Here is a 271918-nt window from a genome sequence, read left to right as displayed (position 1 = left end):
TTTTAATTAATGTATTATGAAGTCATCAAATCAAAGTTTTTAGGATTATCATTCTCAATAAAATCAAAAAGTCTTACCTTTTTGGTGTGTTTTGAGATTGAAACACTATGGAGGCTCCTAGAGGTTTGGGTGGCCTAAGCAGTGGCTTAGTTTGCCTGTACATTAGGCTGCTCCTCTGAATAATGCAAACATTTTTATTTGGAAAAAGAAAAAGTCGTAAAAATGCATTTTTTCCCCTCCCACTTTACTTCATTGTGCTACTTTTTGTTAGTCACATCACAACCAAACAATATGTGGAGATTTCACGAAAAACTTTGAGGGTTATGAATTTTTGTTCTAAGACACTGTGAGAAATATTTTCTGTCAGTTTGTGCTTTTAAAATCTGTTCAAGCCACTTTGCATAATTACTTAGCAGGACCATGACTAGAGCATTCAGTTGAAAAAAAAAAAAACAAGAAAGAAAGAGAGAGACAATGTTGCTGATATTTCAGAGTATGTTCACAGCTAGCGCTTTAAGCAGAAAAATATTCACAGCAAAGAAAACTATATACAAGTAAAAAAAAGCAAATGTACAGGAATGATCTATATACTGTGGCTACAGTAGATGTGTAAAGAAACAATATCATTGCAAGGCTGAAGTGAAATGTTTATTGTAAAACTCTTAAAGTGCCCTGCTGCAATTACACTTGTAACAACTCACTGTGCAGAAGCTACTTTGCTAAGATGTGCATTAAAACTGTTAAGTATATCTTCCTTTAGTAGAAGAATTACTGACGCAGCCGTGTAAATAGCTTTCGGAAACCATGTTATTTTTTTGGTCACTGCCCTTGTTTTTATCCTGATAGGCTATAATATAACTGAATGTATTTACAAAGTCATACGCAATAAATAATATAAAAATGAACATCAAACTTTTTCCAAGTTTGCTGATTGATTGTCTTTCTCCTTTTCTTTCTTAAAGAAAAATCTTTAAAATAAATGAATATTTTATAATAGATTTAAAAACTTGAGGGAAATTTAAACATCCATCCATCCATTTTCTAACACCCTTGTCCCTAGTGGGGTTGGGAGGTGTTGGTGGTGTTTACCTCCAGCTAACGTTCCGGGCGAGAGGCGGGGTCACCCTGGACAGGTCGCCAGTCTTTAACCTCGAGTTTAAAGTTTTGTCACCTAAAAAAAAAAATCATTTGATATTCTTCAGTATCAGAACATTGTTGCATTTATTGAGCTGATTGTTGTTTTGGTGACTACTGTTGTTTTGCGTTTATACTATGCATAAAGACTCATGTCTTAAAAGAGGGTCCCTTCCCCCTTGATGAATTCATGGATTCATGACATTTATCTTGGACAGATTATGCTACTTCAACAGGAGATACGTTTATTAGAAAGGGCCAGTTCATGTGGAAGGCAAAGCGCAAGCTCCGTCTTTGGACTCAGCTTCAGGAACTGTAACTGCAAAGATATTCCACTAGAGGGAGACACAGTTCATATTCTTTAAAAAAAAAAAAAAACACGTTCATTTGTTACCTGTTAAGTCTGTCAGTGACATAAAAATCCAATTACATGGAAAACCATAAGATAAATTCATATATTACGTTTTAAACATTTAAATTTAATCAAAATTTGGAAAATTATTACCCACCTGTTAGCAAAAACTGTAAAACCTCCAAGTTAAACACTCAGCGAGAAAGGTTCTGATCATTTTTACTCCTCAGACCAGCTGTGGGAATGCAGATGACTTGATTTAAAAGAAAGACTCATATCTAGAATGTTACAGGTGGCAGAAATAGAGACATCACCAGTGGAGTGGTAGGATCATCAGGTCTGACAGTTAAAAGCTTTTCCAGAACCTGATAGAGTTGGTATGGATTGTTCTGCTGGGTGTTTACCAGTTCTGAGTGGTTTCATTTGGCATTAAACTCGAATCTGCCTGGATAATGACATTTTTCTCATTTTACATCATAATAATCTAGGATTTTAACAGGTGTGTTTAAGTTTTTGAGACAATCTGTAACGACTTATGAAAGTCTCATGTTACAGAGTTATAAAAACTACTTCCCTCATGAAATAAATATATGACAGTAAATCTATCTCAGCATAGTGACATTGCTATGTGTAAAGAATTTGTTAAATATGTTTAAATAAATTGCTCATGTTTACATAAATTTTATATTTATAATTTTAAACAGATATTTACTTATTTATTACATTTTTATCAAATAAAAATGTAATAAATGAAAAATAATTCCTAACATTTGATTGGTCAACTCCTCCCATGACAGGGTCAGTTATATTGTAGGTGGGTGCCACGGTTGTCGGATTAAAAGTACCATTTAAAAATAGCATTAAAAATACTTTAATGTACCTTTATTAAACCCACGTTTCTGTTTTAAATATGTTTAATGGTTTGATGCACTATTCTAATTTTGTGTGTTTTTTAGTTAACTGTAAATGGAAAATCATCATAGTTAACGGAAATGTAGGCTGTCAACAATCCATCTGTGTGTAATTAATCTGTACGATGTGTTTCATATAGTGGTGACGTTTCAGAAATAACATTATTTATTGAATGGACCTAAATTACTTCAATATATATATATATAAAATTTAGAAAATATGGTATCATAAGTATAAAATTTGAATAAAGAATATAAAATTTAAATAACGTATGTATTTTTAATCTTACGGAAAATAGTTGTGTTAAACAAACAAACAAACAAACAACAAAAAAGCAGATTTATTTATTAACTTACATGTTTCAAATTTTATTTAAACGATTATACGTACAATCCAGTCAGTTATTTTATTTTTTTTATAAGTGAATTGTTGCCGTCACTAAGCAACTAACGCGCGCGGGAAAAACGTGCAAAACATGTCCCCAATGGATTTAAACCTGACTTTAAAATCGCCACCTTTCCGTATTCAGTGAAGGCAGCACCAGTCACGCTCCACTGCGCAGACTCGAAACACTTTCGTACGAGCGGTAACTTCACAGAGAACGTTCTTTGCTCCTCCGCCTGTCGCCCACATCATCATCATCATCATCATCATCATCATCAGCCGCAGCAGCAGCAGCTGAAGCATCACCGGCAGCAGGATCAGTGTGATGAGGCAGCGGAGGAGGGAGACCCTTCTGCTCTGAGACTCTGGATCAGCCCGCAGACAGGTAGGAGCGTTTCTTCTTCCCATTAAGACAAAAAAGAAAAAGAAAATAAAAAATAAAAAAATCGTATTACTCTTCAAGCTCATTGTAATAGTTTATTATAAAAAAAATTAAAACAAGGAAAAAATTATTGACAAATTTTTTTTTAACGGGGATTTTAGTGTTTCCGCATGTAGTGGAGCTCTTTCTAACACCATCTACCTGTTGTATAGGGAGTTAGTTTAAACTGGCGCTAAAACAGCTAGTCTAGACATTTATGTAACATCTTTTTCTTTCTTTCTTTCTTTCTTTTTTTTTTCCAAGTTACGTGCATGCTTTGCAGAAATATAAGCTTCTGTGCCTCTGAAATATCAGGGGACTGGTGAACTGGGGCAACAAGCAGGAGGAATCAAACTGAACTTCAGCTGGAGGACAGCAGTGAGGCAGCGAGGCGTTTCACAGCCAGAGGAAACGGCGCTCCGGTTTTCGGGCGCAGCGAAGAAATTTATTTATTTTTTGGCCCCAAATCTCACAGGATTTAGGGGGAAAGTGAAATTTTGAGACAGAGTTTCTGTTTTAAAGGGACAGTTCTGCTTTCTTGAAATTAGATTGCATTGAAAGGCAGCATGCAGTTAAAGTGCTACTTCCGGTTGGCAGATTCTCTGTAGCTCTGTGGATAGTTTTGATTTGTATGCGTGTCTGTTGGATTTTTAATTTTGATGCATTTATTTTTTTCAGTACTCCTGCTTCCTCTGTCAGACTGGAAACACGACTGTTAGGTTGATAGGTCTCCTTAAATCATTGCTAGTGGTGAGTCTGTGTAGGGTTGTGTGTCTCTGTCCTTCCTACCTGGTGCACTTTTGGACATGAATAAAGTGTCTCATTTATTTATTCAATCTTACGCTATTCAAACTTTGTTGGTGTCTTCGTTTAGTACAAATCCAACTTATTTGGTACAGTCCAAGACAGGCCATGATTGTAGTCGATTTCTATTTTGTCAGACAGTTCCACTCCCAGAAACGTTCAGGTGATTCACGCTAACTTCATTTTGTGAACCTTTAAAATGACGGATGCACCGATTGGCAGTTTTCTGGCCGATCAACGTCTGACCCCGTCGATTCCGATTTTTGGCCAATTTAGCCAATTTTTTTTTTGACTGAAAAGTTGCTAAGTAAAGCGACAAAGTTACTATATTTAGCAAACGTGTTAACAGATGTGACCTGGTGAGCGAGGTTGTCAGCCAGGCCCCTCACGGCAGAGCAAAAGGAGACCGTGGCCGATTTTTAGACCTCTGCAGAGGAAGATAAGATTGGTGGATACGATCGGTTTCTCATGTAAGTATCGACTGTTTACTGAACTCGCAAAATGAAAAAATACAAAATACATTTGTCGTTGCAGCCATAAGTTTGCAGTGAGCTGTTATTTATGCAGAAGCATATTATTATTTATAAAAAGGAAATGGAAACTGGAGGTAGTAACTGGTAACAGAACCAAACTTTTACGGTACAGAATGAATCTTATGAAGATTTCCATAAGAACTAAATTATAATCTTTAAGTGAGAACAATAGTGCTTTGAATAAAAAAAAAAAACCTTTCTACAGGATATTTCTCTTATTCTGTTTTTGCTATTTAGTCCCTCTTAAATGTTTCAAATGATCAAATTCAGTTCAACTCAGTTTATTCATAAGAGCCAATTCACAATAAATGTCTTGAGACGCCTTATGGACGTACACTCCAACTGATCCCAGTTATCAAACATTTATGCTCAGTTATATATTAAAATTAGTTTAGTTCACAAAATAACCTGAGTAAATGTAAAATGCAGTTTTCAAATAAGGATTTTGGTTATTAAGGGAAGAAAAGCCTGTAAAATAACAGTTGTTCCTCGTGTTCAATCCTGAGCTGGTTGTGATTAGTAACATTTCATTTTCTGGAAAGCTGAGAACTACAGGAAAGACAAATCGTGTAAGCTGATCTGGTGTAACAACACGAAGTGGAGGGAAGTGACAGTGAGTTCCATTATCTGTTTTGAACCTCGTATAATATCATTCTTTATTGATATCTAAATGCCTCACTGGGGACAGACATAGTAAATCATCTCAGGCTAAAATATTCAGTGTCTGTTCCTACTGAAAGCTTGTCTCTACTCAAATGAACTAATAAAGTCAAATTCAGCAATGAAAATAGAAAAGAAAAAGGGCTCAAATTGGGATTAATGCGAGAATTCTAAGGCAAAAACCAATGCTGAGAAGATTAAAGAACATTTTTCCATTTTCAAAAAAAAAAAAAAAAAATAGTTCAGTGATCCCAAAGAGTTTTGACAAAAAAAGTTGACCTTTTTGAAACATGTTACACCTGACAACAAAACCAACACAGGATTCCAGACAAAGAACAGAAAAGCACAGCGGTGGTGGGGTTATGGTCTGGGACTGCTTTTCTCTTCTGTTTAGGACCTGCACAGTTTGTGTTAATTGTTTGGAACCATGAATTCTTGCTCTCTAGTAATGATGTCCAGTTAAACGTTGATGCTGAAGCACAGTTGGCTTCTCATAAACCCTCCAGTGTGACTGAATTAAAACAATGGAGCAGAAGATCGGGCCAAGATTCCTCCTCAGCGATGTGAAAGACTCGTTGCCAAACATTTGAAACGCCTGATGGCGTTCAGTTGTTGTCAAATCTGGTACAATCAGACACCAGGCTGAGAGAGCAGTTATGGTTTCACATAAGACCAGGTTGGTTTGGAAGACATTCCCCTTAATAAAAGAAATCAGAATATGAAATCTGGATTTTGGGTTTATTCAGGACGATCACAAACGGAACCATTTAAAAATAATCATTGTGTTTTGTGTAAATATACGACTGTAGGCATGTGAATGTCTTAAACCTTTCATCAAGTCCTATCGTTGTACCGCTTTAAGAAAAATGTGAGCGTTATCTGTTGCAAAGTAAGATAATGCCTGCTTTAACAGAGCCTCACTTTAAAAATGAAGAACTTTCCCTTTAGTTGCTAAGTTGAATGTGTTCGAATTGCGGCCTTAGTGATGTAAGAGAGAGTGGAGGAGTCGTTTTCATGGTATTCCCTCAACACTCTGGAGCTGCCAAAGAAAAGTTGTGAAATCAACTGGCTGCTGAAAAGCCCCAAAGGCTCTCCGCTTAAAAAGTCTCGACTGTGTTAAATCTGCTGATGGGCTCAGGGAAGAGGACAAACTGTGCGTTTGTTTCTAATAGCTTGTGGGGACCATTTTCCTGAAACATGCTACTGCTCTTTGTGGGGGCCGAAGCCTGCTCCCCACAAAGAGAAACACTGTTTTTGGGTCAGGGGTCAGATTTAGGACTAAGGTTTGAATTGAGTTTTGGTTAGGGTTAGGATAAGGGTAAGGGTTAGGCTGGAGAAATGAATGGAAGTCAATGGAAAGTCCCCGCAAAGATAGCTGTGCAAACATGTGTGTGTGTATGTGTGTGTGTGCGCGTGTGCGTGTGTGTGTGTGTGTGTGTGTGTGTGTGTGTTTTGGGTGTTTTGAAAAGCAAAATGTGAGGATTAAGAGTAAGACTATGGCTGATTTTCTGAAAAGCGCTATGCCATGCTCTTCAGTTGAAAACTGCATGAAATGGTTCATAATTCACTCATAGATCAGAAGCTTCTGGCTCCAACCGTAGATCTGTGACTGGCGGCTCTCTGCTATACAGAAGAGTTTTAGAGATTTTTCTTGGTTCATTCATCTTCGTCTTATCGCTTGCTCATCAAAAACACCAACAAATCTGGCGTCACAATAACATTTTTCAATAAATACAAAGCATGCCATCTTCACCATCTCTCTTTAGCAGCTGACCATGGGCTATGTCAGAAAATATCCTGTTGAATTAACAATCTGATGCTATTTTTTTATATATATATTCATGTTAATACATAAAAAGCAGAACAGCAGAAAGTGTTAGCATATTCAGTTTAAAATGTGTTTGAAAAATACTAGAAGAGCAGCAACATGTCAGAGACCTTGCAAGGATATTCAGGTAGGATGGGTAGGAAATGTAGTAAGTGTTCTTTTGCTGTCTGTTAAATTTGGGTGATATGAACAAATAAATATAATTATCATGATGTGGTTTCAGATTAAAAGAGGTAGTTTCCGACAGAATCTGTTACCATGTAAACTCAAAGAACAATTATTAAAAGAGTCAAGTTTTTCATGCTGTGGCAATCTCATAATGATCTGGGGCAAAATATATCCTCTCACACGTTTGCTAATTCATGTTTGAATCCTTTTTTTATTATTAGGAGTTTAACGGAGTATTTGTCCTGAAAGGTCATTGTTCAGACGTCACAATCATGTGCATGCAGTCGGACAAAGAATATATTAGCTGCAAAGGATCGCAGCTCTCCTCTAGAAGACGATGTGCCTTTGTGTTGAATTACTCTAGTCCAGTCTAAGTGCAGCGGCAGAAACTGAATAGATGAACTACCAAACCAAAGCAATTCTCACGGTTCTCGGTAACCCAGCTCTTTTGTCACTTTGCATTTTTGGAGATTTGGCCTCTTTGCCTCAGAAAAAAACTTTTTTTTAGGCACGAAACCTTTCGCCCCGATCTCAAATATCAGACTGAAGTCATGTCCCGACCAAGGGTTTTTCATTTCCTGGTATCTCACTTGGTGACTACACTTTTTGTCTTGAGATCATTCTTGTGCTTTCATCATTGAAAGCACAGAGTTAGGCAGACATGACTGTATTTGCTTGATTTGGTGAGAGGTTCGGCTGAAGGCTTCTGTAAGGCCGTGATGTAACTGGAGACTAACAGCTGGCTCAGGCCTAGCCACTACTAAAACCATCCATTTCATTTGTCACCTGGCTGAGTACAACATGTTTATTTTGGCCATTATTTTCTTTCAAGTTTGTGCTATAAGACATGCAAATCCAGGATTGGTACTTGTTACGGTGAAGACATAGTGTCCAAATACTGTCTGAATCATACATAAATCTGGATTATATTTTGCTACAGAAAACTTGAGAGTGTGTTTCTTGAAAAGTTGACACAAATACCCTTTATGTAGACCTTATAATGTTTTTCTTTTAGAAGTGTTTATTAGTTTTACAGTACAGGGACATGTGATGACCCATATTTACAGAATATTCACAAATCACTGTACTTACATGTAGCTCCTCATCTATCTGTATTGTACTGTGTAAACAAACAAACAAACTGTTATCACAGCTGTGATGTGTTGTTTAGCTTTAAAGCTAACCCCATAGCATTCATTGTTGTGCTCTATTGTTTGGTTATATTTGGTTAAATATAATAAGTATTTTCACAGTATAATAATATCCTTAAAACACCACTTTTAAAATGATACCATTACTACAATATTTATTCTCACCATATCCAAATACTATATAATTACTGTTATTTTTTTTGTTTTACAGATATAACAATAAAAAAAAAACAACAGAATAAACACTTTGCAAATGTATTAGTAATTTCTTAGTCCTTTTTGGACTTTACTACGTTTTTGACAATCTGCTTCTTATAAAGTAGTGGAAGGGTAACAAGCTAATATTAGCTAGCTAATTAGCTGGACCATCGGCTCCGGTAGAAAACCTGGAGTCAGTTTCCGTTTAGACACGCTGCTGTTATGAATTGTCAACTGTAGTTTGAAAAGCATACCTTGTTTAGACACCATGACTGTCTACTTGTTTTGCTTTTGGAAATATTTCCAAACAGACATTTTTTCTTTCTTTTTAAGCAAGAACAAAAAGTGTTAGCTTGTTTTTAGCCAGCCGGCAGCAGTGGGCTTGGTGGAGTTCTGCATCACTATGTGTACTTAATGTGTATAATGAATAGAAGAAGAGCCTACTGACACACTGAACTGTGTGAACATATCAGCAGACTAGCTGTCCATTTTGCAGCATGTGATTTATTTGACCTCACAAAGCTGTCACGTTTTGGAGCAGAACTAACGTAAGAGCTGGAGTTTCTTTGGGTAAGCAACCTTTAGCTAGGTTCACTTCAAGCTTTTAAGGCTTGTGTTAGATCCTCTCTCTGCCCTGATAGTTTTATACATTAGTCATCAATTTGCTGTCTCAAACCAAAAAATACACTAACTTGGTTCGAGCTCAAACATTCCAACAGTACCCACGAAGCGCATCCATTTACCTAAATTTAAATTCAGCAAGCACTTCAACTGGAATGCAACTCTATCCAAAAGGTGAGCAGAAAAATGTTTTCACATTTCCCGTCTCTGCTGAGGCGCAACAGAAGTGGCTTCCTGTGAGCACAACCCTCCCCACCTCCACAAAAAAAAAAAAAAGAAAGGAAGGAAGAGAGAAAGAAAAAGTCGTCTGCCGTGTCATGCTTGGCCTGAACATTTAAATTCTTGAGTCTGTTTCGCTCCGTGCCACCGCAGAGCCGCGGCACTTTGCAGAAACATGATCGGACTGAAGCTCTGCCCCAGCCTGCGTGTTTGCTGGCTCCTGAGCGGCGGAGCGGAGAGCCGGCCGAGCGGCCGCGCTGACTCCCTCCCCGGCCGAACAATACCAGCCTCTGATGAGGAATAAAAGCTGTATTGTTTCCCTCCCTGACAGATGATGATGGGGATGAAGGGCAGAAGCAATTGCAGGTTTCACAAAGACAGTCTCAGAACAACACGGCGCCCGTCCTGGCGGTGGTAATTGCAGCGCCGGGGCACACATGAATACCCCCCAAATCAGCCCACGGCCTCGCGCGTCCGAGCAAAGTGCACCACTCAGACAATCAGAGGCATTAAATCTCAATCGCTCGTCCCCATGGCAACAGCAACTGCTTGTCTGATTGTTGCAAAGTGGGGTCTCTGATAACTTTGTCACACGAAAGGTCACGCTGTTATTGTCTGCTGTTTTCTGGAAGGATGGTTAAGTGTTTTATTAATATCCGTTTAGCCACAGCGTTCATTAAGCAGCGTGCTGGGAAAGCAGATATGTCTTTTTTTTTCTTCTATATGAACTAACCAGAACAAGGTCACGGGGTCAGGATGATGCTGCAGCTGTCGGTGGGGATGAGTGGAATCCACCATGATTCTGATGTGGACAATATTGTTGGAAGAAATTCTTCAGGTTTAAAAGCTCCAGCATGAAAAATCATCTGTGACGCTGCGCTCAGTACCAAGGAATGCACTTAAACTAAAACAAATAGCTATTTTTGCAACAACCCAGAACAGGAATCAAACATGGAGAACCAACATTTAGCGTTATATTTTTAATATTGGAGAAAGACCTAGAGGAACTCCTGTTAGTTTACCGACCCAAAACAACTCCAACCAAACATTTAGTTTAATGCCCCTCCAACCTTTTGTCTTTCTTTTGGTTTAGTTTGTTTCATGTGAATCACTTTGAATGGCCTTGTTGCTGAAAATGTGCTATATCATTAAAATGACCTTACCTTATCTATGTTTGGTTTAGTTTGGTTCTGGTTCATCTAAAATCCTGTGTTGTTTTTCGTTAAACATTTACTGCCTTTTTTTTTTTTTTTTAACTCATCCTTGGTCTCAGTGAAGGCATGTGGATGTTTTCCACTTTGTTCAAAACCGACTTCAACGCTTTTGAAAGCGACACGTTTTTCTTTGCCTGTTTAATGTTAACTGATCAGCGGGTCAGAAGCCGTGGCTTTTTGTCTGAGATATTTTTTAGCGTGTGCCGGCTCTGCACTGCAACCAGGCCAGTTATTGTTTTGTTCTCACATGGCAGAAATCCACAGGAGATTCATATTCTGCTCTTTATTTGCTAAAGTTCCCCGCCGGCAGCTGAGGTGCCATAAAGGCAACGAAACACACAGATTTAGATCCAAGTTTTTTTGTCTTTCTGTTTGCTTGAGATCCTGTTTTTTTGTTTGTTTGTTCACTGTTTCAACATATAAGCAACGTGAAAAGCCTGGAGCTGAGGCTGCTACATGCTAATGCCCTCGCTCTTCAAGCTGGCAGCCGGCTGTTGCTGCTCCACAGTTCAGCGCCGCTGATTGACCACCTCCCGTGGCTTCTGTAGTGTGTGTGTGGGGTCGTCGGCAATAATTGGCCATTGTTGTCGGCCAATCAACGCCAGCTATTACTCCAGGCCTTCCTGAGTAGGCTTGTGAACAACAATGTCAAAATGACTCCTGAACCAATTCAAAAGCCGCACAAGCCTCAGACATAGATCCTGTCACTCGAGACAGGCTGAGTACGAAAACATTGAATATGTGATTAAGAACTGATGATATGTAATATGTTTTTATTTTTTATTTTTTTAGGATGGCTGATGTTATGAACTCTTTGGAGCCTGGGACGGAGGACTTCAGCACAGGAGGAGCTGCAGGAGATCAGGACTCAGTATCCTTCTTTATGTGTCTGTTGATTTGTGTTTTTCATTTCATTAGCTATAATAATAATAATAATAATAATAATAATAATAATAATAATAATAATAAGTTACATTTGATGTGTTACAGTGAAATAAATACAGTGGACCTGATAGGTTTTCTATTGTAGATTCGATATTGGTGTCTTTTCTGTGGGATGTAACTCCAGAGTGTTTGTGGAAAATTTGACTTTTCCCTAATTAGTTTTTTGAGCACGTCTAAAATAATCGAAAGAAAATGAGGCTTGGGAAGCTGCATCGGAAAACTTGATCAAGTTGAGAGCGTCTTTTAGCAGATCTGTGTTAAAGTGTATTCTGTCCAGAAGAGCCGCCGTTACACCGTCATTCAGTTTAGTCATTGTATGAAAATGAACTGGGCCACGTACAAAAGCCCCAGGAAATCAATTAGAGCCTTAAAAAAAGACTTGAGACGAAGATGGAGATTAAACTTCCACCACCCTAAACATACAGCTACAACAGCAGCTGCATGTTTAGTTCAGATTGAAACATGTTCACACCGTCATGGTTTCTCCAGTCCTTTTGGTTGGGGAAGGAAGCGCTTGCTTTTGACTGCATTTGAATCTGTTTCCACTGGTCACATGGTGGAGCTGGGCCTATCGCGGTTTCTCGTTCAGCCACTGCCTGCACCTTGTCACACTTGATTACACCCACCAGCGCTCCTGCACCTCACAGGACTGGCTAGAAAAGCTTCAAAACATCGCTGGGTGACGGAGTAAATGAGGACAGGCTGTTTTTTGGTACAGGAAGTAGGTCAGCGCTTCTCTGTCTCCTATGACAGTTGCTGTGTCTTTATTTGCCTGGGAGCAAAAAAGGCAGTTTAAACAAGTTCTGCCAGAGCGACTGAAAAGTATAGCTTCAGACAGAACTTATGAGAAGCATAAAAATATAGAGGTGAAAGTAATGTCGGGTATTGGAAAGAGAAACAAAAAAGAAATTTGAGTTTCTTGAAGCAAAGTAGAGCTATCAGTAATTACTCCCTTACTTTGTTGTAGAAACATGTCGTGTCGTAGGCTGCGCTTCCATTACTGATGTGTGCAAAACTTTGTCAGTATACTCTGTAAAAAAAAAACACAATTATGCAATTGCAGCGTTTCCATTAAATAAGAAAAGCAATTAAAATCACATGTGAATAAATTTGTAAGTCAATAAAAACATCCTCCATCTACTTCCCGTCGTTTTTCTTCTCCGTGGTTTGTGCTGTTGACAACATCCAGTTGTTGATCATGTGGCTGGTGTGATGCAAAAAAAGTGTTTCCAATACAGCTTTGTGGAATAAACCAAAAATCCCACCTTTTATTGAAAATTTAGTCTGTTTGAGTTTTTTAAATTGGCCCATTCCATTACACAAATTTATGTTCAAAATGTTAATTTGCGCCATTATATGAATTTCAATGAAAACACAGCTCTAGTGAGTTTGTACAAACTTAAAGTAAAAGTCAGCGCTATAGAATGTTAGTGACTAAACTAGCCCTAGCCTTTCCAAATCATTGTAGAACAATGATTTAAAATGCTATGAGATAATCAGCGGCGTACATAGATTTACCTTTCTATGTCTGGTTTGCCATCAATGTGGCAAACCAGATTTTTGCCACGTTGTTGGCCTCAAATTTGACGTTGGAATGAGTTCGTTTTAAATCCCCAAACGATGACAAACCTGGTGGTAACCTTACATAAGTTTCGAACAGATCTTCCCAGAAACACACGAGAGGTTTCCGAAGCTGTCCAAGAGGCTTCCCTCCATTGTGGTGGAGCCAATGGATGCGGCTGAGGTGGAGAGCGGCGAGCTCCGCTGGCCACCAGACGATCCCGGATCCCCAGACGCCCAAAGTGAGAGACGGAGAGCTGGCGATCAAACCGCAGGTGAGCAGGACACAGAGGCTGGACTGGTGGCCATCTTGTATTTGACACAGAGTAACTGTGGAAATCAAAGAATGCAACAAATGGCTCAGTAAATTTGTCTTCAATTGATCTCTGGTCTCAGGGGTATTTGAACCCTCCTGTACTAATATGTAGAAATCGGCTTTCTTGTATATATGATGGAGCTTGATTATTCCTTAAGAATAAAAAGATGTGAGAAGAAGAATTGTGAATAATTTTGAGGAAGCCAATGAAAGGGAGCCTAAAACTGTCTGAGTTTTAGAAGGAGGATGTTCCTGCCTCATCTGAAACAAAATCCTCTCTGTGTTTGTTACAGGTGAGGAGAAGTCAAATGCCGGAGAGAATGAAGAGGCTTCAGGCGTAGAGATGCAGGAGTCAAACTGAACCAAACCGCATGAAATACACTGTTACTCTACAGAGCTGACTAGCAGAGAGCCTCATGAGGACAGAACCTAACAGGAAGGTGAAATACGGCAGGTCGGCTGACAAGCAGATTTTTAAACGACAGCCTGTGGGGTCTGGAGCCAGAGTTGAGTCACTTTTTGTTCTTATTTAGGTTTTACGGATTAAAAGATTTTATTTCTGGGGAACCAATATATTGTTTATCTAGTTTCCATTACTCTGCTTAAAAGTAGGTAGACTGTAAAGTTGTTTGCTTCACAATGATAATATATATATATAAAAAAAGGCAATAACTCCAGGCAGCAATAAATACAAAGATGTTTCTTCTAATTAGACTTTTGCTATTTGTACATATTTGTAGTTTAAATTTGAATCCTCTTTCCTCTGGCTCCAAGCCCTCTTCGTCCAGATGCACATCATCATCATCATCCTCAGCACATCTGGCGAGGGCGGATGTCTCTAAATGCTTTATGAAGTATTTAGCTCTTGTGTGCCATATTATTACTTATGGTAGCTGCTGTATTTTGTGCAGTTTTACACTCTTTAGATAAAAACAAAAGTCGTTGTCGCGTGCTGACTGCTGTGGTAAAAAACATGGTGATTTTGGTCTCACTATCCACTTTGAATGATAGCTTTGAAGATAAATATGTATCTTTTATTTGATGTTATGCCATTCTGTAATAAATTATATATGTAAATTCTGTGGTTGTTGAATGAATGCGAGCGTTGATCTGGTGAGATTAGATGAGACGTTTTTCTGACCTGGTAGGTTCACAAGAGTTTCAGTTTTATCTGACGGAGTCAGAGAAACTGGTGAAGGCTGACCGAGAGTTAAACCAAACTCACATAAATCAGAGATTAGTTGAGGCTGACCCCCAAAACAGCAGTTTATTAACTCAGTGTTAATGAAAAATAACAGTTGTTATTCTGCTTTTAAACCTCATAGTGCATACATTTTGGAGGAAAAGCACATTATCAAAAAAAAAGAGTAAAAAAAATCTAGCTATAATATAAATCTTGCAATGACATACATAAATATATATTCCTATTTTTATAGATATATACACATAAAAAAATATGTATATTTGTACCAATCTATACAAAGATGTATAGATTGGTATAGTTTTTTCTGCTTTTTTATTTTTCAAATTTTTTTTCCCTGTAACAGATATGTTTGCTTTTCAATGTCCAACTTAAAGGACAAGTTTATTTTATTAAAATTGGCAGATATTTTAAAAAAACAAAACAATTTTTTGTTAATTTAGTGTTCTGTCAAATTGTGTCAATTTTTTTAAAAATGAGTCAATCAAGCTATTTATCATAAACTGAATTCTTTATTTTCCAAGGGAATCAACATTTCTGTCATAGATTTCAAAAGTCTAGCACTTATTTGTCGACGCTATGCTCATATTTTTTTATCGGAGACTGAGACTAGTCATCTAAACACTATTTCTGAATATGGGTCTTTGGGCCGTTGCCCTTAAAACTGGGTTACTCTGAAGATGGAGGCGGCAGGCTCCTGTCTGACAGACTTGATGCTTAAAAGTGTCTGGGTTCCTCTATTAAAGAGCTCCTTCATGTCCTTAAACAAAACAGACATTTATTGTACAGAGTGATGTAATCACAAATAGCTAAAGCCTCATAAAAGATCCTGAAATATTTAAAACTCCTAAAAAACAAATGGCTTGAGAGCGTAACACAAAGAAACCCTGGCTGCGTGCGCAACAAAACATCTAAGATCTGCAGGCTGACCCGCAGTGAATGGTGAATTTGTGACTTTCTGCATGGCCTCAAATGAATATAAAAGAAGTAATGGCACATTGTGAGAGTCATATATGTTACACAAGCGATGGCGAAAGAGAGAGTCAGTAAATCCAGTGGAGTATTAATAAGAGCTGTCCACGTTAGCTGTCCACGTTAGCTGTCCGCTCTGCTGCGGCTACTGGCTCCAGTCACGGCTACAAAACGAGACACGCTGCTCTTCCTGACAGCTACGAGGTTGAGCAACAATGAAACACTGTAGCGGCAGTTCGGCGCTGGTGAAAGCTGGAGCTGTGTGTTAAAGACAGCAGAGTGTCAGTTTGCAGCGCAGCTGTTCAAAGTTATGTAATAACTGGACTTGACAAGGATGGGACTGTTAGGATAATATCTGACAGCTGATTGGTTGGACAACCCTCCAGGTGAGGGCGTCCAAAACAACAGCCACCAAACGCTGCGTGTTTCTAAAGGATCATTTAAGCGTGACTCAGCATTTCGTTCAAACTGTTAGAGTATCCGTATTTTCTTCAAATGCTAAGAACATTTGAAGAAAATACAGAAATACACGGATGATGAGAAAATCCTAGTATTTTACAGTCCAGGCAGCCAAGCATTGTTTGATGCGGGTGACCTTTGAGCCCTCAGGCGGTACTGCTTAAGAAAATGTCACACGACTCTAATCAATAGCTACCTGGGCTCGGGGGTGTTGGAAAATCATTGTCACTCAGAGGAGCAAAGCTGGGGGCTGAAGCGGTTCTCAGAGAGGAGGGGGAGTAACAGCAGGTCTGACTGAAACTCTGCCACACTCATCTGAGACGGACGGAGAGACGGCCGACAGATGGCCTGTGTGCAGACCAGACTCTATTGGGAAAATGGCTATTGTGATTATTTGTCCCGAAGATGGGAACATGATGCATAGCGTGGCGTCAGACGCTAATTTGTAAAGTTTTGGAGACATTAGGAGAAGAATTTACTGGAAATGAAAAGAAACAATGACTAATCTGGGCTCTGTCTCTGTGGGTTGGATGATTTAGTTAGACAGTGCCTGACCTTCTGACCTCTTACTTGTGTGTGACAGTCCAAAGCATCAACTTTGTTACACCTAAGCCACTTTGTAATGAATTTGGCATGCTTCATGTTGTTCAGTTGTAAGACCTAATTGTAACTAAGTCTTAAAGGGACAGTATTATGTATTTTCCAGGCACTAAAGTACCTTCAGTTACCTTAATTAGTAAATATATAAATACATCAAATATGATTTTACTTCCTAATTTAAAACCTTTAAATTGGGTTTCTGTCTCTTTAAGAAGTTCCTGTTCTTTCTGAAACTCCTCCTTTAGGACGGCGTCACAACATGGCTCCTCCTCAACCCTTTATCTACGTTTTGACCAGTGTTTCACTGAGAAGTAGCTCCTACAGTGAGCTCTGCAGATGTGTAGTTCTACCAGGTGTTTGCTAATTGATGCTGGCTAGTCTGAAGGAGCTGAGTGAGGGGGAAAAGGGGTCTGTAGGGGTGGGAGTTGGCCATATCCTAAGAAGGCCATCAAAACACTTTTCTTTTGCTGCTCAGGAAGACATAGAGCAATAAATTTTTCTTTTTTAGTAAACTGATTTTATGTATTGTCCTTTAAAAAGTTGCAGAATTGTACACTTCCCATGCAACATTCACAAAGAACTTTGTTAAAAACTAGCTGTAGTTGCACATAATGATATTAATGATCACATAACTTCATAGAACATGTTATGCAAGTTGTTCTGTTTCAGTGTAATAATCTCAGGTGTGTTTCTGGCTCCCCAGAGGAGAAAGCTGCCGCCTGAATCTTTGCTCTCATTTCAGCCTGTGATTAATGTTCTTTACTCTGTTTTTTTTTTTTTTTGCAAGTTAGACTTAACATCTGCGAGTGGCGCTGCGGCTTTGTGCGTCACAGATGAAGGAAAAACAACAACAACAACAACAAAAACAACAGGTTTTTCCACACGTTTATCCACTCAAATGAAATATTTCCAGTAATCGCATCCTGGAAATGACGGATTTTCGCTGTGGTGCATTTCTTACATCACCATTGTCATTTCCACAACAGCAAATTCATTTATCAAAAATAATTAGCAGCCAGTTGATATGCGCAAAAGTGTTCAAAATGGAGAATTCATTCCTCAAAGGAGAGGAATGAAAATCTTGTCTATGAACAAGACAGTCCAATGGCTTTGTCAGTTTTTAAAAGATCTACTCGTTAAGCTCACCAAATATAATAAGTTACATGATATTTCTGTATTTAGTGAGGTGAATGAGTTCTGTACTTATTTGGTATCATATCGATTCCAAAATGGCAGCTGCAGCTCAGGAAGGAGGGGGAGGAGATGATCTAACTCATAACAACAAACTGTCAAGGCATGGTGACAGCTTAACAAATATGTAAAAAGAAAACAATTTATTTATATATATTTTTTATATATATATATAAAAGTTACACACTGCAGCTTTAAACTTTTAATTCCCCATTCTAACACAACCGAGAATCCTGCAGCAAACATGCCAGCCTGAACAAGTTTCTCTTCCAATAACCGGAGCATCTACAGTTAAACCCATTTCAATTCAAAACTATTCTCATCGGAGATTTTACAAGCGCTTACTTTCAAAATCAGTAAACCTCTGTTTGGAGCGAACAGTTCCTGCAGAGGGACAGAAGCCTCAACGATCAGGGCAGGTGTGAGAAATCTGTGAAAAGACAGAGGTGGACAATCCTTTCACAACATTTGGCCAATAAAGGACATCAATTCTGTAACAACCAAACAAACAAACAAACAAAAAAACCCTTTTTATTGGGACTGGATTCATGTTTGTTTACCTGACATTTGTTGCTACACAGACGTCAAAGGGAATAAAGGTGCTTCGCTAACATTTCAAAGTGAGTTTAGCAATTCTCCGTCTCTCCTCCTCTCCGTGTCGCGCACACATGCAGATGAACAGTCGACACAAACATGCTCCCTGATGGCTTGTTGAGGCTGATCCACTGCTAAAGGTCAGCCCGGTGTCTTGATCCAGACGGCGAGATGGACGGCCAGAACGCCCGTCTCACTTCGTGCCCGCGCCCCGTTCGCTCTGGGAGTCTGACCTTTTCCAATGACAACCCTGTGAAGTGCACTCCATCGAAGCGAGCGGGGTCACCGGCGGGAGAACGAAGAGCTGCGGGGAAGGAGGCAACGAGGGAATGGAATGGAGAACTCAGCGTCAATTATCTCTCAAATGTCACAAGCTGTTTTTCTGAGAAAAGGAGACTTGCTCTTTCCTCTCCTCTTCAGACGGACAGGTCGAGTCGTATTTTACATATTCAAAGCTTTTACGTTTGCTGGTGTGGCTACAGTTGGGAAAACGTTGCTAATCAGAAGGGGCGAGATCAAATTATACATTTGAGCTCAGTTTGATGTTTTGTCAAGGTTCTGGGAGGTTTTTGCTGTTTCTTTTGACATTATTCCTCTTTTAGTCAGTTTATCACAACTTCCTAAGAACATTTTGCAGTTGTTCTGTTCATAGAATGTCAGTCTTATTGGAGCAGACGGAGCTCATGCAGTCATATACCATTCACACAAAACGTACCACTTCTGATGAGCTGTTTGGGTTTTTGACCCGGCAACATTCACCGTTTACAAGAAGCCAGAGAAATCACATTTATCCCAAGGAAAAATTAAATGTAGTTTTTAAATGATTTCCTTTATCAAGGGGGTAAAAAAACTATCCAAACAATCTGACTCACTTAGGAAGCACTTATTTTCACCTGGCTCTAAGTGGAAAAAAGGAAGAAAAACATAATAACTTTATGTTACCATGACTTACAAACTAAGAATGGATTGATTTTCTAATCAATGTTCAATTCTGTAGGAAAAGTTCAGCTTCAAAATAGATATTTAGGCGTTCTTGAAATTAAACCAATTTTTCCTCCATCAGGCATAAAATAAAAATAAATTCACAAGGATTAATGTGTGCTAGCAAAACTTGGAAGTGAAACTTCTGACATCACTTAGGGCCTACTATTGGGCCCTGTGGAGTGAATTTGAAAGCTGATTGGTTAAAAGAAAACATTGCCACTGGCAACACACAGAGTGAAATCTGATTGGACGAAACACAGAAAATACACATCAACATGTGCGGGAAGCAAAGCAGCCCAAGAAACGCTACAAGAAATAGAAGAAACCATTGAACGTAAATTACTAACATTTACTTGAATAAATGTTATAATTTACGTAGTTAATATGTTAGGGATTGTGATAGTGTTTGGGACAGATGAGAACTGTTGAAACCAGTCCGTTGACTTAACAAAATATGGGCTAATGAACCTGTAAATAAATAAAGCTGATTTAATTGAGGGAATGTTTTATTATCTGCCCTCACACAGTGAAGACATCCAGGTCAGGAAGTGTGCAAAGAACAAAAAATGATGATGTTGTAATTTACCCCATACTTTCCAGAAAATCCATACTAACGGATCTTTGTCCATTTAACTCCGTTCTCATACATTCTAATAGTGTGTAAATTCCTACACTTGTGAAAGCTCAACTCTCCTACATTTCGCAGTGTTATTTTTTTCTACCCACTTGTGTTTAATTAACTGAAGGTAGTTTTGACTAAAGCTAAAACAAAAAACAAACGCATTAGCTTCCCCGGACGTTATCCGCCCGGCCCACCTGAATCGACCATCATCATCATCATCATCATCATCATCCTGCTCCGTCGCGTGTCCTTTGGCTGCTCTTCTGTTTCATTACGTGAAAATCATTCATGCAGGTTTCCGCCACTAAGAACACTCAGACAATGCTCCTGGCCGCTTGTAAATGCGTGTATTTAAAAGTAGCTTTTAACACAACTATTAGAGCTACCGAGCGTCGCGAGCGGAGTTGTGTTTTTGATGATGTCAAAGTGTGCCGTGCCAGCACTTTCATCTCCCACTCCCGCTGGCTTCAAACGCCTCTTTCAAGTCGGTCCCCGGCAGACCGACGTGAAGCCCGACCTGCGAAAGGGTCCGACGCTGATACCGTGGCGTTCCACGAGTCCAACAATGGTTCGTTCAATGATCTCGGGTCAGTTTATGTTCGGAACAAATTCAAAGGAGCAAATCCTGGTACAAATTAGATTTATTTTTAAAAAACCCAAAAACACTGCGACAGACTGGCGACCTGTCCAGGGTGTACCCCGCCTCTCGCCCGGGACGCAGCTGGAGAGGGGAACCAGCAACCCTCCCGACCCCATTTAGGGAAGAAGGGTGTAAAGAAAATGGATGGATGGATGGAAAAAACAAAAACAAAAAAACCAGAGAGAGAGAAAAGAAATCATAAATGAGAAACTAAACACGACGGAAAGATCAAAAGTAGATTACTAATGGAGAAATAAATATCTAAAAAATTTCAGACACCATTTGCTAAATAAAAAAAGCTAATGAGAATTGCAAAAAAAGGAAAGAAAGTTTAAAAAAAATCTAACATTCCATTTATCTGAAGCTATGTACAAGGGGAAGTTCAAGATATTTATGTTTGTGACAGTCACTGAGCAAACTATTTAGATTCATTTAGTGACAAAAACAGGACTACTATTGGTTGTGTAATTTGCACCTCTAACCTAAAAGTTGCAGAATGTAACTTTTATGGAAAAAAAAAAAATGTTTTCTACATATTTGTTAAAACTATCACCAGGTGATCAATCAGCTCCACCTTCTCCCTGACCTAGTATTAACATCTAAAGAAACACACCACTCCTGGTCAAAATCAGGTCAAAATCAGCCAATCAGAGCCAGGAGGAGTGTCTTAGTGCTGTCAATCATCCTCACGAACACTCCGCTAAGTGTGCTAATGGCAGAGAACAAACCCTTTATTCACTAATACAGGTTGCCATGCTAACTTACCATTAAAAAAGCAAAAAGGATCCTTGGTTTGTTGTGCTCTTACTAAGGTATTTACAATAACTCATAAATTATTCATTGTTGTTGGCCACATTTTGCACAGAGTGAAACAATAGACTCCTTATCTGTAAACAGTTGCTTAAAGAAGAGGAAACTTGTTTTAGTCCTATAATGGACCATCAAGCTCATTTTTCATCAGGGTTCATTTCATATTGTGACAAACACGAATGGCGTATTTATATTCTTGCTGTTTCTTTCGACTTTATCTTTTTGACAAATGACATATTTCACTGTCATGTTAAAGCATCATGTTTAGGGTGTTTCAATGCCTGATAGTTCAGTAGACTTGGTTTGAATGGGGGATCAAAGTTGATACATTTGCTACCTTTTCAACAAACTGAACTCTTTGAAAAACCTGTTTCCCTCCTCACCTGTGGTGGCGCTGCAGCAAGAACCCCTGAAGGGAATGACATGAAAAGCTTTGAAGAAGGCACTGAGCGTAACTTCCGTCTTTGCAAATTGCACAAAAAAAGGAAGTGGTGTCAAATGATAGCAGCTATAAGATTTCTCTTTTTTTTTGGTAAAAGACATTTCACCCTCTGGCATTAGTCTCTTGCAGTTGTTTTGGTTGTATTTACCCAGAATGCTCTGGGCTACAGTTCACTTCCTCCTCTCGGAGTGGTGTCCGGTCCGCTTGGTGTTCACATACGCACCAGAGTTCGTTTCTAGGTTTGTAGCCGGACCAGAGTTCGCTTTCTTGGTCCATTCAGAGTTCAGTCACGAATTCCCACCTCCCCAGACACCGTTATGGTTTTTAACGGTGCGAATGCATCGTTAAAAACCATAGCTCAGTTGTAAAATTGGAAATTTTGCCTCAAATGATTCTGTCGTCGCGTGGAACAAACGCTGTTGCTTAAATATATTTTCCCCCAACGTCGACAATGCACGAGGCCACTCACAAAGACGAAAGATTTCCTGAAAGTTTGGGCTGACGAACAACAACGTATATGTGGTGAAACACTCGAACGCACGTCGGCTGAGTTAAAGAGCAGCGAGTTGTGTTTGATTTTTATGAAGGGCTCTCACGTCATGGACGGCCGCCAGGAAGGAGCTTTGTCTCCTGTGAGGCCTCTCAGCCTTCCAGTTGGACGCCCACATGGCTAAAACACCACTGTATTAGAATCAGAGCTGCCAAGCACGACGCTGTGGAGAGAGAAAAAAAAAAACAACACATCAAGTGAAGAGACATCTGCCAAGCTGTAATTGCTGCTGTTTCAGTGGCTCAAGCAGGACATGTAATTATTTCAACTCAAACTGAGCTTGAAATTTTATGCTTAATTTTGACAAAAGATCTGCTTTCAAAATAAACATTTTATAAATGTGCAACACATATGTTGCATAGAGGAGAAATTGTACTCGTATACATGCCGCTATTTTAGTTTTGCATGAACACAGAACATAAACTGAAATCCACTAATACTTGACATTCTAACCCCAAACCCTCTAAAAATGCTTGCTTTAATAGTTGAACACCAAATATACTTTAATATGCATTAATATGAACAGTGGAAACTGCCTTAGTGCTAACACAGAAGCTAATAACTGGTTCTCCTCATCGCTCTGGCTTGGGGGCAGCAGCCAATCAGCAGCAAGGAAATTAAATGGCACTCTTGGATTGGCTGCTTTGAAAACGCCAGCCAGTAGCGTGTCAAGCAGCACTGTGTCTTGCATAAGATGCATTTTCTTATTATTTCTTAAATATTTCAGCTATGTTCTATGAAGAAAATCTGTCGGTGGACGAATTTCCCGCCAATAATTTGAAGTCGTGTTCAGAGAAAAATCAGCAAATAGCTGAATCTGCAAATATTGAACTGTGGTGTTGTTTTATAACATTCTTTGTTTTCTGTTGAATAAAGTAAAAGAAAATGATACATTCTGATTGTTTCTTTTACTGACATGTGCAAAACCCTGACTTCAAAACTTGACTTTTGGAACTTTGTTTATATTTACCAGGTTTTTATGTTTCTTTCTTTGAGAGACATTTAGTTTATTTTAAACTAAATTAACTAACCTGGACTAGTCGGAAATGCTGTAAAACATTTAGCCTGGTCAAAATTAGATGAAGCCATTCTTGCATAAAACAGATCAGTTAATAATTTACATTCTGTATTTTATCTCTAGAACTGATCAAACCTATTTCGGATTTTTTATTTATTTATTCATGTTATGATCCAGATGTTTAACTTCAACATGAGAAATGATGCTGAGGAAAAAAACTCTAAAGAGCATCATTTGGACAATAATTTCATTGTGAGTTTTTGACTTCTCTTCTTCCAGAGCAAAAAAGAACTAGAATGGTTAAAAGTAGAAAATGTAACAATCACAAGCAACATGAAGAAGAAGCGCTAGTTGTCAGCAGGTTACTGTGAGCTGGATCCTCCTCTCTCTCCCCACAAACCAGGGAGTGGCTACATGTTGATAATCAGAGGAGGAACAGCTTGTGATTCTTAAAGAGTAAAATTATCATATCAGCAGCTTTAATTTAATCCTCCCTGTGACAGATGAGACCTTACAACCTGCTAACATTCCCCAGGTAAGCGAAATGAAATGTGTGAGCATGTAAAAAGTTAGGACACCCATGAGACACTCTGTTTGCTCCTCAGAGACATTCACGTATCAATGTCTGATATTATTATTTAACTTTTCCATGTAGAAAGTCATGGAAATGTAACACACACAGAAATGTATATATATATATACATATATATATATATATATATATATATATATACATACAAACAAATACAAACGACAAAGAAGACGACAGGAAGTAATAGGATGATGATGGTTACTTTTTGTTTTCGTTTTTCTCATTATGCTGCTGGCTCCAGCAAAACTTTCACACGGTTCATGAAAAATCTGTGTGTCATTCCAACCTGTTGAATAATTCTTCTGTAAAATCGCCAACTACAATTTTCCTAAAGTGTTCACACATAGCCGCTCATAAGTGGGCGGGGCTTGTCGCTCCAACGCCTGAATGAGACGCCAACGTCTCTTCTGATTGGCTGATGGATGATGGACGCTTGCACAGTGACTGAATTATTATATTTTACATAATTGTTGACGTCCATTGCCGCCATGACGTTTAATGACTCATCACGTGAACTAGCTCATTCATGCATGATTGTAATTTCAGTTCTTATTGAATGTACACCTGATGATGTGATATGCCTATGTGTGGGTCCAAATTCCTCACAAAAAAAAAGCATGGCGTATATTAAATTTGATCGAAAAAACAGTCAAAAAAAAAAAAGTTTTTGTTTGATTTCAGTATTTGCTACTTATTTGTATTACTTGAATTTTCAGTGCCGATAAAGTTGATATTAAGCATACACATGTTCAAATACGTTAAGAAAGCACTTTTTTTCTGAATGACAGTAGCTGAAGGCTTATTAGTTTTTCTAAGAGATGTTAAGCCCTTCAAAAGGAAAAGCTCAAATGAATCTAATCTGAATGCAAGCTGTTCAATTAGGGCTTTAATTCACAAGTTTCTGCTTGTTTGTTTTGTCTGTGAAAAGTTATAATAGCAACACTCAAAACACTCATTAACATTCCAGGTAAATTGCAGAGAATGAGACATGATAATGATCCCAGACAGATTCAAGACGTGTGCATTATTCCTAATTACACAACCAACTTGTCATTCAGCTGCCGGAACACGGTTGTTCAGCGAACAATCTGGCAATTTGTTTGGGAATAATTCTCCACTCAAACATGCAGCACAGCAAAGGGTTACCATGGTAACCTTTCCTATGAATAGTAAATGTCACCATAATCAATTTTAGATGGGGCGGCTCTGCAGGTGGAGCCTGGAAAGGGAGGGGAGGAGGGTGGTGTTAGCGGCCTCCGCCTACTGAACCAGATGTCTTTATAAAGGCTTTGTGAGAACAACAATCCAATGAGCTTAAATATAAAGAGTGTGATAAAACTGGCTGCAAAATGGAATATTTAGGGGAAAAAAAAAACAACTTTTTGGTGGAGGCATGTGAAAAATAATTTTAAAAAATCCACTTAAAGTTTATGTTAAAACTCTGTAATTTGTCTGTCTAATAAAACTTTCAATGTCCAGAGTATTATTTTTTGAGGATTACTTTATTTAACATTTATGTATTTTCCAGTAATATAGAACCATTTTATAGCACAATCAAGCAACTATGTTACCTTGTTATAAAAATACTATTTATATATATCAAATATTATTTAAAAGAAACTTAACCTATTTTGACGCCTTATAATTGGGCCTCTATCACTTTCAGAAGCTCCTGCTCTTTCCAACACTGAGTATTAGAATGTGGGGGGCAAACTAAAGAGTGGACATTCTGGCCATTAACAGATCAAAATGTCATAGTCAGGGAACCTAACCCCCCCAAAAAGCCCCGTACAGGTCAGACAGGAAGAGAAGGAAAACCAAAGAGAAAACTTGAAACCAAACCCACTAGAAAATAAAACCATCCATCCACTGTCTATACCCACGGGGTCACAGGGTCACAGGGTCACAGTGCCTGACTGGTCACTGGGTGGAAGGTGGGATACAGAAAAGCTACACAGAGATGTAAAGGACAAACATCCATTTGGACAGACGAGTTAGGTAACAGTCATGATTTTGGACTGTTGTAAGGAAGAACCCATGCAAGTCAGAACAGGCTGGGATTTGAACCTATAACCTTTGTGCAATGTAATGCAGTGGCAAGACAAGCAAATCAAAGGCAAAGCAATACAATTCCTCCAACCAGCTCAGCATTGTCCCAATGGTGATAATCTACCGTCCAAGAAAATCTCTGCTAACTCACATACAGTTGTACATTTGGATGCTGTTACCACAATAATTACACATTCTGGACTCGGTAAAGTTAGCAGATACCAACTATCACCTTCTGGTAAACGCTGCAGAGCCGTTTGATGCAAAACCAACCATTTCAAATGATCCATTTTCCCAACTTCCACATCTCTTTTTAGTTCTTCCTGATTACTTATTTGGTTGTTTTTAGGGTAAATGGATATTTTCTCTAAAATATAGGGTTATTTTCCCTGTTTATCAATTTGCTCATTTTACATAACTGATTAATTTTACACGCCAACATCTATAAAGTTGTGTTGTGTTGGGATGTGCAACACGTCCCACTCATTTACTTTTGGTGTAAGTTTGTTGTCTTTTTTGTCAGATGCCATGAATTACTACGACTGTGAAATGTGTCTACATTTTAATATCTTATTTTAACTTGGTTATCATTATTATGGAACAGTATGTTGCTGTTGTTGTTGTTTTTTCACTTCCTTCATTGAGCTGTTTTTGGTTTCACTCAAAAAACTGGTTTCCTTCTGGTTTCCATCATGGTCTGAACTTGACCATAACATGCCATCACTTTCTAAAAGGGATCATTTTGGAGGTTGCCATAGCGACCAGTTAAATACTGATTCATCTCTTCAGCTGCCAGACCCAAGCTCATTCTGGGACCACAAGGACTTAAGTATTCATGTCATGGAATCATTTTAGCATGTAAGACTTTTCCTCAACAGTCTGGCACAGACTTCCTGTTCATACATCGGAGCGATTGCCGCGTTGCACTGAACGCTCGTCTCACCGAGTTTCTCATTTATGATTTATCAGCAAAGAAGGAGATATATGGGACCTAACGATAAAATATGAACTGGTGGTAGTTGAGTAGAAAGAGACGTTCACACAGAATTGCTCAGGTGTCAGATTTTACTTTAATGTTGAAATGTTCCCTCATCAGAGTCTTTGGTGACGCAGAGCTGATCACGTCTCATGTATTATTTAAAATCTATCCAGCACCCACTGCTTTGCACTTTAATTGGTTGCCTTTTAAAAACCCCTTTGCAGAGTTTAGTTTACATCTGTGCGTTGATGCGGATAGGCAGGGTGAGAAAAGTACAATGATATTCATTTCACAAGTGTTTTTTGGTTTAACTTCTCACTGGTCTGAAGTTAAATCAGAACAAACCTCTTTTGTTTTTGGGTCTGTTAGAATTACCCAAATTATTTCTATTTGCTAAATGCCCAGAAATACATGGCGAGAAAATTCATTTATTTATTTTTTAAAGAATTTTTTTTTGTAACTTTAATCAAATCCAAAAGTTAACATACATATGGTTGGTATCAGGGAACTGGCTTTTGAGCTGTATGAAATACTCTTGGGACATTCCACGTCCCAAGAGCCGAGGATCGGACCACCAAGGCCCCTTCCCTCGGCCACCACCCATCTCACACTGCACCCGACCCCTCTGGCCCCTCTCTTAGATGGTGAGCCCATGGGAGGCCCACCATCATTTCCTCTTGGGGCCAGGTCCGTCTAGGCTCCATGGGAAAAAGCCCGGCCACCAGACGCTCACCATCATTCCCCCACACCGGGCCTGGCTCCAGAGTAGGGCCCTGGTGACCCGCGTCCAGTCTAGGGAACACCAAATCCAATGTTTTTGATCATCATCAGGTCTTCGGGCTGCACTTTGTCTGGTCCCTCACCTAAAATGGCACTACTTCCCTTTTAAGGCCACACATGAAACACACTGTTTTATTGATGGGAAAATCAAAGGAAATCAGTCGAGTTATCAGGAGGAGAATGTGCAGCTGCTCCAGTCTGCTTCATCCGTGGGAAAAATTTCCAAATTCCTTTGTTCCAACTTTTTCATGTAACTATGGACATGATGTAAATGTCCAACCACCACAACGATCTCAGGAAGGAGACGGGTTCTGTCCCAGTGCTGAGCGTGTTTCAGTCCAGAAGGACCAGGCAGTCTATAGTTTCCTCAGACTCTCTCACTGCCGTGGCTCAGTGACAGAAAACGTTCACACACATCATGGCCCATGTTCCTGTGTCATGTCCATAATCATCAGTGTGATGCAGCTGAACCAGACTGGGCTGCAGGATAAAAATGACCCAACATTCATATTGTTACATCAGAAAAATGAAAAGTCAAATGAAATAAGAGTCAGTGAGTGTGTGTGTGGGTGTTTATGGTTATGACTCCACATAGCAGAGAGGATGTGTGTGTGACTCTGACAGTTCATCTCACAGCTGGGATACCCTGTCCTCTGGAGTGCACCAGTAAAGCCTCGGGGGTGGCTGGTTATTTTTGGACACCCCCCCCCCCCACACACACACACACAAACACAACACACACACATGCCCACCCCCGCACACACACATTTCATTTCACACCTCCCACCCAATCCCACCCTCCCGTCTGTCCCCCTCCGCCCCCCCTGTCCTCTGCTGTCTGACAGCTCCCTCGTTTAATTTGCACAACCTTAATTAGCCATCAGCGGGGAGAATAAAGGAAGTGGTCAGGCTATGTTCTTAAAACGGGCCCATTCTTCACAGATGAGGAGAGTGTGTGGGCTGGAAGGGGACGAGAGGGCTGCAGAGGGGGATAAAAATACATCTGAGGCAGAATGTGTTTGATGTTTAGAGCACACAGCGAAGAGGCGGTGCCTGCTCTTTAAAGGAAGGCCTGTAATGTGAAAAAAGAAAACCACTTTCATTGAAGAAAAAAAAAACACTTGACAGAATATTAATCTTCAAATCAACTTGTATGTGATCACATCTATTCCTCGCAGACGGGAGAGGTGTTGTTTAGCCGGTCGACAGACCAGTTTGGTTTCACTTATTAAGGAGGTGCGAGATGTCAGGCTAAAGTATTTATTTATTATTTATATCTCTGCCACATACAGCGCATTTAAAAGTATTTAAACCCTTTGAACTTATTTTTTCATCTTGTCACTTCGCAACAATGTACTGCATGGTATTTCACTGCAAGTTTTTATAGGCAGCCAACAGAATGTAAGGTTGACTTGTGAAATGACAGAGAAATCACATCTATGTTTTAAGTTTCTTTTTTTTATTTTTTACAAGTTAAAATCTACGTGTGGTGGGTGAAGATGAAATCTGCTCCTCTTTACTCTAAGTTGTGTTTCCATAACAAATGTGCGCATTGCAAATCTTTGTCAAAATGTCAAAAAAGCAAAAAACTAATAATGATTACGCAATTACTGTCTTTTCATTAAATGGACTGAAAAAAAGAAAACGGGTGAGCTGATAAAAAAAAATCAAGTTAATGTCTTACAAGTAATCAAATTAAGTTCATCCACGTAAAAATATTACATTTATTAAACTGCCATGTTAAACAAACATAAGACAAGTTTGATTACTTCAGTTACATGTAACAAATTAAATCAGACGGCAATCCATTCTCTCTTTCTCTGTGTAAGAAATGAAATTAAAATCACGTGAATACGTTTGTTCACGCGATAAGTCACGAACAATCATGGCAGCAACAGATGTAAACAGTGGGAAGAGACACGTTCATAATTCATTCATGGCTCTGGCATTCATCATCTTTCAGCCAATCAGAGGCGACGACTCATTCAGGCAGTGGAGCAACAAGCCCCGCCCACTTGGCAGTGTCTACGCATGCACTTTTTGGGAAAATTGTAGTGGGTGATTTTACAGAAGAGTTATGGATCCAACATGTTGAGATAACGCACAATGTTTAAACTAATCATCATCCTCCTACCACTTCCTGTCATTTTCTTTGTCGTTTCTGCCAGTCGTAACCTCCGACTGTTGATTTTTTTTGTATTTCGCAATTTTGAGAAACGCATCTATTTCCATACGGCGGAAAAACCACCTCAACCTTTTGGTCGTGAAACATGAGTTGTTGTTCGTTTTTTTTGTTTTTTTAAATGTCACGTCTCCATTAAAGCAAATTAATTTTCATAATGTCAATTGCCGTAGTTCTAATGACACAGTCAAATACAAACCAAAGGTTTGATTATAAAAGTATCCCATGGTTTAAAGGTCTTCTGGAATAGCATTCTAAAAGGAGATCATGAAGCATAACGTATAAAATGTTTCGTAGAGACGTTTCTCAAAAGACTTACATCTGTGACTGAAAGTGGATTTACTTTTAAATGCAGTGAAAAGGTTTACATCCTGTGTCAAAGCAGTGTAAATGTTCAGTAAAAGAATTCCCTGTTGTCGTTATAATCCAGATCCATTAACCTGACACTACTCATTATATTCTGTTTCTCCTATTCAACTTTCATCTCTCACCGTATTTATCCTTCCCCTCCCCTGCCATATTCCTGTCAGACTCTCTCGCTCTGATCCTCATCAGTTGTCGTCGTCTTCTTATCGTCTGTCTTCCTTTTTTTATGTTTCCCCCTAAAACCATTTTCACAAAGCTTCTGAGAGCAGAGGCATAAAAGGCATCTCACCTCCTTCTCCCCGGTGTCATGAGAAGTGGAAACAGAATGAGTCATAAAGCACAAATCCTAACAGAACAAAATTTAGAAAAACAAACAAAAGAAAAAAGTTTATTTGAGTTTCTGTTGAGTTTGGTTGCTTTTGACTCACTAATGACCCACTTTATTTAGTTTTTCAACAAATCGGTTGACACGATTTTAGTAGAACATCTCTCTTTCACCTGAGTATAGGTGAGGTTATTTTTTAAATTTAATTTTAAAAAGTAAAAGCAGAACCCTGGGAGATTGGAGAGAAGATGGCGCTCTACACATCTGGATGACTTCATCTGGAAATCCCAAGCTAGATAAAAGCATATTTCAACAAGAATATTCCAAGATTTTTTTTTACTACTTATCAGACAGCATGGTGTAAATTTCTACTGATGATACGCAGAAATATTTACCCATAAATCCAGATGCAACCAATCAGTTAGATGCACTATGAGAATGCGTTGAAAACCGGTCCACTGAAGACCAGGCTCCAGTCCATCTGACCTGGAGTTCTGCTAAACAGAAATTATTATGTGATATTGACTTCTTTTTTTTTTCTTTTTTAGCTTTGCATCATGTTATAATGTTATCACCTGATGAAAAATAACACCTGGAGTGTTGAACTGATTCTTTTATGCATATTTGAGGAGTCCTTTTATTTCCATGGCAACCATTCAGCTGTACAAAATGCCTTGGTGGAACTAGCGCCGCCCCACAGAGTAATTAGCAGACACCTGGTGGAACCGAGCATCAGCTGAGCTCATTATAGCTACTTGTTACAGGGTTTATAGAGGAACCATGTTGTGATGACTCAATGGAGGTGGGTTCAGATAGAGCAAGAGTTTCTTAAACAGAGGTCCAGTTTCAAGGTGTTAAATTACCATGACAAATGTCTTTCATGTCATATTATATATACATGCGAGGGGCCAAAGGGGTCGGGTGCAATGTGTGATGGGTGGCGGCCAAGGGAGGGGGCCTAGGTGGTCTGATCCTCGGTTGCAGAAGCTGGCTCTTGGGCTCTGGCTCCTTCCCCACCAGAACTAGTGTGTGAGGCTGAGAGGTTCCGGCTAGAAATAGTCGGTCTCATCTCGACGCATGGCTCTGGTTCTGGAACCAGTCTCCTTGAGAGGGGCTGGACATACTTCCACTCTGGAGTTGCCCAGGGTGAGAGGCATTGGGCAGGAGTGGGCATACTTGTTGCTCCCCATCTCGGCGCCTGTAGATTGGGGTTTACCCCGGTGAACAAGAGGGTAGCCTCCCTCCGCCTACGGGTGGGGGGACGGGTCCTGACTGTCGTTTGTGCTTACGGGCCGAACGACAGTTCAGATTACCCACCCTTCTTGGCATCCATAGAGAGTGTTCTGTTGTTGGACTTCTGTGCTCGTCATGGATTGTCCATAACGAACACCATGTTCAGGCATAAGGGTGTCCACACATGCACTTGGCACCAGGACACCCTAGGCCGAAGTTCAATGATCGACTTTGTCATCGTTTCATCGGATCTGCGGCCGTATGTCTTGGCTGTCCACTGACCACTACCTGGTGGTGAGTCGACTCCGGTGGTGGGGTAGCCTGGTTGCCAATAATAAAGTCATAATAAAGTTTTTCTTTCCTTGAAAAGCAATTGGCTGAACTTTTACAACCATACATACTCTCTTCCATCCTGTACATTTTACAACTGGCTCAGATCGCATGTGTGTGTTTTTTCTGTCTGGTGTTTTTGTTTCCTAGAAAAAGAAGCAATTATAATTTTTTATTAACATAGAAAGTACTCCTAGTTAAGTGTTTCAGTGATTTTTTTTGTTTTTCATGAGCCCCTATTAACCCCTCAGCCTGTATATATACACATACATACACACCCACACCCCCACGCACACACAGACAAAACACAGCAGGTTGTGGTGGGGGCAAGTTTAAATCAAACCATCCTATTTCTCTGGCAGGCTGTTGACAGACGGATGTCATTAATACATTTCTTAACTTAGAGGTTTCATTCAACATTCAATATATCTTTTAAGCAATTTTTAATAAAGAAAATTTATGTTAGTATAGAAAAAAAGAACATGTGTGTAATTTTAGGGTTTGCACTGTGACAGTATGAGCTAAATGAATGTTGAAGTTTTGGTGAGGCGTACCAGTTGCAGCATCACAATTCCTGCTCTCTCCCAGGCTGCCTGTGGGTACAAGGTAACACCATGGTGCACTCATGTGGGTGGTGTGTGGTTCTGTGTGGGAGGGTGTGTGAAACTTTCACTACAACACACCGACTAACAGCTAGAGAACTCTAAAACGGTGGACATCTAAGCAAAACTGACTCATTTACAGGAACAAAAGCTCTTAATATTCAAGGATTCAATGTTTTTATTGGAAAAAGTAACCTCACAAACTGAAATAGAAAAAAACGAATGCATCCAATTTTACAATGCAAACAGTGTTTAGCATAGACTTTGTATTTAATTTAGTAAAAGCATTCTAAGTTCATTATTATCCATTCCTTTTGGCAGATATTGTGTCATATTAAAATGAACTGAGTAACAGTTGCAGCTTTTTTCCAATTCATTTAGCACAATTTAGTAAACATGGTTTTCAATTAGCACAACACCATCTGCAAAATGGAACAACAGAGTCAAAACTCTACATCCATCATATGGTATGATTCAGTTAAACACTCCAGAGCATTTAGAATAAATATATATTTATTATATATATCACTAACATTACATGACACTGTTTGCGCAGATCAGAGGATTTATTTATATCTCTTCATGTCTCCAGTTTTTTGTAATTGCCTAAATTCTGAAAAGGAAAATTATCACTCTATAGTACACGTGTCAAACTTGAGGCCCGAGGACCAAATCCGGCCACAATCTATACTGGTGAGGAATAAAATGGTGAATTTACCGTCATTCATTTGTGCAATTATCACAAATGTTTCTAAATTAGTATCACAAATATTTGATTTTATTGCAAATAATCACCAAAGCAATCGCAAAACCCTGGAGGGACTGATCAATGTGAAAAGATGGTCAATATAATGTAATTTTAAGAATTTATTAATATTTTAAAAGTTTGTTCACATGTATCATCAAAATATTCTGGCACAGCCGGCACTTTAAGAGCGTCCATGATTTTGATTTGACCCAAATTTAAAATGAGTTTGATCCCCCTGCTCTAACGGTGTTCTTGATTGCTTTCATGTCAACTCAAACTCCACATTATCAAAACAGGTAACACACATGAGCAGTGACACACTTTGCTTGCAAAAGGCTCTAATTGTGCCAAAACATTCAAAATAGAAAACTAAGGTCAATATTGGCTTTAAACAACTCAACCTGCAACTAAGTGTATGAGCTCTTCCAGTCAATAATTACATAATGGCAATAAAATATAAAACTTACTTGTCTTTGTAGCATTACATCACTCTCATGCCAGTGCCATTTGTCATCTTTAAGACTGTGTCAGATGTTCCTTCTTGCAAAGGATCTAGAATCAGAAATGCTTTGATGCAAATTTTATAAATTTTTTTCGTCTTATTAGGTTAAAAAAATAACAATAACATCTATTACAGCATAAGAAATACCCACCATTGATACGCAGTCTCTTCTCTCTTAGAGACAGGGCCACATCTGCCTTGGATCCATACTGGTAAAGAGAAACTAAGTTTTTTCCAAGTAGAAATTTGTCCATTTTACTTGATTTAATACAATCAAATAGCTATGGTTTTATAGAAATGTTGTATATACCATATATGCCTTAAAATAAATTTGACTTTGTAATTTAATGCCTTGAAATTGGTTGAGCAGATGAGCAGTTCCATGAGGTGTTTACTAATTGCTGTGGAAACTGCATCTCTAAGGAGGAGTTCCATCTCGAAGGCGGAGCTAGGTCCACCCAGGTGTTTGTACCAGCGTTGCACTGAGAGTGGCTCCACTAATAAGCTCAGCAGAAGAGCAGTGTTTGCTAATTGCTGCTGGCTAGTCTGAGGGAGTTGAGTTGGTCCACCCAGACACTTTACAAAACTGCATGGTTGCCGTGGGAGATTAAAGGATTTCTCAAATCATGCATGAAAGAATCAAAGCAACACTCCAGGTGTATTTCTGATGAGAGAATAACATCATAACATGATGAAAACCTCAAATAAATGTATTTGATATAATGCTGCCCCGTTATGGCCTGCAGACTGATTTCTAGTTGAAGATTTGTGTAGAGAAAACTGTGATTTCGGCTTGATTACGATAGTTAAAACTGTTGAATTTGGACTGCCTCGGTGACGTCTGTGTTAACTATTTTGCAAATGGTTGGGAAAAATCTGTCAAACCAATGAGAAATGGTTAATGCGTTTGGAAGAGGACACATCTTCTGCTCTGCTGAACTGAGGGTAAAAACTGAGTGGATCCCAGTTTCTTTAAGCAGGTCAAAGCAATCAATACAGATTTTCTACATGTTGAGAATTATTGATAATGGAGGGTGTTCACATGCTGTATGGAAAATCTGGACATGAACTCCTATAACCAGATGATTACCACTCTTCCTGCTGAGCCACGGCCACCTTAAATGATTGGATAACTTTGCACATCAAAATAAAACATGGCTGCAAATAGTATCAGCCCATGTGACCTAAACTACCTCCAGTTTGACAGGCTTTTGTGAAGATGGTCTTTGCTCAGAAACATTTGGGTTCACAGACACACTCCACTTTCGCCACAGCTCTCCGCTCGTTATGCTAATGCTGGCTCTCAATAGCAGCCATTGTGAGGCAGAGCAGCAGCTGAGTTAAGCAGCAGCTTAACGATTATCGAAGTAGAAAACAGAAAACCCTGAACTGCCTGCCATTCTACATTTTAAAATCCACAATAGTAGCAGGAAATGAAGAAATAATCTCATGAATGAATTATCCCAGACTATGTTAGACATCTACAGGAACGATTCAACTCTGCCGTTTTGAGCTGGTTATGTTTGAAATGACACGTTTGGAAATAGAAAAGATCAACTCATGAAATTAAAAATATTTAAAAAAAAATGTTTTCCATATCAAACTTTTTTTGTAAAAAATATGTGGTATTTTGGGAGCATTATGGTGTGGCATATTAACTACAAAATGAAGAATAATGGCTGAAATTTGACCATTTAATGTGGGCAAACATAGAAATATCAGCGCAAAGAGGAGGATGGATATACGAAATATATGTTTGTTTTATGAGAATATAACTCAAGATTTTGGAAGTAAGGGCCTGCTGAAATATTTTAAAGACTTAATACTTGTAGTTATTTTACGCTTCCATTTACTTGTTGGTTCTGGAGGTTCTGGAGGCTGAAGCTAACTGCTAAGCTAATGTAGACTGACGCTAATTTAATATTTTTTTACTTCCTCTATCCGGTTCTAGCGGCCTATTTAACAGTCATTCGACAGCAATGTGGATTGTGAGAGCGGGGGAAGACATGCGCCAAAGATTAACAGACCAGGATTCAAACCTGTGACAACATAGAGGACAGAAGCCTCTGCTAGAGGTAAAACCTCACCAGCTTCACTACTGCGCCACCGCCGCGCCATCTTAAAACAAGTCCAACCTCATACGCCTCATAGCGGTTTAAAAATGCACAGGCTATGTTATCAGGCTTAAAATTGTTATTATGTTTACATTTAGAGGTTTATTTAGAAAGAAAGTGGTGATTATTTTTACACAGTTTAGTTCAGTTTTATTAATATCCCGAAAGGAAACTGACGTGCAGCAAACATCATAAACACAAAAACACACACACAAAAAAAACAGGAAGTGAATGTAGGAGCTGGTGCATCGCCATAGATAAATCTTTCTATGAATCTAATTCCTCTAACCTCCTTTGATTCTGTTGTGCTGTACGAGTGAAAATGGATAAAATTTCAAGTTATAAAATTTACAAATAACATTTAAAAATTAATATGCTTTCTTGAAATGTAAGTCAAGACTCTATTCTCATCAATACAACAGATGGGAATAAATTAAATACAAACGGATGTGGTCTACATTGCCATCCAGTGGTGTGGGAAGATATTACATGCAAACATTAACTATAGCTATAGTTTATCGATGTGAGGGATCTGAATGTAAGAGTAGGATGCTTAAATTACAAACGTAAGGAACACATATAACTCATTGTGTTGGTCATAAATGATTACATCTTTTGATTTATGAGCCAAAATACAAGTTCTACATTCAGGAGAAATAAATTTCCCTACCAAGTGACCTTTTTTTTTTTTTTCTTAAACAGGAAACCACCCGTCTTTCATTCTGTTTTTTTTTCTGCCATTCAAGCAGTAATCATCACTTCCTCGTTGTGTAAATGGTTAACTCAAAAATCTAAGCACTCCGAGCTCAGATTACGTCTACTTTCAGAGGTGACTGTGTCCTTAACAAGCTGACTGCGCTCCTTGTTTAGCTTTCTTCAGCTTCATGTGACTTATTCTGTCCTGGTACTCTGACTACATTTTTTTAATACCATCCTGAAGTCTTTCAAAACGTGAAATTAGTGAGTCATCTTTGTTGGAAATAAAAAATGAAAGCAAAACTGGATCTTACCTGAGCTGCCGTCCAAAGGTGAGGCAACACCTTTTTTTTTTTCTTTTTTTTTTTTCTTAAATCTTTGTCCTTCGGTTTGGATTTGTGCCTGAAGGTAACCTCAGATGCAAAATAAAACGACTTGCATGCTTTTCATTTGTCTTAACTAGTAGCAGCACTTTAAGGTGGAAGTGACCTCACAGTCCTTACAAAATAAATACTGATTATTAGTATTTTCATACGTTTGAAAGGAAAAGCTTCAAAATACTTCAGTTTATCTGCTAAATTGATACCCTTGTGAATATAATTACTATAATTCTAGGACACATTGTTACTGTGGTCTTAAATTAATAACTCACTCACTCACTCACGTAGGATTTATTTCAAAAACATTTCTTGTGAAATTATGTGGAATGCAAACTGTTGCTCTTGCAAAATAAAACTACTTGAATAATTACTATTATTATTATTAGCCAAGTAGAATAAAATCCCATCTAAAATGTAGAACTGAGGAAGTGTACTGCTGTTATAATTTACGAAGCACTTTCAGAGAGATATAAAAAATTACTGACTTTTGGATTTATAAAGAACTATAAAAAATAATTATGCTTTCTGAAGCCTGGCATAAATAAATACAGATAAAGCACGAATTTACATTTAATTCACAATGACCAAAACACAGATGTGTCAAAACCATGGAGTAGAAAAAAACATGAAGGTTTTCCACTTATTTTAAAGCATTCATATGTTTTAGGTTTAAGTGGATTGAGCTTAAAATCATTCCGCTCATTAACAAGTTTCCCATTGCAACTCCAAAAATCTGTCTGAATACTGAAAATATTTAAAGATTTTATAACTTTTAAAACTTTTGTCTGACTTGATTTGACTGACTAATCGTTTGCTGCTAAACGGACACATTAATAATTTACTCTCTGTGTGTGATTGCAGAAACATAAACACTAAAGAAAGTTTTACTTTCTGCCTTGTTTTGGTGGCTGTAAAACTGATTGCTGGTTGTGTGTTTGCTCTCTGCTTTCAGGGCTCGGAGCGAACCGGAGCAAATTTCAGCGAGAAGCCCATAACTATCTGTGAAAGGTCTGTCTGCAGCTTTTAATTTGTGCTGTGACATTCCCCTCACAGTGAACTCTTCTTATCAGAACCTCTTGCTCAGGGCTCGGAGCGAACCGGAGCAAATTTCAGCGAGAAGCCCATAACTATCTGTGAAAGGTCTGTCTGCAGCTTTTAATTTGTGCTGTGACATTCCCCTCACAGTGAACTCTTCTTATCAGAACTGGGCAGACTGGGTCCCGTGTTATCTGTAAACAGAGCGCGCCTCTGCCAAGGACCAAGAAACACCACCAAATATCCACAGTTCGTGACCCTTTCAATAGAAGCGGACTCACTCCAATTACCTGGGATTCATGAACTTTCCAGCCGAGGACAGATGTCCATTGTAACGGAAAGATGCAAGCGAACGGAGTTGTGAAAGAGGCTCTGGGCGTGCTCCAGACGTTCAGGCTGAGCATCAGGCGAGCCAACAGAATACCAGTTCTTATTCTCAAAGTGTTCATTCACATCATTAACAAAACAATTTTAATGCCAGCCTCACCCAGTGAGTAACATTCAGGCTGCTCACCCTTGACATCACACCTGGAACAGCAGGTGTGATGTAAACTGATGTTTGTATTGTAAGTAATCCGGTATACGGGTTCTGGAGGACCGGAGCGAAATCTGGCAGCAGCAAAGCTAAATAAGCCAACAAAATAGAATACCAGTTCTTGTTTATTCTCATAAGTGTCATTATTAGTCATTAACAAAACAATTTTAATGTTGCATTGTGTAACTTTTTGTGTAACTGGAAATGCTGTGAAAGCACTGAGGATGGAGGCTAAATACTAGAGCATGCAACCTTTTGTAACTTAAGCTGAAGAAATGTTGAAATAATGGAAGGTTTTCCTTGTGAAAAAGTGCACAAACATTTATGCAACAGCTGGCAAAATCATACAGAAATATTTTAGATATTGCGAAGGAACTTTGCTCCTACCGTCAAATGTTGACGTTTTATTGGCCAACATCTTCAACTCTATGTTGCCACTGATCCACCTGCTGGACTGTGGATAGTAGGAAAGTACATTCAGTATATGAACTGTACATGCATAGAAACTGTGAATGTATTTGTAAACTGGTGAACACGTGTTGGAAGAGGTTTCAATAGTCACTTTTCTCTGCATGGTGGATATTAAACTTGGACGAGTTGGTCCTGAGTAGCTTCAGCTGCAAAATAGAGAAGAGAGACCTCAAAGAAAAGGTCGAGCTCTGTTGTTGTGTTTGGCTGTAAATAGAAACTCTTTGTCATATCAACAGATAAGCTCAGACACTACACCTTTGCTGACACTTTGGTGAATTCTGGTTTCTTTGTTCAAACCTATCAAGGAATTGAAAGTAAAACCAACGAGGACACACAGTTGGAGTGATGTGACGATATTTGCTTAGCTCCAATTGGTTGAGAATTGAAACCTTTTGTCGTTCCCACTTTGTTTTTCTGGTTGGTTGGTCCTGTTCAGAAAACCCCTCTAATGCAAACTCTGAGGGTGAGCAGAGTTTACGCTCAGAGTGACATATTATTAGTACTAAAACTCAAACGTCAGCAAATTTTAAATATAAAACCCTAAACCTATCCAAATATTTTAATATAGAGTACTTTATTAAGAATTTTTGACTCTTTTTCGGTCAGTCAATAACCAGACCAATAACAGACATTGCATTATGTCAAGTGGCATCATAAAAATCACCAACACGCATCAAATATGTCGGCCTATGTTCTGTTTGTTATGGTTCAAAAGCAGCTCCTATAGGTGGGCTTTTAGTCTTTGATTTAGACAGACTCTGTTTCAGCTGTTTTGTCGTTTTGCTGGTAGTTATTTTATAAAAAGTTGTTCCAGACAGAAGAGAAACATGTGAGAACTTTATCTTCACGTCGCTCTTTCTTTCACCAGTTATGTTATGAGGGTGAGTTTATCTTAATGCTTCGGTTTCGTTTACTGTAAGTCGCATAACTTTGTGTTAATAGTATTTACCAGAAAACTTTCCAGAAAAACCTGTTTATGGTTCCCCATCAGAGCTCTTAATAAGCAGCAGTCTATTGGTTTTCAGCTCAGATTCATTTGCATTACCCAGCTGGTGATGCACAAATATATAAGGTACACCTGCTGATGCACGACTTGACACAGGGATATTTACTCAGTGTTGCGCTGACATCGTCTCTTCCCCGGTTTTCCACCAGGTCTTAGCTCGGGCTCTCCAGCTGCGTCACCCTTGAAGACCAGTGGGGGCTTCTTTCAAAAAACGGACGAAGATCTGACAGACATGACACAACACAAACGCAAACCTCTAGCTCGCTCAAAGACAGGTACGTCTGACAGCCAGCATAGAACCAGTTTGCTTCCATAGTCTGAAAACCAAACTTCTGTCTCTCTTTTTTCCTGTTCTTTATGTTTGGGGTCAGTGGAGGTCATTGGTTGCACTGTGATATAGAAGTTGGGGGTGTGCAACTCTGTGATGGCCTACAGAATTTGGGAACCGGTTGAGTCCTGCATGGGTCATTTTTCAACAGCATGTTTTGAAGTGAAAGTAGTTTTGCAGTGGTTGACATGCAAACGAGCCACATATTCGCAGCTCAGGATTGGGTGGCTTGAATAGAAACTCTTTGTCATATCAACAGATAAGCTCAGACACTACACCTTTGCTTTTTTTTTTCCTTTGTTTTTCTCAGGTTGTCTGACAGTTGAATTAATTTATGTGTTTCTAACCTTCATTTTATAATTCGTCAATCATTAATTTGAAAGCAGTGCAGAAGTCAAGCCGCTGTGTGAGAGAACAGCGAGTGTATGATGAGCTTCTGGTATTTCAACTCATTGATAAAATTGTTACAGCTCTGACATGTTTAAACATGTTTTAGCATCTTAAGTTAGCAGTTAGCATGGGCAGAGCGGCTAACTAGATAATCAGAAACCTAACTGTGACACTGAAATTTATAAATGTATGTCAACATTTTAAAAATATAACCTGTAAAGGCACGAAAGCTGCAAATTCTACCGTAGTCATTTCACTGTAACATGTTCAGCCTTCCTGTTATTTGCTGAAAGGTTCACTCTGACTTGCTCACAGCAGAGTTTCCTTATAAATCGCTTCTTACAGATTTGATGTTTCCTCTGACCTCACTGACACTAAAGCAGCTAACTGGCTCTTCTTCACCCAGTGTCCCCCAATAAGATGTACCTTACTCACAGAAACTGCGTGCTTTCTGTGCTCAGATCCCAACATGTCCAAGGTGACCGACTCCCTTCTGAAGAAAGGATCCTCAATTCGCAGAAGTCTGAGGTTTTCCTCCAAGAAGGAGAACGACAAAGCGGCCAAACAGGAGCATCCAGCCGCTGAGGCCCTGCCAGAAATGAGAGAGGAGAAAGAAATGAAGATGGAGGAGCTGGAGGAGCTGGAGGAGATGTACACACTGCCTGAAATTCCCCACACACCACTGTCAGGTACTCACCATCACAGGTCATTTTACGCTTCTCAATCAGTTTATTTGCGTACAGCCGAAGCAGATATAAATGGAGAGTTTCTGCTTTCGTCCTCCCTCCACATTGCTACATCTAGACCATAAATATGGACTTTTCCACCCATCTAGAAGCTAAAAGATGCTTTCCCCACAGAGCCTTTGAAATGTCAGAGCACTCTGCTTGGTGGAAGGTTCTGTAAGAGGTGGAGCTGGGGCTCTAAAAGGAACCCAAAGCCATCATTACTGTCATCCTTTCTAACTTTGTTTTTCATCTTTTGACCATTTAAATTATGTACTGCAAATAACAGGTATTGCATTTTGTTCTGTGTGCATGCCAACAGAATATCACTAACTTACCTATAAATACATTCTCAGTTTAAATGGCTAAAATGTAAAATACATAGTGATGATTTGCACAACAAACTGTACAAGCTGACATTTCACTCATTAGAGAAATGCTCAGCTGTGGGTTTCATGTATATTCACACCCCATGAACTTTCTCACATTTTGCACATTATAACCACCAAACTTTATTGTAATTTAACAGGACTTCACCAGGTGGACTGGTCAGCTCAGGAAAGTGAAAATTAAATAAATAAAACATGCTGTTTTCATCCACCAATGACATTGTATTATATTCAAGAAGCAAAGTTTGTACTGCCCCACTTGTTCACCGTTCTTGTTTCTCACCGCTTGTGGGGAAACAAGAATTAAGAATAGAAAAATTGTCTCATGCAGCTCCAGTCATCCTACTCTGTCTGTACATGCAGGTCTCTTCTTCGCCTCTGTTTTTCCAACACAAGCAGCTAAAGATTATCTTGTTTCAGCTACAAACAAACGTCAGAGAAAACGTCTGTAGTGTAAACGTTCACCAGGGAAGATAATCCACTTCAATTAAAACTGTTATGGAAGAGTTAGTCTTATTTGAAGAATTTGATGTTGGATAGGATGAGTTGAACCCATTTTGTAATTTCCATGAATGTTCTTACATTAATGGGCAAACAGTGTACATAATCAATCAGTAATGACTAATAATGAATTCACATTAAAGATGCGGTGACCTCAGCTTTGTGCTTAATTTCCAATCACAAGTTTTCATAAATATTACACTGATTTTAGCAAGTTTTAACTATACATATAATTTTAATGGCAGCGTTGACTATATTAAATTTTTTAAAGTTTCTTGCACTGGTTGAATATTAGAGAGCAGTTATTTTAAAAGAATGATAAAATGACTGGGGGAAAACATTTTAAATTGCCTTTAAATTGCTTTCACTACCTAGTTGCTGGATTTCCAAACACACTAGCGATTAGCTTGAAAAGCATGCTAGCATTACCATCTCTGTCATGCTAGTATGTCAAAATCTCCATCTTAGCTTGGAGATTTGGTCAAATTTTGGTCAGAGATTTGGCCAATTCCTGTGTTTTCCATAACAGACTGAAAATGAAGGAGCAAATTGACCCAGAACTGACTTCAGTAGATCTCAAGAAGGCTGATTGAATGTTTGCTGATGTTTTTTCTTTGCTTTGCAACCAGTGGTTCAAATTGACTTGCTTTTTAAACACTTTCCTGACACTGAAAGTGACTAACTTTAAGTGACTTTGGGGTACCTGAAAAGTGTTAGGCTTAATGCAGTCTGAAATTTCTTCTTTTGGTTTCAGTTTCTGCATTACAGTTTCTGCATTACAGTTGTAACCCTGAGAAGACTTACAACTGTAGTCTTCTCAGGGTTCTCTAAAAGATTTCTTTGGATTTTTAAATTTATTTAACGTTATTTCCAACAACGTGAAGTAGAAGCAAGTTGAAATAGGGCTTGCAATACCTCTTTTGTGACTTGCTGCTGGTTTTAAAGACGCATTTTGTAATGTTGCTCCCTCATGTTTCCTGTTGGGTTTGGATTGTTTATATGAAAGCAGCAGATTAAAAAATGGATTATGACGTAGAAACGTCAAGGAATTCATTTGAAAATGAATCATTCAGCTTCCAGTAATTTAGAGTAAAACTGACGTCTAAGTCAGTGTTTCCCAGCGTTGGTCCTCAAGGCTCACTGTCCTACATGTTTTAGCAGTTTCCCTGCTTTAATGTGCCTCATTCAACTGATTGCAGTTCAACAAATGTTAATCAGTCATCAATTGAAATCAGCTGGACTGAAGCAAGGGAATACCTAAAACATGCAGGGCAGTGAGCCTTGAGGACCAGGGTTGGGAAACGCTGGTCTAAGTGACTCTAAAGGCATGAAAAAAATGAAGACATATCTGTAATTTAATTATTTTTTTAACCTTCAGTTATGCAGATCAACAAGCTGATAGAGATGGAGGTTCTGGAGGAAGCTCATCTGAACCTGCTTGCCATGCGACTGGAGTTTCAGAAGGAGCAAGAGCAAACTGGTGACGACTTCCCCATGGAGATGGCGAAGAAGGAGAAAGACCTGACCCTCCTCTATACGGACCTCAGAAAAAAGATTTGCACCATAGTCTGTGATTCCAACTCCTTTCCTGCCAGGAACAAGGCACTACTGGTCCACGTGACTCGCATCATCCAGGAGGAGGAGAAGAGGGCCGAGGAGCCAGGCGGCCTACCAGACAGCTGGAGGGAGGCCTGGAAGGAGGCGGTGTCCCAGGGCGTGCAGGTCAAGGTCGACGGCGTTCACCTGGAGAGGAAGGAACAGAATCTATCCTGGTTGGCGGTCCATCTCGGGCTCCTGGGAAAAACTATTGTAGAGGATTTGGAGAATGTGAAGCGGGAGCTGCGATGGTCCTACCCACCCAGCTTCAAAGTCTTCAGCACCTATTTGAAGAGCTACCACAGAATCGTCGGGCAGCACTTGAGGAAGCTGGAGCCACAGGTGACCGAGCTAAAGGATCTGTACGCTCTGCTGGACTGGATCCTCAACAAATACAAGAGGTGAGGGAATAAAGGAATGTTTTGTTACTGTATTTCTCTTGGAAGGTTGTCAGTTTGATGCTCTCAATGTTTGAAAGACAATGGACTTAGAATAGGCAGCGGTAAAGGTGTTCCCTTGTACCCCCTGGGAGTGACATAACTTTTTAAACATAGTCATTGGTTGATGGTGTCTGCAAAGGTATTCATACAAACAAACATTTAAACATATTTTAATCAGCTTTTATGTGACTGGAGAATGCAAAGTATTGCATTGTGAAGTGAGGTATGTGTGCATTGGAATTACACATAACAACCACCACAAACTTTAGCTGGGAAACTGGTCACACTTAATGGAAATAATGGGCAATACAGGAAGATAACCTGTAGGAGACTGCAACCAACTTAAAACTCGCCTGGAAAACCCTGAGCTGGATGGCAAATGTAGAAAAAATGGCCAGAGCTACAATTAAATATTTAGATCCAGACACCATTTCATGACGTATGTTGCCAAAAGTATTTGATCGTACCAGAGGTGAAGGTGAGTCAGGAGTCAGGAGCTTGTCCTGTAGCCTCTGAGGTTTGAATCTCCACTCCATCTGTATCAGTTGTTGTGTCCTTGGGCAAGAAACTTCATCCGACTTGTCTGCTGGTGGTGGTCAGAGGGGCTGGTGATGCTGATTGCAGCAGCCTCACTACTGTTAGTCTGTCCTGGGGCAGCTGTGGCTACAATGTAGCTTACCACATTGTGTGAATGTGTGTGTGGGTGTGCGTGGGGGGGTGAATGACTGAATGGAGTGTAAAGCCCTTTTGAGTTCTCTGGACCAAATAAAGTTCTATGCAAGCGCAGGTCATTTACCACTTACATTGTCTGCATTTACACACATACACTACTCTCAAAAAGTTAGGTGTAATTGGATTTCAGGTGAAAGTTGTGGAAAATGTAAGAAGTTCACTCTACCATTATAGTAAAACTAGGGTGACCATATTTTCATTTGGAAAAACCAGGACACCTTGGAGCGGGGATGGGGGGGGGATATCGCTTTGGCATGTTGTTGGCGTACTGACAGCCACGCTATCTATCTTCTGATTAAGAACAGGGCTGCCCGCACTGACGCGGCTCAGGGATTACGTCACACGCAGCGCCGTGCGCAGTGCCCTAGTGCCTGTAAATTTAATGGTCCAATGAAGGTAATTTAAAAAACAGGACATTTCCTCACTTTCTAAAAATAACCCGGGACGTCCGGGACAGGACGTGAAATACGAACGTTTGGTCACCCTAATATATATATAAGCCTCCAAGGAGGCTGGAAAGTGAGCTGGCTTTGCTGTTGCCTAGCAACATTGCATACATTAGATTTTTTTTCCACTGATGGAATCTGATGATGTCAAAAGTGAGCTGGCTTTGCTGTTGCCTAGCAACATTGCATACATTAGATTTTTTTCCACTGATGGAATCTGATGATGTCATAGTGTTATGATGTCATAAGAGACAGAAGCCTTGAATATCCTGCATCTGAATCAAACTGGCAGATCGCGAGGAGCAGCAACACGGACGGTAGTTTTGCATATTGGATTCATCGTTACATTTTTTCGTAGTTTTTGTGATACGTTAGTTGGATGATCAAAATGTCGTCATTTGGTACAGATTCATTGACACTGTCTCAAATTAGACTGATGTCAAGAGATGAACTGGTTTCATTGGTTGTGGATTTTCTACAACGTTTAAAAGAAAAATCTGCAATCTTGATCAAAGAAGACATACTGGAGCAGGACCTGGAAAAAGCCCAAGAACAAATTGACCTTTTAAATGAGAAAGTTGATTCGTTGACGAAAGATTTACAGATTTCTCACAGGCACAACAGATATTTGAATAATGAAAAAATACCTAAATTAAAACTAGAGATAGAGACCTGGAGTTCCCACAGAAATCAATTGTTAGCTGAGGTGAAGTCCTATCAAAGTAAAGTAAAAGATTTGCAGAACTCTTTGAAAAACCAGGAGAGGGAATTAAACCTTCAGATTGAAAAGATCCTAGAAGAAAAAAGGCAAGTGACGTCACAATTCGCGGCATATAGACATAAGACCGAAAAGAATGAACATGAAATTAAAAAGCTTGAGATCGAATTGTCCAAGAAGGTCAACGACATTGGCTTGAAGAACAATGAAATTCAGAAAGAGAAAGAAAAGACCAAACTTCTTGAGACCACTATCAGAGAACTAGAAAAGAAATTAATAGAGGAAGAAACTGAAAACAAAAATCTGATGAAGAAACTGGCAAAAACTCCAAGGGATGAAGCCATCGAGAAGACAAGGATCGCGTTTGAAGCCAGACTGGATTTTGACGCCTTCGCTAAGGAAAAGCAGCGAAGCAGGATGTTACAGGAATCGCTCACAAAAAAAGATCGGCAGCTCAATGAGCTCTTGGAGGAGCAGGCAAAGAGACGACCCTCGCCCTCCAAGGTAAAGACAGAGCCTGAGACAGAAAAAAAAAGGTTTGAACCAACTGCGGCGGATTGGAGACAGGTTAAAAGAGACAACGTGGCTTTAAATGCAGAGATAAAAGTCCATATGGAGAACAGACAGAAAGATCAACACCAAATAAAACAACTAACCGAGCAATTGTCAGAGGTCAAAAGAGAGATGCTGTTCAAGAGAATTGAACAAGCGGATTTGAAGAAATCCATAAATAAGAAAAAAGAAGACATTGCTGTGGTGAGACCAGATGTTGAAAACAACATAAAGGCACCAATTGAAAATAGCAAAATTAGATATTTACCACCAGTTGTTTCCAACCTCGAGCCACCCAAACCAAAGTTATCTTCCAATCAAAGAACTTTGCGTTTGGGGGAAGGCAAATTATTGCCAGATTTTAAAGACAATTTAACTACACAGCATAAGCCACAACCCCCTAGCCAAGGAAAGCCTGGAAGACCTCCATTTATAGCGGGAGGCAGGACGGGGTGGAAAATCTAACGTGAGAAAAAATAGCGGTCAACCTGGTGGGAGAGGAGAACGTTAAAGTTCCCTCATTAGAGGTTGAATGCAACAAAATATCGTGATGCTGCTTAGAACGCGCGTGCATACAAGAGGCGTATACACCTTGGGGCTGGGCTTTAACCCATGGAGCCCAGCAGGGCACAGCCGAAGAGGAGACAGGATTCCCCAGCAGAAGGTGGGGACCTTGGTGATCTGATCCTGGGCTACAGATGCTCCCTGTACTTCCAGAGTCTGGTCCTCATTGCTGGCAGCAACTCGGGCTCGTTTCCAGTGAGAGCTGGACTCCGCCAAGGCTTTTGTCACTAATTCTATTCAATACTTTTATTGACAGAATTTGTAGGCACAGCCAAGGCGTTGAGGGGATCCGATTTGGTGGCTTTAGGATCGCATCTCTGCTTTTTGCAGAAGATGTGGTCCTACTGCCTTCATCAGGTCGTGATCTACAGCTTTCACTGGAGCGATTCGCAGCCGAGTGTGAAGCGGCTGGGATGAGGATCAGTGCCTCCAAATCCGAGGTCATGGTTTCGGATTTGGAGACCATCTGGTCAGGGTGCCTCCTGGACGCCTCCCTGGTGAGGTGTTTCAGGCACATCCCACCGGGAGAAGGCCAAGGGGAAGACCCAGGACAGCTGATCTGGGAACTCCTGGACCAAGTGGCTGTGGAGAGGGAATCTGGACCTCCTTACTTAGGCTGCTACCCCTGTGATCTGAAGTGGATGGATGGATGGATGGGTGGATGGATGGATGGATGGATGAATGGACAGTTCGTATACGCCTCTTGTATTAACTAATAACGTTTAGACTTTTATTTATTCTCGCTGTTTGGCCATAGCCATAATTTTCTGTGTTAATCTAATCAACTTTAGATTAACTCATTAATTAATAACTTGCGTTCCTCCCTCTCCTGGACGTTGTGTTTTTTCTACAAAACACTTATTAAACTCAATACATAGGTTTTCTCCGGGTGCTCCGGTTTTTCCTACCGTCGGGAAAAAAGTGATTCGGCTAATTGGTTTCTTTTAAATTTATCTTAGTTTCTCGCTCATTAACTGTTAGAGATACAAAGAATATGAACTTATCAACTTATGCGATCTGAAGCAAAAGAAGATGGATGGATGGATGGATGGATGGATGGATGGACGGACAGTTCATACGCCTCTTGTATTTACTAATAACGTCCGCTTTTACACTGTAAAAAACAAAATTAGGGGGTTATCAGATTAACAAAAGAATGTACTTTTAACTAAAGCATTTCATGTTTCAAACAAAATCGTGACACAATCATGTTGGATAAACAAGAAATTCAACAACTTCACGTTTATGAAATTTAATCATGTTGAGATAATATGATTCATTATAGTCAGACTGATATAGTGCTGAAGACGAGTGAGTTCATGCGAGACAATCGTTTTTGTCTCAACTTGAATAACATGATTCAAGTTGAGACAAAAACGATTGTCTCGCGTGAACTCACTCATCTGATTGAATGTGATTCAATTTAGTCAGATTCATTTCCCTCCGAAGAGGGTCTAGCGAGATCAGGGGATCACGAGAGATTATACGACATAAGTGTTTTGTGCCTGGGAAAACTTCAAAGTGGTTTTAGTTACACATTAAACTATAGATATTTGTTTTCATCTGCAGGGCAGAGAAAACAAATATCTGCACTGTTCTGTATCAGTCCATTTAAGAACTGTAAAAAAAAGTTCTCAAAGACATTTTTTTTAAAAAGTCAAAAAAGTCTTTGACTTAAAAAAAATGTCTTTGAATTAGCGTAATTAAATCATGAAAAGGATTTCCACACGATTAAATAGCTTTCTTTCAGCATGAAGCATCCCTTACAAAAAATCCCATGAAAATCACATGTGAATCACATGTGATACACACAAATTTTACATGTGAATGATGTGAATCACATGTGAAAGCACATGAATACGTGTGATTTTGGAACGTTTCGTGGTAAAATCACATGTGATTCACACATTTCCACATGTGACATGTGGAAATGTGTGAATCACATGTGATTTTCATGGAATTTTTTAGTAAGGGATGTTTGTTGAGCCAACTTAGTTTTCATGAGTTGGATCAACTTAATAAGTAGTGTGAAGGTATCACTGTAACATATGTTGGAGGACATGGCGACCTTTGCCATGTCCTCACCCTGTCTGCCTACTGTCTCAAAAAAATACGAGCCACTAGCGCCGCAAAAAGTCTTTGGAGAAAAAAAAAAGTTGGTCTCAACTAAATTGTCGTTAATCTTGGTCAAGTAAATTATTTGGTCCAAAGCATTGGAACTTATTTGGGTTGGCTCTTTTAAATTACATTGGGTTCAACTATAGTAAATGAGTTGAATCAACCTTAATAAATTAAATTGAACCAACACATTTGCTTTAAATTGGAATAACCATAATAAAATAAGTTGAGCCAACTCATTTTATTTAAATTAGATTAACCTTAATAAATTAAATTGACCTAACACATTTGCTTTAAATAGGAGTAACAGAATCACATGGTGCTGAAATAAAGCAAAGTAATCAGGTGGAAAACCTTTCCATGATTTTTTTTACTCTCGTCCATAGAGGTATTTTTTTCAGTGTATTTATTCTTGCACTTTGACCACAGCCATAATTTTCTGTTTTAATCTAATCAACTTTAGATTAACTCATTAATTAATAATTTGCATCCTTACCTGTACTGAACATTGTGTTTCTTTCTACGATACACTCTTTAAATGGGATGCATAATTTTGTTGCAACCTTCCAAAAACCAACATTTCCAACAAAGGTCTCTAGGGGACGCAGAGTAAGAGACAGTAACAGCGAGCTAGCCATCCAGTAAAGTTAAGTGTAGCCATATATTTATAGTTTTCTTCTGTTACCACAGCCAGGGGCGCAACTACATATTTTTTAGGTGGATGCGAACATCTTACCGGGGCCCCCCACCCTCCCAGGACATAAACTTGTAGAAGTGACCCAAAGAGCCGCTTCTGTTAGCCTGTCTAGAACCTCCTATGAGCTGCAGGTCTGAGGCTTTTTGTTAGCATGTTTTCTATCATTCTTATAGCTTGATAGGAAGCCTGATCCAAACTGGCAACACACATTAATAAAATGGTAAAATAATATTGACCACAAAACACTATATATAAATTTAATGGTCCAATTAAAGTAATTTAAAAAACAGGACATTTCCTCACTTTCTAAAAAAAAAACCCGGGACGCCCGGGACAGGACGTGAAACACGGACATGTCCCGGGAAATACGGACGTTTGGTCACCCTAGTAAAACAATAGGGCATCGATGTAGAATCCTGTAATGGGGAGTTCCTCATGTCAAGCAATGCACTGAAACAAACTCTAACAACCAGTGCTGGTTGACAACAAAAATGTCAATGTCTCAGTAACGTGTCATGTGGCCTTGACTGTCAACAAAAACATCTTATGCTGTTCACAAGTCATTCATTGTTCATGGAGGCATGGTGTCCCAGTCTTCCTGAAGGATGGTCCTTGGGTCATCCAGATTCTACAGAGTTAAGAGTCTCTACATGACTAATCAGATGGTACCAGAGGTATTTTAAAAAATAAAATTCAGGTCTGGAGAAATTTCTGGCCACTCCATTCAAGGTACCTTAGTTTTCAGTAGCTCTTCCCTACCGATTTAATGTTGATGAGTTCTAGCACCGCTGTCCATAAAGATGAAATCAGACCTGTGTTGTTCAAGCAGAAACACAATGACTAGAGTGATAGTGTGATTCAGGTAGTGTGGTCTTGTCACTGTACTATTCACAAGGACACTAAAACTTCATCACCACCAAAGGCTCATCTGGTGACAACAGTGGCTGATGCCTGGCGCTCTCCTTGATGCCGCCAACATCATTGGTTGCTATCATTTCTGCTCAACATGAATCGACTTTCATCAGAGAACAACGCTGAGACCTACTGGTCCCTTGTCCAGCGTAAATGTTCCCTGGAGCAGAAGCCATGCAAGATGACGGTGCCTGTGACAGGTTGTGTGGTCAGATACTCTTGAAGGTCATCTAGCACACAGACACACAGTGGTAAATGAACTTGAGTGACATCCCATTGTTAAATCATCTACTAAAGGTTTTCCACAAGATTTAGGAGTGTGTTTATTGAGATTTGTGGACATTCTTCTGGATTCTCTGCATCTTAGTCAGGTTCTTTCTCAACAACACTGTGAAACAGTCTAGTTTTACTACAGTTCTCCAGTTGTGTTGGCCTCACGGCAACTGGCAAACCCACACTTGTACATTGGGTTGCTAATGTAGTGTGCTAACCAGAAAGACAGATGACGCTTGCTGGTCTGTTGCAATGGTCTCTGCAGAAAGCTGGCAGCCTTTGCGTCCTCTTTGGCTCAGCATCTATTGATCGAGCTTTTATGTGGCCTAAGAATTTGAAACTGAGTTGCTCCCACTTTGTCATAATACGAGGAGCAGATTACTATCAAATTTTGTAAGGAGGAAATTTCACAACTGGACAAATTGCACAACTTGCAACCTACCATGGTACCATGAAGGAATTCACAAAGTTCCTGAAAGCCATTCTTTATGGATGTTCACAGGAGCCGTCGACACACCTGAGTTGAATGATCTGTAGGGGTGTTTGCATCAACACTCACAACAGAAAACAAACATGTCTGGGCAGCACATAAACACATATTAGGGAACTGGAGTACCGGCAAAAGGGAGGCGCTGAGGAGGAAGTTTTAAAAAACAGCACAGATCATTTTGCTGATCTTTTAACTTTGTTTTGCTGTTGAATCAGACCACACCAAACCAACATGTTGTGCTTGAAACACAAATTTGGAGTCTAAAAAAACCCCCCAGCTGCTCTGATATAAAAAAAAAAAATCTTAGTATGGGCAGAATGGAAACATTCAGTTCAGGTCATAAACACTGTTCTCACAAATTAGTTAGAGTCATGAATTCCACAGTCAAGTACATGAAACTTTCTTTGTATTTACTTTGAAACAAAGTCTGTATATTACAATACTCTAAACTGCAATGTAGAGATTGACCACTGAAACTTTACTAAGTCTGATAATATTAATTAATTCCCTGACATACTGCAATTGGCTGCAATGCTTAGAAAATTCTGGATTTTTTTGATATTCTACTTTTTTTTCTCACGTCATGAGGAAGTCGTGTGATCAGATCTGACTCCAAGTCAACAGGTCTGCTCCCACAAGGCCTTCCCTCAGTGGGACATGTTTTTTTTTCGTTTGCTTCAGTGCCAGTCAAATGTTACAACAACAACATGTGACTGGTTTTCTTTTCACTCCGACAGTGAGAAGATCTTGGGAAGTTTCTCCTTGCAGCCGGACATGGCGGAAGAAAGCGCTGAAATGCAACTACAGGAAGGATTCCTGAAGCAGCTTTTGGAGAAGTACTGCTGCAAAGTAAAGGTAACAAAAAAAAAGAAAGAAAAGCAAATCCTATACCACCTTTCAAGATAAAAATCACACAGGTCTTTACAACAAGAACAAGCCTACTGAAAAAAAAGCAAGATGAGAAACTCAAGGCCTCAGCCAGCAGCAACACAATGCCCCCAGTGTTGATTTGTTTCTTTCATGAACGTTTGACAAATCCTTTAATCTCCATGGCAACCATTTAGTTGTGAAAAACGCCTGGGTGGATCTTGTTCCGCCTTCAAGACACAGCTCCTCCACAGAGCTGCAGTTTCCAAGCTTCTGAGCTTCTGCTCACAGTCCAGCCCTCCCCCACTCAGCTCCTTCAGACTAGCCAGCAGCAATTAGCAAACACCTGGAGGAACTGCACACATGCTGAGCTCATTATAGGAGCTACTTCTCAGTGTAAAAACGTTGTTAAAGATTTGGCAGAAGAGCCATTTTTTTCATGACTTCAAATCACGTTCCCAGAGTCTGCAGGAAGAGAGGAAGAAGAACGCATTGTCCTGTGTGAAGTTCCCACAGTCGGTGGTGATTGTCATCTGCTGCTGAAATGGTTTTATTTACTAAAAGTCAGTGCAGCTGACAGAGTTTATGGATAATTTGCCTCAGTCAAACCATGGTGGTGGTAGGATCAGGATAAACTGCTGTTAGCTTAGAAAAAAATTATATAAGGACCTCTGCACTTTTTTTATTTTATTTTGTTCACCAGCCTTTGCTTTGGTTCCATTATTGATATTTCTTTTTTTCAGGTGAGTGATTAAGAACAAATTCTTACTTACAGTAACAACCTGGTGGGGAGGGAAGAACGCAGAGGGAGGTCAAGCTGGACCCTTTACTATAAACAACAAACATTAGCAGCACTGTTGAAATCATAAAAGAGTAAAAAAAAAAACAATACAGAGACAAGGGCAAAGGACAGAATTGACATTACTTTTTTAGTGGAAATATATGCAGGTTTCTTTAAAATACATTTACAAGTTCCTAATGATACAAACATGCTCAACTTGATCACTTTTTGAAGTTTGTTCCAGTCTTTTGCTGCAGCATAATGGAAAGATAGTTCTTCATATTCAGATTTAATTTGGGGAACAGTGAGCATAATGTGAAGCGTGTGCCGTTACACTCTGTCCTTGAAGCAGCTAAAATGAAATAGTTATTGAAACATATTATTATTATTATTATTATTATTATACATCTTGTATTCTTTAAGCTTGCTAGTCGCTGGATTGCCAGAGTATATAAATATTTGTGATGACATTTTAACTTTAATGTGAAAGTTCAGTAAATTTGTAAAAAAATAAAATAAAATTACCTTGTTGCACTTTTACTTTTGAAGCAAATAGGAACCCTTCTTCATGTTGACTGCAGTGTTATTTTTGGACGCGTCTTTTAAAACAGACAAATGAACACACCCTGAGATTGAACTGGCATTTACGAACAAGAAAATGAGATTTCAGCTCAAATCAAATTTCCAAGTAATCAGCCTGAAATGATCCTGTTCCTTCCAGCTGAGACTCGTGATTTCAGCTCAAATCAAATTTCCAAGTAATCAGCCTGAAATGATCCTGTTCCTTCCAGCTGAGACTCGTGTTTTGACAGTGCTGGCCTGCTGCTTCTCTCTGTGTGTGTGTGTGTGTGTGTGTGTGTGTGTGTGTGTGTGTGCTGCAGGAGGACATGAGCGCTGTGCTGGACAGAGTGATTGAGCTCGAACACGAGACTGTGTGGAAAGACAAGACGGAGCCCCAAAGAGAAGACAACCTGCTTCTCTCTCCGTTTCCCATGGACATTTGGACTGTAAGACGCCCGTAGTGATAAATCATTCTGCTTCAATTTAACTAATAAAAAGCAGAGTAATTAAAAAATAAATCTATGTTTGTGATAAGATATTATGAAGATTTAACAACTTAAATAAAACAAAGTCAAATTTTCATTCCGCTTTTAAATTCTACCTATCAGTAGAAAAGATCATTTTCAATCAGTGTATTAATTAATAATCTAACCTATGTGAACATATCAGCTGTATCCTTGTGCTGCTAACTCTACATGAAAAACACATAAGCTGACTGAGTATCTTCAGTTATATTCTAATCAAAATGTTTAGCTGGAACTTCTTATTAAAGTGAAGTAGTTAATTTTAATAAAGTTCAGCCATTTTTAAGCAAACTATTGTGCTTGTTTCAACTTTAACTTTTAAACTCGAATGGTTATTTTTTAATACTCTCCAAAATTCACTTTTATAGTGTATTATTTCAGTGCTTTTATTAGAAATGGTCTCACATTTTGGTTTAATATGGACAGAACAGCCAACCACTTCTGTTTCCCAGCTCTGTGGGAAATGTTTTGGTTTTGGATATGATATGATTAATATTGTGATATTTGGCTTTTGTACATTTTTGTCTCTTTTTCAGCCTCTATATTTTCCATTGGATTATATATAGACCTGTTCATTAAATTTGCACATAAAAGTATATAATCTGACATGTAATGCAGGGTTGTGTCCACCAGATGGAAGCAGAGAGCTTCATGTTCCTGTTTCTGCCTGCAGGCGGTTCAAGGAAGAGTGGACCACTCGAGAAAACTGGACCCGGATCTGGAGAAGAAAGTCATCGCTTCCTGCCTGGAGGAGTTGAAAAGATTTCCCAGGAAGTATGATTACAAATAATACTAATTTTAATAACATGCACAAAAAGTTAGAATTAATCTTAAGTCTTGATTATGTAAATTATTGTGATCAAAAGGATTTGGTGTAAAATAAAGGAAAGATCTCCATAAGAAACTTTCACTCAGTGGCTCTGGAAACCATCACAATCATCTCACACAAAACCTCTTCAAATTAAGTAAAAACATGCAGATACAACCAAAAGTAAACCTATCAGATTAATACCAGTGAAAAACTCAAACTTTGTTCAGTAAAAAAAATAAGTGAAGCCAAAAAAAAAAAAAAAAAAAAAAAAGATTTAAAAGAGAAAAATTGTTTTGGATCTGAAGAAAAGTTTGAAACTGACAAAATAGATTGAAAATAGATTTGAAACTGGAAACAAAAGTCCAAGTCTACTTTTCAGTTTTAAGTTTTTTTTTCCAGTTTCAAATTGTGTTTTTCTTTTGAGCAAATTCATGACCGTGATTTAGCTCCACACTGTTAGATGCAGTGAGGTCAGCTCCCCACTGGATGGCGCTACAACATCTATGAACTACAGGTTGGGATTTTATTTTCAAGTCTCAAAATACCATTGAATTTATGTAACTAACGGGTCAAAAGCTCAAATAGTTTAGGGAGACATTTCCAAAATATTCATATCATCTAAGCTTTTTCACATATTCAGTTTTTGTATCTATACTTGACTTTATGGCACACATACATATATATATATATATATATATATATATATATATATATATATATATATATAAAAACTGAATCTTGTGAAAAAGACCTACATGTTGCCACTAATTGTGAAGCAGAGGGTAGTTTACTCATAAATCTACAGATAAAAATCTGAGAAGTATGATGTACATTTGCATCCAGTCTCCTTTACTTTGATCCCCTTGAATAAAATCCAGTTTAAGTGTCTTTAGCTGTTCTAGATGCAGTAAATCTGTTTCTGGCCTCAAAGGTTTGAACAAACAGAATCATAAATTGTGAGGAGCCCAGCAGACGGTCGGGGAGGAAAACGTTTGGAAGGATCCAGAGCATTTCACTGAGCTCTGTAAAGCCTGTCATTAGACATAGTAAACAGTTCGGCTGTTTACTATAAAAACAGCCGAACTGTTTTTATAGTAAACGCAAAATGTGGCCAAATAAAAACACAAGACATTATTCAGATAAAGTCAGATCTCAATTTCTCCATTTCTATTGGAGGGGATTCTGAAGCCGTGTGTCACTGACCTTCCACTCTACAATCATGTGTTACTTTGTGTTTGTCATGAAATGTGAAGAGGTGGTGAGGATGAAACCAAGGACCCAGGTTAGGGTGAAAGAATGATGTTTTTAAGGATGATATAAATACAAATACAAAGTCCAGGCAGCACAGAATGAGTGGAAGGCTAAGAGCTCATATCTGGTAGCAACTGGTAGAACGACTGACGACTGACAAGCCTGATTAGACACAACAGATTTGACAGCAAGAAAGAACAGAGGTGGGATTAAATACACAGAGGGTAATCAGGGAAATGAGACACAGCTGGGAACAATCAAGGGGTAGACAGGAAACATGGAGACTAAATTACACAGAAACCTAAATTAACACAGAGAAAAACACAAATCCTCCTCACAGTGTCGGTCTGTCAGTTATAACAATGTATATATATATTTCTACTTTAGCAATATGTCATGTGGGTCAGGAATGGACGTGTGTAGGTGTTTCCCTCCTCGGTTTTTCTTCAAATGTGGCAACTTCCTCTTCTGGAGACGTTATGGGAATGTCAAGGAGGTCCCCACACAGCACTCACACCGAGGCATTCATTGAGTCAAATCAATGACAAAATATGAGATTCGTTTCAAAAACATCATGGAAGTGGAAACAAGACTCGTTTGCACGTAGTTAATTTGAACGCTTAAAGGAAGCTAAACAAGGGTTTTAGATTTAGGTCATTGTCAGACTGTACACTTCTTAAACTGAAAAAAGATTTTTGCAGTCAATTGATATCAACATGATTCTGATTACTGCTGAATGATCTAAAAACAGGGGATCTGTCAGCTCTAAAGTTCACAAACTGCGACTGTCAATGCCAAAACTTTGGCTACGTGTTCTTCCTCAGATTAGCTTTCGCTGGACGTGCCTCTTCATCAAGTTACAACCTGAAAAACTTGAAATGGAGTTTTGCATGTTCGTCTCATTCAAAGAAAAGGCCTCCAGTTTGCAGATTATTTGGGGCTCATGGGGGAAAAAAAATATGTACATATACAAAAAATTCCTGATTTGCAGTTGGGGACCATAGAAAATCAGTCCAATGGCCATAAGTGGCCCTCAGGCAACACTTTGGACACCCCCTTCTATTCTATGACATAAAATCATAGAAATCTGTGGTTCTAATTTCACATAAAAGGAAGTAGTTCAAGAAAAAGAAAAACCCCTTCAGTCTTGCAGCTCTGCCTCTCTTCTCCTCTGACTAAGTCGTCTTCTCTGCTCTCCAGATTTGAAACCCAGTTCAAGAGCCACTGCAGCTCCCTCCAGCCGCAGCCGCTGTGGACCGACTATCACATAACCTACATCAACAGCTTTCAGGCTTTACAGTAAGTCACGTGGTTTCACATAGACATACCCACAATGCACTGCAGGAGAACAAGATGCCAAACACGCTGCCCCCACTTCTGCCCACATGAACAAAAAAAACAACTGAATGAGGACAAGCTGGGGCTCGACTGCAGATGGCAAGCTTTAGAAGAGAAAGTAAAACGCCTGAGTCTTTCTGTCATATAAAGGAGTTCAGTGTTGTCTTTATTCTAAGGGATTCGTGGAAGCAGCTCTGTCCGCTCGCAGCTGCATGTCGTTTCAGTCACTAAACGCTTTGTTTATGACTTGTATATATTAGATAAAGGAGTGCACTATGTTGTACATTCTGATGCACATTTAACACTGAGCTTCAGATTATAAATTAGCACTTTCAGAACTCTGAAAGTGCAGCAACTACAATATGAAGACTGTAGAAAAGCAGATTCACAAGCTGCCTCTTGTGGAATGAGAAATCCAGGAGGTGTGTGACGTTTTCACTCTGGTGTTTGATGCAGCTCCTCTGCTCAGGCTCTGTTTTCTGGCAGAAAAACAACATACACCATTTAAATATAAAGAGTTTTTTTTTTTTTTTACAAAATCATCAACTTTAGACAAGGGTCTGATTCAGCCACAGTGTTTCCCTGAGTGTGTTATATAAGCCTGGCAGGCCTCCAGGCTTCACTTGTGTCCCTAGCAGGCTAAGCATTGCTTGTTTGTTTCTTATAGGTTTTGTTTTTCACCAGAACCACTGAGAGCAAAGACGAGTTAAAGAGTTTCTTTAATGTGTATATTAAAGAAACCTTCTATCCATCCATCCATTTTCTAACAGCCTTGTCCCTCAGAGGGGTCAGGGGAGGTGCTGGTGTCTATCTCCATGTAAGGTTCCGGGTTATTTATAGCTATTTAGTCATTTTGTTGGTATTAATGTCTTCACAGTCAGGTGAATAAATCCCTCCACAGAAAATTTGGTAATAAGAGGTTGAACCAAAAGAATAAAAAAGTTGAATTTGTTTTGCTCAAAAAACTAGAGTTATTCACAAAGTTGATTTTGCAGCTGAGGTGAAAAGTCGGGTTCCTCTAATGAAATGATTCCTGTGACCGTTTAGATCAGATCCTCCTATTCAGCTGTCAGACGTTTGAGGACTCTCCTTTATTTACATCCAGATATTCCTCTGCAGATCATTCTGCTGTAACCTGTGAAGTAATGTTGGACAATCTTTCCAAAGTTTCGCAACTGCTTGCTGACACACATTTAAAGGGATAGTTACAGATTTTTTTTGTTTGTTCGTTTAGTTTATAATAAGAACATGTACTGAAGCTGATGATACCTGCAGTACATTCATGTTTTGGCATCTTTATTTGGTGATTAGTTTGGTCTCGGTCTGAGAGAACCCGAGAGGATTTCTACTTTGTTAAAAAGAAAACAAATCTTAAAAAGGTTATATTGGGTTCACATGTACATTTATGAACTTTCAAACCATTATCAGGTTTGCATCGCCCAGATCTACACATTATGTAACCCAGTCCATCTCTCTGTCCGTCTGCGTTGCGTATGAAACGTGTTCAGGATTCAGGTGGAATGTGTTACATGTGGACTCAGAGATGGTTCTGATCTCTGACTAGACTTTATTTGGTCCGGCAGCAAAACAAAAGGTGTTATTATTATATGTTATAATTTATAGTCCCATCCAGTTCCTTCCTTTTATGATTGGTCCATCTTGTCTTTTATCTGGCTTTTATTTTGAAAGTAGTCTGAAACAACAGAAGTAAATTTTTTCAAATGGTTTTAGCAAAAAAAAAACACTTTCCTGTTCAGAACAGAATCTCACTCCACAGTTAATCTGGGAGCTATATTATGAATTGTTTCTGTGTGTTGACTTTGAAATGCAGAGAACAAACTTCAGCTCTTCCATCAGAAGAGTCTGCTGCGTTCCAACCTCTTCTGATGGAAGAGTTCGGATGCGTCATCCCAGAGGCATCCGTCTGCTGGGAGTTTCCTGGCTGCAGCAGAGTGAGGATCAGGCTGGAGTGAGAGAAGAACCTTTGAGAGCTCGATTGTGAAAGTGAAATTGTGAAAACGTTGCTTCCTCAGAGGTTGGGCTCCAACAAAGGGGTGAAAGAAATAATCACGAGAGACTGCAGGGCTAATCTGAGCCTTGGAAAGCGTGAGAGTTTCACGTGATTTCACGGAAATGGAGCAGTGAGTGTGAAAGTGCTGTTATAAAGGGGACAAAACAGGAAGTAGTTGGAGCATGCAGGCTTTCTAACCAACCCCTCCTGGCCCCGAACCACGACGAATACCCCAGGCGGCCTCATCCTGAGCCTCGGTGGTTTACTGTTTCACTCAGCAGGGATTATTTATCTGCTCGCCTTATATCTGCTCTCAGTGTGCCGTCTGCACGCTGCTCTGATGTTTAAAGAAACAAGTTTTCTTCAGCCGGTCTGATTACACAGACATGACACAGTTCAGGATCATCCAGAGAAACTCCTTCCAGTTTATAAATGATGGAGTTCAGGAATTCAGGAGTTAGAATCCTCTAGATAAACTCCTATTAGCTTATCTAGAGAAAATACTCATTACCTCAGATCAACATTATCAGAACAAGAATCCAGAGAAACCCCTACTAGTGTATAAATTACTGACTCCTTATTCTTAACATGGGGTTGTGCATTTTTGTTTTCTTTTTTTTCTTCTTTTGCTCTTTCCTTTGGTTTTGTTGTTTTGTTGTGTTTCCTACTAATTCATGTAAAGCACTTGGATTTGCCTTGTGGCTGAAAATGTGCTTTATAACTAAAGTTACCTTAACTTCAGTTCAGTTCAAACAGACTTTATTAACCCCAGAGAGAAATGAAATGTTGCAGCTGATGAAGGCTGTGATCTCCTGTAGCAGTTTGGATTACAGCTGATGAAGACAGAGGAACACATCAGACCTTTTCTTAACCTTTACTTCACCAGAAAAATCTTTTGCAAAAACTTCTTTTTGCAAGAGAAATTCCTGGCCAAGACTGGCAGCGGCACACAAGAGATTACAGAAAAAATGATCACCGTCATTCATCAGTCAAATAAAATATTCCTCAGCGAAAAACACTCAGACACACGATTCCTTCTAAAAATCAGTATGAAGAACCATAAAAGCGTTTAGAGGCAAACTTTAGATTCATGTATTTCTGCAGACGGTTCCAAGAAGATGGCGCCGAAAACCGAAAAGGTTTCTTTCCAAGTTCAGTTCGGACTTTGGGCACCGAAAGTACAAATACGTCCAAACTATGAGGACTCAATTCGCTTTGGAGACACTTTAACCAAGTTTAGGATCCAAAACAACAATCCAAGCTTTAACGGCCCACATCTATTGTTAGAAAGTGGAAAGAACAGCAGATAGACACATACTTCTGGAACCCTGCAGCTGTACTTACAATAAAATGTAATCTACCAAAGATTGAATCCTAATGTGTTTGACAACCCTGTTCTGTTCTCTTCTGCTTTTTGTTTCTCTATCACATCCATCCTGTAACGTGACAAAAACACGAAAGCTTTCACGGAGTAGGAACACGGCTTCAAAGTCACACCAAATCTTATTGTCGTCTGTGGACAGGGAACACATGGCAGGGTACCAGGACAGCTGTCCACACCAGCTGGAAGGCTTCAAACGGGAGGTCAAAGGGCTCGTCGTCAGGCTGATGGAGGTTTTGGAGGAGCAGTTTAAGGAGGACGTCAAGGTAACGTAATCTGGTGTTTTCAAATACTACAGAAGCTTTATGAGGCAAACTCCCAGTTCCTGTTTTCATCCGTTTGCTTCCTCTTAAAGCCCAGCTGCTTCTGTTGTGGTTTGTTTTTAACACGAAGAACTGAAAACGAGATCTTTACCTCCTTGTCAGAGTCGCTGCTTAGATTTCTAGAAATGAGGCACTTAGCAGAAACACACAAGTTGAGTCATGAGGAAACGTGTCCAGAAGGGGAATATGTAAAACGTGCTTTATATTTCTTACATTTTTTTATTTTTTTACATCTGTATTGTTGCTGAATTTTCAGTCATTATGACGACATTACAATAATCTTTACTGAGGGCAAATCTTTTTGAATGCTAAGCAAAGACACTTGTCTAGTCTTGTCTTGTCTTGTCTTGTCGTATCAACCTTTTTGTTCTGGAAACATTCAAAAAATAAATAAATTAACCCAGAATCCAATAGCAACATTTTCTCCCTCTTCTTGTGGTTTCTTTCCAGCCCTTCCTCAGGAGGATGATGACGAGGAAGTGGCTCACCAACGACGACGACTTCAAACAACTCGACGGCCGGATACAGCGGCTCTCCCGTCACTGCGACTCCATGAGGCCTCCGCATGTAAAGGTGACGAGGATTTGACTAGGCCCCAAAAATGTCTGATTTTATGGGTCTGATTCCATCCTGTGTACAGAGCACTGAAAGCTGCACCAAAAGAAGTTGTTATTGTACTTTTATACCACTGGTCAGAAAGATAACTAAATAATACTTTTCAGCACTTTTGTTTACAATAGCTTAATTGACTTTATGGGTTTAAAATAGAAGTCTGACTTTTACCAATACTGACATGAATGTTTCTGACATTAAATTGCAAAGAGCCAAACTAATAAGAGAGAGGATGTTTTCACTACTTTGGATCCAGTAATTTTGGCCCATTCCTCCAGGCAGAACTGGTTTAATACTGCAAAAAAACACAGAATGGTGCCATTTATTTTTGGCCCAGTTCAGTGCAGAGTACGCTTGAAATAAGAGACAACTAACTCACAAATAACTTCTCAGCAAGAAATAAAGATGAGCTTAAGTCAATAATTTCTCCATATTGTTGAAGATGCCCTAGTTCCACTGACAGATTATTTCACTCATAACATTGGAAAAACGTTTTATGTCACATGTGAAATAATCTGCCAGTGGGACTAGCACTTTTTTTAAAATTAGTACCAAGCAATTACTGACTTAAAACAAGCTCCTAAAAGTTACTTGTAAGTTAGTTTTGTCTTATTTCAGATGTAGGAAGATGTTTGCACTACAAACTAGAACAAAAGTTTGTGTTTTTGCAGTGAACAGTCGGGTTTGTTGGCCGTTTTGTGATCACAGAACCTTTTGAGTTTTGCCTGGAAACGTTTCTGTGAGGCGGAGTTTAAAACTGTGTGATGGACACTCCAACACTGTGACTGTGGTTGTCCTTGGTGCTCATTGGTCATTCTTCTTTTGGGAGACTTTGAGTTACGACGGGACACAACTGGCGCCCACGCTTTGGCTTCATCTTCCTTGTAGCTTTGTTGATGTCAAACGTGGCCTCGTACTTTAGAGTTGGGTTGGTGTTCACAGGGTTGTGTCCCACATTCTTCTCTTAAATCTAATGACGGATGTTATGTTGTCCCTCCGAAGTTTTTTTTCCCTGAGCGCAAATTTTGCTTTTTATTTTTAGTTTTCTTGTAAAAAAGTGTCCTTTCAACCCACATCCTGTCTGTCTTGGACACGTTTCGATGTGGATCTGGTTGGAAAAATATCAGCTTTTACTTCTATTTGGGGATTCCTGTCTTGGAAAGTTTGTATAATATATGTGATCGTAATCCTCCAGGATAGATAAAGTCTGGTAATTTCCCTGAAAGACGGAAAAGGAAACTGAGTATCTTTTTCATCGACCATCTTAGACATGCCAGTGGATTGTTGTTTTGGTCTGGTGCGGCGGCCAGCAGACCAGCAGCAGACTAATGAATTGGCGGAAGCGTAGGTGTAAGGTCACATAATCTAATGGCTTCGGATCATGCAATGCAAACACACTTGGAGTCCTGCGTTGTCTTTTCTGGTTGCATCCTGTTATGATAATCCATCACTCTCTCTGTTGGACAGGAGTTTGCGAGCCGACTGCATTACCATGTGGTGAAGGAATACGTCGGGCAGCTGATGAAGAATAACTACTCATGCAAGAACCGGAAGCACGAGAAAGCTGCAGCCAAGATCAACGAACAGTGGAACAAGCTCAGCAATCTGTTTGATGACATGGTAAATCGGATTTCTTAAATAATCTTGATAAGCATTAAACTCAGACCATTTAGTTAAACAGTAGCACAAGCTAATCTGGATTGTGCACTTAGCTGCAGGCCTTTTAAGACAGCATTTGAGCTCCATAGAGACAACAAAACATGTTTTTACGCCCCAGTGTCAAAAAACCTGCTGGTTCTTGTTGGAACCAAACCACGAGAAAGAGGTTTGAAATGTGCTGAACAATATTGGTAGAAAGTTTTCAATACCAATAGATACATCTGGTAGAATATTACATATTCAATATATACAATATGCATAGTTCTCATGTGATGTCACACTTCTGCGAACTTTGTAGCTGACAGCCGTCTTGCTGGCAGTTGCTATGGAGTTGCTATGAAAACAGCAAACAAGTCACAAGCTTAGAACTAGCTCTCACCTCGTTCCTAACTTAGAAACACTGTAAGTTCATCACATCCATCACTTGATTACAATGTTTGAGTACTCTACCCACCTCTGAGTAATACTGAGATAAATATCAGTGATATTTACTGCCGAATTGGCAAAATTAGCTCAGCTAATGTAGCTTTTATCTGCAAGCTAAGGCCTACTTGTATGTTACTACATCTACTCACTCTGCCAGTCTCCAAAACCTTGTTATTCACATGAAGAGTTTGTATTTCCTTTACAAAGCAACTTTGTTGATCTATATTTCTGTTGCACGCTGGTCAAGAGTGTCAGTATATGTACTTTTCGTTGTCTTGAAGTCATGGTTCATCTATGCTTTGCGCTGCACTTGCCTATGAAAATGGCGCGGATCACTTTGGTTCAGGCTTTTGGGAAGGTGCAGTTCTAGCGTTCTGGGAAATGTAGGCAGAGGGAAGGCTTTAGCTGCCCAATCTCTCACGATTAGCTAAACACACTGGGAGGCATCAACTAACTCACTCGCTCTTTGGTTACCTAGCAACAACCGGTTGAGTGACTTGTGCAGCAGCAGTTTCAGCTTTCACCACTGTGTCTCATAACTACATAACAACAACGTGGAGTGAAACAGGAAAGGTCACGCTGCCAGTTTGGCAGTATTCCAGATGTCTAAAGCAAAAACTAATCAATATTTGTCGATGCTTACTGATACAAAACGCTTATATTATGATATCATTTTCAGCCGTATGGTCCTGCCCTACATTTGGACCTGACTATAGCAGTAAAACAAAAAAGCCACATAGCAGAACCTGTTCTTCTTGTTTGTGTTTCTCCTGTAGAAGTCGAACCATGAGTGGCTCCACCATGTAGGACACGACCTGAGCACCATCATCGGACAAAGCAACAAGGCAGACATCAAGAGTCATCTGCAGCCTCTAGTGGAACATTACCCAGACTTCAGGTGTGACGACGTGATGATGTCATCACGGTGTTTTGTTATTCACAAGCTCAGATTGTTGGAGGTTTGTCATCGTTTGCAAACAGGCATGATGATGAAGATAACACGGAGTAGAGAAGTAGTTGTGCTGATGTGGTTCACTGGTGTACATAGTTGCTACTTGCTCCATTTATTTAATAAATCTGTATTAAAAAAAAAAGCATTTAAAAAAAATACTAATTACAGATTGTTTTTAGAGGATGCAATGCCTCTTAACAGTTGGTTCTTGTTCTTTTGTTTTTGTTTTTTCCGTTTCTTTTTCCCCCACATTTACATCCAGGTGGTTTTTCAGGGAAATTCTCTCTTGGAAATATAAAGAACTGACATCATCTAAACGTTGTTGAATGTTGACTTTCAAAGTCTCAGAACCCTTCTTGGACAGACGGTTAGCATCGTGTTAAAGGTCATTCCTGCTGTTTTCCCTGTCTGTCAACATGCTAACGCTGGAATGCTCCAGTGAGAGAACCCAGCCTGATGATGATTACATGGCTGCTACTTTCCCTTTTAAATCCCCTTGGAAGCATTTTTGCTTGAATTTGTTCAGTAAATAATAACAGTGTGGAACCTGTTCAGTGTGTCGGTAAACCTGATTTTAGATTTCAATATTTGTTGAACATTGGAAATACCAGATTCTATTATTTGATCCTGACACAAAACCTCCTGGCAGGAAGACTTGCTGTAAGTGGACAGAGTGAGTGATTTTAGAAATACCATTTTCTTCCTTTCCACAGGAAGAAAAACAGAACTGGTGTGAGATAAACTGTAATTAATCATAAGACAAACCAGAAAAAGCATAATAACGATGTGGAGTGATGGGATGTTTGCGTGCAGCCGCTTTGAGTCAGCTGAGGGAGGCGGTTTTCTATCCCTCCAGGTCAGTTTATGATGAACTGGATGACCTACTCAAAGTGAAACCTTTGAAAAGGTTATTGCATCACTGCGTCATGTCTGTTGGAAATCTGTGGTTTTGCTGTCAAAAGAAGTGAAAAAATAACAAAAAACACCGAAGACATTAGAGAAGAAACGGAGCTTCCTCTTTATGGCCGTGGAAGCACAGATTAATAATGTGATGCTTAGAGATAAGACAAACACACGGACTATATGCGCGGTTATTATACTGGGATAATTCAGAAAGATTATTATGTTATGATGGAATAACTTCCATCTGGGTTTATTCTGGTGAATGAAACACAGAGCAACACATAACGGCCCCTTCATTACAAGTTGTTGGGCACTGACAGTAACCACTACTCTGTTCCTTTACTTATAAGGAATAAAGAAACTTGTAATTTGGGAATTACCTAATAACTACTGTCATTAAAAATCAACTTTTTCGAGCTTTACGTCATGTTCTAATATTATTCCCTCATCAAAAACATAACTGGAGTGTTGCTTTGATTCTGTCATGCATGATTTGAGAAATCCTTTAATCTCCATGGCAACCATTCAGCTGTGTAACGTGTCTGGGTGGACCAACTCAACTCCTTCAGACTAGCCAGCAGCAATTAGCAAACACTGCTCATCTGCTGAGCTCTTTTTAGGAGCCACTGTCAGTGCATCGCTGGTAGAAACGTTGTTAAAGGGTTAATAGAGGAGCCATCTTATGATGACTTCATGAAAGCGGAGTTTCTTAAAGAGACAGAGACCCAATTTAAAGACTTTTTTTTTCTTTTCTTGTAAGTCATATTTGATATGTTTTTTTGTTTTTTTTACAAAAACACTTGACTGTTCTGTAAAATGATTTGATGTAGCTGGAAAACACACACTGCTGCCTCTTTAATGTCTAAAATGGTAGCAACAAAAGGCTCAACAAAATATTGACACAGTTTTGCCACAATTTGGACATTTTCACTCAGATTTGTTCAGACACTAGACAGTAAAATTGAAACTGTTGTACAAGCTATTTTACATTGTATCAAATGGAGATAATGTTAACACAATGTGAGGAGTCTGCTTACTTTATACATATACTGTCTGTGCTTACCTGTGGTTTAATGTACTTGCGTGTGTATTTTTGTCATCCACCTGCAGCAGGAAACATCTGGTCGCGGTTCTGTACTTCAGGGGCCTCCACAAGGGCCGCGAGCGTCACCTCATCCTGCAGAAACTCGCCGCGCTCAGAAAGGAAGTGGGCAGCACCAGCACTGACAGAGGCCGAGTTTTATTTGGGGACATGCAGGTCACAGCCAGCACCGACTGCCTGCCCGTCCTGCCTGTCTCTTGTCTCCGTTTCCTGCGAACACACAGCTAAGAGGGAGCTGCAGATGAAACGTCCTGTCCAAGCTCTGCATGCGGACCGGTCGCAGGAAACGCCACGTTGCACTTTTTCTCACTGATTCTGGATCAGTTCGGTTCGGTCTGTAAGTGACGGTGCACACGCAACAGAACTTATATGTTCCTCCCTCTGCATTACAGAGTTCAGACATTTAATGATGAGCATTCAGCAAAGCGACACTGCCCCAGGAATGAGCTAAAGCACACAAGACTGATGTTGTTTTCAGCTAAAACTATGAAATAGATGGGTCTGAACCGTAATATTTGATTTTTAAACATTATATGTTTCCTGCTCTGGAAAGCAACAACGAGGGTTTAGAGTCACATATTGGTTAAGTTCATGTACAGTAGGATCAATTTACAAAGCAAAAAAACACAAAAATATGCAATAAGTCAATTCAGTTAAAATAAAAATAAAAAAGCTTAAACATAAGAACAAACCAAAAAACAAGCAAATTATCAAATATATATTCAGTTGAAAAAAGTAACAGCTGACATTTCATGTCCTTCTAAAAGTGTCTGAGTAAAATTTAAAGGGACAGTATCATGTAAAATTGATTTTTTTTAGCTTTGCATCATGCCATGAGATTATTCTCTCATCTAAAACAAACCTGGAGTGTTGCCTTCATTCTTTCATGCATGTTTGAGACATAATTTAATCTCCATGGTAACCATTCAGTTGTGCAAAACGACTCGATGGACCCAGCTCCGCCTTCCCGACGAAGCTCCTCCTCAGAGCTGCAGCATTTCTGTCTCACAGAGTGACTCCCTGACTCAGCTCCTTCAGACTAGCCAGCAGCAATAAGCAAACACTGCTCATCTGCTGAGCTCGTTATAGGAGCCACTTCTCAGAGCAAAGCGGGTAAAAACATTGTTAAAGGGTTAATAGAGGAACCATGTTGTGACGACTTTTGGAGTTTCAGAAAGAGCAGGAGTTTTTAAAGAGACAAAGACCCAATTTCAGGTTTAAATTAGAAAGTCATATTTGACAAATATATGCAGCCTTTTTATAAGATCATAGTTACTTGATTGTGCTACAAAATGTCACTATGTACCGTAAAAAAAAACACTGAATATTGCCTCTTTGATATTAATTAAAAGTGATTTCATAGAGATATCAGGAGATTTCGTCCAGATTGTTGGATTGTTGTTCAGTAACTGATGACCAGATACCATATACATACTATTATACAGTGACGTGCGGTCAGGGGAGGCAGGTGAGGCAGTGCCTCACCAGCCATCATGGAAAGAAAGAAAATATATAATCATAAAGTAATTTAAATTGTTATATTCATCCGGTTGTTTGTACTAAAAAATATTTATTTTTCATGTAGCTTCACCAATTTCGATTTTTATTTGTTCAAAATCGCTGAATTTTCTTATTTTCCCATTCAAATGCTTGGAAGCGATGCCGGTGAGGCAGCAGCGAGCTCTGCCTCACCTTGGATTGCGCAACCCCTGGCTCTGCGCTGGCTGCTAAGCGGAGAGAGCATGTTGCTGTAGGGCGTCAATAAAATGGTTTAAACAAATTTAATATGTGAACTTATTTCCAATAATTTAGCTTATGTATATAATGTACAGTGCTTTTTGTCACCAACTGTGTTTGTGTAACGTGTTTCGTGTAATGAGCGATTATAAACGGCAGAGAACAGGTTCGAGGTGAGGCAGGCAGTTCTCTTGCCCCTTGTTCACTCCTCAACTGCCGAGTAAGTGACAGCCAGCTAGGCTAAACGATTCGGGAAGCAAGTCAAGTGCAGCGATAGATTACAATAGAGATAGTGATTTTTTTCCTCTCGCTTATCCCGACTTTCGACATGGATGACTACATTACAACACTAAAAAAGTTTTCTCAAGTGGACTTTCAATCAAGCAGGAGATAATATGTGTGTTTTGTGAGCTACAGTTTGTATGTGTAAGGATGCAGAAGTGAAACATAACCTGTAAACTGCTGTCAATCTATGCATCTATTTGCAAATCTGATTCTGATGACGTCAGTGCCTCACCAGCTATGAACCTCACCGCACGTCACTGCTATTATATGATGCTGTTGGGAAAAATATTAACCTTCTCCTGACTGATACCTTCATCCAATAGGATTGTTTTGATCTTTTCCCCCTCTGTGAAAACTATGGCCTTACCTAAACGATGACATCAGCACATCCACAAATTCTGCCAGAATTGATTAACTTTAAGTAATGTCAGGTGTGAATGTAATAACTCCATGCTGAAATAAAGTCAGAAAGTATTTCTAGAAAATATAAGCTCAACAGTTTGTGTTAAACGTACGGTATGTCAACGCAAACGTTTTATATTTGTTTGTCTATCAGTTGATAAGCACATAATGCGTCTCACATTAAAGTCGGAGATCCTTTGAAACAGATTTATCGTGATCTAAGATTATTAAATTATGTGCAGAATTGTAACTGGGGTGTTTGTTCTTTTGGGAGCCACTGTAGATGCCTTGAGTATAATAACAGTAGTTATTACAGTTATTAAATTTGCAGATAGTTTTCTAAAGTCATGGAGTGCAGCATGAGTGAATATTTTCTCTCATCACATTTTTTGTCGGTAAAAATGAACCCAGTGAAGGAATATGTTCAGAAGCAAAGATCATCTTCTTTTAAATGAAGCATTTTTCATATATTCTGTGTTTTTTAATTCGTTTTTTTCCAAACTAGCTAACTCAGATTGTTCAGGTTTGGTGTCGGCCCCTCTCCTACCCCCCCGGTGTGTCAGAATGTGTTCATTGGTGCGTCGAACATGATGCTGAAGTGCAGAGGCGTCACAGGAAGCATCACTTTAGAAAGCTAAATACACTATGAGATCATGTGAAAATGAAACGCTGAACATTTTAACTGTTGGAGCTTTAAAACTTTGATAGAGTATTGTCCTGTTTGTGTGTTGTTTGAATTCAATATGTTTGCTTTTTTTTATGTTTCAGTTTCAAGCATAAGATCTTGGGAAAGTTTCATTTCGGGTTATTTATCTGTTTCTAATGAGTTACATAACCTCTCTACTGTATGATGATAAACAGATGTAGAGGATGTTTTCTCTTCGTCATGACAACAATAAGCACTTTACTCTAGAGCCATATTCACCAGAATGTACTGACTCATACAATCATGTTCAATAAGTTAGAATCTAGACGTTGATGGGGTTGATGGCACTGAGCCCACATGACTGAGCTTCAGACATATGTTTTATTATTGGTCTGATGTAATACTGTAGCATGAACTGCTGTGTTTTCATGAGTTGTAAGTAGAAAAATTACGAACAAATATAAAGTCTTGAAAACAGAAGTCTGCGTGAAATTCATCTACGTGTTTCATTCCGTCAACTGAGACAATTATTTTGAAAAAATAAATGAATATAACTGAATATCCACAGATCCACTCAGCAGTATTAACATCGGGAAGAAGCTGGAATCAACGATGCATGTTTTCATTGCAAGACCCTTCGAGCTACAGCCGCCTCAAAAATAAGTTCCTACACATTCAGAAATAGAGAAGATAAATGTGAAAGTTGTGTGATATTCTTAGTCCTGTACAAAAAGACCAAGGAGGATAGGAATGATTTTCTAAACTTTATCTCATTTCTGGTTTAAACATGTTGAAAACCAGCAGGAGGAACTGAACTTCAACAGGTCATAAAATGATCTTTTTTACTGTGAATATCCACCAAAACAAATGAAGTCGTTGGCAATGAAAGAGAAAACAAATGACACACATGAGAATGTTTCCCATGTCAAAGTGCAACAGTAAAAACTGCCTTAATGATATTACATAACTAATATGGTCTTTGTTTTTTCAGTCAGCTATAATAGAAGCAAATTTTGTGATGCTAACGGTGCGGCTATCTGTCAGCTGGATGGAGGGAGCAGAGGTCAGAGGTCAGAGGTCAGAGGTCAGAGACCTCCATAATAATCAGAGGAAGTTATTCTGTTTGAATGTCATCTTATAGCTTAATTATCGTCAATCAAGTCAAGTTCATTTGTACAGAACATTTCACCACCAGGCTGTTCAAAGGGCTTTACATCATAAAAACATAATACAGTCAACAATTAGGAAACCAGCATTTTTTTAATCAAAATCATAAAAAACTGTCATGAAATACACATCAGATGTATTGATCCAATTATTGTAAATCAAAGACAACTGTGAACAGGTGGCTGATAGCCTTCATCTCTTCATTTCTAAACTTGAACTAGGATTCGTAAATTACTTTAAACAACTTTTTTTTTTTTTTTACTCCTGGTCGTTTAGCTGTTTTATAAGTAAGTGACACATCAGTTGAAGATTTAACTTTTTTTGTTTCTTTCAGAAAATGACCTGTTTCTCTGTAAACTCCACATCCTCTGCTGTGTCTTCATGCATTCTTCTGTTGAGACATTTTGGAAGAATTTCTGTTAAAAGCATATTTTTCCTACAAGTACTTCAGGTTACAAAACAAAAAAACAAAAAAAGAAAAGAAAACACACCTTTTTGCAAGAGTTGTGGTTGTAAGAGACTCTTGCAAACTTGTCTTGCAAAAAGCCAGACAAGTAAAGACTTTTTTTTTTTTTTTTTTTTGCTAGTTTCTTTATTTGGAAGATTCTTGTAAGTCCAAACTTTTAATTACAATCAGAAGTCAACTTTGAGAAAAGAAAAAAAAAGAAAAGAAAAGTCATATTGGAGTTTCATTGTATGACCCTCACATCAAAACTATCCAGGAAAACGTTTTTAAATGTAATCGCTTCATCGACAGGAAAATAAATTCTTTTTGTAAAGCAGAACTACAGCAGAAATCAGACATTTATATATACTGTATAAAAAGGTAACTTTGTTTTTCATAATAATATTAAATAAGACTAAACATTTCCTATTTTAGGTCATTTATGATCATCAAAAATAACTTTGATTTTAGTCAGAATCAGAAGTTTATACATGCAAAAAGATTGCTACACTTTGCAAAAGTTATTAAAGACGATGATGTCAGGCGTTAATAAGCTTCTGTTGACATTTGAGCCGAATGGAGGCTGAAGATTTAATTAAGGATGCATTTCAAGGCGACGCCCAAAACGGATTTCTTCCTTGTTCTCCATCATGAACAAAAACAATCCAGTCGAGTCAGTAAACATATCTGGACGAGAACCGTGGGTCTCCTGAGAGCAGCTTCACAAGATAACAGATAAATGATAACACGCAAACAGAACCAGCATGGAAACATGCAGTGGAAATTCTGGTTCTGTTTATTTTCAAAAGGCTCAGGATGGCTGCTGCTGTTCACACGCAGCAGGATGTTTGCTGATAAACCTCATTTTTTGATACGTGTGTTTTTTTCTGAGCCAATGATCTATTTGTGGTTCTGTTATGAAGCATAAACAATAGTTAGATTGAGAATAACTAACTATTGTTAGTTATTCAAATCTATGATTATTCTATGTTATTATTAATCAAAGACAAATCTAAACTGGTGAGCTTTTGAAGAGACTCAGAGTTCCGGCCCTTTCGCAGTTTTCTGGAAGTTTGTTCCAGATTAGTGGAGCATAAGAACTGAATCTGTGTTTGGTTCTGGTTCTGTGAATGCAGAGAAGAACCAGAACCAGAAGACCTGAGAGGTTCTGGAAGGTTGACACGACAACAGCAGATCTTTAATGTATGTTGCTGCAAGGCAGTTCAATGATTTATAAACTTACATCAGTATTTTAAAGTCTATCCTCTCAGTGAAGGACAGTAGTACTGGGTGATGTTTTCCATCTTCCCGGTTTTAGTCAGAACTCCAGCAGCAGCATTCTGGATCAGCTACAGCTGGAGGATTGCTCCTTTAGTCAGACCTGTGAGGACACTGCTAATCAGTGCTACTAAAGACGAGTTTCTCTTGTTGTAACATTCGTCCTTTAGCCCTGAAAATCTTTATCAATATAAATTAAACTGATTGTTTGAAATGTTTCAACAGACACTCTTCAAACAAAGCAGTTTGAGCCACATGTCCCATCAGGAGCACTGAGCTCATCTGGCCAGATGTTGTCAGTGTGGCCCTGGTCCTCATGCTCACGCTGCAGTTTGATTTCAGTTTTTGGTTGCATCACTTTTGTGTTGTTTGCTTGTTTAGCTGTTTTTATTTTTCATTTTGTTTCCTTTATTTCTTTAACTGTGTTTTATTCTATTTCATTTAATCTTACCTTTTCATTTCCAAAGCTTACTGATCTGCTTACTGCTGCACTCTGATCAGCTGTTTTTCAATGTGCTACATTAATAAAACACTATTATTGTTTTTTTAACTGACAACGACTTTCAAATGCCTGCGACAGACTGGCGACCTGTCCAGGGTGACCCCGCCTCTCGCCCGGAACGTTAGCTGGGGATAGGAACCAGCAACCCTCCCAACCCCATTAGGGACAAAGGGTGTATAAAAAATGGATGGATGGATGGACTTTCAAATGCATTGAAGTTTTTGTTTGTGTTGCAGGAAGATTGGAAACAGTTTAAGGCCAAGCAGTTTTAAAGTGACAGGACACAGATTCAGACTTTAAATACTCAGGGGTTCAAACTAATTTACAGAATCCTTCCTCACCAAGTAAATGAACCACATCTGGAATCCTGTTTTTCATTTCGCTCTGGAGCCACATGTTGTGAAACAGCACAGATTCCTTCCTGGTTGGCTTTCTGGGTCTTTCTTTTGCTGGTATTCACAGACATGTGGTGAGTGTGTTAGAGAAATGCTGTGTGTGTGTGTGTGTGTGTGTGTGTGTGTGTGTGTGTGTGTGTGTGTGTGTGTGTGTGTGTGTGTGTGTGTGTGTGTGAGCTGAAATATGATTGATTTCCTCCAGCTGATGCCAGATGTCTGTGAAGCTCGTTGTGTTTTCTCCCTGCTGGATTTCTGTCAGGCACCACAAAGCAAAGGTATGAAGCTCCTCCATGGTTACGGTTTAAGATGGAGCCCAGATTCCAGTGAGAAATCAGATTTATGTCAGAGGTCTGTGATTCTGCAGCTAGATCAGATCAGACTCAACATGTCTGCTCGCTGTTCTCGTGACTAAACTCTTCCTCATTTTCAACAATCAGTGATCTCTGCTTGGTAGCTTTATTTTTTATTTTTATTTATTTTTTATTTTTTCCGTGATCAAAAGGATAATTCCTCAAATCAGTAATCACAAAAAGTGTAATTTGATTGTAGCTCATCAATTTACTTAACTGTATTTATGTGTCAAATGTTCTACTAACAGTCTATATTTTTTTCTATCTGAATTCATCTGGAAGAATAAATTTTACTTGTTGGTGAGGATTTACTGCACATGTCATGAAAAGAAAAGACATAAATATATCATCAAAATATATTTGATATTGATATTTTAAAGGGGCAGTATTATGTAACATCAACTTTACTGAGCTGAGCTGAGCCTTTAATCTCCATGGCAACCATTCAGCTGTGCAAAACAGCTGAATGGCAAACAGCTGAATGGCAACCATTCAGCTGTTTGAATGGTTGCCATTTGCCGTTTGAATGGCAAACAGCTGAACAGTTTCCAAGCTGGGAAGCTTGGAAACTGCAGCTCTGAGGAGGAACTGGGCTTTGAAGGCGGAGCTACGTCTGAGTGGACGGAGCTCCGCCTTCAAGGCCCAGTTCCTCCTCAGAGCTGCAGTTTCCAAGCTTCCCAGCTTCAACCTTTCAGAGCAGCCCTCCCTGCTCAGCTCCTTCAGACTAGCCAGTGGCAATTAGCAAACACCTGGTGGAACTACACATCTGCTGAGCTCATTATAGGAGCTACTTCTCTGTGCAGCACTGGTAAAAATGTTGTTAAAGGGTTAATAGAGGAGCCATGTTGAAATTACTTAATGAAGGTGAAGCTTCAAAAAGAGCAGGATTTTTTTTAAAGAGACAATAATGCCCTTAGTCATTATTTCTTTTTGCCTAACATTATTTTTCTTTTTGTGCCTAATAATCTTTGGGGGTGGGGTGGCGTCTTTTTTGGGGGGGTCAGAATGACTTTTATCAAAAAAAAAAAAATGACATAGGCTATTACTTTAGGAAAGTAATGTTATTAAATGTCCTCAAAGATCAGAGCCAAAGTCCACTCTGTGTGTGTTTACACTAGAAAACCTCCCGACCTTTACTTGTGGTTTTGGGGGAAAACGTCTTAATGTTTTTGTTTGTTGGAAAAATATAAGTGTAAAAAAATTAACTTAATCTGCATACAGACTCCTGAGGAGGAACGTAAATGTTAATCTGAAAAAAAAAAAGTTAATCTTAAACTAGACCGAGTTTTAGATTAACATAAAAACAGCTCCTTTGAGCTGCTTTTATTTTTTTTCCCCTCATAGTTTTCAGTGACGTGGCCGACTCAGTTCTCTGACAGACAAAACCACTGCTGACACTCTGGTGTTTTCAAAAGTACTGATGGTCTCCATGCATGTTAGATCTGAGAACAACAAATAGTAACGGACTGCAACAGGTAAGACTCACATTTAAAGAAATGATTTCAAACAGTAAGGTTGAGTTGTAACTATGGAGATAAGTAATTTTTCAATCATTGTCTAGTAAATCGTTCCTAGAGTTTGAGTGAGGCAACCTTCTCAGATTGTGTTTTTATGATGTCGTGCAGCTCAGTGTTCAGGCTTAAAGGCACAAAACTTTTATTTTGGTACCTAAAGGAAAACCTAATGTTACTGAAGATTTGAAACCGTTTCATTCTTCATCATAATCAGAGAGAGAAGCATGTCCAGCTGCTGGATTCAGTTTTTCCCAACAGGATACTGTAGAACACATATGTCAGAGTCAAGGCCCGCGGGCCACATCCGGCCCGCGAGAAGATTTTCTACGGCCCCTGGGATGATCTTGATTTATTATTAGAACCGGCCCGCAGCACCCCGTCTGAAAAAAAAATGCGAGATGCACCCCCCCCCCCCCCCCGGTCCGCAGTAAATTTACGAAGGCTTGGGCCGGTCCGCTGCACTAGACCAAATGCGTCATTTAAAAAAATCTCAATGAACATTCGATCAGTCCGGCCCTCGGCTTGTAGCTAAATTTTTAATTTGGCCCTCCGTCCATTTGACTTTGACACCCCTGCTGTAGAAGCTCATTTGCCTCCAAATGACTGTTTTTCTCTCTCAAATGTTGTAATGCAACACAAGATATTTTATGATGATGAGAATTAGTGGGCCTACAGTCTGGAGCATCATGGGAACTGTAGGAAGACTGCACTGTAATCCCTGCAGCACTGCATGCATTGTTTTCCTTAAGGAGATTTTCCTATGTTCCCATTTCTACTTTTGTTTTCTTGTTGTTATTTAGTTTTTTTGTGCTCTACAGTTCTGTCTTTTCCGTCACGGTGACCTGGTGGGTCAACAAGCTACAGAACAAACAATCGAAGTGTAAATGTGAATACTTCTACTACATCATCTCCCACAAACACATTTTACCACACTTTTCATCAAAACTTCAGCCAGAGTTTACATCAAAACGTCCGTCCAGGGAACACAGTCATGTTGATGACATGAGAAATCATTTCACTGTTTTGAACGGTTTGGAGGAATGCACCAAAATAACTGAGGAAAACTGTAATTAGTTTAGCCCCCTCTGGTGTACACCAGTGTCTTTTTACAGTGCTCACACTGTGCCCACTACAAGTGGGGGCACTTGCTAGTTTTTTATTTATTTATTTATTTATTTGGGGGGTTTTTGTCCTGCCACCCCTGTGCTGCTCAGCCCTGATCTGAAAGCCATTCTGGTTAAAAACCACCTCATCCCAACTTCCCACAGAACCGTTCCTGCCTTGGCTTTCATTTAGTTTCGCCACTCGGTTTGGTTGGTCTGCAGTGGCTTCTATTTGGTACAGAAAAACCCAGTGTTATCTGGTTTTGTGGTGTTAAACAAAAAATAAAAGTCGGGGGTCACCAAAGTTGGCTCAACAGCTTCTGCTTTAGCAAAGAGTTTCATAAGAGCCTGAAGTTTCCCTCTCTGAAAGAGACCAGCGTTGCCTCACTGCTGGTGTTCATAAAAAGCCTGTCTGTGTGTGTTTGTGGGGCGTTCAGAGGGCTGGTTGGACTTTCCACAGCACATCATTTTATGGGTGGGAGGAGCCACTTAGAAAATAAAAAGAGAGCAGCTGAAGTGTTAGAGACAGAGCAGCGGCTGCAGGACCCTGGTGAGTAACATCTTCTGAAGGAGGATTCATGCACAATAACTTTGTCGCTCCGTTCAAGTTCCAACTAAGTCTGTTTCCTAAAGTGTTTAAGATTTGATTCAACATGTGCTCTTAACTGTCTGGTGCTCTCGTTTGTATTTCAGCAGCCATTTAATGTCATCTGAGAAGATGTTTACATTTTCAAGATAAATAATAATAATAATAACATAACAAGAGTATTAAAATGATTAGACATTAAAAAGTATCAAAAACTGATTGAACATAAGCTTATACCAAATTTGAAGTCTTCTTCTTAAGAGTTTATTTGCACTGACTGACTTTATTTATTTATTTTTTTAGCTTTTGTGTTCGTTTTGGTCTTTTTTTCTCTTCCCGGACGAGGATTTGGACCCAGCCAGACTTTACAATGCGAATTTGCTCGACCCCAGAAACCCTCCGGCTGAACAGGGTCCTGAATCAAGGAGGCAGATGGATTAGGGGAAAATTCAGGAACATAAGGAGACCGTCCAACCCTCAGGTGGGCGTCGACACTTCCCCAGTTGAAGAGGAGCCCCCGTCATCTGAGGAGGAAGACCCCCTAGATGGTAAGAGACAGCCCAAGATTTCACACTTCAGCCTTCAAAGTCTCTATTCGATTAAAAGAAACGTTTCTTCTCTCTTCATCGTCATTAGAAACTCTGACCTTCGACCAGCTTCTTGAGCAAAGCTTGTACGAGGCCAGCCTTGTGCTGATCAACAGAGAGAATCAACTGTTTGGGAAGGAAACAGACGATGAAGAGCAGAAACATCCCGCAGAAGAGATAGAGAGGCTTTCTGCAGAACGTAGAGCGCTGGAAAAAAAGATACAGCAGACTCTGCAGCAGAGTCTGTCTCTGAGGCTGGAAGAGGTCGCCAACGAAGCCGCGGTCCAGGCCCTGGCGGCCCTAAAATCTGCTGTGAAGGCCATCTACCAGGAAGAGGTGCAGGACCTGCGGAGGAAGCAGCTGAAGAGTCGGACCCCGAGCAGCTGGAAGGAGCTCCATGACTCAACTCTTCGTGGTTTGGTAGAGAGCCGAATGGACAACCCCTCGGTGGCCCCTGCAGGCCAACCAGGACAATCGTCCATCCAGCTGGACATCCAGGGCATGGGGAGGCAGCTGAAGGACGACCTGCTCTTGGTGGTCAACGTGCTGAAGAGCTGCTACCCACCGGAGGCAAACATCTGTCAGTTTTACGCGCGGCTGTATCACCAAAGCCTGAGCGCCAGACTCAGGAAGATTGTGGAGTTTGTTCTGGATGACAGGGACTGTACCTTCATCCTGCGCTGGGTCAACGAGTTTTATCCAGGGTAAGGCATCATCTCCATTTCCCTTTAAATCAGTTATTCTGCACATACAGTATACGCTGCTGCAACACTTTGGGAATAGTTTAGGAGTATTTGGGCTTGAAAGCAGAGCTACATTTCCAGTCAGTACTGTTGGAGGACATTTCACTCTGGATAATTGGATTGCTTTGGGGAGTTTGACTCTATGTGGCAGTTTTAAAACTTTCTGAACACAAACATTCAGTGGCCATCAGTGCTGGTACCATCGGTGTGTGAATGTGTGCATGAATGACTGAATGTAGTGGGAGGCGTTTCGGACAAGACAACTTCAGACCATTTCATGAAAAGTTCATAGATATCAGTGACTTTATTCATATGAAACACGTTACTGTTTACTGTTTAGGATCTGCACTTGCAACTCTGCCATCATTAAAAACACACATCATACAATAGAACTCATTCAGATATATGACAGATGTAGCATACATATCAGTGAAAATGAATAACAGTTCAAAACCTTGATACATGTGTAAAATATGCGATAATTAACTATTCTAGTTACGCGTACTTTGATCCTTAAAAGCTTCTTTTTAAAAACTGACTTCTGCTCAACCTTTATAAGAGTTAATGGTAGACAAATACACTCTTTCATTTTATAGTCTAACTGCACACACTAAAGTTTTCAAGACGTTATTTCAGTTAGTTATGGGGATTTTTTTATTTTTGCTTAAAGCAAATGAAAACATGACATTTAGAATTTAGAAATTAATTTAGACAGCCAAAAATATGCATATTTTAATATATGAATGCAGGCTTAACAAAAAGTATGTTTAATACCTGCTTAAAAGTTGTTATTTTCAAAAGGTATTTATAATCTGGCAAATGAGGCTTATTGAAATGCACGTTCCAAATGATTAAATGTAAATTATACCTGAGTAAGTCATGTGTCAAAATTATATACATTTTTTTAAGTGCTGTTTTTAACTCATAATATTGCACAAAGGACTCTTGTCAGGCAACTGCTGAAGTTTAACATTAGGATGATTTACTGTCGTCCAAAAAGAAAAAAACAATAATCTCAGACAAATACAAGAACACAAGAGACGTTAAACTAAGAAGACAAACATGAGGAACATAAAAACTCAAACCAGACAAAGAAATGAACAGCAAACACAAATAGCATTATTAAAAGTAATGAGGATGGATGATAATAATAAGAAACCAAAACACTGATACAAGAACATGACAGGAATAATCCAAAGGGAAAATACAAATAATCAGTCCAAAAGAATGAGCCTTCAAACTGGACTTGTACAAGAAGGAAAAAGAAACTGACAGAATGTGGAAAGATTTTGACTAAAATAAGACAAAAAAAAAAAAAAAAAAAAAAACAGGAATAAACTAACAAACCAACAGAAACAATCCAGAGAAACTATTCAGGAAGGAAACACCAGATTAAATTCTAAAAAAGTACCAATAATACCAGAAAAACTATGAAACATAATGCCCAGCCCTGTTGTGTAGAGATTTTCACATCTGTTCTTTGTTTACCAGGCAAGCTCAACACACACACACACACACACACCCTGCAGTTGTTTCAGAGAGTGTGCAATAGCAGTTAGCATAAATCATTCAGAATTGCAGCACTGTGTGGCTGAACCAGTTTATGTCAGCTGTAGCACGTGTTTGTTCTCGTTTCTGAAGGTGGAATTGACACGAAATAAAAAATTATAGTCAGTCTTAATTTGGTCAGAAAGTCTTGTATCCCTTTCAATAAATTTCCTGGTGTGTTTCGTCATTGTTTCAGAATCCTTAAGAAGCCAGAACTGGCCAGTGAAATTGATTCAGCAGCACTGGGGCAACTGCTGCCTAGAGATTTACTGGACAACCTGGAGGAGCAGTACCTGACCACACAGGAGGTAACGTAGTCATATGAGGAATAATAATAAAAATAATAACAAACTGTAATGGAGAGTGTACAGCTCAAACATAAATGTCACTGTTCAAGCCATTGTTTCAGTTAGTTGTGAAATAATGGTCAGACGTATTATAGCACAAGTTAATTGCAGTTTCTTGACAAGTTCTAAAAAATTAATAAGTCAAATAAATACATTTTCTAAAAAAATTGTTTTTTAAAAATTAACCAGAATTTGTTAAATTATCATTACATTATCATTGTTGAAGCCAATTAAAGCTGCAGTATGTACAACTATTTCAGTTAATTTTATTAGTTAAGCCACTTTTCTAAAACTAGAAAAGGGATCTCAGCGAGTGCTTTTTATTTTATTGCATCAAAAACCTCCTCCTCAGATTTTGATATTGCTTTTATTTATATATTTATTTTTTATTTATTTTTTTTGCTAATTATGATGCAACTGTAGTCGTGACATCATTGGTAGCTGTCACTGATTTATTAAACTATTTAATTAAAGGTTTAAAACGTCACTTTTTTGTATGTGTATGTCAGCTCCATGTGGAAAGCTACTCATGGTAACCATGTAACCTGTTTGTGTTTGTTCAGACTGAGCTGTCAGTTTACATGAACAACGCTCTGGAGGAAGAAAGGAAGAAATTGACAAAAGGAGAGCAACCGCCAACAGAGGACGGCTGCTTCACCTGTCCTCTGGCCCACGACGTCATTCCGGTAGCTATAGTAGCTAAACAAGCTAGCTTTACCAAGTTACTAACAAAAACATTAACCAACAAGGAAGTTTCCCCTTTTAACAGATCTAACACTAACAATTCCTTAATTTTGGATTATGATAACACCAATAAAACATTATTCAGAGTAAATTGTAGTCAAAAGGCAGCTATGTAGCTGTTATTTTGTGTAATGTCAGATTGTTGCATCTGCCTTCATTGAATCGGCTGCTTTATGCTCCTCACTCCTGGTTCCATCAGTGCCAGACAGCTGGGCTAAAAATGGGGAAAATACAAATCTTCCATGAAGGCAAACATCAGAGTGTTTGTTCAGCAAATAATCCAGAATAATACAGAGAAATTCTACATTCAACTAACACAGTGATGCTGGATTACTGCTGAAAACCGCTGCCACACTTCTCAGTTTTGTAGATCTGCTGCTTCAAAACTGAGTAAAGCACAAGTTATTTCTGTCATTATGGGTGGTAGATGGTATATGACCAAAATGTAGTTGGAGCTTTAATGAAAAAATGATTTTCAAAAATCTACAAAATACAGAGATACATGGAGTATCATGAGAAAAAAATAACAAGAGGAACCAGCAGGGAGTGAGTGAAGGACAGCTGGTTAAATATTGGGAGAGTGAATGCTGGAACAATAGAGCAGGGCTGATTGGCTAACATGCTGCAGGTGTGAGGGGAGAGAGAGAGAATGGCACAGGGGGCAAGGGAGAGTAAACAAACAGGGTAACTAGGAAAGCTAATGTAACAAAGAATAACTAAACACAATGAATAAATAATGAACATAATCCAACAAAGCAGACTGACCTAAGTAAAACAGAATAAGGTCAATCTAATCAAAGCAAGAAATTAAGGAACACAGAACAAATGAGCACAACTACAAACCCAGACAAACCCAAAACAACCAAAGATCCTGACAGTTTCTGAGTTTGGACAGCTTGATTGCCCTTTAAGATGGCTGCTTAGTCACTGTCACTCTCACTAACTGTGTTTCTATTAACCATACTGTGCAATTTGACTCATCACTCTAATTGTTAAGTTTTGTTGCTGAAATGTTTTCTACAAATAAACTTGACTTGACATGTGCTGATGAATGTGTTCCATCTGTTCCTGTTTTCAGATCATTAATGGCATGGTAACAGTGACAGAAACAGTCACAGGGAGCCAGCAGAAAGCCCAGAGGATAACACGCCAACTAACCGATATGCTGCAGAGGTAACACAACACCTTCTCTACTCCCCCCAGCTGAAACATTAACAATGCCAACAAAAACTCATCCGAACCGACTCCTGCAGGTTTAAAGCTTTCCAAGATGACATCATCAAACAGAAAAGCAAACCACACGTCAAAGCTACCCTGGGCTGTGTGGAACAGTTCAGGTGTGTTTCTGATCCACTAAAAGACGAGATGATTTATCATTCAGAGCTTCATGACTCAGCTGCGGGTTTGTTTCTGTCTCTACAGGGACGTCCTCCAGAGGAAGAGCCATTTGTTCCCAGATGATGTGCAGGAAACCTGTTTGACTATCCTGTCCGACATGAGGCAATCTGCCCGTACCTGCTTATTAAGCTCCGTGCACAAGTCCCTCAAGGTAAGGGTTGTTTTAATAAAGACTGAAACTGCGTTTTCATTTTGTTTGTGTCACTCTATTTAAAGTCGTCTGTTTAAACCCAACCAGCCACAGTACCAGAAGCTGGGAACTGGAGACTGGCTGAAGAAGAAGCTTGTGTTTGAGAAGCTGCTGAGCAGCTTGGAAAACAGCATCCAGGACCTGGAGGGCTTGGCTCCATCCTGTTACCAGGTAACACCCTCCTGATTCCAGCACATAGTTTATACTTGTCCATTTGTTTTTGCTTTTTGGTAATAGAAGGACTGAAATGTTCTTTTATTGTTTTTAGGCGGTTATTGGTGATCTCCACCAGGAAGTGACACAAGAATATGTGAAGAGGCTCCTGAGAGGAGAAGTCAAGCTGAAGGACAGAGAGCATCAGCAGAGGGCCTTCGACACCGTGATGGACAACGCTGAGAGCTTACACAAGCTTTTCACCAGCATGGTGAGATGTGGGCAACATCTCACACAAATACACACACACTGGCACACGCAGTCGTGTTTTTGTGACTTGTGGGGACTTTACATTGGCTTCCATTCATTTTCTACAGACTAACCCTTGCCCTACCCCTAACCATCACATACTAACCCCTAATCCAAAAACAGCATTTACCCTCATGGGGACCAAGAAAACGTCCCCACAGCCCCACATTGTAACAAAAAATAGGTTCCCACAAGGATATAAAAATCTGGTACACATGCACACCCACGCACACACACACACCCACGCACACACACACACACACCGAAACAGTTAAGGTTGTAGCCTAAGGCTTGTACATTTTCTCAATCCTTGGAGTTTTTTGAGTTGTTAGCTCTTGTCCCTGGATGCCATTTAGGCAAAATAAATGTATCTAGTTTAGGTGAAAAGCATGAAAAATGTGTAGTGGTTTTGGTATATTGAGCTCTAGTGACCTGTGTTTGGACTCAAAACTTAGTGAAAGCCACAAGGCTCCTCTTTAAGATGTTACAAAACTCTAAATTGTAAACCTTTGACAAACGTCCATAACATGAGTCTAGACTAAGCTAACACTATGGAAGGGCTATCATAATAATAATAATAATAATAATAATAATAATAATAATAATAATAATAATAATAATAATAATAATAATAATAATAATCTTTTCAAAATTATGGTTCAGCTTTCCTTTTCTAAGATGGACCAAATTGTGAAGTTTTGGCCTCTGACCCATAGGTAGAACATTAACATTGAAGAATGCTGATGAGTCAGAGCATCAAAGGAGAGAAAAGCCTGGAATGAAAAGAGTTTCTTTGTGCTGCATTTATATAATTTCAATTGAATATCACCTTAATATATTGATTTAAAAGAAAGAGTCACTACTAAAAACATGGATGTTCTCTATGACACACTTCTTCTGAGTTACACACAGAGAGAGCAGAGAGGCAGAGGAGCAGGAAGTATTCAATATTTTCCAGAGAAAAACAGAAGGGGAAAGAGTAAAGTCAGGAAAAGCAGCTGCTTACTCAGTCCTTGGAAAAACCGAGGCGAGAAGTTTAACTGGACTAATATCAGGAAAGTGAATGTAGCACGCTGGGACTAATAGCTAATAATCTCTGTTTTTAGCTGAAAAACACGGATTCATTATTGTCCTGAATTCATCAGCACAAAAGTTACCGCCAACCTTTTGACACTTCTAAACTTCTTCATCAATATTTTAGCCAAACTAAATTTAGCCATTATTAAGTTGAAATCTCAGGACTGTGAAAATGCCAATTTCACCTTCAAAACCATCTGATGAACTAAATGCATCAAACCTCAAAAGCCGTAATGCTGAATATTCTGACTTTGAGATCAAACAAGACAGACTGCAGAACTTACTGTTACTGTTCTATAAAATCTTGTAAAAAGGACAAAAACAACAAAAAAGTTATTTTTTATTCTTATAATTAGAGTAAATGCGGTGTAAATATAATCTCACAGAATTCCCTTACTGATATCACTTTAATTATCCTGGCAATTAGGCATTTTATCAACACAGAGGATTTAATGTGATTATCTTTATCTCATAGCAGAATGAAGATGGTTTATCGACATGGCTCTGAATCATCTCATCTTGTTTTTGTTTTTAGAAGACATTCTCTTTTCCTGGAAAACTCATGGTTGAGCATTAAAATTATTAAAAAATTATTCAAATCATATCATAAAAGTGATTGTTTGCAGACTGCTTCCTTAGGAGCATCGTGTGAATGGAAAATAATAAAACCAGTGTGAAACCTGCCACTTAACTTGGAAAAACAAGTAGTGTGATAAATATGTATTTTGTCACATTAATGCAGTGTAAAAATGAAAGATAACCTCCAGATAACTTCAGCTTGGTGTCTTTCCAGGGATCCCAGGAGGAATGGCTGAAGGAAATCCTGACCAACATGGCAGAAGTGCTGAAACTCCAAGACGTCCCCGCCCTGCAAATGCAAATAGTGTCACTGGGACACACTTACCCCGACCTGAGGTAAAATTCACACCAGTTCCTTTTTTTTCCCACTTATTCTGGCCTAAGAGAGAAAGAAAACTATGTTGTAAACAACAGTAGAACATTGCTTACGTCAAAACACTTTGATGGGGGGTAAATCTATTCTGAGAAGGACAGGAAGCGAGCTCTGGCACACATCTCCGTTATCTGAAGTGTTTCCTGAGAGCAGCAGCTACGTTTGGACCCCAGAGGACGCTCAGCGCTTTTAGGCAGAATATTAGAGTAGAAACGCTTGTCTCATGCTATTATGTAGCGTGACAGCAAGTATTCAGTTTGTCTGGAGGATTGTAGAGTCTCTGCAAGTTATCATTTTAAGTAGTCCGCCATTTTTAAAAATCTTTTCATTCCCTTCCTTCTTTCATCCGCAGTGAGAAACACGTCTCGGCTTTGCTCAAACTCAAGTCAAACCTGTCCAAGGAGGACAGGCACAAGGTCAAGGCAACCCTTTCAGACACCCGCAAAGAATCCAGCCAAGGCGCCGAGTTTCGTCCTTTTTTCTCCAAAGTAGTAGTCAAATAAGCTGCCCTCCTTCCTTCTGTTAGTTATTTAAGTGTTGGTGGAGGACTGTGATGTACAGCAACTTTGGTAGGTTTCATGAATGCTCTTTTCAGTAAGCTCGTGTGGGAGTACGTCACAAATCGGTCAGTTTGTACTCTGACACTCAACCACTGCCAGTGTATGACATGATTCTTCTCTGAGTGACGTCATGAGTTTCTGAGGACGACAAAATATGTGCGTGTGCGTGTGTGTGTGTGTGTGTGTGTGTGTGTGTGTGTGTGCGTGCTTATTTTTGTAAATAAATAAAGCAATAATTTATATCAAATTTATGTTAAACATGTTGCTTCTTTTCTTTTTCAACTCAAAAGCACTTTATTTGTCCAAAAGGGAAATACTAGAGGCTCAACTCTGGAATCCCATGATGTAATGACCTGCTTTCATACGGTGAAAGATATTCAACATTGTGTCGTGATCATAAATAAAACCGTACAAAACGAAAACCAAAAAAGAAAATTGTTTCTGCTTATTTACTCACCCTATAAAAAAACAGTACCAAAACCATCCAACCAGGAAACACTTCCAACCAGGGCACAATTTGACAAACTAAAACAATAAAGCACAATAGAAACTGGAAATGATTGATCAAGACACAGTCCTTGGGGATGTTCTGCTTGAACAGTTTCTTGTTTTCAAGTGAAAAGTTTTCTTGGAATCAGAGCAGAAAACATTCCAAGAACTTTCTTTGTGAGCAGCAACACAACATGGACAGAATATTTCAGTGTTAATATGACAAATCTGATGTTATTGACCATTACACAATGCATTAATATCCAAGTAGATGTTTGAGACACACCAGTCAGACATGCAGCTGTTACATCAACACCACAAAAAAACTAATTTCATCACAAAAAGGGAAATGCCCGCGCTTCATTTCCTCCCCTGACCAAAGGCCAACACAACACCGCCTTTAGGAGGAAAAGGAAAAAATGAGTCAATGACTAAGTAATAACAAGATCAAAAACTCTTAATCATAAATGCCACATGTAAGTAATGACTCACTCACAAACATTGTTGTCAAAAACTCTATAAACCAATTCTCCAGTTAACTGAGAACTCATGTATGCACATAATAACCCAGGCATTTACAACATTTTCTTCTTTCAAAGCCCTCTGCTTAAAGCTGCATTCTGTAACTTTTATTTTAAAACATTTTTGCAAACTGGAAAATTCCTCGTTTACTCAAAGGAGTAACAGCACATATGGAGTGGTACAGAGATTTGTTCCTCCCTTTCTCAAGTGAACCATAAGAACTGCAATCACAAACAGCTGAGTCTGGAAAGTTTTCACACAGCGTCACATGGGACAGTCACATTCTGATGACTTTCTAACCTCAAACAGATTGATCTGAAAACCTAAGAACTGGAAGAAAATGCCCGCCTGCAGCATTACCTTTTGGCTGTGGGTGTAGAGGTAAATATATATATATATATACATATATATATATATATTGTTTAAGGAGAAGCATATGGGGTAACAAATGGGGGTTATTCTGAGACTTAACTGTGTGACATAAGCCGTACCTTTGTATTAAAGGATCTAAAACAGTTTATTACAGAAATGATATTGTCTATAACGACAAAGAAAATAACATGGACACAATGATTATTTCGATATGGTGCTGTTAGAAAATGTTTCATTTACAGAACAGATTCCAGGAGGATTAGTGAAGCACAGATTTGTTTCTGCCTCATCAACCCTGCCTGCTCTTCATATCAGCCTTTGTCACACTGACACCAGTACTGGTGTGTACAATCACAATCTTTAATATGTTTTCTGCAGATGTTGGCATCAGGGCCGCCGGACCAAGCCTCCATGGGGACCAAGCAAACTTTTATTTGCTTGGTCCCCATGGACCAAATCTGCTATTAATGTGGATTGCTGCAAGTCAACAGACGAGTAGATCATTTGCACTGCTGCCGTAAACTCATTGCGTCTCTGTACAGTGCTGTCTATGTTATTAACCTTCACAATTTCACTTTAACAATTACCAGTAATAAAAAAAAAATGGAATTCTGCACTTTTAGCTGCTGAATGGAGATAGGATCACATTTTCCATTTGCTAGATGAGGATCTGCAACTTGAATCTGGAAATTACAAGTGGCTCTTTGGCTCAGAATATTAAATGGTGAAATATATTGCTCTGTTTTTTTTGTTTGTTTATTTGTTTCACTCTTTTTTAACTGCTCTCCATGAAAAAACAAAAATTGCTGACTACACTGGCCCTCATGTAAATTTGGTCCAGAAATATTTTGGTAATACTATTTAAAATACCAGAATGTTCATAACTTTTATATTTTGGGCTGTCTGAGGACACGTTTTGAATATTAAATCAGGTGTTATGATCAGTTACTTAGTAATTGAGTAGATTTTTACCAAATACTTTTTACACCTACTTCATTAAAGCTTAAGTAAATCTAAGTAAATCTACCGTGTTGAAGGTATGCTATACTCTGATTTTGGTGGGCGTCCCTTATTTTGATTTCTGAAAGGTGGCAACCTGATTTTTTCCAGCAGTGACATCCGGCTGTGGATCATGTGAATCGTATGATGTGAAAAAAGTGTTTCCATTGCCGTTTGGAGAAATAAATCTACCTTGATACGACTGAAATAAAACCACCTCATCCTAGTGCAAAAACCTTTTATCCAAAAAATATGAGTTGTTTTTTTTAAATTGCCTTGTTTTCATTGAGTGAATTCATTTTCACAATTTCAGTTTGTGCAACTATATGGCTTCTCAAATTTATAAATTAGGAGTGAGAAAATACATTTTTGAAAAATTCACATTTTTGCCAATAAAAGCACTAGGGTGAAATGTGTTTTTTCACTTGTACTGAAATAGATGTATTGTAGTTACATCCGTTGTTGCCATCATTTTCAATGACTTACACACTGATTTAAATTTAATTTCTTATTTTATAAAAATGCAGCAGTTGCAGTTGTGGGGTTTTTGTTTCTACATTTGCAGAATATAGACAAAGATTTGCACACATTTGTAACGAAAACACATCTTGCCTAGTCAACATTAAGGACTTCTCTGCTGATCAAAGCAGCAGAACAATCAAACAGCGAAATCAAGATTTAAATTGCAAGCTGCTAGCTCATCAAACAACAAGAACACGTCAGACTTCCAGGTTTCCAATGAAAGTGTTGGACAAAAGAAGGTGAAATCTGCTGAACAATTCAGGAAAATCATTGACTCTTTGAAATGGGGATTTCAGCGGCCACTCACATTCTTGGCTTCTTCCAGCCAAGAATAATCAATGCCTGCAGGCCGTTCCAGAGGATCTGGGAAGGATGTGAGTAGAGAGGGTGATGCAGCAGATTACTGTCGATATGTCGGGCTTTCTGTCACCTTCTTGATGTAGGAGGATGTGCTCAGGATGAGAGGGGGGAGGTACTTACACAAGATCAAGCTTTTTATGAAGGGAAAGCAAGGAGGGAAGGATAAGCTCATTAAGGAGCTAAAGGAAACTCCCTTTTGCCAGGAAGTTGATTCACTGGTTTAATTACACTGGAAACTCCACAGGCTTTACTGGACCCACATGGAAGTCCTTCTCATGTCTGAATAAAGGCAGACGCTTGAGTTCAAGCTTTGTCTTTCATAAGACTTACCACAGCATCCAGTTTGTGTCAGCACACACATCCCTTACCTACAGCCAGGTAGTGGAGGGATAATGATTTGTGGTTTTGCTGCTCATTTATCTCAGTACATTGTAAAGCTTGAGCTCACCAAGTATCCAAGAGTCAAAGCTGGGCCCAAATTGGTCCATACAACAAGACAACTCCATAACAGACCTGCTGCAAAAAGAAAAGTCCATCAGGTTGTTGCAAATGTCCAGTCCAAGTCCAGAACTCACCTTGACTGAAATGCCATGATGAGACATCAGAGCAAATTCTCCAGAGTTACATCAACACTATGCCGAGTATATTTGCTCCTTATCAGAATTGGTGTTAATTTAAATCTTTTCAGGGTTATTTCAACAAGAAATTGAGTCATTTTAATTTTTTAATTTTGAAAAAGTTATAACTACTCAAACTATTGTTGAAGTAACTCTGTAAAAGTTAAATTAACGCCAAATCTGAACGGGACCAAATAGCCTCAACACTAAAGCAAATGGTGTTGATTTAACTCTGTAGAATTTGTGGGTGTGCAGAAACAAACAATCACAAACCTTAAACTGAAGCATTAATGTAGAAAATTACTTCACATTCCCCAAGCTACCCAACATAGTTTCTTAAATGAAAGTTGCAAATTAATTTAAATTAAAATGTTCAATCCTACAATCTTGTTAAGGGCATTTTTATTAGATAATGCTAATGCTAAGATTAGCATGCACTTTTCACGGGCTGAATTTATTTAAATTCAGATCTATTTGACTGATCAATGCTTCCTCAATGTTATCCATGTGAGGCATTAAACTGGTGAAGCTAAAGGAAAGAAAACACACACATAACACTGAACAAATATGAAATCGTACAGAGAGGAGTTTCTTGTTATGGATGCATATTAGTCACATGAATCTTGTTATTAACATCTGTTGTTGATGTAGTTTTTACTTTTTTCTGAGAACATTTCCCAATGGAAAAGAGTTATGGAGCAGGACTCCTATAAGGGAAGTGCGCCCTCTGGTGGTCTTTCTGATAGCACAACAAATACGCCACAAAAAGATCATTTTTGAATTCATTTTATTGACATTTGGTCAGTACAAGAAAATTCCTCCCTGATACTCAGCAAACATGATGAGAGAAAGAATATCCTTTACAACAGTACCTTAATTTATTGAAGAAAAGAAAATGAGAAATGCAAAATAAAAACATTTACAATTCAATACAGTACTCCTCTGTTGATTTATTCCCTGTCTTGTTTAGCAGGAGCCTCATTACAGAAATTTAGAAGTAGATTCAGGAAATTCAAGTACAAGGAAGAATAATAGACTGTTAAAAATATTATCTTTCATAAATAAAATTATAAAAATATTAACATACAAATATAGCACGTAAAAGCTATCTAAAACTGTAAAAAATAGAAATAATTAAAAAAAGATTTGATCAGTAAGGGAAGGAGTTTCCCTTTTCTTTATTATTGTTAAACTCTTCTGAATATTCTAGAAACTCCTTGGTACCTCAGTTCATATGAATCATCACAAACAAAACGTAACCCGTAACGAAACCAGGGCAATTTAACAGTAAACTACTGACATTAAAAGTCTTGTTGCCGTTTCTGAAACACTTTCTGAAGCAGAAAATGAAAAGAAAAGCACAAAACAGAGCGAGCGGAAAAACTCACTGCAACAAAAAAGACAAAAGAACAAAGATTGCCGATACCTAAATGAAGAACCTGCAGTTAAGACAGACTCCTATTGAGTCACACACAAGTTGAAGAATATTGAGGCAGACAAAAACAAAAACCACCCCAAACACAAGCTGAGAAGGCATCGCTCAGTTATGATAAAGGTGCAGGAAGCAGCATTGAACGTTAGCATTATTACAATGAGAACTTTTTTTTCTTTTTTTCTTTTTTTTTTTTTTTTGCTTAAAAATTTCCACCTGAATGAAGGAGATTTACAGTAGACCTGGCTTGATCTTAACGGAAAGTGTTTAATCAATACATTTACAAACTTTACATATGTCAGGTTTGTGCAGTTGCTTGTAGTTCAGCGGCAGCAGCGGCAGCAGCTGAAACGCAAAACTAAGGGTTTAGACTTGGGTCTGGGTGGACGGCCAGGTAAAGCATCCAGAACTTCTCTGACTTGACCTTCAGGAAGACCCCTCCACCGCAGCAGTTTGGTTACAAGCTCCTGGTCCTCACTGTGAACAGTAAAAGTAAAACCAGGTCATCAGAGGCACGGAAGCTGCTTTTCCATTACAAATGTGCTCAAAACTTTGTCGATATTCCACCAATGTCGAAAAAAACAATTGAGGCGTTTCCACTAAACTAAAAAAGCGTTTAATATCACAGGTGAATAAGTTTGTTTGTGAGATAAATCATTAAAAATCAGGCAGCGCCGTGATTCTCCTGTCATCTTCTTCCTTTTGCTTTACGTCACTGGCAACATCCCGGTTGTTGATCATGTGACTTGTGTGATGCGAAAGCAGTGTTTCCAAAACTTTTGATCAGTTTTTCCAAATTGGTGTGTTTCCAGTAAACAAATTTATTTTCGAAATGCCAAGTTGCACAATTGTACGGTCAATGGGAACGCAGCTAGAGACACCGTCTTTAAAGCTCAAATGATCATCAGTCATGAGCTCCAAGTTTCTGTTTGTCGTTGATTGAGCATGAGAGAGGGATTCAGTTTTAATCCAGATATTATATTGTACAGTAGGAACGGCTGGAAAGACAAGCAGTTCAGCTGTAGAGATTTAGTTGGAGGTGAGATGGGCTTCCACTCATGTCGATATGTCCAAGAGCGAGTCTGAGGTTTAACTGTAGGTCGACTAGTAAAAAAATAATGAATTTTTGCCTTATAAAGAAGGTTTTTTTCTGTGTTTGGGCTGTTTATAGAGCCAGTAATGAAATCCAAAAACCAGTACAATATTTTGCAAAAAGTGAATCTACCACAGTATGTCCCTTTAAAGACGGATGAATGGAGGACTGGTACTGGAAAGGTTTCAGACAGAGATGAACTCTATTACCTAACAATCACCCAGTGTTTCTGAACTGGGAACCAGAGCTCCCCCAAACTCCAAGATTATTAGCATAACAATTCCTACTGTTTACATATATTGAAAATAAAGAAAAACAGAGAACATCTAATCGAATATTGAACGCCAGACGTTTACCTCTGCTTCTCAATCTCTTTCTGTTTCAATGCGATGGTGAGCTTGTATGAGTCGAGGTCTTTGCAGTTTGACACCTCTTGGATCACCAGCAGCAGGCGATTCCACTTCTGGACACCAGGAGCCTGGTACGAATTGTACATGTTAGGAATGTATGAATGTATGATCAGACGGAGACGTCGCTGTCTGCAGTGACTGGTCCTGAAACGGGGGACTCACCAGATCTGAGATGGTGTTGTGAAGCTCGTCGGCATCCTCCTTGACTGCTTTACCAACATCAGAGCGCCATTGCTTTTTCAGTATTGGGTGACTTTTTTGGAGGACATGTTTGAGGTAAGAGTGAGCAACGACCTTATAAACCTCATTCATCACAATCTGTGTGGGCAGAAGGGGAGAAGATCTTTTACCAAACATTCAGACACAAATCTATTGAAAACTGATTATTTTTTTAGACTAAATGACATCAATAATAAGCAATTAGCAATAATAAACTTTTTTCGTCAGGAGGAACTTGACAAAAAAGATGGCTTACGGTTTGTTCATCCAAAGCATAAGGCACCTTGGGAAAATGGTTCCGCAAAGAGTCAAACAGCTCACAGTCTCTTTCACCAGGCTGGCGGAGTAAAAAGCACCCAGATGACCTGCTGGCCGATTTGAAGTAATCCTTCAGGCAGCTCTACAGGGCACAAAATGTGTTTTAAACGTAAAATAGTTACAGAATGTTTTCCGTGCTCCCATTTTGTTTTAAAATAAATGTGGTCACCGCAAACAGGTACCTCAGCAAGTTCATTTGCAATTTTCTTTGTAAGATCCAGAGTTAGACCCTTCAACTTTTCAAGTGTTTTCTTGGTTTCGTCCACAGAGCCTGCTCTGGCGCATCCTTCAGCCTGGATGTGCTGCCTGGAACCAAGCAAAAATAAATCATGTCAAAATCAGGGCATCCCCCCTTTTCTTATACAGACCAGAGCACTTTGACCAATTCATACATTTATTCACTCTCTAACATTAAAATCACATCAAGCTCGTTATTCTATTAGCTCAGTTAGGATAACTAAACTCATTTGTAATTGCTGAATACTAGAGCAATTGGAAAAAATATTTCTTAAAAGATTTTTTTTCCACACTTTTTTTTTTTATCTACGTCTTTCCATGAATTCAGATCTGGACTTTCCCAATTGTCCTTTAGCCACTTTGTCACTAATGTGGCAGTACGCTGAAGGTCACCATATATGCATACCCCACCATGCATATATACTACCTACTGAATTTAATAAGCTTTATATTGAATAAAACATATTTGGAAAAAAGTCTTTATTTTTGCCTTAATTAGTTATTCGTATTCATTTGTCTTTGTTTTTCATTTTGCTTTTTTAAAACTTTTTCTGTGTGATGGCATCATTTCAGATGTTCTGATCAGCTTCTTTGTGCTTTAGTAACATTTTCCTCTTATTTGAGTCATTTTGTGGGTGGGTACCTGTTTTACTGGAGTACAATGTTTTGAGTACAAATGAGCCTTCATTCAACTTAAATATTGTGAATTAACCTTATGAAGCTTATGAGGCCATAACCTCATTCCAAATTGCTTAGAGGCAGAGTGTTATTTTTGGAGTTTTGTAAATAGAAATAAATTTCAGTAATTTTAGCTGTCAGACAACAGGGGAAAAAAATAAAAAGTTTAGTTTGATTTATAGACAAACAGTAAAAAAGAAAAAAAAAAACTGAAACACCCACCTTAGCTCTATACAGGTTTTCAGAGTCTTCAGGAAGACCCAGAGGGTTTCTGGGATTTCCCTCCATGCTTCAGCTTTTTTACGGAGTTTCTCAACTTGCTCTGAGTTGTACCTACAACAAAGACAATTATGCAGCATTGACAATTCACTCGCTTTTCAAATGATAATAGCGCCATTCTGATCTCAGTGTAAATTCATACGACATGGTCTCTGAGGCAAACTGTTTTATTTTTAGATGTCATTAAATTAACAATCTGCCTTATAATTCAAACCGTCTCACCTTTCCACAAAACTCTGCAGCTCTTGAAAGCAAACCTTCTTCACCTCAATACTCAGTAATCTCTTCTCCTGCACTAATTTGGGCATTGCATTAACACACTGAAAGAGAGAGAGAGAAAAAGAAAAAGAAAGCCCCATTATTTGAAAGATAAATGTCACATAAATTGCATTTACTTAGTAAATCGAAAAAGTATTCACTAGGGTTTATCACAATGACTTCTAGGACAATTCATTGCACAGCAAAATTTGCAATTTATCTATCTATCATACATCTATCCAGTATCTTCCTCTTAACTGAGATTGGGTTGCCAGGGTAACATCTTCAGGAGGGAAACCCAGACATCTCTCTCCCTAGTGACGGCCTCCAGTTTATTTTGGGGGATCGCAGACTGCTCCCAGTATGAAGGAAGCTCATTTTGACTACTTGCATCTGGGATATCATTCTATTATTAACTATTTGTCATGAGTCAGGATGGAAAGCTGTTGATTTGACCAACAAGTCAACATCTTTCCTTAACACCTAAAGACTTAGAAACTGATCTACTTGAGACAGAGGCTGTGTCCCTCCTCAGAGGGTCCTAAAACACACACAGCAACAGTTTCTAAATCCTCTCCGCAACCAGGCTTTGAGATCTGGTCCATGAACACCACAAACAGGATCGTGATGAGGATGGCGCTGGGAACAAACCCCCACTTTGTACTGAAAATCAAAGCTCTTTTGTTTGGCATACAAAAATGAGACAGTCCTTAAACGCTGCCCAGACACATCACACCGGCTCAGCAACAAACAGCATCATAAATCTTCACAGTACGAAACCGTCATAAACCTGCAGAGACGAGCCACCTTAATAATTCATGAGTCACAAAACTGGTCTGTAGAATAAAATTAAGGTTTGTGGTAATAATGTAAGATAAATTGGAAAAAGTTCATTGGAGCATGAATAGTTTTACAAGGTACAGTAATCATGCTACCGAAAGACAAGCATTGCAACAGTTATGTCACATGAATGCACAGGCTTGTCTCACCTGAATAACGTCCACATAAAGTTGAGCGTAGGTCTCCTCACTGTAATCTATTTGTGTTCGATCAGCATCCAGGATTTTTTCCAGGGAATCTCTGACTTCCACCTGCAGACGTACACAATCATGAAACTAAGTGACTAATAAAAGCTACCACTTCCACTCTGGTGATTATGAGGTTTTGATACAGTGTAAGGGCCATTTTGTGTGTGTGTGTGTGTGTGTGTGTGTGCGTGTGTGTGTGTGTGGGGGGGGGCGGGGGTGCGTGTGTGTGCGTGTGTGTGTGTGTGTGTGTGTGTGTGCGTGTGTGTGTGTGTGTGTGTGTGTGTGTGTGTGTGTGTGTGTGTGTGTGTGTGTGTGTGTGTGTGTGTGTGTGTGTGGGTGTGTGCACTTGTACATGTGTGTGTGCAAGTAACATTTCACTGATTGATTCCTACCTTTACTATCTCCAGCAGTTTGTCCTCTGCTGTTAATTCCCATTCATCCAGCAGACCAAGGTCAGAGTGATCGAGTTGATCCTTCCTATGAAAGAACCAAAACAACTGGGCTGCATCATGTGTATATCAAAAACAGCTTCAGAAATACATTTACATAAAGATATAAAAGTGATACACAAATCATTTCTAGAAAGTATCTATGTGAACATATAGATGTTCACATAGATACTTTGCTTTACTGAGTTATTTCACAACTATCAGGTCAGGATCTCATGCAGGCATGTAAACCCGAGCCGAGTCGACACACCTTTTTACATTCATATGCAGTCTTTGAAGGCCTGCGTGATAAAACCACGATTTGATCTGGGTGGAACCAGGGAAGACAATGGTAGAAAGGAAACCTTACAGTTACTTCAACAAATAGTTTTGTTAACACACAAACTATATATTAATATTAATATTATATCATATTAATATTAATCTCAATGAAGTCATTGTAACTGTGAAATATTGCCTTTTTCTGCACAAACGTTTTAGACACATTTTGTTTTAGTTCTGTTTTTGAGCAAGTAAAAGATGACGGGACAGTCAGCTATGTGATCCCAGCTAGGTCACTTAATTGTGTTCAAGAGTCCTGGGACAAAAAAAAAAAGAACACAAGAAGTGGGTCACTTTGCTGTCAAAACAAAAAGTGGAAAAAAATCATCGTAATATAAGAAGAAACAGGTAGATTTGTTAATTTTGAAAGTTGCTTCCTGGTATTTTTTTTTATTTTTTTATTTTTACTTGAAACCCTTGTCAACTCAAAAAATGAAGCAGAAGGTTTTGTATTCCAGATTGTTTTAAACAAGACTCTTTGTGCTGGGTAACATATATTCTGCCTGTGGAGAAAAGGGAGTGTCAGGATCCTGTGTTGTTTGAGTTTTCACTATTTGCATTTTGATCATTTGTGTGTTTGTGTTCTGCCTTCGCCATTCTTCTCTGTTTCTGCCTCCTTTGCTTTGCTGCTGCCGTTTATTTACTTATGTTATATCTCACCGGGTTAGTTTTTTTTTTTGTATTTAGGTTATTATTTATCACTGCTAGATTTGTTTACTCCCTTCCCCGCTCCTCTTGAGGCACAGATTGTTTGACATAGTTATTTTTTACAGTGTAACAGTGCATGAGCACACGGATACGTACCTCTGTGAGACCCAGTTTGTCAGGACTGTCCAGCTCTTGGTGGTGCTGACGTTCTGGAGCAGAGCGTCAAAGTGATCACGTATCTGACAGAGGAAGTCATCTCCAGATGTGGCGTGATTATTTTTGACTATTTCATCTACAGCTTCCAGATGCTGATCCAGATGTTTTCCCAGGTCTGCCGGAGGCTCTGGGAAGCTCAGGGGCTCGGATCTCTGCGTACGCTGATCACCGCTCCTCTCAGTGTGATGGGAGGAAATCTGCTCACTGTCTGGAGCGTCATCAGAGCACACTGAACGGAGCTCCCGTGAGAGCGGTCCTTTCTCAGATTCAGGACCTGACAGTTCAGAAAAAGATTCTTAAAAATTGACAATAATTGTCAACATAACATATTTCTCTCTCTCTTTCTCTTTCTCTCTCTTTCTGTGTCTTTTTGAATTTGTCTCAGTTAAAACATCTGAAAATAATCACATCGATTAACTTTCATGTTACAGCAACACAGCTCTGTGTTTTATAGCTGCTTTGTGCCGTTCTGTCTGAAAAACAGCATCTTTAGTCAGAGGCTTCGTCAAATGTGCCGTAACACAGAGAGCTGCAGGAAGGAGATCATTCTTGCCCACAGCCATCTATAATGGTTCCTTGAAGAATTTTGAATTGATATGAGTTACAGCAAAATGTAATTTTCCCTTTGGATCAGAAAAGTATTTTTGAATTTGAATTTGAAAAATCCAATGGAATACATCAACTTTTGTGTTTGTAATGTGATGGAAAGTAAAAAAAAAAAAATCCTAATCCTAATCCTACAGAATTCTTTGTACTCCAAAAACTTTAGATGATCAGATGCAGCAGGAGAAACCTGCCGAAAGTTTGACAACAATTTTAGGGAGAGTTTACATGAAGCCAGTGATCTTCTGTTTTGGGAGATCTCCGTGTCAATTCCTGTTAGAAACTAAAAACTAACTTCTTGGTTGAGTAAGAAGTATTTTAAAACTAAACTTACCAGGGGCATGAATACTTTTAGACTTAATTATAGTGTTATAAACAACATTCTCTGTGGAATGGTTCCAAGTATACCCCAGTCATTTAGGTCTAGCAGGTTTTAAGGCATTTGTCAATGTTTCCTTATCACTTCAGTCAGAGAAATCAGAATTATTGTTGATCATGCAATAAGAATTTCATCACCACTCTGCATGAATAATAAACCCTTATCTCCTCCAGTTTGCAAATGTACATTACACAGTGGATCTCAAGAGTTTACTCTATTTAATAGAATGTTCTCTCTTTTTTTCAAAATTCATTTCAAAACCTTTTCATCACAACATATCACATTTATCCTTCTTACATTCACCTTTTAGCATAGCACTTCTGTCCATTAATCAGGGCTTTAAGTGTGTGTGTGTGTGTGTGTGTGTGTGTGTGTGGTTTTTTTTTAAATATGTTAACAGTGGAACTGAGATTCAGCTAAAGAGGAAATAAATGGTTTCGAGGACAAAAAGGTGTACTTTAAGCACTGTGGGCTTGTTAAAACATGCCCACTCTTTCTGCTAAATTCTTCAGCTCTCTCAGATGATAACAGAGGGGAACATTTTAGTTATTGTTTGGGTGAACTAAAAAAACCCTTCTGGCCGATCGCCGACTGCTGATATTTTGATCTGTCGATTCCGATTTTGGCCGATACCAAGTTTTTTGTCTGAAATGTTGCTCAATACAGCAAGAAAGTTGAAGAGTTGGTAACAGTGAGGTCACTGTGCAGACATAACTCTGTCAGTTAACCCTTTCTCACCAGAGAGTAAAGGAGGACAGTGGAAGATTCTTGCACATTTACCAAGCTCGATCGGTGGACAAGATCAGCTTCATATATAAAAATCGGTCGATCGCAGATCTCCCAAAATTAAGGAAATTGGCACCGATAAATTGGTGCACCCCTAATTTATTATTATTCATTTATTTCGAACATTATAGAAGTCTAAAATCAACAAGGAATGCAAAAGACACGTATATTTGTACCACAATAATCTTCATATAATATCTACATTTGCGCAATAAGATCATTTTGATCCAAGTTATTACCAAAGGATTCAAGAAAGTCATAAAATATCAAAGGCTTTAGGGCTAATCAGATTCTCTGTAAATTAGCTGTTAATTTAAGATTATGTAGATTGTTGCAACTAAAGCACCTTTCTATCACGACGTCTCTTTACAGAATATAGATGAAATACATAGTTTTGAACTGATTTGGCAAAGTCTTCTTTTACCTCACAATATGCTAAATAGTATGGTGTGTGGATAAAGAATGCTACCTATCAGATATGATATATTTTGCCTTTTTAAGTCACTTCAATTCGGTTTATTTATATAGCGCCAAATCACAACAAATGCCTCAATTCAATCACGCATACATTACAATTGATTTTAAAACTCAAATATGTGAGATATATTGAATTTGAAAAATGAACGCTTAAAGTTTAAGCCTGTGTGTGTTTTTCTTGCTGTTTTTAAATACATTTTAGAGTAGGAAGTACACTTCTGAGCTGTACTTCCAATTAAACCCTAAACGAGTCTAACTTGACAATCAACAATACCTTTCACCGCGTGCAGCGTTGTTCTGAAAAGGTGGCCACGCATAAATAGAAACGATAATAGTTCTCACTCACCGTCATAGTCGTTGTTGTTCTGCATCAAAGGCTTGGTGCTGTCCATTCTTTGCACCCTTTTCGACATCTTGCCCCAAAGCTTTTTCATTTTTTCGGCTTAAATGGTTTCCCTTTCTCAGTCCCAGGATGATTTCCTGTGAGCTCGTGCGCCGGGTTGTTGTGAGGCGGCTCCTCTGTCAGCCTTTATAAGCTCTCAGAGTGGAGGGGATTTTTCCACTGCGGCTCCCAACAACACGTTTAACTTTCGCTTTCTACTTCTTTGAAGCTGTTGCAGAGTGGAATAAGATCCCAGGACAGGACTGCTATTGGTAAAGTACCCACGAAGATTATTTTCCGCCACTTTCCCTACTTTGTGTTTGGCTGATGAAACGTGAAAACGACCAAAAAAATAATACAAATAAATAAATAAAATAAAAACCGTGCACCATAACACGTTGTTTTGTCTACAACAACCTTGTAGATAAAATATGAATACTGTGCAACTTAAGCACTATGAAAGAATCTGGCCAGACAGTAAAGGTAATGTTGAAATGTGCCTCTGAGTTTCCTATTGGTGCTAAACGTAAAGGCTATTCCACAGTTTTAATGAGTCCAGGTTAAATTTGATCATCTTTAGTTAGATATGTATGTTTAAAAATCAGGTGGATCAATAGTAAACTAGATCATTCTAATTAGATTTGTGAAAATAGGAAGAAAAAAAAAGGAGCTGGTAATTGTTTTTACAACAGCACCACTTTATCTTTAGAAAAGCATTAAAATCACAATAAATTGACTAGTCAAACCTGGACTGATTCCTTAAATCTATAATCAGGATCATTCTGGAGATTAACCCTTTAACTGTCACCCCAAATACTGTCACATTTAAGTCAATGGGTCAATGGGGACACTAGCGTCCTCATGGCAGTTTTTTTGTTTGTTTTTTTCGCCAGGGGTCTTTTTGTGGGCTCTAGTGTCCCTTATATGACAGTAGGCTGACAGGAAGGGGGAAGGAGAGGGGGGGAGACATGCGGCAAATGTCGCCGGGTCCGGGAATCGAACCCGCGACAGCCGCGTCAAGGACTAAAGGCCTCCAAATGTGGGTCGCGCTATCCCCTACGCCCCCTCATGGCAGTTTTAACCGCAGTTTTTATTTGCTCAGTCTGTGCAGGTTAAATAAATCACTCTCCTTTATGTTTACTCAACCCAAGCCTCAACCCAAAATCTCTCCTCTATTTGAACATGACAGAGACCGACAACCTCAACGGCAAAAAAAAAAAGAAGTAAAAATACAAAGTCACAGCTTTTTTGTCTCCTCGCAGAGTGAAGAAAATTAATTTTTCCACAAACTCCAGCTTCCTGAGAATCATCTGCAGGCTAATGTTTTTATTAGCCAGGAGAGCAACTGTCTGATGCAATAGATGTAAAATGAAACGGGGCTGGGACAGATCCTGACTGCAAAGTGAAAGTACAAACGTCTCACATAAAAAAAATTACATTGATAATCTCTATGGTTACAGTAAAAATAGCCACACTAGAAAAGGTTTTAATGCGTTTACATGAAATGTTAAACTGTTTCTTCCGTTTGCATTTGCAAGGTGGTGCATACAGTTTACTCTGAGCCTGAACAGAACATGTGATCATCTGTAATTAAACATGTGTATTTAAAATCAGGTGGATCTGATTTTAAATACACATAGATTAAGAACAGTTCACTAACAGATTAAGAACTGTTCTTAAGTCTGATTTTTGTGTTCGCTCACATAAGCTTGTGTCAAACCCTAAACGAGTCTAACTTGATAATCAACAATAACTTTCACTGTGTGCAGTAGAAAGATGGCCACACATGGATATCTGTTTTTGATTTTTTTTGGGTGGCACTTAAAGCTGTGGTATGTAACTTTTATCTTAAAAAAAAACAAAAAACGTTTACATGTTTGCTGCAACTGTCACTATGTCATGACTGTACGGTATGAGACAGAGAGCACTGGGTTGCAAAAAAATATTTTTTGCAATTTGCCTATGTTTTTTTTTAATGAATCCACTGAATCCAAAAATGGCATTAATTTTTTTTTTCAATCAGGTCAGGTTCTTATTCTAATTTGATTTGGAGAAATCTGATCTTCTGACTAAATTGATAACATTTTTGTGACATTATCAGTTCATTTCCATTCATATTTCCCATCCGAAAAAAATTGAAGGAGAAAAAAAAATTGAATGATAAACACTAATAAAGGACCTTTTGTCTTCATTGTATAAAATTGTCCGTCATTTGTTTGTCCTACTGGACATCGTCAGTTGTTCAGTTGTTTGCCTTAAGACATGAAAATAATATTTCCACAAATTATACCCACACACACACACAAGCACCCACACACACAGCCCAGAAGTAAACACAGTCTGCTCTAATCTGGCTCAAAGTGTTCACACCCACCTAAAAGCCAATCAGGTTTTTTTTTTTTTTTTTTTTCCCCACCAGTGGGTCTTTTTGTGGGCTCTAGTGTCTCTTATATGACAGTAGGCTGACAGGAAAGGAGGAGAGAGAGAGGGAAAGACATGCAGCAAATGTCACCGGGTCCGGGAATCGAACCCGCGATGGCCACATTGAGGACTCAAGGCCTCCAAACGTGGGTCGCGCTATCCCCTATGCCACCACAGCACGCCCGCCAATCAGAATTTGTCACAGTCTCTCTGATTCAATCACTAATTTGCCAACAAAATTCAACACTGCAGTGTTTCTTCTTCTCCCCTCCTGTTTCATTTCACTAACTGTAGTGAACAGGTGTTTTCCCAAAAGATAAGCTCCAGCTTACTCCATGCACCTCCTCTTACGTCAGCTCATTAAAATGGAAAGATAAACATTATACCTGATTGCGTAATAAACTTTCCCCGCGGGATAAAAGAGCACGTTGTTCATCCCTTTTTTTTTTTTTCAAAACCTCTCCCAGGGGTCAGGGCAAGCTTGTGGGCATTTATGATCTCTTTGGATCAGAACCACCCTGCTGGGTGAGATTTTAAGTTAACTAGGGATATTCTGGTACTGCTTGTGGGCAGGAGGAATAGTCCCTTCAAATTCACCAGAATCAACAGAAATACTTTCTGTTGAGGCAGTAACCTGTTTTACAACTCGACTGCTTGAGGAAAACGTTGGTGAAGCATGAATGCTATGTGGCGGGTTTCATTTATATTCAACATTTTATATTTTTGCGGTTTAATCATAGACAGTTTCTTGTAAGTATAGCCTCCCAGCTACTGCTAGTAAAAAAAAATATATCAGGAAATAGACGTGAGAAATAAGAGCTCTAGAAACACTTCTTCAAGGTTTAGTCTTTCGACTGTTTCATTTTGAAGTTTCATTTCAGAGACAGAAGGAAACCATAACCCTGATGAAGTCACCTGATTTTCGACCAATCAAGCGTTTTCTGTTAAGTAGCAGTTTTGGTATCTTCGGCTTATGTTTAATAAATCATCAGAACAGATGAATGAGATTATCAATAAGTTAATGCTTTATTTTAATTTTGTTCCAATATACTCATTGAAGTTCAAATAAGGCATCAATATTGTGATTCTCTAAATGAAATGTTTTAAGACACACTAATTGTTATCCTCTTTTTATAGAATGCACTTATATATATATTCCAATTAGTATTTTTGAAGGCCAATTTATTTTTTTTAAAAGACTTCACAATCCATTGTATTTATAATTTTGGTTGTGTGTGGTTTCTGTTGCTTTTTTATTTATTGTTTGTTGGTTGCTGTGCTTTATTTTGGAGTGGTGTGTACTTAATGGTGTTACTTGAAAATGGCCTCAAAATGACAAATGTTTTCTGTGACAATTCATCGTCTTGTAAAAATTTTCATTGCGAGACCTTGTGTATGAACATGGAGCGAGAGGAAATTAGTTTTGTCTTCTTCCCACTACTTTTATAACTAAATGTGTTTGTTTTTGTATAGTGTTACATAAAAATGAACTGGATTACTTAAGAGGAGCTTTGTTCATTCTGTTAGCTTATTTATTGTGTTTATTTGTGTATGTATTTTTCTATGCTAGTTTTTTTTTCTCTTGCTAGGGGGAAAGACCTGCATTTCATACTTTGTATGTCTCCAACAAAATAAAGCAATACACCTATGCACCCTTATCTAAAATTTAAAAATCCTTATGTGTTAAACCATTCAATTCCAGAAAAGAAAGCTTCAAATAAATTCTCAGAAGTCCAGAAATAATGTTTTTCATCCCCATGATAAACACAAGATTTGACAACACATTATAAGTAAAAGCATTGCTTGGGAAACACATGGAGGGAAATCCCATCTTTATTGTGGGAGGGAATGAATAAGGCAGATTACAGAAAGCTAAAGGTGTGTTGGTTACATGGACAGGATTTAACAAGGGTGAAAATAAAAATCACAAAAAAAGTCACCAAATTCAATTTTCATAGCAAAACAAGTGAAATAATTGTATCCTCTAATGACAGCTCGCTTACAAGTTAATGCGGATGACTTATAAAAAATATAATACACAAGCATTTTAGAGTTAAGTTCATGAACAGTTTTGCTACAGCATTAACACTGCGGTGAACTGAGGGAGCTGCTGCCCCCTGGTGGACAGGAATGAAACATGACGCTGAGCCTCATTAACCTAACTCTTCTGCCATTCCTCCTTCTCCCAAACGTCCTTTAGGACTTCTTATACTCAATTCTCTCCACCTTAACGTCATCTCCAATCAGCTGATAAACATATGTCACCACTGTAGAAGCTTGGATGTCCATTAGTACAAAGGAGGGGATAATGTTTCTGGAACAAAGAGCACAAAATATGGAATGTTACAAGAGAATAAAGGATTGACTGAAGAACTGAAGAAAAAAAACAGGTAAATACAGGGTTTCCTATTGTTTTCCATTCAAAAGTTCTGGACTTTTCCAGAATCAAATTTTCCAATATCACAATTTTCTAGATCTAAATATTTAAAGGGGCAGTACTATGTGTTTTTCTGGCATAGAGTGCAATTTTAAAGCACAACCGAGTTAACTATGTTATCTTCGGTTGTAAAAAAAAAAAAGGCACATATATTTTATTATTTTGTGATTTAACGCTCAGCTCAGTTCCACCGGGTGTTTGTTAAATGCTGCTGAAGGAAGGAAACTGCAGCATCGAGGAGGAACTGCACCTTGAAGGCGGGGCTACGTCCACTCAGGCATTTTACACAGCTGAGTGGTTGCCACAGGAGATTAAAGGATGCCTCAAACATGCATGAAAGAACCAAGGCAACACTCCAGGCATGTTTTTGATGAGGGAATAACATTATAACATGAGGTAAAGCTCAAAAAAGTTGATTTTACATATTTTACATTTAAATAATGTCACCTTTAATGTCAAAGTAGTAATCTGAAATATTTTGACTTGGTTTCCTTTTTATAGTAATAAGGTTAAGAATAAGTATTTTCTAAACCAGAGGGGCTGAAGCTTCTACCCCCATGACAACACTTGTTTTATGAAGGAAGACAGTGACTCTTCCTGTAAATTCTATCCCTTCGTGCTTAACTGAAACAGCACAGAAACCATGTTACAAGCCAAGCTATCAAGTTATATCAAAGGAGAGAAAAAGCATGCTAAAGCTAGCCTAGCGCCTCTAAGATGTGCATTTACACAACTCTTTGTTGCTGTATGTGAACTCTTCTAGAATGGTACCCACACTAACGGAGTTGTTGCTCTGTGTTCAGTGGACATGTTCGTCCAGGAGGAGTGAATGCTGCAAGTTTCCTTTAATAGAAAACTTTTTTATTTTTTACCAATTTTAATAATAAACTGGGCTGGGCTGCATTGTTTAATAACTAGGATCAATATGGAATGTATGGAATTTGCCTGCAAACTTTCTGTATGATTGGACTCTTTGTAAAGTTTCTTGAGATGACATGTTGTGATGAAATATATTGCAAATCATTTTTACCATAGAATGCCTAATAACACCTCCCATGTACAATTGGGGGGGAAAAATACATTTCCTAAGTACTTCTAATTGAATTTAGTCTCTTAATGCTACACAGGAAGTTAAGTTCAAACACTCCTACTGTGTTCTGTGCTGTAGTAAATCAGACTTTCAGTCTTTACTTCGATATTTCCTGTTTTAAAATGGACACAGGTTCTCGTCACAGCTACCTTTCCAGTGCGTTGTAGGCCCCGGTAGCAGAGCCGGGGTTGATGTAAAACTTGTTTTCGTTCTCGAAAGCCTCGAACTTGTGTGTGTGTCCCGAGATGAGGATGTCGACGTCCAGCTGCCTCTGGAGCAGCGCCAGGCTGGCCATGTCGCCCCAGGGGATGACCTGGTGGCCGTGGATGAGGCCGATCTTGAACTGGCCCACTGTCACCACCTTCTGCTCAGGGTAGTTCAGGTTCTGAAAGGAGGGCAGAAAGAGTTTCAGTTTTAGTGAACACACTAGTTGGAGTGATCTGCTTTAACCAGAGAGAAAACCCTGACTGTAGAGTGAAGAGCTCCTGGTATTTAGTGGATTGGTACACTGCCTTGCAAAAGAATCCCTACCCTTTTTTAGCTTTTCCACTCTAACAACAAATCTCACTATGTTTTTTTTGTAACTTTGTAAGACAGACTAACACCAAGTGGCACATAATGTAGAGGGAAAATAAGGTTTTTTTTCTTCTATAAATTAATAAAAACATAACTCTGGTACACCTTATTAGCAAATAGTATTTGTTTGTGTGCAATTCAATGTCAGTATAAATTCTGTCTTGCTGTTTACGCATCAGAGGTTTGAGGGGGAATATTACATAATGAGAAGAGTTTAAATGACCCTGAACTCAACATCCTCAGTGAAACGTGGTGGAGGCAGCATAATGCTGTGGGGATTCTCTTGTAGTGCAGGGACAGAGAAGTTTGTCAGGTTCAAACTATGAAAGACGGATTTTGAACCAAGTGCAGTGATTGCTTAGAATTTCCCAGATCCAAATAAAATTGATAACTGAAAAACTAATGTTTATAGAACCTCTGAGTCCAGTTCCAATAGGATCGAATTTTATGAAAATAATAATAATGATAAAAAGCCAAGTATTTCCTTTTATGGTCTACCATAAAATCCCAATAAGTAAGAATATGTATATGATATCTTTGGAAGGGTGGACATTAGCGAGGCACCAGGAACCTCAATTTGACATATTCAGTGGTGAGGACACTTCTACTATTATGCATTAGCTCTGCTAATAGCAGAGCTAATGTTCCATTTATCACGTTAGCGGTTTCTGCTAACTTTGAAAACATTTAGCACACCTAGCTTTCCCTTTCACAAATTACTATTTTGGCATAGAATTTTTCTGTTAGCTTCCACTAATTGCAAAGTTGCTGTAGCACTTTAGTGATAGTAGAACTAATATTTATGAAAAGTGATTCAGGTTAGTGCAACTAAGGTTTTAGCTAGCGGTGACCACCACTGGAAATATTGTTCCTCTTTCTCTAAATGCTACTGAATGATTACGGTGGATCTTAACAAGGAGCACAGACCTCGTCAAAGTCTCCCCGCACAATGTGGACGTCCCCGGCGAGAGTTTTCAGGTAGTCGTAGCTCTCCTTGGTGCAAAGGTTGCCTGTGCAGAGAATGTGCTGGATCTTCCCCGGGACCAGCAGCTTCTTGAACTTGGCTGGCAACGTGTTGCACCGGTGGGGAATGTGCAGGTCACCTAACACCAAAACCAACTGATGTCGCACAAACACACACAAAAACCAGTTAGTCACCCATGGATGAAGGAAGGTGTCCGAGGACTGCAAAAGAACAAAGTCCAAGGACAGAGCCCTGCAGGGTGCCGTAGGTCAACCTGTAGCAGAAAACAATGGATATAAATACCATAATAACCCTTCTTTAAACCCTTATTAGTTATTGTTATTAAGATTTTTTTTTTTTTTTACAATAATGCAACCTTTTTTTTTTCTTGTACTGAAACACCCGGTAATCCATTACAGCTGATTAACACCTCCCTCAAGCCAATCCAATCAGCAACATTTTTAAGTACAATTCTGAACATACAATGTGTCTGAATTCAAACTGGCTTCTAAATGTCATTTCATGGAGAGTTTTTAAAAAGCCAAAAGTTAAAAAAAAAGACAACAATAAAAAAAGTGAACTGATTACGCACAGCTGGACTTCAGACACTAAGCGACAGACTGCAGAGATGTCTACTGTTACAAAACACAGGAAGTGACACACAAGCATACATGAGCAAACTGCATTACGAAGGGGATAGTTCAGGATTTTCTTCTACGTGAGGTTTGGTTAAAAAGCTTAAAAATGTAAATCTTACCTGCATTAGATAGCTCTTGAGATTTTCATTGAGCATAAAACCCTATTTGTTCATTTTAGAGATTTGACCAAAGAGGATATCTACCAATAATCGTTCAACGTCAAAAAAGTGCTAAGAACAGAGATGTGAAGTATTTATGATGCTTCTCTGTGCATAACTACCCAATATGAGCAATATGACAGTTTGGAGCTTCATGAAATATCATCTGCAGAAAAAAAATGACAAGTTGTTTTTTTCATGGTGAGAGTCCACTTTGACCCTGGCTCCTCTAGTCGCTGCTTTCCAGGACCAATTATCTGGCGAAGACCTCAAGAGAGTTACCAAGTACAGGTAAGATTTTAACAGGGCGACACGTAAACAACCCTAAAATACCCCTCAATACCAACAAAATCCCTACATCCCACTGTAACTGCAACAGCTGGATAACTGCTGCAGTGGGCGCAAATTTCTCTTCTTAGTTTAGAACTCGGATGAGTTTAAAAAAAGTGTACTTATCTACGTTAAAAATCTGTTTATTTGGTTAACAGAAAATAAAATCCAGAAATGTGTCACAGGGATGAGACATCCCATCTAACAGAAGGCCAAAAGGAACATTTTGGGATGCACCAACAAACTCAATTTTCTAGAATCACTATTTTCTAGAAAACAAAACACACACGCACACACACACAGTTGAGGATTTTTCTATGGAACTTAACTCCAAATTATTCTAATTTGTGTGAAGGTTAACCAAACGTGAGTAGAGTGCCTGGAAACGGATCTGAGTCATCTATATTTATATGGCCTTTCAAACCCCTTTACCAGGAGTGGCAACTAATTTGTGTGCATCCTTATATTCGGGAGAACAACACAGATCAAGTGTATGTCAGCATAAGTTCAATTCACAGCAGCTCTTGAAATAACAGCGGCTCGTTCTGCTAAAAAGGCAAACAAAAAAAAACAAAAAAACGACAGACTTGCGTAAATTTTGCGATCCCATTTTCTTGTTAGTGCCTGGCAGAAGGGTGAGCAGAAAAACAAGGATGCAGCATAAAGCGAGCACACTTACCCGGTGACCAGCCTGGTTGGTTGGAGACAGACAGGTATAGAGAGGTGGAGTGGAGTGGAGGAGGAGGAAGAGGTGCATGTGTACATGACACAGGATGTGTTCAGAGATTGGGGTAAAAAAAAGAAAAAGAAAGAAAGAAAGAATACAAACAGAAAGAAGTTGGGACAAATTAAAAAGTGAATGGATTAAGTTGATTAATTAATGAATCATTCAAAAACAAATAAAGAAAATTACAACAACAAAAAAACGGCAAAGTGGTCAAGACATTTGTTAATGGTTGATGGTTAGTGATCATGCTAAGCTAAAAACAACAACAACAACAACAGCTGAGTGTCAGCCAGTGCAAAATCAGGTGTCAAAGCAGCTCTGACCACTTTACTGTGATTTAGTACAAATAATAATAATACAGACTAATTTCAACTGATAACCTAAACCCAGAGCCGGCCCAAAGCATAAGTGATTAAAGCTGTTGATTAGAGAACCGAAGCCCAAAATGGACAGTGTAATGCTCCAATTCATAGTGACGTTTTACAACTTTTACAAATTGCTTTGAAGATGTATAAATAGTCAACTTAAAAAGACTTGTACTTCTTTTACATGTATAACTGTTATGTAACACATACACCCTGCTAGAGGTGGTAGTTTCGAATACATCAGCAAATTAAGGAATTACGTGATTATCTCTTAAGCTTCATCTGATTGTTGTTAAACACAAGAGACCAATAAAGTGCACGCTGCCGTTTGATGTACTTAGAAAAAGTTGAGATTTCTTCCTTTAAAATCCAAGTCATAAACAAAAACATTTATATTTTTATTGATTCCTACTTACTATGTCATCCACCACAATTGATTATTTATTAATAAATAAAGTAAACGTAATCTGAGCATGCTCTGTAAAATCCATAACACTGAACGCACAATAAGCAGAGCCACAAATCAAGTTTTACTTAGAGTTCCATACAATCTTGGGCCAGCTTTGTATAGACTGGCAACTATATCAACCTGAAAAATTATCAGGGAAAAATGAATGAATGAATGAATGAATGAATGAATGAATGAATGACAGCAGCTTCCCTAGGAAATGCATCTACTTTGCCAGTTTTAAAAAGAACTAATAAGCAAAGTGTAGCATGAGATGATATCTAGGAAGCATATTTCATCAGTGCAGTACAAGAAAATGTTTCACAAGATGAAGCTGCCTTTAGCTGGTTAGCCACTGTGGCGCTAATTTGATTGGTAAGTATAAATATATATATATATATATATATTTTTTTTTTTAAACAAAAAAAAAAACGTGCTGTCATAACAAAATACTCCAAGAACAAGAATGGCGAACTAAGAAAGAACCGTGCAAAAAAAACCAAACCCTGTTACAACAGAGGTGAGTGAAACTGTCAAGAGTGGTTTTCTGGGATACTAAAAACTCAAGGATGTCATGTGATCGTCGATCCATCTTTAGGTCGAGCTAAAGTAGAAGTAACCCAACAATTAAACCCTACGACGAGGCTGGGACGCAACGTCGCTTTCTTTATGTCGACAGCTACTTTGCTAATAAACCAAGCGTAGTTAAGGCTCACTACATGCACGAAATGGTTCTCCTTTCGACATTTCAGACTCACCATCTTGTCTGTTGCTGTTTGCTGCTAGTCCAGATGAGGAAGCGCCTACGAACGTAACGGAAGCTAATAGGGTAGACGAAACAAGAGCGTCCAGGAAGGCGATGTGTCGGCCATATTGTGGGTGGCATTAGGACCATTAAAAATATTTTTGAAAAATTTAAATTTCCGCCAAAATAAACTAACATTTTTAAATTAATCACTGAAATTTTCTATAAAAAAACGGGGAAATGTCTGAGCTGGAAATGTCTTAACTTTTCTGGGGGGGGGGGGGATCAGAAACTTTCTATTAAAAACTTGGAAATTTCAGTCTAAAAAAATCGAAGATTTTCTACTTCAACCTTTATTTCTAGAAGATTTCTTAGATTAATTTAAAAAATCCTTAGTTTTTTTCTAGCAAATTTTCAACTTGTTAAACTCAGAAAATTTCCGTTTTTGTCTATAAAATTTCTGCAATTAGTAATCAACATTTCGGAGATTTTTCTTGCAAGTGTTTGACTTCTGAAACTCTGAAACTTTCACCTTTCTTCCCAGAAAATTTCCGAGATAGATCTCAAACTCTCTCAGTTCTTGGCAGAAATGGCGGTGATAAACCGTCATATTTCTTTAAAATACAAAACAAGGTTTTCAGGACACTATTTGAAGTGTTTAGGTCTGTGATATGCGAAGTCCCACTGTTAATCCAATGATACTGAGCCACGTCTATCCACAAATTTTTAATATACATTTTTTAACGAGTTACGGAGACTCTAGAAGACACATTTAATTTGCAAATACAAATATTTGACTAAATTATCACCGTTATTGGTTGGAAATAGTATTTGTACGAACCTGCCACTCATAAAATGACAGTGATACTGACGTAGCGCCTGCGAAAGTTACAGATATAACCACGTAGAAGTCGCCTTGATCTGTGCCATTTATTGGAATAAAATGTGCCCACGCAGCCGCCATCTTTGTACGGGGGAGCCTCCATGTGGAACTTCAGACAATTGTAACAAAAGCTCTCAATAAGAACAATCACATGTTTTCAAACAATTTTAAGTAGCTTTTTTATTATTATTTTACTCAAAATGCTAAAAAAATAAATGCAGAATAGTAAAAAAACAAAAGAGTTAATCTAAAAAATAATAATGCAGCCAGTTTTTCCAATTTGAAATTAACTTGAGTATAGTATTTTCTTACGTAAATAAAAAAATGCTAACAAATGCTAAGTTTTACTAAGTAATGCATAATGCAGTCCACTATATTCTCAAATTTGTGTAAGTATGCATTATATTTAGTACATTTTGATTAACAATTGTTGTGGTAGATATATTTTAAACATGAATTTTAGAAAAACTATATATATATATATATATATATATATATATATATATATATATATATATATATATATATATATATATATATATATGTAGTGTGTATAGTTTTTTGGGGGGGGAGGGGGGGGGTTGTACTGTACTAGTAGTCTTTTGTTCCTCCCGTTAACCATGTATTCTTTGTTTTCTTCACATAGACACACTCAGTCTGTAGCAGTAGATGGTTGTCCATCTTAAACCTGGTTGTGGTTTTGTTGGCATATGGTCATACAGATGCATGAAGAGCAGATAAGCTAAACTGTACCTGCACTTCAAAATAGATGGAAATTTGTTGTTACTGACAGGCGCATCTCAATAATACAAGACAAAAATAGAGATGTGAAGTCTGACATTCCTTTAAAATGAGAAACATATATTACACTGATTCACAATCATAAAATTTCTGTTAATTTCTTAAGATTATGGCTAACAGCTGGTAAAAACACAAAATTTGTTTTCTTAGTGTATTTGAATATTACCTTGACCAATAATAATAATAATAATAATAATAATAATAATAATAATAATAATAATAATAATAATAATAATAATAATAATAATAATAATAATAATAATAATAATAATAATAATAATAATACAAAAATGCCATACTTTGACCATTGTATGGCTGGCATATGCAGTTATTGTAAAAACTTGACAAAAACATCATTGACATCCTTCAAAGGAAAGCAGGCCACAAACTGGAATTGAAAATGAAGCTGGCTGGTCACAAGGTCTTAAAAGCATGTTCTTGTCCCCTTGTAGCAACTAATTTAAGGAGGAAAAATCTTTGTAATATTGTAATATTTCTGGTTTGAATGTGTGGTGTTGTTTTAATAAAACTATTTATCATAAGCACTTTTGCACCCAGCTTTCATTTTATAACAGTTGGTAAACCAGATTGAATAACATTGATGCCCTTCTTTATGTCATTTCATGTGACTGTTTTCATCCATCCATTTTCTGTTCACCCTTGTCCCTAATGGGGTCAGGAGGGTTGCTGGTGCCTATCTTCAGCTACGTTCTGGGCGAGAGGTGGGATACACCCTGGACAGGTCGACAGTCTGTCGCAGGGCAACACAGAGACAAACAAGACAAACAACCATTCACACACACACTTAGGGAGAATTTAGAGAGACCAATTAACCTGATAGTCATGTTTCTGGACTGTGAGAGGAAGCCGGAGACATGCACAGGGAGAACATGCAAACTCCATGCAGAAAGACCCCGGGCTGGGAATCGAAGCCAGGACCTTCTTGTTGCAAGGCAACAGCTCTACCAACTGCCCCTCTGTGCAGCCCAGTGTCTGTGACTATTTAACAAATAAAAAAGGACAATCCTGTATTATACGTTTGAGATCACTTTCAAAAGCATCTACCATTTTCTAACCTGCCATGTCTCTTAACATTTAACAATTGTGTTTTAAGAATGACAGAAACAATCCATTTCACCAGTAAAATGTTCCGAGTTTATTTGCTTTTTATTTGATTTTGTGCTAATACCTTTAAGCAACACATTCAGCAACGAGTTTATGGAGCTGTCACTGTTTTAGCTCCAGACAAGTTCTGCATCTTTCCTATGCGTCGTCCTTTTCACACTGGTCAGGATCGCAGGGAGGAGTGTTCCCTCAACACAAGATGGCGACGGCACTGACGTATGCTTTGTGTTTCAGGCGACATCTATTTCTACATGTCCATATTCGAAGAAAAGAACGTCATCAAGCTAGACACTGTGTCGTTTTATCCTTTCAAAATAAAGCCCATGCAAATCTAATTTGTGCAGTTCAGATTGGTAAAAGCCTCGAGTAACAAATTTCTTTATTAAATTATTAACCTAGAACCTGACTCTCGTTGTTTAGTAATGTTCTAACTGTCAACTTCTTTGGTGCTATCAATAAAGCACTAAATTCACCCTAGTAAATATTTGAGCAGACTTTTAATGTTTGGCAACAGAGAAACCGGATGTTGCTAAATTTATTAAACTTTAACGCTTGTCAAAAAAAATCGACACGAAAAGCTGCATTTCGCAGAACATTCGAGAGGTAGGTGATAAATAACTGCATCACGGCCCTTTCTATTCGTCTTTTTAATTTTTCTACGGTGGACATAACACAGTAGAAAAACTGAAGTTAGCTACACGGTGTTGTGAACGTTACTTAATTATTATATCTGAATGGCGTCGACTGCGTTTGGCTAACCACGTTAGCTTTAGCTGCGTGGCGTCAGTTGGCCTTGCGTTTGGGCAAGGGGCTTTTTCTCTGTAAACGTCAGCACTCTCGGACATAATTAACGGTAAAACTGTAGTTTTGTTAGCTTGTTATTAGATGCATAATTTATATATTTGTGTGTTTAATTGACTATTTGTCATTAAAAACGTCGTTGCCAGAACGCATAGTCATTAGCCAATCAGGTTACCCGTCTACTTTTCTCCCCTCCTTTATTAGAGGTAATTAGTACAGCGTTTTAATGAATAATGACAATGACGTGACCACAGTGTTAAAAGGAACTGAACACTGTCGCACCTGCTGATGGTGGCATTTCAGTCCGCCGTTAATGGCTCCTTTTTTCCCCCCCACTAAAAGGTTCCCGGACATCGAGGACGTTCCAGAAAGCTCTCCTCTGTCTCTGAACCTGGCACCGACACCATTTGGACGCCTCAGGGTGTTAAGCTTTGAGAAAACGTTTTAGACACCCTGCTGCCGCAATCGATACACCACCAGCTATCGACCACCGTTCACTGCGGCATTTGGACGATCAGCGTTGTGTTTATGTCTTTGTTTTGCAGAAACGGTAAGTTGTGGGAGCCGAACTTCAATATACATTATGTTTTGTTTTTCTTGTTAGCTACGTGTTACTTAGTTGGCTTATTCTCATTTATGCTTTGCAGTATTTTTACTCTCCCCGTCTTCTCAGCCACTGTTCAAAATGGCTTCTCCCATCTCGTCACTCGTGTGCAGTGGCTGTATGACGCACTCTGCACCAAGCCGCTAGCTGGGCTAGTTTGTTAGCCTCCACCAGAGTAGCCCCCCCCCCGTCTGGTTTTCCAAAAACGATTTTCGTGGAAGACCAATCACTTGTCATTCATTTTGTGACATTTACCGTAATAGTGGCTTTGTCAGGTTATAAGCAGGTGTGATTTGTACGGATTCCATCAGTTGTCGGACCACAGATGACGGGCCTCATGTTTGTGACCTATTAAAAAGAGCAGGCCTTATATGTCAAAAAGCCAGAGGCCCCCCCCAGCATAAGACAAAAGGCTTATACAAATCCATTATTGTGGCCACAAAGAGAGGTTTAAGCTGAATGCTAAGAGGCTTGGTTTCCTTTTTCATTTAAAATCCATGCTGGCTATCTGGAATGCTAAATTACTTTTTTTTTATTTATATTCAATGCATAAACAATGCTGATTTGATAATTTCTAATTAAAAAAAGAAATTTCAGCTAAATTTCTGAATAGATTGGCTATAAGCTAAAAAAAATAAATAAAAAAAACCAAAACTATTCAGCATCCAATTTCTCTTCATTTATATATATATATATATATATATACATACACACATATAATTTTATTTTTTTTGCTTTTGTTACCCTTTAAAGAGATCATTTTGTATATTTGTAATGAGTTTCTGAATGGTATCCATACCTGCATTAGACAAATATCTTATTGCAGTGAATCTGTAGAACAAGTAAATTCTCAGAACAGGGGGATGCTATCGGCTAATCAGAAGGATTTATCAGTTTTAGCTGGGTTTGATCATTTTTTAGCACTTGTATCCATTGGATTGAATGATATATTAGCAGATATGAATATTCTGTAGTTTTATAATGGAATGTGAAGGTTACTTGTTTTCAAACTGTAATTATGTGTAGAAATGATATTACTTGATGCTGAATCAGTCTGCTTTGACAGCTGCGGCTCGTCAGCCTCTGAGGAAGAGCTGAGGTGGAATTATTCAGCCTTCAGCTTCTGCTAATGGGATGATAGCATAGTGACATGGACTTTCTTCTGATTCAGATAACTGACAAACTCAACTGTGTTCTCTAAAGATTGTAAAGGGCCAGTGATCTGTAGCTCAATTTAAAAATACTCGCAATAATCCCAAACTGAACTAACTGAAACCGTCAGATATAAAGCTGCTTGAGGCTCTTCAGGACCCTCCACGTAACAGTCGGCATTAATTAAAAATGCTAAACGACTGAACGATATTCAAATAAACATACAAATTCTCGTTTTATTCATTTTTTGGTTGCGTTCAATTCAATATCTGCTCATAATTTCCACAATAGTGACACACAAATGGTGCATTGGATTATTTTTTTAAAACCCATTTCTCATCATTAGGTTTCTAACTACATAAATATGAAAGTTGAGACTTAATTTTTTTTTTTTTAAATTAGACTGAAAAATGACTGATTCTCTTAATGAATCCATAAAATGTTGTCAGTATTTTCCTAAAACTTGATTACTTTTTTGTAATTTAAAAAAAAAAAGTCTAGTCAGTAGGTATAAGTTGCTCTTTGCGTTTTGACAGCTGCATCCTCTAATCTAGATGCTTAGATAGTTATTAATCTCTTGGATATGAACATCTTAAGTTTGAGATGTTTCCCATTACTTAATCAGTCTGGCTCTAAGCCGTCCTCTACTGTAAGAATTTCATCACTTTATTACAAACTCACTACGTTACGACGTCCATCTACAGGTAAGGCAGCCATTACTGACAAGAAAAAAAACATCCAATCTACCAATTAATGTCTGCCTGGTCTAAATGGTAGTAATACCATTCAGACACTCACAGACTTAGTAGAGCACAGCCGTTTGCCTTTTCCACAGCTGCTTCTTCCGCTATGCTGTTCATCCAGAGGGGTTAGCTAGAGCAGGGGAGCGCTCGTCTTTGTTTCTGAAATATTGATGGCTATCCCTGTCCTCCTCTTTCAGAGCTGTTGCGCAGCCGTTGGAACCTGTGTGGTGGAAACCTAGCCTTCAAGCAAGGAGCTTGCGGCCAGAGCGGCACGACGTTTTTCATGTCAGAGACCGAGCACGCTTGCAGTCGTTTATGTCATCCCCTCTTTTCCAGACAGAAGATCCCGAAAAATCCCCAACCAAGATCCTTTTATCTTACTGATAGTGCTAACATCCAGCCAAAATGTCTGTCAACGTCAACCGCAGCGTGTCAGACCAGTTCTATCGCTACAAAATGCCCCGTCTGATTGCCAAGGTAACCCCGGCAGGTTGAAGTTTATCCCAGCCGTTTAAAAAAAAAATAAAAATCTATTGTGTTGGGATTTATGGTCTTTTCTGTTTTCTGTTTAGGTTGAAGGCAAAGGGAATGGAATCAAGACGGTCATTGTCAACATGGTTGATGTTGCAAAGGCTTTGAACAGGCCTCCAACATGTGAGTAAACTTTACCCTTTTACCTCAGCTTATCTGGGGTGAATAATGTAAAATAAAAATAAAAAGTTATGAGACCTGCCATTTTTGTTGCCATGGAATTTTGATGCTGCATTCAGTAATAAGTGACAAAAAAATCTCAATCTCATGCTGGCAGAAAAAAGTGAAAAATAAAAGATTGGTTTTGTTTTAAATTAAATTTTAGTAGCAGCATTGAACAGTGTTGACTTACTATTTCTGAGGAACATTCAATCCCACAATCCAATAGTTTAATACAGCTAAAAAGAAATATGGAGAATTTAGAAGATTCAGCATTAAGCTCCCAATGTGGTAGAGTTAAGTTAATATTTTATTTAGTCACTTGAATATAAAAATAAGTGGTCTACTACTCTAGATCAAAAATATTATAGAGCACTTTTATAATTTAGGTTTAATAGCAGTCTTATAAAGTGTGGAAAACTGTTCAGTTCAATCCTTTTTCAAGTTTAGATAAGTATGAGAAATAAAACACACATGTCAACACTCAACATTTCCCATATCAAAATGGTTTAGATGTGAATCCAGAACTGGTCTGTTTATCCAGATGCCATTGTGGAGCTTTTACCACACCGTCAAACCAGGAGCTAACTCTAGCATCATATTTTATAATATATGGAACACACAGATAACCGAAGAAGGTTAAATGTTATCAAATGCCCAGAATAGCAGAAAAAATTTGAAATTTGAGGTGGAAATTCTGTGGATATCTTGGACAAAAAGTATTAAAAAAACTGATAAAAACCAAATTTTACAGCAACTTTCTAAAGCGCAAATGTACCTTCACATTAACACAGATTTAACATCAGACATTTCAGTCCAAATTGAATCATTTTTAGAGACAATGTGTTGAGTCTGAGTTTGTAAAGAACTGCCTAGTTCTATTATTTGGTTGGCTGGAATCTCAAATTCAGTGCATTCAGAATCTGTAGTGATGTTTTTCTCTACTTGGATGAACTATCATGTCTTGTTTATCTACTTTGATAAAGATGTCACATCTGACACCAGAATGATATAATCATGCAACTGTAATAATTATAAAAACACAATCGGATTATAAACGCAGTAAAACCAAGCTGAAAACTAAAATTAGAATTTTGTGAACATGCTTAGCATAAGACATAGATGTCTTAATTGTGCCATTTTTATAATTGGAGTAGTTCTAACTGTTGGCCTCGTCTCTTCACTCCAGACCCGACCAAGTTTTTTGGTTGTGAACTCGGTGCTCAGACCCAGTTTGATACCAAAAACGATCGTTACATCGTCAACGGATCCCATGAGGCGAACAAGTTGCAGGATATGCTTGATGGGTTCATCAGAAAATTTGTGCTGTGTCCCGAGTGTGACAACCCTGAAACTGACCTGGTAAATAGTCTCCTGCTTCCTTAAAGATATTTAGCCAAGCTGTCCAACGGGAAACAGAATAGAACTCTTTATGAATTGTTTTAGAATAGTAGTATTATGTTCATTTCTGTCTTCCTCTACAGCATATCAATCCTAAGAAACAAACAATCGGCAATTCCTGTAAGGCCTGTGGATACCGCGGCATGCTAGACACCAGACACAAACTCTGCACGTTCATTCTCAAAAACCCACCTGGTAAGAAGTGAGGGGTCACTGGCTCAACCATAAAATGAACTTCTTCTCTTAAATTCATTCATTCATAACAGTTTTTTATTTTTGCTTTGCTTGTTTCCTCCTGTCAACAGAGAGCAATGATACCGGCTCTGCATCTGTCAAGAAAGAGAAGGAAAAGAAGAACCGCAAGAAGGACAAGGAAAACGGCTCTAGCAGCGGCGAGACTGGAAACCAGGACAACATTGATGCCCCTGAGGCTGTGGTGCGTTTTCATTCACATGATGGTTCAGTGGAGGGATGATCCCCACACGTAGAAGGAGTCAGCTGTCATTGTCAGTCAAGTTATAGCACAGTGTTCATGTAAAATTGACTTTTTCAGCTTTACGTCATGTTATAATGTTATTCCATAATCAAAAACAACCCTGGAGAGCCATGCATGTTTGAAATCCTTTACTCTCCATGGCAACCATTGAGCTGTACAAAGCACCTTGGGGGATGTAGCTCTGCCTTCAAGGACAAAGCTCCTCAGTTGCAGTTTCTAAGTTTTCTGCTTTGCAGAGCTGCTCTCCCCCCTCTCAGCTCCTTCAGACTAGCCAGCACCGATTGGCAAACATTATATGAGCTATTTCTTAGCAGCTCAGGTAAAAACCTTCTAAAAGGTTTAACAGAGGAGCTGTGTTGCGATGACTTACTGAAGGTGGAGTTTCATAAAGAGCAGGAGTTTTTAAAGCAATATATTACAAAATCAAATTCATTTTTACAACTGAAAGTAACATAGTTACTTGATTGTAGTATAAAAGGCACTAAAACGCATAAAACTGCTCCTTTAAAATTAAAACACAATTGCAAAAATGGTTAATCACATTAATGAACCAAACCTCCAACTCTCGGCTCCGAAAATATCTGCTTCAGCCTTGTCTGTTCACAAACAGAATACATATACTGCTTTATCCCTAAATGTTTGTTCAAGTTTTAGGATTATTTAGAGAACCAGGTGCTTAATGCAGTTTCTTCTTCCTTCCCGTTTCCAGGATAGAGACGATGACGATGAGGACTGGGCAGAGGAGACGACGGAGGAGGCACAGCGACGCCGGATGGAAGAGATCAGTGACCACGCCAAGAATCTGACCCTGAGCGAGGACCTGGAGAAACCTCTGGAGGAGAGGGTCAACCTCTTTTACAGCTTTGTGAAAGTAAGAACACCAAAACTGAGTACGCTTCATTGAAATATGCTGTCTGATTGGCTGACGGGGCGGAGTCAGTGTACAGGAACAGAATCAGACAAAAAATAAAACGTAGAAAGTTCTTCCTTGTTTGTGTCGCTTACAGTACTTTACTAAAGGAAAACCACCCAAACAGTGTCGAGTTGAGCAGTCAAGGGGCCAGTTATTAGATTTAACAAAAACAAATCTTTCCCTGCAGTCGTTCACCTCTTTCTTTGTTCTTGAACAGCAAAAGAAGGAGAGCAGAACCATCGATGGTGCAGATAAGGAGATCCTGGCAGAGGCAGAGCGTCTGGACGTGAAGGCCATGGGTCCGCTCATCCTCAGCGAGCTCCTCTTCAACGAGAACATCCGGGACCAGATCAAGAAGTACAAACGCCACTTCCTGAGAGTACGTCTGTTCTAACAATCTGAAAATCATCATCAACAACAACTTCATTTAGAAAGATCTTTAACACCAGGAACAGCTGGAACAAAGTGATGAACAGCAGCAATAAACAAGAGAAAAGAAATCATAAGTGACACAGCTAATCACACACTAATGAATGAAAAACGCAATCATTTAAAATGCAAATCAGTAAAATCAAGTCTGTTGGTTTAAGTGCCAATGAGTAAAAGCAAGTTTTCACACAGGTTAAAATTATTTTTTTAAATTCTTTTTAAATTATTAGCATTTTGGTTTTCAGTTGAACTTACCAAATAATGCATTGTGAAAAACCTTTTGTAATGATGTCAGCATGCCAATTAATTCAATCTGGTGTTTGCTTATTAATGATGAACATTTGCCTTTAAAAACAAAAACAGGCATATGTTTGGACAGCACAGTGCCGTTACACATCCTGCTGTCTGTCACACAGCTACAGTGAAAACCCTGTGAGCTCATTTAACAAACAGTAAAAACAGCAAAAATTATTACTAACCATTTATTTCCATCTTTTTAAATGAGAGTATCTAAGAACACTTCCATTATAGGAAAATTGTCTGGAAAAAGTATCAAATTTCATTTTGGACTGAGTGAGAGGATCTCTAAAGATGGGGAAATGAAAAACGGCATCAGCAGTCATTGGTATAAGAATTACTGAAGGAAAAAGAAACCCAGGTTTCATGTTAACACTCCAAACGTTCATTTACAGAAATGAAAAAAAAAAACCTAACAGTTAAAATAAACAGTGGCCACATTGAACTTTAAGCATTGGCTATGGAAAAACCCTGATCTCCCATCATCAGAATTATTTTGTACGTTAAACTGAGAACGATAAGTTCTTCAAATAATGGAAAACATTGTTACATTAAATATTTAGAGCAACACATGTAATCTGAGAGTCTCATGACTTAATACTCAATTTCTAAAATAAAAAAATGAAGACAAATTGATAAAATACGTAGCTTGAGTCTGCTTGTTTTACTGTTTTCATTTCTACATAAGCAGTTTTATTTCTCAGTGCAGTAGTTCTTGACTCGGTCCATCAGTAGACATGATGGCCAGGTTCAGTGACTCCATCTGAAAGTTGTGGCAGTCCTGATCAATCACTGATACCACATTTTAACAAATGCATTTATGTGAGGATCCATGTTTATAGTCAATTATGTTTAATTGTTTGAATGCATATGAAACCACCGCCTTGTGGTCATCAGTGGTATTGCAGTTGGAGGCTCTCCGTGCACACTAAGAAAACATAACTTTTTTTTTTTTTTCTTCTCCCTAATATTTAATAAAACAATTTTTCTGCTGGAAGTGACTATAACTTATCTGCCGTATGTTATTCATATCCCAGTTCTGTCACAACAACAAGAAAGCCCAGAAGTATCTGCTGGGAGGCTTCGAGTGCGTGGTGAAGCTCCACCAGGTGCAGCTGCTGCCGCGCGTCGCCATCATCCTCAAAGACCTGTACGACGCCGACCTGCTGGAGGAGGACGTCATCTTCGCCTGGGCTGAGAGGGTCAGTGAGCTGGCAGCCGCCGTCGGTTCAGTTCTCAACGTCTCCAAAAAATATGAGCAAAGGCTCAAAAGTATCCCAATCATAGCACTTTGATGTTAGTGGTTTCACGTCTTGTTTTTCTTGCAACCAATGTTTCCCCCCCCCGTCTGTTCTCGTTTCCTGTTTTCCTCAGGTTTCTAAGAAGTATGTCTCCAAGGAACTTGCCAAAGAGATCCATGCCAAGGCCGCTCCTTTTGTCAAATGGCTGAAGGAGGCGGAGGAAGAGAGCGAGGGCAGCGAGGAGGAGGAGGAGGAGGAAGACGACGAAAACGTGGAGGTATGACTTTCCTCTTTCTTTCTCGTTTGGACACAAAGTTCCTGGAAATGCTCCAAACTGGCAGTTGATTCTTTTGCAGTGTCATTTTTAAAGTGATAGTTTCTTTGCTAATTCATAGATGCTATGCTAATTGTTTGGGAAATAAAATTCATGCAATTAATAAGAGAATAAAACACTAAATGTTATTTACTTTAGGATTTTTGAAGGTGATCTGTTGTCTTTTGTAAAAAAATTCAACAAAATTGTTAAAACAAAAACAACAAAATTAAAGTCAAAGCATCCCACTCTTTTCTAGCGATGAACTCATAAACTTTTTTTTCATTCCTGATAGATATCTGAGATCTGATTCTATATAGAATCAGCTGATGCCAATTCTCTATAGAACATCAACCTGAATGAACTTAAAGTGTTTATTTTTGTTAATCCAGACATTAAAAAAATAGGTCGACTACCCTGGTCAAAAATATAAAAATAGAAACCTTCATTGAAATGGTTCAGAAAGAGCCATTATGAATTCTAAATATGATTTAAAATGGATAATAAAGCATGATGTCACTCATAGCTCCACTTTAAATATTAGACTGATACAGGCATTTGTTTTCTACTTTTGCCGTTTTAGTCAAAAGATGTTTTCGGTGGTTCATAGATTGATCTGTTTCTCTGGAAAATATTTCAGAATATGCACAATTATATGACCTGAGTATTTAACTCCATATTTAGACTTTACCGGCCTTTACCTGAAAATGGACTGATTATAATACCAGTATGTTATGGAGGAAACGGCAGCACACGGGTTCAGACATCAGGAGGGAATGGATGCAGAAAACAGCTGCTTACAAGCGACCTTTGAACTCTGCGTTATGAATTTGCTGCTTACAGGAGCCTTCTGACAGTGGGCTAAAAGTTTTTTTTGTGCTTTTCTTCCCTCAGGTTGTGTACTCGTCCTCTGCCCGCGAGCTCAAAGTGGAGACCGTGAAACCAGACACACCAGAGAAAGAAGAGGACGATATCGACATCGATGCAATCTGAGGGATTCTGGATGCCGCTGCTGCTTTTCTCTTGTGTTGTGGCTTCGACTCAGCCGGCCCTGTACGACCAATACGGCTCAGCTTTTCCCTTCTTGATTCTCCCCTCCTCTCCCACTGCCCTCTATACACTCTATACACCCCTCTGGCTTTACAGCATGATATAGTATTATAGCGCTTCACCTGCTACAAAATAACTGTATAATTCTGCTATGAGTTTATTAAATGAAGTTGATTTGTGGGATTTTAATCAAGGGTGTTATAGGATCTTTTTCACTGCACTTTTTCTTTCTTCTTGTTTTGAGGTCCCTGTATTTTTGCAGTCAATAAAGAATGTTTTGCTATCCATCATGCCTGTTTGTTTCAGTTAAAGTGTTGGAAATTATAAAGACATTTACAATAGTGGGCATACTTTTGTTTTGACGTCGCCTAAAATTTACTGATATACATTGTAAGATATGTGCTAGCTAGAAAGGTAAATGGTTTCAGCTTCTTTTGTGATAGTATTTTTCTTCACAGTTCAGACTTGAACATAAAATTGCATCTCCACATAATAGAATAAGCTTTAGTCACTGTAGTGGAGCACGAGTAATAACATGGCCATATAATGCAGTTTTTATGTTATTCTGTCGCTGATAAAGTCAAGGTTAAAATGCTTACATTTAGTCTATGCATTTGGAATACTGGTTGCAATATAATTGAATTGTCACCTTTAAGGGAGGAATTTAACTTCAAAACATGCACACAAAAAAAGGGACGGAAAAGAAATATTTAAATATTCAAACAAACTGATCAGAGTATGTGAGAAAGACGTATATCATCGAAAGCTTGTTTTTGGCTGGCTTAACTTGTTTTAATACTAGCTGAAACTGAGTTAAATTAACAGAATAGAAGTGCTCTGTGACTTTAAGAACTCTCGGAAATCCGTGCATCTAGTCAGTCAGGAGCACGCGTTCATCTGCTGCTCTAAATGTTTAAGAACTAAATTGAATAATTCAATACATTTATACATACATTTTTTAAAAAATCCAAGACTAAAATGTGCATCTAAAATAATTGACGACCTTGTTATTTTCTGTCTCTGCCTTCCTAACGCTGGAATGCGAAGAGCAGCACGGACATTCTTCTTTGAAGCGAACAACACAACCATTTCCTCCTGACTGGTGACAGTCCTCGCAGTACTTTGTAGTCCGGTGGGACCGGGGTCAGTCGGTTTCCGCCCGTTCAGCTAAACATGCTTGTGAGGCTTTCAAGTCCTGTCGGACATAAAAGTGATTGAAACAAACCTCAAAAACAGAAGCCATGGTATGTGGGACTTAACGCTCCTTTTTAACACCATACAGCAAAACGAATCAGTTTTTCTTTTGCATCTGCATGTGAAAAATAATTTAAAGGGGCAGTATAAGATAAAAAAAAAAGAAAAAGAAAAAAATTGTTTAGCTTTACATCATGTTATGCTATTCCCTCATCAAAAACATGCTGAGAGTGTTGTTTTGATCCTTTCATGCATGTTTTAGAAATCTTCAAATCTCCCATAGCAACCATTTAGAGGTGCAAAACATTTCCATGCTGCAATCCTGCCCCTTCAGACTAGCAGCAGCAGCAGCAATTAGCAAACACCTAGCAGAACTGAGATTCTACAGAGCTCAGACAAACTATTTCTCAGCTCAGTGTTCTGAAGAAAGTTTGTAAACGGCTTAATGGAGGGATGTTGTGATGTCATGCTGAAGGCGGAGTGTCAGAAAGAGCAGAAGCTTCTTGAAGAGACAGAGGCCCAATTTCAGGCCATCAAATTAGGAAGTCAAATTTCTTTCAAGCTCATATATGCACACTTTGGGGCCACAATGTCATGGGATAAATTAAATTTGTTTTAAGGATTAAGAATAACCATATGAACAGTTTCCACTGAAGACACAGAGAACAATTTTGAGTTGATACCCACAGGAAAAAGTATATTAAGTCACCAAAAGATTTGTGATTTTACCCCTCAGATTTGCAGTTTACAGACATTGAAATAATTTGCACAATATTTTCCACATTTCACACATCCTTTTCATCTCTAAATAGTTTAACCAGGTATTTAAAGAAAATATAAGAAGGTAATATTCCAAGGTACACTAAGTACATTTACGAAGAGAATTAAAGAAATATGTTTTTTCTGCTGAAAGACGTTTTAGAGACAGTAAAATTTAAACACTTAATTTTAAAAAATGTACAGATAAATATTCAATATTTACTGTAAAAGAGATGGATTACTAGAACAAATGAGAATAGTGTCCACAATATGGCGGTTTTTAAAACTCGTTTACATGTGACAGCCATTCCCATCTTGACAAACAACTGGCTACACTATGGCTTTTGCTTGCTTATGAAAAACGAACAATTACTTTTGTTTGTTTGCTAAACGGTTTAACATTGTCAATGCTATTAATACAAAAGCAAAACAACATAAATTATTGTGACCCATGAAATTACAAAATACCTCCTTCCTTTAAATATCCGAAGGGGTTAAAAAATCGTTTATAATCTGCAACTTTCACTATATTTTATGCTCTTTCTTTCTTTATTTTTTTCTTGCTTTCTTTCTTTATTTCTCTCTCTCTCTCTCTTCCTTGCTTCTTTCTTTCCTTCCTTCCTTTTTTCTTTCTCTAACATAATAAAAGGAAAAGATCCAACATCTGTTGTTGTACTGATATATAATGTCTGGAGATTTTTAAAGTACCTTTTATAAAGCAGGACTTGTTTCCATCTTCATTTACATGTTTTAAATCACCTTCTTCTATCATCGGTGTTTGCTTTTATTCTGTATGGATGCAGGAAATTCAGTGAAATGTGAGAACACTGCAAGTCTTTCAGAAATATTCAGCTATTTTTTTTTTATTCCTCCTGTGCTGTCATCTACCCAAATAATAACAGAACTATTCTTCAGTGAACCTTTCTGTGAAATCTAACAGTGGAAGTACATATTCCACTGGTCAAATGTGTTTTTATTATTATTATTATTATTATTATTATTATTATTATTATTATTATTATTATTATTATTATTATTATTATTATTATTATTTATTTATTTATTTATTTATTTATTTATTTATTTATTTACTCAATTTTAATGACGATTAAATCTAAGATTCGCTGATATCCGGGCAAGCGAGGAGTCCGTGAATGCATCTTAATCCAGCCCAGCCGCTGAGTAGCCATTTTGGTCCCACCTAAAACAGACAGACCCGCTTCACTTTGGGCCGCTGGAGATGGGAGAAACCGAGCCTATGGCGAGCGTTTCAGTCATCCGGACCTTTTAAAACCGTCTGCCAAACACCCACCTTTACCACCGAAGGTCATGTTGTTTTTTTAAAGCGAGTCATCTTTGGGGGGAAGAAAGAGGACTGTGGTGATTTTTGGAAGTGACGACCGACAGCGCCTTCACGTTAGTTTAGTTAGCTTCACTGACTGAAAGCCGAACGGACAAACGGACTCCGGCTACCCTGTCGAGTCAAACAAAGGTTACAGCAGGAACATGTTATCTCCGCAGCTTAAACACTAAATACAAGTTGATTGTAATTTTTTATTTTAGTATTTTTTTTACGCTCCGGAATATCTCAGGTGCTTGGCTCTAACACGTCCGGTCTGGGCTGAAAATTGTCACGATCCATGCTGAGCCTGTTTTTCCACAGAGAACTGCAAAGCAAAGCAATAATAACCAGATTTCTTGGCTGGTGGATTTAAAACTGAGGATTATTTTTTCAGCTCAAACTGCTCCTGGTTAAGGAAGACCTAATAAATGATGTCAACAAAAACTCCTCTACCGACGGTCAACGAGAAGATGACGGAAAGTGTAAGTAGAAGAGCTTGTATATCGCATGTGTCTTTGAATTTCACTGATTTGTTTTTATCGTTTGTGTGCATGATAACCCAATTGGTTCTCGGTGCGAGTTCTACTTTGATTGGAAATCGTAAACAAGTACAACTTCTACGTCAAATCACGTCCAGTTCATCTTTGATGTGGATGCATCTATTTATTCTAAGCTTAATGCTTTACTTGACGCCAAATTTGTATTCTTATAGATAATAAGGTGCAGTCGGGAGGTTTAGGCCTAACCATGAACAAAACTAAAGTACTTTGCCTGCTGATTCTGGCAGGCAACAGTAAGTTTCTGTCTCGGCTTCCTATTGGCTGCCGCAGCTGTCACCAATAGGTTTCATCCAGTCAGCTCCCAGATTGGAGCAGCTTTGGTCCCGCCCCTTCGTGGTAGCTTGAATCTCCCTGTGAGAAACAAAAAGTTGTCAAGCCGGTTGTGATGCAACCATCTGTGCTTCCGGCCTGAAATCTTAAAAATAAATGCCTCGGTCGGAATTATTTCAAACCGACTATTTTTAATCCTTTACGTGAACTGAAAATCATCACTAAAAATAATAATATATTTAACATTCATGTACTCTACGCTGAATCACTTTGCTTAAATAAGAATGTTAAACTAAATGTATGTTTTGTGCGGTTTTACTAATAAAGTATAGTATATAAAGCTGTGCACTCCACAAATCTGGCATGATACACACACACACATACTTGCAATATATATTACAAGTAGAAAACTATAAGAAATCCATTTACATAAAAAAAAAGTAAAATGTGATGAGTGCAAAATTGAACTTTTTGGTCACTATGCAAAATTTCTATAAGTGACAATCTGATCCCACGGTCACCATGGCAGCAGCAGCTGCTGTGTGAATACCTGTCTGCAGGATGGATGGAGCTGGACAGAGGTGAGAATTTCCCTTTCCAACACAACATCCATTCTGAAGATGCAGTTAGAGCTAATGAGTTCCATCAAAGCATTTTCATGTCTCACAATGGCCCGTTGTCAGAGAATCTGGGTCAAGACGTTAGAGGTGATGATCACAAATGTTCTCCATCCAGTCTGACTGAGCTGGAGCTGCTCTGGAAGGGAGGAAAGAGATGGCAAACATTTCAGTCTTTAGGTGCACAGGGCTGGCAGACTGGCACCAAAACACTTGATTTCATTGTAGATACAACAGAATGTGGTGGTTTTGTTGCCTCCATCTGTAAAAGTAACACTTTTCAGATTTTTCTGTATAAATATGCCAAGAAAGCACGAGAATTTTCTTCTGTTTTTCCAAGTTCTGTTCAATTTCTTTTTCTTTTTGTTTTAATTGCATAGAGTCCCATTGAAATACATAGAATACTGTGGTCGTGGCTTGAAATCTGTAAAAGTTTACACTGCTTTCTCTCACCTTGCTGTGAGAGAGGATGTTACTGATGAACCCACCCACCAGCTCACGTCCACACATCCCCACTGTTGCCAACTTATCGACTTTGTCGCTTGGCCACTTTTCAGGGTAAAAGAAAATTAGTATCGGTCAGAATCGACAGGTCACAGTGATCGCCCAGAAAACTGCAAACAGTGCACCGCTAACAGAAGGTTCTGCTGCTTTCCCACAATTAAATGAAGACGGACGTGGCTTGCTGATTTTTGTAACCAAGGTCATGTCGACACGGGTGCCGTTAATAGTCCATTACAAACAAAACTTTGCCAATATCTTGCATATGTCAAAAAAATTAAATTTTTCAACTGTAGTGTTTCCATTCAATAAGAAATGCAATTACAACCATGTTTGTTCAAACAATAAGTCATTAAAAACACGCTGACTATAATTATTTTTAATATTTTATTTTGATATTTTTAGATTGGTTTTATAATTTTTTTTTTCCTTAACTACAATAATAACAAAAATGTTTTCAAGAAATGTTTTTTCTGACCACTTTATCAAACCTTTTTAAAACAAATTGCTTGTTCCCTAGTGAAACGAATGTGAAAATTAGCTCAGGAAATGAAAGAAAATATATTTTGGGGGAATTTTCAAATGCATCAGTTTTTTTCTTTTTTACTTTGCGTTATTTTCTTATGAAACACAATTAACCCCTGAAAGAGTTCCCTAGAGTCGGCCTCTTTTCTTTCTTTCTCCATTCCTGCGGGTGCAAGCCCCAAACACCTGCGCGTGACCTCCTCCGTCTCATGACTCGTCACGGCAGCGGCACGCACTCAGCTGGAGATAACACGGAGCACAAACAGCTCAGAACTATTGATTCAGCGGGAGGAAGCGGCTTCTTTAGCGGCTAGCATGCGGCGCCTGCTCCGCCTCCGTTCTGTGTCAACAAACCAACCAATAAGGAGTTTTAGATGGTACTTTTAGCTGATGTTAACGCGGATAAGAAATGGAGGACTCCATGTTCCCAACGCGAGCGAAGCGGCTTTTATTTTGAAAGCGTGTGGGGCCGGTTCTGGGTTTGGGCGTGTCAGCATTCGGCTTGACTAAACGGGAGCTTTCTCCTGTGTGGTCACTGGGGCTCTGGAGTCGGGACGAACCGGCATTGTTGGAGCGTATCAGCGGGCTGAGACATGACAGGGTCCCAGGCAGCCAGGAGACACCGCAGCTTTGTGAGTAACTTTTCCGAAAGAAACGAAGGACTTTCATTAAGGAATGTTTCTTTTTTTTTTTTTTTTTCAGTCTCCCCACAGGAAGTCAGGAGCTGGAAAATGAAACAAAATGTTAGGATTAGATGTTGTTTTTTCCACAGTTAGGTTCTAATATTGAGTTATTGTATTCCGCCTGCAGTGACCTTATCCTAGTTTATGATATTTTTGTCTGCAGCACTGTTTCCAGTCAGAAGCCCAAAAATATTCCTGTAGAGAATTAAACTCCGTCTGGCAGAGTTCAGGGTTAAACTGACCTTATTATGGTCTACTGATGTTTTTCACGTCTACTTCCTTCAAGCTTTGACGTTTTCAGGGTCGAGTGACTTGGACTGAAACTGCAGCTCCTCCACTGAGTTTTGTTTTTATTTTTAAGTTTGATTTCATGTTGTTTTGCTTTTCATATTTGGTCCCTGTGTAAAAAGGTTGATCTGTGTGGAAGTTTCAACTGTGAAAGTTACGTTTCCCACTTTATGACAGACCCTGAACACCCAGCGGGGGGACCTGATCACACCCAGGTAGCGCTATGAACAGGTGGGAATAGACTGAAAGGTTTTGAGGATATTTTCTCTGCACTTTGAGACGGCCTGAGATGGTTTGTCTGGCGGTCTGAGTGCAGTCTGTCCAGAGACACACTGAGATTTTGAAAATTTCCCAGTTAGAGAGAAATCAGTTCTATAAAAATAATTTAAAATGATTAAACTGATATCTTAAAAGACAAAAAGTTCTGTCCTTTCAATCTTGGTTTCTGTATGACATGCTGTGGATGATGTCCGGTACTGTGAAGTCTGTCCCCATCAGTATTGGAACTGTTTGTACTCTGCATTTTTTTAAAAGTCCGACCTTCAGTCACGCAACTAAAGGTTTCAGTGAGGTATTAAAATGTTGTAAATTTAGGCATCCTAACTCCGGGCTTTAAATATTTATGAATATTTGCAGATTTCCTCTCATTGATCTTAAACATTAAAATACCTAGTAAGTCTGTACACTCTTTGCTTCTCCCATAAAAGCTCTGGTGCTGACTTTTTCTTTTTGAGAAATGCAATGGATGAAAGTCAAGACGTTTATTAGATTTTCTGTCATAAGTCTGACATTTTGTACATCCTTTCCTTTTTAAATGTTTCTATATTTTATTCTGTCAGTAGTGTTTTTCATTATTCCAGTTTTCCTTGAAGAGCCACAATTAACAGATTTGAGAAACATCCCTCATAGCTTTTCTGCTGCCCACAGTAACATTTAGTTTTTGCAGTATGTATTGTTTGCAGTAAAACAACGTGGTTATATGACTTCAGTAAGTAATCCCTACCAACTGGAGCTGACTTGGTTATTGTGATTTGATCTAGAGTCATCAATAATCTGTCACGTTTCATAAGTCGGTTAGACCGAATGTGGGGCAGAGCAGAAATAATAGGATGTGAAACAGTTTTCAACGCAGTTTCATGAAATAACATGAGTCAAAACTACAACACGGTTTAAGTACTGAAATGGTTTTAAAGGTACAAAAGGAAGAGACGAACTGACTGCAGGCAAGAATCTAAACTGAGGGTTTGGCAATTAAGAAAGGAAACAACAACTTCAACTTCAATAGCCAAAAGAAAACTATCATATAACCTGCAGTACTTCCATAGTAGAACAAACACGTGACTAAAATCAGAATGAGTTGAAAAGTCATTTTACCTTAAATTGTGAAGTATGTTGAGAAAAAGTTAAAGAAGTTATTTCTGACATTGAAGTAGGTCTTAAATTTAAATCTTTATCTGACAGAAATGTTCTCTCTTCACTGCATTTTCTGCTCAGTAACGGTAGGAACTCACCGTCCCACTTTTCTCACTTCCGACTCAGATGTGAGGTTTATCATCAGCCGATACCGGTCAGAAAAACGGTGCTAACTTTACTTTGAACATTTTGTTTAAACGGAGGTAAATGTGCTGAATTCCAAATTTCTTTGCCAACTCTGCACCAGTACAGCACGCTGTTCTCTACACATTCTTCAGAGGTAACGGCGTTAGTTAGTTGGTAGTTAAGAGGAAGGGGGGGCAGAGACTCCCTGCTAATCAATACCGGACCACACAGAGTATCTGTCTGCTCAGTTTGTTTCCGCCAGTCGTTTGGAGACAAAGGGACAAAACAGGCCTTTCTGTGACGACACAACTTTTAAACTGTGACTGTACTTGATTTCAGGCTGCACCATAACAAAGCTTATCGACCAACATTATATTTCCTGTTTTGTTTTTTAGCTTGACTACATAACATAAATAGTGTGAGCGATTCCATTTTTTTCTGGTCCACTTCCAGAGAAGTTTTTTTCGCAGCTTTAATCAAAGTGGGACAAAAACAAAACTCTGAGACTGAGGCCAGAGCAGCCGCCAGTCAGAGCTTATGAAGACAACCAACAATGTTGACTAGCACTGTTAGCACATTAATTATTGGAGCTGTGATGTAATGTTTTCATCTGAGGTGTGTTGGTTCTGGTTGTTCTTTAGCGTAAGTTATGCACTAGCAGCTTGTTTGCCCAGACTGATTAATTGATTGACCCTTCAGCTTTAATTCAGACACGCGTCCCTTCCTGTTAAGAGAGGTTTAACTAAACGTGCCTCAGGTCCTTTTCCGTAACATTTAGCATGACCTTCCAATCTTGACCAATACCAATTTTCTTTCTTTTTTTTTTTCCTGAAAAGTTACTAAATATATTGACAAAGTTGCTAAGTTGGCAACAGTGGGGTGACGATTGTTAGACACTATATATTAAGGAAACTGGTGTGATTTATTGATGCACCCATACATTTGATCTAAGATGAAAAGCTTCCACGTGTAACACAAAAGTTCTGTGAACTCGAAAGGCTTTGTGTGCTCATATATGATAACCCTAGCATTAATTTCAATTAACCTTTTGAGTGCAATACTTTAGGTGAAACATGTCCAAGGACAGTCAAACGCTGGAGTAGTTTGTAAGGATTCTGTAGTAAACTCCTGCTTCTGGTGTCTTTTCTGCAGTAAAGAGGCTGAGATGTGGAGCTTCCAGGATGAGTCAGACTCTGATTCCGAAAACAGAAACCTGTTAAGTTGGAAAGATAACAATAGTCATATTTCTATGTTAGTGCTGATTACTGAAGAAATGACTATGACTTAATGTAGTGATAATTTGAACAGAACCAGTCATAATTGTGGTTTAGTCCCAATCTCGATTTGTGTTTGAAAGTAATTCTTCAGTATTCCTGCTGTAAGCAGTGATTCATTGTTTACACCTTGTGTGTGTAAAACAAGATTTTACTCATTTAAAATTTAACATCACAATTTCTTTATCTGTTTGAAGTTGTCTTTAGCATTTGGCGTGACAAGTATTGTGTCTCTATGAGCATTTCAATGCTAAGCCGAAATGTTAACATTTCTCTGAGCCTTCCAGAAGGCTGCCAACATTTCATATTCAGCATGTTTCATAACAAGTTGAAACTTTGAAAGAACAGGACAGACTGTGTTAGCTGCACTTCATTCAGTCTTCCCGTTATCTGCTGAAAGCTGTCTCCTGCAGCTTGACTAAAACAGACAGGGCTTAACATGTTCCTTTTAGTTAGCGTTAGTAACACGTCTTCCTTCCTTCAGGCTTCTTCACTCAGTAACAACCTCAACACCACATAATGTTAACACTGATTGGAAATGTGTCAGATCTTGAAGTTCCCTACTGAGTAAGCTGAAAATAGCCCAACTCTGGACAAAAAAAGCAATTCTGCTGGTAATAAGAGAATGTCATGATTTTACTCGGTACACACCAGGTGTGTGCAAACAGAGGTCACAGGTCAGCCTTTATAATCGGTGATCAACCAGAAAAGTGGATTTCGTTTAATCAACAGTTTACTGGTACTTGAAGCACTGCAGCAGTTCTCTAACGCTGTTGTTCTGTCCGCAGCACACATCTCACAGCAACGGGCGCCAGGAGCTCAGCACACGCTCAGGTCGGACCGGCATGCGATCCCGCAGCTCGGACGAGTCGCAGCAACCCCATGTGGGCAACTACCGGCTGCTCAAGACCATCGGCAAAGGCAACTTCGCCAAAGTTAAACTAGCCCGGCACATCCTCACCGGCAGAGAGGTAAGCTGCAGAGATCACTGTCTTTTACTTTCAAAAGTAGGTTCTCTAAAGTCAGCTCCTTCAGACTAGCCAAGAGCAATAAGCAAACACCTGTTGGAGCAGCACATCTGCTGAGCTCATTATAAGATTTACTTCTCTGAGCAATGCTGGTAAAATGTTGCTAAGTGTTAATAGAGGAGCCATGTTGTGCTGCCTTTCTGAAGGTGGAGCTTCAGAAATAGAAGGAGCTTCTTAAAGAGACAGAGGTCCAATTTCAAGGTGTTAAGTTTCACTCAAATTTCTTATATTTGAGTTATATACAGCATTTTTATAACTACTGAAGGTAACAGTTACTTTAGTGTGCTATAAAATGGCACCATGTGCCTTGAAAACACTTGATACTACTCCTCTAAGTTACAGCTGTAGAAATGAGAAATGTAGTTATATGAAGTAAAATAGAAATATAATTTAAGGGAATGTAAGCAGAAACGAAATAAGAACATTTTTGCAAAATTCAGAAATAAAAATAGAATTCCACATTTAAAAATTAAAATAGTTTTTGTTTTGAGTTGAAATGTAACAATAGCAAAATATAGAAATAGGAAAAACAGACAGGAAGTTTGAAATATAAAAAATAAATTACAAATGCACAAACTAAAGTAATAACATGTGAAAAGTAAATATTGTAGATTTAACTGTATAATTATAGATTGAATTTAAATTGTACTGGATCTAATTTTTGGAATAAAGAATTGAAATCTGGTTGCTAAGTCAGTTGTTCAGCCAGGCTGCTGCTGAGCGTTTGATTTCAGAAATGATTGACGTTCCTCTCCGTTGTGCTTTCAGACGGCCTCTAAACTCTGTGAATGGTAGCACTACAGTCACTTTGGTTTATAGCACTCCAATTCCTGTGTTGTTTTCAATTATACAGGTGTTGGCTCTGTCTTTTTCACACTTTTCCACCTCTGACTAAGTTCTAATTTTTTTTTCCCTTTCCACAGGTGGCAATTAAGATAATAGACAAGACACAGCTGAATCCAAACAGCCTTCAGAAGGTAATTTGCTCTCTCCAGTCTCTTCTGTATAAATTGTACCTAGCAAGCAGCTTCTGCACGGTGACTGTAACTGTGTGGCTTTTCTGGCTCGTGAAGTTGAGATGACTCGGCATTATCATGACCTTTGCATTTGATTTGAATCTAAAAAACTTCTGATCATTCTCACTATACATAGAAGAGGTTTTTTTTTTGTTCCCCCTGCTTCCCCAGTTTCTTCATCGTCTTAACCTCCATGATGAATAAATGTAATTGTCGGTGGTCGTAGCTGGGTTGGTTTTCATTTGCTCTTGGCAAAAGTCTTTGTACCGCTTGAACTTTTTTTCACATTCTGTCCTGTTCCAACCACAAGCCTCAGCTCCTCTCTGTGTTTTTTGTGCCGCATGCCCACACAGTCACACTGTGAAGTGGAAGGAAAATCAAACTTGTCTTCGTTTTCTTTAACAAAAGTCTGAAAGGTGTGGCGTGCATTTATATTTAGACCACCTCCATTCAGTACCAACTTTGCACATTTGGAGATGAACATTGTTGTCTTTTTTTTTCTTTTCTTTTTTACAAAATATCTTCAGCTTATTCAGACTGAATAGAGACTGTCGGTTCAGGTGAATTATCAAGGCTTACCAAGGATGCCTTCCATCTGGACTTTGACTGGACCATTAGAACACATAAATATATATTCACACAGCAGGCAAATGTGACCCAAACCTTTTTTTTTTCCCTAAACGTGACCTATGTGATAATATTTTTAAATTCTTATTTTTATTTTATTTTTCTGGGCAGTCTGGCCACAATTCCAAACTTTTCACCCCCCAAAATATCCAAACTGTCCCACTTGCATATGTGGAACTAAATCAGATATGATTTTAAAGTGTCCGCAGCTTTAAGGGTCAGACTGTAAACGGAGCGCTGCGTCACTTTGGGGTTCTGTTCACACAGAAGTCTGTTTGTGGTTGCATGTCATTAGTAGCATTAATGACCAGGCACATAAAAATGGGATTACAGCAAAAAAAGTATTTATTTCCTGTTGCCTATTTCATTCAAGGCTAGGTGCATTCTGTGCAAAACAAGACATTTTTTTTTAACCTTGGCATTATGGGAGTTTTTTTATTCTTAACAAGGCAGCAGTAGCCCCTAAACATTCCTACATTTATAGTTTTTTTCAGTCTTAAATTTAATTCATGATGGGATTAAAAAGATCTTTTAAAAAAAGAAGAAATTAATTTGTAATTTCTCCAACTAAAAAAAAAAAAAAAAAAGATTTTTTTCTGTACTACATTTTTCTCTTGGGACGTTTTTGTCAGGCGAACGTTTGAGTCGTGTGCAGACGTCTTTATGTCCTTCTGCGACTGGGAGGTTTTTGAGGCTGCCGCTAAATGGCTGCTAACATTAAACTGCTTGCTAACTTTTCTGTGTATCCTGGGTAAGTGCAAATGTAACTATGAGGTTTGGTTTTACTGCTGGCTCACTTCTGTTACCAACCCATAATTTTTCATTTTGTCTTCAATTCAAGGTGCAATTAAAAAAAGGTCTTAAAAAGTCTTAAATTTGACTTCCTGAAACCTGCAGGAACTTGGTTTTGTGCTCTTAGACGATCAGTCTGCGAGTTAAACCTGAGCTCTGTTTCCTGTGTCTTTGATGGGTGGTGTCCTCACTAACAAGGCAGACTAGTGTTTTGTCCCATCATGCCTCTGTGACTCCCGGCGCTGCAGTTTTCTGGGAAATGAGAGCAGCATCGACTCGTTCTTTTGAAACCGTCACACAGATGAGAGCAGCGAACGGCTGATGCTGGTCCCGCCTCCCGGCTCTCCTCTCTGCCCCTGGTCTCCCTCTGTGCTCAGCCAGTGGTTTTCCATCAGTTTTTCCAAAGCTCCATTGATTGTTGCCTTTGTAGCTCAGGGGCCCGGGCCCTTTGGCGTTTGCTGTGACACAAAGACTCTGAGTCATGACGCCGCCGTTCACAGAAACACAAGGCGTGAAGCCTTTGTGTCGGTTCTTGTTGTTTTTAGGTTCCTGCTTTGTCACAGCCAAGAAAAAAAAACAAAACTAAAACATAGTTGTCAGATTATTCCTCATGCCGTTCCAGAAAGTATTTGACTTCTTTTAATGTTTATTTTAAGGAACCAGGGCACGTTGAGCCTAAAAAAACAAAGTCGTGTTCATGTCACGTTTCCATTTATAGACAAACTGGCTGTTTTCTCTCTTCCTTTTCTCGTTGAGATGAAGGACATCCAGTCACGAATTGGTTCAGAAGCTTTATCAGCATTCACTCATCCTTTTAAAACACTCTTTTACCCAACAGTTAATGAGCTAATTTACCAAACTAAAGGTACATTCCACTCCCTGCTATTGAATGATAGAATATTTTACCGGAATTCCCAATTAGGTCACAGTTTTCACCTGGAATGTCGTAAATTCCTCACCAGTCTGGACCTCAGAATCCATACCTGTTAAAGGCAGTGATGGACAGAGGTCACATTTTGACAGTTTGGCATCATAGACCTTATTTCGATGAACTGAGGTCATCGAAACCTCTCAGGACAACAAGATAATTTGTCCTAGTAATTTTTCCAAGTAATAGATTGACAATGTCATAACAACAACAAAATTAACCAAACGCAAGTTTGGTTAATTTTGCACAGATCACTTGACACTGGATCTGGAAGATACTTTAAATATCCAAATTAAAAGATAACAACCAAAAACAGTAAATAAAAAGAAAATAAACCCGCTTTCCAATCAAAACCACTAATAAAATGGATTATCAACTCTGTAAACAAATTTTCTGTCAGAAAAGATCAAGGTTTGAAATTATGGAGCTAATTTAATGATGCGATTGATTAATTGCTTATTGTGGCAGCCAATATTATTTAAGAAGACTGATAACAATAGTCACCTCACTGTTGTCAGCCTAGTGTCTTTTTAAGATGACAACATGAGCTTAGAAATCACTAAATCTATATTTAGTGATTCTTCTGACAAGAAAAGAAATCGGTATCTGCTAAAATCGGGATCGGGAATTGAGGCTTTTTAAAGATCTCTGATCGGCCTGAAAACTATGATCGGTGCTCTGTCCTTTCTGTGGTAATAATTCCCTTAATCTGTTGTAGAAAGTGTCTTTCCAGAAGTGCCGTTCCAGCTGATTTTAACCGTTTGGTCGGGGTGATGCAGGATTGTCAGCCAGCGCTCCAGAAAAACAGCCAACCTGAATTAGACTGGACTTTTACGTAACAGTGCAAATGGGGGAGAGGCTGAAGGCAGACAGGAGGGTGTTTTGTCTTTAGAGCCTGAAGATGTCCGTTCAGTAGTTTGTTATGCATGGTTGAGTTCACACATCTGAACTCTCCAGAGCTCTGGATGGGAGCGCTGTCAAAGATCAAGGTGGGAGTCTTGACGAAATGTAAACAGAGGAGACTTAAAGCTAAGTCTGTTAGCATGCACACTTTTCTTATTAAATCACAACAAATCTTCATCTAAACAAAAAAAAAACAACAACTTGTTTTTATCTTCTTACTGCATTGTTTAATCAGACATCAGGTACTGCCATTAAGAAATTTATTGTATTTTTAATTAACCAGCTGCTTTAAATCAAGATTACATAACTTCAGCCAAAGGCAGTCGTTGTTCGAAATGAATTTCCCAAGCTAAAGTTAGCATGTTGACCCATTAACGTCTGTGATGCCCCAGTAACTTCTGACGTAAGCTAACATTAGCCAATATTAGCACAACTGTGAGCCCACTGAATGTGGAATGTAAATCTGTGCTGCTGTTTTTAACATGGATGAACAATTCTTCTTTTCTTCTTTTTAGGAAGAAAACAGAAGGTGGAGGTTAAAAATGTTTTTTGTTGGAAGATTTTGTTTTTCATAACTGCTTTGCTTATGTAATATATTTGAACTCGGATCATTTTCATCCATTGTGTTAGATTAAAAGGAAATGCAGAGCTTAGTAATTTAAGAAAACCATCCCTTGTGTACTCGAGGTTCTCAAAGTAAAAGCTCCCCTAAGTAAGGAATAACAAAGAGTTAATTAATCTTCAGTGCCTCCCTGTTTCAGCCTGTGTGGGAGGTTGAACCTCTGAGGCTTATTTAAGTCGATGTGTTTTTGGTTTTCTGACGTGAAGAGAACTGAAGACTTACTGAGCCCTGCATATGTACTCAGCACCCCTTCAATGTTTTTCAGGTCTGACCAACGGTAGCATAACAGCAGTATTGGCATATAACATTAAAATGAAATTGCTACATTGATTCCATTTTTTTTTTTTAAAGAAAAAAATCTCTGAAAAGTGTGGTGTGCAAATATATCCAGCCTCCTCTTCATCTAGAACCCCTAAATTAGATTCAGGCCTCCTTAACTGACTTTTACACCTTTTGGCCTACATGCATTTTTCTATTGGCGGCAAACTAACCCTCAGATCACACAGTGACACAGTGGTGGCAGTATGATAATGTGGGGTGGCTTTTCTTTAGCAAGCCACATTATGATCCGCTTTGTAAAACTGGATCAACATTAACAACCAGAATAGGTTTTTTGTTTCTGTAGGGGGAGGGTAGAGACATGGTCATGTGATATTTGTACAGTAAAGTGATCGAGGGTTCTGAGTAGGACTGGACAGTAAATCTAACTGTATGTATTGCGATAGACGTGATCAATATTAATAGATAATACGTCTGATTAAAAAAAATTCAATATGTAGAATATTCACTGAACTCCGATCCAGAACCATAGAGCATTCTGGGGGATGTAGGCAGAGGAAAGAGCTTAGCTGCTCAGCCTCTCACAGTGAGCTAGAAAAAAAGTTGGTTGGATAGATTAAGTCAGTCACAGTTTGGTTACCTAGCAACAACCCATCAAGAAACTTGCGCAGCAGCAGTTTCAGGTTTCGTCACAGTGTCTCATAGCTGCTTAAAAATAAAAAACAATGACGTAGAGAGAAAACTGTGGATAAAACAATAGCACAGGAAAGGTCACATCGCTAGTTTGGTAATATTTCACATATTTAAAACAAAAAACTTATACCTTCTGAAAATACTACTGATGGCAGGAAAGAAATCAATTACAAGAAAGTGGCTGAGTGGAAGCCCACCAACATTGTGTGACTGGTCAGCCACTGTAGAAGAGATACGTGAAATGGAAATGCTTACCTTCTCCATAAGACTCCAGGAAAACAAAATTCAAAAAATATTGGTTGAAATAGTTAATATATAGGAACTCGAAAGTAAGTTGAATATCATTGATTCATTATTTGGGGTGGTAGTTGGGGTTTGGTGCTGTGCGGTTTGGCAGGACTTGGTAATTCTGGAAAGAAACTCCCACCTGTTTGACTCTTCTTGGAACTTTGTAACGTGTTCACCAAAAATCTGTCTGTCTCAGTTTTATTTTTTTATGATGTATTGCTGCCCTCTTTCCTTGGTGACATCTCTGTTCTGAGTGCTGTTCACTGTACTTGTGATTTATTTATTTAATTTATTATTGTTATTATTATTCTCTTCTTTTTCTTGTTGGTGTTGTGTTTTGACATGTATAAAAATCTCATCAAAAATAAAGTGTATATATATATATATATATATATATATTTTTAAAAAAAGCAATGTAGATGATGTGGTCTCTTTCAAACAATGTCGAAAGTGTAAGAAAATATAGATAGCATCGGTTTTCAGTCATAACAGCACAATTAATATCGGTGCATCCCAACTTTTTTTGGTGGAACAATTTAGTGCACGAGTAAACCAATCTGTTTTGATTCCCTGTTTTACGCCAGAACTTCCCACACCAGGAGCATGGCTTGTTCAGACTTTTCAGATTTCTTGTGCTGCAGTGTTCTGGCTGGACGCAGACCCAGCGATTACATATTTTCGTGTCCTCATCTGTTAGTTTAAGGATTTGTTCGTTTAGGCTGATTTGTTTGTCCAGATGAGAGCTGAAGGATCCCAGTGACGGGCTGAGCTGAACAGAACCTGTTCAGAGTCCTGGCTGAGATAAACAACGTGGCTCTGCTGCAATAAACAGCAAACACACATCTTCGTCTCGGTTAAAACTCCAGAGGCTGTAATTTGTTGTTTGTGACTCATCCCTCAGCCTGTAACCGGATGGCACGGAGGTTTCCAAAAGCACACAAATAAAAATAAAACCCAGGAAGTGATCTAATGTTTAGCCCACTCAGACTTGTTTATACATCCCGGATCAGCTGTAGTGGATACAGGAAACGGGAACGTGCAGATTCAGTTTCTCCTTTTGGTTTTTGAGCTTGTGAAAGCCAACAGCGTCTGTGATTTTTAGCGTCGAGCTGTGTGTTACTTCCCCTGAAGGCGCCTGATATTGATGACAAAATGGATGTAGTCGAAGCACGCCGCACATTGTTGCAGTGGCACGTTTTTGTCCTTGACCTAGTTTATAGTGGGGTTACCTTATTTCATTCTACCGTTCTGTTGCCTAACCATTTATTTATAGGGGTTTTTTTCTATTTAAATTTCATTCAAACTAGTATTAAAAAGTCTTGAATTTGTCTTGCTGAAACCTGCCAATTAGGCCCGTCGCGATAAACAAATCAATTAATTGCATGATAAATTAAAACGAGCTCAATGATTTTCATTTGCGTGATTTATGGTTTTTCTCTTGTCTCTACCAAAAACTGGTTAAGTCTTCAGAATGATGCTTTGGTTTCATCTAAGCCTTTTTTTTTTTTTTTTTTGAAGGACAGTTTTGTTTACAAAGACTTCATGATTAATTTTATTTATTTATTTATTTTTTGTTATTTAATTTGGATATTTAAGATGTCTTCCGGTTCCAGCTTTAAAATGTTCATTAGAATTTGAAGTTTATTAATCTTTGAGAATATAGCATTATTTTGCGATTACCATCATTACTACTTGGAAATTGTTACTCAAACAACATTATCGTTTATCGCAATAATTTCTGGGACAATTTATCGTCTAGTAAAATGTTTTATCGTTACAAACCTTCTGCCGTTTCTCTAAAACAGCCAAAGAACAGACTACCGATTCCTATTTATTTTGACCTGTAAAATTAGCTTTATTTATTCACTTGCATTAATTCTATTTCAGCTGTTTGAACATGACTGTGAAAAACATAAAAATAAAAAAATGGAAAAAGCCTCTACTACAGTTCAGAGTAGCGCTGTTAAATGCTGTTGACTTGGAGTTCGATTGAAACTAGCCTACACAGAACTGGTCAAATTCTTCTTTGCCCTTCTAATTTAGAAGGTTGGCTGGACTTGAGCAACTTTCACAACTGGTGGGTAAATTAGTTTTAACCTTTCAATATGCAACATGTTGAACAGGTGATATTTCCTAGATGATCATATGTATCTCAGTGGTGTTGAATATTCTTGAAACGAGAGTCTAGAGGATAAACTTGGTGACATTCTGTACCATTTTATTCTCGTACCGAACGGGAGTCGATGGACCGCCAGGAAAAGCTTTTGGACTCATTCTACCAGACTTCAGTCTGACTCACCGAGCTGCATCACCTTGTAACATAAAAGATTTGTCCTGACTATTCACTTTCAGATCACCTTTGATGAAATGATAAGCTTGTTGTTTTGCTGGTCAGAACCCTCCATGCCTGGAAAACTCCCAATCAGCAGCGTCGCGTCTCGGACCGTTTTAAAGCTTCAGGTCTCATTGATCCATCGGTCGAACTGGACTCCAAACACACTCTAGTGTCTTACTGATATGAATCAGCAGTTTGTCTGCTGGGCGTCGCTGTGAAGTGATTACATCTAGAATAAAAGGTTGCTTTATTTCCCAAAAGAAATGTGGACCAGACTTGTGTGTGTGTGTGTGTGTGTGTGTGTGCTCCAAGTCGACCCGATGTTCGAAGCCTTGCTGAATTTGAAAACGGCCCCCTGTTGTTTATCACCATCTGTTAGCCTTTTAGGCAGTGCAGAGCAGAAAGTGTCCCAGTACGTCTACTAGCCTGATTCTGTCCACACACCTCTGCCTGCTGCGGTGTCTTTATTTATACCGCTGGGCCAGGGCGAGCCGCTTCATGCATTCGGTTTCCTGTCTCTAAATGACGTTCACACCAAACTCAGTAGCACACCATGTTGGCATATGTCAAACAAACAGGGGGGGGGAAAAAAACAGCTGGGAAATGATTATTTTATGGATGCTAATGAAAAGAATCCCAACCCGTGTGCACAGCTCCGTGTGCTATAGCAGCAAACGTCTTCTTTCCCCCCACAGGGTTTATTACCATGTAGTAAGTAGAACCAATAAATTATAACTTAATGAAAAATGGATTTTTGACATATTTCTCTTTCTCGTGAAATTGTCGGCTATTACAAAACATCTTTGTTGAAAATACAAGTTTTTTTTTCCCCCTATATATTTATTTTCTTCTTGTAATTTTCAGAGCTAAATTTTGGGTTTTAACTAGAATTTTTAAAATGAGCAGCTGAAATATGACTACGCAATGAACATGGCTGCAGTTTACGAGTTTAGTGATCAATTATTCTGTTGATTGATCGGATTAAGAAATTGACACATTCTGTAGATTTTTATGTTTTTTATATTTTTACAGTACAGACTCTGAGTCATACAATCAAGTGTTTATCACCGGACCAGATTGTGTAAATAAAATCAATTTCAAATCACTTAAAAAAAAAAAAAAAACCCCACAAATGCCAATATTTGATAACTCCCAGAAAAGTTTTTTATTTTTGTAATCTTCGCCTCTCTGACAATGCAGCAGAACTTCTGTCGCATCATTTTGCTCAGTCGCATAAAGGAAGTGGTGGTTTGTTTTTGTGTTCCAGTTTCATCTGCAGCGTTTGGTTCATCAGCACGCCTGACCACGTCATGGCGCCCCCCCCCCCCACCCCCACCCCCACCTCATGAAAGATTGAATCCTTTTTAGCTTTTTATGGGATGGAAGAGCATGGTGTAGCGCACAGCTAGTAAATAATACATCCCTCTCTGTGCTGCTCTGGATGTGCAGCGGTTTTGGCTGCAGCTGCTCTCCGAGCTCCTGTTGTTGTTCCTGGTCAAAATGGTTAACCCTCCCAGTTTGGCAGCTTTTTGAAATTATATCAACCAAAAAGGGACAAAGAAATGAATAAATTGAGGGTTTTTGCATCTTTTAAAAAACAAATTGAGCAGTTTAATCTGGGGGGGGAAATCATTTGGGTGTAGTTTATTTGGGGTTTAGAGAAAATAAAATACATTCTGCTTCATAGATCTGTTTACCCTGGTGTAATATTTGATCATAAGTTGTTTTTTTTTTTTGGCAGGAAATCAGTAAATTTCTGTATGATGAATAATAAAATTTATATATGAATAATAATAAACTTCCCTCATGGTAGAAACCATACAATAAAATGACATGGATTATAACGATTGGTTTATAAATGGTATAAATGATAGATTTGGTGTTTTACTGTGTTTCAGCCTCATTTTGGTAGATTTAGCAAAAATGTGAGAGTATTTAATCTAACTCTGTTTGTCTGTCATTTACAGCTTTTCAGAGAAGTCAGAATAATGAAGATCTTAAATCATCCCAATATTGGTAAGTGGATCTTTCATAACTTCCACACAGAGAGAGACTGCAACATCACACTGGAAGGGTTTAGGATGCGAGATGCTTCCTAAATATGTTTTTAAAAGTTAAGATCATTGCTCAAATTAAGGCCTAGTAACTTTGTATGTTTCTAACACACACATTGTCAGACATTTCATAAGGTATTCCTGGAAAAGTGACACCACTCTGAAGTTGATCTTTGTCTCAGCCTCTCGCCTCTCTTTCCAAAGGCTCAGCTGACCAATCATGGCTGAGAACCAAACAGAGCTTCTAGCAATCTAGACCTAGTCAAAGAAACGAGGTTGATTTATGATGGCAAATAAAAGATGAAGGATTCTGCTCAGATTTTAGTTTAAAGGGGCAGTATTATGTAAATCCCTTTTTTTGACCTTTACATCATGTTATCTTATTCTCTTTGGCCTCACAGAGCAGCCTTCCCCCCCTCAGCTCCTTCAGACTAGCCAGCAGCAATTGGTAAACACCTGGTGGACCTGCCTGTCTGCTGAGCTCATTATAGAAGCTACTTCTCAGATCAACGCTGGTAAAAACATTAAAGGATTAATAGAGGAGCCATGTTGTGATGACTTCCTGAATGCAGAGGTTTTTAAGGAGACAGAGACCCAATTTCAAGGCATTAAATTACAAAGCATTTCTTTTACGTCATATTTGATATATATGCAGCATTTTTTTAACTTCAGAAGTTAATATAGTAACTTGACTGTGCTGTAAAATGTCACTTTTTATCTGGAAAACCAATAATACTGCCCCTTTAAGAAATAAGCCTTTATAAGTGTATTTTATGGATATGGGATGTTAAAGATATTAAAGAATCATTACAAATGCTGCACATTATTCTTTATAACCTAATAGGAATGTTTTTTTTTTGTTTTTTTTATTAAACATTTGTTGATTAGATTAGTTTTATATCTTGCTTCCAAAATAAATTGTTGTTAGTCCTTTTTTTTTGTCCTTTCAATATAAAATATTTAACTTGATATTAAGCATCCACATCTTTTCCCTCCTTTGTTTTTGACAAATCACTTAACCTGCTGTATTGTGTGGCTCAGTCACAGCTTTTAACATTTAACCAGATTTGACAATGATTAATTTTTCATTTCCTTGCTGCTCGCCCCATAATTTCCTCTGCAGGAAACATGATCGGAATAATAAGACAGATCCCTCTCTTCATCTCCGTTTACTCTTCCACCTTTTCCACATGTAGCAGGGCGAGTCTCAGCTGGTATCGGCAATCAGAAACAAACCAAAAAAAACAAACCACTCCATTTTGTTGTGCAGTACTTATTGAGGTTTGATTGATGCTTACATTACCCCCTCACACACACACACACCCACACACACACACACACACACACACACACAGGTCCATTTTTATTCCACGTGGCTCTTGTTCGTGTCCATGAATTAGTTTCTTTTCTCCCCTCCCGGGTTTTTCAATGTAATTGAATTCATGGTTTTCCCTCCGTCTGTCCTTCCTTTCTGCAGTCAAGCTGTTTGAGGTGATTGAGACGGAGAGGACCCTCTACCTTGTGATGGAGTACGCCAGTGGAGGTGAGCTGAAATGATTACGTCTCATGTTGTTCCATAAAAACCCCTCCCACCTCCGCTCGGTCCGCCACATTTCACCAATATTTTCTCAGATGGATTGAGGGATAACATGAAAACCACATAGTTTTACACCCAACGGCAAAGCGAAAGTTTTTCTAACGGTGTTGAAGCAAAACAGATGAGAAGTAGGAGTGCACTGGTGTGTCGGTCAGCCGATAAATCGGGCCCGATTTCCCTGATTTTTCTGAGATCTGCGATTTGCTGATAACTTTAAGTGAAACTGATCTTATCAGTCTCCACAAAGATCCAAAAATCTACTTTTCAGTTAAAATCCACAGCAATCCAGAAACCTGCAATCGGTTTGCCCCCCAAAAAATTGCTTAGCTGTTTGTGTTTTTTTCTCTCCTCTCTAAAAATCAGTTGTAGCTGCTGCTGCTTTGCAACAAGTCACATTCTTTAGTCTAAAAGGAAAACTCTAGCGCTCACACTAAAGGAGGGGGCGGGATCTGATTTATAGTGTTAAATGTAAAAATAAGGTAACAAAACTTGAATTTAGAGACGCATGCATGCAGTGTTACTAACTTTTTAGATCTGAAGTATAATTCTCTAACATCAAATATTATTAATTGTAATAGAAAAACATTCAGTCTGCAACCCCACATGTGAAACCTGGGCCAGTTGTAGGGGAGGAAGAATTTTCTATTATGCTGGCATTTTGTTGCTTAGATATTAGGATTAAAAAAATAAGTCCTGCTCTGCAATCAATCTGTATTTATTACAGTTGTATTCCTTTTCTGTGCCTGCAGATGGGATGCTGAAGGTTTTGTATTGTTTAAAGGTGCAATAAAGGTCGACATTTGCTCAACTTTTTCACACCTTCAGGCTTTCTTGCCACGTTTTTCTTTTTCTTTTACATCAAATGAATTAGATTAGTTTTAGCTTTACAAATGTTTTAAAATGTAAATAAATTAAATAAAAAGTTTTTGATTCTGTGGTGGTAAAACCCGATTCAGATCTTGGGAGCTTTAATTCTTACCAGATTATATGTGAATTTAAACATCTTCTAGTTTTATGAACTTCTTGTACTGATCCAGCAACATTTCCAAAAGAAGTTGAGATAAACTTTCTATAATCCAGTTAGCTTCACACAATGCTCCCACTAGAAACAGCATCATCAGCATTTTTGATGAGCTTATATAGAAGATTAGATATATTATCAATATGCAGAGCATAAATTTGAGATGCTAGAAAATCATATTCTACTATTGCAATAATAATAACCACACATATAACCAGTTCAATAATCTGTTTAGCTTGTAGCAACAAATCCTGTACGTTTAAATGATACACTAGCATTTTCCCTACATTTAGGTGATATTTATTATCTTGCACCTTAAATTACCACCTGGAAATCATAGTTCCAGTTCAGCTCAAACTCCAGTCCCAGTTCTAACAAAGTGTTACACTTTAGTTTTTTTTCTTGGCTAACTTGCTCACTTTTTTGTCCTTGAATGTTTTCCTGTGTTCGGAGCTCAGCTGGCCTGCTTTTTGGGTGTCAGCTCACTCTCTCCATCTCTTTCTCTCATTGGCTTCTGAGTCTGAGCTCACAGATGATGAAGTATTCACATCCAAACACACACACGCCCTCACACAATGTGCTGGCCTCTGTAGGTAATCTCCGGGCGAGGAGTGGGGCTTCATTCATGTTTTCAGGATGCACAGAGGAATGCTTTTTGCTGGTTTTGTCTCTTTTTTTCTTTTTTTCCCCCCCAACTTTACGCAGCTGTTCCCAGCCAGCCTGATTCAGAACATAACCGGCTGTAGTTGTGCGCCGGTCTAGCGGTGTGTAGACGTGCTAACCCGGGACGCGTCTGCTCCTGGAACTCTGCGGCAGCAGCTTTCTGCCTCCAGGAGGGGCTCAGTTTGGAGTTAGCGCACGTCAGTGGGCTCAAGAAATGCCCTCAAACCATGCACATGGGGGGGCGTAGCGCGCCAGCTGCAGGAGAATGTTATTTTTATCTGCTGAGCTTTAGAAGTCGTGATTCGCTCGGTTTCAGCACGTCTCTCTCCCACTTGGAGTCCCGACCTTTCCCTGGTCGCCATCAGGCGCTTTCTGACTCCCTGTCTGTATTTGCAGGTGAGGTGTTCGACTACCTGGTTGCACACGGAAGAATGAAGGAAAAGGAGGCCAGGGCTAAATTTAGACAGGTACCTAACTTTCTCCCCCTGCAGTGTTCTGGTTTCACACCTCTGCTCCTGACTCCGCCTCCTTCTGCTGCCTGTCTGAAGACTGAACAGAGAAGTTTAATCAGTTCTCCGTACCAATAACACACACCGCTCAGCCAGGGGAAGAAGCCCAGTGCCGAACTATTTAAGCCTGGTGACATCATCAATCCTTCCATAGTGAAAGGTTTTAGTAACCTGGCAACACATTCAATAAGGTGTGGCTGGGTCGGTCACCTTAACAAATTTTGCTGGATGATAAATTGTCCCAGAAGTTATTGTAATAAACAATAAGTCATTTTAAGACTGTTTTCAACTAAAATAATAATAATAATCTATAATCCTCTCAAAGATCAGTACACATTCATTTCTAGCAAACGGAAGACATTTTAAATATCTCAAATAAATAAAAAAGAACCAAAAACGAGAAATAAAATGAATTATGAGTCTCTGTAAACAAAACTGTCCATCAAACAAAGAGCCAGACTGAGGACTTTTATCATCCAGTTTTTGGTAGAAAAAGACACTTAAAAAAACAATAAATGTTTGCAATAAACATTTTAATTTATCATGCGATTAATTGATTTATTGCTTTTTGGAAATGGCTTCGTAGTACCAACCTTCCAGACCTCTCAGGTCTTCTGGTTCTGGTCTGCTCTGCATCCCCAGAACCAGAACCAGCAGCTTTCAGCTGCTATGCTCCTCTAGTCTGCTGAAACACAGCGCTCCTTTAAATTAAGGCTTAACATCTATTTTATTAGAGCTGCCTTTGATTTATAATAACTCCAGTATCAAGAATTCTAGTCTATTTTTGCTTTCCTTTTTATTTTGTCACTAAAAGGCAATGTATCATGTTTTTGTTTTCTCTCTCTCTTAATCGTGTAAAACACTTTAAACTGCCCTGATGGTGAAATATGCTTTCCAAGTAAAGTTGCCTTTCCTGGTTGTTGTAAAGGAAAACCATAAGAAGTCTTGAAGTTTTCATATCCTTGTAAATTATACAGCGACCATGTAGAAGGTCAGACCAAAATTTAGATTCAAAACACAACTACATGCAACTTTTCAAAGGATTTATGTGTTAATAAAACCTGAAAGCCATTTATACTTAGAGGACTATTTTGTGTTTGCCTCATAAAAGTTTGCTTTTGTGATGCGTCATGAAAAGCTGAAGAGGTTTGAAAAAGTGTTGCAAGGCGCAGCAGGACTCGGCCTTTGTTGGTGATGAAAAGCCTCTGCCTGCACTTTCTCACCTCTCTTCTGTCTTTAGCGCCACCTTCACAGAGTATTATCTTTCCTGTTGGCGCCGACCGCATCGCGCTCTCCACCACATCCTTTATCAGTTTGACAAGTCAACAGCAGACACTGTGCTGAACTCTTGCCCGTCTCCCTCACCCCTCTGTACAGATCGTATCGGCGGTGCAGTACTGCCACCAGAAGCACATTGTTCACAGAGACCTCAAGGTGAGTTCAGCAACGTCATCACAGACCTGGAAACACACGCAGGACGTTTTCACACTTCTCAATGCAAAGTCAAAGTATCGAATAGTGGAAATCCACAGTGGGGCTTAGAGATCAAACTTTACATACTCTGGAAAAATTATAGATGTTTTTCAGTTTATTTGCTTGATTTAATGCATTTCATCAATAATTTACATTTCCTTACAACACTTACTATACATGAGTGAAAGGGGAGTTGGAAGAAGAATCATCTTGCAATAATCTGTCACTTTCTCAATAATTACAGAAGAAATTTTCAGGGCTGTATTCATCAAGTTATCAATATAAGTTGCAAACCGTAAATTATTCTCCTTATTGTTACCTCAAAAGTGTCTGATCTAATCCTTTTTTTTTTCTAAAGTGTTTTGAATTGATTTTTAGTAGAGCATTTCTTTAACTCCTCCTCCAAACTATTCCATAATTTTACTCCCTGCACCAAAGTGCACAATGTTTTAAAGTAGTACGCACAGTTTAACTTTTGAAAAATATTCATTTCAATAATAGCAGGACTTAATGCTACCCAATCACGTCTGACTTATTTGGTAGAAAAGGTCAGGCCTTCGTTTCCTAATCGGCCTCATCAGGCCGTCGTTCCAGAAAGCCGCCTGCTGACGACACTCGTCTTGAACTGGATCACTGAGTCCCACTGGAGTGTGTCTGTAAACACACGCCCACGACTCGGACCGTTCTCACGTGGCTCCTGCTACATCCGCTGCCGTGCCGCTCCCTTTTTGCTTTCCTTGTGTAAATATTCATGTTTTTGTGGTTTATTTATTTATTTATTTTAAGCCGTAGAGCAGAAAACGTCGTTCAGCCAGGAGGAGCTGCTGAGTGGTTTTCCTCTGCGGATCATCAATGATCCATGAAGAGGCTAATGAGACAGGAGCTCAGAGCAGCAGCCTCTCCCTGCTCTACATGTGCAGTCATGTAGCAACATTAGCAGCTCCTGCTAATGATTCAGTTCTTTAAAAAAAAAAAAAAAAACTGTTCACGAATTAACCTCTACTGGAAAAAATTGAAGTTAACTTTAGGTAAGCACCAAAAAACATAATCTCTTTAGTCAACAGAAGATCAACAAAAATATGTTTAACTCTGGATAAAGGACAACCGACCGCTCGGCTTTGTGTGTCGATTTAATGCTTTGGTTATTGGACAAATTAACATTTTCTCAGTATTCTCATTTGTCTTCCAAACATCATGTCGCCAGCATTGTTCACTTTAAATTCTAGAGGGTTTTTTTTTGTTAACCTGCCGTCAGAACTTTGCCACTCATCTGCTGTTTTTTATAATACTCTGACCTGCCAGTACAGCTTTTGCAGATTCCCATTTCTTTTTGAAAACTTACAACATATATATCCTCTTTATTCAGAAATAGAACATTTTCTGTTGTAGGTTGAGAATGCGGAGATTAATAATGGGTTGTAACTGATTTATTACTGATCAGAGATATCACAGAGTTGGTCCTGTTCAGTAGCTTAACCACAACCTGAGTGAGAGTTTTGCCTCCGTAGGCTGAAAGAACACTGGGTTGATGGAGTGAAAGCAGCAAACAGAATAGTAATAACCAATAATAACCAAATCCATACCATTTGGTTATTACTAAATGTTATGGATCGTTCAGTCCTGGTTCCTTGTTTGGTGCTATGTGATGGGTGCAGTACCACTGGTTACAGGAGCAATCCTGTTTCACTTTGGGTGTATGTACAACACACATAATGTGTATCTTAAACAAACGGATGCACTTTATGTAATGTTTTGCCCTTTCTTTTATTCAAAGGCGGAGAACCTGTTACTAGACGCGGACATGAACATAAAGATTGCCGATTTCGGCTTCAGCAACGAGTTCACTTTAGGCAACAAGCTGGACACGTTCTGCGGCTCTCCGCCGTACGCGGCCCCGGAGCTTTTCCAGGGAAAGAAGTACGACGGGCCGGAGGTGGACGTCTGGAGTCTGGGGGTCATCCTGTACACGCTGGTCAGTGGCTCCCTGCCCTTTGATGGACAGAACCTAAAGGTAGGATCATAGTGTGTGATTTCATAATCCAATTGCTGGTTAGATTTTAATGGGTTTCTGACTTATTCACACGAGTATTTTCTCCTATAGTCTCTCTGCAAAGTTCTGAGGTACTCTAGCAATTTGTAATTACAGATGATGAAGTGAGAGAGCAGTTTAATGTAAATTGTTTCCAAATCTATGTTGATCTAGATTGTAATCCATGTCTTCTGTTTTAATTAATGGGGTGTAATTCAAATGTGTCAGCCTGTTGGGAATATTGATGCCAAGTTACTTGATGTTCTCAGTGTGTAAACAGATGGTTGGCTGAATGAGGTGGAAGTGGATTTTGATTTGTTCTTATTAACGGTTTGAAATAAATAACAGCAAATCATCTGCATATAAATTTATTTTTGGTGGTTTATTGGCTGGTTCAGTTCAATAAGTACTTTTCTTTTGCTGAGTCTCAGTTGTCAAACTCCCGCCTGCAGTTGGCAGTATTTCTGACTTCTTCTACTCTTTGCTGCAGCCTTATGCGAAGTCGAGTTACAGTCTGTGATCTATATTTAGAGTAACAAATACTAAACTAAGTTATTAAAAGAAAAATGTCCATGAGTCAAAGCGTTCTGTTTGTTTTCTTTGCCATTACTTTTATCTTCTATCTGTAGAGTTTGTAATGTTGGTGTATGTAACATATACAAAATGTGTTTTTGTTTTTTTTTGTTTTGTTTTTTTTTATTTCATATGTATTAAAACTGTCACCGTGTTGTGACAGTTTGGAATGAGACAGATAATCTGTGAAAACATCAAGCTCCTTCTGCTCCTCCTTCAGCTTGAATTGCGATCTGAAGAAATGCAACGCTCCTGGTCAAAGCCAACCAATCAGTACCGGGAGGAGGGTCGATCATTCTCATTTACATCCTGCTAAATGTGCTAATAGTGGAAAAACAACATACTGTTCCAGAAAAAAAAAACTGTTTTGCTAACTAACCTTAGCATTTGTGGCAGGCTAAGTTGTGGTGTAGCAGCTGGTAGCAGAGAACAAGAAGGGAGGTAAGCATGAGAGTGATTGACAGCACTAAGCCCCTCCTCTTGGGTCTGATTGGTTGTTTCTGACTGAGTAGGGCAAAGTAATTGGTGAAGGCAGAGGAGCTGTTCTTTTGTTTTGTTTTGTTTCTTCGCAGATTTTCTGTCTCACAACATAATTTTAACAAATGTAAAAAACCCAAAAACATACTGGAGCTTTAATGAGAAAAATAAATTTGGAGAACTCTGCAAATATTTCTAAATTTTGATTGCAAGAAATCCTGGAGGGACTGATTAGCTGAGTCTTCTGGTGTTATATATAGCATCTATTTTTAATATATCTGGGTGCAGAATGAGTGTTTGTTTTTTTTTTCCTAATGTCTTGCATAATGACTTTAAGATCTGCATTCTTTTCTTTCTTTCTTTCTTTTATTCTCTGCAGGAGTTGCGCGAACGCGTTCTGAGAGGAAAGTACCGCATTCCTTTCTATATGTCCACGGACTGCGAGAACCTCCTGAAACGCTTCCTGGTCCTGAACCCGGCCAAGCGTGGTACTCTCGAGGTGAGGGAGGACACCGAAAATGTAAATATGCTGCTTGGTTCTTAATCCCCTCCCTCTAGCACGTTGGAGAATGACCCCCTCCTCACTCCCTGCTCTGCCCGTGCATCATCTCCTCTAACGCCCACAGTGTCCTGTTCTCTGTGTGTATCTGGCCCACACTCCTCCTCCTCCTTTTTGATGTTGTAACTATGAATAATACATTTGAGCTGTTTTTCCTCTTGGTGTTTTTTTGTTGTTGTTGTTTCAAAATTTTAGTGCAGTCAGCTCTTTCCTCAAGCTCTCTCCCTTTATATCAAACTGATGAAAGAATAGATTTATTCTGTAAAATTAGCACAAACAATTGTTAAATGACTTGGTTTTATTTACAATCAGCTGTTAGTTCAGATACCAAATATACACCTCCATGTGAATTATTACACACGTTGGGAAAACGTTTTCGCAGAGGCGAACCTTGGCCTTCTTCATCTCTACTCTTGAGGGTTCAACCAATCAGCTCTAGGAAGATAAATGGTGCTCCAGGATTGGCTGTTTTGCAAACACCAAGTAGCATTACACCAGAACGCATCTCGTTTTCTCTGAATATTTTAGATATTCTATATGAAAAAAGTCACCAAATAGGTGAGTCTTGTTTGTGAGGAGTTGCAAACTTTCATTTTTGATCTGGATACAATTTTGTTTTTAATCTATTGTTGTTGCACAATATCCGAAAGGCAGCAGAGTTATCCCAGGCAGTCCTTCAGCTGGATCAGATGTCAGAAGAAACTACAGATAGGTTTGAAATATGACATTTTTCTTGCCAGCTTTTAAAGAAAGAAGCTAAAATTATAATTTTGGGTTATTTCTAGCACATTTTTTGTGGGTTTTTAGAGAGTAGCATGCCAAAACTCCAACAGCATATTAGTGTCACTATAGACAGAAAAAAGAGAAAATTTCCACAAAAAAAAAACTGAGATTTTGAGATTAATATCAGAAATGTTTGACTTCTGAAAAGCAGAAAATTCTTTTTTTCTGCAAATTTTTGACACCAAACAGTGTCAAAGAATGTATAATGGATCATAGTTCTTTTTTTTTTTTTTTACTTTGTTTATTTGGTTTTTGATAGGAATTGCATAGCCATACATTTACAATGTGATACATATAAAACAAACCATACAATTCCCTTAAGTTATAAAAACAAAACAAAAAGCACAACAAAACGACCTCCAATCACTCCCAGGCAATAAGAAAAAGTCATTTGACATAAATAAAAATTAAGATGCCTTCTGCCACACCTAAAAAAAAAGTACAGTTTTTGCCCAGGAAAGTAAATATGGAACCATAAGAAAAGCAAAATCCGAGAATAATGGATCATAGTTCTGAAAGTAAAATGACGTGATAAATCACCATGAACCTATGTTTTTGGTGTAAAATGTAAAAAAAAACAAAGCCTTGTAAACAAGCTCATATCTTCACTGATCTGTTAAAAAATAAAAACCAGTCTAACAGACGATGCTGGTCGGTCTGCTGTGGATGTGACGCCGTCGACCTAAAACTGTGACGGTTGCATCAGAGCTGTGGTAATTAGTTTGGACAGGCCCTCATCAAAACCCCACACAGCCATTGATCTGCTGCAGATTAAAGCATCACTTCCTCCAGATGGGATGCAGCTGAGTTCAGGGTGGATGTTGACTGATCTAGTCTAAATGTGATTGGTTCACATGCAATCTGTAATTCCTGCAACACTTTTACCGCCGTTTACCTGTGTGTAAAAAGAACAAAATCAGAAAAAAAAAAAAAAGCTGATTTCTTAAGTATGGTATGAATGAGGCTTAAATTGTGATTTTGCTTTCTTTTTAGCAAATCATGAAGGATCGGTGGATCAATTCGGGATTCGAGGAGGACGAGCTGAAGCCTTACACCGAACCAGAACTGGACATCACGGATCAGAAGAGAATAGGTAACCGACGACGACGGCTGTCCTCTGAACTGCTCGGCTCGTTTGCTCTTGTTTCCGGTCCGGCGTGAAGATGTGTGAATTTTGAATGTGCTAAATGTTGGAGCAGTTACAGCTCCGTAATGCCGGAGCAGAGACATTATGTCGGAGCCGAGGAGCTTAGGAAGGAAGGAGGAAACGTGACGATTAATAAATGAACACGAGCCGTGCGGCTGCGTGCTCAGAGCGGCAGAAGCCTTCCCCATTACAGGAGCTGGAAATAGAAAGGGGAGCTGTTGCATAACAGCAGCTGAGGTTGGCTGTATGTGAACATGTCGGTGTGAACTCACCTTCAGACAAGAAAGCTAAGATTTCAGGAATGTCCAAATTCTGATCATAAATCCAACTTTTACAGGTAGAAAACGTCAGCTTTATTCTTGGGTAATGCCAAGATCACAATTGTGATCATACATTTCACAATGACCCTCTATAACAAAAAAATATATTTAACAATAAGGACTTGACTTGGACCCCGTCAGAGGGCTGCTGGAGTCCGTTTTGGGGTAATTATGAGGCGTGAGGAACTGTTCATCTCAGTGTTTGGGCCGTTGGAACTCGATGATCCAAAAAATGCCACGCTAGTTGTTTTGGTGACATTTATCCACTGCTGAAAAACGACCGAGGAGACGAGTCAAGGCTGCAGAGTAGGTGTTAGAAAGATGAAATCTGAGGCCGTTTCCTCTGTTTAGTGTTGGATCGAAGGTTTCTTTCACTCCTCACTCAAATTACCCGTCTTCCCTGCCTGTAAATATTTCTGTCATTTACAAATACATTTTTTTAACTTTCAAAGTGCTACAATTATCTAACAATAACTGTGCAACTGTTCCTCTTGTAAAAGTGTCATTCTCCGCAGGGAAAAAAAAAAAAAAAGGTCCATTCTTGTTCATGTTTATATGAGTTTCCTATTTAAAAATGTAATCTTTAAGAAACCAACTAATTATGACCGGCATTTTTGGTGGGGGAAAAAAATCCTCAGTTTGCATAAGGTTTCCCCACTTTTACTTAAGTACAGTTCTTTTTTCTTTTTTTAAGTCTGAACAAGTTAACTTGACTTTTAGACTGTTTAGCTGAAAGTAAACTGCATCAAACTTCGCCTTAGTTAAAAGGTGAAGAAGAGCAAAGTTGTTGCCTCCCCTTCATCAAAAAGTGGAAAATAAAGCCGACTTGTCTGCACAGCATGATTTTTGGGAAAGATCTTTTTAAAAAGCATTTTTACATGAACCAACGGAAAGTCATTTTGTTAAATTAAAGCCGCTTCACCTATGACTAAAGTCTACTTCTCTAATAACACGAATGTGCAAGACTTTATCGTTCATTATTAAATGACTGTGGTAAATGATTACAAAGTAAACTTTTAATGAGGAGCAGTTGACAGTTTTTCAAACTTTAAAGCTGCCAGGATCACCAGCCTCACTGACACCAGGCTTTATACTGGAGGCAGGATGGTCACTGTTACGCTGTCTAAATTAGTCTTTCACTTAAAAAATAAGAACAGGAAAATCTCCACCAGACGCTGAAATAATAATTTTTTTGAACTGACCATTCAACGTTGGAAAGAACACTTGTGTCTTTTCAAATCTACGCCAGGAAACAAGAGGCATTTACGTAAAAAGTCTTCACCGGTTTCCGACTTCACCATAAAAGTACGGCATCTGCTGGCTGACTTTTTCTCCTCTTTACAAATCATGTTCATTCTTTAGTCCTACCAAATTTGTTGAATCGTTTTCACAAGCATCTTTTCTTTTGGAAGTCAGCAATTCGCGGTTCTACGGCGGAGCTGAACTGTGAAGCTGAGAAAGAAGCCGAGGTGTTAGAGGAGCTGCAGGACGAAAGTGAGAAAGATGAGATCAGGCTGAGGAAGATAACAGCTCCAGTTCTGCCTGGCTAGAGAAGCACAGCTTGTTTGTCTCTTCTTCTCTCTGATGCACAGGAAGTCGCTGAGAGAAACTCCGGTTTGTCTGCAGGTGGAGTTCACCTCCGCTTTTAACATTTAATACCAGAGTATTAATATGATATCGCTGCTGAACGCGAGCAGCCTGCTCTGACAGGGTGATCGTCTGAACACATCAGGTTCTCATTTTACCACCAGCAGCTACTCTTCCTTAAGAGGTTTTCCACTTTATCTTACAATACAACTACAAAATTCAACACATTTTAATGCTTTATGTTTGCCAGAAAGCATTTAGTGGACACAACAAACATGTGCCAGAAGGTGTTCAGATCAGATGGGAACTAAGTTGATACTGTAGGTTAACCATTATCCAAACCCAGACTCCAAGCCTTTTCTCTTAACTCACAGCCTCTGGTTCTGTCCAAATCTTTCCAACCATGTTGAAGGTTTGACACCAACATCTAACATTTAATGAAAATCCAATTGGTTTGTCTAGAAAGCCTGGTTCATTTGGGAAGGTGTGAAAGCGTAAACAAACTCTGATCCGGACCAACAAAGCGAATTCTGGTCATCCTACAAATCTCGGTCTGGGTTCGGTGGAAGTGAACTCTGGCGCGGTTCGAATGCATATGAGAATGTCAAGCAGACCGAAGACTGCTCAGAAAGCAGGAAGTGGACTGCAGTGCAGGGCACTCTGGGTAAATGCAACCAACACAAACGTCCAGCGCTAATGGGAGAAATAGCTTTTACCAACATCAAAAGAGAAATCCTCCAATGGCTAAAATTTGATGCCACTCCACTTTTGTTTCTATGTTGTGAAGAAGGATGTGGCTCTCAATGTCTACTTCAGGGTCTTTTTGTTGTTATTGTTTCCTTCAGTGGTTCATGGTGGAGCGACAGGTTGCTCAAAGGTTTTGGTTGGTTTGAAAATTGGCTGAAAATGGAACAAATGCTGCAACTTTGGTCCCTAATCAAACAGAGTCTATCAGACTGTTAGGTGTGAAAACACCCTTTGCGTTTCCTGTTTTCTTCATAAAATAAAAGTTTTATCATTTTATTTAAAGCAGTGTATACTTACTAATGTTCTTTAAAATATTAGGAAAACATGCATGTTTTTTATGCTAATTCAACCTGCATGGACTCCACACACATCTCCTCATTTTTGGCCCAAGCCAACTAGTGTATCAAATATAAGTTTGATTATTTAATTAATTTCCAGTGGTTCACTGTAGCTGAAGATGTGTGTGTTCCTTCAAACGTCTTTAAGCCTTTCGTCCTCTGGGTGCATGTGCTCAGCTTAAATGAGCTCCTTGATGTCGTTCATGCAGATGTGATGGTGGGTATGGGCTACAACCTGGAGGAGATCCAGGACTCCCTGGCCAAGATGAAGTATGATGAGATCACAGCCACCTACTTATTGCTGGGCAGGAAAGCCTCTGAGGTACAGAGACACACACTTCTCTTGTTGACGAAAATATTTTCTGTCCTGCGTGTTTTGACTTATCGGGCATATCTCCATGTCAGCTGGAGCCCAGCGACTCTGCCTCCAGCAGCAATCTGTCTCTGGCCAAACCCAGACCAAACAGTGAGCTCAACGGCCAGTCGCCGTCCCACCTCAAAGTGCATCGGAGCGTCTCCTCCAACCACAAACAAAGGCGTTACAGTGAGCAAGGTGAGCAGGCTGCAGGTCGTTCACTTTATCGCTGCTGTAGTCTTTCTTATGCAAAATTAAGAAAATTGGGGCAGGTTTACCGTTGCACCCCTGATTATAACCTAAGGATTTGATGGTTAATGTGTTTGAGTAGTTGTTCAAGATGGCTTAGATGAAACCATTTAAAATGATATTGTTGCTGTTCGTTAGTCGGTCAGAACGTTCCTCCAGGGATGGCTCATCCAAAGAGAAGCCAGACCACCACAGCTGACAACAGTGCGAAGGACGAAAGTGGAGCTCAGCTCCGGAAACCCGGCAGCCGAGCTGGTCTGCCTTCCAGCCCCTTGCTGGGCAACGCCAACAACCCCAACAAGGCTGACATCCCTGAGCGGAAGAAAGGAGCCACCACCGCCACGAGCGTGAGTAACCCACAGACCCAGTCTGAAGAGCCGAGTTTATAAAGGGCCGTCTACTCCTGAGACGGCCCATTTTTGGATTCTTCTCCAAAAATTTTTTTTTTTTTTTTGCAGTTGTCTTCCGGTCACATCTTTTAGTGACAGTCCATTTCTTCCTCTTAAAAAGAAACTGCAGTAATTTTCTCCCTTATACCATCTTAAAAGAGTGAATGTGATTGAGAAGGAAGTCGTTTCAGTCCATTGTTTTATTTGTACGGTGATTTAAAGTCAGCTGCACAACAGACCTGGAACAACAGGAACATACTGTTAAAGTTTCCAGTATGGTTTCCAGTCTGGAGATGAGGAAATGTTTTCCCCTCTGGATGTTTTTCATGCTCTTTCGGTGACGTACAGTGCAGACCAAAAGTTTGGACACACCTTGTAATTGAATTCAATTACAATTTGTGTCCAAACGTTTGGTCTGTACTGTAGAAAGCAACAGCACAACTGTAACCTTATTGAATGTATGTTTCTTTTGTTGGAGAAATGCATTGTCAATGAGATTACTGGAACTGAGCCCTTAAGTTTAAAATGAATTAGACTGTAGTTACCCCTACATAAATTATTCTCCGTTCATAAATGTTGTGGCAGGTCTGTTTAATCTCAGATCCCAGGATTTTTGTCAAGCAAAAATTTGAGTCGCGCTCAGGCATCTTCACTCAGTGTGTTTTGCGACTCAGTGGGGTTAAGTGTTTTGACAATAGGCTAATATTTTCTAGCTAGTTAGACTCATTAGCAGCTAGGATATTGGTCTGTAGTTTGAGTCGTGCGCAGACAGCTTCACTCTGCGCTTTGTGACTCAGAGGGGTTAGGGCTACTGATATCAAGCTGCTAATACCTGTAAGCTGGCTAGCAAACAAACAAGCCACTAGTAGCTATCATATAGCTCTTTAGAGGCTAGAATATGTTTGTTTGTTGAATATATTAGTTTGTAATGGTTACATTAGCCTCAACTAATGGCTAATGTACTTGCTATCTAGCTTAGTAGTTAGCTAGCTAACTAGCAACAAGGTCATATGCCAGGTGAGAAGCTCAAAGCTGCTGCCAAAAGCCCACAAGTGTTACAGTTTTGATCCCCTGCATGTCTTTTGTACATCACTGTTGTGATATTACTTGTAAATTTTATTTCTAATAGTCTTAAACAGGTCTTTAAAAGTCTTAAATTTGAGTTGATGCAATCCGCACAAACTCTGTATGTGCATGCTTCTACCTAAAACTTGAGATCTTGAATGATCAAGTTTTGACCGGGAGCCTCTGTCCTCCATTTTTGCTCTGCAGAATAACTCTGCTTCAGCAGGCATGACCAGGAGGAACACGTATGTCTGTAGCGACAGGAACAACGCGGACCGCCTCTCGGTCATCCCCAACGGGAAGGAGAACAGGTGAGAGCTGGAGGTTAATCAGCCGTGATCTCGCATCTTGGCCGGAACAGCAAAGTTTCTGTTAGAACCGCTCATTAGGAATGTCCAATTTATGCCTTGATTATTATTTTTTGTTTGTTTTTCTTCTTCTTCTGTTCCTCCTTTTATTTCCACCTTGTCTCGTGTTTTTTTTTCCCCCCGCCTGTTTGTGATGTGGGGTGTGTATTTTTTTTCCCCCCTTCCTCGTTTCGGCATGCCCAGCATGACTGAGATGGCTTGTGCCACTAGCCCCTCTTCTTCTTCTGCCTTTGGTGCTGTCGTTTTCGGCGCCTCGTCCACTTCGGTACAGCAGAGGTATCAAACCGTCAGCCCTCTGTATGCTTGTCAGGCAGACTGGGCCACCCTGCCCCACTCCTACTACGCTCTGGACCGCTGCTCGGCCAAGTAAGACAGCAGGGCTTCCAGTCCACCCCCCCGTCTGTCTCCTGTTATGCATCAGCCCCGTTTTGCCCTGCTAACCCACACATGCAGCTTCACGCTGTAACCCTGCAACTAAGGCATGGAATACATTTACAAAAACATACATGAAACTTATTAACACATGTAAAAAGATCTTCAACATGTCAGCATGTTTGAGGATAATTTACACTTTTCAGCCTACAAACGACTTTCAGTTAGTTGGTCCATTCTCACTGCTGGTAAACGTGGTTCTAATTCAACTCTGCTGCCAAGTCTTTTAGACCCATTGATTTGTGGTTTTATATCAGACATGGACCAGACTTTTTTTTTTCCCCAAAATTTTCACCTTCTCATGTTACAGACGCTCCATTTTCCACCAAGGAAAACAAGAAGAGGCCAGATTGAATGTAAATAGTGTTTGAAACAATCATTGCTTCTCTATTTAGAGGGACATTATCTTGTATAATTGACTTTTTTGACCTTGGCATGGCACCCAAAAAAAAAAACCTCACCACTGATCCGAGTTGCAGGTATCTGCTTTGTCTCTTTTAGACTCCATTGCCTCAAGCTAACCACATTGACGTGTCACTTCCTGTTACTAGTCATCATTTTGTTGCTCAGCTTCAGAACTGATCAACACATGACAACATGTGCAGCATCAGTCTTGCCCTTAGTGAACAGAGGAGGGGCCTCCCATAGAGCGTCCAGCCCGGAGTCTGATGGCGTTCAGAATGTGAACAGCCACGCAGAAATCAGATCTCAGCAAAAACTATCTGAAGGAAAAAAAGATTGGCTGACTGAAATTAGCCAGACCAATGACTGGATCATTTCAGCTGGAAGCTTAAAATCCAATCCAATTTCCCCCCCCATTAGTGAACATAGCACATAAAAGCTACAGTATGTAACTTAAAAAAAGTCATTGATATAGTTTAATCAATGACTTTGATTAAATAATTTAATTTAAAATTTAAAAAAAATATTTTTCCTTTAGGACTAACAAAGTATTTCTCAATTGAAGTGAGTATGGCCTTAATGGAAAGTATGTTTAATAGCTGACAGTGTTAAACTGGTTGTCAGTTTTCAAAAGTTACTTCTAATATGACACATAATCTACATTGGAACGCATATTTTACTTTATTAAATATGACTGTATCGTTGGGTCAAAAATCAGTTGTTGGAAACGAGCCACAAAATTCTGATCAGTGAATCTCTGGGATTAAGCAAAGAATATTGTAATATTCCATATTTCCATCCTTCCCCTGATGGTCCCCTGCTGCTGCAGCGAACATCAACAACCTGCTCCTGATCTCACCTCAGTTTTCTGCTGTGAACTCTGACCCTGGACTCTTCATCTGCTCACCTCCTATTGGACGTCAGAGGTCCTCTGCTCATCGTCTGTCCTCTGTTTCTGTTCAAACTTTAATCTCTCCCTTCACTCTGCACCTCTATGCATTCATGTCCGGGGTGGAAAGCTGCTCTGGGTTTTATTTTTCTGTTGGACTTTGAAGTGAAGTATAATAAAGGAGTCATTTTATAAGAGCTTCTACACAAAAAAATAAATGTGTTAAAAGATGAAGGCAATGCTTCATCTCTTAACACATGGTCATCAAATTATCAGAACTTTGAAACAATTGTGCAAACAAACTGAAAGAACCACACAGACTGAGTTTGTCACATCAAATCATAACTGTATATACAAACTTCCTGCTTCTGGATAAATTGTGTCTTTTTTGCTATATTATAACTTTATTCTTGTAATTAAACAATAATACCTGCAGCCTGGCCTGATGCTCCATTGTTCAGAAGTCAGAAAAGGCTGACTGAAATAAAAGCCAAATTTTGAACACAATTTCTGTCTTTCTGTCAAGAAAACAAAAAAAAAGGAAGATTATAATTGGATCTGGTGTTTCAGATTTCTTTGGTTTTCCAGCCATGTGTTTTAAATACAAATACATTTCTCTCTGTTTTTGTCTGACGTCTCAAATCCAAATTCAGTCGCAATTTTCGTTTCAAAACTGGAGCTGGTCAAAAATCTTGTTGTGCACACAGATAAAATTGTTTTAGAATTATTCAATGTTTTGCATGTCATCTGACTACAACTGGAATGCAGGTTAAACGTGAAGCATCGTCAGACCGTGACCTCTCCCTCCTTGCGCTTCGACAGTGTTGCCGTGTCGCCCGGCGGCCAGAGGAACCCGGTGGCGTCCACCCACAGCATCAGCAACGCCACCACGCCCGACCGCCTCCGCTTCCCCCGCGGCACGGCCAGCCGCAGCACCTTCCACGGCGGCCAGCTGAGAGACCGCCGCACAGCCACGTACAACGGGCCGCCGGCGTCCCCCACCCTGTCCCACGACGCCACGCCCCTGTCCCAAACCCGCAGCCGCGGAACCAGCAACCTGTTCTCTAAGCTCACGTCCAAACTCACCCGCAGGTAGGTGTCCGTGCTCCTCAGCAGGTCCATCAGGCTGGGTCAGAGGTCAGCTCACACCTGTTCTGAAACATGTGGCTTAGGACCGACTTGAACGTTCAGGATGATCCCGGCCCTTTGTTCTATGACCACCTGAGGTCATCGTCTGCACAGAGCTGCTTCCTGCCTGTGTCCATGCTGGGGGGACAGCCATGGTGGATAGAAAAAAAGAGGAGTACATTTCCGCCAACAAACTTCCTGTAATTTCTGAATTTGAAAATTGAAAATTTGTAAGAAAGAAATTCAATTTTTAAAGGTTTTTTGGTGGAAACTTTCTTCCTTTTTTTCCTTCTATAATAGCCCTGATACACCATCATGTATGGGAGCACTTCAGTCTTTTGATCATGATTTTTATCATTTTTATGAATATAATTAAATGTTAGTAGTTCATGTCGCTGACTGGTTGGCTGCTGAGAAACTCTCTGAAGGAGCTTCAGATGGAATAGTTGGACTGCAGCTGTAGGAAAGAGAAACTATGAAAATCGAGGACCAGGGCTGCTGCCCCTGACCACATAATATTCAATAAAGCAATACACAGCAGTGTTTTGGTAACAGTTGTTTTTGATGTAACGTACGGTGTTCCACAAATGTATTCACACCTCTTGACATCTCTCAAATCACAACCACAATCGTCAGTGTATTTTATTGAGATTTTATACTATATAACACTTTTTTTTCAGTTTTCAAGTCATCCTACATGTTTTCAAAAAGTCTGGACTTGAACTGGACCGTTTTATAACAAAGAAATGCTTTGATCCAAACTTTTCCGTTGTAGCTCTGGCTGGATGTTTGAGTTCATGCTGCTCCTCCATAAAGTTCTCATTTTGGCTTCTTGGCTGCTTCTCTGGCTCCTTTTACAGCCTCTCTGTTTTCAGATGGATTCACTACAGTGACATACAGTCAAAGCTTAGGATTCCTTTAAACTCCAGAACTTTCTCCCTGATTCCACTTATTCTGTACCTGAAACCATTAATCGTATTAATCACGCTAAATCAATTGTTGAGATGACCGTCAACTAATTCAGTAATCGATTAATTGTTATACAGACATCCAAAACAGTGCAAAGATATTTAAATCTTTCTCTGCAAATATCTTTTACCCAGAATTCCCCATAGTTTCAGCATCACCAGATTCAAATTGCTTATTTAAAATTAATTTCATTATTTCTTCTTTTTGGATAAAAAAATGCTTGTTCACTAAATGAAAACGTTGAAGAATATGCCAATGTAATTATACAATTAATCGATTAATCGTCAGAATAATTATCTGCATTGATGATTTACTAACACCAGGGGAGTTCTGAAGGGTCTGTTGTAGCTATATATTTTTAGAGTCCTTATTTGTTAAGATGTATTTTTTTTCCACTGACACAGTTATGCTCGACTCTTAGTCACATGAAATCCAAATAAAATACACTGAAGTTTCTTTTTACTATGAGAATGTGACGAGCCTAAAAGGGGTGTTAATACTTTGCACACTGGCACACACACTCCAACTAGTTTCTGCTCCTTTCTTCCTTCAGTCTTTAAGGCAGAAACTCATTCCTTCTGGAATATACACCAATAAAAACCCAGCCGATATGTGTGTGAAGCAGCAGCAGCCAGGTCAGCGACATCCAACAACAATGGACTTAAAAACCAAGAGTTGTAATCATTTCATGATGAATCAGAGAAGGAGAAACAGCGATTCCGACCACCGCCATTTTTTTGTTCATGCACTCAGCCCCTCATGCCCCTCCCCACTCCCTTCCCTTATTCCTCCCACTTCCTCTTTCACCATTCTCACTGTTTCTTTGTCTGCCTCTGTTGTAGAAACATGTCATTCAGGTTTACCAAAAGGTAGGACTCCTGCTCTGTTCTCCGCTCTGTACCAACTATAACCAGATGGGGCTCACTGAGAAGCTGCGACTTGGTTTCTGAGCCGAGTGGGGCTGCTGGCACCCGACTAACACCCTGCTCTGTTTGGGGGCATCTCCACACACAGCTTCCAAGCAGACAAACGCTGCTAAGTCTTCCAAACGGATGGTGCTCAAAGTTGCTTTAGCGCTGATGTAATAAAGTAAAACTTGTCCTCCGTTTTGCTCAGAGAGAAGCCGTGTGTGTAAATGCTCTCCGTGTGGCTGCGGTTGGTCTGAGTGGCTGAAAGCTGATTGGTTGAGCCGACCAATCAGCCGATAAACCAACAGCAACTACGAAGCAGCTTGTCACTAATCAGTCGTCAGCGCATGCATGGGGTCGCTTCTTCCAGCCGCCATTGATTGTGGGTCATTTTCGCCCCACAGTCGTCGTCCTGCATAACACAGCCGCCATTAGACGGTGCTTTGACATTATTCTAGGTGCGCAGATGTACGCTAGTCCTGGTTTGCGTTCTTCCTGATTTTGACTGATGAATAATAATAAGACCAAACGACAGACTAGGTTGCTCCTTCTTAAACACATTTTCTGATTAAACACAACCTGTAAGTTTGTTTTTTTTTAGTTTTTTTTTTTTTTGTCCCTTTCCTGTAAAAACTGTGCGTTTCATTACCGTGTTCATCTTGCATTCTTCAGTCCTTTCTGCCGATAAGCACCACACTATGTTAAATACATCATACAGTTATCCTTGACCAGAAAGCTTGGTGCCATCAGATGACAATGTAAAGTTTAGATTGGTATTAACAAGTTGCCACAAATCCTTGAACCTCTGATACATTTTGATTGCAGAAATACTGTATCAGCTAAAACATCAGATTGTATTTGGTTGAAATGATGCCACGAGGGCCGGATTTACAAGGATGTGGCCCCTGGGTTGAAGCCCATTTTGATGCCTCGTACACTTAAAATAAATCTTTCATTATTACAAATGACAGTATATTTATACATAAGGCTGTATATCAGCATGTATGAATTGATGCGTTGTAGGTTTAATAATTCACCATATAAATACCCAAAATTTTAATTAATTTCTTCTGACATGGGCATTTATCTTATCATTTATCGTGACACATTTCTTAAGAACTTTGATTTATTGTTATGACAAATTCCATTTAATGCTGTTTAAAATCCCCAAACTTGTTTGTATTGTCAAGATTGGTAGTTTTACGGTTTCCTCTTTGTTCAATGAGTCATGCTGTCAGTCGTACAGTTACCTACAAAACGTGATAGATTTCATCGTCACTTCTACAGTTATCACAGTAGTATATCGCTCACCTCTAAAGCACAATATTTTTGAAACGCATTCATAACTAAAGAAGAAGTCCAAGTTTTTGTGGTCCCCAAACAATCGGTGCCCTGGGCTACTGCCCTTTAAGCCTCTGCCCAAGTTTGAATGGTCAAAAATGTTCAACTTTTCAAACTTTCCATGTTTTTTCTGGAAAATTTCAGAGATTAATCTTAAAATTTGAGTCGCAATAAAAATAAAGAAATTTAACTCAATTAAATAAGCTCATAAAATATAAGCTAAAAATTAGCCCAAGTTTCATAAGAAGTGTGCTTAAATGTAATTTCATCAATCAAAGCAAAGCAGAAATTCACACAAAATCAACAGATCCCAGTACTTTATTGGGGTAATGCGTGATTGTGAGTTTGTCGCAAATATTCCACAAGAACGGTCAAGAACATCAGATTGAAGTGATGCCAACTCCCAGCTGCAGGTGGCAGTATTTGTTTCTTCTACTACCCTTCTACCTCAGCCTTACTTGATAGGTTCTCGTCCACAATTGATACGGTGAGATTTAGCAAATATCAAATATATATATGAAAATATTTCTAAAGTAGCACCACAAAATCAGTGATTTTGATTGATTGGGACTGACTCGGTATTTAATTTTAAGAAGGGAAGCAGAGAGAGCTATTGGTATTTACAGTTTAATCTGTTTTATCAATACATTCTGGTACTATCAGCTTTTTGGGAACATTCAGGATCTTGATATAACCCAAAATGAAAGAGTCGACACCCCTGCTGTAGAGGCGAGTTAACCCCTCCACCCTTCTGCAAAGGCTTTAAACGTCATCTGTCGAGACTTAAAAGAACGGACAGGTTCCTTCAGAAGGCATAAAAGACGAAGTGATGTTGACTTCACGAGACGTAACGATAGCTTTGGGTTGATTAAAAATGGATCATTTTCTGGATCATTCTTTAGACTGTGGCATGTTTAGCACAAAGTGTAGCACAGCCACTGGCGAACTCTTGGGGTGCTGACCTGAGGTCGACAGCGGCCTCCGGTGGCTGCTCTGGGAACCTCCGTCTCCATGACGATGCAGGACTTCCTGTTGCTCTGTTCCAGTCTCACTCAAACACCTTTCCCTTTTTTCTGTTCTCATGTCTGCGGAGGTGAAAAAATGTAGTAAAAGGTGTGTTGCTGTTTATCCCCCCTCTGTAGTTTTTGACCTGTCTGATAACCTTTTACTAAATTTTGTCAGCTCTGAGTCTCCATACTTCTCTTCACATCTTGGGACTTGATCAGTGAGTTTTCATCCTTTTTTTTTTTCCTCCTCAGGACATTTTAGGCTGAGTCACCTCCTCTCCTCTCCTCACAGCTTCTGTTTTTTGTCTTTCTTACCTTCTCGTGTCCTTAACTTTTCCCTCTTGCTGCTCTTCCTCTCTGCCCAGGGTCAGTATTGACCCGGCCAAACGGCAGATAGCCAAAACAGGGCCTGCCAACCCTTCTACCCAGGGAGGAAAGACCCTTAGTAAGTCTTCTGCCCTTTGCTTTCTTTCTCTCCTCATTTCTTTTCTCTTTTTATTTCCTCCTTCCTTTTTCATCATCCTGCCATGCTTCCTCCTCCCCCTTTTATTATTTTTTTGCCCCGTCCTCATGTCATTCATTTGAATATTCTTTCCTTTATTTTATTTTTTTGCCGCTTTTTCAGTTTCCTCAGATTCCGATCTCTTTCTTTCAGATTCTCGAGCAGAAGATATAGAGAGTTGTAGGAAGATGAAGATCTAGAGTAAGGGTTGTTTCAATCTCCTAATTTGTCCCTAAGGAAATCTCTAAAGGAACAGTCTGGTTTTCAGACGTTGCTCCTCCTTCTGTAGTGTTTCTTTGTTGTTGTTGTTGTTGTTTTCTGCGCCATTTTGGCTGGCCTTGGACCTGCTGTCAGTCCCGTCTGTTCACTTGTCCTCTTACCCTAACCTTTTAGATGTTAAAATGTAGCATTCCACACGTCTTGTTTGTTTCCTCTGCGCTGCAGTGCATGATGGGAGCCTGTCCAGAACACCCGTCCTGTCAGAGGAGTTTTGATGTTGCATTATTTAGATGTTATTTCTGTATCTAAACGCTTTTAGCAACGTGAGCGCCATCAGAAAGATGTTTTTGATCAACTGTCAGTAGACGTCTGGCAAATTATTTCTGAGTTCATTATTCATTTAGGTTGCCACGGTGACATCACACTGTTGAGAGACTTTGTAAAATATGACTGTTACTGTGTTAAAGGCAAAATGATTTGGACTTGATGTTTTTTAGCTGTTTTAGCGTACTGGACATTTAGGGTTGCAACAAAGAGGGATCTCTGCAGCTTTTTCTAGAAGAGGTAAATCATTATTTCACCTCAGATTTTCAGGAGGCTGCCAAGTATTTCCAAATCCATCGTGTTTAATGACAGCCGGAGGTTAACAGCTCAAAATAGTACAATAGAGAAACGGCTAGAATTAAGAGGGAACTGATAAATCAGCCCAGGTTTCCTTTATCTGCAATCGGCCAATACACGTGAAGCCGATCTTATCTCCCTCTGCAAAGGTCAGAGGGTCAACCGCTGTCCTCTTTTACTTTGCTGTGAGAGGTTTGATGCAGATGTAACACACCAGGTTACATCTATATGTTTTCGGTTAACAGTCAGCCCACTGTTGCAAACTGAACAACTTTAATTTTTCAGTAAAAAAAAAAAAAAAACATTGAGTTGGTCCAAAGTCAAAATAGGCCGGTCTGCCTGAAAACTGGAGTCGGTTCACATCTGTCTGTGATGATCAGCCTTCCTGTTATCTGCTGAAGTCAGCTCGCCTCTCTGCCAGTACAACCAGCCACACTAAAGCAGAACACGACTTGTTACAGACTGGGGAGTTGAGTATGAATCATCAAATACGTAACGTGACGAACACACACCAGCGTGAAGCATCTGGAATAAAAATAGTTTCCTTTTTTATTAAATGCCCTCTGACATATTCTGTGCTTGAAAATAGATGAAGTTAACCATGGATACCGCAGGGTGGCTCCTGTCTGTCAGTGGAGCTGAAAATCGGCAGCAGCACTGATTTCTTGGTGAATATGGAGGAAAAAAAAACAGTTGGAGAAAATAGTTGAAGGGAGGAAAAATTAAATTTGTCAGCGTCTCTTCACACAAGCAGATAAAATCATCTCAGATTAAATCAAGTAATATTTCAGTAAAGCAGTCCGGCTCATTGATGGACAGATTAGATTGGAGATGCACCGATCTCATATTAATATATAGATCGGTCCTGATGTTGAAAAAAGTTCTACATCGGGAATCTGTGACGATGTTCCCGATCCATAAGGGCAGATCTATTCAGTGTAATTCTACACTGAGCAACCTCATGCATTATTTATTTTTACATTCAATTTAGAATTTCTCATTTCACTTTTTGAACCATGTGAAAGGTTTGTCAATTTTTGTCAATTTATTTCCTATCAGCTGCTCTACTCCTAATTACACTGAGAACAAATTAAAGTTGTTTTTCCATGTTTGACCAGCTATATCGGTGCATTTCAGTGAGCTGGTCTGGTGCAGAGTTAGGAAATAAATTTGTAATTCAGTACATTTATGTCTGTTTTAAAAAGAAAAGAATAATTGTTTTAGGTCAGTTCAGCTGAAACTAAACCTCAGATTTCAGTATCAGTAGTGAGAAAGTGGATCAGTGCATCCCTAGATTTAAAGTTGTCCTTTTTTTCTTATATATATATATATATATATATATATATATATATATATATATATATATATATATATATATATATGTATATGTATATGTATATGTATATATATATATATATATATATATATATATATATATATATATATATATATATATATATATATATATATATACACACACACGCGTTTCAATCTTGCAGTCAGTCAGCACACAGTTATTTTTTAATTCTGTAAAGTAGACGCTTACAGCTGCTGGTATTTGACGTGAGTCTTGCGGGGGTGTTTTTTTTGTTGTCGTTTTTGTTTTCATACGGACGGTGGAAAGTCCTGCATGTAATTCTCAAGTTGTTCAATCAGAAACTGAGCTCATTTTAAACGTCCCCTTTAAGACACACAAGTTGGAACCGGATGATGAAGCCCAGGGTGTCTTCCTCACCTCCCGGTGGACTAGATGTTGGGTCATTAGCGTTCTGCAGTCGCAGTCACACGTCGACTGGACTGTGAACTTCACGTCTCGCTGACTGCAAACCCGGCCGCTTCATCTGCTCACTGACGTTTCCTAACTAAGCAAATTAAAACCATTGATCTCTTTCCAAATGATCCTGATAACATTTAGTAATTGACACATGAGATCTTCAGTCTTAACCTCTTCAATCAGGCGTCGACTTTTGAGAACTTTTTCGCAGCTTCTCCGTCTTCCTTTTCTCATCCCACCTGCTTGGTTGCTGCTGTTTTGGGTTGAAACACCGCCGCCGTGTTTTTGTTTTCTGTCGTTGCTCCCTGACAAACAACCCTCACCGTTTTGGTTTCTTTCAACTCCTCTTCTTCTTCACTGGCATTAATGGAAGCCAGCTCTTCCATCTTTCTTTATGTTTCTAATTTATTTTTGTTGGTGGTGGTGGCTCACCGTCGCTCACGTATTCCGTCACACTTTCTTTTCGCTTTTCTTTTCCATTCACTGAAATTGATCGGAAATTATTTTTGTTGTTCACAATCCACAATCTGTTTTGTTTTCTTCTCCTCTGACTCCCTCTGTGAATCTTCTCACGGCGCCTCAGAGTCTCAACCGAGTTTGAGAGAAACGGGAGACTTGAGGGCTCAAGGTGAGCTTATACCTGCCACCTCCACACACACACACACACACCGCTTCCCATGTAGCGTCAGGCCCGCGCTGCTTTTCCCTGAGTGTGTAGGAGTTGCAGCAGTGTGTTGTTGAAGCTTTGTTGCTGCAGTTGCATGGCTGTGTGACGTGCCGCTCTGCTAACGCTGCATGCTAGCTGAAGATTCAAAGTCTGCCTTTAATTCTGCTGAAATGTCTCTGGTTTCTGTTAAGGTTCTCCAAAAACCTTCCTTTACATGATTTATCAAAAACCCAGAAAGCAGTGGGGGTTTTTAGTAAAACTATTTTAAAATGTAAATTTTTGGTGTTTTTAAAAGAAAAACGACTTAAAACTATGAGTTAAAAAAAAAGAGTAAATATGGTAAAAGATTATTTAAAACAAGATTTTTCTTTACCGTTAAACTGGAATAAAAAAAAAAGTTGGTTTCACAATTAAAAAAAAGGATTTATCAAATCGCGCATATTTTTCAAATCAAATTTTACTGTAGGAAAAAAAAAAACAGAAAAGCTCCTATTTGCTGTTTGTTTATGGACAAACTCCTTAACAGTCACCTGGCAAAAAACTGAGAAGGAGGCTCTGTGGGAGGAGTTTCCCTCTTGGAGAGCAAAGTATCTGAATTTTATTACGTTTCTTTATGGCGATTAACATAATCATGAAAAATATTTTTTATTTCATTCATCCATCTCTATCTAAGGGGAACACAATCACACCTAGGGAGAATTTAGAGTACCAATTAATTCTTACCTGGCTGACATGTTTTTGGAATGTGGGAGGAAACCGGAGTACCCGGAGGAAACCCACGCATGCACAGGGAGAACATGCAAACTCCGTACAGAAAGGCCGGGATGCGAACCCACAACCTTCCGACTGCAAGGCAACAGCGTACAGACTGCGCCACTGTGCAGCCCAGTGAATGGCTGTGTTCATATTAATATATCATTGAACCTTTTGACGTCACCGGTGACGAGAACGGTGGCGACACGCCTCTGACGCATCCGGGTCTTTCGTTGCCTGGTGATCATCATCCGGGCCTTTTCACATTACTTCCGTTGAAAACAACACTACGTAAGTTGCCCTTGTACGCAGTAGCTGTCACTTTACTACTCGCGCTTACAGAGAAGGTAGGGGCTCAGTTTGTAACGGCTATTTTGCTTGTCAAACGTACCACCGGTCAATGAAACCGGTGTCGCTTGAATTAGCTCATGTTCTAAAATCTCCAAACACGGTCAACGTTCGTCTTTGAACGGTTTTGTGAAAATAGCTAATCCTAGTAAACGCTTTGCACCTCTTTATGTTCCTGAAGTATTTTTTGAAATGTAATTAAATAACTTGGAAGCTAACGTTGACTTGAGGTAGCAAACGCTGACTGCAAACCCGGCCGCTTCATCTGCTCAGTGACGTGAGCAGTGAGATCACGTCACTAACCAGTGACGTGTTGGTGGTGGCTCACCGTCGCTCACGTATTCCGTCACACTTTCTTTTCGCTTTTCTTTTCCATTCACTGAAATTGATCAGAAATGATTTCTGTTGTTCACAATCCACAAACTGTTTTGTTGTTTTCTTCTCCTCTGACTCCCTCTGTGAATCTTCTCATTGCGCCTCAGAGTCTCAACCGAGTTTGAGAGAAACGGGAGACTTGAGGGCTCAAGGTGAGCTTATACCTGCTCACCCCACACCCTCACCCCCCTCCACACACACACACACACACACACACACACACACACACACACACCGCTTCCCATGTAGCGTCAGGCCCGCGCTGCTTTGCCCTGAGTGTGTAGGAGTTGCAGCAGTGTGTTGTTGAAGCTTTGTTGCTGCGGTTGCATGGCTGTGTGACGTGCCGCTCTGCTAACGCTGCATGCTAGCTGAAGATTCAAAGTCTGCCTTTAATTCTGCTGAAATGTCTCCGGTTTCTGTTGAGGTTCTCCAAAAACCTTCCTTTACATGATTTATGAAAAACCCAGAAAGCAGTGGGGGGGTTTTTAGTGAAACTATTTTAAAATGTTAATTTTTGGTGTTTTTTTTTTTTTTAGTAATTTAGAAGAAAAAATGGATATGAAAAGTAGAAATGTTTTTTTTGTTGTTATTGTTGCTTCTTCTCTGGTTTATAAAGCCAGAGAAGAAGAAACCACCAGAATTTCTTTGTGTTTTATACTAATTAAGTAGATTTAAATGTTAAGCCAATAATAACTGGGGTTTCAAATCAAAACGACGCAAAAGACAATCAAAATACATTTATTTCAAATAAAACTAACATATATTAGAATACTGAAGTTAAAAAAGATTTGATACTGTTATTTAAAATACATGTTTTGAAGGAATCCCTTTGATCTTATAAATTAGTGACGGTAAGAAGACGTGGAGATTCTGCTACATGAGGAAACATGGAAAGAGCTAATCAGAAATAAAAATAGATTTAAAAAAAGTTTGACTGCTTTAAAGCCAGTCGATATTTTTGTATTGATTATTGAGGAATGTTATAAACAGTTTAAAGTTACTTCTTTGAAGTTCTTACATTATCTTTTGAGAGATGCTGTTGTCATTTCCTATCAGAAATAAGTTTTTAATCTCCAGTTGTCAGTTATGAAGACGTTTATGTTTCAAACATCTTATCAACAGTTAAACAACTTTTTTATTTCTGAAATCTTAATGTTGCAGTGATATTCTGGGTTTTTCACAAATGGCTTCAGTCTGTTTTATTTTCTTTTACTTCCCCTTTCTCAGTTTGGAAGTCACAGACAAAATGTAGTAAAAGTAACAAGAGAGTAAATATGGTTCTAGATTATTTAAAACTGTTTTTAATTATTATTAAAATAAGATTTAACTTTACCATTAAACTAGAATAAAAAAAATGTTGGTCTCACAAGCAAAAAATTAAAACAAGCTGTAATGACTGTTGACTACATTTTGTCTAGTTAAAGGCTTCACAACTTTGTGCTGGAACCTAAATGTGACATAAAGATAAACTGAGCTCAGAGAGGCTCAGGTCACAATAGGAAAAACTTCAGCTTTATTAGACTTTATAGTTTCATTCATCCCCACCCCTAAAAAAACAAAAAGTCACTTCTGTGAAGGATTTGTTGCAAACAATCCCAGCAGGATTTTTATTTATTCTTAGCTAATCTAAGCTAAGCTCTCCTCCGTGTCTTTCTCCCCACAGTCGCCATGTACCTGGGGATCAGAAAGGGGAAATTAAAGACAGTAAGCCCCGCTCCCTCAGATTCACTTGGAATATGAGAACCACCAGCTCCATGGAGCCCTGCGACATCATGAGAGAGATCCGCAAGGTGCTCGACTCCAACAACTGCGACTACGAACAGCAAGAGAGTTTCCTGCTCCTCTGCGTCCATGGCGATGGGCGGGCCGAGAACCTGGTCCAGTGGGAGATGGAGGTCTGCAAGCTCCCCCGTCTCTCCCTGAACGGCGTCCGCTTCAAAAGGATATCCGGGTCGTCCATCGCTTTCAAGAACATTGCTTCCAAAATTGCCAACGACTTAAAACTATGAACAAAAGGACTTAAAAGTATAAGTAAAAAAAAAAATCTAAATAAATTCTATATTCAGAGGTATTTAAGCTGTACAATCATCCAAGTAGCAGTTTCCAAATGTCTCCTTTTTTAAAACAAAACACAGTATGTATTGAACATTATAATGTATAGATACAGGCTTTTGGCAATAATTACTGAATTATCTACTAATGTCTATTTTGACCACCAGGGGTCGCCATTAACAAGTTGAAAATGATTTGTCATGCTGTGAATGTGGAGAAAAAAAACGAAGAAAAAAAGCATTTCTGGTCTTATTTATTTCACCTTTTATTTTTTTTTCCCTCTTGGTTAAAAAAAAAAAAAGATGTAGCTTTTTGTTTTTTCTTGTGTAAATAATGTATCTTGCTTTCAAGATGGCTTCACTGCTACACTTTAATTTTTTTTTTCTTTTGTATTTTGTTAAAGGTTAGAGATAATGGGACGTCCATGTTAATGCCCACATGGTTAAGGTTCACTCATGTCTCCATTAAAGCGTCTGTCAACCTGAACATCCCGTCTCATCACTGGACCAGAACCAGCAGGACTAATTACTTTTAAAGTTCAGACATTTTGGGATTAAAAATAAAGTGGGATTAAATGCTCACATTCATATGAATAAGTTTCCTCCTCTTTAAAGCCAAAAACATGAAATCAGTTTATGTATCTATTGTACAATGCTGTAGAGAAAATAAAAGCTAATTCTTGACTTTAAGGCCCAAAATTATTCATACACCTGGCATATTTAGGTTTAGATATCAAGTCCCTCTTTCCAAAATTAAAAAACAAAAACAAAACATGGTTCCACGTCCAGATGCCTCTCTTCTGCTGCATCAGCTGCCACTTCCCTGAAACGAACCGCCAGACACACAATGAGCCACATTTTATCAGCTAGCTCCACCTGCAGTGCAGCCAACACCTTCAGCAACAACTACATCATTATCACGGTCAACAAAAACTAGTTTGAAATATTTGTTTCCAAATCCCAGCTGACCAGGTCAGTTCTTGTGCCTCCTATGATGTCATTGAGTGCAAAGCAGAACGAGCTGATTTTTTAAAAATTGGTAATTAAAAACCTCAATTGTCAGGTAATTTTCAATAAGAAACACTCCAACGGGTGTTTGCTAATTGGTGCTGCTGCTAGTCTGGAGGAGCTGAGTGGGTCAGTCTTAGGAGAAAGGCTGCTAAATCAGGCAGAGGCTCAGCTTGGAGACCATAGCTCCCTGGAGGAGCTCTGTGGAAAAGCCGCTGCTTGGCCAGAGTAAGCGCTTTGCCTTACTCTGGCAAAGTAAGAGAAAGGCTCCTTCCATTAAGCTGGAAGGATCTAGGTCCTTCCAGCTTAATGGTTGCCACAGGAGATCAAAGAATTTCTGCAAGGCGTGCTGTGGTGGTACAGGGAAAAAGCACAACCCACATTATGAGGTCTCTTTCCTCACAGGCTCGAATCCTGGTCTGGTGACATTTGCCGTCTGTCTTCCCACTTTCCTGTCTGACCCCTTTCAAATAAAGGCCACTAGAGCCATTAAAAGTAAAACTTAAAAAAATGAGATTTATCAAATCGTGCATATTTTTCAAATCAAATCTCTGTTTGTTTATTAATTTTACCGTAGAAAAAATGAGCAAAGTTCCTATTTGCTGTTTGTCCATGGACAAACTCCTTAACAGTCACCTGGCAAAAACCTGAGAAGGAGGCTCTGTGGGAGGAGTTTCCCTCTTGGAAACAAATTACGTTTCTATATGGCGGTTAACATAATCATGAAAAATATTTTTTATTTCATTCATTCATCTCTGTCTAAGGGGAACACACTCACACCTAGGGAGAATTTAGAGAGACCAATTAATTCTTACCTGACAGTCATGTTTTTGGAATGTGGGAGGAAACCGGAGTACCCGGAGGAAACCCACGCATGCACAGGGAGAACATGCAAACTCCGTACAGAAAGGCCGGGATGCGAACCCACAACCTTCTGACTGCAAGGCAACAGCGTACAGACTGCGCCACTGTGCAGCCCAGTGAATGGCCGTGTTCATATTAATATATCATTGAACATTTTGACGTCACCGGTGACGAGAAAGGTGGCGAAACGCCTCTGACGCATCCGGGTCTTTCGTTGCCAGGTGATCATCATCCGGGCCTTTTCACATTACTTCCGTTGAAAACAACACCACGTGTGTTGCCCTTGTACGCAGTAGCTGTCACTTTACTACTCGCGCTTACAGCGGGATTAAAAGCAGCTTTTATTTAACGTATAAATGTAGACTGGTTGAAGCTAGTTTGAACCAAAACAGACGAGCTCACTGCTCACTGAGCAGTGACGTGTTGGTGGTGGTTCACCGTCGCTCACTATTCCCTCACACACTTTATTTTTTTCTTTTTTCTTTTATTTTCCATTCACTGAAATTGATTAGAAATTATATCTGTTGTTCACAATCCACAATCTGTTTTGTTTTCTTCTCCTTTGACTCCCTCTGTGAATCTTCTCAGAGTCTCAACCGAGTTTGAGAGAAACGGGAGACTTGAGGGCTCAAGGTGAGCTTATACCTGCTCACCCCCCCACACACACCGCTTCCCATGTAGCGTCGGGAAGGTTTAGATATGACTCTTGGTAGATGACCAAGGAGTCCTAGCTTGGATACTAAAGATTAAGGTTGTTCTAAGGTAGGGTGACCAGATTTGGGTTTCTGAAAAGTAGGACACTTCTTTTTTTGTTGGCGGGGGGTAGAATCGGCGGACACACGTGCTACCGATTTCTTTGCCATACAAAGAAACCTGGAATGGAGTAGTGGAACGGAGTGGCAATGTAATCACAATCCACTGTAAGCTATGTAATGTGTTTTGAGGCAGTTGACCAAAATCCCGGACGATTTTGAAATTCCCCCCGGACATTTTTTTAGGTCTGAAAAGTAGGACATGTCCGGGAAAAAGAGGACGTCTGGTCACCCTATCTAAGGAAACCCTCCAACCTCAAAGAAATCAAATTATCAGTGAAAATTAGCAGATATCTGGTCAATCACAAGAAGGGTTGATTGATGTACCGTACTGCCAGATTTTTTCTTTTTATTTCTGAGGAGTCAAATGTCACCTTGCTTTTTTTTTTTTTTTTTTTTTTTTTTTTTTTTACATATGCATATGAAATGTCTACATATAAAATGGTTTTTCCAAAACCATGTATAAAATCTTTCCAATTCCTATGAGAAAAGGATTGAATAATTTTAAACTTGAATTTGCCAGTGGTATGGATTTTGACCTAAAATAGGCACTGTTATGTATTTTCTAGGCACATAGTACAATTTTAAAGCACAATCAAGTAACTTCCTTAAGATATAAAAAATATATCCATATTGAATGAAATATATCCATATTAAATTTGACTTAAGAAATTTGACTTTCTTAAGTCAAATTTGACTTAAGAAATTTGACTCATGTAACGCCTTGAAATTGGTTGGGTCTGTGTCTTTGTAAAAATTTCCTCAACATGGCTCCTTTAACGTTTCTACCAGCGTTGAACAGAGAAGTAGCTCATGAGCTCAGCAGATGTGCCGCTCCACCAGGTGTTTGCTAATTGCTGCTGTTAGTCTGAAGGTGACAGGGGGAGGGGCTGCTCTGAGGTGGAAGAACAGCTGGAGAACATAGTGCGAAGGAGGAGCACGTCAATGGTGAATGGTTGCCATGGGAGATAGAAGGATTTTTTTTCCAAACATGCATGAAAAAATCAAGCCAGCACTCCAGGTGTGTTTCTGAAGGAATAATGATGTAAAGCTAAAACAAAAACAAAAAATGTTCCCACAATACTGCCCTTTTAAGTGTACATGTTTCAGATCAAACATGTTAAGGATAATCTGACGGTTTTAAAAATAGGATTTAGTATTTATCCCTACAAGAGAAAACAGGTGTCCTAACAGACAATGACCATATGTGAAAATGAAGAATTCAGTTTTAGCCAAAGCTGTAGAATCAAGAACTCAACATGAAGTGGGCTAAAAGATTGCGGAAACATATCATGCTCCATATTAAAATAATTCAGATAGAGTGAGCTACAAATGGAGAAAACATGGCAATTTCACACAGGGTCAGGTGTGACTGTTGGCTTTCTTGTTTCCCTCAGTGAAATCATTTGAAATCTCTTCTTTCATATTAAAACACTTTGTTTGGGTTAAGGAACATCACAAGTCTCAACTTGAAACAAACCATTTTTTTATTGCATTTCAGATCTTAAATACACAAGTCAACAAGTGAAACTGGGAGTGCAGCCAATCAGAGTGCAGGGCTTTGAGGGACGATAGCGGTGGTTAGAAAGGAACAGAAAGGGAGAAACAGGAGTATTCTTTGTCTTTTATTTCCTCTTTAGGAGGACTTTACTTCTGGGTAGGCATCAGGTTGTCAATGGGCTGGCCTTTCTCCAGCCTCTTCTCCATCTCCACCAGCAGCTTGACCCCGTCAACCACCATCTGGACCAGCTCCACCTCGGAGAAGCCCAGTCGGTCAGCGTTGGAGATGTCAAACACTCCGCCGACGGCAGCGGTGTCCACGCCGCCTGAGAGAGGACAAGAGCGAGTCTAACACAAGCCTGCACAGGAGGAGAAGAACCGGCGCCGGGGCGACTGTCCTTACCAGTGCCCCGTTTCTGGAGCCTCAGTTTGGAGAGAATCTCGTCAAACTTGGCGTGCTTGCTCATGTTTGGCAGCTTCACATGCACTCCTGCTCGCAGGCCGGTGCCCAGGTTGGAGGGGCAGGTCAGAACGTAACCCAGGTGTTCGTTCCACATGAAGGCGTGGCCCCGGTCCCTGAACAGGGTCTCGATCTACCGACACGATGCAGGTCAGACATTAGGTCGGCGGACGGCTTTCAGCGAGACGACGGTTCTGAAATGGAAACATCCCCGACTGACCTTGGTGAGACCGGTGCAGAAGCGAGTGAACACTTCCTTCATCTTTCCTCCCTTCTGCATGGAAATCACGCGCAGGTGGTCTTCCTCATTCACCCACACCAGGAAGGTCTTGTTGTCGTTGTGCCTGTTGAAGGTGAGACAGACTGTCAGAAGAAAACTTTAAACAGATTCAAGGGAAGAAAAAAAAAAGTAAATTGAATTCAAAAATACTTTGATACCCAAAAGGAAATGAAATGTCCCAACTCATTTAATTCAGTTTTAGTGGATGATGATGGATGTGGGCAGAAAGCTATTTTTCTCCCAAAAAGGCAGAAATGGAAGTTAGAAAAAGGGAAAAAAAATCTCAAAGACATTATTATTATTTTATTTCCTGTTTTAGAATTTGGTTACATTTTGGGTTTTTTTAAAGAGTGAGCTTCGTTTGGTTTTGCCTCTGAGCCGTTAAACAAACGTCGAAGATTAATTATCAAACCAAAACCATCCAGGTTGTCTTGTCTTGACCTGCCCTATTAGTACTTTCACACTGAACACAAATAATGCCGTTAAAGTCTCTTCAACAGTTTGTGTTAAATAGCTGACGTTTTTTGGTTATAAACTTTTTTGCCGTGACGGTCAAAATTGTCAAGTTGAAAGCATTTGGATGGGGTACATGAAAATGTATTTTTGTTAAATAATAATGTGAAAATAAATATGTTGCACCTTACTGAATTGAACAGGATAAGGTGATTTTTAGTGAAAATGGATCAAAGAGATCCAAAAATGGATTATAACAACACAGGCCTACATTCTCTAAAATATTGCCTTTTTTTTTTTCTTTTTTTTTTTTGTCTTTTGCTGGATGTTTCTGGTGCTAATTGATGAATGCAGAAACCTGAAATAAAAAAAAATTAAAAAAAAGTTTTGTGCCTAATTATATTGTATTTTAGGATGACTTCATATGTGAAACGTTGCTGTAGATTTAAGTTGAATGTCCATCTTCTGCATCAACCTGCATTCGGTTGATGCAGAAGCTACATACTGGTGGAGCTTGATACAGTCTGGAACCAGAGATGCACCGATTGCAGTTTTCTGTCCGATCACCAATCTTTAAGAAGCTTGTTCTGAACCTTATTGAACGGTTTTAAATAAATGTTCCGTTGCCTTTAACTGTCTTTTCCTCTCAGTGACATCATTTAAACAGAATCTCTAGGCGGTTTGAATAGAAAAATTGGGTTTCTGAATCGAATCGCTAGACACCGGCAGATTCGAATCTCTGCCTGGAACGTCGGCCGATTCTGATATCTGGAATTACAGGGATCCTCACCAGATTCCTCTGGCGTCCGGCCAATCACGGGCCATTCCTGAGGCCAGCAGTAGAGGGGACACGGGCTTGTCAAAGAGGAAGTGGTCATCAATGAGCTGCTGCTGCTCTGCCTCGCTCATGTTCTTCAGAGCGTAGTATTTCCCCTTCAGGTCTCCACTGAGAGCGGCCAGAGCTGCAGGTACAGAGGACACACGTCAGACAGCAGCCGAAACACAGGGCTGGCTTTATTCAAGCCTGTTTGCATGCAAATAATGGATCAGTCAACGTGGCACACTAGAAAGAAACCAGGTTATGAATTCATAAAAAATGTGTTAACCGTGAAGGCAGGACTGGCAGAAATACAAAGTTTAGCTCAGAACTATAAGGTCATATGAAATAAACTGGAATATCGTCATCTTCCTGAAATGATGGTTTGCGTTATTTTTTTGCCAAAAGTGATTTTGTTTTTGTTGCAAAAATCACTTTTGCCTTTATTTTAGGAAGGTAACAATATGTGTTCTGATTAGACCCGTTTTTCAAATTAAGAGTACTTTTGGGGGGAAAAAAGCATCTTAAATCAGGCATTAAATAATATCACTTTTCTATATAAAAAGGTATTTTTTGTTTGTTTGATGTACTATTTTTTTTTAAGTCTAATTTTTGTATTAACCGTTGACGTAAAATTGCAAAACAAATAAAGGCTTTCAAATAGTTCTTTGTATGGTACCAACCTATATAATACGTTTCACTTGGTGATAAAGTTCCTGAAATAAATGGCCTTTCCAATAATATTCTCGTTTATTGAACGGGTCTGTAGTTTTCAGACTGCTACCACTAGAGGGCATCCTCCCTTCAACAATAAGTTCCAGTCAGGTTTACTGTCAGAAAACGGATCTATTGTTTTGTTTTGGGTTTTTTTAGCATAATAATCACACATAAATAATATGAGTCCCAGCAGTAGCCATGTTCCCTGCAGCTCCAGGCTGAGGACTCTCTACCTTCAACAGAGAGCTTCTCCACGGCCCGCCGCTCTCCACGGCTGCAGTGCGGTGGGAGACAGAAGCCACGTATGCTGCGTCCTGTTCTGACCCGGGAGCTCAGGACATACTTGGGGTCAAGGTCATCGCCGCCCTGAGAGGATGCACAGACTGTTTAGGAATCGTTCCCATCCCTTCCCCCCGCCACTGCGGTGAAGTACCAGTACCTTCAGGTTGTCCGGGTTCAGGTCAGTCTTGTGCTTGTCTGTGGGTTTGTAACCTCCATGTCTGTCCTGAATCACAGGATCCAGCAGCTCTTTGAAAACTTCATACGTCTCCTCATCCCCAGCCACACAGCCCACGGTCATAATAAACGGGTGGCCTGCGGGGAAACGTCACGTCGCAAGACAAAAAGAAAAAAGAATTAATTACACTATATGTAGTTCTTCATTCTTGTCAATTCAACGTGTCAACTTTGATCAGGCTCAAAGGTGGAACTGTTACTGTACCCGGATTATCAACCCCTGTCTGAATGACACCCTCTATGGTGAAGCCGTTGGGTGTCACCCGCTCTCTCAACTTCTTGTAGAGGGGCAGAGTTAAGACCTTAGCCATGTGGTTGTTGTGCTTAGAGAGATCTGGAAACTCATCCTCAGCTGAGAGCCACTTCATTGACAGCTTGGCCATGCTCTCAGAGCTAAACAGAAACACGGTCTACAGGGTGAGGCTACACTTCACTTAGCACTTTATGGACAAAACACTACACTGATAAGAGAATGGAGCGCCAACTTAATTCAATTTAGCTAACGCTGGAGTTTGTAACTTTTATGAAAATATGATTTTTACATTTAATAAAACCGTCACCATGTCGTGACAGTGTGAGAGAGAATCTTCTCTTTTGCCTGTAGCAGTGGGTGACATTGAAAAGATCAATCTCGCCACTTCCTCCCAGTGCCACTATGCACCGCTCCTGGTCTAAAACAACCAATCAGAGCCACAAAAACTGTTTAGCCGCCATCATTGGTGGCTATGCTAACTAGCCTTAGTCACAGGATATGTTGTGGTAAGCCAGCTGGAGTTTAGCAAAGACCAAACAGAAAGGGGTGAGCACCAGAGTAATTGCAGTGTAGTTAGTACTGGGACCAGGCAGAGGAGCTCAATTTTTTTCAGATGCCGACACAATATAATTTTAACAGATATGTAACAAGCTTTTATTCATAACATGTCACATACTGCAGCTTTAATTTGTTACATGTAATCAAATGAAGTTCGCCAAACTTCCTATAGTTTGTTTAAAATGACAATTTAATTGAAATTCAAAAATATTAAACTTAGAGGAACTTCATTTAATTACTTGTAACAAATCAACTACTTCTTTTGGATCACCCGTTTTCTTTTTTCAGAGTAGGAATATGATTCCTTTTTTCACGCTGTAGGATATTACACAAAAAATGGATGACATCGCGAACCTTAGAGCAGCTGGGGTTTATCAGCGGCAGTTATTCATAAACTATGTAATCTGCTTGGCATTTGCTGTAAAAAAAAAAATAATTTGCACATTTGCTGAGATAAGTACATTTAAGGCAAGATGGCAGTTTGTGATAAAACTTTTATGTGAAAATGTTGGCCCTAGTTTATCTCATTGAGGTCGAAGTCCGAAAAGCTGATGTCTTTCTTTTTAGTCATTCAGGCTTGATTGTCAAGCAACAATTTGTTTATTTTTATTTTTTTTATTCGTTTACCTGGGTTATCAACCCCAGTCTGAATAACATCATCCAGAGTAAATCCACTGGGTGTCTCTTTGGTCCGCAGTTGCTCGTACATGGCCGCAGTCAGGATCTTGGCCATGTAATTGTTGTGTTTGCTGAGGTCCGGGTACTCCTGCTCAGAGGAGTATTTCAGCTTCGACTTGTTGTGCGTGTTTCCGAAAGGCATGGCTGTTCCCTGGGCGGGTGATGGAGGGGAGAGGCGGTGAAAAGCAGCGACACAAAATCCCCACCTCAACGGTAGATTTTAAATCACTTAAAACATTTTATTATTATTATTATTATTATTATTATAATTTTTAGAACTATTAAAAATCTTCATATTAGCCGCGTGAAAAACGCATAAATGTCAAAACAGAGGCCTCCGCCAAATAAATAGCCAAACAATTAAAAAGACAAGCTGCCCAAATAAAACGGACTGGAATTAAAAGAATCCCCTACCTGTTGTGTTCGGGCTTGGTGGGTACTACTACTACTACTAGTTGATACAAAGATCCCTATGTTTCCGACTGAAGAGCGCACATACACACATACACACACACACACCACCGGCGGCGTCCTAACTGCTCTCAGACCAGCCTTCACTTGGGATGGGTTTTATAGATGACAATCTCTGCTCCCATTGGCCACTATTTGTAGTCCATTCAGTCAATTGGAGGCGTCAATGCGGCTGCAGCGATCACTTCCGCTCTTCTCGAATCACGTTGTTCTCCAGTAATTTGCAGCAGGAAAACTACAACTAGCAGCTGAATATTACCGTCACTTCCAAAATAACAGGAGCAAATCTTCCTGCAACCAATTCTCCAATTTTTTTTATATATAAAACAGTTAAACTCACTTTAAAAATTGTTTACACCTATTGACCCATTTATATGTTGTCGTGAGACGTTATGTATTCAAAATCAAGTCCCCTTTTCCCAAATAAATAAATAAATAAATAAATCCCAGCTGACCAGATCAGTTCTATGATGTCATTCAGTGCAAAGCAGAACGAACTGATTTTTTTAAAATTAGTCATTAAAAAATTATATTGTCAGGTTACTATTGTAAATAAATACACACAAATATACAAATAGTGTATTGAATGAGAAACAGAAACTAGAAAAAGCCAGTAAACTTCCCAAAACAATTATTCACCACTATTGACATAAGGACACTTTCTACCTTAAAGGGGCAGTATTGCATATTTGCCAGGCACATAATGTCATTTTACAGCACAATAAAGTAACTATTTTACCTTCAATTGTTAGAAAACTGCTCCATATCCTCACTCCACCTTCAGCATGTCATCACAACAACATTAATTAAGCCTTTAATGTTCTTACCAGTGTTGCACTGAGAAGTAGTTCCTATGGTAACCTCAGCAGATGAACAGCTCCAAAAGGTGTTTGCTAATTGCTGCTGCCGCTAGTCTGGAGGAGCTGAGTGGGTCAGTCTTAGGAGAAAGGCTGCTAAATAAGGCAGAGGCTCAGCGTGGAGACCATAGCTCCCAGGAGGAGCTCTGTGGAAAAGGCGCATGCACAGGGAGAACGTGCAAACTACGAGCAGAAAGGCTGCGAAGTGAAGCCACTACTTTGTTACTGCAAGGTAACAGCGTGGCCACTGTGCAGCCCAGTGTATTATTATGATCATATTAATATATCATTGAACATTTTGACGTCACCGCCGTTCTCGACTGACGACGTCAGAGACGCATCCGGGGTCTTTCGTTGCCGGGTGATCAACATCCGGGCTTTTTCACGTTACTTCCGTTGAAAACAACACCACGTGTGTTGCCCATGAACGCAATAGCTGTCACTTTACTACTAAAAGCAGCATTTATTTAACGTATAAATGCAGACTGGTTGAAGCTAGTTTGAACCAAAAAAGACGAGCTTCGGAGAAGGTAGGGGCTGAGTTTGTAACGGCTATTTTGCTTGTCAAACGTACCACCATTCAAGGAAACCGGTGTCGCTTGAATTAGCTCATGTTCTAAAATCTCCAAACACGTTCAACGTTCATCTTTTAACGGTTTTGTGAAAATAGCTCATGCTAGCAAACGCCTTGCACCTCTTTATGTCCCTGACGTAATTTGTGAAATGTAATTAAATAACATTAAATTGTAAGAGACTGTGACTTAGAAACTAACGTTAACTTCAGGTAGCAAACGGCTAACAGACGCTTACTTTTTCTGCTTAGCTAGCGGCTAACCGACAACTTTATTTGTCTTTTACAAACTGCCATCTTTCACTGCTCAACTGTATCCCCAGACAGTTTAAGGTTTCCAATAATTTAACTTTAATTACTAATTTGCTTTAGCTAGTGGGTCAACTATTACGAAGCTAAACCATTGAATAAACCGTTAGATTTAATTTAACTGGTAGTAACAATATCTGAAATACTACCAGTTGACTAGATTTTTGAAATTTAAATGGCAATTTTAACTTGACACTCTTTAGTCAATTGTTAGAAAAATCCTACTCACATTCTCTCTATGTTTTCTGACATCTTGACGTCTTTTCTTTTTTCCTTTCAGACAGAAAAAAAGTTTTTCGTTTCTCTCTTTCGAGAACTGCCTGTAGTAGTATCCTAACCGTCAGAGCGCGTGGTATGAAAAGAATGGTTACCATGGCAAATGTGGGGAATTTGAAGCGATATTTTTGCTTGAAAATTTGCACAGTTAATCGGATGTCCGCAGCATGCTGTGAAAAATAAGTAAACAAAGTCATATTTGTGCAATTATGTGGAAGTACCAACATATCGTCGAATGTGTCAATATGACATAATGACGCTAAAAGTTTTTAGTATTCACTAAAACAACTTCAGAAGTCATTTATTCACTGTAAGATGCATTTAATTAACTTTTAATTAAAGGCCTGCCACTTCCTTGCTTTCTTTGGTCCAATACTGATACTCGCACAATATTTACTGCTTGTAAATTTTACATGCAACAGTCCGCATACTTTATACAAATAGGTTGCTTACATTTTTAAAATTAGTTTTAGATTACTGAAATGTCAGAGGTAAAACATTTCTTATCAGATTATCTCTATACCACACTGTCACAACATAATGTCAGTCTTAACAAATATGTAAAAAAAATAATAATTTTTAGAAAAGTTACATACTGCAGCTTTAATTTCACTTAGGAGAGGGCAGGTCAACAGGGTCGTGGCAACAGAAAGCTGGACGTAATTTAAATGCAAGCTACAGTAGGACTCCTGTCTGGCTCTGGTCCAGACAGGAGGATGTTTTTTTTATTATCATTTCATAAAGATTTTTTGAATTTCTCTCAGTAATAAATATATTGTTTTTGTTGTGTAATTGTAAAAGGAGCAAAGACACAGACTGCAGACTCCCTGGAATGATGCTAACTAGCCTGTCACTGAAAACCGTGTTGCTCACCTTTTTCACTGGGTGGGGAGAGGGGCTTATGCTGGTTTTGGGGTTAGAGCTGCTGACTGACTCACCTCTTAAGTGTGGTAAAAGGTACAGGGGCAAGTTAAATATATGAATATCTTGGTATTTTTATTCCTTAATTCATTCAATATTGGTAAAACGGAGGCAAACAGTCTGTAGCCAAGCTAACCATGCTAAATGGTTGATAATCTCACACAGTCTACCTGCCTCTCTTGGAGAAAAACTGAGTTACAAATTGACACTCTTGTCCCCCCCACCCCTCCCCTCTCTCTTTCTATATATATAGAAAGAGAGAAAAAAACTATATATATATATAGTTTTTCATTGTTTTTTTTAAAACCTGACTATCATTTTCCTTGGCAGCATAGTCAAGAATGCCAGAGTTGTTCTTGTCTTCCACTGACTGCTGCACAAAGTGGGAACGAACCACTTCATGTAGATCCAGGGGGTGTTCAGTGCAAATATGGGTGTGTGCTTTTCAGTTTGGGAGGGGTAGCATTTAATTTTTACTGCTAAAAACAACTTATAAAAACACAGTATGATAAATTTTGCTATTGACAGGCCCCCATTTTTTTTTTCTTGTAATTGTTCTAACGTTTCCCCCCTGTGGCACCCCTGGATTAGTTTTTTTACCAGTCACTAGTGTAATTGGGTGACAGTGGGCGAGGTGGAGACCCTGAAAAAATTAACAACAATTTTAAAGTACATTTGTGGACAGACGTTGTACTCTCCATATTAATTTTAGGCCAGTATTTATTTATTACCCATTCTGTTTTCCAGGATGGAATGTTTCTAAGAATTTGCTGCACAAGTTTAAGTTTGTATTATTTTTTTGATTCAAGATCACAGTTATAGACGTATCCTCAATTGGTTAAACCTCTCCCTACAAAATGCACCTCAGCCACACACTTTTAAAATTCTTGATGGATATTTTACTTCCCATCTTAAAACAGGTTTTCTGACATGAGGTTGCGTCTTTGCAGAATTGTAATTGTTTGCGTAGAAAGTGTGAGATGTGACTACATAGTCGAACTCTGAAACAAGCAAACTCTGGTCCGTCTATAAACCTTGGTCTCGGTTTGGTTGAAGCGAATTGTGTTGTGTTCTGAATGTGTATGAGAATGTCAAGCCGACTGGAGACCGCTCAAAAGGCAGGCCGTGGACTGCAACGCAGGGCATTCTGGGTAAATACACTCAATACAAACGTGGGAGTCTAGCGCTATGGGAGAAATGACCTGTGGTCTTTTAGTAAAGACAAGAGAAATTCTACAACCTCTACTCCATTTTGTTCCACTTAATGAAGAAGGAAACAAATATGGTCCTCGTTGTCGTCTTCAGAGGCTTTTGTGTCATTTCCTTTGGTAGTTTTTGGTGCAGCACCACTATAGATGATGGGGGTGGGGGGAGGTGGGAACATCTTTCGTCCAAAGGTTTTGGTTAGTTTCACTCAGCTGAAAAAGTAACAAATGTTGCAGTTTTGGTCCCCAGTCAAGACCTTAAAAGCGTTAGTTGAAGGTTTGTTTATGTTTTAGACCTTTTTGTTACGTTTTATATTGTACCCAATTTGCCTTAATTTAGGTTATATGTTGAGTTTCATTCCCAGCCTACACAAACAGCCATATTGATTTTTCTCTTTTTGATATAACATACTTCACCTCTGTTTTCCAGACTGACTGCCAACCATGAGTTTCATTGAATATTCCGATTTAATCCAAGATGGGGATGTTGCCATTGTTCACCTGGGCCACAACTCAGTGACAGCCGTCAAAGTGCAGCACGGCGCTCAGACACAGACTCGCTTCGGAGTCATTCGCCATTCCACAGACCTCATCAGTCAGCGCTACGGCTCTAAAGTAACCTGTAGTAAAGGCGGGTGGGTACATGTGCTCCACCCCACACCCGAGCTGTGGACCGTCACGCTGCCTCACCGCACCCAGATTCTCTACACCACAGACATCGCCATGGTGACAATGATGCTGGAGCTGAAGCCAGGATCGGTGGTCTGTGAGTCAGGTGGGAACCTTCTCTGTGTCACATGTTTGACAAACTGTTGTTGTACGTGTTGGCCTCTTATGCTAACAACTGGCATACGAAGTTGCCAATTCAGTGGCTGATCATTTTAGTTGTTAGCTTCTCCAAAGCAAACTCTAGTGAGAAGCCTCCGTCTCATTTGCCAGCTGTACTGGACTAACATAAATCAGATCAGTAGCTGGTTTTGGAAATACATATAGCCTCCTGTGACAAGGAATTAGCCACCGCACTTGGGTGTCCAAAGGTCTTAATTTTGGCCCCCATACTGCACCATACTCCTAATCCCTTACAGAGGAAGAATTGGCTATTAGCAGCTGCAAGAAAGTCTGGTTTTAGAGGCTGACTGGTTACAATTTCCACCTCTGCCGATATCATTGTGCTGCTTCTTTCAAAGCTGTAAAACATTATTATTTGTGTCATACAGTTAAACATTTAAATGACCCTTAAAGTTACTACAACCCCCTTGTTTCTCCTTCTTCTATTCATGACTTAATCACACTTTCTGTTTCCCAGCTTCCCATCCATCACGTTTCCAAAGCTTTGAAAGGTTTAGATTGTTACTAATCAGTAGACGCCGACAAGCCGTTACTACTGGTAGTTTGTGTTTCTGGAAAAAACAAAACAAAACAGCAAGAGCTGCATTAGTTTTTATATTGATATTTAAAAACAATATTATTTTTAGTCAAAGTTGTTAAGAGACTTTTTAAGTCCCCAAAGAGCTACTTTCTGGTCCGGAGCTGCAGGTTGCATATTCCTCAGGCTAGACTGTTTAAGTACTGTATATTTTCATCAACAACTGTATTTACTCAAGTTTAATTACTGGGTGTTCCCTAGTGGTGTGATGGTACACAACAAAGGTGATGGTTTGATGCGATTTCGTCACACTTCAATCAAGAAAATAAATAGCCATGTAGGATTTTGGTCTTTTTACTGTAGTCAGCAATAAAGCAAGAATCCTTTTCAGTTTCTAAAATGATTTTTGATTTGATGCTCTAAAGCTTTTAAGTGGACAGTGTAGAAAAAAGACTGGATATTTTGTTTCTTGCTTTATTTATTTTTTTCAGTGAATAAAGTAGTATAAGCAGGGATCGATGATTCAAATTCAGAAATACATCAGTAGATTGTTGTAACTCATATCATCCAGTTTTCTTCAGAGTTGCTGTAGCTGCTGCTTAGTGCTGCTGTGTTATGAGTGTTTTATTTATTTGGCGGCCAGTGGCTGATTTTGACGTTCACACATCTGATTCTGCGTCAGATGTTTTCACCCAGAGGAGCTCAGGTGTTTCAGTGACACACACACACACACACACACACACACACACACACACACACACACACACACACACACACACACACACACACACACACACACACACACACACACATTCTGGGAAGTGTTTTGTTTGTCCTCTTGTCTTTTTCCTCCAGAGTGGCTGCAGTGCATGTTGTTGTCCAGTTTGCAGACTGTTTTCTTCATTCAGTTTTCCGCTCTAGTTCCATCACTAACATTGAATGATCCAAATGTGTTTGAGTGTTGGACTTTCTTTCAGCCAGTGGGAAGTGAAAGATGGGTGTGTGTGTGTGTGTGTGTGTGTGTGTGTGTGTATGCTGACTGTGCACAATGCCACGTTATTGATTGGGTTTGGGTAATAAATGGTGTGTACGTGAGCTGAGATGGGAAGTTTCTCAATAATATAAATGACTCCCACATACATTCTGTTTGTTCAGCACTTGGTGCAACTGCTGTAGCTGGAATGGGATTCAGCAAACGTGAGTTCAAGTCAGTAAAGCTCTCAGGGTTTATAGTTACAGCTGGGAGTAAATGGAAGTTATTGAAGCATTTTATGGTTGCATCAGTGACACACGTTACTGAGGAGGTTACTAACCAGTGTGAGCTTGTGTTCTGTATCAACAAGGTGAGATTAGAGATGTTTGTGCTGTATAAGGTTCACCCACCACAGTGGCTCAGACTCTTATGAGCTGTTGCTATTAGAGAAGGGTCTAATACACTGAATCATTTACTGCCGCTTTGCATTTAGTCACGCCTGCATTAGCGTGGTTAATGTTCATTTAAGCATTCATGTCCAATGATTAACTTGACACCAGGCGAGTTTTCACTACTGGAAGTATTTCCAAACAGCTGAATTTACCCTGTTATGTAAACGAGAGGGGAAATAAAACAGTAGGGTTTGTTTTTATCGGAAAATATCGGTTTTCTATAAAAAAATTTGAAAATGTCTTAAAAATGGGTGATGATTTGGTTTTATCTATGAATCACACTTTTGGATTTTGAACATTTCATTTTGGAAAATGAAAATATCTCCCCATCAATGCAGTCCTTGTATTTCCAGAGTTCAGATGGAGGTCGGCACACTCAGAACTGCAATCCTGTTTGATAAGCATGTTTTACACAATATTTTCTTTGGACCTTTTGAGGTCTATGATATAATATTAGTCAGGTGAATATTTAGTTTATTTATTCAATTATGAAAATGAGTCATATTAAAAGAATGAGGTTGTATTTTATGAGAAAAGAAAACTAACAAGATATTAAAATCAGGAATGTTGAGCATCTTATGAAGTTTTACTTTGATTTTACAGATAAATCTTAATAGAAATATTTCATCTTCACCTGAGCAATAAATGATCAGTTCGAGGACTTTGAGAAGACTTTGTAAGCAACTGTCTAATTTAAACCATCATCCACTAATTTTCTTTTTTTTTTTATTGAAACAACTTTTTTCTTATAATTTTAAGACATGATTTTCTGGTAGAGGGGAGTTTATTCTGCTATTATTATAACTACATTTTCATAATCAGTCTGGTGGTAACACGCTTGCGTATAAATCACAGAATGAACGATTGAAATAAAAGCCACTGTTTGGAAAATGTTTGGAAAAGTTTCTGTCATTTGTGGGGTTTTTTTTTGTTTGTTTGTTTTTTAAGTGAGAACAAAATAGATTAAAATCAGACTTTGTGTGAAAGAATAAGATTTCCTTCTTAAACCACAACGGCCAGTCCCCAATTCAAACTTGGATGTCTTTATCTGTGAGTTGCTCCAAATGGTTAATCAATTATAGTTTACAACTTCTGTACTGACTCAAAGCGGTGCTAATCACGGCTTTGGTTCTGGTCCAGTAATGTGTCGTGACGCCACGTCCGCTCAGCGTCGACCGGAATCGCTGCCGCCACGTGTAGTTGGCATCAACTTGCTCTACAACATGTGGATTTAGACTCTTATCTCAGGCGATCAGCCTCAGCAGTGGGTTGAGGATGAGAAGACATTATTGTGTTGCTTTCGTTTTCCAAATCAACTGCTGGGAAGTTAAGTCATTTGACCTCTGACCTGGTTTTTTGTCATGTTTTACTCTGCAAAGCAGTGACATGTGTAGACCTCTGAGTTGCTATTTCAGAATTTGCTGGTTTTGGACCCGTGTGGCAGGAAGTTCACTGCTCTAAATGTTTGCACATAGCAGATCAAATGTCTTGTATTTTCTACGTGTCAACAGAAAATATCTCCTGTAGGTGAAGCTCGACAGCAGAGCTCTTGGTCTATGTGAGAAAAAAGTCAAAAAGCCATAGTTTGTTGATCATGATTGATTTGTAAGAGCAATAAATAGGTAAAACCTCCAAGGAAGTGAATACCGTTTTTAGGCGCTGTAAGTTCTGTGTTGTCTGGACTTTATCCTATTACTTAGTCAATAAAGTTATCAAAAACACCTGAGATTTTCACACAGCCGGCTGTATTGATATTTCAGATTCATATAGAACCACTTGCAAACCATGTATCATTTTTTATGCGCTACCTTGTCTTGATTTGTCCAAACGAAACCTGTGGAAGTTTCTGTCAGTGCAGGATCCACCGACTGGTTCGATGAGGCCCTTCAGGCTGAGCCTCCACTACTTGAATCAGTCCTTTTTTTTAACTACATCCTCCGTTTAGCTCGGTCACACTGGAACTTTTAGTCACTGTTTCCAGTGGATTTTTTCTGCCTGTAAAATCTTTCCAGTCAGCTGATGATTTCCATTCGGCTGCATCTGCTGCTCACATGTTCCTCCTCCTGAAGTTGGATCTTATGTTTCAGACTCATCCGGATTATGGGCGCAGTTGGTCGTTAAAACACGCTTTGTACCGATATTCTCATGTCTTTGTTGAAGGAAATACTTTCTAATGGCAACCTTGTTTTACTCCATTTAATGTTTCTTTGTTTTTATTTAAGAAAAATGTTGTAACATTGTGGTAGAATGTGATAGAAAATGGCTCTCTAAAGGTTCTCTATGCAGTTTTCTCTCCTCTCTCTGTCTGTCCTCCTGCCCATCTCGTGTTGAATAAAGACCACTAGTAGTTGGAAAAGGTTTTAGGGGATAAAAAAGAAAATCCCTATTTATTTTCAAAGCAAAGCTGCTAATGTTTTATGTTTCTCTGAGGTCTGGTTGTTGTCCATCCTTTCTATTTCCAGGACTTTTCACAAAACCAGAAACCATCAGCAACCTGACTTTGCTGATTTATTGAGCTGATTGGACCCAGACACTCTTTGATGACAAAAGTGTGCTGCAGCCACTAAGCTATTTCCTGTTAACATTAAACTTTTCATTTATGAGCAATGTCTCAGTGCACCTCTGCTTATATAACTGCACAAGTCTTAAGTTTGCAGAATGATTTTTGTTGGATCCTACAGGACCCAAGTAACCATGCCGCTGTAACACAGTTACATGGCTGAAATCCCTAAGCTTCATTTGTTACTTATTGTAAAATTAGCTTCGAAACAATGTATTGATTGGCACCAATTTGTACGTAGGAAAAAGTTGTTGATAAAATGACATAGGGGTAAAGTGACCTGCTGCAGAAGTGACATCGTAAAACATAAAAGCTAGCTTCAGTTTATTTTGTGTGGCAACATCTTTAATTCAAGTTCACCAATTGTGAAACAATAAACATTACATTTTGTCATGTGCATCAAAATTATCAATGCACATCAAATATATTGATTATTGTTCCTTTTATTATGATTCCAAAGCGATTTTAAAAACAGGTGGGTATTAAGCCTTGATTTAAAGGAACTCAATGTTTCAGCAGTTTTGCAGTTTTCTGGACGTTTGTTCCAGATTTATGGTGTGTGCAAGTTGAATATTTTAACCAAAATTTCAAGTATGTGTGTGTATATATGTGTGTATATATATATATATATATATATATATATATATATATATATATATATATATATATATATATATATATATATATATATTTAATAGGCCTGTCGCGATAAACGAAAAATCGATTAATCGTACGATAAATTAAAACTATCTACGTCATTTTAATTATCGCCGTTATCGTCTCTTCCAGCCTTTTTCTCTTTCTGTTGTTGACGCTAAATGAAAAAAGGCTCAACTCAGGCGCTCTCCACTGATCCTCCCTTCCTCATTTCCTTAGTGTAATGTCCAGCGCACACGACACCATCTTAGTGCTGTCGGTCGATTGTCGGCCCATTTTCAAAATCTGAGATCACACATTAGCCAACAGAAATCCTAGGTATAACGGTTCGATCGGGTTTGATGTGCCGACAGTGGGCACAACATAATGGCTACAAGTCCAGCTAACTAATTTTTAAACCAGGCATTAATCAATGCTTTACTACAATCTACCTGCAACGCATGTGGCTCTAGTGTCAGCGTAACGTCCTGACTGAATGAAAATCATTAGAACCTATTTATGTCACGTTAACGAAGAACAGCTGAAAAGTTACCGGGTTCATCAACGTAGCGATTTCGTTCCAACTCCTCCCCTCGTCATTTCTATATTCTTTGTACAAAATGTTTTATAAACATTAATGTTGTTTCCACATATTATCTCCAATGTCTGCTGGACTTCGGGTTGCGCCGTTTCAGCTTTTTGGGATTCCCCTCTGTAATTTCCCCTCAGAAAGCAGGAGAATCTGCGCTTTCTGATTGGCTACCTGTCACATTCAACAGGCTGCGTTAACAATCCGAGCGGGGAAAACACCTGATTTAGATCGGAGCGCCACAACGATCTAGCGTAACACACCACACACTACAGCACATATGTCAGAGTCAAGGCCCGCGGGCCACATCCGGCCCGCGAGAAGATTTTCTACGGCCCCTGGGATGATCCCCGTTCGATACCCCGTCCGCTTACGAAGTCTTGGGCCGGTCCGCTGCACTAGAGCAAATGCGTCATTTAAGAAAATCTCAATGATTTGGCCCTCCGTCCATTTGACTTTGACACCCCTGCACTACAGGATGATCACAAGCCACAATCTTAGAAAGATCAAAGTTTTATTGCATCAGGTAGTCGATGTGCCCATCTTCTCTATTTAAATCTAATGATTACTGAAGGGCAATATGGTAAACAGACTTTATAATCTGCACTCTTTTGGTTGAATGCAGTATTTATTTACACTTTGGCTTTATGTTATTTCGTTTTTATTCAAGTACATTTTTGTTAATGGAGACTGAGAATCAATTTTATTTTTATTTTTGGTTGTTTTGTTTATAAGTTCCAGTGTTGGGTGTTCTTTTGAAAATAAAGTGCATCCATCTTTGGCAGGAAATCGCATGCATTATTACATCATTTCCATTAAATCTGTGTTAAAAGGTCTTCAAACAATACTATCGTCTATCGCAATAGTTTTTTGAGACAATTAATCGTTCAGCAAAATTTGCTATCGTGACAGGCCTAATATTTAATATTGCCAAGCAGACAGAGATCAGAGTGACTGTAGATCCTGCATTGTGCAAAGACTAAGGCCTGGAACTAACATCCCTTTACTGAGAAGTTAGTTGCTATTGGGGAAGAAAATCTCTCAAATTGTCCCAGCAGGGTAATTCTTGTGTTTTCCATCCTCTTGTTTTCACCACACTCAAATGGAACTTAAAGCAAACAACTAATAAACTTTGAAGAAAATCCACTTGAATGTTAGTTTCCATCCCGTGTGGGCTGTAGGGTGATGGGAGTGCTGATGTAATCAGATGTGGCTTCAGTGCGTTACTGACTGAATGTCTGAACAGGGAGTTCATCGTGTTCATCAAGACACTCGTTTTATGCAGTCATGAACAGGATTATAGAACAGAACCGTCTCTTTTTCTGCTCACCATTTATCCAACAATCTTCCAAGTTTTTATCTCCTTTTCCAAGTGCCACCGTGAACCTTAGTTGTTGTTTGTTAGCGGTGACTCTCCATCCGGTCCAGCAGTGTGGAGGTTCTAGTCGTGTTTCAGAACACTGCCTTCTTTGTGGCCTCCGCAACAAAGGCGGCGGTGATATCACTCCATGGGTTAAAGTGAAAAGTCTGGGAGGATGGGATCTGCTGGCCTCTCCCTCTGGTTCAGACTCTTGCTTGCCCTCCCCTTACTGTAAGTCACATGTTCAGGGCTGCTCTCCCATCACGTACATTAGCAATCATTGTTTACGGCACCAAAAGCACTGCTACATGGAAATGTATGGCCCTTTGGAAAGTCGAGGATCCTCTTATTGGTAAAGCACTCTGGAAGCATGCAGAGTGAGCAGCTATTGGAGCCACCTGGGACAGGCTTCCAGCTCTATGTGAGAAATGACAACATCTCAGTCTGGGTTTTGCATAAAGATTTGATCTGAAAATTTGGGCAAAGTATTTTATCTTCAGATAAAATAAGCTGATTATGTTTTGTTTATACAGAGATAAAAATAGCTTCACTAAGAACAAACCTTCTGAAACCTTCTGTATACCTTTAGGCTCATAAACATCTCACTATCCCCTCTATGGTTCTATAGGTACCGGTAGTGGATCCCTCTCCCACGCCATCCTGCGCACCATCGCCCCCACTGGCCACTTGCACACAGTGGAGTTCCACCAGCAGCGGGCAGAAAAGGTGGTGGAGGAGTTCAAGGAGCACCGCGTGGATCACTTGGTGACCGTCAGGAACCAGGACGTGTGCAAGGACGGGTTTGGAGTGACGGGGGTCGCAGACGCAGTCTTCCTGGACATCCCCAGCCCCTGGGAGGCAGTGGGACACGCCAAGGCTGCTATGAAGAAGCACGGTAAGATGGACTCCATGAGGGAATTCTATCTTCAAGTTGTTTGTTGAGCAGCAACAAAATAATTAAATCACTTAAAGGGGCAGTATTCTGTCTTCTCCAGGCACATAGTTCCATTTTATAGCACGATGAATCGACTATGTTACCTTCAATTGTTATGAATATGACTTTACTTTTTTTTGACTTTGTTAATTTAACTTCTTGAAATTGGGTCTCTGTCTCCTTAAGAACTTTTGCTTTTTCCGTATGTCATCACAACATGGCTCCTCTATTAACCCTTTAACAACGTTTTTACCTGTTCTGCACTGAGAAGTGGTTCCTATAACGAGCTCAACAGATTCGCAGTTTGCTAATTGCTGCTGGCTAGTCTGAAGGAGCTGAGTGGGTGAGTTGTGGGGAAGAGATGCTCTGTGAGGTGGAAACTTAGAAACCACAGCTTAGAGGAGGAGTTTCGCCTCAAAGGCGGAGCTAGGCCCACCTAGGCATTTTGCACAGCTGAGTAGTTGCCATGGGGATTGAAGGATTTCTCAACATGCATGACAGAATCAAGGCAACACTCCAGGTATGTTTTTGATGAGGGAATGACATAACATGGTGAAAAGCTCAAAAAAGGCAATTTAAATAATGCTGCCCCTTTAATGTAGCAGAATGGTGATCAAATGATGTTGGATTATTGAATTAACTACTATTGATTTGAAGTACAGAACTCTGCTCTCCGGTCCAGAGCTCACCCAGGCTTTAGCTCCACCTGCGACTCTCAGCAGCACATGATGCACCACAGCTGTTATATAAACAATGTATCTGCTCACTCACCATGCACTTTGCCTCTCTGTAATATAATAATCTATCATTCCCACTCACTCTCCCATTCAATCCTTCTCCACTACCATTACCGCAGACGGGGAAAGGTTTCCAGTGAGTGCTAAAGCTGCAGAATGAACATTGAATTATCTGAGGCAGACATATTGTTTGGCCATGGTTCCACCAGGAACCGCTTCACTTAATACAACATTTAGAGTAGCACATTTCTGTTGACATGTTTAGTTTTTAGTGCTGTCCCAATACCAGTTTTTTTCCCAGTCATATTCAAGTTCTTAAGTTTAAGTACTTGTCAGGTTCTAGTACTGATACAGTGTAGTTTCTACATTACACAATAACTTTTGAAAACACATTTCATTGATCGGAGTAAAGAAATCAGTGAATAGGTGGATTTCCAATCAATTATTAGAGATAATTTTGTTAATTTGGGTTATTTGCCTCTTTGCTAAATCATATACACATTTCATAGAAGGTTACTATTTCACCCCTCCTTTTTTCAAATTTTTACCAGTAAACACACCGTTCTGTCCAAGCACTTAAAACCACCGCACATTAGTTTTGTTGTTTTTCTATTTGCAGTCAATTCCTCTTTAGATCATAGTTCCACACTAAACACACAACCACAAACTTCCCGTCTCACACCACTTTGTCTTTCTCATTATACGAGTGGATCAGGGCCAGGGATCTCAACTGATCTACTCATATAATGAGAAAGACAGGAGGATGGCTTACACTGCCCCACTTTTACCTGAACACTGCAGACAATGTGTGGGGAAATTCCAGAAGTTAAGTGTTGACGTTCTTTCAGTCCTCAGCAAGGTTTTTCAAATCCACTCATTAAAAGAAAAATAGTTGTGGACCATCCTCAAGTTGTTTTTTTGTTAATCTGTATCCCATTCTCCTGAACCACATATTTCTCATGATTTGATGGAGTCTGGAAGATAATTCTCTTAGTCTGATCCCTCTGTGCGCCATGGACTTCTTCTGCTGCTTGCTACTATATCACTGAGTCACTCATTCTGCCTTCCTGATTTCCCCTGACATTTTATAGTAGAAACAACCACCTGAAGTGGACCAGGGGGTGTAATATTGGTGGGATGACTTCAGTCCCCGATTCCATGGAGCGACGATTCAATCATGAGGCCTAAAGAATACATTTAGATCACACAGTGACAGTTTGTCCTGAAGGGGGTCTAGTATTTTTATAAAATAAATGACCATAAAAATGATGAATTACCAGAGATGATCGTTTCTATCTTATTTTTTGGTCAACTTTAGATGTCCCCACACTATCATTAGTTTTGACAAGTTTTCTGGAAGTTTGTTCCAGATTTGTGGTGCATAGATGCTGAATGCTGCTTCTCCTCATTTGGTTCTGGTTCTGGGGATGCAGAGCAGAACCACAACCAGAAGACCTGAGAGGTCTAGCAGCATTCTGGATCAGCTGCAGCTGTTTGATTGATTTGTTGGACAGACCTGTGAAGACGCCGTTGCAATAATTAATGCGACTGAAGATAAATGCATGGATGAGTTTCTCTAGATCTGGCTGAGACATTAGTCCTTTAATCCTGGAAATGTTCTTCTTTATGTGGCTCTGGATGTCCAGGTCAGAGTTCATCACTACTCCCAGGTTTCGGGCTGATCACTGGTTTTTAGTTGTAATAACTGAAGCTGTGCACTGACTCTAGCTCTATAACTCTAGATCTATGACTCTAGATCTATAACTCTAGATCTATGACTCTAGATTGTTCCTCTTTAGGTCCAGAAATAATAACTCAGTGATGTCTCAGGTTTCCCTCTGGGATCCGTCTCTTTCAATTTGCTAATGTTGTTGTGTTTTTGATTTTGTAATTGTGCTAAGTTAATTTTACTGTTTTTAAATTTGTAGAGAATTATTGAAGTTCTTCAGCCCTCCAAACAATATTTCTTGGTTTTTCCCAAAAATATTGTAAGAGTTGTCATGTTATGAGCCCAGTATTACATTCCCTTGGATCATAATGCTAAATTTATTATTAACATCTATTAAACAGTTGTTTTTAGATTATTTTATTTTGCATTTTACGTGTTTCACCACAGTGAATCCTGCTTGCAGTCACACTGAGGTCACCATACCCAGTGGTATACCTTGTCAGGATATTTTTGTATTCTTGTGTTTTTTGTTGTTTTTCCCAAACCCTCATTCTTGTTGCTCAGTGTTAAAGGGAGATTCCCTGCATCACAAGGGAGGTCAATAGTATCATTACAAGCATTAAGCCTCAATATGAAGATAAATCTGAAGGAGGAGTCAGTATGCTGCAGAGCAACTCTCCTACCTCCTCTCCCTTTTATGGTGCCACTGCTGCATATTCCTTTCATAAGCACACACACACACACACACACACACACACACACACACACACACACACACACACACACAGATCCAGATAAACAACATGCTGCCACATCACTGTTAGAGCGATCCCATGACCATACTGGGTATTGCTATGAGCAGAGTGCTGCTGAATGCATCTCCGTATGGAAATGCTCTGTTTTCTTCCCACTGCAGATCAAGATGTTTTTTTTTCTTTCCTGTCTGTTGTTGACCTGAAATGATCTAGCCAAAGTCTGACATGTTTTTGCCTGGGTTAAAAATATAATGCTAAGAAAATCTGTAGAAAAAGTGTCCCCTCTTTTTACTGACCCAAGTAAGTGAAACAAAAAGAATAACTCTTGACTTCCTTTATTATTGTATTTTGTGGTTTCTGTCAGTTGAAGCTGAAAAGCTGCAGGAAGTTCTTCTCCTCCAGTGGATCGTGTAGAAAACAAACTTCTTTTTCTCTACTGCGAGTTGTAATTTTCCTGATGTTCTGGCCTGGAGCCCAGACCTCTGAGACGGACTGTAAATCCTAACAAGCATCTCCAGCCTCCTTCTTTCTCTCTCTCTCTCTCTCTCTCTCTCTCTGTTTCTCATAAAGATAAACACTTGTAAGCCGTGAACTTCACCAGGAGGAATCACAGAATTATGTCAAAATTGCTTTCCGTTTGAGACTTTCTGCATTAACAACAGCTTGGAGACGCCCTTGTTGAATGATCAACCCGACCCCTCCCAGTGTGTTCGTCTTGTTGCCAGGAGACACTACACTGTGTGACTGTTTGGAGGGGAACACTGGTCCTGTTTGCCAAAGGAACGACTGCTATCTGAAGTATGCTGCGGTCTAATTTAATGGTTACCAGATACAATACACTCCTCCTTTGTAGACTTAATCTTTTTTTTTTTTTTTGCTTTTTATTGGGACTTCGTATAGCATGCATCTTATCCTCACATGCCTCATAAAAGCTAACCTGCATTAAAACCTTGGGATGTGCAGTGAATCACCAGAAGGATCACATGCCAGGCAGAAGTTATTAAAAGGCCTGAAAGGGAAAAATGAAAACTGTTAAAGCAAAGAATGTTTGGTCTGGTGAATGTTGCTCTGAATAAGTAAGACTCTGTGATGTAGCCGAGTTAGAAAACCTGAAAATCCAGAGGGGAATATAGATCAAATAACACATTTGAAGGTAAGTGTTGAGCTCCTGCGGTCATAATGCAGAAGCAGGACGTGACCGTCTGCACAGCTACAACCCAGGAGGAAGTAATGCATCAGATGCTTATGAAATATATTTTCCTTGTGTTGGTGAAGTCACTTTAGAAATCCCTGTGTTTGATTTTAAAAGCCGTGCGCTCTCAAAAATAATTTGGATGTGTATTTGTCAAAACCAAAGGTGTCACAAAATATTGACTCAAAAATTCTCCTGATATATTTGCTGTGGGAATTTTTTTGTAGTAAAATCTTTGTTTTCTTAAGCTTTCAAGATTTTTGTGTGTCAAAAGAAGTAGTGCTTCTTGTTTCATACTTAGATTGTTGTCAATCACCATTCCAGTAAAGGGAAATGGAGATTTAATGTCCCAGCTTCTACCTATAACCTTCAAGCACAAGAACAGGAAATGAAAAATATCAAATAAAACATGAACGTTGATAGAATCTTGAACCTTGCACTGCTTTAGCCGTGGTCAGGATTTCCATATTGCCACCTACTGGTACAGCAGTGCAATTACATTTGTTGGAATGTTTTTGTCAACAAAAATGTTTTTTATGAACGGATGGTAAAAACCTAAGTATTTAAATCTGCCCTCACTCTGCAGCAGGCTTTTTCTCGACACTAAGGTACTCTGATGAACTCTGCTTAAATGTAGAAACTCTCAGCCAAACCAACAATGAGGTTCATGCAGGTCAGGTTGACAAATTGGTAACTTTGTATTCAGACTTTGTTTCCCACGAACCACAAATCCAGTGACCTCTGGTGTGAATTGGAACGTTCAGAGTGAAAGCCCTTGATTTTTTTCATTTAACAAACAGGTTCTTTCATGAGTCACTCCCCCATCCTAAAACATGTACAGACAGTTGAGTCCTTAAGTCAACTTAAAAGTTTGCATAGAGAGCAAGCATGAGCTTGTTCAGCTCATGCTTGCTCTCTATGCAAACCATGCAAGCTCATGCTTGCTAAGCTCATGCGTCATGCTTGATGCATAGGTTGGTACCATATTCCCCAAAAATGAATCCTCCTACAGGGATCATATAAATATTGGTGCAGTTGAACCTGCTATGGAAGAGCACCTTCCAAGTTGTCCAGTTTGAGCGATCCACACTAAGATACAAAATTTCAGAGGTACATGACCAGGAACTAGGGCAGAGCTCAAGGCGCGTTGGCATGGAGACGCTGGAGCCCAGGTTAACGCTTCAACTGTAAACCTAGTTTGAGAAAGGGCTGATGGTAGATGAGCAATCACTAAGGAACACAAATTGCTGACAGTGTGATCTGGCATTATTTAGATAGTCTGATAAACTGTGAACACAAACAATTCCTACCCGCCACAATCAGCCTCATGGGCAGGTTCTTTCATGAACCTGCCCCTCTTGGATAGTGGTAGAAACACTGAGCTTGTCTTGGTTGGGTCACTTTTGCCTCTCCTGAGGCAACATTGACTTTTTTTTTTTACCTGATTTTTGTCTTTTACAAAAATGTATATTTTTTTCCAATAATGTGAATTAGAATATCATATTGTTGACTAGCTCAACAAATTATGCAACGTCATTTAGCAACTTGCAGTGACTTCTAGGACAGCTAGTTTCCCTCTTGAGTAGTCGGCAACACTGCCAAGATCACTGTCAGAGACGATATCAGTTGCCTGCAGAACTCATTCTAAAAACAACAGTGGGCTTCATGAGATTATTGGTGGGATTATTGGTCAAACTCGCCAGTCTGAATTGGTTAGGAATCCTGTCGGTTGACCTCTTCCTGAGGATTCTGTCTGGCCAAGTTTACACACAACACAGTTCAAGTTGAGGTCAATGTTGGCCATGCTCTCTTTACCACTAAACCGATCTAATCGATGGTTGAGGGGAAGCTGTTGAAACTCCCACCACCTCGTCTTATTTTTTAAGGTGAGCTAAAGAGCTAGATGACCTCGGACGTTACCGTTTGTTTCCTTTGGCAGATTTCTTCTTAAGTCATTTTTGCCATTCGACTTGGTTAAAAACAGTTGAGCAGAACGACACCACTTTTCAATACCATGGCCTGTCAAAGTCCTGCTATAAATGTTCTACCATTTATACATGCGAGTCTTTTTAATGCTAAAGCTAAAGTTAAAGCTTTCACAGTAAAACTATCAAAAACTCGATGGTTTTAGCCCAATTTTCAGTCGTAAATATTTCTTGTAGTTTGTTGGTTGCTGTTGAGAGAACCAGGGTTTACAGATCAACTTGCCAGCTGACTCGACAGGTCTCCTTGTCTTTACAAACTGTTTTATTGAGTCTTAACTCATTTTATAGTCTCCAATGTGAATTATTACTTCTTTTTTTTTTTTTTTAGGTCTTCAGCCGTTCCTAGAGACGAGGCACTTAAAACCTCGTGTTCAACAGCAGCCAACCTGTTTGTTTTTAGAACCTTGGAAACACTAGTTGAGTTAATAATTAGGGTTTCCATTAAAAGTCATTGGAGTTAGAAAAGAGTGTAAAACTGCTCATCCGGTAAATAAATCTCATCAAAGACCTATAATTAGAAGATCACATCTCCATGCGACTGTCGTGAATTATTCTTCAGCCTTTATTGCAGGGCTAATGTTTGCATGTTTCTTGCCAAGTTTCACTTTTTAAAACTCCTCCCTAGTTCAGGTTTGAACTTGAAAACTCGGCTTATTTTACCAACCCAAGAGCTGGTCTCTGTGCAGCTGCACCGCTCCGTGTCAGTGTGTGTCCTTTAGGTCAGCCGTGGCGTGTTTCTCCGGCCTCCCGCCGAGGCGAGCTCAGGGCTCAGCGTGGAGACGAGAGGCTGCGTCCAGCAGGTGATCCTCTGATGATCCACACGCTGCAGCCTGGAGCCAACAGCCTGCATGGATGTTTTTCTTTTTAATGTCCCTTTTTGTGGGAAACAAATGCATGTGTAGAAGTTGTTTTATTAAAGGAGGGAATGTTTTCTCAGAGTAAATTGGCCCAGGAATCCTGTCCAGAACATTTACCTGAGGGATGTTTAGTTCTTTGAAAGAAAACATCTGATTTTACACAGACTGATTTCTATAAACATGGAGTCATGTGTGTCTCAGCCAAAAGAACAGGCCAGTGAAGAATCTTTATTTTTTTATGTGCTTTCTTCATATCTCCTCTCTTTGACGAGATCCACTGCCTTTAAATGTATTCATGCACATTTTATATCTACATGTCATATTGGTCAGTGAAAGGATTTTTTGTTTTTTGCACAAAAAAAAATCTTTTTTTTGTTCTTGTTTGTTTTGCTTTTTGCATAAAATCCTGTACAATCAGTTAGACCACCTAAGTTTTACTGATTTTATCTCAGTAAAACTTTAGTTGTTTTTTTTGTTTTGTTTGTGCGTATTATAAGATTATATATAGATATAACATCATTCATAAACGGGTTAATTCCAAGTGCCATACAAGAAAACAAAGGATCAGAGCTAAGACGGCTTTAAAAACACTAAACGTCTAATAAAACCTCAAGGCGTCACACAAGAAGAGGTTAGTTACACGTTTAGGGTGAATGGAAAACCAGAGCTACAGAGGAATAGTGTAGATTAAAAAATATTTGTGTGTTGGTCCAGTTAAAGGAGCAGAACTATGAAAAATTGACTTTTTGAGCTTTATATCATGTCATCAATTTATTCTGTCATCAAACATACCTGGAGTGCTGCTTTGATTCTTTCATGCATATTTGAGAAATTGTTTCATCTCCCTGACAACCGTTCAGTTGTGTAAAGTGCCTGAGTGGACTTAGCCCCGCCTTTGAGGCGAAGCTCCTCCTCAGAGCTTCTGACCCCTCACCCCGTGACTTCCTTACCAGTCATTAGTAAACACCTGGAGGTTCTGCGCATTATAGGAGCTACTTCTCAGAGCAACACTGGTAAAAATGTTGTTAATGTTTAATAGAGGAGCCTTTTAAAAAAACAGAGGCCCCATTTCAAGACGTTAAATCCCAAAATCAAATTTCTTGTAAGTCATATTATATGTGTAGCATTTTTATAACAACTGAAGGTGACATAATTACTTGATTGTGCTTTAAAATTGCACTGTGTGCCTGGAAAATCTATAATACTGTATTGAGAATGGTGGAAAGACTTACCTGAAAACACCTGCATGTATTCCATGGAAATCTGCAAAGTATTGGATGCCACACTACCCGGATTGCTATTTTTAAAAATTCTTATACATAAAATCAAAACAATAAATTTGACATTATAAAAAAAAAAAAAAATGAAATGCATGAAAAGCGTGTGCATATTATACAAGTGCTGACTTGATGGTAGCATTAACCAGTTTATCTGGGTGTGGTTACCCGTGTCGTCCTGCAGGGGGCCGGCTGTGCTCCTTCTCTCCGTGCATAGAGCAGGTTCAGAGGACGTGCCAGGCGCTGACGGAGCGGGGCCTTGAGGAGGTCAGGACCCTGGAGGTTCTGCTCAGAGTCCATAACGTCCGACCCGTCACCCTGCAGCTCCCCGACTTCGGCCCCGACTCCGACTCTTCCTCTTCCTCCTCTCAGGCCGCAGAGGAGGCTCCTCCCTCTGCCGCTGCCAACCCCGCCTCCCTAAAAATCAGGACCACCACTCCGCCCAGAGAAATGCCGGGCCACACGGGGTACCTCACCTTCGCCACCAAACCCAGAACCTGAAGCCTGGAAGCCGCCGTTCGCTGCTTGCATCAAGCTGAAATTCAGACGATTTTCTTCTGGAATATTCAGGATGTTTATTTTTATGAGTTGTGATTTTATAAGGTTAAACTTTTATACCTACTTTTAGGTTTGCTGAGCATTTAGATTTTTGTTTGTTTATACAGGCAATAAATGAGTGAAAATTGTTGATTTTGGTTCTACAGCCTGTTGAACTGAACCATGTAAGGAAGATTACGTGAAAAACAATAAATTAACTGAAAGGGTTTTGTGTCTGTTACACGGCGCTTTACCAACTATTTCACATTTTATCTCATCTCAACAATTTTATTGGGATTTCACATCATAAACTAATGCAGAGTGTAGTTGGGAAAAGGACCAAGAGATTCATTATTTTTAAATTTCTTTTGCTATTAAATATCTAAAACATCTGTCATGCATTTGTGTTCCAGAACTTTGGAATTTTAAATTCTTCATAATCTTGGTTCTCTGGAAGAACATTGGTACCACACTCACTCCTCCCTCTAAATCTCCATATAACAGTGTAAACAACCACACAATGTGAATGTGCCGCTGCTGTAAAGCCTCATAACAGCCGTTTGCAGTGTTTTAAAGATCTGAGCTGTTTCAGTCTCTGCCTGTATCCAACCAGCCATCAGTCTCCCTCTGAAAGCTGCTAACTGGATTTGTTTTCTTCCTCCCGTCAACCAGAACTCTTCCTCAGTGCATGAATTAGCATGCTAACCTTATCTGAAAAGTAAATAGGAGCACTTGCCAAAAATAAAGTTCCTGCCTACTGTAAGACTAACGTTGAGCTGCATTTATAGTTTTTCAGCTCAAAACAAACTGAAATCTGCTCAGCTAGTGAAAGGAGCGACTTGTTTAGCTGCTGAAAAGCTTATTTATATCAGGAGTTGCAGACAGACGTTTTAAAACCAAACATTTAATTACGTTAGATAAGTTTTGTCTTTAATGTCTTAAATATTCAGAAACAGAAAATTCACATTATGTTTCACAACTTCTACTTCTGCTTGCTGATTGGCCAAGATGAAATTCAACCAGAGAAATCCAGCTGAACGGAAGAAATCCCAGATGGGGCACTGAAGGGAGACGAGAACTGAGCAGAATTACAACAACCAGTCTAGTAGTTATTGTTTATCATTTATTGTGATAAATTTCTTATCAGAAGATTTTGACTTATTGTTGTCATAATAAGTTCCTATTAATGATGTATATACCTCCCTGCAACTGTCCTGATTGTCGGGATTGATAGTTTTACTATTTTTTCAACTGTTTGTTGAGTAAAAGCGTCAATAAATACCAATAAAATTTAAAACAAAGTTACCATGAGCAGCTGAGTGTTAATAATAGTGTTAATAATCGCACTTCTTCATGTGACTGGTGTCCTAAAGAAGCTTTATCACAAATGGGAATGTTTTGTAAGAGCAATATTTGTATTTGTGGGGCTGTTATTGCTGTGACACCATCAGTCAGACTGACCATCACATTATCACGATCATTATCGTTATCACAATATTACTGCAAAATATGATAAATCTTTCCCATATTGCTCAGCCCTAATGTAAGTTTTTGCTATTTTTGTTTTCTGAAATGTTCAATTTGTGGAATGCATGACTAATAACTATGTTGATAAATTATTCAACTAGAGTTGTTGCTCTTTACAGCTCCTCCAGAGTTAAAATTCATTTAGCTTAAAAGTCAGAATATTGTTTTAGAACTCAACTCTACTACTTCTCTACAACTTGTCTCCCAAACTCTCTGCCTTATTGATTGAGTTTCATATCCTGTATATAAATGCTGCTAAGTTAAATAAACTTTCCTGAGGCCTTCATCAAACATCTGGATTTAATGTGGGGATGAGGATGCAGTATGAAAAAGGGTGAGGGGTGTCAATACTTTTATGTCGCAGTGATGGTTTGGTGGACGACGACATGAAGCTAAACTGCTCCCTGAACGGAGGAGGTAATCCCGGTGGACCAGGCTGGGAATAGCAGCTCTGATCTGCTGGAAATCCCGACACTTAATCAGCTTGTCCTCCGAACAGCTGAGCCGCGCGCGCTGAGAAACTCGCTGGGGACCAGTCGGGACCTCCGGGACCTGGCCGAGGAGTATGGAGCTAAATTAGAGCCAAATGTTATATTAATTTGAAAAACAAAATTGTAATAGAAAAACTAAAAGTCAATTTTAGATGCTAATTTTTTGTTGTTGTTGAAAACTTGAAAAATACAGTCATGTATTCAAATTTAAAATATGTGTGTTGTTTTTTTCTTTCTCTCTCAGTTCAAATAAGATATTGATTTAATGCTGGGAGGTTTTTGAAGAAATTACTCATTTTCATTTTTCACTTCACCTGAGATAATGAAAATTGAAATAGGCCATTATTCAATGAAGGTGACAGTATATGAAGATTTTTTTTCAACTCCATGTTTTAGGTTTTCAGAAACGTTTGTTTTTTACCACTACAATTTATTTATCTTTTCACTTTCAGATCAGTTGTTTTTTGTTGTTTTTGTTTGCTTCTAACTTTCGGCCCAGATTTTGTATAGGGGGCAACCTTAAGTTTTCAATTTCAAGTTTTTGTTTTTCTATTACAACTTAGTTTTATTATTATTATTATTATTATTATTATTATTATTATTATTATTATTATTATTATTATTATTATTATTATTATTATTATTACCAAAACATTTGGTGCTAATTTAGCTCCATAAAGGAAGAGCAGTTCAGGACACCCCAGCATGCAGCTGGGCCATATGAGGAAGAGGAGGAGGTGAGGAAGCTCTTATGGAGATACAGGCAGTGATGCAACGATTTAGTTTTTACCATTTAGTATTTTTTCATGCCCTTTTCGACATGCAAAGCTGTTTGAGCTGAAATAGATGAAAGAGTGTTTGAATAAGATTTCTCAAAAACATTCATTTGAACTCTTGTATTCATATTGATGCAGAAAAGCTTTTAGTTGCTGTTTCTCTCCACCCGTCGTTATTATTCCACCCTTAAAAAATGACCGCTGCTCCATATTAGACCTCAATAAACTGTGTGCTTGTGTAGAGTGTGTGGCCCTCTGCTTTCCTTTGACCCCATGCGCTCCACACAGGCCTCTTTAGGTTCATGCAGCTCTGTAATCCCAGGGAGGAGAGAAAGGAAAATTAGCCGTGATCAGATTAGAGGCTGAGAGCGCTAAAGCTGTAAGCGTGTTAAGTTGTTTGTGTAAAGCTCTTACCGAAGAGCTGTGGCACATTCTGCCACTGCTCACAAACACATCAGACCTGAAGTTGTTTCTGAGTAAAACCCAGAGGGTTTTTTTCCTTTTACACTGCGGGGCTGCACAGCTGCTTCTCTGCTGCAGCTGTCTGGAAGCATCAACACTCACATTGCACAATTCAACTGGCAAATATGTTGGATTTCATATTTCATGACATGGACTCACAGATCACGTGTGTATGCTCCAAGAGTCAACACAATGTTTGAAACTCCTGCAGCTCCTCCATTGTTACTCCTGGTCTCCTCATTGATACTTTCTTTAAAGAATCTTGGAAAAATCCCAGTTCTTTAAAAAAAAAAAAAAGGAAAAAAAAATAAGGTAACATTGCAAGGTGACTGTGTAAAGGTGATGGTTTGTCATCATCTTCATGTCAAGATGTCAAAATGTGGATGACATGAGGAAAGTAACACTTATAAATTTTTATTTTAAAAAAAGCAACTATCAGTGGTTGATCCAGAGAAAAATAATTATTGTCATTCAGCTGACTGGCAGTGAGCATTTGGCACAAAAAGTCTTCTGTAACTGCAGCTCTGACACTTTGGGTATCGAGACTTACCTGTTAATTTTGACTAATAGAAGAAATCTCAAAAATAAAATTAGACATTGGAAACAGTTTGATGAATAGATGGTTTAATTAGTTTTCTGTTAACCTTTTAAAATGTCAGAAACTAAAAAGTGTGATGTTCAACACTTGGTTTTAATCCGGGATGCATCGATATGATGATTTGGGCCGATAGTCATATTGATAATCCAGAATACAGCATCAGATGCATCTAAAATAAAAATAAGAAGTTCTACTTAAAACAAATCCTGCAATGGTATTTTCAAAGTTCTACCAGTAAGGGTGAATAAAAATATTCATCAATCTATGCATTGCAATTATCATTATTTTTTTACAGTTCAGTATTGATTATTGGAAACCCTGTAAGCTGCGCTGTATCAGTTCCATGTCACATATAAACACCTGGATGTGAAAGCGTAATCTTCTTCTTGGGTTTATTGGCGGTTGGTAAACAGCGCTTTTTTTGTGTGTATGTAAATAATAAAAAAACAAATTTTAAATTTATTTTTGATAAATTAAAAATAATTTATTTTTAGAATTATTTTTAGAACAGTTACAGGAGGTAGAAAGCAGCTGATGAAGCAGTAAAGTAAAGAATAAATTGAGTGGTGCTGAGAAAATGGAACCTGATGAAAGTTTGTCCCAGTTTCTCCCACAGTGACCCAGCAAACCAAGTTTCACATCCTGCCTGGCATCTCATATCTCATTACAGTATGAAATATTGATTAGAAACAAGGAGCAGACAATTCTAGTGTCACGGCTAATTAGTATTTGAAGAAATAAAAGTTTTACAGTGAATAGGATCAGATATTTGAGGTGTGGAAGGAGAGCTGCGGGTTAAAGGAGGATGTTAGTTTCTGAAAGTCTTCCTATTGATTCATTTCTTCAGTTCATTGGAAACTTCAAACTACCCCAAACTCAGATCCAGATATACGAAACAGATCTTTGATTAAAATAAATAAATAAAAAATTGAATAAACAGCCTGAGTGTTTCTCCACCTGTCTGCTGAACTTGATGGGACAGTTGTTGTTGTTTTCCTGGGAACTGAGCTCATTAAGACCCGGCTCCCCTCGTCTTGCTGTGAACTTCACTGGCATTCCTGTGGCTCATTCTGGATCCCTGCCAGGTCTTTAGATGTGTGCGGTCACACTCTGGAGGGAACAGTAGAGGAGGCTTAATCAGAGGTTCGGGTCAGCTGATGAGAGCGCCGCTGCTCAGACGCCTGCAGCCGACGGCAGAAGTAGCTGGACGTGTTCCATCAGTGGAAATGGAAACACAGCAGGGGCCTTTAGGGGCCTGGAAAGTCCATCATTTGCATAATTAGGGCCTCGTTTTGGTAGAGCTGGATTATGTATTTGTGCAAATTCCTTGTCTTTCATGTCGTCTTGTGAACTCACACGGATGGAGGCATTGTCTGGTTGTAGGGTGTGTGTTGTGCTGTGATTCTTTGTATCAGGCGGGCCAGAGCTGAGCGTGTGTGTTATCAGTGGTGAACTCTCAGAGGTCGGAGGCGATGCTTTGTACTGCCTTGCTCTGACGTCACAGAGCTGTCAGCTGAGTCTTTGTCACATTCTGCAGCCCTGAAAACTCCTCCTGTGTCCTGCAGGCACTCTGGACGGCTCAGAGGAGAAATACAGAGGGGGAGCTATCGTTATAGCAACAGTTTACATTAACATTCATGAAATCGACTGTTTTGACATTACCTCACAGTCATCAGCCAACTTAATACTGTGTTACAGCTGATTAAAATTGTTACTGCGCTTCAGTGTTGGCATGAATTGATCATTCAAAAATATTCAGTTTAGTTTGATTTTAATGAAATATTTGCCATTTAGCCATCCGGTCTATTTACTATTGATCTGAGTTAGCTTACCTGACAGAATTGTTAGAGGTTTTCACATCAGCTGGTGATGAGAACATGTCTAAATGAAGAAGTGTGGCGTCTTATGCGTTCTATACAGACACTGGCTTGGCGACCTTCCTGCTGACTTGGAGTCGGTCCAATCTCCGTTGGACACCAAACACACCGAGACCAGATAGAACTGCCAGCGTTTAACCTTGTGATAACTCCAAGATAACAACACACAGCAGCAGTGAGCAGAACGACTGAACTTCAGAGGGAAAACACAAGAGATCGAAGCAGACTGAAGAGAACAGATTTGATTCTTGTGGATTACGTTGATTCAACATCTGAAGTGGCTCAGAGTGACGTTTTCAGACTCTTGTTAGGTTTGCTCATCCTCCTTAAAGAGGTTCATTTGATCTCTAGTTCACGTCAAGTTCATTTCCTTTTCCTTGGCTTTGCTCTTCCTTATGGTTGCTAATTTCAACAGGCAGAAAGCTTTTTAAGAAGATGTTTTTCTGAGAGCAGCTGTGGGCCGTCAGCATCAGGGAAACACAACATCGTCTGATTTATACAGCTTCCTTTGAATGTCTCACACCGCCTGGTCAAAAAAGAAAGTTGTTACCAAAAAAACCAAAAAGGTCCCATTAATATTTTGTTGGACCGCCTTTAACTTTGTTTTGATGAGTTTCTCCAATGTCAGAAGATTTATTTCTGTCCAGTGTGGCATTAATCTCTCACCAAGATCTCATAATGATGATGGAAGAGTCCTTCATCCAGAACATCTCAGAGACTCTCAGCGGGATTCAAGTCTGAACTCTTTGTTGGCCAATCTAAAGTAACGTTGCTGAACTTTGACCTGACCACCCGGAGCAAACCCGGATCGCAGCACTGACCCAACAAGATGCCATGATGGATCATCACTTCGTCTGCCTCTCTAATTGCTGCGCCCATCACTCTGGAAGAGAGAATATCTGGAGCCATCAGATGACATGATCTTCTTCCATCCCTCTACAGTCCGTTCTTTTCTAGGTTGCAGTGATTAGAGTATTTCTCCTGGCTACTCAGCTGTTTGGTCCCCTTTGGGTTCTCGTCACATTGTGATGTGGAAATGTTCCTATTTAAACTCTTAAACACGTCCCAGAGAAGTTGTCTCAAATATGAAGTCACCAAACATTTAACAGATCACAAGTCAAGATTATTCATGGTTTTTCCAACCACATTTCTTCTTCAAAGATGATGATCCCCCACTGTCCTTCCAGTTTGTAATTACACCAGGTTACAAAAATATATATATTTTGGAAGTTGTCCATGTTTTTTCAACTGAATTAGGACTATTTTTTCATTGCTGCGTCTAAAAAATGACATCCATTTTTCTCAATCAGGTTTTTATTCTAATTTGATTTAGAGAAATTTGATCTTCTGACTAAATTGATAACATTTTTGTAACATTATTGGTTTATTTTCATTCATATTTCCCATCCAATAAAGGTTTTAGGAGAAAAAAATGTTTTCTAACAGAGTGTGTTAATTAAATGTTACAAACTTGGATTCCTATAAATTGAATAATTAACACTAATCAGTGTAAGACGTCTTCATTGTGTAAAATTCTCTGTCTCGTTTCTGTCCTGATGGAATCTCTCCACTGGGGTAAAATAACTTGAGACAGTTGTCCATGCAGTAGCTGTCCAATAGGAAGCCTGTAGCTGTTTGCTCAGTTAAATTCAGGTGGTGACTGTTTATTTGGCCAGGCAGTGTATAACATGAACCAACTGCAGATGGGATGTGACTGTTCATGTCTGAGTCACGTCCCAGTCTCTGGGTCGTTCACCTCCTCTTTGACTGCAGCAGGCCTCTGTGACTCTGAACAGCATCAAGCAGGTCTGGAAAACTCATAAATATTTCAATCAAGTTTCATTTGACTTGCAGTGACATTTTATTGGCTGCTACCAGCACAGGAATGTGTTGTTTTCCTGACCACAAAACAGGACAAAACATTTCTTTGTCACTTTGTCTGGACTGAAACTCCACATTTCACGTTTCTAAGGATTTTGCAGCAACGTCATTGTCTTCCTTGCTGCTTTGGCTCACTTTGAAAACTCCTGCTCTTTCTGAAACCTTCAGGAAGTCATCAATACATGGCTTCGCTATTAACCCTTTAAAAAAAGTTTTTATCAGCATTACACTGATAAATAGCTGGAATAACGAGCTCAGCAGATGTGCAGTTTGCTAATTGCTGCTAGCTGGTCTGAAGGAGGTGAGTGGGGGAGCCATTGGAAAGGGCTGCTCTGTGAGGCAGAAGCTTAAAACCTTAGAAACTGCAACTCAGAGGAGGAGCTGCGCTTCGTAGGCGGGGCTAGGTCCACCCAGGACACAGCTGAATGGTTGCCATGGGAGATTTCTCAAACATGCAAGAAAGAATCAAGATAACATTCCAGGTATAATTTTAAGAGAACAACATTATAACATGATGGAAAGCTTAAAAAAAAAAAAGTTGATTTTACATGATACTGCCCCTTTAAGTTGTTTTTTTATAGTGTCACACAAGGAAGCAAATTGTTTAGAGCGTGCCCACATCAAAACCCAACAGTGTTCCTCAAATACCGAGCGGGAAAAAATTCACTTTTAATAAGAGAGTAGAATATTCAGCTTTAACGTCACCGCCACACCTTTTGGGCTCTGGAACAACTCCTGGTGAATGATGTTACAACAAACTAGTAGAGAGAGATTCACACTCTAGTTACTCACTGGAGATCTGCTTCCACTCAGTGACTCTCCCTAATCTAATTCACTGAAGATGATTCACAATCCTCACATTAAACATTCAGACAGGACCTTAACAAGATCGGTAAGAAGTCCTGCAGTTTTTCAAAGAACACAGCTCCCAACAACTCAGACCTAAATGTGGGATCCGCAGGTCTTCTACTCAGTGGTTTAGTTTATTTAAATTGGCTGTAAACAAAGCTGGTAGAGGAGCTTTGGCCCAGAGATCATGGTTTGTTTCATGTTTTCCATGTGTCTGAGTCCAGGCAGCGCTCCTGTGAGTCACTGTGTCATGGGACTATTCAGAGAAAATAGAAAACAGAGAATAGAAACACAGAGAAACACGCTGCTCTGACGGAGGAACCTCAAGAAGAGACAAACTAAAGCAGCCAACAATAGAAACTTCTGTTTTTACCTCTGGACAGGGAGCCTGTGTCTCCCTCTTGTGGCAGAGATGTGATCTACAGCAACATGTTTGGTACTATTTTATTTATTTTTTATTAGTTGTCCTCGTGAGGAAGACTTGTATGAATTTGTTTTTTGTATTATATATAGCATGTCCTCTAATTGGAAATGCTGAAAAATGAATAGCTGTCACCAGAAACATTGTTTGGAAGTTTAGGTTGTACAAATGCATATTTACAGTCTGTTGGTATTCTCATTTTATGTATTTTAGATTCTATATTTGAGTCTATAGCAGGGGTGTCCAAAGTCAGTCCTGGAGGGCCGGCATGCTGCATGTTTTAGTTCTCTCCCTGGTTTAACGCACCTGGATCAAATGATGGCTCATAATAAGAACTAAGAAGAACACTGACATGCTGAAAAGGTTGTTGGTGCCACCAGGGCGAGAACTAAAACATGCAGGATGCCGGGGCCCTCCAGGACAGACTTTGGGCACCCCTGGTCTATAGGAACGCCTGGTGCACAAGACTCCTCTGCTGAGAGAATGCTGCCCTCTGGTGGCAACATACAGTTTTTTTTCTTTCCCACTTTGGTATTTGATAAATTTTTATTGAACAAAACCCCCTCTTTATCTCCTGGTGAAAAAGGACAACTTTAAATACGATTTCACTGTGACACATGAATCTTAAATAGTTTGACATCTTCTGAGGTTCGTGCAGCAGGATAAAAACAGCAGGTTTGGGAAAAGAGAGACGAAGCATCCAGAATAAGACCGTCTTTATTTTGGAATTTGGGAATACAAATCTGAAACACAGCCATCCATGGAGCATTCACACGACACGGTCAGTCCGGTAGCCGTGTGCTTTTTGTACAAGCGCAGCTTTAGGAAACAAACAAACAACAACAAAACAAAAAGAATCATAAAACACTCGTGACAGTCAGTGCAGTTAAAGGCAACTTCACATCGGGTATTTGGAGGAATAAACTACACGCAGGACTCCAGCCACCTCTTAAGGGAGTGATGGTGTTTGCAGACAGAAACACAAGGCTGTTAGAAACTGGCTTCATTAGGAAAATAGATTCCTGGTTTTTTTTTTTATTATTGTTATTTTATTTTTACTGTTCCCCACCCAGAAAGAAACGAGACTATAAAATCATCAGACTGAAACAATAAGAAACGGTGATGCACCAAAGTCCTATTTAAATTTGACCTCACCATAAAAATACATCTTCTCTCCTTCAGATGAAATATTTAGCTTGGAGGCCGACTTTAAGCATCCATTATTAAACCCAGTTTGACATTTAAAATAGTCTTTTCAAACATTGTTCTTCTAAGGCTCATAAAAGAGAAAGTGATGAATGTTGGACGGTGACCTGTCCAGGGTGACCCCGCCTCTCGCCCGGAACGTTAGCTGGAGGTAAACACCAACACCTCCTGACCCCTCTGAGGGACAAGGGTGTCAGAAAATGGATGGATGGATAATGAATGTTGGATTTACAGTCAGATAAATCCAGTCTGGCTTTTTGCAGCTTCACAATCATTCAATCTTGAGGCATTTCCTGTCATTCTTTAGTAGCACATGCTGCTACTGCAATGCCTCGTTAAAGTATTCACGCCCCTCCATAGTTTATGACATTACACCCACAGACTTTGTCGTATTCGATGCGATAAACCACCAAAAGTAATTGTAAAGTGACTGGTTTTTTTTTATTTATTTATCTGTAAAGTGTGGCCTGCTTTTGGACGCAGCCCCCTTTAGTCAGAACCTTGTAGAACAATTCACAAGTACTGATTAGTTTTCTCAGGGAAATCACTTGCACTGAAATTCACTTATGAATATCAGAATACAGCTGCATGGAGCACTTCTCAGTTTTGTATTTATTAGGATGTAAAACGTATCTGTCTGTTTTTACTCATGATTGTGTTGCCCTATTTAATGAAATACTAAAACACTGACATTTGATGGTTGCAATGTGACAAAATCCTAATGTTCACAAGACATGAATACTTTTTGCAAGGCGGTGAGTGTGAGAAAAATAATAATAATAATAATAATAATAATAATAATAATAATAATAATAATAAAAAAAGAACCAACGTAAAAGACTACACTGAGCTGAGTGGAGACAAATGTGACCTTTAAACCTTTTGCTGCGTGTAAATAACTGAGCTGAAGCTGAAGCTTCGAATCCCATCTGGACCGGAGTTTTTAACTAGACTTTAATGGACTCCCCCTGCCAAGTTCAGACTCTTAACAAGCAGGAAGCTGGAAAAAAAACAAAAAAACCTCCCCAAATAAATAACACACCAGTGCTCTGATGTGGTAGAAACACTGGGCTTTTATAGTCATATAAAATCTTTGGGGTGAATGTTTGAATACTGGCTCATATTGATTCGGTTATGACTCAAAGTTTTCAGGTACGTCTCAGTAAATCAGAGTCTGTGTTCTGATGAGAGCCGTTATAAAACGCACACTTCTGTATTAAAAATGTCTTCTTTTTTTTATGAGCCTTACATAATATTTTAATATTCTAAGCAGATAAATGTCATGTTTTAATTAACAGTAAGCAGAAAATTCGAATATTTCACATGAAAATATAAAAACAAAATGTGTGGAATTAATCTAAATGACTGTAAATGGACTTTTTAATAACATTCTAAATTATTGAGATAGACCTGTTTGTCTAATCCACACCTTAAAATCTCTGTTATTGATGCTGATAGACATTCTCACAGGAAGCTAATCCTGACAGTAAATAAAAGTCTGTAAACATGACTTCCAGCAGGAAAACGATCTCAGCTAAATCCTCCACTTTGTGTTGATTGTTTCTTCTTTTTCACCTTCCATCCTGTCCTTTTAACTCTTCAGGAAGCACAACGTATGAATCTGTGTTGCTGCATTGTTTCAAAGTGCTACATTATAAAATAAGTGATGCACACAAGCAGGCAGCACAAGGTTTTTGTGAAGCCAGGAGTCAAAGGAAAGCACGGCCTCTTTTCCTTTGAAGCCTCTCCGCCTCCGGAGGATTAACGCTCAGATGTTGCTTCCTGTTTGTTGTAGAGGAAGAATTTTGTCTCATTCTTGGTCGAGGCTTTAAGATGTCGGAATTTTGAGAAAAACTCAAATTTCCGGACTTCCGAAAAGAAAGAGTCCGAAAAAGATCAAAAATCAGGATTTTCTTTTTTTCTAGTGGCACTAATCCTCTTCCCTAACCTGTTACTAAATTTGTATGAAATTTGTGAAGTTGTTGATTTTTTATTATTATTTCTCTGAGAAAAGTAGCAATTTTGACAGACATTAAGTGTTTCACTCTCATAAATAATATTTCTCACTTCTAAATGCAAGACATTTTGGAAATGATCTCCTGAACTCTGTCAGGTAACAATAGTTGCTGCTGTTCCCTTCAATACACACCAGTACATCCCTGACTAACAACTGCACTCAGTGTGGTGGGTCACTGAATGCTGGGACCAACAACACTGGACAGCCAAGACATAAACTCCTGTTTTCTAAGAGTTGGTTATACTTCGGAGAAAAAGGACAGAATTCTGATCATTCAATCAAGTTCTTTGATCAGTAATAGCTACTTCCCCTCTAAAGTCTCAGAAAAATAAAAGATGATCTGATGAGATTTTACTTTGTTCTGTTTTAAGACGCAGTCAGTTCTCAGCAGTTTTTGGAAAACCATCAGGAGATGTGACCCTCTCAGTTACCACACCAAGGAAAACAACAACTACTAGTTAGTGAAGTCGACTCACCCAAAGCACCGTGGGACAATCTGAATTTCTTTCACTTGTCTATTAAATACTTCTTAAAAAGATGATTTCGTCAAGATTAGAGACAAATCAAACTGAAGAACAAGTAAATTAATGTGAAGATGCTTAAATAAATATGACTTAAGAGAATAATCAATGCCAAAATGTAACAAATAGTTGCATTCATTACATGAAAATAATTTATCTAAAAAAAAAAAAAAAAAGGCTGGTTTTTGTAACAAAATAAAACAAATAAAAATAGACTGTGGTGAATTATTTCAAAACTCTCTCAAATTCATTTTTACACCGTTTCTTTTTAAGAGTCAAAAATCTTCAGAACTAGCCACATTCTGGTCACATATATCTGTCACACTAATTTCAGAATATCGTTCTCTTTGGCGAAAGGTGACACGTTTAAATTCAGTCCGTCTGCCGGACTGTGTTGGTATCTTTTGTCCGAATCTCTCTTCAGATGACAACCACAGATTGTTTTTTCCAGGTGAAGACATTATCTAGTTTATTTTAATATATTTGGACTCACAGTGATACTAAAATACTTCAGGTTAGTCAGGTTTAGTGTGACCAACAGAAGTGAACTCAAGAAGACTTGAATGCTTCAACTGCATCTTTCTTTTTATTAAATACTTTTCTCTTGACCAAATTTGTTTTCCAGTGCAATAACATTTGAAGGGGAGTGATAACTCCAAACATTTTTATGCTGCACTTTTGTCCCGTTTTATCAACGCTGTTGTGACGAATTCTGAACTCCACGTCACTTCGAGCAAAAACGCCAACACTGTGTCTGCCGAACGGCCTGTTGAACATTTCAAAGCCCAGGCTGGAGTTTAGTTTCGTTTACTTTCTGAAGCTACAGCCCGTCACACGCTATGCCTCACGTACACAGCTGCAGGTTTTCTGCATAGCTACACAAACCTCTAATTTACATTTCGCATAAATAAACTGAACCTGCACTGGATGTTAGCTTGGTGTATAAACAGCAGGCTCCACTGCGTTTCCAGACAGTTCAGTGACCTAAATACAAAACTCGGCTGTAAACAGTCATGCCCAAAAAAAAAAAAAAAAAAGAAAGAAAAAGAAAGACGAGAAAAAAACTTTTATAGAAAGAGGCTGAATTCAGGTTAAACCACTGGAACTTTTTCACATTCCTTGAAAGTGAAGCAAACTGTTATTTGCAAAGTGGCTTAAGTTTATTAATATTGGAGGGAGAGCAGCTTCCAAGTGCTGCCACAAACTCATCTAATTAATAATTAAATATGTCTATAAGAAATGTGGTTAATAATCTAAGTCAGGTTCTTTATTTTTGAATTTAAATTCAGTTGATATCATCCCCACAGAATGATGCTGCCACCATAGGGATGGTGTTTCCACGGTGACAAGCAGAGCCGCTCTGTCAGATTTGGAAAGTGCGTTGTCTTGTAAATAATAAATAAATAATAACCTTGCAGTGCACAGGTTTTAATTTAAGGGCATCCGAGTAAACACAAAATGTATAAAAATGCTTTTGAAACTTTCATTTGTTTGGGAAAAAAATGTAAATACTTAACTACCAAATGACCAAACCCGTCCTCTCCCCCTCCTGAAACAACAAAGTGGAATTTAACGTCAGTCTGTAACATCGGCCCAGTTTTACTCGTCAGACTGACACCGATATGTTAACAACGTACTGACATCCACTGATACCAATGTCAGCAAATTGGTAACATCGGGATCCACATCGGTTATTGTAGATACCGATTTTATATTAGCGATATTTTATCCCCAATATATAAATTACATAAATAAATCCAAATATTATCTTGTTCTCTATGTTAAAATCCCAATAAAATACATTGAAGTTTGTGGAAAAGGTCCAGGCAGTGTGAATATTTCCACAGAACACTGTATCTTTTTTTGCGGCACTCCAACTGATGATAAATGGTTCTGAGCAGATTATTGGGCTACAGCTGATGCCGTAGGAGAAAGCAACTCCTGATTACGATGTCAGTCTAATTGGAATTTTGTTGGGAAATAAATACGCATTTAGAAAAAAAAAAAAGAAAAAAGAAGAGGAGACAAAACAAACAAACAAACAAACAAACAAACAGACATGTTGTGATACTGGGCAAGGTGCTCTCTCAATAAAACACATTCAGTACTTGGTGTCCTCTTCCAGTGCATTGATGCATACCATAAACCACACGTTCTATTTCTGCTACTCTAAAACACAAACTGATGGGTAAAAAAAGGCTTAAAAGTAAAAAGGCACAGAGCTTCAGACTTTCTCTCTCCCTCTCCTTCTCCTCCAGCAGCTTGGAGAAGTTTCTAGAAGGTTCTGTCGACTGTGATCTCCGTCAGTGCCTCCCTCCCGAAGGCCCTCCAGCAGGGGCCCCCGAGCTTCAGCCTCGATACGCCAGTCCTGCGGATATCGTCGCCTCGGCCTCTTTCTGTCCAATTTCCTCAAAAGGCTTCATTCGCACTCCTCCGTCAACAGAAAGCGGCGGGTAGAAACAAATAGACAGACGAGAAGCCACAGAAGCAGCAACGGCGAAATATCGCCTCGCTTCTCCTGAAATAATTCATATCTGATCTATTTCCAGCCTTGTGTGATCATAACACGGTCAGGACAAACATCTGAGAACAGATGACAAGAGATGCAGCTAAGACTGAAGTCTTCCATCTCAGAAACATCCTGCTTTCTGCTAAAGAAGAAAAACATTCATCCATGACTTCCAAGTAATCTCAAAATAGATTTTTAGTGAACTTCTTTGTCAGCTGTTGGACTGTTCTTTTTCGGGTGGAGCTTCGGCACTATGACAGGCCTGGGCCCAAAACCGAGACTCCAGAGTCAGGCACAGGTCGGTGACTTGAAACAGACCATTTCTTTTAGCTCGCTTTGAAAATAAAATCAGTGAGAGAGCAAGACTTGGGCTGATAACATGAAGGCTTGGCAGCAAAGTCGCTCTGTTTTCTCCTTTTGAGCTGGTTGTGACCTTCCTCTCTCTGCCCGTCATCGAACATTGGAAATCTTTTTGACGCTACTGGTTTGGTAGCTTGTCATGCTAGTTGCTAACATAAGATGCTAAATGTGGTTTAAAATGAGTGTCTTTGATTTAAAGGGCCAGTTGTCCAGAATGTATTGATAAAACGCATAAACAGCTGCTAAAATAATAATAACTAGCTGTCTCTGAATTTAATAAGTACTACTTAAACTACTTCTTGAGCTCCTTTCACATTGAGCGGTCCCTCCACGTTATGGTGATTGATTTTTTTTTGCCAACAGAATCACAGACTTTTTGGTGCCAATTTAGAAATATTTACAAAAGATTTTGAGGTGTTTACACTAATATATGGTGGTAAATGTGACTTTGTTGATGGTGGATTATAATTTGATGAAATCTGAGGCAGCATTGTATTAAAAGTAACAAATACTGCCACCTATAGGTGGGAATTAGCATCACTTGAACCAAACGTTTTCGAGCATTTGCAGTAAACTCAAAATAGCCAAAAAATGTGGCTATTTGCTGATTTTGTGTGAATTTTTGCGACCGATAAATCTAAAAAAAACAAAAAACTGGAGGGACTGATATTTTATTTGGCTGTTTACTGATTAAAAACTGCTTAAATTTGATCAAATTATATCCAAGCACAAAGCTGTTCTCTTGCGCCCCTCTGGAGCAGAGGCATCCAAATATTTTGTCTCAAGGGGCAAAAGGTCAAGTCTGCTGAATAGATGTAGTTCTCACAAGAGAATACAACAAGTTTGAATACTTTGTACTATAGCCAACAATTTTAAGATTTTTATTCGTTTTTCCCTGGTTACAAATAAAAGTCTCCATTTGTGTCAAATGGAGACCTTTAGAGATCCCTCTGCTCTGGAGTCTAGAGGGCCACATAAAAACTACAGGAGCTACATTTGGCCCCCGCACTTTAAGTTTGACTCATCCTTAAATGATCAAAACTGTACTGTGGTGTGATGTCACCTCTTCCTCCTGATAACCTCATTTTTCTGGCCTTCTTCCTTTGAAGGAGAAATTATTCTGAATGCTGTAATTAGACGTGGCTATATTAAAACTCAAGGGGAGAAATCAGATCGGATCTAAATCTACATCGGCAGCTCAAAGCTTTACAAAAACCATAGATCAGAAATTGACCCCAAAATTCAGATCCTTGCTTCTTTAGTGGCGAAGGCTCGTAGATTAGCAATCTAATCTCCTGCAGTCTAATTCCATCCGGTGGAACACAGATGTTATTAGATCCATGTGCGTTTCTGCAATCTGACCCTCGAAGATGTAATAGAGTAGAAAATGCAGCAACATCAGCCTGAAGTCGCTGCGTTTTTATTAGAAATGTGAGCAAAACGTTGTCAATTTTCTGCTAATGTAAAAAAAAACACAATTTTGCAATTGCTGTGTTTCCACTAAATAAGAAATAAGTTCAAATCACACATGAATAAGTTTGTTCAGAAAATATTAAAAATATGGCCCTCTGCACCGTGATCTTTCCGTCTCCTCCCGTTTTCTTCTTCGTGGTTTGCGCCAGTGGCAACATCTAGTTGTTGTTGGTCATGCGAGTCGTGTGATGCAAAAAAGTGTTTCCATTGCAGTTTTGTGAAACGCACTCATTTCTATCCTAGTGCTGAAACGGGATCAAAAGCCGAGTTATTCTTTTTAATTCGGCCCGTTTCCAGTAAAGAAATGTCTTTTCAAAATGTCAAATTGAGCATATAATCACAATATTTGACATTTTCAAAATACATTTGCTTACTGGAAATACGTCTATTTCAAAAAACCTAATTTTTCTATAAAGTTTTGGACGCTGAGATAATTTAAAAAAAAATTTTGGTTTATTTCACAAAGTTGCAATGGAAACATTTTCTTTGATTCACATGATCAACAAATGGACATTGTCGATCTCTGTGGTTTTTGCCACTGGCGAAAACCACAAAGACGACGACAGCAGGAAGAAGTTGGAAGCTCAGCATGGATCTTAATGACATACCGCGTGATTTTAATTGTGCCTCATTTAATGGGAACACCGCAGCTTGTGGTTCTTTTTTTTTTTTTTTTGGACACTAGCACAATAGACAAAGTTTTGCACACATTTGTAGTGGAAACACAGCTACTGCCTGGTTTTTCTAATAATACAGAATGAGCCACCCCTGCCTCTGGTAGCGTATCACCAGCTGTCTCCATTAGCAACCGACAGTCAAGTTAATGAAAGAGGATACTGATTAACAATCAATCTAACGGAACGTTTTATCAATATGAAGTGCAGTCTGGAGGAGAAGACAACGAGCGTTACTTTGGCTGCAGGTTTCTACTACCATGCACCAAAACACAATGACACCAACAAGCAAATCTCACACACACACACACACACACACACACACACACTCACTCACACACACACACACACACACAAAGTTGCTGAAGAGCACACAGAGAAATACGTGTCAGAATGTGTTTCACAAAAGGAGTTTCAGATGGGTTGGCCTTGACTACCACAAAGAGACAAAAAAAAAAGTTCTGCTGCAGTGGATTCTGGGTATTTCAGGCAATATTTACAGCTGACGGAATGATGACGCTCCATTTTCAAGCTCCTTTAATTCCTGCAGCCGTGTCTTGCCCAACGTGGTCCTGGCCTGGTCAATACTCCCACTCGTCCGTCTTCATGTCTAGGTAGTTGAGAATGTTCTGGGCGAACTTCACCGCCTGCTTCCGTGCCATCTTGGTGGACGCGTCGCCCTGCGGATCCACGGCGTCCAGCGTCAGCAGCTGTTTGGTCAGCAGTTCCTCCAGCATCATGTAGCTCTTGTCGGCCCGCTTGCCGTCAAAGCCCAGAACTTGAGCCTGCAGGTCGGAGAGGCTGCCCAGGACCCGCCACACGGCCCCGTGCGACGGGTGCTCCTCGGGCCCCGGCTGGCGGCACACCAGCGCCTCGCGGAGGTCCAGGAAGGTGATGACGGCCTGGACCTCGACCACGGCGCGGCGGCGGGCCTCTCTGATGCACGGGTTTTTGGCCGTGTCCACCTGGTCCAGGTGGGTCAGAAGGCTCTGGAGTTCGGCTTTGGGCCGGAAGCTGAGGTCACCCATCAGGCAGTGTCGCAGGACGCCCTCTCGTAAGTGGGAGACGTGGGCTCGCACGGCCTCGATCTCACGGATGGAGTTGTTCTGCGCCAAATCGTACCTACGGAGACAGACACAGGTTCACTCCCTTCCGATCATCGCTGGATATTGGATATTTGCTGCAATGTCCAGGTACAAGTGTTTTGGAACATGTGTCTACCAGCTTTGAACATCTGGAGAATAACATTTTGGTCCGTTCTGTGTTACAGAGTTAGCTCAACATTTAAGTTTTGCCACAAATCTACCTGGAACAAGTTTCACATGTAAACCACTTGTGAAGGTAAAACAGGAACTCATATTGCTTTCTTCTCACCACTCTACCATCATCACTCTACAGGTGGGTCTCTGAATTTACTTTTACTATTAGAGGCGCATCAATAAATCTGCCCCAGTTTTGTTCATTTCGGGGGATCGGCCATCGACCGATACTTATCCCCATGTCCAATCCCAATGTTTTCTTTAGAATTTTGTGGAAATGGGGTCAGAATTTATTTGAACATGATTTTTAGAGGCCCGTTACATTTTTCCTTTAATGGTATTACGCAACTCTTGCTGACTTTTTTTTGGTACGCCTCAAAAATTAGAAATTTTGTCTCTGTGACAATAGCAACGACGAGGACGGTCCTGACAGGCAGCGTACGAGGGAACATTCAGATGTTAGAAAAGGACCTTAAAGACAAACTGACATATTTATTTCACGTCTTATTTTTTTATTATTATTTTGTTTGCATGAGACAGTTTCTGCTCTCCTCAAACTTTGGACCTGTGGACCTTTACCACAAGTCGAAATTTTGCTCCAACCACATCGCAAAGTGGTGTGTATATACCAGCAATACCTGTTGATACATATTTCATGCCGACTCAAGCAAATTTACATTTTAAATACCAAAACATTAATTTACAATCTGATGAGCATCAAAAACTGAATTATTTTGTTATAAATTCAGGCACTTAAGGGTTAATATTACTATTATTATGTCGTTATAATTAGGCCTGTAACATAACCAATGCGAATATTTATTGCAATAAATGATAGTATTGCTGTTGAGACCATTTTCAAGTAATTTACTGATAATGGCCTATAAATGCAGATTTGCACTCTCAAACTGTAATCTTCTAGAAATCACACTAGAACTGGAAGACATTTGAAATATCTAAAATAAAATACAACCAAAAACGGGAATGAAAAAAAACAATCAAAGCTATAAATACAATGTATGATGAGGTCTCTGTAAACAAAACTGCCCTTCAATCATCAGAATGAAAATCATTGAGCTCATTCATGGTGCCGTTAACTAATTGCTTGTTGCGACAGTCTTAGTTGTAGTAAACTGAGATGTACCTGCGAGTGTCGTCCCCCTCTCCCTCTAGGTCCAGGTGTTTTAGCAGGCCGTTTATTTCCTCCACCACCTGTTTCCTGTAATTCCGGATCGCCAGGTTACCGGAGACGTCCAGGGCGTCCAGCTCCACCTGCAGCTCCGTTAGGATGCGGGACAGGTGCGCGCAGCTGTCCCTCCCGCTCAGCCCCATCAGCAAAGCCACCAGCTGGCTGCGAGCCATGCTCACCTTCACCATGACCTGGTTAATGCGGTTCACGGCCTCGTGGGTGTCCCCCGACAGGGGCAGAGAGAGGGTCTGCTGGGGCGTGCGGCTCTCCAGCACGTCCTGCACGGCGCAGAGCCGCGTGAGCGCTCGGTAGCGCGCCTTGCGGAGCGGCACCCGGCCTTCAGTCTTGATCTGGGTGAGCCTGAGGACGAGCTCCTGAAGGGCGTCCACCAGCTCGTCGTTTATCTCCGCCACCCCGCCGGTCCGCTGCGGCGCCACCACCCGCTCGTCCACCAGCTCCCGCGCCGCGTTGCTCAGCTCTTCGATGGCCAGGCGGGACGGGTGGGAGGCGTTCTCCTCCAGGTACCGCAGGAGGCCCTCCACCTCTTGCGCAGCCCTCTTGCGCGCCCCTTGCAGCTCCAGCTTGCCCTCCGTGTCCACCTGGTCCACCTGCAGCAGCAGCTGGGTCAGCTCGCGCTCCATGCGCTTGTATTCTCGGTCGTTCTGCAGGCCGCTGAAGGTGCAGACCTGCGGCCCCAGAGTGGAGACCTCTTTCTGGACCTCGTACAGTCTCATCATGGCAGGATGCTGCGGATGGTAAGGCTGCTGCTGCTCCGCCGGATGCTGCTGCTGGTCCTGTGGACCGCCATGGTCCATCCTTTTTCCACCATCAAAAGGTTTCCCAAAGAGACTGGAAAAGGAGCACAATGAAAGCAGATCAATTAGCAACCAGCACTGAGGCCTAGTGCACATGTAGCTGGAAGTCTGGGAAGGCAAATACATTTTTATCGGTTTTGGCCTTTTATGAGAACTCTATCACTACAAATTATTATTTAGGAAAAGTCAGACTAAGCAAGGAATTTGAGGAAACTGTGTTTGCGTGTGTACATGGGAAAACTTAGGTTCTGCAACAAATAAAGCGGGAATCTTGACATGAGGACATTCCCAATCGGCATCATCTTGTGTTTTAATAACTTTATTTTCCAATACACTACTAAAAGGTATTTCAACCTATATTTCTGTCCACACAAATGCACCTCCTATCACCATGTTTAATTCCCAACGTGAAGTTGGGATTGTTTTCCAGCAGTCGGATCATGTTTTGGCTTTGCTACATGCGTTTGTGTGGGTTCGTATGGAAGAAAACTTTTCTGAAAACAATCCCATGTGTACAATATTCTTTTAAAACAATGTGGGAGATATATTCATTTTTTATAAATTCCAGGCTAAGTGTGGACACTCAAGTCTGAGTGGAGACAGGACTGTGTTGAAGGTTACCTTTGATATTGTTATTGGACTTACCAGCTGAATTAGACCAGCGACTAATAAAATAACTAAATATTCTCAACTAGGCATTGAAATTAGAGTGGCAAGCTTAATTGGACAGTTTTATTTGTTTCAGATCAGTGAAAGCACAATAAATAGGTGCTAACAGCAAGAGGGAGTTCAAAATGTGCAAGTAGCTTCTAGATAGGCTGCAACTTTTAAACAGAACATGGGAATTTATCAAATAACAGGAAGTGAAACATGTCACAAGAACACTTCTCTGTCTTAGTCCAGATCTATTTCTTTAATACTTAGCTAGCAATACACACAGAGAGGTTTACAGTTAATGTTTACTGTCTTACTGGGGCCTAGCTAGCTAATTAGATAGTTAGGTAGGTAGCTTGCTAGCTGGACGCTAGTTAGATATCCCTAATATTTAGTACCATTGTGCCAAATCAGATTTCATACAAATAATCATAAGTTCTGAATTTACTAAAGCAACCATTGTCTGTCACAATGACAAGGATCCACAGCACCATATTCTAAAATCAAGCAGGAAATAATCAAAGAAAATAGAGACAAAAAAAACCCAAAAACGTTAGTGTAATACATTCTGTTCTCCAAGACAGTAAATGAGATGCGCTGCGATACCTTTCGGTTGGGTGTAGCTCTAGAAACACCTCTGTGAAATAACCCTAAAGGATTTGAATCTATCTGAATACTTCCAGTAAGGCAGAGCGGCAGCTACTTAACTTTGGGCTGTTTTTGAGAAAATAGCTTTCTTTTAAAAATGTTATTACTAAGATGGTTGCATTTTCAACTTTGAAAAATGTATTTTGTCTTTATTTCTAATTCTTAGAGAGAAATTTGGAATCAGCAGGTCAGAGTTTAACAAATTCTCTGATCACTGTGTCTGCGGATGCATTTACAGACTCCTAATGGAATGTTAAATCACTCCTGGGCTCCTCGGATCCAGCTAAATAACATAGCATTGCACAAATCACCATAAACGGACTCTTGTTGACAACAACCTTTGTAGTACTGTGTGTTTGAGCTCTGTTGTGACTGGTTGTGGATGCTTTCTGTGCCTTTTAGTTTCACTGTTGTAGTTCTGTCTTTAGCTTGAGTTCTTTGAAGCTCTTATAGTTTTGTGCATGACTTCCCAAGCTACATATATACTCAGCTAGCTACACATTTATTTTGTAAACTAAATATTTTTGCAAGCTCAGAGCTAAATATTTAGTTGTTAAATTAAGTATTTCACTTGCTAACTAAATATCTTGCTTCAAACTAACCAGTTAGCTTGCTAACTAAATATTTGGTTTGAAGGTATGACATTTATAAATGAATGAATCAAATGGTGAAAATATGACTTTGAAAAATTAACCCTAATTTTTCTTTTCGTATACGGGCTAAATAACTCAAATTATTGCTGTTATTTGCTTATTTTATTTTACTTTATTTAATTATTCGGTATTTCTTACGGAGTTTGTAAATTTACAAACTCCATAAACCCGGTCTCTATGTTAGGGTTGCCAAAGTGAAGATTTTGATAAAAGAAAGTAATTAGAAATTCTGTTTTAAATCTCTCAAGTCTTGAAGGACAGAGGTCTCCAATCCTGGTCCTCTGGGCCCTCTGTCCTGCATGGTAAAGAGCACAGTTTCATGGTTCTAGAAAACAGGTGCGGTTCCACAATATACCGGTAATGTATATATATATATATATATATATATATATATATATATTTTTTTTTATCCAAAGCATGATTGGAATAAATGTTGTGTGGAGTCAACATTCCATTATGTAAGAGGGCGAGGGGATGTGCATTTCCAGAATAGTGGATGATCACATGCCAGACGAAAGCTTCCAAATCCGAATATTTAGTAGGATAAGCTCAGGAAAAACAAATCCAGCATGGAAAGCCACTCCTCTCCTGCTTCCCTCACGGCGTTCAAGATTAGGAAAACAACTAATGGGAAGATGCGAACGATAACGTCCGCAGCTAGTAGCAAGCGGTCACCCAGCATGAAGGCTTACAGGGCTACAGGTAACATGCGACCCACCACCAAGCGCCATCCCCAGCTCCAGGCTGCCTGCACCGGCATTGCGCATTATGTCACCACGGAATACCCCGATCGGGCGGCTGGTTGCTAAGGGATCAGGAACCAGCGCGCACACACCTCGAAGCATCTCCAGATGCTGTCAGCTGCATCCCCGCTCACACACACCGACACATCATCGTTAGGTCTCACCTTTTCAAAACGCCGAACACATTCGCGCACATTCTGGCCGAGCTCTGTTTCCATCAGCCAGATCGGCCTGTGAAAGAAAAAGGCTTCCGAGCGTGGCGAGACGAAGGCAGGAATTTCGGTTATGCTCCCGGTCAGCTTCACTACCTCACCACCGAATCTTCTTCTGTCACTGACTGAATGACTGCGGAAGGAATGGTGTCGCCCCTCCCACGATAGAAACCACGGTCTTCATTTACTACCATTTAAAGCTACTTAGTTTAAAAATAAATGCGTAACTAAAGCATTCACACTGATTAAACGAATGATTTCAAACCTAAAAAGCACTGAACCAAAAAACAAAAAAACAGCTTCCATACACTGTTAAAACCATTGTGTTTCAGTGCCGATGATCACCTGACTCTGCCCCACCTGCTGAAACAAAAACGGGGTTTTAGATCTAAAATAACCCCTCAATTCAAAAATATACCAGCTCCCCCTCTTACCTGCATAACCAGCGTACAGCCATCTGAACTGCTGTGGGATAGAACGCTCCTTCGCTGATTAAAGCTTAACATTAGCCTACCTAGCTACCTTCTAGCAGTTACTTTCCTGCTCAACTGTGTAAACCTACACGGAGTTGGTTTTTTTCCAATTAGTATACTGTAATTTATTTATATTGTCTATGTAATTAAAAAGCACACTATGTATAAATGTTTGCATAACGCAGACAAATTACTTTTTACATAGTGAGAAAAATATAACGAACTGCTGACTTTCTGATAAAAGACTTTACAATTTTCTAACTCGGTGTAAGTTTTTGTTGTCCAACATTTGGTGCGCTCATTTTACTATCGCAGTCTCAAGTGGTCAGAGGAGAAACAAGTACGTCCGAAAGCACCTGGCATACAGGCGGGGTTTCTAAGAACTGGGTGCGCGCTGGTGAAGTTTTCGAGCGCACCTACCCACCCTTCGCATTAACTTGATTAAACGTAAGAAGGAATCTAGGTATCCAACGAAAATACAACAAAATACTCTCCCCTTGTCTATGCGCTCTGACTTTAATACACTGTATTTGTTTTGACTTGAGCGACTATTATAATCGATCTGCACCCTTTGACGGTGAAAATTATTCCATTTGGAGCTTTTATTTTTAAAAAAGATTTTCTGATTAATAACATTTCATTGTTTTTTTTATTTTTATTCATAGGTAGATATTATAACAAATAAACTCACATGTAGAAAGAATAATTTATTTGGGAATTACCTGAAGTTGGTGAAGAATCAGAAAAAGATTTTATTAATCATGATACAAAATTATATTTGTAAAATTTCTGTGTAGAATTTTATATATTTTTTTTGTTCAGATATAATGGTAAAGACTAAGTATGTTTGTATACATATTTAATAAAGTATGTTTTCAAAGGACTACTGGAGCACGCCGCTGTGGGAAGTAGTTTTCATTAGGGTGACACCGACCGGTAGGTGGAGCTGTTGGCAGGAACATTTGTCGAAGTAGTAGAGTTTGTCTAAACAGAGTAGAAACAGGAGGGCGCTAGCACATTGTGTTAGCAAAGGACACAATGTTTTTTCTCCTTTATCACCATCACAAATACGGATTAATGTCGAGGTAATTAAAATGGCAAACAAAGCAGCGGCGACATGGAGGAGCGTCAGTGGCTTCTTGCTGCCCCCTTTGCGGCTGCACCGGATGTCAGGAGCCAGCAGTCGGCTCTGTAGTTCCGAGGAGGAAAAACCTTTAAAGGTCCGTGTCAGAGCTTTTATATTATGTGCAGACTACTGTCCACTGTTACTGCCTAGTTTATATTTTAAAAGCAGGGTTTAACTCAATGTCAAAGAGAGCTGGTATATTTTCAAGATTATTCAAGCTTGAAAATGTACCCGTTGTTTTCTCCTTAAAACCATTCCCATATTTGTAACCAGTCGCCTCTAATCGTCATAACCTGAACTTTAGTATCCAACTTTAATGGCCCTCCGCCCCCCCTTTCATCTGAACAAACCACAAGACTCGTATATTAACAGTCTGTATGTTTTTGGAGGAAACCAAACAGCATATCAACACAAACCAACCATGTGTGTATAAAACACGGTGGCGGGGTGGTGGTGATTTGGGCTTGTGTCAGAAATTTGACCCTTAACTTCTCTGTTTACTAAAAGATTCTGGAATAACATCTGAGGCTATCTGCATATATGCAACAGAACATTAAATCTAAATAAACGACTGAAAGATGAGGAAAGAAGCATAATCTAGGTATAAGTCATTTGGTTGCTGAGAACCTGTGTGTTTCAGGTGTGTGTACCTTTTTCCTGGCCCCTGTCTCCTGGATCGTGTTTTTCTTCTTGCTTTTTCCATGACGACGGCTGCTCAGAAATGATAAGCACAGTGTTTTATCATCTCAGCTAAAGACTTGTGACGTCCATCTGTGCACAGGGCAACTGCGGTGCCTTGCAGAAAGTATTCACTCCCTCTTTTTAGCACTCAGTAAAGTGACGACCATAAATAAAGAGTAAAAAAAAAATCCTGTTTGAATCATTTATCTAGTTGCACTTCAGGCTTGGTGCATTATTTGCTCAAATCGTGGTCATCATTGAAGGCGAGGGGATCAAAAGCGGTGTGTTCACCCTCACTGGTGGAGAACACAGATGTTTTAATTCAAGGCAAATTATTTCCAGAGTCTTTGTACAAACTAAAAGAGAAGTGGTTGTAAACAACTCGCACCGTATATATATTTTTTTCATTCAGTGCTTCTTTGTCTTATAACCATTAACTATTCCACTTTTTGATATATGTAGATATCGGCATCAAGGCCAGAGCCCAGCTCCACATATGATTGGATCGGTCCCCCAAACCCTCTGTCAAACCTGCGACCCATTGTCTACCGCGTCAGTGAGAACGAGTCTGATCTGGAAAAGCAGCTGAGAAAACTGAGGCAGGAGACTGAGGACTGGAATCACGTGTTCTGGACCAGGCAGAACGTCAGCTTCAGCAAGGTTTGAATTCACCTGTTCCAACTCCTTGTGTTTGATTCATTTATTGGGTTACGTAAGCATATCTAGTGTTCACAGGTAAAATTCCCAGAAGATTTCAATTTCTTTAATTCAGAGCTCATGGCTGTGTGGAGTCTTATTTCTACCAGCAGATTCATGCCTTGAAGCCAGATGGTAATAGGTTTGAATCCCAGACTGGAGTCTTTTCTGCATGGAGTTTGAAACTCGTTGTTTCTCTGCAGTTACTTCCGCTTAACTGTTGGGTTAACTGCTGTGTGTGTGTGTGTGTGTGTGGGAGGGGGGGGTTGTGTGTGTGTGTACATGGTTGTTGATCCCCAGAAAGGATAATGAATGAATGGATATAGATTTATTACACATATATATTTCATGAGAGGGCTGCACAGTGGCGCAGTTGGTAGAGCTGCTGCCATGCAGCAAGAAGGTCCTGGGTTCGATTCCCAGCCCGGGGTCTTTCTGCATGGAGTTTGCATGTTCTCCCTGTGCATGGTGGGTTCTCTCCGGGTTCTCCAACTTCCTCTCACAGTCCAAAAACATGACTGTCAGGTTAATTGGTCTCTCTAAATTCTCCCTAGGTGTGAGTGTGTGTGTGAATGGTTGTGTGTCCTGTCTGTCTCTGTGTTGCCCTGCGACAGACTGGCGACCTGTCCAGGGTGAACCCGCCTTTCGCCCGGAACATTAGCTGGGGATAAACACCAGCAACCCTCCTGACCCCATTAGGGACAAAGGATGTAAGGAAATGGATGGATGGATATATATTTCATACCTTGTTTTTTGTCATTTTGGTGATTTTGGCTTAAAGATGATGACGACCCTAAATTTTGAGTCTCAGAAAATTGTAGAACTTAGTGATGCAGTAATTTATTAAACAGGAACCATAACAAAAACTCAGAGAATAGAAGTGAATATATATTTCAGAAGCCTGTCGAAACAAACTCAAGATCTTATCTTAAAAAAATGACTTAATTCAACAGCTGACAACTGTTGGTTGGTGTATGGTTTTACTGTTTCAATAAAAGCTTTTTTCCAAATCCTGTTTTTTCTTCTTCTTTTTTTTCTTTTTTTTACCACTTTTAATAAAATTTTTCAAGGGAAAAGTCTAAAAGCAGAAAATAACACCTTTATTTTCCTCTTCTCTACAGGAAAAAGAAGCTTTCATCATCTCACAGCTGAAGGCAAAAGGCTTGAATTTGCATGGAGAAGATGGTGAGTATATATATATATTTACACTTAATGGGGGTTCTAGACGTGCAGTAGACCAGAGGAATAGTTGATGGGAATAAAAATTCCTTTAAAAGCTGCACTAAGTACGCTCTGATGTTTTAAGTTGACATTGTAGTGAATTAACGTGAAGCTTCTTGGTTTCTCCCTCAGGAAGACGGCATTCCCTAAGCAGTGAAGAGATGGCTGTGTTTTACAAAAGCTTCTTGGACAAAAACAGAGTGCGGCATGCCGATTACAACAGGTGACTTTGTTTTTGTACGCTTGATGTTTCCCATGATGCTGCTGGTGCGTGTCCCAGTGCTCCAGCAGTGCTGTACCACTCTGTGTGCAGAGAACAATCATGACAGGCTCTAGAGAGAGTTTTGTGAATAAACATGCTGAAGTAGCAGACTTGTTTACTGCCTAGATGCATCAACTCGTCAGATGATTTTGTTGTTGTTTTCCTTTTTGCACGTTTTTAATTATTCTCATTATTTTTACGAGCTGTCATCAACCAGCTGGTAGCTTTTTTTTTATTTTTTTAATGCAAATGTGCATCAAAAGCAGCAATTCAGTATTTTAACAGCACACTGCAAACTAAATATTTTTGCATTACTGATTTTTTTTGCCTTTCCTCCCACACATCCAGAGAGTGGTACAGACGTAACTTCACCATCACTTTACTCATGGCTCGAATTGCCCTCAGCGACATCTGGAGCACTGTAACCGAAAAATATCGCAAGAAGAAAAACAGCACTCCAACAATTTAAGAAATAAATATTTACATACCATCCATATGTCTGTCTGTGTTTTGATTTCATTAGCATTATGTATTCAGAATGTTTGTCAAATTCAGAAGTAAGTAAGGATATATCTTTCTAAAATCAATTAAAAAGATAAAATCAATCTGCAGCTAGAAGAGTAATCACCAATCAAGTGACAGGAGCATACCTGGCAGTTGCTGACTCACTGACAGTAACATAACATACCTGGTGACACTCAGAAACTAATAGCCAGATCCTGATTTTATTCTCCTATCATTTTGGAGTGAGAATGAATAACTGATCACTCAAAATTGGCAGGCTGTAGAAGAATAAATGTACAAGCATACATAAATTTCTATCTTAAATTTATTAAAACTTCCCTCATGAATTAAATTTGCAAGAAATATTATGCGTTTAAGACTATCTGGCAAGGATGTGCGCCGAATTTGTAGGGGTGACCATTGCCTCCCATGCTCCCCCCCTTGATGGCGCCACAGTCTTCTTGAACTAAACTGTTATGTTTGTTTTGTTTTTTAATATAACTTGGGTCGGTCGCTGTAAGATATTTTTCATTTCCCTAAGATAATATACTCTGAAGCATACATTGAGAGCCCCCAATTTTTTTTTCAACGCTGAAAATTGTATCACAAATCTGGCTCATTACTGTCACCGCAACTTCCTCTTTAATCCTGTCAAGATGACATCAGATGACATGACATTATCGGGGGAGGGCTAAGGGGACGCCGGTTAACGCCATTTTCACGGTCCGAGTAGTCTCTCATCGTCTCGCGGAGCTGTCATCTGCAGCACCGATTCATTTGTTCAGTCCGTCACGTGACGCCTCGGTCTGGGCAGTGACGCGGAGCTGCTGTTGGTATGGAACAGGACGGGACACCTGAGCCGCTCCGGTTGGACTCAATGTTTTGACGCAAGGCTGCTAAGTGCTAGCATGTAGCTAACCGGACTGTAGCATTTGATGCAGTAAGGTCCAGCTAACCAAAACATACCCAACCTCTGGACGAGCCACTAGTTGGAATTTTTGTTTCTTCCTACTACATATTCTCCACAACCATACGCTGTTGGTGACAGAAAAAGGGGACAGCTCGGGGGAAACGAGAAGGGTAAATTGGAACAACTCAGTGGAGCTCCACTGGCAACGAATGTCCCACAGAACGGTAAGAATGGCTCCGAGTATTTATTGGGCGGCACTCATCGGCTAATTAACACATCTCCCTTACATACAACGTTCAGAATGTGCTTTTTAAACCATTTTCTCAGCGAACACATATTTTAAATTAAAGCGTGTAAATAAACTGAACAGCGGTGTTTCAGTGAATATGGTGGCTGTTATGTGTTCAGTGTTTACGTTGATGCCAGGAATTAGACGCGACAAGCAACTGTCAATGAAGGCTAGCTCGGAGTTTGCTCTGTGATTCGACAGGAAAGTACTGGCTAACTAGTTCTTCTGGTTAGTCCACTTGTAAGTGAACAAATAAGAGCACGGGCCGGACAGAAGTATGCCTGTCAGCTTCTGAAAACTCCTGGAAAAAAGTCTCTATGTCTTTTGCATCTCATTGATATTCAGAAGAGATTGAGAAGTGTCGGGCAAGAGACAGTGGATCTCAGTGTGTAGCTCACAGCTGGGAGACCAGGAAGACCTGAAGGTGTCTGCTGTGGATGTTTCACATTTCAGGGCTCGTGCTGATCCACAGGAAAGTTGAATTGTTTCCACAGTGATACTCCCACAGGTCCACTGCCACACCTGGACAATTATACCGTCTGAGTCAAAGTCTTTCGACGAACAGAATAATGGTGACGCTCAGGATCTACTGCAAGACTTTCAATGCAGTGTTTAAGGGTCATTTTGTTAGCGGAGTAGCATAATTCCCAAAGTCTTTTTTTTTTTTTTTTGTTAAATTAGGCCAATATGCTACTAGAAATTTGATGACTTGGCACATGTGCTCTTGTAAATAGTTTATTTTAATGCAAATGTACAGAGAGCCTCTGTAAGACACGGGCTGGTATAAGATTCTCGCATTGACCAAAAAGTTAAATGTGTAACATGGCTTAAGTGTAAATATTTGAATCATTAAAGAGTTGTTCAAATTTGATGCTGAAATAATGTTACATTGACTAGGACAGTTATAATTCCTGGACTGGACATGGCATTCAAAACATGTTCACACTAGACTAGAGCCACAGTTACCCACAAGAAGGGACATGTCCATATACCCAACACACTGGCAGGCAACGTGAGGGTAGGAATTGAACCCACAACTTTTCCAATTGCAAGATATGATGCCTATTTACCAGTTAAAGATGTTTTAAAAAAAAAAGATTTTAGCAGGTAAATTAGATTGGAGGTGGCCTGGAGTTAGCCACTTTATAGACATGAACCAAGATTTAAAATTGCCTTAATAAGGGAGATGACACTACTTTAGTTGCCAAACTCTGAATGTTTTCCGTGACCAGAGACATCTTTAAGCTGCTGAATCTTTCTTTCTTGTAGAAATAAAAAAGTAGATTATAAAAACCTTCTTTTTGGCTGCTGACCAGCCAGTGCACAGCAACAGATAGGGGAGGGACACTGCTTGTCCTCCTCCAAGCAGTGGAGGAGGACAAGTGAACACTCTGATGATGGTGGTGTTTCACCATAGTTGTTGTTTTTTTTTCTGAAATACAACCTTTATGTACCTCGATACAAGTCAAGAGTTCATGTCTGTTGTGGATCAAAGTCTAACTTCCCATCAACTCTCACCAGCTAAAAAAAACAACAACAAAAAACAGGATCACAAAAAACTGAAGACCAGTCTGGACTGATTTACAGTTACCAGGTACAGTTAAACCATTCTGATTGATGAGTTCTAGAGTCACTTGTTCCCCATGATAACAGTTAAGTGTTGGTGGAGGAATGAGTTTGATCACCAAGTGGATTTCTTCTAGAGTCGATGAGCTGGAGCTCCAGCTGGTGTGTAAACGATTTGATGGAAGAAAATTACAGGCAACCCGGCGCATCATCTTCATATAACTGCTGCGCAAAGATGGTGTCTTCAGTCAGAGGCCTTTTCAGAACCACTGTAACACAGACCGCTTCAGGAGGTCTTTCCTGCCCTCGGCCGTCAGCATCGAGCACAACTCTGATTAAAATGACGCGTTACTTCATTAATGCTAGAGGGGAAATAAGTGTATTTTTGAATTGCAAATTTTGCTGAGCAATAAATTGACCCAGAAATTATTATGATAAACTATGATGTCACTGTTCTGAGGCCATTTTCAAATGATATATTGACAATTGCATAATAATGTAAGTTTGCCTTCTTAAGGTCCAATAAACGTTCATTTTGTTAAGAACCGGAAGAGATTTTAATATCCAAAAACAAAACGCAACCAAAATCAATAAATGAAAACAAAATTAAGAACCACACACAACCAAAACAATAAACAATCTAGATTATGAAGTCTCTGTAAACATAATTCAAAAAATATTAATCAACCCGAATGGAGATTATGGATCTCATTTTTCCTTATTTTAAATTATCATGCAAATTGATTATTGATTATCACTTATTGCCAGGCAGGCGTAGCGGTTTGAGTAGGACACTGCAGAAAAGCTTCAAACTTAAACTTCATCATATTTAAACACTGATGTTTAATTTGTGCTGTGAGCAGTTCTATAGTGCAACACAGGACAACAGCAAGTATAGAGTATGAAAACTATTTAAGGTTCAGTTTTTATCGCCATGGACTGAGAGTCAGATCTGAACTTCTGTTGTTCAGAAGTTTTGTTTTTAAACATTAAACAGTTTAAAACGTCATTTAAAAAGATGGTCATCGCTCTATGTTCATATGAGAAATAGTTACTCTTATTTCTATTGTCAATGCTGTTACTATTTAATGAAATTATCACGTATTACTGGTATATTGATTTAGAAAGAATTTTAACATGTTAAAAATGATATATACTTTCTAAAAATGGCATGAAAATACGAATGAATGTGTTGTATCAGTTATAGATATGGATCTAGAAAATCCTGACTGTTAACATGAATAGTGATTTATTGGGTGATGCTTTAGATGGGAGCGCTGGGTGAAATAATAAGTTTATAGTTCTACCAACTCCTTAGAATGTGGAAACATAATTTACTACTGTTCCTAAATTTATTTTACTTTTTATTCTTTTTATTATACTCATTCAATAAAATCAAACTTGGTGTTTACATCAGATAATAGTCCTGCTGTGATTTGTAATATGCAAAAGCCCATCTTCTGAGCTGATGAACAACTTTCTAATTAAGGAGAAGATAAAAAAAAAAAACACTTCTGAAACCCTTTCAGTTCCAAAACAAAAAAATCCGCTTGATCTTAATTTAAATATTTTGGGGGCTCTAGTTAGTTTCTCCTCGCTTCACAAACCCCGTTTGTCACCGGCTGCTTCTGTCATCCGTCCCCGTAACAACAATACGCATGCATGGTCAGCTTCCAACTTCCTGTGGATCTGATAGGCTGCTGGCGGGTTGCTGTGTCACATGGAGCGATCAGAGCTGCAGGCTTTCCTCGCTGCGTCCGCCTGGTTTGGTTTGCAGCTCACCGACTTCTCTCTGGTCCGTTAGCTGACATCCGAAATGTGTGTGGCGGTTCAAGAAGAACTCGACGTCTCCACCTGGACCTGTAGAAACGTTTACTCAAAGGTGGGCCGGCTGCTTCATAACGCTATTGGGGGGGGGCGGAACGAACAATGATACACACACAGGAGTTTCATTTCTGTATTTATAATCACATGGTGCTTTTCTAATCATTCAGCTGAAATCAGAGGCGTTTGTCTGCTGTGCTTAAAGAGGTTTATTTAGTAGCTCGGTATAAGTTCTACAAAGCACTCCACTATAATCCTCTTACGTGTGGTGTGTGTGTGTGTGTGTGTGTGTGTGTGCATGAAGAAGCAGCATTGTGGAGAAGTCTAAAGTATGTGAGCAGAGGTTGTTGAAAGCTGTCACTAATTAAATCTGCATGCTAAGAGCATATCCCAACTGATAGATGTAGAACTTTATTATATCATTATGCGGCGTTGTTTACTCCAGGAAATGTTTAAGCAGGCAGCACATTTGCCTCATCGTTTGTGTCAGATGTTTGGAGGTTTTTATGTGCAACAGTCCGTCCTTTGTATCACTTATCTGTAAATCAAACCCCGATCACGGCCCTCAGAACCGTCAGCAGACAGCCGTCTGGTTTGAACCGGGTCCTCCAGCAGCACCAGAGACACCAGGATGCTGCTGCTCTCACACTGTTCAACGCCTTTTATTGGATAATGTTTCACAGGCCAAGACTCTGTGAAGCGTACGGAGAAGGATTCATGACGTTCAAGTTACCGTATCAATCAAATCTGAAAATTGTGCGATTCTCATCAACAGTGAGTCAGACCACGCAGAGAAACTGTTTGTTGAAATTCCAGCTGCTATAACTCTAAAGGCAGAGACTGAATGGTGGCTCATTCCTTGTAACATTGCTCAGGCTTAGACAGAGACTGTAGAGTGTTTGTGAACTGTTTTCAAAGTTTTGCCTCACTTTTTTTTTCTTTTTGTAAAGTCTGGCTGACTTCTGTCTGTTGGACAGATGGAGATAAATATTGATTATTGAATATTGGTCCAGTATTACTTGTAGGACTGATCCTGAAATACCAAAAATACCAGCGTGTAACATAGGACGATTCTAGGGCTGGATGATATTATATGCTTTTATGAAGTGTTTCATATCGGGCAATAAGTATTGATTAGTTTTTTTTATTGTAAATATCTGAAACGCTGCCAAACTGGTGGTGTGACGTTTCCTGCTTTATCCAGAGTTTTCAATCCACATCTATTTTAAAAAAATTATTTTTATATTAAAGCAGTTATCAGGTCCGGTGGTGAAACCTGAACCTGCTGCTTCACAGGTTACTCAACAGGTCGTTGCTAGGCAACCAAGTGCCGATGGAGTTGATACTATCCATTTCTCTTATCTAGCCTTGAGAGGTTGAGCGGATAAACGCTGCCTACATCTCCCAGGAAGGAGTGCGGTTCTGGATTGGAGTGCAGTGACTATTCTACCAGATGTTGTATTTATTAATATTGATCATGTGTCTATCGCCACATATATTGTTATTGATTTATTGTCCAGCTCCAGCTGGCACTGCTTTAACACTGTTATATTGTGCATCGCTACAGAAAAGTAACTTTTCTCATTAACAACTTCCCCTCTGAATACTGTAGTGTAACTCGTATGCGCTCACACACATTTTCAGTGGATCTCTGCTAATCTCCACCACATCTGGTTCTTCAGTAAGAGATGTATTACACACTATTATTATTATAATACAATGCTTTTGCGCTAAATTGCTGTTTTTCTGTTTGAGTGATGTAGTTTTGCAAGTCAGTAACCGGATCTTTTTTTTTCTTTTCTTTCGTTGTGACTGAAACGTGCAGGATGCGTGAGGACATGTCCACCATGGTGTGCGTGAAAGAGGAGGAGGACCCGGGGGAGAAACTGTCTCAGGATGAGATCATCTCCCGGACCAAGCAGGTGATGCAGGGCCTGGAAGCCCTGAAGCAGGAGCACCATTCCATCCTGGAGGGCCTGCTGGGCACGCTGCGCTGCCTGAAGCAGGACGAGGAGGGAGTCCTGGTGGAGGAGAAGTCGCACATGATCCGGAAGTCCCTGGAAATGCTGGAGCTCGGTCTGAGCGAAGCTCAGGTAGGCAGAGTCGGCGCTTTGGCCGCTGCTGAGTGAGGAACCTTTAGAGATCTGGAGGATTTGATTGTTTTCAGGACTGGTGGAAATGTTCCAGCTTGGCTGGGTAAAATTGCCAACATATATTATATACTGATGTTCTCATGGAACCAACACTGGAATAAGTGACGCAAATAAATTCCTACTGACTCATTCATTTTGGGAGTTTTTCATATTGTTTACCATTATTTGGATAATAATTAGTTTAGATCAGAGGTGTCCAAACTTTTTGCGACATTGAGAAGAAACTCAGAGTTGAAAGCATTGAGGGACTTCTCCAACTTAAAGCACAAAATCATTGTGTTGTGATTTTTATTAAGTTTTTTTTATCTGCTCTCCAATAAATTAAACAATCCAACTTCAAACAACAAGAAAGAACTTTTGTTTAAAGGCTTTTTTTTTTTTCTAGTTAAATGTCGCTGGGTGTTTATAGTGCTACTTACTATGTAATTATAATGAAAAAACCCCAAAACAAAACAACCCACTACTATTACAAAAACCTCTTTAACACTTTCCATCAAAGAAGAATTTAACTTTTCAGTTGGCGCCACATGAAATTCTTTCAAGGGCCACAAATGACTCCGGGCCGCACTTTGGACACCTCAGTCCCTCCATGGTAGACGGCAGAGGCAGCATCATGCTGTGGTAATGCTATTCTTCCGCACAGACTGTTGTACCAGGTCTAAATTTGAAGATGTTTATAGGTATGAATATTTGACACTGAACATGTGGCAATGATACGGGAATTTAGTGTGTTTGGACCTGGCAGACTGCAGCAAACTGTCAATGTGTCTCAGGTTAAACGGAGACATTCTTGGACCAAACTGAATGAAAATGAGAAGTGAAGAACAAAAGCAGAAGTGCTCTTGGCTTTCTTTTAAATCGCAACTTTCCTGTGCCAACGTGAGTCATAAATGAGTTGTTATTCATGTTGCTGCCTCTCTTTAAGCCATCAGATAAAACTGCACAGCATGAACACTCTGCAGACTCTTAATTCACACCTTGTTCGTTTTCTTTAGTTTTGCGGCTTGGCATGACTAATGTCTCTGTGCAGCAAACTCATCATCTGCACACAAAAAAAAACCTCATTAAATTTGTACTTCAGCTACAACATGAGAGTAAAGTTCTGAAAGCCAGCCACTGTCCACTTTGGAAGAGGGTGAGTTTTCAGGCAGAAACCCCCCAAAAAAACTGGTTTTAGCTTTTTATAATATATCAGTGATTGGTCAAAAAACTGCAATGGTTACAAACCTAGAGAGTTTACATGTTCAGTTTCTATTCAAAGTTCAAAATCCAATTCTTTAGTTCCCTTTGTTACAGATCGTGCAAGAAATAATGAGATTCTTCAGATATTTCTGATTATTGGTGGATCTGAAAAGATTATGCCAAGGCTGGACTGAAAACTAGTGCAGATAAGACGAGGAAATTCCAAACAATATTGCATCGTTTATCACCTATCATGAAGTTTCTTCTTTAATTTATCGTTGTCACGTTAAGCTCCATATAGTGATGTTTAAGATACTCCAAAACTGTCTGTGTTACCAGGATTGTTACATTTAATATTTTCTTAACCAATCAAGTTTATTTGCATAACACATTTCAGCAACAAGGCAGCTCAAAGTGCTTTACATCATAAAAACACAATGGTTGATCAATGAAAACACATTTGATTAAATGCAATTATGATTTGGAGTTTGATGTAAGTCACACTTCTTTATCTGACTGGTGTCCCAAAGAAGTGAATTAAAAGTGGGAACGTTTTTCAAGATCAGTGTTTCTGTGGCTACAGAACAGTTTCCTAAATAAGAACTAAAACATCCTTCTTATGGTCACTTCTATCGTTGTCACAGTGGCGCCACAAAATATCTTGGTAAAACTTTTACGTCCGGATCCCCGACACGGAATATGTTGCTTGTTCCACACATGTTGCGCCACGTTGAGTCGTGTTACCTGAGCTGTGCTGGAACGTGTCTCTGCTCAGGTGATGATGGCGCTGTCCAGCCACCTGAGCTCCGTGGAGTCAGAGAAGCAAAAGCTGCGGGCGCAGGTCCGCAGGCTGTGCCAGGAGAACCAGTGGCTGCGGGACGAGCTGGCGGGAACGCAGCAGAAACTGCAGAAGAGCGAGCAGAGCGTAGCGCAGCTGGAGGAGGAGAAGAAGCACTTGGAGTTCATGAACCAGCTGAAAAAGTATGACGAGGATCTGTCCCCCTCGGTGAGTCCTCAGCTCCTCCAGAGTTAGAAAACCTCAATCAAGCCACACTTAATGGTTCAGTGTTCGACTAGTCATATTGAGTCTGACTGTATGAAAATCTTAATTACAAATAATTTCACCTAAAATGTAAAACATGTTTAGTTGGTTTTGTTTCAAGGGGCATTATTATGTAAAATGGACTTTTTGAGCTTTACATCATGTTATAATGCGATTCCCTCATCAAAAACAAACCTGGAGTGTTGATTTGATTCTTTCATTCATATTTGAGAAATCCTTTAGTCACCATGGCAACCATTCAACTGTCCAAAACACCTGGGTGGACCTACCTCCACCTTTGAGGTGAAGCTCATCCTCGGAGCAGCCAGCAGTAATTCTCAAACACCTGCTGGACCTTCAAATTCCAGCCATTAAATTACAAAGTACAAATAGTTTTAAGTTATATTTGACACATATGTCATTTTTTTTAACTGAAGGTAACATAGTTGATTCCATCCATCCATTTTCTGTTCACCCTTGTCCATAATGGGGTCAGGAGGGTTGCTGGTTCCTTTCCAGCTGCGTTCCGGGCGAGAGGCGGAGTTCACCCTGGACAGGTCACCAGTCTGTCGCAGGGCAACACAGAGACATAAAGGACACACAACCATTCACACACACACACACACACCTAGGGAGAATTTAGAGAGACCAATTAACCTGACAGTCATGTTTTTGGACTGTGGGAGGAAGCCGGAGAACCCGGAGAGAACCCACCATGCACAGGGAGAACATGCAAACTCCATGCAGAAAGACCCCGGGCCGGGAATCGAACCCAGGACCTTCTTGCTGCATGGCAGCAGTGCTACCAACTGCACCACAATCATAGTTGATTGTGCTATAAAATGGTGATATGTGGAAAATACATAAAACTATGTAAATCCTCTCTTTTTGAATAAGACAGGATTTTCAAATGTTGGTGCTTCAATTATCAGTTTGATATGAATTTTTTTTAAGAATGTTTTGCTTTCCTAATAAATTGTGTTGTTTGTAGAAACCCAGAGTGCAGAATGAAACTTAAGTTGTTCCTGTTTTTAGACACAGACTTGATATTCTCTTCTCCTTTTTTAAAACATCTGTCCGTTTTTGTCCTTCTTTTAACAATCAGGAAGAGAAGGAGTGTGACTCCAGTAAAGAGACCTTGGATGACCTCTTCCCAGATGACCAGGATGACCAAGCCCCAGGCAGTAAGTGCTTTCATCTGCTCTCTATATATCAACATGATACTGTGCAAAAGTATAGTATGGTACATGTTTTTGTTTGTTTGTTTGTTTTTTTACAAGTTAAAATCTGTAAATCTTTGATAACGTTTAATGACACCCAGAGCAATTTTTGAATAAATATACACATTTATACATAAAATGATTTAATAAATATACACATGAGCTCAACAACAACAATATTTATTCTTTTTAAAGTCCTATTAAAATTTTTTTTTAAAAAGGGCTTTTCTTTTTTCTCTTGTTTTTAATACTTCAATATCTAATGTGTTAATTTTGATTCATTAATTACATAAAGTCCTAGCCCTATTTTATGCATATCAAATGTATTTATTTGACTGAAAGTGGCTGTAGGCGGTTTAAACACATGTTCATTTTATATTTGCATTATTTTCAAAATTATAAGGACGGAAACCTAGAAATGTGCTACTGGTGATGTGGAGCAGGTGGGGAGAATCAGACAGTTAAAGGAAAATAAATCAAGATAAACAAGATGGCGATGAGTGTGGAGCCATTACACAAGCAAAAACATGCAACACCTGCTTCTTCCAACATCCACTGCTTCCATAATATCAGTTGAAATGCTACTGTTTGTGTCTGGTATAAACAGACTTCGGATTCCAACACCACCTGCAGAGGGACCTGGTTATTTATATCGCATTGATGAACATCAAGTCGACAAGCACCACGTCTGTTCACCTCACTGCGTTTTAATAGTGGAGAAAGAAAAACTACAAAACTAATTTGGTATAATGAATTTGAAATAAAATGTGTAAAACGCATGAAGAGAGAGGAGGTCTGTGTTGTGGTATGTGAAGAAAATGGGCCTCGTTATTCTTCTTCTTTCAGTGACCGAGGCGCCTGAGGCTCTCAGTGTCGGTACGCGGTGGATCTGGGGCGACTTGTGGAGAAGATTCGATTTAGCTGAGCTCTGAGCTTGTTCAGACAGCCTGGCTTGCTGTTGGGGTTTTTTTTTATTAAACTGCAGTCAACAGGACAGGAACAATGGGGATGACAGCCCTGCATTCACTGAAATCAGCTCACAGCTTAAAGACCCATTTTCCCCTGCAATTACAATAAAATACACCACAGCTTTCCGTTGTAACTTGAATAAAACAATGGAGAGGTATTTAAAGCAGTGCAATGCAACTGCAAGTGGTGTAACTGATGATTTTCTTGTTCACCTTTAAAAGTGACGTTTCAAGTTCCAGCTTTGATTTTATTAAATGATGCAAGAGAAACAATAACAACATACTGACGCATTTTACAGCGAGAGCTTGGAAATAAACCAGAGAGCAATTTCTGATTTAATTGAAAACTTTCTCATTTTAATGGGATTAACAAAAGCTTGCTATAACTAGATTTATACCTCATTAAAACCTAAACATGTCCTCTTTTGAACAAGAAAGGTGGTAACAGTAAAACAGCAACACCTCCTGGGATTTTTTGAAGTAGAGGACAACTGGGTAGTGAGCCCCTCTATGCCTTTTTAACAAGTTGTGATCTGTCAGAGCAGCGCATCTTTTTCTCATTATAATGAGATAGAAATATATAAAACTCATCTTGTTAAAATGAGAAACTTTCTTGTTTAAGGAAATTCATCCATGGTCTTTACACGCCGAACCAGTTCCAGAAGATGAATTTTATATTCATTTATATTTATATTTTATATTCCGTTTTAGTGAGATTGAGTTTTATGTCTCGTTTTAACGAGAAACCTTTTTTGTTTTAACAAGAAGTGCTCTTGTTTTATCAAGAAACTAACCTTAGTGAGGTGAGTTATATCTTCTTTTAACAAAAAATAGTTTTAACAAGATGAGTTTTATATCTCACTAAAACTGGACTTTTTGATCAAATCTGAAAAGTTTCTTGTTTTAATGTGTTTTGCATCTTGTTATAACAAGAACGTTTCCTCACTTTAATGAGAAACGCTCGTCGTAACGAGGTATTTCTCCTGAGTTTACTAACAGGCTCTAGCAGTTAAACTCATCCGTAACGATACCAGTGAAAAAAAATCTAGGGATTTCTTTTTGTTGTCATCTTGTATTTCAGCCATGCGTTTGTGTTTGTGTTTGTGCGTGCAGTGCAGCCAGCTCACGGTAGCGCAGCGGCTGCAGCTGCCCAGCAGGGCGGCTATGAGATCCCAGCCCGCCTCAGGACCCTCCACAACCTGGTGATCCAGTACGCGTCCCAGGGCAGGTACGAGGTGGCCGTGCCGCTCTGCAAGCAGGCGCTGGAAGACCTGGAGAAGACTTCTGGACACGACCACCCAGACGTAGCCACCATGCTTAACATCCTGGCGCTTGTTTATAGGTAAGGGAGCTCAGCAGTGTTTGGAGTTCTCATTCATTTTCTCTTGTCTTTAACATGTTTTCAATACGTAGCAGAGTTGGACATTTTATCTTGCAAGTGTTACCTTGCTTTGAGTATTTATGTCCCACTCTTTATTCCTGTTTTTAAGGGATCAAAACAAATACAAGGAAGCAGCCAACCTGCTAAACGATGCTCTGGCCATCAGAGAGAAGACGCTTGGCAGAGACCATCCAGCTGTAAGTACATCTGCCTGCATAGAGTACTAGTGAATACTCATACTGTCATTTGGTTTGTAGAAATATTTGTGGAAAGAGCTGACGGCCCAGAAAAACCTTTTAGAAGTAAAATGAAAAAGATACCCGATTCCTGTTGTGGCAAACAGTTGCTCAACTGAGCGTAAAGACCGAGAATGTAGAAATAAAGCTATCCTGCGTTCAGAGAGCTCATGACTTTGTTTTTTGGCTTGTTATAGTCTGGGGACGACAGTGAAATGTGTTTGTAAAAATATTGCATTTATAAACCGTTCCAAAAGAAAAAAACAACCACTGCTCCATAGAGTCAGTGACCGTCGATGGTTGAAATTGATTTGAAGTAAAAGTTGCCTTGAATTGTTAATATGCCACATTATTGAATTTTGTGTTCCTCTACCATTAGCTTAACTTTGGGGTAATCAGAGTTAACCTAATGCAAATGACATTACTTTTTGTGTTCCTATATTGATTTCGTCTTCTTATTATATAAAAGACCTAAAGATTTGGGTCTTTTCATCAGATACATAGATGCATTTTATGTTGTCACACAAAACACATTACGTTTGTTGTCATACACAGTATGACTGCACTGAGCCTTGACCTGCTCCCACTGGAAAAACACAAAGAACCACCAACAGATAAACAATGCTGCCATTACCTTCACTTTTCACAATAGATGTAATTGGATGCTATTAAAACGGCTTAACCCATATAAAATGTATTTCTTTCTGGTTATAATTCATTACGTTGGTAGTTCAAACAAGTGATTTACACATCGATTTCCTTCTGTTTGTACATTTTTAAGTGAGCATTAGCAGGTGGACTAACTATGTTAACCCCAGCAGGACAGTGTATTTCCTGTTTGGAGCCTCATCACTCTTCAGTTTATCAAACTGAGTAAGCCCTCCTCTCCTCTCCTCCAATCTGCCTCTAGGCCCTGATTATTTGTTTTCTCATTCTTAGTGTTTTTCTATAATGTATAGTTTTTCTTTTACATCTTGAACAAGCTAAATGTGACTCATCTGTGATCACACTTTTTTTTTTTTTTTTTTTTTAAGAAATCTGCTTTTCTGTTTGCTAAGATTTTAACGCTTATACGTTTAGACTTAATTAGATGGCCTCACATTAAACCAGTCGAGCTAATTATCCAGCTCACCAGAATTAAAAGCTGAGAAAAACAACATAGTTCTTGGAAGAGGTTTAAAATCGGCCGAGCTCCTGGCAGATTGTTGGTAATGGGAGACTGTTCTACAGTTTCTCCTTTAATCACCAGTTTGGTCCTTGAAAGAACTTTTCAAGGACCAATATTTTCATTTGGTTTTCACATCTTAACATCCTAAAATGGCAATGAGGTGAGACAGTACCAAAAGATTTAAAGGCAGAGAAACCAATTTCATTCACCAGTTTTTTATAAAATGTGACCTTCTGATTTGACTGATTTGTAATAATAATAATAATTTAAAAATGTTATTTGTATAGCTCTTCTCTAAACACTGAAAGGAGAACACATGAATACATAGCATGTGAAAAAAACAGGATAAGCAAAATAAAGGCCGATTAGCTCATTTGATTTTCTTTTTGAGGTTCATAAAATAAAAAGATATAAAGACTGAATTAATGTCTTTCTTTAAGCCAGTTTTAAGCAGATTCACATTTATGATATTGGCTAACAGGATCCTTTACTAAAGATAAGTTATATTAAATAAACCAAAGGAGTTTTAATAATAATAATAATTATAATAATACATTTTATTTGTAGGTGCCTTTCTTGACACTCAAGGTCACCTTACATAATTTCTATTAAGTTATAGAGATCTTTAACATATTGGATCTTTCTATGCACTTTGTATCTTTTTGTATCTTACTCCTACAGCCACATCACAGCTTTTCTTTTCCTCACGTCTTTCCTCGTTTTGTCCAATGGTCTTCACAACGTAGTCTAACTTGAGTTGCAACAACACTCCTCCAGCAGCCTCCCTTTTTCTGAGCGAGTACAGGTTCAATCAACTTGATTTGGATCATAATACTGGTCACCACAATCACTTCCTGATTGTATGATGTCATTTATGAGGCACCTCGCTTTTCCCCTTGTCAATTACTCGTGTCGAATCGGTTGCACTACACTGATGTGGTGGTGATTGAGTTGTTTGGGAAGAAATTCGATCAGACATTTAAAAACATTGTAAGATGATGAACGTTTTGTGTCCTTGGTAGGTGGCGGCTACGCTCAATAACCTGGCTGTCTTATATGGGAAGAGAGGGAAGTACAAGGAGGCAGAACCTCTCTGCAAAAGGGCGCTGGAGATCAGAGAAAAGGTATGTCCGCTGTCAGAGGGATTAGTTTAAGATCATGTGCTAACGAACCACAAGTCATTGAAAAGAAGGACTTGTCCTTGGACCAGGGAACACATTCACAGAATATTTTCTGTCTTTGACGGAGTTGTTTTAAACTGTGAAGGAAAAATCTGAAGACCATCTGTCATTTTGGCAGGTTACAGTTCACTTGGTGCACATGCACAGACATTTTGAACTTTACATTGTGTACATTGTCGAGGTAACTATGTAGATTGATAACAACTATCTCTGCTTGAGTATCATGTCTGACCTGGACACTAAACTCAATTCATCTCGCTTTCTGGGAGCTGACAGCGTTGAAGAGTTACAGACAGGACGCTTTGGAGCGCATCCTGCAGGATTTTGTACCGCTACCTCTTGTTCAGAGGGTTATGTCGACTTTTGATCTCTACAACTGGAAGAATGTTCCCTGATTTTAAAACTTTGGCTGAGACAACGTTTGTAATTTCAGTCTCCAGATCAAAATCAAAATCTTCAGACATGTGATGCAGTTCGTGTCTATGCTCATAATTTTATTGTTTCTATGTTTTTATTGGGACCAGAGTCAGCAGTTTTTAGTCAGAGCGGAAAAAATGCTGCATGCATTCATGGCAAAAAGTGGATTCTCTATTCAGGTTGTTGAATATTAAAATGAAATGCAATTCAATATCTCATTGTCTTGATTTTATAATATGACAAAAATTGACAGATTTTCTTTGCCTGTCAAAATGATGGACAATGAAAGAGTCTAGAGTCTAGACTCTAGACTCTAGAGCAAATCTGCCCGGGACAAAGCATGTTAATACAACATATGTGTGAATGTCTGTTCGGTGCCCGGCCAAAGTGTTTTTACCATTCAGTCACTATAAATTTAAGTATATTTTACTGGGATTTTATGTGGTTGCGTTTCCAGTGACCACATAAATTGGAATTACAAAAATACATTTGCTTAATGGAAATGCTCTAATTTTGAAAAAAATATTTATTTATTTTATAATTTTTTTGCTAAAAAAGTTTTTGCTGTAGGATGAGGTAATTTTTCAGCTGTACCAAAATTTATGTACGTCGCAAAACTGCATAGGAACATTTTTTGGATCATACAGGCCACGTGATTAACAGCTGGATGTAACTACTGCCGAAAAAGACGACAGGAAGTCGTGGTAGGATGATGATGCGGCTTGTTTTTAATGACTTAATCAGTGAACACACTTGTTCATGTGTGATTTTAAATACATTTCTTATTTAATGGAAACGCACCATTGCAATTTATTTATTTTTCTTCCAACATTAGCAGAACATCAAAAAAGTTTTGCATACATTTGTTTTGGAAACACAGCTTTTGATAGATCTTCCATAAAGCAGTGAGTTATTGTGCACAGTAAGAGAGAGAGACTGAGAGGTCAGCTTAGTTCAGATTGAGGAATTTAAATAGTGTCTTATCATTTATAAAAAGATGTTAACTTCTCCTCATTAAACCTATTAGTGAAAGTGGCTGATATTTACTTAAAGACAATGAAAATCTGTTGTAAACAAATACTTAGTTTTGTTTGTCTGTAGTCTTTTATGATAATTTCCAAACTCCTCTGAGTAATGATAATACTGTCTAATTTGAAGTATTCACTATATTACATTTGATATCACTGTTGATTGTTATCAAAAGAATAGGAAAGAAGTAATATTTCTCAATTTAAAATGTTGCATTTTAGATTGTACCAACTATTAAATTCATGCCATTATTCTTTTCAACAGGAGAATAATGTTCTCTAATATTTTTCTGTTGGAAGTTTATTGATACAAGAACAGAGACAGTAAATAAATTGTAAATAGGTGTATAAATGTGCATTAAGGTCCTGGTTCAGTACATCCTTGGGTTTTGAATTTACACTTCTGTGTGTTTTTGTTTCACTTCTATTTATAGAAACAATTTTACTTTGCTCAGCACTAAACAAAGAATTTTTCAAATTTGTGAAAATAGTTACATCAACTAAGGATGATCAGTTGTAACCAATAACTGGATAAATTATGTGACAATAAAATATTGTGTATCATTTTTTGGGGTTATTTTTGAATTAGATTGCACTGATGGTTGATGATGCTTACATCACTTTGTAGTTGTATGATAATACGTGTCGGATGTTTACAAGTCGTCCCTGAATGCACCTTAGAGGTTGTTCTAATGTTCCGTCTGTCTAGACGGTAGAATGCTACTAGACGCAGCAAGTTTTATATGTTCTTATATTTTCAGTCTGATTAGTAATCTGTTCACTCAGAATATATAAGATTAATAAACTTGTTAAAATTTGAGAGAAAGTATTGATATATTAAGTAGTATTTTTCTTTTAGCATACTGGCAAAAAAATCTACCAGATTTCTATTGACTCAATGGATTGGAGTTGAGCACATTATCTTTATAGTTTTGTTTTATAAGTATATCAGTAATGTGAGCTGTAAGTGGATAACTGCTTCTATAACACCTACAGGCATATTAAGTCACATCTGGAAATGGAAGTGAGGACTAATCTTGCCTCTGGAAAGCATTTCCCATTTTTCATTGGAACATTTGAGCCTCTTCCTGAATAAACTTCCACAGGATGTGGTGAAAGGAGAGTGCTAGAGGTTGGGATAAATAACATGAGGATACGGGATCCAGCACTTCTGTATCACAGGAGGAAGTGTTAGCGGTCAGGACTAAGTTAATAGTGCTAATAAATTTTCTACATCAGAGCCACCATGTGGGTTACAGACACTGAAGTGTGTCCACAGCAGGTTGCAAAGCAATCCTGCAGGCTTTCCGCAGACTGACTCAGTGAGCTAACAGCGAACACCAAAGTGGAAAAATAACTTGCTAGCGTGAGGGCTTATTGCCTATCTTGTCTCTGTTTTTATGAGCAACACAACGCTGAGTATTGCTGCTTCCTTTTACAAACAGCAGTGTGACGCATCCTTCCTCTTTCCTTTATAATTTCTCTGCTTGGTGACCCTGGTGACCCGGCCTGCTATGCTGCTCAGCCAGACTCAGAACACACCTTCTGCCATGATGTGGAGCTGCTTCAAATTATCCGAGCAGAGATTCTCTGATCAGGATCTTGCAGCCAGTTTCAGGCAGTGGCCTGTAAGCATTGAGATCATTAACAAGATCATCCTCACTGTTTGAGGAAAGATCTTGTATAAAGCCAGGAGTTTCATTTCCCAATAATTGTATAAACAGTTGTTACCAGGATTCTTGTTGAATGTCTTGGAGTCTTTTGTAATTTGTCTTTCTTGTCCTTCAACAACTCCTTGAAGATATTTTTGGTTGTTGTTCTCTCTTTTTATAGAAAGAAAACCCTTGATGCTTTATTTCCCCCCAGGTGTTGGGCAAGGACCACCCAGACGTTGCCAAGCAGCTGAACAACCTCGCCCTGCTGTGCCAGAACCAGGGCAAGTATGAGGAGGTGGAGTATTACTACATGAGAGCTCTGGAGATCTACCAGACCAAACTGGGACCAGACGACCCCAACGTGGCCAAAACCAAGAACAACCTGGTGAGGAAGGTTGAAGCTTTTAGGAGGGAAAGTATTCCAAAGCATAAAATACTCCCATCTCAAGGCTGAGACTTTGGCCTCGTTGGATCTCTTTTCACTGTGATTCTGATCACAATAGCTGCTTGTCTGTGTTCTTTAGGCTTCCTGTTACCTAAAACAGGGCAAATTCAAGCAGGCTGAGACTCTGTACAAAGAAATCCTCACCCGCGCGCATGAGAGGGAGTTTGGCTCTGTTGATGGTAAGATTATATAGAATTATCAACTTAATAAGAACATGTATAGTTATCACAAACAGGTTAAAAATATTCAACAATCCTTGACCTACCTGAAGAAAATAATTGTCTTTGTTCAGACTTCTATTGCAGTGATTGGGGGGAAGAAAACAAAAAGTTTTTTTTGTTTCTTGGGTATCAACTGGTCAGAGCTGGTCAAGTGTAGAGATGCACCGATTGGATATTATCATCCGTATCATCCCAATATTGACGATACGGGACAATATTGTCAATATTGTCCCATATAGATCAGATATTGGTGACGATGTGCTTGATCCATAACAGAAAATCTAGTCAGACTAATTCTATGCTTTGTTCTCTGAGCGGCATCATGTTTTATTATTTATTTTACATTATATTTAGAATTCCTAATTGCTTTTTCTGAACCATTTGAAAGAAGGCTTGTTTCAGTTTATTTTTTACATCTTTTACCAAAATAGTCAACCTATTGTTTTTGTCAGTTTCACTTTCTTTATCACTTATTTTACACTGGCTGTTCTACTCCTAATTCCACTGACTGACCAAGTAAAAGTTGTTTTATGTGTTTTTATATGTATTGTTGTATTTCAGTGTTCTGTACTGGTGCAGAGTTAGCAAACACATTTGTAATTCAGTACTCTCTGTTTTAAAAAAGAAATATTTTAAATAAATTCAGCAATGTTTTCTACATCGATTGATACTAAAGCTCAGATATCGATATCAGAAGTAAGAAAAAATGAAAGTGGTCGCTGCATCCCTGGTCAAGTGTAAAATTAACCAGTTGTGGTGGCCAGTCAGAGGTCATCTGTAGTTCTGACTGAATTACAGCTGACATAGACAAAAATAATTCAAAACTTTTTTTAAAGCAACCCCCAACATCTGCTTTCAAAAGGAAGACGGCTGTAAACAAAAACAACCTTTTGGTTTACATGTTCTAGTTGCCACAGCTGATTTTTTTTTTCTTTCCTCTTTCAGATGAGAACAAACCAATCTGGATGCATGCTGAAGAGAGAGAGGAACAAAGCAAGGCGAGTTTGCAACACACTGATTCTTAAACGTCCGTTTAAAATCGTTTTATTGTTAACTCTGATGTATTGTGATGTTTATTAATAGCAGTGGTGCACAAGTTGACCATTTCAGGTTCAGTCTTGCAAGTCAAAGGCTTTAACCTGCCTGTGTTATTGGAATACAACACAGAATAAATGCTGTATGTTATTTCACAGGGGAAACTGAAGGACAGTTCACAGTTTGGAGAATATGGAGGCTGGTACAAAGCATGTAAAGTTGACAGGTCAGTTTTTCCTCCTACATCTCACATCCTCAGCCTGAAATATTGTTTATTATCAAGCTTGTTTTTGATATTCCAGGTTCATCCAAGTTATTCCCACTTCCAAATGACCACAGAACACACCTGAACCAATTTACACATTTTCTTTGACAGATTTGTATTGAGGAGATGGCTAAAATGAACATGTAGTAAATCAGTAGACAATCACAGCTCTTATTTTCTCGATCGACAAAGTGACGTACAAACATTATAATCCTCTCACCGCTTTCCAGCCCCACGGTGACCACAACCCTGAAGAACCTGGGAGCTCTTTACAGGCGGCAGGGCAAGTTTGAGGCAGCTGAGACTCTGGAGGAGGCAGCCATGCGCTCCAGAAAGCAGGTGGGCTGTTTCACTTCTGCTGGTTGAAGTGAGTCAAACGGCGCAAATGTTTCTCTCACACAATTGATCAGTTTTTGTTCCTGCACTTTCAAAAACAGTACTGTACTTTGTTATATTTATATATATAATATTGACATTGGGTTAAAAATTAAACTTTATGAAAATGCTCATTTTGATTTAAACAATCTAAAACTATTGAGGGTTTCTTCTTTGAGAAGACTGAAATAGAATTGGAGCAGAAATGGTCAGAGAACAGAGCAGGATAGCTCACACTGCAGAACGTTTTCTGAAGAACTATGTATAAGAATATCCAAGTGAAACTGTAAGAGTCACATGGCAAAAAGCTTTGGTTAGAATATTTCAAAACAATATGAGATAAAAACATGCTGAAGTAGTTGCACCTAATATCTTATTCAAGCCCAGATCAGCAAATGGCATGACACATTACTGTCCAGATATTAAAAAGTAATTAATTGAATTACTTTGTTGTAGTTTATAAAATAGTTGCAGTGAAATTACATTGACTTGTTGTTGCGACCCGTCCCATATTTAAAGTAAACCCACGAGCTCTGTTGTGTTTCAGGGTCTGGACAACGTGCACAAGCAACGTGTCGCCGAGGTTCTCAGTGAACCAGAGGCTGGCGACAAGCATCGCAGCCGAGAGAGTCTGACTTCAGACACGGTGAAGTACGAGAGCGGGCCGGACGGTGGCGAGGAAGTGAGTATGAGCGTGGAGTGGAACGGGGTAAGTACAGTACACAGCCCTCAGCGTTTATACCAGCAGCCTGTCAGCTACGTCCCTATGATACTCATCCTCCATCTTTATGGACCAAAGCCACAGTTGCAAATGAGTGAAGGGAGTGAGGATAAAAACAAAGTACTATAACCACCTGAAAGTTTGCTTCCCTCTGTTTGTTTTTCATTCAATCACCTTTGTAAACTTAACACCTGTTTCTTTTATTAGATTACAATTAATGTCTGTTTGGATGTTTGGGGGGAAAAACATTGTTCATTGGCTTCTCTCAATAAAGATACATACAAAGTGTTGTTCTAAAACAGAATAGCATCATCTAAAACGGAAACAGTTTTACTGTTCGATCAGCTACATGTGGATGATTTCAATAGTATCTTACTGATGATGCTGATTGACTGTCACCTGCTGTTTCCATGCTGCTGTTGTAGTTGGGGATTGTTTATTGTAAGTTTTTCTCTTACAGAAACTCAGACATTTTTTGGACAAAACAGGCACATAAACATAGATTTTAAAAATATGAAAAGCATATTGCTGTGCAGGTCTGAAGTTGTTGAAAAGATTTAATGCAGTGAAAATGGAAAAAAATGAATATTGAATTTTTATTTAGGTTTTATATGTTGTACCAAGTGGAGTTGAAAAGTGAGTAGACAGTTTAAAGGTGCCTCAAGGGTTAAAACTCAAGTCACACAAGTTGAATTGTATGAGCCATCAAATAATCAAAGATTTTTTATTCTTTTGTATGATTTCTGATCTATAATTTAGTCAATTTCAAATGTTGCTCTTTGAATGTTACAGTAACGTCCAAAGGCGATAGGACATGGATTTTAATTGTAAAACCTTTTAAAAAGAATTATAGTATATCTTCTATTAAACAGATTGAAGTTTCATCATTTGAGGGGAAAAGCTACTGAATTATTGTAACCACACAAAGCGTTTCTCTTATGATGCATTACCTAGTTATATTTGTGTATATTTATAACAAAGACACAATAACAGCAAACATTTAGCATCTTTTATTAGCAGTTACTAGCATTAGCCTGGCTAGCCACCTGAAGCTTACATGCAGCTTCCTTTCTAGAAGCTTCTTGTATCTCTGTGCTTCTTCTGATGTCATTCTTAAACATTTCACTAATACTGAAATTGTAGAACTTTCTGAAATAACTTCCATACTGAAGTGTTGTTAGCTCAACCTGGTAGCATTCAATGGTTTTCTTTATGGCCATCGGGACTTTGGCCTTATCCACATGAAGCAAGGTTCTTATAAAAAGGATTAACTCCACCACATTGCTTAAAAAGAAATAAAAAATCATACACTAAGGATCGGTTTCCATCTGCACGAACCCCCACAAGTCCACCTCTGAGCTTTGTTTTAAACATGCCAACCCAGTAGGGGCAGTGTAACACAGAGCTGAAATCTATGTCAGCCAATCAGAATCCTTCAAAATAACCTCGACTTCCTGTTGGGAATTAAACGTGACTTCATTTGTGTGGACAGGTGTATAGGTTGAAGTGCTTTTAAATAACTTATTAGAAAACATACTTATTAAAACATAAGACAATGTTGATTGGGAATCTAGTCAAAGTATGTTGATATATTGGTCTTTAAACTTAGACCAATAGACCTTAAAACTCTGTTTTTCCATGTACACACGCAAACAGAAATGCTGTTTTCTCAAATCTCCACTTCTGTTGGAGTTTTCATAAATAATCGTTTTTAGTGATTTTAAACTGAGCTTTTTGCACGAAAGACCAAAATGCATTAAAATGTATTCGTTTCCCCAGAAATCCGGCTATGTGTGGACTAGGCCCAAGAGTATGTTTAGTTTAAAGCAGGCCAATCAGTGATCTGGTCCACTCAAGGATAAAATCATTTGATCCCAGATGTCTGCTCGTTTTCTTGAGCATTCCTCGCTTAAAATGTTTTCTGTTCCACTTTCTAACCCACAAAACAACATTTTTCTACAGTAAACCTACCACATATAAACCCATCCAGTCTGACTCTGCAGCACAGTCACGTTTCTAACCTTCTGGAGAGCCTGCAGTGTTCTGCTTCCAGTTGCTGCAGTGACACTACATGTAGATGTAGACTTGGCTGTAAGTTGCTGCTGCTTCTGCTGAACTAGTCCTCTTGCATAGCAACGGTTGCCATAGCACCCGAAACAATCAATGAGCATCTGAGCCACCCCTGGTCATGACTGTGGGAGTGTTTCTAGAGAGGATGCAGCCGAACCAAACACCTGAACCCAACCGAGCTTCAGAAGGGATTGGTTTTGTCTTCATTTATACTTAACAGAAAAAAATAATCAACTGAATTTATATTATTAATAGATGATAAACTGTTGATTTACAATATGTTATTGTCAAACTTGTTACATTTTTATGCCTGTACTTCATCATCTATCTGCAATTTCAAAGCCATATTTTGGTTTTCAACTTGTCAAAGAAATCGTTTCCTCTTCGGCGCCCTCTACAGGCAACTGTGAAACCACTTCTCTTCCCTCTAATTAATAAATCAAACTGAAAACTCTTTTCTGACTTAACCAGGGCTCTGTACTGTACTCCTGCTTGATGTTCTCTATCTGTGTGCATTGTGCTGCATGTGTCCACGCATTTGTTTGATGTGCTGCTTTCGAGAACAAAAACTGACTTTTCTCCTCATTTTTTTCCTTCGCTTTTTTTTATTTTTTTTTTATCTTTGTCCATAAACATTTTTGCAGCCAGAGAGAGGAAAAAAGAAATTGCAGTACATAGCTTATTTCTTTTTAGCAATTTTTTAAATACAAAAAAAAATAAATAAATAAAAATTTGAAAAAAATATCTAAGTTAATAGCTTAGTGGGGGTGGGGGTATTTTTAAATACGTTAGTTCTGGCTGCTCTCATGTGTTTTCTTTATTCCTCTCCTGTTTTTTTTTTTTGTTTGTTTTTTTATTTTGCTGTGCTTTAACAAAGTTCCACCGCCTTAATAAAAGTCTCTCAGCTGTTTTCCAAATTCAGACACAGGATTAAACCAACACAGTGGACTGTTAAACAGCTCCACCTGGTGGGCAAATCAAAAAGATGCAGTATTTCGTCATAAACAGTGGAAAATGGAAGTCCAGACCTTGGGAAAAGGTTTTCTAGACAGTTGAGGAACCTTAGAACCATTTGTGAAAATTAGCCCTGCTGTACTTGCACAAATTGGGAAAATATCAAATTGTTTACCATATTGAATGACATAAATATATATTTCGATATGTGCCTTTTGTTTTAGTATTTGTTTAGTTTTTTCTGATGTGTGTACAGATCTAATGCTTCCTTCCACTGTTTGGTAAACAGAGCTTGTGTCTGATTATTGTCTGCTGGTGTTTTTGTTTCCCTCCATCTGCCTGCTTAGCTTTGCTTTTGCAACTTTTGCTCCATGTCTCATGTGCCTTTGTTCCTCTACCTGTCACTGTTTATATTTCTCTTTCTCTCTTGTCTTTCTGCTCTGTCTGGATGGCAGGCTTAACTCCAGATGCCTTGTAATGGTTCTAAAAACTTGTCTTCTGCATGACGGATGCCTGGGCTCACCTCGCCTCCACCCCTCCAGCTTTGCGGTTTTCTTCAATTTCCGGCTCCAACCCCTCACTCTTTTTTTTTTTTTTATTTCCTGGAGGGATTCTTCGCACCACACTGAACCACACTGATACCACTCTGACGCCCCTCTAACCCCACTGAACCGTTCATCAGCTGTGGGTGGTGGGCGACCGCTGTGACAGTATGTCTATAAACATAGCTGTTCTGCCCAGGGATTCCCTTCATTTTGGCCTGAACTCCAAAACAATCAGCTTATTGCTCACTTACTGTTCCTCGCAAAAGTTTTCATATTTCTGAAACCTTTTCCTCCTTTTGTCAGGATACGATCATAAAATTCAGTGTTGTGATTTTTGGAGGATTTTATGAGAGAGACTAACACAAAGTAGTGCATAATTGTGAAATAGAATGAAAAGAAACAGTTTTCAAAACCTTTTACAAATTAAAATCTGAAAAGTGCAGCAGTTTTTTTTTTTTTTTTGCTTCAGCACCTTTTACTTTGATATAGTCTAAAAAATATGTATCATAGCAACCAGCTGCCTTCAGAAGTCACCTAATTAGTCTGTACATCTGCTGCACAACATCAACAGTGAATCATGGTGGTGGCAGCATTATTCTGGGTAGCTGGACAGAGTAAATGGACAATGACTTGTAAACGTGTGATCAAAGATCTACATTCATATGTAGGACTGCAGCTAACAGTTATTTTAGTAAGTGAGTATTTTGTCAAGTATTCTGACAATTATTCGGATAAAGAAATGATCACATTATGCAGATTTTTCATTTAACCTTTTAGGCCAATTTAATACTGGAAATCTGTATAAAAAAAAATAATAATAATAATAATAAAATAAAAGGGACATAAACAATTCAAGTCTCTTCTCAAAATAACAAAATTTAAATTTAATTGCCTAAAATTTAATAACACCATTCCTTTAGTGAACACTTGATCATATTTAGCAAATTTAGTGTTTATTTGACTTATTATACTAATTGACTATTTTGCAGAGTTGGTAAGAAAAGCTGTTTTGATAATGACTGAAGAGTGGGGTACAAAAAATACATGGAAGTTCAGTTATGTGCTGCTACTCTGTTGGTTTTTTTGCCTAAAAGCTCTAAAAAAAAAAAGAAAAAAGAAAAAGGTTTGTGATTGTAACTTGAACAAGTTATAAGGGGGAATGAATTCTTTTGCATCACATTTAAACACGAATTGCCAACGTAGTCAGCTGTTTAGAGCTCCACAGAGCTGTCAGATGGTTGTTCTAATTCTTACACACCTTGTTTCTTACTACGCCTGTGTATGTATATGCAGTTTTATGGAAATGTGGATCTCATTTCTCAGAAATTAGTACGGGCAAAAACCTTAAAAGAAATGTTGGTTTGTGTTCAAAAAGCGGGTTAGAAATAATCAGGATCAAGCATTGGATCTGCTCCTCTGTCGTTAGTTGTGTTTGTGAAAACGGAGCCGACCTGAAGGCGACACGTCCTAATGAAACAAATCTGTACCAAAGTAGGAAGGACGAAGAGAAATAACACGGATGAGAAAAGAGACATTTTGGCTGATGTTGATGTTTGGGTGTTCAAACATATCAGCTCCTATTAAAATCCTCTACAATAATCCTCATGTCTTATAGAAACACAGCCTGTAGATGGCATTATGACATGACCAGATATTCCAGTCAGAGAACACACAGTAGATGTTATAAAGCATGTCACCAGGTTCTGATATCCTGCAGTTCTAATGAACTGTATTATCCATTTTCTGTTGACAGAAAGAATCCCCACTAGTGACTAAACACATTGTAAATAACAGCATCAGCATGATCAGGAGCAGCGTAGCTTGTAGTTCTGCACATCTAGATCTCACTTCCTGCCACAGCAGCCAATAGTTTGTCACTTTGTGCTCATCTGTTTACTGGGAGGTCAGGGGTCAATAGAGCATCTGAATGGCAGCTGGTTTTCATGCAGCAGGAATTAAAATGTGGATTTAAGAAAAGTTGCAAGTTTTTTATTATTGTTATTTATTTAATTTAAAACTGTATTCAGATAAATTCAGCTGAAAAAAAGAGTTTCATCTCTACCGTCTGTGTATCTATCTTAGGGTTGGTAGTGAGAAAGTGGCGGCATTTGGTGTAAACAAGCATTTATTGTTGCATTTCCTGAAACTTTGGGGTTTAAGTAGGCTTCTCCTCAGCCTGTCCTCGACTTCTGCTACTAATATTCTGTGTCTTCTGTCTTGTTTGTGCATCTCCCAGTTTCTTTAACTTCTAATAAAACCTAATCTCTCTGCTTTACCTGAACCTGTGCCTCTTGCCTCTTTGTGCGTTCCTTCTCTGCTTCTGTGTGCCTTCGTGATCGAATGAGAGTGAAGTTTCTTGCACCACACAGCAGCAAAACACTTTCATATCTCACTTACGCATGTCCTTTTTTTTATTCCACGTTTTTATAAATTATCTTTCAAATTGTCAATCTCCATGTTCCAGAGGTTTACTGGGCAGCTTGGTGTCCAGGAGTTCACTCACCTCAGTTGACTTCTTGGAGACGTTGGGTTTGTCAAAGCTACAGTCCAGATAGCCTGAGGTCAAAGTTAGCTGGACTTTACAACAAGATCAATCTGTTTTAGGTTAAAGCAGAAAAGCCTTTATGCTTCAGAAATAATGTAGCATAATTATCACAATATAACTAGTCATTCTTTTACAATATTGACAGATAGACTCAAGGAGTTACCAAGGTAACCACTAAATTTAGTGCTAGATTTCAACTGCTTGGAGCACAGAACAATATGCAGTCCAGAGAACAAGATGTAACACCCTACAGTAACATATGTGTATTACAATAACAGAACCTAGAAACTGATCACCCAACGATGGTTTATTGGTAAGGGTGAACCGACAAATTGACCGATTGAAAAATTGGCCTCGATTTCCTTAACTTTGGGCGACCGACTATCGGCTGATCTTAAAGACGGGGAATCGAACCCAGGACAGTAATCTCCGCCACCCAGCGCTCCCCGTCTCCGTTAGACACTATTAGACGGATAAATGGATAGAAGGATATTGTTTTTTAGCCCTTTTTTTAGATTTACTTAAATCTAGTGCATGAACAATTTGCACTGCCAATTTATTTGTGGGTAAGGGCAACATGCTTTGTGAGCACTTTTTGCTTTATGAGTGAAAAATAACTGTGTGTGATATTTTAGAGACCTCTACTCCTATAGCAGATTTTCCGAGTCAAAATTAAACCCAAACATTAAAGTTCCAGCTCTGCCTTGTCAATGAGTGTGCAAATATGTCCATCAACATCAGTTTGTGCTTGTTTTGATGTCTTTTTTTTATCTCACTGCAACACTTGTTTGTCTGCTATGAAATATTGTAAAACTGTTTTGCAAAAAGTTGTAAATATCGCCTAGTTAAAAGTGTAAAAGTTGATAAAAATCTTGACCAGGAGTCTCCAACTCCAGACCTCATGAGCCATTTTCTCCAACACACCTGAATCAACTGACACAATTATCTCCCCAGCATCTTCTTGTGTGATGCAGAAGTCTGGTTATAAGCCTTTCATTTTATTCAGTTGGAAATTGAATTCATGTGAAGGTTTCTGGGCAGTCACTTACCATCTGGCATTGGAGACCGCTGATGTAGGCCCTGGGAATGTGTAATTAATTATCTTGATGTTTTACCACTTCATCACATTAGTGCACCAACCTTTGATGGTTCTTTTCTTGGACATGAGAGATGCGCAAAGCAGAAATCTGTGACCCATATAAGATCACCACGTTTGACCTCTAAGTATTGATTCTAGCCAGTTTTGATTTCATTTTAGTACATAAAAATACAAATAATAGAGTTTAAAGTACATTTAAATGATGGTTATTCATGTTGGGATCTGTGGTGATGTCAGTAATTGTATTACTACTTCCTGGTATAGGAAGTAGTAGTTTTTGCCACTAGTAACATCAGGCTGTTGATCACATCACTGGTGGTATATGATCAAAGCTTTCCCACATCAGAAACATACATTTCAGTACAGCTGAAAAACCATCCGATCCTAGCACAAAAAACTTTTTATTCATAAACGTGAGTTTTTCAAAATTGTCCTGTTTCCATAGAGCTGATTTATTTTCATAGTTTCAATGTGCATAAATTTATGGTCAATGGAAACACTACCAGAGCGACCTGGAAGGCCTTAGTCACCGAGCATCATCTGATTCCAGTCACAAGCCACTTTTTCTTGGTGCATCTCAATTCCAAACTTACTGCTGGTCAAATATGAACGTCCTTAACATCTGTGCATATCTTAGAAAAGCGGCGTGAGTAAAGGTAAGCCTGTGATGTGTCCCACCAGGACGGATCGGGGTCCCTGAAGAGAAGCGGCTCCTTCAGTAAACTACGGGCGTCGCTCCGTCGAAGCAGCGAGAAACTGGTCCGCAAGCTAAAAGGCGGCGGTTCGTCACGAGACGGCGAACACAAAACCCCCGGGTAACTATCAGCAGCTCTAGAGTCCTGCATTAACCGCTACAGGTGGCTCCTGTCGCACACTGGAAGCCTGGAGGAGCCAGCTGACTGGTGCGCTAACCAGAACCAAAACAAGCAAACTCTTCTACTTCACTGGTGGTGAAGTGGTGTAACTCTGAAGCTGCGTTTGCACACAAGTGTTTTTAGGGACTCTTGTCCCATATGCAATTATTACTTTTCCCCCTACATTTCTTTATAGGTGTCTTTATCTATAGGTGAATCAAAACATGAAACAGAAACAAACCCTGACTTCTGCAAAGTGCCTTGGTTTTTGGTAAAAACGGTTATTTTTTTTTAGGTGAAAGTGGGGTGAACAAAGTACTTTTAGAAGTATTGTAAACAAGTATATGATATCTTTTATAGAAACGTGCAGTATTGTAAAAAGAAAAAATGTAAACACATTAGTGGTATTTACATCTGGGGTCATTTTGTATCATTAAAGAAAAACTTTAAAACGGTTAATCCTCCAGATAGGAAATATCATTTTAGAGAAAAGCATAATCCAAAAAGGGTGCTGCCCTAATGGAAAAACACGTCTCGAGGAATTTAACACATTTCCAAAAGATTATGTTTTAAAAAAATATCCATCAAATCCTTATATTTTATTTAAGGAACATTTGCTATTCTCTTTTTTTCATGCTTGAGTTCTTGCATTTTTTGAGCACTTGCACTGACTGACACACAGCCCTTAAAGTGCCGATGGAAAGAAATCTTTAACCTCCGTGTGTAAGATAATGTTTTTGATTGACTTGAACGATGGAGATTTGAAAGCCTGAGAGTCGGACTTTAATGGCTCCGTAAACCAAACCTGAACATCTTCACGGTGAAAAACCAAAGACTAACAGAGAAATGGAGGGAAGGTTTTTCTACTCGAGGCGTAGTGGGCCGTGTTTAACTACTAATGTCTCCCAGTGATTTTTCCATCGCACTTGTTGTGTCCATGGAAATAATTTCCAACTAATCGTTCCATCTATTCACTGTATTTTGTGGCTGAACTGTAACTGTTCTGGACTTTTATAAGTCCATCTTTTTGGTATTAAATGTCTGCATGGCTGTCCTGTGTAGAATAAAAATGTATTTTTTTTTTTTCATTGTTCTGTTTTTCTTTTTTTATTTATGAATAAATTTTTATTTCTTCTGAATGTCGACTTGCATGCCTCATCTTTGTTCTTGCTGGTCTCTTGTGTTCCTTGTTGCTGCTCTTCACTGTGCCTCATGACGGTGATGGACAGGATGTTGGTGCTCCTCATCATCACCATCATGACGGACTCACTGATGTGTAACGTCACTGCAGAAACATCTTTGACTAAAGAACTTACTTTTTATTTGTTCTGAACAGATATCACAAATGTGTGTATCCGTTTTTTACTCGTATTTAGACCAAAATAATTACAGACTTAGCATTTTAAACCGTGTTTAGCATCTCTACATTAGCTATTATCCCACTTAGCACAGCTAGCTAGCTTTGCTAAGTTTCCTTATGTATTCTCTAGAGAACGTGCATAATTCTGTCGACTGTAATCTTTTCAAAACGCTTCCAATATTCAGAACTCCACCTGGCAGCATTTATTTCTGGTGTATTGTCTCTGGTCAGGGTTGCTCATTAAAATTCAAAAGATTCTGGTCACCAGCCAGTTTGTCTGTTTATCTATATTTGAGTCTAACGTTTAAAAGTGGAGTAATGAGATTTCTGAAAGAGAAATTGAACTAGGATTATTACAGCGAAACTGCTAATGTAGAAATTGGAAAACCCGTTTGACTTTTTCTATTGGCAGTGAAAGTTGAGCCTTGTTCAGACATAACATTATGCGTTTCAGGCTATTTAAGAAGGAATGTGCATCGTAAAGTATTTAAAAAAATACTAAACCTTTGGAGTGTTAAATGAACTTTAAGATGGATGTTTGCTGCAGTGACATTCACATAAACCTAAGTTTTATGCTTTATGTTTTGAGTTTGCATGTGTTGAACTTGTAGTGTGAATGTCTTGGCGCACAACATAGTGAAACTGTGTTTCTTAAATCTTTTTATTCACTGCGAAAACACAAAATCTTACCACGTATTTTGGTCTACTTTGTAGAGCAAATATTCTAGTTCACTTGAAATAAGAGAAAACAAACTTAAAAGTAACTTTTTAACAAAATACAGGTGATTGTTTTAAATCAATATTCCTTAAAACGGATAAGTACTTATTGAATTGACAGGTTATTTCACTCATCACAGAACATTGTTCCCATGTTATAAGTGAAATAATCTGCCAATGAAACTAGTACTTTTTTAAAATCAATATTAAGGAATTACTTATTTAAAAGAGAATCTTAGTTTTGTCTTATTTCAAGTGTACTTGGCCAAAAATACTTGGTAAGACTTTGTGTTTTTCATTGTTGGTAACTAAGCACAGCTCAGCAGCTGGTTTCACATTTTGGTCTGCCAGACCCAACTCAATCTGAACGGTCAGTCACAACTTCTATCCCAGCAGGAAAAGGCAGAATAACATGACCTTTTTTTTCTTGATTTTTTTTTCTTCCAATTTTACACAAACATGCAGCCCAAAATGTCACAACTGATGTCTAACAACACACACACACATTGCTGAATTTTCCATCCATCAACCTAACAAACTAAATGTATAAAAAATAAAAATAAAAATTGCAGATTTGCGTCAAGTGGTGCCAACATTGTACATGTCTAATCTGAATACAGAAGATCCGATACATTATTGTGGAACTAACCTTTTTGTGACATTATCATTAACCCTCATGTAACTCCACTGAGTTTAAAAGCTCACGGCTGACTTTCCACCCCTCACCTCTGACCCCTGACCCCTCACCCTGCCTCTCTGCATGTGGGAGCAGCATGAAGCGGGCCAGCTCTCTGGGGGTTCTTAACTTGCCGGACAAGCCTGCCAGAGACCACTACCAAGTAAGGAAGCCTGACTGTCAAAACGTTGGTGTTAGCAGTGAGTTCTCCGCTTTGTTTTTCTAACTGCTGTTTTGCCAAAAGCTTTCATAACCGTTGAGGTTTATCACAATTATTCATGTTCCATTTGTGTTACTATATGTGCTGTTGGTCCACATTTCTGGTAATTCTGTGAATTACACTTTGGTGGTAGAACAACTTTTTTCCATGACAACACAATTCTGATTTTACACTTTTGTATGAGTTGTAGATTACTGTCTGTGATTGGAGCAACTTGACCCTGGATGCTGTGAGAAAAGGGGAGACAGAAAATTAAGATTTTAAGAAAAGTATTGTGAGGTGATCAGTTGTTTAAAGGAAAAAAACCCACACCTTGTTTTCAATTCTAAAAAATGGAAAAGATCTGAACCCCCTTTTTCTCCTGTACGTCTCTCTCTCTCTTGGTGTGTATACATGTAATATGTGTTGTTACTACACTAATATCACTGATCTGGCACTGAGCTCTGACCTGTCTCTGTTTCCGTCAGGAACGAAATCATCGTTTAAGAAAACATCACGACCTGAGTGCCAGCCAAACCGACCTGGCGCATTGAAGGAAGTGAACTACCACCTCTGACCGCCGGACTGCCTTCACTGTAAATTTCTGTTTGTAGGAAAGCTTCACGTGTTTGTCGCTCTTCAACATCACAACGCAAATTGCTCACTGGACTGCCTCTGAACTCTGACCCCGCTACTACAGGTTTGAGCTCCCAGCCGGAAGCCTCTGCTCCTGTCACTACGTATCAGGAGTGTGAATGTACAGCGGTCTGCTGCGTGTGTGTGTGTGTATGTGAGAAAGCTCGTGCTACGTCAGACTGTTTCCTGGTTTTAGTGATGTGAAAAATATGAATAATGCTGGAGTTGGTTTGAAGGCGGACACAGGCACAGGTTTTACTTCAGCAAGCCTCAAAATGAACTCCCCCGTTTCACCGAGAGAAACTGAACGTCTAGTTACCACTGGGCTGAAAGCTCCTTCTTATGAAATTATGACGTTGTTAAAGAAACGGCAAAGCAACTCTGTGATTTAGCAGCCATTTTCTACAAAATACTGTCTGAAATGAGTCACCTGCCATCAAAACGAACAACGTTTCTCTTGGAAATGCTATGTTCAGATTATGATGATGATTATTATTATGCACTGTTCTTAAAAAATATCCCTAAATTAAGTAATTAATTAACCTTACAGGGGCAGTAATATATATTTTCCAGGCACATAGCACTATATATATATATATATATATATATATATATATATATATATATATATATATATATATATATATATATATATAAAATATGACTAAAGAAATTTGACTCTGTACTTAACGTCTTGAAATTGGGCCTCTGTCTCTTTAAATACTCCTGCTTTTTCTGAAACTCTGCCTTCAGGAAAGCATCACAACATTGCTCCTTTTGCAACATTTTAACCAGTGTTGCACTGAGTAGAAACTTCTATAACAAGCTCAGCAGAAGCTCAGTTCCACCAGGTGTTTGCTAATTGAATCTGGCTAGTCTGAAGGAGTTGAGTGGGGGACTGGAAGCTTGAAACCTTTACAACCGCAGCTCTGAGGAGGAGCTCTGTCCTCGACGGCGGAGCTAGGTCCACCAAGTTGTTTTTGCACAGCTGCATGGTTGCCATGGAGATTAAAGCGTTTCTTAGGTATGCATAAAAGTATCAAAACAACACTCCAGATATGTTATTCATGAGGGAATAACATTATATCATAATATAAAGCATAAAAAAGTCTGTTTTACATAATACTGCTCCTTTAAAGGAATATATTCAGGACTTTTTTAAAAGTAAGGTTTTGGTGAAATGTTATAAGCAATTAGCATTTGTTTTCTTTTATGCCAGCCTTGGCATTGCTGGCATACCATATAGAGAAGCTGGTTGCCTGCATGTTTCCAGGACATATTTGCTCTACAAAAAGGAGATGTAAAGAGCGAATCCAAATGGTGTTTATTAAATCAAGACTCCAACTTGCAACAAAGCAGGCAGAGCACACTGAGGTAATAGCAGCCTGGTTGTTTGACCTGAAAGCGTTTTGTTTGTGTCGGTGCGTGTGGGTGTTTGACGTGGGTGGTGTTCAGAGCTTAGTGTTTTGTGTTGGAGTGGGTTTGACCCCTGGAGGTGCACAGATGTTAGTTAGACCCCAGGTCATCCCCACACCTCCATTCCCCCAAAATAACAGTCTTAATATAATATCTGCTTTGGTGTAGCTGTTAACTTCAGTCTGTGGGATCTAATCTGGGTTCATGCTAAGTCAAAACAGCAACAGAGTTATGATTAAGCCCCAAATTATTCACACGCCCTTCCGATTTAGTTTGAAGCAGTCTTTAAATTTTCCCACCACGTGTCTTCTGACTGGAAGAAACATTGACGTTTTGGAGACCCCGCTTGAATGTGCAGGGAGCTTTAGGTTGGGGTGACCCATCAGTCTCATTAAAACATTAAGATTGCAGCGTAAACACACATAGAGCTGGTTAGCATCTCTAACAGTTGCTAACCTTTACAGATTGCTGCAACTTCAATCAAAGGTTTTTCCATTCAGTGTTGAAATGGGTTACATATTTTTTTACAAACACAATTTTAAGTAAAATATGTGAAAATAAAATTTTTTTTCAGAACTAATACCCATTTTAAATAGTTTTACCTTTTGGGAGATTCTGATCTCACTTCACATCAGAAAAAAAACAGTTTTAACTCGGACTCTGTCAGTGGTATTGATGAGTTTGGGCTCAATCGTATCTACCACAGGTAAGATATTAACTACTTACAAGCTTTTAATAGGAGCCTGGTTTTAAAAAAAGAAGCAGATATTTTATTCAGTTAGGTTTTAATGTTACTCCGGTGTCCATAGAAACACCATCGCTCCAGAATAGCTGAAGATTTTTATGACTGACTGGAGAACTTAAAACTTTAAAATCTCT

General features: G+C 39.1%; 12 protein-coding genes across 40 annotated transcripts; 8 read left to right on the top strand and 4 right to left on the bottom strand.

Annotated features, from left to right (window-relative positions):
• Nucleotides 1-2996: 2996 nt before the first annotated feature.
• LOC122846187 (LBH domain-containing protein 2-like) lies at nucleotides 2997-14497 on the top strand. The gene is made up of 4 exons (XM_044142967.1): nucleotides 2997-3167; nucleotides 11392-11470; nucleotides 13205-13379; nucleotides 13714-14497. The coding sequence occupies exons 2-4, from the start codon at nucleotides 11393-11395 to the stop codon at nucleotides 13779-13781; spliced, it is 321 nt and encodes a 106-aa protein (XP_043998902.1). The 5' UTR covers nucleotides 2997-3167; nucleotide 11392; the 3' UTR covers nucleotides 13782-14497.
• A 24258-nt stretch (nucleotides 14498-38755) lies between these two features.
• Nucleotides 38756-71683, top strand: exoc3l4 (exocyst complex component 3-like 4). Its single transcript, XM_044142834.1, has 13 exons — nucleotides 38756-38906; nucleotides 40578-40703; nucleotides 41608-41835; nucleotides 44140-44758; nucleotides 53037-53154; nucleotides 54829-54954; nucleotides 55706-55806; nucleotides 58295-58393; nucleotides 61967-62090; nucleotides 62598-62720; nucleotides 64227-64379; nucleotides 65621-65742; nucleotides 67810-71683. Exons 1-13 carry the CDS (start codon nucleotides 38759-38761, stop codon nucleotides 68027-68029), a joined length of 2307 nt encoding a protein of 768 aa, XP_043998769.1. The 5' UTR covers nucleotides 38756-38758; the 3' UTR covers nucleotides 68030-71683.
• Nucleotides 71684-78059: 6376 nt separating this feature from the next.
• On the top strand, nucleotides 78060-87066 carry tnfaip2b (tumor necrosis factor, alpha-induced protein 2b). Its single transcript, XM_044142861.1, has 12 exons — nucleotides 78060-78175; nucleotides 78515-78759; nucleotides 78848-79502; nucleotides 81286-81397; nucleotides 82000-82122; nucleotides 83259-83353; nucleotides 83434-83517; nucleotides 83603-83729; nucleotides 83817-83939; nucleotides 84037-84192; nucleotides 86101-86222; nucleotides 86612-87066. The coding sequence occupies exons 2-12, from the start codon at nucleotides 78582-78584 to the stop codon at nucleotides 86760-86762; spliced, it is 1926 nt and encodes a 641-aa protein (XP_043998796.1). The 5' UTR covers nucleotides 78060-78175; nucleotides 78515-78581; the 3' UTR covers nucleotides 86763-87066.
• A 4404-nt stretch (nucleotides 87067-91470) lies between these two features.
• LOC122846117 lies at nucleotides 91471-101259 on the bottom strand. The gene is made up of 11 exons (XM_044142888.1): nucleotides 100878-101259; nucleotides 98227-98560; nucleotides 97045-97129; nucleotides 96614-96715; nucleotides 95589-95686; nucleotides 95310-95420; nucleotides 94355-94478; nucleotides 94111-94254; nucleotides 93798-93953; nucleotides 93582-93703; nucleotides 91471-92609 (listed from the first exon to the last, which is right to left on the bottom strand). Exons 1-11 carry the CDS (start codon nucleotides 100963-100965, stop codon nucleotides 92456-92458), a joined length of 1518 nt encoding a protein of 505 aa, XP_043998823.1. The 5' UTR covers nucleotides 100966-101259; the 3' UTR covers nucleotides 91471-92455.
• Nucleotides 101260-105137: 3878 nt separating this feature from the next.
• On the bottom strand, nucleotides 105138-111947 carry vps29 (VPS29 retromer complex component). 2 transcript variants are annotated; one of them, XM_044142956.1, is made up of 5 exons: nucleotides 111826-111947; nucleotides 110207-110218; nucleotides 108365-108556; nucleotides 107011-107246; nucleotides 105138-105648 (listed from the first exon to the last, which is right to left on the bottom strand). In XM_044142956.1, exons 1-5 carry the CDS (start codon nucleotides 111826-111828, stop codon nucleotides 105531-105533), a joined length of 561 nt encoding a protein of 186 aa, XP_043998891.1. In that variant the 5' UTR covers nucleotides 111829-111947; the 3' UTR covers nucleotides 105138-105530. The 2 variants fall into 2 exon arrangements, with proteins under 2 accessions (XP_043998891.1, XP_043998892.1); XM_044142957.1 differs by lacking the exon at nucleotides 110207-110218 and having other exon boundaries at nucleotides 111826-111944.
• A 3176-nt stretch (nucleotides 111948-115123) lies between these two features.
• Nucleotides 115124-125038, top strand: eif5 (eukaryotic translation initiation factor 5). Of its 3 annotated transcripts, none has more exons than XM_044142907.1 (12): nucleotides 115124-115224; nucleotides 115765-115972; nucleotides 118119-118398; nucleotides 118494-118575; nucleotides 119801-119973; nucleotides 120096-120207; nucleotides 120318-120448; nucleotides 121218-121379; nucleotides 121639-121800; nucleotides 123185-123349; nucleotides 123522-123665; nucleotides 124596-125038. In XM_044142907.1, exons 3-12 carry the CDS (start codon nucleotides 118327-118329, stop codon nucleotides 124692-124694), a joined length of 1302 nt encoding a protein of 433 aa, XP_043998842.1. In that variant the 5' UTR covers nucleotides 115124-115224; nucleotides 115765-115972; nucleotides 118119-118326; the 3' UTR covers nucleotides 124695-125038. The 3 variants fall into 3 exon arrangements, with proteins under 3 accessions (XP_043998842.1, XP_043998844.1, XP_043998843.1); XM_044142909.1 differs by having other exon boundaries at nucleotides 115216-115474; XM_044142908.1 differs by lacking the exon at nucleotides 115124-115224 and adding an exon at nucleotides 115574-115628.
• Nucleotides 125039-127877: 2839 nt separating this feature from the next.
• Nucleotides 127878-176990, top strand: mark3a (MAP/microtubule affinity-regulating kinase 3a). 20 transcript variants are annotated; one of them, XM_044142828.1, is made up of 19 exons: nucleotides 127878-128528; nucleotides 135092-135274; nucleotides 136255-136308; nucleotides 145782-145830; nucleotides 147346-147411; nucleotides 149546-149616; nucleotides 151036-151092; nucleotides 152906-153142; nucleotides 154590-154730; nucleotides 156546-156645; nucleotides 159901-160013; nucleotides 160097-160244; nucleotides 160434-160642; nucleotides 161957-162060; nucleotides 164663-164932; nucleotides 169559-169638; nucleotides 172893-172937; nucleotides 174560-174604; nucleotides 176116-176990. In XM_044142828.1, exons 1-19 carry the CDS (start codon nucleotides 128475-128477, stop codon nucleotides 176190-176192), a joined length of 2103 nt encoding a protein of 700 aa, XP_043998763.1. In that variant the 5' UTR covers nucleotides 127878-128474; the 3' UTR covers nucleotides 176193-176990. The 20 variants fall into 20 exon arrangements, with proteins under 20 accessions (XP_043998763.1, XP_043998766.1, XP_043998765.1 ...); XM_044142833.1 differs by having other exon boundaries at nucleotides 127879-128528; nucleotides 154590-154709; XM_044142812.1 differs by lacking the exon at nucleotides 169559-169638 and adding an exon at nucleotides 166780-166806 and having other exon boundaries at nucleotides 127879-128528.
• A 3666-nt stretch (nucleotides 176991-180656) lies between these two features.
• ckba (creatine kinase, brain a) lies at nucleotides 180657-187980 on the bottom strand. 2 transcript variants are annotated; one of them, XM_044142921.1, is made up of 8 exons: nucleotides 187857-187980; nucleotides 184136-184323; nucleotides 183854-184008; nucleotides 183648-183780; nucleotides 182671-182842; nucleotides 181368-181491; nucleotides 181091-181280; nucleotides 180657-181013 (listed from the first exon to the last, which is right to left on the bottom strand). In XM_044142921.1, the coding sequence occupies exons 1-8, from the start codon at nucleotides 187877-187879 to the stop codon at nucleotides 180835-180837; spliced, it is 1164 nt and encodes a 387-aa protein (XP_043998856.1). In that variant the 5' UTR covers nucleotides 187880-187980; the 3' UTR covers nucleotides 180657-180834. The 2 variants fall into 2 exon arrangements, with proteins under 2 accessions (XP_043998856.1, XP_043998857.1); XM_044142922.1 differs by lacking the exons at nucleotides 184136-184323; nucleotides 187857-187980 and adding exons at nucleotides 185369-185570; nucleotides 185834-185993.
• On the top strand, nucleotides 186434-209198 carry trmt61a (tRNA methyltransferase 61A). The gene is made up of 4 exons (XM_044142933.1): nucleotides 186434-187277; nucleotides 190460-190804; nucleotides 198594-198860; nucleotides 207556-209198. Exons 2-4 carry the CDS (start codon nucleotides 190474-190476, stop codon nucleotides 207870-207872), a joined length of 915 nt encoding a protein of 304 aa, XP_043998868.1. The 5' UTR covers nucleotides 186434-187277; nucleotides 190460-190473; the 3' UTR covers nucleotides 207873-209198.
• Nucleotides 209199-221117: 11919 nt separating this feature from the next.
• bag5 (BCL2 associated athanogene 5) lies at nucleotides 221118-234229 on the bottom strand. 3 transcript variants are annotated; one of them, XM_044142889.1, is made up of 3 exons: nucleotides 233973-234229; nucleotides 227954-228847; nucleotides 221118-226672 (listed from the first exon to the last, which is right to left on the bottom strand). In XM_044142889.1, the coding sequence occupies exons 1-3, from the start codon at nucleotides 234023-234025 to the stop codon at nucleotides 226132-226134; spliced, it is 1488 nt and encodes a 495-aa protein (XP_043998824.1). In that variant the 5' UTR covers nucleotides 234026-234229; the 3' UTR covers nucleotides 221118-226131. The 3 variants fall into 3 exon arrangements, with proteins under 3 accessions (XP_043998824.1, XP_043998826.1, XP_043998825.1); XM_044142891.1 differs by lacking the exon at nucleotides 233973-234229 and adding an exon at nucleotides 232158-232545; XM_044142890.1 differs by lacking the exon at nucleotides 233973-234229 and adding an exon at nucleotides 231676-232081.
• LOC122846160 (cytochrome c oxidase assembly factor 8) lies at nucleotides 233132-236674 on the top strand. The gene is made up of 5 exons (XM_044142953.1): nucleotides 233132-233416; nucleotides 234466-234663; nucleotides 235821-235884; nucleotides 236053-236143; nucleotides 236531-236674. The coding sequence occupies exons 1-5, from the start codon at nucleotides 233291-233293 to the stop codon at nucleotides 236649-236651; spliced, it is 600 nt and encodes a 199-aa protein (XP_043998888.1). The 5' UTR covers nucleotides 233132-233290; the 3' UTR covers nucleotides 236652-236674.
• Nucleotides 236675-237373: 699 nt separating this feature from the next.
• Nucleotides 237374-270191, top strand: klc1a (kinesin light chain 1a). Of its 4 annotated transcripts, none has more exons than XM_044142857.1 (16): nucleotides 237374-237820; nucleotides 243101-243368; nucleotides 245386-245616; nucleotides 246758-246836; nucleotides 248954-249182; nucleotides 249331-249418; nucleotides 251648-251749; nucleotides 255118-255291; nucleotides 255431-255530; nucleotides 256518-256570; nucleotides 256766-256833; nucleotides 257103-257211; nucleotides 257795-257956; nucleotides 265863-265996; nucleotides 268885-268951; nucleotides 269476-270191. In XM_044142857.1, exons 2-16 carry the CDS (start codon nucleotides 243102-243104, stop codon nucleotides 269539-269541), a joined length of 1929 nt encoding a protein of 642 aa, XP_043998792.1. In that variant the 5' UTR covers nucleotides 237374-237820; nucleotide 243101; the 3' UTR covers nucleotides 269542-270191. The 4 variants fall into 4 exon arrangements, with proteins under 4 accessions (XP_043998792.1, XP_043998794.1, XP_043998795.1 ...); XM_044142858.1 differs by lacking the exon at nucleotides 237374-237820 and adding an exon at nucleotides 241152-241333; XM_044142859.1 differs by lacking the exon at nucleotides 268885-268951.
• The last annotated feature ends 1727 nt before the right edge of the window (nucleotides 270192-271918 follow it).

Source organism: Gambusia affinis, linkage group LG16, assembly GCF_019740435.1.
Source record: "Gambusia affinis linkage group LG16, SWU_Gaff_1.0, whole genome shotgun sequence".
Classification (NCBI taxonomy): Eukaryota; Metazoa; Chordata; class Actinopteri; order Cyprinodontiformes; family Poeciliidae; genus Gambusia; species Gambusia affinis.
Note: the sequence above shows the minus strand (reverse complement) of the source record. Positions and strands in the feature narration are given on the sequence as shown.

What these genes read in the sequence shown, in the direction of transcription:
- eif5 (XM_044142907.1), top strand. Translation starts at nt 118,327, where the DNA reads ATGTCTGTCAACGTCAACCGCAGCGTGTCAGACCAGTTCTATCGCTAC. An exon ending in CATTCTCAAAAACCCACCTG is followed by an intron (nt 120,208 to 120,317) that starts GTAAGAAGTGAG and finishes TCCTGTCAACAG; the next exon opens with AGAGCAATGATACCGGCTCT. An exon ending in AAGACGACGAAAACGTGGAG is followed by an intron (nt 123,666 to 124,595) that starts GTATGACTTTCC and finishes TTCTTCCCTCAG; the next exon opens with GTTGTGTACTCGTCCTCTGC.
- klc1a (XM_044142857.1), top strand. Translation starts at nt 243,102, where the DNA reads ATGCGTGAGGACATGTCCACCATGGTGTGCGTGAAAGAGGAGGAGGAC. An exon ending in GGATGACCAAGCCCCAGGCA is followed by an intron (nt 246,837 to 248,953) that starts GTAAGTGCTTTC and finishes TTGTGCGTGCAG; the next exon opens with TGCAGCCAGCTCACGGTAGC. An exon ending in GGCGAACACAAAACCCCCGG is followed by an intron (nt 265,997 to 268,884) that starts GTAACTATCAGC and finishes ATGTGGGAGCAG; the next exon opens with CATGAAGCGGGCCAGCTCTC.
- mark3a (XM_044142812.1), top strand. Translation starts at nt 128,475, where the DNA reads ATGATGTCAACAAAAACTCCTCTACCGACGGTCAACGAGAAGATGACG. An exon ending in ACGAGAAGATGACGGAAAGT is followed by an intron (nt 128,529 to 135,091) that starts GTAAGTAGAAGA and finishes TTCTGTCCGCAG; the next exon opens with CACACATCTCACAGCAACGG. An exon ending in TTGTTCACAGAGACCTCAAG is followed by an intron (nt 151,093 to 152,905) that starts GTGAGTTCAGCA and finishes TTTTATTCAAAG; the next exon opens with GCGGAGAACCTGTTACTAGA.
- ckba (XM_044142921.1), bottom strand. Translation starts at nt 187,879, where the DNA reads ATGTCAGAAAACATAGAGAGAAT. An exon ending in GACAGGGGTTGATAATCCGG is followed by an intron (nt 184,009 to 184,135) that starts GTACAGTAACAG and finishes GTTTCCCCGCAG; the next exon opens with GCCACCCGTTTATTATGACC. An exon ending in CCGGACGCCAGAGGAATCTG is followed by an intron (nt 181,492 to 182,670) that starts GTGAGGATCCCT and finishes CACCTTCAACAG; the next exon opens with GCACAACGACAACAAGACCT.
- LOC122846117 (XM_044142888.1), bottom strand. Translation starts at nt 100,965, where the DNA reads ATGAAAAAGCTTTGGGGCAAGATGTCGAAAAGGGTGCAAAGAATGGAC. An exon ending in TTTATGTGGACGTTATTCAG is followed by an intron (nt 95,687 to 96,613) that starts GTGAGACAAGCC and finishes TCTCTCTTTCAG; the next exon opens with TGTGTTAATGCAATGCCCAA. An exon ending in AAAGAGATTGAGAAGCAGAG is followed by an intron (nt 92,610 to 93,581) that starts GTAAACGTCTGG and finishes TACTGTTCACAG; the next exon opens with TGAGGACCAGGAGCTTGTAA.
- vps29 (XM_044142956.1), bottom strand. An exon ending in TGCGGGGAGACTTTGACGAG is followed by an intron (nt 107,247 to 108,364) that starts GTCTGTGCTCCT and finishes CCCTCCTTTCAG; the next exon opens with AACCTGAACTACCCTGAGCA. An exon ending in GCCTACAACGCACTGGAAAG is followed by an intron (nt 105,649 to 107,010) that starts GTAGCTGTGACG and finishes TCTTTGTTCCAG; the next exon opens with AAACATTATCCCCTCCTTTG.
- bag5 (XM_044142889.1), bottom strand. Translation starts at nt 234,025, where the DNA reads ATGGAAAAAGCAAGAAGAAAAACACGATCCAGGAGACAGGGGCCAGGA. An exon ending in AGACAGGGGCCAGGAAAAAG is followed by an intron (nt 228,848 to 233,972) that starts GTACACACACCT and finishes CTCCTTTTCCAG; the next exon opens with TCTCTTTGGGAAACCTTTTG. An exon ending in GAGGGGGACGACACTCGCAG is followed by an intron (nt 226,673 to 227,953) that starts GTACATCTCAGT and finishes CTGTCTCCGTAG; the next exon opens with GTACGATTTGGCGCAGAACA.
- LOC122846187 (XM_044142967.1), top strand. Translation starts at nt 11,393, where the DNA reads ATGGCTGATGTTATGAACTCTTTGGAGCCTGGGACGGAGGACTTCAGC. An exon ending in CTGCAGGAGATCAGGACTCA is followed by an intron (nt 11,471 to 13,204) that starts GTATCCTTCTTT and finishes AGTTTCGAACAG; the next exon opens with ATCTTCCCAGAAACACACGA. An exon ending in AGCTGGCGATCAAACCGCAG is followed by an intron (nt 13,380 to 13,713) that starts GTGAGCAGGACA and finishes TGTTTGTTACAG; the next exon opens with GTGAGGAGAAGTCAAATGCC.
- trmt61a (XM_044142933.1), top strand. Translation starts at nt 190,474, where the DNA reads ATGAGTTTCATTGAATATTCCGATTTAATCCAAGATGGGGATGTTGCC. An exon ending in ATCGGTGGTCTGTGAGTCAG is followed by an intron (nt 190,805 to 198,593) that starts GTGGGAACCTTC and finishes ATGGTTCTATAG; the next exon opens with GTACCGGTAGTGGATCCCTC. An exon ending in GGCTGCTATGAAGAAGCACG is followed by an intron (nt 198,861 to 207,555) that starts GTAAGATGGACT and finishes GTCGTCCTGCAG; the next exon opens with GGGGCCGGCTGTGCTCCTTC.
- tnfaip2b (XM_044142861.1), top strand. Translation starts at nt 78,582, where the DNA reads ATGCGAATTTGCTCGACCCCAGAAACCCTCCGGCTGAACAGGGTCCTG. An exon ending in GTCAACGAGTTTTATCCAGG is followed by an intron (nt 79,503 to 81,285) that starts GTAAGGCATCAT and finishes TCATTGTTTCAG; the next exon opens with AATCCTTAAGAAGCCAGAAC. An exon ending in CCGTGCACAAGTCCCTCAAG is followed by an intron (nt 83,730 to 83,816) that starts GTAAGGGTTGTT and finishes AAACCCAACCAG; the next exon opens with CCACAGTACCAGAAGCTGGG.
- LOC122846160 (XM_044142953.1), top strand. Translation starts at nt 233,291, where the DNA reads ATGGCAAACAAAGCAGCGGCGACATGGAGGAGCGTCAGTGGCTTCTTG. An exon ending in AGAACGTCAGCTTCAGCAAG is followed by an intron (nt 234,664 to 235,820) that starts GTTTGAATTCAC and finishes TCTTCTCTACAG; the next exon opens with GAAAAAGAAGCTTTCATCAT. An exon ending in CGGCATGCCGATTACAACAG is followed by an intron (nt 236,144 to 236,530) that starts GTGACTTTGTTT and finishes CCACACATCCAG; the next exon opens with AGAGTGGTACAGACGTAACT.
- exoc3l4 (XM_044142834.1), top strand. Translation starts at nt 38,759, where the DNA reads ATGCAAGCGAACGGAGTTGTGAAAGAGGCTCTGGGCGTGCTCCAGACG. An exon ending in AGTACTGCTGCAAAGTAAAG is followed by an intron (nt 53,155 to 54,828) that starts GTAACAAAAAAA and finishes TGTGTGCTGCAG; the next exon opens with GAGGACATGAGCGCTGTGCT. An exon ending in TTCCCATGGACATTTGGACT is followed by an intron (nt 54,955 to 55,705) that starts GTAAGACGCCCG and finishes TTCTGCCTGCAG; the next exon opens with GCGGTTCAAGGAAGAGTGGA.